Source organism: Lissotriton helveticus, chromosome 9 (assembly GCF_964261635.1).
Source record: "Lissotriton helveticus chromosome 9, aLisHel1.1, whole genome shotgun sequence".
Lineage (NCBI taxonomy): Eukaryota > Metazoa > Chordata > Amphibia > Caudata > Salamandridae > Lissotriton > Lissotriton helveticus.
In genome coordinates, this window is record NC_136070.1 from 678,371,422 (window position 1) to 678,659,779 (window position 288,358).

Consider the following 288,358-nt stretch of genomic DNA (forward strand, 5'->3'; position numbering starts at 1 on the left):
GATCTTACTGGAGATCCACTGAGAACAAGAGAGCGAATAAAAGAAGACAGAGAGTGGAATAGAGAGGTCGAGCAAGGCACAGGCGAAGACCCTCAGATCATTGAGATTCACATCAAAACTGAGGACGAAGGAGAAGGGCAGACAGGGACAGAACAAGTGATCGATACTCCTCCACAGACTCCTGATATCGAAAAGGGACAGACTAGACATAGTGTAATAGTTCGAGCAGAAGAAAATAAAGGGATCGAAGTGCTCGAGCAGGATCAGACAGAACTAGGAAAAAATGTTCAGGACATAGAAACAGAGACATTTGAAAGCGAAACACAAAATACACCTGAACAAGGCCAGCTTAGTAACCAGGCAGAAGAGATAGATACAAGACCTGGGACTAGCCAGATAGAAAGGGAGAAGGCAGAAATTGAAGTGCCACAAACAGTGACAATAAAAGGACATTAGAAGAAAGCCAAATAACAGTGCCAGCTAAAAGACTCAAGAAAAAGAAGCACATTGAGCCAAGGTATATTAAAAGACTAAGATTAAGAATAAAAACAGTCCAAGAGAAACTTGCAGACATAAGAAGAAGTCCCCGAATTGCAGAAATACCTGAAGATAACTCCAAGAGAAGGAGTGAAAGACTAAAAAGACAAAACGAAAAATACAAGGATCCAGAGTGGACCTACTTGATCTTGGAAAACTTTGAGGATCTTGATATTACTGACGAAAGCGACGGAGAACCGATTCCTGATTACTCTGCAGAGGAAGAGGAAGAACCTCCGTGAAATTGGTCAGCAATAAAAATACCTGGGAGAAAAGCTACAAAGAGGGGTTAAAATGTCCTTCTGAGCCAAAATGTCTGATACAAACGTGAGTGGTAGACCTAGCCGCAGTTGTTGCAAAACATGCTGCAAAGTGTGTATATGTAGTATAGTTATAGTAATATTAATTTGGATAGGATTAACAGTTTTCATTCCCTTTATGGTTAGCAAAAATACTAATATTGACCCTACTCAGATTACCGACACTGAAGAATTGACAACACGAAGTGTAGAAAGACGTGAAAAAGCACTCAGACAGACAAAACGTGACTTAGAAGCATCAGATGAGGAAGGACTACATTACCACGGAGTTAGAAACAAGACACACTTAAATGTTTTCGCAAATTTGTTAGTGCATTACGTAGAAACTATGGAAATAGAAGATTGCTATGTCTGCATGAAGCTACCTACTTCTGTGGCTGAAGGCGTGACATATCATCATCTACCTCTGACCTATGGAATTTCCTGTAGTATTTTAGCAAGCTTATTTTACAAAAGAGGACCGTTACAGTACTATTACTCTAACAATTACGTGATCTTTTCTGAACTTCCCATTCGTGGAAATCTGAATCCTGTACATACCAAAAGTGACGTAATACGATATATGGGAGACTATTTTCTGACTATAGGCAATATAGACATAGCTGAATCACACAGAGATAACTTGACCTGTACATTACATGAACAAGAAAAGATATTTTTAAACATGGCAGAGAAAAGAAGGGAGAGTTTCCAAAGAAAGGCTAATGACAAGAAACAGAAAACACCTAAATGGGCTGAAAACATGGAAAGCACCTCAAATGGCGGGGCAGGGCCTGCTTTGTTGCTAGATTTCGAGAAGAAAGGGAAACTCTGTCTTCACCGCGAGAAGACTAGTTATTATAATAACATTTTCATTGGTTCCAGTCAATGTGAACACAATTACAAGGTAATTGGAGGTTGGGGATTCAAAAATGGGTCAGAGCCTGTGTTTCCTGGAATTTATTATATATGTGGAGACAAGGCTTATTTCAAATTGCCGGATCACTGGTATGGAAGCTGCTATTTTGGCATTGTCTTCCCGAAAATATACCATGTGAATGAAATTTCTGGAAGCAATGAAAATACTAATGGCTTAGTGCGTAGCAAAAGAGAAAGCGTAGGTGAAATAATGGGTAGTATTTTTAGTGCACTGATACCTGGCATGGGAGTGGTTCTGAACACTCACAGAATTTGCAAATTGTCCACTATAGTGGATGTGCTGTCTACTGACACAGCTCATGGATTTCTGCTGGTCAATACTGAAATGGTTGCGATCAGATCAATGGTTTTGCAGAACAGACTTGCTCTTGACACCTTATTAGCAAAGGAGGGCGGAGTCTGCCGGATGTTGAAGGCGCATAATTGTTGCACTTACATTCCGGACAAAAGCGTACAGCTCAAAAGATATGTGAAAAACATTACTAATTTGGAAAAGGAACTCAAACCACTCGAGGTTGACAGTGCCTGGAAGAGACTGGTTGATGGTCTCTCCAATGTAGGTCATTGGTTTGCTAGTTTAGGTAAAAGCTTATTGTTTAAGGTACTAGTGCCAATTGGAGTGATAGGTCTTATCCTATTTCTCATATTCGTCTGTTGCAAATGTCGCCAACACCGAAAGAAATACCAGGTGAATGCGAGAGGAGTGAAACGAAGTGCGGATGAGCTTGAATTAGAAGAAATGAATAATAAAATTTATAAAAAGGTGAAAAATTCTCACCCTACTTTAAATGAAAAAGAAAAATTGAATCGCCTGTTGGAAGAGATAGAGATGTACAAGGTGTGAAAGAAAGTTGGCATCTGGTTCCATTTTTTTGTGATGATAGTAAATATCATCAAAGAGGGGATTGATAGAGCAAGATTTCGCATCGCGACTTGCTCGATTCATGAACCTCGAAACTGTTGTAACATCGTAACGAATTGTACGTTTGACTAATATCTTTTATATTCGATATATATGTATGATAGAGAAGCTTGCCTATGTGTTTTACTAATACGATTAATCCGTGTTTCTAAAATGGCCGCTGCTTGACTTTCCTCTTCTGCGCATGCGTCAGTCACACTCAAGTGACTTCATGTAGAGATAGTTTTGGAGGGAAAGGGTGCGCATGCGTAATAAGCAATAAGATGGCTATGCGCGGATAACCTGGTGAAGCCTTGTGCTGCTGCTCTTGTGAAATTGTTTGCTGCACTCACCAATAATGCATAGTATATTTTTATAATGATAAACCTGGAGTGTGAAATCACGACATGTGACACATTCATTTATTTCTATGTATTAATTTGTTTTCGCTTACTTTTCATGTATCTTCGGCACTGAGGGGTGAATGGGGATGGGGAGTCCATCTTGGAGGGTACTTCTGCGCAGAATCCGTCGTGGTGAAGATGGCATTGAAACCAAGCCAAAGAAGGTTGTTGGCAGAGCCTGCATGAGAACGTGCACCTTCACCCAGCCAGAAGCATCTAGATTATACTATATTGTAATACATTGTATAAGTTTTCATTGTATTCCGTGCGACTTCTCGTGGGAACCCCAAATCTTGCTAGGCGGCACCTTAGGATGCAAATTAGGCCTTAGAATAGTCTGTTCTGATTGGTGTGTTAACCAAAGCCTACCTTAGGACCAATCCAAATTGGGGATTCTGACACTTTGCAACATTTGGGGGGTGGTACCCTGTCCCAAAACAGTATAACTAGCCTAGGTTTAGCTAGAGAAATTGTCCGACTTGTCTGAATAGCTGACCTGTCACTGACCCAACGCACTCAATAGGTGACTTTGATACAGAGGTGCTGCGGAGCTCTCTGTCCGAAATTTGACCATAGACTCTGAAGGTTTTTACTGAACCTTAAGTGCTGGCGGAGCACTTTTTCTGGGAATTCGCTGACCCAATCGGGGTTCTGATCGATAGCTGCAGAGAGGGTGGAGCGCAGGCGTTGCTTCCGAACTGCGGGTGCTGGTCGTATCCTGGTGGTCCTGTCCTGATCCGAATCTGGGTTTCCTGTCCTGTCCTGGGGTGTCCATCCTGCACCTGCTGTCCCACTGAGGGTTATCCTTCCATTGAAGGTTTTCCTGTCCTTAACTGACCCGTGGCCAGGGTTGGTTTTCACACCAGTCTAGGTAAATATTGCTCTGAAATTCTTAAACTGCACCTTTCTATTTTTCTGTCTTTGCTTCAATAAAGACATACCTTTGCACGTGAATTAATTTTCCATGCTTTCTCCTGCAACCATTGCATTTCATAAAGTCATTTGCATTTGATTTCATAGCATGTTCCTATGTTACCCTACCTTTTAGAAATCATTTTCTGCATTGCAGTTTGCAACTTCCTGATATGGTCTTGGTTTTTCTCTCGTAAACTGACTAAAAGTAACTCAGATTTATAGCGTATTCACTTTGCCCCTTATCTTAGTTTTTCTTCTCACTTAGCGGGTTCCCTGTCGCACTAGCATTTCTTTTGATAAAACTGTATGACTGCCCTTTATTTTGAATTTAAGATAAACTTTCAAAACTTCCAGTTGTCCGTGGTCATTTCATAAAAGTAAAGTCAATATTTTGAATGGTGTATTTTGCTGCCTTTCCTTTTACAGCTAGCTCCCTGACCCATCGTGGTCATAGGTACCCATAATGGTGGATGGTAAGTTGGGTACACTGGAAATAAATCGAAAGGGAACTTACAATTATTGGTAGTAGATTGTGTGGTCATCTGATCAATGTATATGATAAAATAAAGTATATGGGCCCGAAGCCAGAAGTGGCGTAATTATTGGTCGGGTGACCCGCGATCTCTAGCAGGGCAATTTACTCCAAGATTCTTCAGCTGATTTGATCTGCTTAAATTCACCCTTTGGATACCTGCAGGTGATGCAGTAAATAATTACTGCTAAACTTGGGATTTCAATCCTTGCCCAGAGAGCACAGAAAAGGACCCAGGCATAATGAGGACCTATGGTGTGCCTAGAATGCCCTTGCGAAACAAGATAGGAGATAAAAAACAGGTATAACGGATATTACCAATGTTGTGACTATTATAGCAGAATAAAGAATTATGCTTTAACAATGGTTACATAAATTAGATTGCCTAAGTCGTCAAGAAGGGACAAATGAAAAATGACTTATTACCACTGGAGGAACTGCACTTTGTAATCAATTGAAGGAAATAATTTATTTACTGCATGGTTTCAAGTTCTTGATGATTTCAGGAGAACTTCCCTCTTGTTTTTCTGTTGTGAAAAGCATCATGTTTTACTTTATGTGCTTAAGAAAGGTAATCAATACTGACCTTTTCCAGTTAGAAGCCAACTGATCCGTGCCATTAAAAAAATTCACGGCTTGCTTATTGGCACAGCATCAACCTTCGATTGCCTGAAAGAAGAAATGCACAGCTACTCAGAGTGTACAGTGCTGGCATAAGATTGACCAAAGTTTGAGCAAGTGGAGCCCTCTATACTGCAGCTCAGAAATCATTGCACTGGCCATTAGAAGTTCAGGAGAAAGGGTTACTATATACTATAGAGATCTAACACAATGACATAATTGTCACTTACCAAACCTCCAAATTTCTTCTCTCACCTGATCTGAAATTTTCCTAGAAACTGATTCAGGCTGTCCACTATGGGTGACCATCACACAGAATTACCTGGCTGTAAATTACAGTGCTACCACCCAGAGTCAATTTGTCAATAATCTAACTTCCCTGTTGAAGAGGCCAGATAAAATCCTTTCTAATTTTAAGCACCTGGAGACTACTTTAGTAATAGTTGTGTGCTTTAAAACTTTTTTCATGAAGAGGAGATTCAAGCACTTGCTTTGCTCTCCTGTATGTCTAGCTAGCTATGCTGCTTCTCTTTTTGATTCTGGTGCTGTGTTTACACTTCAGGAATTTTAATCAGTGCTTAATTTGTGCCAGTAATTGTAGGTACTGGGGAAGGGGCTTACTTTTAATCAAAAGACTTTGACCCTGTGCAAGAGAAAGAAAGGTAGAAATAAGGAATAAGGGAAAGATTGGAAAACAGCGACAAAACGGGAATGCACTGATGAAAAATATCCTTTACCTTCCGCGTTCATCTTCCTCATCCCAATCCTTGCATCATGAACCCTACCTCGTCATGAGTATTGCTATTACATATACTATTAAAAATGTAAATCATCATAAACATAGCCCACTTCGAGGGACCATGGTGGCTCCTCCTCTTCCTGTTGCCACATAGGAATCTTTGATCAATGTGCTTTCCTATTTTCTTTCTGTCAAAGAATAGTGTAAATGCTTTACCTCTACTCTTACTGTAATCAGTGGCGGCAGGCATGGATCGGAGGTAGGGTGGCGGGAGGGCAAGAGGGGGGAGGGCGCGGGAGGTAGGGGATAGGATGCGAGAGGGGGAGGATGCAGAGGAAATAGATATAAAAAATAAATAAATAAAAACTGTCCTTTTTGCCGCTTCCTTGCCCTGTCTCTCCTCCGTAGTTCTTCCCACGCTTGGCCACAGAAAGCACACCCAGGCTCCCAGTCAGCCAATCACAACCTCCTTAGCAGCGTTGTGATTGGTCTGAGTGCCATGTTTCTACACTCAGTTGCTGACTTGAGGACTGGGCATGTTCTCCGCGTAGGCTGTAATACAGCCTGTATGGAGAACATGCAAAGTGCGGAAGACTGTTTTGGGCATCCCGAGAGGGCCGTCCAAGCACTCATTGCACTCTTTAGGAGGGTGCTACCACTCCACCCCTGCCCCGCCATCTCACGCAATGCTGTGGGCGGTAGTAGGAGAAAATATAATGATAAGAACGTGAGTTATTATAATTTTATTTCTCTTTGTTTCACTGCCAAAAAGCAGTGGGGCGACGCTTCTCCGCCTTAGCGGAGGAACCGCCACGGACTGCAATACTAGTCTCCCATATTCTTTAACTATCTGGATGCTTGATAATATTACACATGGATATGGACAGCTACAGAGCAATTGACAAACGTGATTCAAAAATGTTCTCAATTATTTACAGGAAACCTTTGAAAAATAAAAACAAAAAAATCAGGATGAACAGTTTAATTAATGATATTCATCCTATAATAATGGCGAAAAAGTCAGAATAGGAAGATTACTTTGCCCAAAAAATCAGAATAATTGGCAGATAAGGAGATTCCTAAATATGTTATTGAACAAATTAGAGAGCAGTTTATTGTTAAAATTCTCTGGGAGATTATCATCAGGAGCACTATATTTATGAGTATAGTTAGGTTTATTTTATATCCACTCCTCCTAGCAAAAGCTTGAATTTGATTGAATGCATGTATTATATTGGATGCTGCTTTTAAGGACAAAATCATCTCATCAGTATCTAGTTTTACTTTGACCAGCAATGGAGTGTGGAGTTTAATTCTGTGATCTCAGTGAATAGAGATGACTAATGGCTCAATGAAAAGTGCAAAGAGCACCGGTGGTATAGAAAGTCTCTGGCTAGTGCCTCGGGTAATTTTGACTTTACCAGCATGTGTTTGGCATATTATAATTGTTGCTAGGCATTACAATCGAGATTTGTAAGAACTAAATAAAGCCTAACTGGAAACTCAAATTTCTGTAACATGAAAATAATGCCAACCAATTAACAAGATCAAATGTGTTTTCTGTATCAGTCATAATAATAGCAACTATATGTGATTTTTAGGTAAGATAATCAATGTGTTTCAATAAGATAGTTTGTTTGGCTGATAATACTGGACCAAGTAAAAAAACATTTGATCAAAATGGATCAGTTGTTTGGAGACATGTATGGTACAGTTCACTAAAATGTTTGCTAATAATTTATAATCTGAGTTTAATAATTAACAATTAATTGGTCTATAGGAAATTGGGTCGTGTATCCTTTTTCAGAAAACTGAAAACTATAATTTCAGAAAAAGAGTTAGGATTTTATCTGTCCAACAGAATTCCATAAAATAAATTCTCCAAAATCCCATGAAATTGTGGAAAAATACGTTATAAAATTCTAAGGGGATCCGGTCATTTACAACACCTTTAACATTAGGTGGGTTGTCAAGTGCCAACCTTAATTCTGCCTCAGAAATATTTTGACTGATAGCATGAGCTTTTTCATCTGCTAATTTGGGATTTTACATATTTTCCAAGTACTGATTAATTGAACACTCTATAGCATCTTCTACTGATTGGTAGATAATCCTACAGTGCTAAAGAAAAATCTGCATTGTCTGATAGTCTTGCTTAGCGAGATGCTTTGGCTTGGTATCTAACATGTCTGTAATTCTGTTCTAATTAGTTTTACCCTGACAGGCCCAGGCCATGCTAGTATTTTGCCTGTATATTTACTTTCCCCATAAGTGTAGTGTCCCATCATTTTATTATTTATCACTTCTTCTGAGAGATAACAATCTTTTAAAATCTGTCTTGTCTGTGGCGAATATTTTCTCTTGAGCTAGGAATTATAATTTGGGAGGACACCTTTTTGGCAGACTCGTGTGTTATTGATAATTTTATTGATCTTTCTTTCTTGAAATAAAGTCAATAATTTGTTTTCTTAAACCATCCTTGTAAGTATCTGATACAATACAAAAATCTTTTGTACAGGGAGGCGTGGCCAAGCAAGATGGCCAAGTAGACACTCATCACGGAGCAGGTGCCCGTACAATCTAAATCCTGCTACAATCGTGACCAGTTCAAAGCTCTCGTGACCGGGAAACTTCTAGTCTCCCCATTGGGATGGTACCGGTTCCCTCCCCCCCCCCGATTTCTACCATGGACTGGCGGCTACGGGGGTGTAGCGAAGTCTACCAAGGGGAGCCATTAATTGAGGTGGCTCGTCAGACTTGTGGCACCAGCATGCAGTGAGGTCGGCTGCCGAGACGAGACCCACTTTGTAACGGGGAAAGGATCCAAAAGCAGCAGCCTAGGTGTGGCACGACAGCAGGGGCCAGATTCAGTGCAGGATCAACTGAGCCCGCACGGAGATCCCGAGCTGGGAAGAGGTCGGAGGTGGCCCCGGGATTCATGCGGTGAGACATTCGGTGGCGATCGGCACTCTGCCCTAGGAGGGGGTAGGGACAGCTATTGCAGAGCAGGCTGTCCCCATGGCCCACACTTACTGGTGCAACTGTTGGTCCGAATGGGGCCAGATGAAGCAGCCCAGATGATGCAGGGCGGAGATCAGACCCCTACCGGGAAGGTCAACCTTGAGTAGAGATCACCAGCCTGATTTGAGAAGGCGATCGCCCAGAGGCCTTAATGCGGAGGCAGGGTAAGAGCTCAGCTTGATTATTGATGATAGGGCCCAACCACCTGACTCACTGGGCACAGACAAGCGGCCCGTAGATCCTGGGCTGCATGATCGGACCACAACGCGACCTCAATGGGGGCAGAGACTTTTGCAGCTGAGCACTGGAGGTCCCGGGTAGTCATGCTGTGTACGCAGAAGGGGACCTGCGCAGAAAGTGTATTGGGGAAGCATACAGCGAGCTCTGACCCTGGATGGAATACTACTGAATTGTTGTGGGGACCCTTTCACAGAGCTTTGAATTGCAATATAAAAATGGGGAAGGAGAAGAATTTAAAGGCAGTACAGTGTAATAAAATGTTAGGCAGTACATTGAAAAACCCCAACACAGCAACTAGCAGGCTAGGAAACAGCATCCACCACACCATCGCTGTGCAAGAAACATAAAACTCTTCCCACAACTATAACTATTGCTGTGTGAGAGGGCTGCTGTCCAAGGGGAGCCACAAGGCCAAAGTCACTCAAACCCCTCTCCAAAGATCACAGACCTCCATCTCGCCCGCCAGCGTATTATACTGAAGACATAGTCATATCACCATGTACAATCCATGAGGCTCCCCCCCTCCAGTACTCAGAGTTTGGCAGAGTACATCAAGCTATATTTCAAGTTCAGGTCCCGCAGTCGTTTTGTGATGGGCAGATAGGTCTTGTGGAGGTCCTGCTCTTTTTCAGTATAAACTGGAAAAATGGAGCTGCTCCTTCCTTCAACCTGGGGTGGCCCCTGTACCCGGACATGTTGCACGATAGCATTGCGATCCCGTAAATTAAACAAGTGTGCAATAATTGCCATGGGGGCTGTCCCCGGCGGCAGAACCAGGACTAGCTGCACTTGTTTAACAGTGAAGAACCTAGAAAGATGTTTAGGTCGCAGTATATTAGTAATCCAGTCTTCAAGGAAAAATTCAGCAGATTGCCCCTCTGCTCTCTCTGGGAACTCAATAAACTGAAGGCTGTTCCAGCGTGATCTTACCTCTGAGTCCTCAAGCTGTACCTTTAGGCACTCTGTCACCTGTCGCAGTGTTCAGACTGTTTCCTTTAGCATTCTCACCACCTGCTGTAGATCTATTACGGGTTTCTCCACTAGATTGACCCTCTCTGCCACCTTCCATAGATTTGCCCTTAGGAGATTGACCTCTATGGCCACTGATTTTTATCACCACTTCCTCCTCGGAGCCATTGATTTTGGCCAAGAGGTCTGTCATGGTAGGGGCTGGGACATTTGTCACTACCAAAGGTTTTCTTGGGCCATCTGCCACCTCCCCTGGGTGCAGCTGACTGGATTATTGTTTTGTTTCTGCAACTCTGGCCCAAAACGTGTGGGAGGTAACCTACTTAGCCCATTATTTGTCTGATCATTCCTCACTGCTGGTAGTTACACAGCGGGGACCAATGGCCGTCTATTGCGCTTTGGAGGCTGGAAGTGCTCTTGGATCCAGTGTTCACTGCACTGGTTGATGAGACGCTGACACTCTACTTCTAGGAAAACTGGGGTAGTGCAGGAAGCAGGGCCATGGATGAGGATGCCATAAAGGTGGTGCTTTGCGGTGAGTGCCTGAAAACCACGTAAGGGATCAAGCGACAACTAGAGCAGAGCTTAGACAAGCACGGGAGGGACATGTGCAGACTTGAGATGGACTTTCCCACAGACCTAGTAAGATACCAGACTGAAAGCGGTGTAGGAGAGAACTCTTAGATGACTGGCGCTGACTGGAGAGGTTTATTTATACTGCCCACCATTACAGACTACACTCAGAGGCTGGGCACTGCTCGCTCGACTGATTAAGTAGGCCGTTCAGGAAACTCCAATATTGTCAGTGAAAAATGACAGCGGGGTGCTAGTGTGCACCCACTGAGACATTAATGGTGCATTTATGCCCCATTTACGCTGCCCTCCACCATGATGGGCAGAGTTGCACTGGTGAAAATAATACTACTACCACAGTGCTTATACTTGTTACAGAGAATGAAGCATGAGATCCTTTGCCGTGACTTTCTCAAGATTGACAAGCTTATAAGAGAGTTGGTGTCGGTGGATAAGGGACACTGTGTCATCCTCACTACACTCAAAAGGCACTGGTGAGGAGGAGAGTGGAGATCCCGGACCTGGAATTGTTCTATGTGGCGACTCATTTACAGCATGCGATACACTGGTCCTACTCAAAGGATAACTGAGAGAAGCACCTCTTGCGGGGCACCTATGGTGCATAAAAGCTGCCTCCACTGTTGATGGGGGGAGCATGTGTGCCATCTGACATGCCATATGTGCTCACCCAGGTACGCCAAATATGGGAAATGGCGATGAAGCACGTGATCTGGCGAGCGCCATATGCTGCTGACATGGGTATATGGTCCCTGTAGCCCTTTATAAAAATGACATAGGCCATGTTAATCGACAAATGGCTAGCTGGGGTTGCGAGAAACTGGGCAGCCTCTACCCAAATGGTCAATTTCTCACCAGAGTCGAGGCTATTGAAATCTTTGCACTGGGCATGGGGCAATATTTGCGGTATGCAAAACTCTCAGCCACAGTGTGCGGGATATGGATGTGCTTCCCAGTGCCACCCCTCTTTCGCAGATGCTATCAGTGCTGTTGGACATGGTGGGAGGACGGCATTTGATATACATAGTGTATAGGACATTGCAGGATGACCAGCAGGCACTGTCACTTACAATACAGGGCAAATGGGAGAAGGCAACAGAGGAAACTATTTCCAATGCAGAATGGGAGATAACACATGGAGAGGTGCAGACAATTTCTTCTCACGCTCATTTCAAAGTGACACAATAAAACTATATTCAACAGGTCTTTCTTACACCCAAAACCCTGCATGCCATCCCTACCTCGTGCATAGCAAGTTGCACCTGGTGCGGGGTAGATGAGGCTGACTTGCTGCACGTGGCTTGGTCTTGCCCACCACTGGTGCCCTACTGGTAAGAAATCCTAGAAAAACAAAACAGGGCCACTGGGTGGAATATACCATTGAATATTAAGGAGGATATGCTGGGTGTAATCCCTTCCCTGACTGAAAAAAAACCGGAGTAGCAAGTTTTTACTGTTGTGATTGTTATTGGTGGAACTCCGTATTGCTATTAGATGGTTGGCGTTGGAACCTCCACGTTGTGAAGATTGGCTGGGGGATGTCTCATAGCAGGTGGTGGCCAAGGAGGTGCGCATGAAATACACACAGAAGAAAGATAAACTAGGGAATGACCTGCATGGCGTGGGTGGCCATACTGGACGTCTTTCGGGACCCGCAGATACCTGACCCGGATGAGGGTAGGCGTTGAGTGGAATTAATGATTTGTGTGATCATAGCCTGTGACTAAATGACTGTGTGCAACGCCCCCTCGCATTAAGGCCATGGGAGGAAAGCCCTTGAGCTGGCCAACATGAGGATATAGTATCAAATGTTACTATTAATGTCAAGCCTGGCACAGATAATGACTGATTCCACTTGCGGCGCAGTCTACTTAACTTGGGTGAGCACTGGTAGGGGTGGGTGGAGGGATGTTGGGGAATTGTTTGAAATATGAAAAGTATATGGCTTGCAGAATGCATTTAAAGTATTCTGTGCGTTACTGTAAAACACAAGAAAGACTAAATACAAAACAAATCTTCTGTACCTATATTTTGCTCAAAATATTAAGAAAAGGACGAATAGAGTCTCACTATTCCTCATTCTATAGCAGTTTCCTATTGAAAAACATCGATGACCACGGGATGATGAGTTGACTCAAGCTCAACTTCTAAACTAAACAGCAGAATGGGCAGACAAAAGATTTGCAGTTATTGTTGATTTTGTCTTAAGTATGTACTAAGAGATCACAAAAATTAAAAGCATCATTAATTCTTTTAGAAAAACTAGCATATCTACTAAGCCATAGTCTGTTTTCAGTGATTAAATGAGCAGGGTTATTTTGGGTTTTAATTGTTTTTGTCCATTGTGACGGAGTCAGATTGAGTTGTCTGCAGATAATTAAAATCCTCACAAATCTTTATAGGTCACCAGATTGTAATACTAAAATACATTCATCAGCTATAGGTCCAAAATAGCTAACAAAGTTGTTTCCCCCACCCAAAGAAGCCATTATCCATACATATTTTGTTAGATTCAGTTTATTATTTTATCATATAAGAATTTGATGACCTTGGGATCAATATATCTGACTGAGTATTTGAGTATTTTGAAGTAGGCTTCCTAAAGAAGGATGTTTTCTATGTTTTGCTAATAGAGCTATTTCATCAAACCTTGTACTTGCCTTGGTTATTTAATCAATAAGCGTTACAAGTTAAAATCTTAATTAGGAGAATTAATCATGATGACAGTATAAAATGGAAAGCTTCTGTAGTTTCTAAATCCAAAACTTGTAGAGGGGCCTTAATATACATTATGCCCTGGGGGTGGAACAGAAGTGTGCACCTGCTTTGTGCACTCCCGGCAAACAATGGTAATAAAAGAGGAGCCGTGAATTCTTGTGCGGCCCCTTCTGTAATACTGATAGTGCTGGCACACATGTAGCACCAGTATTATCATGAATGGGCTTCCCTCATTTGCATGGGAAGTAAAGATAGTCTCACTATATTGCGTAGTGTGAATCCCCCATCTGAATGTAATGCTAGGATTCTTGATCAACAAAGCTTCTTGGGGTCACCCACTAGTATATTCCCATGTCTAGTAAGAATTCCGCTGGATTGCCCAGTGTCATAGACATATGATGTAATCAGTCTTATAATGTTTATCTGTTCCTTGGTTCCACATATACCCTCGGGGTAAATTTTCATCATTATAAGATGATGGCTGTACATTTGTCATGATGAGGTTGTTTTCTCCACTTTCTATGTTTAGTTGCCTGTAGGTTCAGGGATGAAGAAGCAGAGGTGCTCATTTTTACTCTATCTTGGTGTCAAAAGCTGTGGTTTCCACTCCTGTGGCAGTCAAAAATTTAACCTGACAGGGGTTCCCATTTTGTCCATCTCCTCTCAGGTCATAACAACTGCTAGGAAACATCTCTGTATAACTTAGCAATGAGTGTCTGGAAGTGAAAAGAGTAAGATTGTATTCATTGCGATGTTCTACAGAAGTCGCCTTTTTCTTTAAGCAATCCAGAAGGCAGAGTTCTCCCTAGGTGGATACGAGACACTGGAAACACTTTGCGTACGGGTGTTCTTCTAGTGGTTTACAAGCCACTTCATGGTAACATTCTGGAATTCCTAAGACGTCAGTTTCTGCTGGGTCCCACTGTATCTATCATATCTATCATCTTAAGCTAAGCAGTCAGTGGGCAGGAACCAGGTCAAATAAGGGGTCTGGTCTATCTACCTTTGATGCTCTGGCTTTCCATCTCCTAACACGTTTCTTTTTGCTACCCCATGGTACACATTCAACTTCCAAGTTGGCATTTGCCTTTATCTTTGAATCCCGCACTGCTACCATCGTTGCGGAGGACCACAGGAGCCAGCAGCCACCGCACGTCGCACACGTCACCTGCAAGCACCAGGAGACCAGGAAGCGCTTTAAAAACCCACATGGGCTCCCGCAGAGCGGGAAGCTCGCACTGCCACCATCGTTGCTGAGGAAGCCCGCACTGCCACCATCGTTGCTGAAGACTACAGGAGCCAGCAGCCACTGTGCACCGCTCACGTCATCTGCAAGCGCATGGAGGCCAAGAAGCGCTTTAAAAACCAACGCAGGCTCCCACAGCGAGGGAAGCCTGCACTGCCACCATTGTTGCTGAGGACCACAGGAGCCAGCAGCCACTGCGCACCACGCATGTCACCTGCAAGCGCCAGTAGGCCAGGAAGCGCTGTAAAAACCAATGCGGGCTCCCGCAGTGCGGGACGCGTCTAGCGAAGCCCAGGCCAAGTGCGGGACCGTCCTTGCCCGTCATCTACTAGAAGAGGCAGGGCAGGGTCAACCCCTTGACTGTGGATTCCGGTGATTCCTGTGACAAAAAACTGTGAGTTGGTTTCCTCCCACTACTCTTTTCCTGTCCTTGGAAATAAACTGGAATTAGCAGTTTACTGAAATTGTGATAAAGGCTGGTCATATTAAAATAGTAATACGATCCATTATGTTCGTCTTAATCCAGCCCTTGAGTGTTATTAAGGCTGTTTGCTGCTCTAGCAGGTCCTGCTGATCTGGTGAACATCTATATTAAGACATACTAGCTTCATTGTATAGCACACGAGTGAGGGGTCAGTAGCAGACCCAGTGTGCTCGTCCAATACAATCCAGTTATTGAGTGGGTGGTGCTAAATCCAATCTCTGCACACAAAACACAGTCTTACTTTACGCCTCTTATACACTTCTGTGACTGCAAAGGAAGATACTGGTTGAGACTCTCCTCTTGGTTTCCTTTGGCTTGATTTGTTTTCACTGGACCGTGCTCAAATTGGACTAGTCCTCTTTTTAATGTTGACCTGTATGTTTATTGAGTATATATAGCGAGTCTGTTGGAACAAAGGTTCTGGCTATGGCAACTGACATTTACGGGACTGCCTGTTCTTGATGCTAGTTTTTGCTTAATCTTTGATCTGTCCTCTGGATCTACTGTTATCTATTTGTTGTCATGGGCAAAATGAGATCTTGTGAGGGCGATATGGTTGAGGGAAGAAAGAAAAAGCTGAAAAGGGTAAAAGGAAAAGTTTGGTTTCAGCACAAGAAGCAGGGGAGGGGGTGATGGAGACAATAAATATTCTATTGACTGACTGTGAGGTCTTATTAGACCCTACCCAACATGATGCCACAACTGATAACAGCATTAAGCAGTGTGGAGGAAGTGGGCTTATCAACTGGCAAATCATTATGTTTTAAAAGTTAACTAAAAGCTTTGACATCCAGGATTCCCCTAGCCTACTTCTTGCGGGTCCAACTGTAGTTAGATCACCCACTCGCCCTGCATTGGATGGTATGGCTGCCTTTCCATGTTCAAATAGATTTGACATCTTGAAAGAGCAGCCAGAGACAGCGACCACTCCCCAAATTGTTCTCTCTCAAGATTGTATGTAGACCCCAGCGAGTCCTTCAACATACACCACTGAGGATATATAGTCCTTGCAGGTATTAAAATTCCCATTTTGATGTTCTCCGATGATGCATTATTAATTTCCAAAACCCAGAGTGGTTTACAGCGAGCATTACACCTTTTTGAAAAGTTCTGCACCATTCGGGGCTTGGAAATTAACGTACCTAAAACTAAGTTCATGGCGTTCAATCTACATAGAGCCTTTAAAGGATGTATACTTTTAGACAACCGTCCATTGGGACAAGTCAGCGCCTTCACATACTTGGGTGTGACGATGCAAAAAGAAATTCAATGGTGTTGCCAGATAGACGCTGCCACCCTAAAGCATCGACAGCTGTCAGGTATCCTACAAAAAGAGTTCAGTGCTTCCCTGACTAACCCTGTTTTACAAATAGACGAAATGAAAGTGGTGAGCTCAGTGTTGTATGGGGCAGAACTCTGGGTTTTCGAGAATATGCCCCAGCTTACTTAAAATCGCTTTTTACGTACCATCACCTCTCTCCCACAAAGCACCTCGATGTTGCCATTGCTGCATGACCTTGGCCGTAAAGCTCTGGTTAATTTTGCCAGGTGGAATCCTATTCTGTACTGACGCTGAATCTGGAGTACACCAGAACTGTTACCATACGCTGAAGGCCTTAGGGATATAATTAAAGCAGACTCTTCACACAAGATCAGATGGATATGTGAAATAAGAGCATTGTTGACAAATATGGGTCTGCTAAATTTATGGGAAAACCCAACGAACATCCCATTCTCATCAAAGGAGAGTGTAAAAGAAAGATACTGGGACATGGTGTATCACAATAGTCACAACAAATGTGATAGCTGATCCCTAACAGGTACTTTCTTTGTAGTGAAACCCCGACCTAATTCAGAGAAGTACTGAGACATTATATCCAAACCCAACGATCGGAAGCTGTACTTCCAATTTAGAGTGGGGGCACTGCCTTTGAGATTTTTACGGCTAAATGGGCAAGTCAGGGCAATAGTAAATGCTTTTGTGTGAGACGTGTGAAGACTCCTATGCCCACGTTCTTTTTGTGTGCTCAGCATACACTGCCCCACGCAAAGCTTGGCTAGTTCCAATTTGTAGATTGCTGGTCATTAGAATATGCAGTATTGAGCCGAGAATATTGCATAGTGACACTCTTCTTTGCATTGCAATAGCTGTAGCTACGTACCTGAGTTGGATGTGTGCCATAAGATCATGCTCTCTCCCCACTATCTGATTTACAAATGGCTGGCATATATGTTTGAAGTTTTATTTTATTGAATTAAAGTGTGTGTTAATCCACTTGTAGTATTTTTAACTACAGATCAATTTTTAATGCATTATTTAGGACAATCCAATATTTTAACCAATGTATTGTTCTTGTTGTTTAATAAGATTTTAACTGAGTATATGTTTGTTGTATATATATATATATATATTAATCATTTTATAATATTTTTTAAATTATTGTATCTAAGTTTTGTGATAAAAAATGAGTTTCTATTAGATGTAACTTGCTTTTATGATATTACTTTGTCGAATAAAGCTAATTGGATTGAAATGGAATATCCTTCAAATTCAAACCTCTCCAGTCTGTTCCTTCAAAGTTCCTTACCTTACCTCTCCTTAGGTCTAAAGTTGGGGCAAACTGGAGCCTTACCTTCATGATTTTTTTTATTATGTTTATTTACTGACAAAGTAGTGTTGTAATCAGATCCCTCTTTTTTGCCAAAGGTTGATCAGCTTTCCATTTTTCCAACATCTAGTTTATCAAGGTTTTTCGTTTTCCTTCTTCGATGCAGGGGTTTCCATGGCATTCTCTTGACATCCACAGTGTATTAGCTCTCTAGTTGGACAGGAGTTCTTCACTCCACCAGGTAGATTTCCTTTTTATTACTGTTGGAGTGTCCAACAAAGGTCATCAGCCTTCCACAACACAATTAGGATTTGGTGTACTATTTCTTCAGCGTATAAGACAGCAGAGGTGCCGTTGCCATACATAATTCAGGGAAGATCTACTAGAATTCTGGAGTAGCAGCTTTTCAAGGGGCCTCTATGAAGGACATTTGTGCTGCAGCCTCTTGGGGCTCTCAAAATACTTTCACTTCTCACTCTCATTTACGTATGAGGGGAGTAGTCTAATTTTCTTTTACTTCATCAGTTGTATCATCAGCACATTAATTGTTTGCAAGATTTGAATTGTCAAGTATAATAAAGATCACTGATGTTTTATAAAACGTTGTATACTTAATTTGATATTTTTGATACTTAATGCAATTTAGAGTAGAGGTGAAACAGAATGCATTTGAAATGGAGATTCTATGAAAAAGAACTTAATCGAGCTAAAAAATAAGCAGGAGGAGATAGAAAATAATTTGCGATGCTCCAAGGAATCCATGAAAACTAAGAATATGTAATAGGTACCACTACACTTATTGAAAGTGAATCAAAAGCTTAATATTGCCCGACTCCCTCAGGATATAACTATAATGTGAGCACACCAAGTTCCAGCACAGCCTTTTGCTGCCAAATAAAACTTTTCCTGTCTAATATTCATAAACTTATAAAGCAGTAGAATAAAGGAACACATTTTGTCTAAAGCTATCGGGCAAAGCCCTCAAAACAGAAAATGAGTTTGAACTTCAAGTTTCACTGATATGACAATTCTAGACAGCTTGTAGGTGAAAAGAGTTCAGGGATATGATTTAGCAATTTAGGGGCATATTTACAGGCACCCTTTCACCATAGTGCAAGGGTGTCTGCGTTGTAGGGGAAGGTTGTTTATTACAGGGGGGTGTCCATTCCTGCACATAAACAATCTTTAAATGGTGTTTTGTAACTTATATTTGTGCTGCTTAATGCAGCACACGTAGAAGTTGCAAAACGTCATTTTTTTAAATGATTGTTTATGTGCAGGAAGGGACACCTTCCTGCACATAAGCAATCAATGGCTTTTTGCTGTTTCCATGTATGCTGCACAATGCAGCATACATGGAAACAGCAAAAAGTAGGAGAAATTCAACAGTTCTCCTCGTTGCAGCAGGATAAGACCAGGTATTCCTTGGTCTTAATGTTGGCACTGCCCTACATTAATGACAAAATATGGGGCATCGTCAAAATCAATGGGTGTTGCGATGGAACGCTCACTGCAACATCCATTGCCCACCCCTTTCACGCTAAGTATTGTGTGAAAGGGTGCCTTATTTACAAGGCGGCATTAAGACATGTTAATAAGTAATTACAAAAAGAAAAGACGGTTGACTGTAAATTTCTGCACCTCGTGCCAGTTCTAATATCCAAGCCGTTCCAACGCAACATGTCCAGGCTTCGCCCGTCTATTGGTGCCACTGTGCTCCAGATCCTTCAATTGCAATTTGGTGGGCGTGCCCAGAATAATAGAGTCGAAGAACTTCATCAGGGCTTAAGGTGGAAGTGCACCGATCGGTGCAAGGCCTCGGGGACGGAACGAACGGGCTTATCACAGCCTTGGGAACTCATACCCTCATAGTATTCTATTTTATCGCCTGGAACGTTGACCATACCTTTTTGGTTCTACACTTTAACCTTTTTGGTTCTACACTTTAACATTTCATATCCTTATAGATAACCGCGAAGTGTGCCGACTAGCAAGATTTACTTACATACTGTCATCGCATCGTAAGTGGCGTGCACTAATTATTCCGTGCACGCCGACCAAATTGCACATGTTAATAAGTAAATAAGGCAAAGCCCGATCGCCACTGCAACAGTGTGAAAAGTGATGTTGTGGTGGCGATAGGGGCTTGTAAATATGTCCCTTAGTTCTTTTAGAGCACAGGCCTCTTTAGTCCAAAAAGCTAAACTTAATATGATGTTTGTGCCAATGCCAATTATGATCATATTGTTCTCATGATGTAAAGACTGCACCAAGAAAGATGGACAAAGGAGGCAATGCTTGGATTACTTGCTGGTAATCTTGAGTCCCAGTTTTTCTTGTCAGAGTACTACATTTTCTGCCTCCCCTCCCAGTCAGAAAATGTTGTATGAGTATTTTCGTTGGAAGTAAAAATTGCTTTTAAAGGCAAATGCGTTTTTTTAGCTGAACATCAGGAAGAAATATTGATTAGTTCCTTCTTTATGGCAACAAAAACAAACAGGAATAGACACTAGATACAAGTAAGTGCAACAGGTTTAAGGTGTTATTATTTTTTAATAGCACAGCTTTAAATGGGCTAGTACTCACAGCTACTGGGTACCAGTACTTTTTATTTTTATCCCCCTGAATACCGGCACTTTTTCATTGCCAAGTAGAATACCGGTACTCATGACTGATACGCTTTCTGGTACTTGTGTTGCTGAGGATGATGCTGTGTGTACGCCACTCTCACAGCCAAAGTGCCACTGTAGTCCTGTGCCAACCCACAACAGCAACTCGGTTACATCATGTTAATGTGCCCAGGTGATTGCAAGCTCAGTATCGCCCTGAGTAACAGATCAGGGTCCAATCAGACCCTGCACTGTAAATCACAGGTGTGAAGTTGTGAGGCCAGCTGAGAGTCTGAAAGATGAAAGCCGTGGGAGGCAAGAATTAAAAGCAACATTTTCAATTCAACTGTGAGCCTTTTCTGTGAGTGAATGCCTACTTTTGTGTGTGACAGAGCGGAAGCGACAAAGAGAACATCAGGAGATTCTCTGTAGGTTTATGCCTGCTTCTTCTTGTGCCTATGTGTGCACGCGCTCATGGGCAAGAGAATGTCTGAATGTTGTGCCTAATACAAACACATAAGAACTGAAGCTGTAAATATAAAAAAATGCAGAAACTTAAGCATAGAGTATTGTTTGACCTTCATTTAATTTTTTGTAAGGAGTTAACCAGTTTATAATAAAATATGTATCAAATTTTGGTATGCGCTGAAACTGCTGTAACTCATTATTTTTGCTATTCTGCAGTCTTTCACTAGATGCACGGAGGTTGGTGACCATTAACTCAATAGTGCTATTGCTGGGAGGGCGTGGCTGCAGTGAAGGTTAAGAGAATCCTTCTCTTCTGGGCTGTGGGCGGGGCCTCTTCCCAGCAGGTCTCCACACCCCTCTTTTGCATATCTAAAGTTAAATCTTTCTTCATGACACTGTGTAAAGAAGGGTTGGGCACCTAAAGGCATTCTTTCACTCTGTGTTCACAATGTGTAGCTACATACTTCTGGAACAGTGTGGTCCACCCCTGCAGGGTGCTGTCAGACTCAACAACCAGAGAACCCTTTGTATTCAATTTTAATAAACAAACTCATTATAATGTCAGTTATGTTGTAAGTTCATAACAATCACTGATAAGGTTGGTGCACCTGGTTAACTGAAACGCTTTCTGTCTTGAGGATAGATATGCGTCCACATCTGTTTACAAAATAACTTACTTTATCACACCATCCCTGCGTCGTATGCAGTGACGGCCTGAAATATTCAATGTTCATATATATTGTCTATTGAAAGTCACTGGATAGGAAATGTGCACAAACAGTCATTATAATGCCTCTCTATTTGGAATTCACAGTGAAAGAACAAAGGAACTCTTCAATTAAAGCAGAGCTGTACACATAATCAAAGTGGAGCTTTTCAGCATTTAATGAGATGTACAGACAATTCCCTGTACATAATGTTGGTGTATTGAAAGCACCAATCTCAACACACTGCGCAGGCCCACTCCATTTAAATTAGGTCAAGTTAGGCCAAGCTCACACAGCATTGTGGCAGTATCAAAAGGCGCGGGCCTGGTATTACAAAGCACAACCTCATTATGAAACGGCACTCGTTTAATATACAATGGCCCAGCTTGACAAACCATCTCACCAACGCCCAATATCCCAAAATCCTGGGGTCACATATGCTGGCCTACAATATTGTGCAGGACCAACATCACCCACAGTCATTTTTTCATGGTCTGGTCTGGTCCGTCTCCATACACACCGTGATCTGCATGAATATGCCCATAGTGTTCAAGAGATGATGAGGATGGAGCCCTTCAAATGAAGACCACTTGAAAAGTGTGTAGCAGATGGGGGTGGTGCCCAGAACTCTAGGGATATTACCTAGTGTACAGGTATTACCTGGTGAAAATATCAAACTTGGCAAAGCAGGTATGTGCGAGTATATGCGTTGAAGCTGTTCTTTAGGAACTGCACCTTCAATACCCTTCCATGGTACTAACTATAGGTGGAAGGACCATGACACAGAACGCGGCAGCAAGATTAGTACTGAATCTCCCGAGATACAGTTCTGCTAAGGCCGCGCTTAGGAGCCTCCATTGGCTTTCGATGGATCGCAGGATCACTTTTAAAATCCTATGTTTGACCCATGAAGCCTTCTACGATGCCGGTGCAGAAAACATCAAGTCGCTTGTCCTGCAATATGCCCCTAGTAGACCCCTTCGATCCACCCACAAAAATCTACTCGTGGTCCCTAGGTGGCAGAGGGCCAGATGGGGGGCTAGAGCCTTTTCCACGGCTGTGCCCAAACTGTGGAACTCTCTCCCTTTAGAGATCTCTGGCCAGGCCTCTCGTTTATTTCGCAAGGCCTTAAAAACATGGCTCTTTCCTTGATTCTCCTTCCTCTGCTTTTTTTTCTGTGTTTCCGTCCCTTTCTCCACACCAGCGCCTTGATGCCCTTGGGCTAAGTCTGCGCTTAACAAGACTATATTCATTCATTCATTCATTAACCTCACAAAACAGAGCCCATTGTATACATGGCAGTATATTGGGAATACTTGGGGAAAGTTTTAGAGATGATATACATTTCAATAGTTCTATTTTGCGCTTAGCTTTCATCAGAATGAGGGGAAAATTATGAGAACGTTAAAATATAATTTTATGCTGAAAATCTCTCACCTGCATCATGGGTTTTGCCATTAGGAACAAAATGCTGCTTTTCGTAAGCTCACCCTTATCTTTTCATAGACTGTGCCTCTATGGGGAACAAAGCACTGACTAAGCCAACACCCCACAGGACTGGAACAAGATATCAACCAGTATTGGCCTATATCACACCAATGACTCAAGATCAGGCCTAGATGGCTTAATGTCACACAGTACTGTGCCCAGAACACTCATTACCGGACAAATATCACACACCTTAAGTCAAGGTCACTCAGTAATGAACCAATATCAGACACTGCTTGGACAAAATCGACTAGCTGATGGCCCAAGATCAGGCAATGTTGGATCAACATCACCCAGAACTTAGCCAAGATCACATACTGGTGGTCAAAAGGACAGTCAAAATAATGCATAACTTAGTAAAGGTCTCAAAGCACTGAATCAATCCAAAAAAAGTGCTGGCTCAGTCTTGCCTGTTGCTTACCTAATCTTACTCAACACAAGCACAAGATTGTACACCTCTGGCTTAACGATGCAAAACGCTGGCACAGAATCAAACACTGCTGGTCCATGATCAAACTGCGAGGGCCTAAGTTCAAACAGTGCTGTGCAAGGTCACAGCAGTCCTAATATTACACTGAGCAGATCATTATGCACAGTTTTCAAGCTCGTAAATTTGTACTGAGAATACTTGGCATAGAAAATATAATCCAAACATACCATGCCCTTTTAAAGGCAATGCATGGCTTACTTATTTGAGAGGGTCATAGTAGGAGACAAGTAATGAATTGCCTAAATATGCCTTGCCCTCATGTGCAAAGGGAGTTTGCACATGCAGTAAATGTGAGACTATTAACAAGGGTAATCCAAAGGCAAATCGAATACTTGAAAGGTGGCTGTAGTGTCTTTATATAATCAATGTCCCACCCCCTGCTCCGCCACTTTTCCCACCCCATTTCAATTTGAAGAGTACCCACACTTATTTTGTCCCATTTACAGCACTGTTTACTAGTATAAGTAAAAGTTGTAACCATGACAAGCAGAGCTCACAATAGCACAACAGCACTTACGTATGAGGGAGTGGTCTCATTTTCTTCTGGTTCATCAATTGTACCTTCAGCGCAGTAATTGTTTGAAAAAAATTAATTGTCAATCATAATAAAGATCACTTATATTTAAACAAGCATTTGCAATGCAATCAGTCTCGCCTTTGGGACCTTATATGTATTTAGCTATGCAGCACATTAGCCTGGGTGCTGAAACGCCTACTGTTCTTTAACATGGAGGGGAAGTAAGCACCAAACTGTGTGACAAGCCAGGTATGGGAACACATGGAGAGAGATATTGCCTTTCAGCGGGAAATGGTAGAGTTAACATAAAATCAGGGCTTTGGGTGGTCATATCACTGAAAATACAAGATTAAAAAAAATATTATTGTCTACGAGTGCTTGGGGAAGACGATTTCTACGGACTGGAATCTAGAGAATGCAAAAGTGATTCTGGTATTTTACTGACCTCTGCTGGTTGATTTCTATCAAGAAAGTTAATTAGAAGCAGTTGCAAGAAAAAAAAGGAAAGTCTCTCATCAGAAAGCAATTCTGGTATTTTACTGACCTCTGCTGGTCGTTTTCTATCAAGACAGTTAAATAGAGCAGTTGAACAGAAGAAAAAAGTCCCTAAGTGGAAGCAGACAAGTCCTTGGGCTGATCTCCAGAGCCAACAAAGTACATACATATACACATATACTATATAATAATAACAATATACTAAAGTATATACAAGAGGTCTCGAATGCTCGACCTAAAAGTCGTTGTTTGCTTAGTTTGATATTTTTATACTTAATGCAATTTAGAGTAGAGGTGAAACAGAGTGCATTTGATATGGAGATTCGGCAGGACAAAGAGCAAGAATAGTGTTCATTCTATGAAAAAGAACTTAATCCAGCTAAAAAATAAGCAGGGGAAATAGAAAATAATTCTTGATGCTCTAATCTTCATTTTCAGGAATCCCTGAATATAAAGAAGATGTAATAGATAGAACAGCAACTTATTGAAAATGAATCAAGAGCTCAATATTGCCTGACTCCCTCAGATTATAACTAGAATATGAGCACACCAAGTTCCAGCACAGCCTTTGGCCTCCAAAGAAAACTTTTCCTGTACAATATTAGTACACAGAGTGATGAAAAATGAAGAATACTAGTAAATAACACACGCATCAGGATTGAGTTGAGACAAGAAGTGTAGAATGGTCAGAGATAGCGGCATGAGATGGAACCAAGACTAGACACCATTGGTACTGGGCAACCCTGGCACTTGGCAGTACTGGCAGTAGGTTCCTAATAAATCTTTGGACTCCTGCGCTTCTGTTTTTACAAATTAAGCGCTGGATTTCATGGACAACATTTACAGGTTACCAGGGGTCACCGCTGCGATACCTGGTTTGTTCTTTGAGACCTCTGGCACGACACAAGCCATCCCTGGCCTCATTGGTTTCATTGGCATAGCCAAGGACAAAAGGTTCATAGGAATAGGGTCCAGATGAACCCTGTTTATTTTCTGTAGAATCCAATGCTTTCATTCTAAAAAAAAAAAAAAACACATTCAACCACGAAATGCAGCCTTACTGAAGTAAAAACATCACTATGCAGCACCTTTCATAACAAAGCTGGAAGCTGCGTACAGCGAACCTGCAGAACAGGGTAGAGTGGCTGGGCCTGGGCATGACCTCTCGGAGACAGTGGTGTAACTTAAGCAGGGCCGGCTCTAGGGCGGTGCGAACGGTGCCACCACAGCTGGTGCTTACTTCAGGGGGCCCTGAGTTTGCAAGGTTGCCAGGATAAGTCCGATGATTAACCCGTTGCGTGCGCGCGTTGACCAACGGCCTTCACAAGCACTACCTCAGTAGTGCTGCACACGTCCGTTGGCCGACGCGGCTCCTCCCACTCAATAAAACTCCTGCATTCCGTAGCGGTTATGGAATTAATGTTCTTCTTTGGGAGAGATCAGAGTTTTGTGCAGTTGAGGTTTTGACTGATCAGAAAATAGCACAGAGCGCTAATATGCCTGCTGCAATGAACGTGTACCATGCAGATCACAAAGTGCATATAATGCAAATAGGTCAGTGGGTTTACTGCTTTTCTAAGAGACATCTTTTTGTTATTTGCATTTTATAAGTCAAAATCCTAATATAGAACATTGAATTAAAAACGGTCATGAAAAAAACTGCATGCACACTGCAAACTATAAATTAGAGCATAGAAATCGATGCTTATTATTAACGACAACCCTCACAATTATGGTGTTTCATTTCCAATTCTGAGTTTGTGCTTCTCCAGATAAAGCACTTACCCTGCACTGCCCACCAGTAGGGCTGAAATGTGACTCCTACACCTTGTCGACATGTATGATGGATTGTCTCTGTGTAATGTGTGTGTGATGTAAGGTGCTATGACACCCTACACTGGTATGAGTGACGCTATATTACTAATTAAATGCATCTGAAAGAGAGTGTTTATGGAAACTTGAAGGGCACTGTTAAAAGGTGGTGGTGAAGGAATCTGTGGTGGAGGAGGTCACCACCGCCACCACGGATGGGGGGGATGTCTACAAACATTGTTGCACCGGGTGCAACCAGCGCTAAAGCCAACCCAGATCATAAGCCCCCGCAGCCTCCGCAGTGCAGGGGCTTGGCCCCAGCTCTAGGGAGCCCCCTCAGAAAAAGTGCTAGGTGGTGGTGGGGCCCTCTGTATACTATGGGGAGAGGCGTTGGCTTAACGGCTAGGGCAGTCAACCTCGAATCTGGGGAACCGGGTTCGAGCCTCGGCAATGACGCTGAACATCCTGTGATTCTGGGCAAATCACTTAATCTCCTCGGGCCTTATTTATGAAGGCCTTGCGCCGCCGGTGCGTCACTTTTTCCCATGTTAAAAGTGACGCACCGGCGGCGCAAGGCCTTCATAAATAAAATGAGGACACATTCATATTTTTGTTTGTTTGTTAGGCACGAGGGGCCTTATTTATGAAGGCCTTGCGCCGCCGGTGCGTCACTTTTAACATGGGAAAAAGTGACGCACCGGCGGCGCAAGGCCTTCATAAATAAGGCCCCTCGTGCCTAACAAACAAACAAAAATATGAATGTGTCCTCATGTAACGCAACTGGTGCTATGTAAAGTGCTCTGATACCCGATTTGGCTCAAGTTCATGCTATATAAACCTCCGTTAAAAAATAAAATTATGAAGGGGGAATTATGAAGGGGGGGGTTGGGTCCTTTCAAGTTTCGTTATGCCACTGCTCAGGGGGAAAAATAGACCAACTGCACAAAGAGTAAAGTCCCTTCAGCATTATCTTTGTTCCTGCTAAGGTTTACAAGTGCCTGAGCCAGTGTCTGACTTAGGACTAGAGAAAAAGAGTATGCAATTCCAGAGGCTGACAGAAAGTCCTTCTAAAAGTGTGTGCAGCCTGAATCTCTCTGACATGGGGAATAGAACTATCTAGGAGAGCAAGTTAACGTAACTTTCCTCAGACCACAATGCCCCCTGCAAACTGCAGCGTGGGTAAGTTTTGCATTTCCTTGACTCATACAGCCTAGCAGGAATGGAGCCGCCGAACAGCTTTCCTGGATCAGATACATTGCAAAGATAAAAAAAACAAAAGCAATGTTTCAAACCCAAAGCTGGCGCTGCAGGTCAGATCGTTGCAATCCTCGTAGAATATCGCTGGGAGCTGCAATGTGCACTTTAACAACAGTAATCAGACTGCACTGTCAGGATATCTCTGCCTGGTCTCATCTATTCCCATCGACTATCCATCCGGCACTGGCACGCCTCAGGATTGTTGCAGGACACATATCGCTGCCAGTTGGCCCTGGATGTGGAACACCATTATCTATTCCAGCTTCTTATCCGATAGCACTTTGCATTTTTGTTTTACAGCAATAATCACAGCAAGTGAGGTACTAATAGATCAAATCAAGGGCACTTTCAAGTCTGGCTGAGTGCATGATGCCTCTTGCCAGCTTTTCACACCTGCCACTTCACTGCTGCAAGCAGAGGGTACATATTTTGTTACTGAGACTTGAAGTGCTCATTGCTTCCTGCATCTATTTTGTGAGGTGGGCTCTGCTACAGCATACATTGTCGTTTTGTGTGCATGAGGTTCACCAGCTTTTGTCCATGCTGGATGTTTTGTGGAGGCGAGTTTCATTCCTGGTGGCCCTCAGTGCTCTACCTGCTGCAAAGGCTATTCTTGTTGTACATGAAGGGGCTTTACACACAGCACGCGCCATCCTAGTGTGTGAGGGACATTTCTACAGCTACGTCTTCCTGTGAAAGAAGCGCGCCTCCCTGTTCACTGGGATGCACCATGTTGTGTGAGAGATGCCAGCCCAGCTAAAGTCCACGGTGCAGCTGCTTTGCCTGAAAGAGATTCTCATAGTTGCTGTCTATACTGTGCCTTTTTTGTCAAGTTGTGAGGAAAGCTTGCACTGCAGCTGCCCATGTTCATGTGTGTGAAGAAAGCTTGCATAGCTACTTTTGGGATTTTCCTCTACTGCTTATGTTAGTGAAGCTTGCAGTGCTTCTGATAAAATCTTGTCTTCCAGCCCATGATCTACCCGTTTTGTGTGGATGAAGCCTGCAATTAAGCTATCTGTGCAGCACCTGTTCAGAATATGAGTCAAGTTTACAATGCTGCTGCTTGTGCCGCCCTGCACACTGTGAGGGACGACTTGGTTCTTGCTGCCTTTGCATCATGTAAGAGGCATGTAAGACCCCAACTGTGAACCAAGCCCTCAAGTGTTAGTCTGAATGGGAAACTGACTTGACCATGCCAAGTTGACTATGCTAACGGACTACAGGCAGAAGGGCTGCATAGAATAGGCTGAGACAGAAGGATCAACATTAAAAATAAAAGAGAGAAAGAAGTGAGGGTGCCGTTCAGAAAGTGGAAGGACACCAAGGAAAGAGGCGGCATTGAATAAAAGGCATAGGAAAATCAATAAATGAAATAGAAGAAGCCAACCCTTCATAACATAGGCTGTTACAACTATGACTCAAATTCTCTCCTTCCCTTTTCAGCCTCGGTTTTAGAGTGGGAGTGGGCACATTGTTCTCCAAATAAGTTGTGTAGCACAGCGCGGCCTCCTCTGTCAAATGCAGCAGACTGTCTTCCATGCTCTGGCATGGGACTGACAGTGCTGTTGATCCTGGGGGTCTGAGAAGAGAGGTGTGTCACAGTCCAGGTACTTTTAGAGGGGAGCCGCATCGTTGTTTTTGCTGACTGACCCGAGGTGCAGAGGAGCAGAGGAGGAGAGACTACATCTCCCAGGGGGCACGCTGTCCAAGCCCACACCTGGAAGCACTCACGGGCTGACCGGCGCCTACTTAGCGCCTCGCCGCTCCCGCAGGCGCGGGAGCCGCATCGTTGTTTTTGCTGACTGACCCGAGGTGCAGAGGAGCAGAGGAGGAGAGACTACATCTCCCAGGGGGCACGCTGTCCAAGAAAACACCTGGAAGCACTCACGGGCTGACCGGCGCCTACTTAGGGCCTCGCCGCTCCCGCTGGCACGGGAGCTGCATCGTTGTTTTTGCTGACTGACCCGAGGTGCAGAGGAGGAGAGACTACATCTCCCAGGGGGCACGCTGTCCAAGCCCACACCTGGAAGCACTCATGGGCTGACCAGCGCCTACTTAGCGCCTTGCCGCTCCCACTGGTGCGGGAGCCGCATCGTTGTTTTTGGTGACTGACCCGAGGTGCAAAGGAGCAGAGGAGGAGAGACTACATCTCCCAGGGGGCACGCTGTCCAAGCCCACACCTGGAAGCACTCACGGGCTGACCGGCGCCTACTTAACACATCATCATTCCCGCTGCGCGGACGGGCGCCGGGCGAAGCCCGGGCCAAGGGGGTTTTTTTTGTAGCCCGTTCGAGGCCGTTGGAGACCGGGCCACCCCTCTTACTCATGCCACCCGTACATTATTGTCATAAAGCTGAACTGTAAGTACCTGTTGGGCTGTTTGATAGTACTGTAAGATGTCTGTACGCGAAAGTGGTAGAAGTAAGGGTGTGCCTCAGAGCGGGTCTTTAACGGGGACACTTGATAACTTCATTACTCGGGCTAATTCAGTTATAGATCAAGGGATTATCCTCATGGAGCGAAGGGTCTCACAAGATCTTGCATTTGCGAAGAGATCATCCATGGGACAATTCGCTAATGCCCGTACCCCAGAGACATTGCCTCGAATTAACATCTTAGAGGCATCCGTGACAGTTCATCCTCCTATCACGCCGGCCCAGGATATTATCTCTATAGATGACCAGCTTCAATTATCCTCGTCTGCACAAATTGGTATAGCGCGTAACTCTCCTGATGGACCGCAGACCAGACAAATGCGAGGGGAGCTGCAGGGAGCAATACCGAAGAGGAAGCGGGGGGCAAATGAGCCTTCTGGAGGAAGGAGGCCCAAAGTTGCCAAACAATCCAGTAACAGTATTTCATTATTATCGGGCCTGGGAAACGGGCCTGTGAATCAATAGTCACTTCAGGGCCACAGGAACCCCCCGCCCCCATAACAACATCCCGTAAATAACACACAGACACAAGTGTTAAGATTGGGAAAAATTGCTGCAGGTTTATTGTTACATACAACATTATGTAATCACGTTGGGTTATCTTACTGGCAATCCAAGGGCAGGCCGCATTCTCGCCACCTGCCCGCCTGATGAGCCAATCAGCACAGTGGCGAACCACCCCGCTGCTGATCATTATGGTAATAAACTACTCACGCCCCTTGCGGGGCGTATCTAAGCAACCCCCGGTTGCACAGGCCCACAACCGCCCGAAGGACTACTGGGGCGCCGTCTCGGATTCCTAGCCTCACATGAGGTTCTAGGTTAGGCTCTGGCACCCCTATGTGCCCGCTGAAGTACTGATTCGCACCTCTCTGTTTCCGGATTGCCCTGTAACTCCACCTGCAACGAAAAAGGAAAACACATTAAAACTCCCTCAGGAGCCCCCCCATAGCTGACACTCAGGGTTAGAGGTAGGGAGGGAAAGAGTGTCCCGACGTGTTCGACGCAACGTCCGGAGCGGCAAAGAGGCCACCACAACGGCCAGAGGAGGAGATATACCCTCTCCCTGCCAGCCCCGGACGTGCGTCATAGTTCCGCCCACCTCCACCGGGCAACCTGCCCTGAGGGGTGGCAACCATTAGCTGGGGGTCGGGGGCAGCCCTACGTGACTAAGGGCCCGCCCTCCTGATGGCCACCGGGTGGCCTCGGGCAGGCGCATAGTCACTTCAGGGCCACAGGAACCCCCCGCCCCCATAACAACATCCCGCAAATAACACACAGACACAAGTGTTAAGATTGGGAAAAATTGCTGCAGGTTTATTGTTACATACAACATTATGTAATCACGTTGGGTTATCTTACGGGCAATCCAAGGGCAGGCCGCATTCTCGCCACCTGCCCGCCTGATGAGCCAATCAGCACAGTGGCGAACCACCCCGCTGCTGATCATTATGGTAATAAACTACTCACGCCCCTTGCGGGGCGTATCTAAGCAACCCCCGGTTGCACAGGCCCACAACCGCCCGAAGGACTACTGGGGCGCCGTCTCGGATTCCTAGCCTCACATGAGGTTCTAGGTTAGGCTCTGGCACCCCTATGTGCCCGCTGAAGTACTGATTCGCACCTCTCTGTTTCCGGATTGCCCTGTAACTCCACCACAGCCTGTGCGATGGTCCCCGCCGTCGCACGGGTCCCCCACCAACGCTACTCCTTTTACCTGCAACCCTTGCTCAGCAGAGCCTTTTTTAAATTGAGGAGGAATAAGTCTAAGCCAACCGGCGTCAGGACTCCATCCACCTTGAAGTAACCTTTACTTTGTCCTGAATCATTTCATGTCTGAAGAAGCCCCGACCCCTCTGTTGGGTAACTTTCTTCATGGCACAGAGCTTCCTTCCTAAACTTTATAATTGCTTGGCACAACTTAGCACCTCACCAGGGACATAAGAAGCATGCCTGACGAAACGCAGGCCCTTCTGCCCCTAATCTGCCGATACCCTGGGTCTTATCCCTCACAAAATTTGTGTACCATCCCTGGTTCGAGAGTCATATTACCAGGAATGACAATGGGAAGAAGGGGCCCCTACTGTTGAAGGCGCTTCGTGTCAAATTAACGGCGTTCCAGCACCAGCCCTGACACTTGAACACCCTTCACGACAAGCAACAGCAGGCTACACCCAGCCAGGTTATGACTACTGCTGTAACGCCACTCTCCGCACAACATAGAGACAGTGTGCCTACAATAACGCTTGTGCTGCTATCCTACAAGCGCACAGAGGCATGGAAGGGATAATAATATCCTTTTATGAATAGGACGATGACCTTGCATGTGCCAATACAAGATTGAAAAGGTATAACAGCAGGCATCACCCGCCCTCTCGGGTTTAGTCTGGGGACAGCTTTAGGCCATGCTACCTTTCTGAACACTCTCTGGCTGCATGCCAGCCTTGAGAGCAGAGGTGGCAGCCCCCAACGGGATGAATGGCTGGAGAACCTTTTCCCTTGCCTCCGCAAACCAGCTCAATCAAGGCACGCAAGCATATTTTTATCCATTTGGTATTTGGTCAAGGGACCCAGGTCAGCATGGCTGAGAGGTAACCTGGGACCGCAGGACGTGAGCGAGGAAGGACTTGAGGGTCTCTACAGGGTAATAGCAGGGGTCACCCAAGGGGGCCAACCGGGTAACCGACCCTTTGCCTGTCTGATCTGTTTTGCAACGTCTGAGAGTGATGTACAGGCTAGCTTCAAAACTTATGTCCGCCACCCCTAAGACATCCCCAGCCAAATCTGACTAAGATCGCTGTCTGTGGGATTACTTAAGACCACCACAAAGGGATTGCCGGGACAGATCTAAGTGCCCCCTTGAGATCCCTACCTGCGTCAGTACATGCCTGAGCATATACCCCCGAGGCGCCGTTCTCCAAAGTCACTGAACTGTGCTTCGTGAACGCTTGTGCAACTATACCCCAGCAAGTACAGAGGGGTATTCAGTGCGCAAAGCCTAGGAGGACTTACATTTTATATACAGGCTTGCCAATGCAAACAGCTGGTATCCCATGCCCCTTCGACTTGGGGGCAGCTCAACCATGCTACCTCATGAATATCTGGTCTATACCGTTGACTTCGACCCCCGACCTAAGGGATTAATAAGCTGAACCAAGGTGCTCCCAGTATAGGCCAACTCCTCACCTTGGGGGGGGCACACGGGAATCTGAAGGATACTTAAGTTCACACAAGGCTGTTTCAACGCAGCCCCGGGGAGCCCAACCCCGCTAACCCAGTGAGAAACCGTGGGTCCAATTCCGGCTAGGAGCCCAATGTGCAAGCCAACGCCTTAATATGGAGAGCGAAGAAAAGGGGGTCTGGAATACCAGATAGACATTCAGTGCCTTCATACGGCTGATATTTCACTTCCTGGGCACTTCTATATTGAGAGTCTTCTGGGGGCCCACCTCTATAGGTAAGCTTGGCAGTTCCGGCTCAGGCAGTGGCGCAATTGCCCTGCTAGTACATGAACTGAGTAAAACTGCAGGCTGTAGACCCTACATACTACTGAGAAGCAGCTGGTGTACCCAAGCTGAAGGCTCAGCGGATGGGCTGGTTTCCCGCATCCAGAGCCTTGGGAGAACTGACAGACGACAGCAGTATTAGGAAGAGCAAATTGACTATTGTTCTACATAGGATAAGTAAAACAGTGCAGGTCCCGGGAATGCGCATAAGAAGGACAGACTACCACTTGGTAAGGCCCCAGGATCGTTATGCGCAAGGTTATATATGTCCTTTTAGCTCAGGGCTAGACCTAGGTTTTGCTACTGTTCTAATATGACGCATAGAAAGATAACCCATGGGATCTCTTCTCTATCACCATCTGGCAGATAGCCAGCAGGTGGCGACAGTGAGCTATTCTAGCACCACTGACCTCCAGCACCCCGTGATCACCGAACCACACACATCCATAAGAATGGTGTTATGCATGTTAGTTGGCTGATGATCTGTGTGTCTTTGAAATGAAAATCACACTACAGGCCTCTCCAACCTGGAGGTAGGGCTGGGAGATGTCGCTATGGCATTCATTTTAGGGGTCACGTGGCTTGCTTCGGGTGCCCCGTTGATGGTCTGTGCACTGGAGACTCATTCCTGGTAGCACCTCTTCACTCATACCCCAATCTTTCCTAACGATAGTAATTTTGTTTTCAATCGGTAATCGTTTGTTTTATGAATATTTTGTTAAATGTGCAATGCACAATAACGCATCATCTCAGCACCTTCTATTTAGTGTATACTGAGGCGCTCTGACAATCCTAATACTACTAGCCACACTAAGAAGCAATCGAATGACGAATGACGAAATGCACCTAAAACAAACGGTATAGTACCGTTCCCTGACATCTTTAGGCGCAATAATGGCCCACGGTATATAGGGACACATTTGCACGCCCCGTGCGTCACCCCTGCATCACTTTAACATGTGAACAGTGACGCAAGGGACCCGCAAATCCGCCCCTTAGTGCGCTACCTTCAGATATTTGTGATACCGCCGGCGTGTGTATAGAGAATATACACCTTCTGTGATCAGTAAGCATATGCTGCAAATTTCTTACAGAGTAACGAGTGCAGGGCCTTCATCCCAATCCGCAGAATGATAGGTAGCGCCAATACTGCCTCAAAGCGCTATAAGTCGGCAAAATAACAAAAGTGTGGTTCGTTCTCCAGGTAGGATCCCACAATAATTTTAACGCGAACTGGACCCGAAGACATCGGATATCAGAGAGCTTTACGCAAGCACGAGTTTCACACCTTCATATTTGTTAGGTAAAGGGGGGGATCTGCCCAGAATCACAGGATGTTGAGCGTCCCCGCAGGGACCGAACCCGGTTCCCCAACTTGGAGGTGGACGCTAGCGCCGTAGACACTCGTCTTACATTAAGGCCGGCCAAAGGAGGAATTTGCAACCACGCGTGAGGAATGCAACAATGGCTACTTTGTGGGGCCCAAATATTTCACGAAGACCCCAGCTGAACTCGAATAGAGGTGAGTGTCAGGGGGGGGGTCCGCCATAAATTGTCAAGAACAGCCTCGATAAAGGGCTGAGCCGATGAAAGAATGTGTGAGGCGGGAGGAGGCCCGAGAAATGGATGAGGCGAGGCTGGGAAGGATCCCAGTGCATCTGGGAAAACCCAGCGCTGAATAATGTGCATTTCAATATAAGAAAGGGCACTGTGCGTCTCCGTACCGCACAGCGCTGCACACCGTGGATTTCATGAAAAGGCACTGCGCCTCTTAGAGCACAGCACTGTGCAGCGTGTATTTCAATAGAACGGGCACAGCGCCTCACCTTAGAGCACAGCGCTGCACACTGCATCTCGATATACAAGCGCTGAGGGTCACATTGGAGCACGGCGCAACACCCCGTGCCTCTCAACGAAACACAGCGCTGTGCATCTCAGAAGAGCACAGCGCTGCACACTGTGTATCTCAATCTAATACTGCACCGCATCTCAGCGTTGCTTTTGCACATTTCAATATAACACAGCATCTCAGTAGAGCACAACGCTGCACACTGTGCATTTCAATATAACAATGTTGCGCGTTTCAGTAGAGCACAAGGTTGTCCACTGTGCCTAGGATATGGCAGCACTGTGCATCTCAGTACCGCACAGCGCTGACCCTGCATCTCGATATAACCACGCACTCGGTACTCTGCTTCTCAGTACCGCACAGCGCGAACACTGTGCCTCTCGATATCACAACGCACTGAGTGTTGTAGTAGAGCACACGCTGGACACTATATCTGGATATAACACAGATATAGTGTGCATTTCAATCTAACACTACGCTGTGCATTTCAGATCATCATTTCTCTCTTACACGACGCTGTGCATTTCAGATCCTCCTTTCTATCTTACACGACGCTGTGCATTTCAGATCATCATTTCTATCTTACACGACGCTTGTGCATTTCAGAACAACATGTCTATCTTACACGACGCTGTGCATTACAGTAGAGCACATCGCTTAACACTGGGCCCTTCGATATACACAGTCACTTCTATATTACACGACGCTGTGCATTTCAGAACATCCTTTCTATATTACACGACGCTGTGCATTTCTTAAAAGCACAACGCTTTACACTGTGCATTTCGATATAACACTTCGCTGCTGTGCATCTCAGTACCGCTCAGGGCTGGCGCTGCATTTCAGTATAGCACAGCGCTCTGTGTCTCAGTGGAGCCCAGACCTGTACACTGTGTATTTCAGTATTCACAGCACCGTGCCACTCTGTAAAACACAGCGCTGCATGTTATGCGGGCACTGTACGATGCATACCTCAGTATACCAAAGCACTGTATACTGCATCTCAGTCCACTTCAATTCAAACAGACTTTGTATCGGTCTCCAACCCCAAGCGTGTCGCCCCAGCAGAACTGCGAAACCCTTGAAAAAAGGGGGGGGGGAGCGGGCACGAGGGAGGGCTATTGGCGGGCGCAACACCGCACGCATGCCTGCCCCCCACCTCAGTAATTTGCCGCGACGGGTGCCAGAAATATAGGGGATCGTCCATAATTAAGCGAGCCCCTGATCCCCTCCCCGCCGCCCGACCGCGCTCCTACGGCTGGCCGCACGACGGTGCGATGTATGGGACTGAGTATATTACTGAGGTCATTCCCCTGACATTACCGGGCCGGAACAAAACAAAACCACTCACCCCGCACAGATGGCGGAGTGCTGCTGTGTGTGAGATGACGGAAGTCTTTCTTACAAGCATACCGCGACACCCATTGGATGACACAGCTGAGACAGCTGCCACCCAAGCGACCAGGCCAGAAAACGCACGTAATCCCCTGGGCGCGCCCCTCCCCTCAAAGCATAACATTACTCCAGGAAGGAGCGCGCAAGGGAGAGGCCTGAAACAAGCCTGGAAACGCTGATCAGTCGGAGCTCAAATAAGGTACCCCTGTCCTTGCTGAATCAGCGACGTCAGTGTCACGATATTGGTCACCACCGCAGCGGATTAAGCTCACGGATTAAGCTCAACCGAGTTACCAAGCAGCGCGACATTGTGCCTGCTAGCTGCTGAATGACCCACACCAATACTCGTGGGGTTGTGCCCAATTGGCACCCGCAAAGGATCGCACAGATGCCCGTATTTAGCAGCTGTGAACGTGGTGCGTGAACAGGCTCGTGGATCGGGTGGGGTAAGTAGGGGCGAACAAGAGGGAGGGGCATCGCACGAGGGCGCCCTCCCCCAACAGCATGTTGCAGCGCTCCAGTTCAGCTCCACTTACAGCCGGAGGCCCGCCATGCAGTACACTAATCACCGGATCTCGGAGCAGGCGAGGCACACGCAGCTTTTTGTGGCCCCCTGTGCCGAAACAGACCAACTTTTGTTCGGGCCTCTCAGTGAAAACCTTCAAAATACTGCCCCAGGACAGCATTAACAGTCGGAGCCTTATCACGTGCTGGGCAGACTCATCCAACAAGTATGAGCACACGATGGCGATAGTACTACCGCCTAGCAAATGAGCATCGGCACCACTAACATTTGCCTGCATTAATTACACCGAAGGAAGTTAAGAAAATAATAATTTGCATTTCTAGTTTTATATAGCACGCACTAGACCTGAAGGTATCAGAGCACTGTAAATGAGCACCAGATCTGTTACCGACGGCTACTTTCAAATTTGTAAGGCACGGGGAAATTGAATCCCATACCGAGACTCGAACCCGTATCCCCAGCTCTGCGGTCGACCGCCCTAGCCGTTAAGCCACGTTCTCTCCCTAATGTTACGGCATAGCAGACTGAGCATGGAAAGGATATAAAACATTTCCCTGCATATTCCACTCGAAACACAGCCTAAACAGTAATCCTTATCCCCGTGTTAGGCTGACTAACCCCCTAGCCTAACAGTCCTCACCTCGTGCCTCTTACTAAAACTTTGATAATTTTCCTACCTTGGGAAAATTCTACAGCATTGGCAGGATTCGAACCCTGGCCTGTGAGGGCTGTCCACACCAAAGGAACGAGCCTTACGTTTGAGCTATAGCTCCTTGGTAAACATGGCAGCGTAGCATAACAGTGCTAACAAACATCGCAACGTAGCCTAACGATCCTAACCTCGTGCATATGCTAGGCTGACTCCCCCAAACTGGCGGCGATGCGATAAGCGGCATAAGGCGTGGATGAATCTACTTTTGCCCAAAAGCACCGGATCAGTAAGGTAGCCACGAGGGGGAGACAATGAGGCATCGTAACAACATGAGCATAACCTAGAACATTTGCACGCCTGTTACGGGCCTGAGCACAACTTAAACATTTGCACGCCTGTTATGCCCACATTGCGACCACTTAAGGACGACATGCATAATTATGCACTCCGCCCCTCACCATGACCCAGAAGGAAAGGATGGCATACACTCCGGGGGCCCCCCGCCTTGCCCACGGAGACGGTCTTGGTCCCCGGCACACTGCACGGGTCCCCATGGAGTGCGGTAGCGGGCTAAGTGCGGGAAGCGCTGGCCCCATTATGAACTACCGTGGCACTGTGCAGCCTCCCTGCGGTGATTTTCGTCCCTTCCGACCTATAGCTGCGCTATCGACCCCAAGAGCGCAGGCTGAAAGAAGGGTGGGGGCGAACCTTGCGCTCTAGCCCCCGGTCCTGAAGCCCCGCCACCCAAGGGCAGGAGCCTGGCCTTCGTTGCCTCAATGCACGCCGGACCCGCACGAAACAACGGCAAGACACCCACATGTCCGAGTGAGCACAGCCCAAACACATGGCCTGAGCGGCCCTCACCCCAACTTGCCCTCGGGCAGTCCAACCTCGACGATGACCGGGTGAAGCCATATCCTGAGGACAGATCTAGCAATGGGGATTCGACTCATAACGCAAAACTGCCAAGACAGACGAGCGGTCCAACGCCCGGCAGTATGCCCCAATGCCCTGAAGCTTTCCTACACTCGCAGACAGGGGTTCGAACCTGCACCCTCCGTACGCACGCCAAGCGGACGCTGAAATTATCGGCGCCAGCCTCTCACATCTCTACCTCTCCGTCGCAAAACCAGGGAGCCTGACCAAGTACGGAGGAGCTCATAAATCTGCCCCTTCCCCTGAAAGCATTATAAACCAGCAAATGCTGGGCAGGCCTACCGGAAGGTGCTTCGGGGAGAGGGGGGCAGCCACTCACCCCACTTGCAGTTCCCTCAGACGGCTTGAAACTCAGCACGAGTGAAGATGGCGGGACGGACAAACGGCGTGTCCCACGAGGCAGTGGCCACGCGTGCTCGGAGTGAGGAGAAAGAGTGTCCCGACGTGTTCGACGCAACGTCCGGAGCGGCAAAGAGGCCACCACAACGGCCAGAGGAGGAGATATACCCTCTCCCTGCCAGCCCCGGACGTGCGTCATAGTTCCGCCCACCTCCACCGGGCAACCTGCCCTGAGGGGTGGCAACCATTAGCTGGGGGTCGGGGGCAGCCCTACGTGACTAAGGGCCCGCCCTCCTGATGGCCACCGGGTGGCCTCGGGCAGGCGCATTGGTGTCATCTGGGAACTTATTGCCGCCTGAACCGATTCCATGTGTACCTGAATCTGCGGGTACAGCTATGTTATCGGAGGCCTATGATCTCGATAAACTTGGTTCTCTATTAAAGTCTTCTTTCAAATCCTTCGAAGACAGGCTCTTACAAACAGAACTCCGGCTAACCAAGATCGAGGATGTGGCATCGAACATTGCGGCCAATACCAGGCTAGCTGGGATGTCCCCTGGTATTGGTCAACATGTCCCCTGGTATTGGTCAACAGAACTCTGTACGGGGGGGGGGGGGTGTCGCACGCCAAGTTCCATCTATTTCAAGGGGGAACATAGCTAACCCGTCAGCTCCTGTGCTACTACCCGCTGTTACAACTATAGAGGCAGATGCTGTTCAATCTATTGCTAAGCCTATTGAAATTCCTCAGGGTGTACCTGATTCTGTTCCATCTAGAAAGCTGAGAGTTGACTTACCTCCTGAATCAAGTCCGTACACAGTCGTTTTAACTGGGGTACCTGAGTTGATTAATCCTAATAACGAATCATTTATGTCCCTGAAAAATAAGGCAACTGACTGGTTGAATAGATATAGACCACTCCCACATAATGTCACTTGCGAAATTCGGATGGTGCGTAGGGTGCCCTGGATAGGGCACGCGCCCAAAAATATTCTAGGTGATTGTGTGCTCCTAAATTTGAGGGACCCCCGTATTGTAGGTCATATTTGTAATGGGGCACTTCCTAGTAATAGCTCTTCAATTCAACCTCTCCCACTGTCTTATTTTTACCCTCCAACCCGTAATTTAGATATGGAAGGGGATTGGTCTCTAGTAAGGCGTCGGGGCAGAGGGAGGGGGGCTGTTGATTGGCATGAGTACCCATGTAGTTTTAGTCAATTACCTACACAAAACAGGTACAGTGGATTAGAGATGGTTGATTGACTTTTTTTCCCTGGTGACATCCCCCCTGGAGTCTCTAACAAGGGGAGTATAGTACATCCTGAGAGATCAACCGAGATGGGAAATGTTCAAACATCATGTGCCCCTCCTTTAGTCATAAGGGATTGTATTGAAGTTAACAATGATGCTCACCCTGGAAGTGTAATAGGAGCTCGAGCTCTGGCCCCAGTAGAACCCAAGGTTTTGGAGTATAATGTAATTTCCTGGAAAATTGCTGGGTTAGCTGGAAAAGCCAAGGATCTGATCTGGATGCCTTTTATAAGATCCTTTTCGGTGATATGCCTGCAAGAGACCTGGCTGGTAGAGAATGACATATTTATAGAAGGTTATAAAAGTTTTTATGTACCAGCAGAGCAGTCACAAAGAGGCAGAGCTAAAGGGGGTTTGGCTGTGTAAATTGATTTAGCATTGTCCTGTACCGTCAAAATGATACCTTCTTGTAATACTGACATCCAAGTATTGACGGTTAAAAGAGGGAAGGAAACGTTATCCTTGATTAACTTTTATAACGATGTAAACCCAAAAGGGGATTGTAGGATTGTCGATTTGGCCAACTTTGTTAGGAACCATTGTGAGAGCCTCTCCCATCGAATCCTTATCACAGGGGACTTTAATGTACGCCCTTGTGGGAATCCAAAGATCACTGTAATAGGATCATTGGGCTGTCACAGGATGAAGGGCCTTCATTTTGAACATACTTACCGGGATGATTTGTTGAACCAACTCACAAATGAATTTGATTTAATCCCTGCCATGTCTCTGGTGGATGATTGTATCCTTCAATTGGTACCTACATACAAAGGCTACATGGGGGGATCATATATTGATCATATTTTCCTCTCTAGTGGCCTCCATACATCTATATTAAGTTTTAAAGTTTTGGAGAACCAATACAGTGACCATAACCCAGTTTGTATGTTAATAAGTGGCAACCTTCTAAAAACACAGGAAAAAAGGTTCGATGGTGGGGTTCTTAAATGCACAGATGAAAGGTGACGCCTAAAGTGGGTTAAGGTGAACTGGAACCAACTATATGACAAGATTAATAATACGTGTGTCACCGAGTGATCACTGTGTGTGTCCCCAGTATCTTCCCCCCAAGATACTCTTCTAGCCTTTGATGGTATCGTATCTAAAGTAAGTAAATGTTAACTGTACCATTCTTGGGCCCCGCTTGTAGCGACCCTAAGTGGTTTGATCACTCTTGCTCTAAGGCAAGTCGTGAATTAAAGGAGGCTCTGAAGATTAGCCCTAGGAACCCGATACTGATCAGGGCACTACGTCTTTTATATAAAAAAGCCCTGGCTAAATGGAAGCTAGAAGTGAAAAATTATATCTGGCAAGATTTGCTAGACCCCAAAATTCTTGGCAATAGCAAGAAATTTTGGGGTATTATTAACAAACCTTTATTTGAGTCACCGGGGGATACCTCAGTTGGTGCTAACATATCCGAAGATGAGTGGGTATCCCATTTTAGTACTATTTTTAACAGTGACATTCCTCAGTTAGAATTTATGAGAGGCAATCAAGGAGTAAACCCACCACTTTTTACCATTAGTGAGGTTGAGAAGGGTATCACAGGACTGTCAAGTAATAAAGCACGAGGCCCCGACGGATTGCCCCCGGACCTTTTTAAATCTAGGGTATCTTTGTGGGCACCTGTTCTTACCGCTGTGCTTAATGCAGCTGCAGAACATAGTTGCCCAAGGTCATGGGGGACCTCCACGATAGTGCCAGTATTTAAGAAAGGGGACCGGAATAGCACCTTCTGTTACAGGCCAATATCTTTAATAGACTCTGTAGTTAAAGCAGTGGGTGGAGTAATTTTGAATAGATTAACAGCTTGGGCGGAAGAGCATGAGATAATTTCTCCAATTCAATATGTCTTCCAGCCCAGTCATTCCACAATCGCACAGTGTCTTAACTTATATATGGTCTTAGGAAAATACACCTTAGCATGCCAGTGTACCATCCACATGGCGTTCATGGACCTCTCCTCAGCTTTCGATTGTGTTAATCGGGCTAAGCTTTGGGAGGCCATGGGCAACGTGGGTGTGGAACAAAATCTCATTAACCTGTTGGCGGGCCTACATCAGGATACCAGAGCTAATGTAAGGTATTTGCAGGACCTTAGGGTGTCCAGGGACTTTGGTGTATACCGGGGAGTCAGGCAGGGCTGTATATTGGCCCGTTCATTTTTAATTTATACATTAACAAATTGGAGGAGTCCCTATTAAATACTGGCGCTGATTACCCTTATGTTGGGCGCAAGGGGTTACCTGTTTTATTATACGCGGATGATGCCGTCTTGCTGGCTAGGACCGCAAGAGGGCTCCAAACTTTACTTGAAGCTTTTTATAGCTTTATGAAATCCTGTGACCTATCTATTAATAATACAAAATCCTTTGTAATGCAGGTCCGGCAACGTAATATTAAGCCGTTCTCATTTCGGGTTAATGAGGAGAAGATTCCTACTACAAAAACCTTTTCATATCTGGGTGTCCTTTTTGATAACCAGCTGAAATGGGGCCCTGCAGTTCAGAGGAAATGGGGGGGGGATAACCCGGGCAAATGCGGCCATTTTTAACTTTGCCAGGAAAATGGGCAAACGTCCAATTGCTGCACTGTTAAAGATTTACTAGGCCAAGAGTGTGGCGATAGGCTGTAATGGAAGTGAACTCTGGGGATATGTGGCAGCAAATGACCTGGTGGTGGCAGAAAATAATATTTTTGAAACAATTGTTTGGGGTCCCGAGGGGAACTTCCAACTTAATAGTGCACGAAGAATCTGGTACTCCATTTTTAAGTGATACCATAGCACTACGACCACTAATTTGCTGGTTAAAATGCTGGCTAAATAAAGACAAGCCCTTAAATCACCTACTCCTGAGAGAAGCCTTATCCTGGGACAATATGCTTAAATTCCCGTGGCTAAAGTATTTGAAAGACTGTTTTTCTGGTATGGGGCGTCCAGAACTCTTTTTAAGGCCAGATTCTCTTAGGGCTGTTGACGTAGAGTTTGTCAGGAAAACTTTTTCCCTCTCACAATACTTGTCCTGTGAAGAGGTGGAATTAAATAAATGTAGTGTCCGGAAATATGTCATTCTGAAAACCACACCACATACGGAACCTTATTTATCCTGGCTGATGTCGGGCTTTGAATGTTATCTGTTAATTAGGTTCTGACTGGACCTCTTCCACCTATTGTTAGCTGTCCCAAAGGGTTGCCACCGAGGTCAAGTGCTACCGCCCTGCGGCTGTGACAATGAGTCTCCGCAGGATTTGGTGCACTTTTTATTTATTTGTTCTTTTTATGATCTACCTCGGAGGTTTTATCTTAAGCCCATCCTTAAAAAACTGAACTTTAACCAGGTTAGACCCGCACTTTGTTACTTGCAACTGCTAAATCACGAAAGCACTTTATTTGTAATTGGCTTTTTAAAAGCAGCCCTAAAATTTAGAAATAGCATGGAGGGGTAGTTGCTTAGTACTGCTGTTATTTTTTATTTGTCTAACTGTGATTGTTATTTTTAAACATGTGTTTTTAGCTCTTTCATGTTTTATTGTGTGTTTTACCAAATGTGCTTTTATGGTTGTTTCTGCTTGAATAATCAAATAAAGTTTTTGACTTTGACTTTGAGGTACTTTTAGATCTGTTGGAGGCTTTCACAGTTGACATCTCTCTTCCATGAAGGATTTTAAAGAGGTGGAAATCCAAGCCAGTGTCTTAAAGTAGATTGCTAAAACAATGCAGTCAATTCAAACTTTATTTGAATTTCACAAAATCCCTTCAGCTGTGGTTAGTCAGTTGTACTTGCTCATGACAAGGACGGTAGGACAAGTTGAGCTAAGGGTGCCTGAGTCTCTGAGGGTAATGTAGACTGATGGCTGAAGGAGGGGGTGCCTGGTACAGTTTGTGTGTGTTGACATTTCACGTTTCATGGAAGACACACCAATCAGGACCCCAATCAGAGCTGCTTTAAAAATGTAAATGTCTTCTGCTCTAATGTTTAAAAGCCTAACAAGTAGCATTTAGAGGTTAGGAATATCTGAAATTGTTAATCATTTCAAGTGCTACAAATGGATGTCAATCAGTCATTACATATTCTTTAAGAAGTGCTGGTAGTAAAATATTTCTGCTGAGAAATGCAGACTCTGCATACTTATAAATCAGGTCTGGTAGATCAGTGGGCTAATGCATGCACTGCAGCTATCTTTGTTTGACCTCATTGTCAAAGGTTGAATGAAGGCATGTCAAACCAGTCTTCATCTTTTGAAAGGAATATAAGTAATGCCAGTCAATGGGGTGATATTCAGTAGCTGTAGCTTACCAAAAGATGCACTGGGTGTAAATGTATTTTCCTAGTATACCTTTTAAATTACCAGTATAATAAAGCAGTAACACAGAGAAGTGTTCATAATGTTAAATTTAATGTGTGCAGCAGAGTTGAACTGTGCTTCTAGTAGTCTCTTTGTGTCATGATTTGTCCCTTAAAAATATATCACCAAGGTGTCCTGTTTGCTTCCCATTGTCTAAATGGCATGCACAAATACCACAACACCAAAAAGGCGTGACACCATGGGGTTTTTTCCCTGAGTCAAGTTGGTCAGATGCAGATAGAAACTCCCTAATATCTATTAGCTACCTACTAAATGCAGAAAGTACCATGGTCAGGGTAATTCCAAGAACTGGAGGAGGTAGGCTCCCTCACGTAATGTGATATGCTTCATCATTTGCCTTCTCGTTCCACTATAGTAAGACGGTACTGCCAGGGTGGACTCATTCACAAGGGGGGCTGGCCTGAGGGAGTTCCTGGAAAAAACATGTTTCTAGATGAAATACTAGGATCCAGTTTTTTGCGTTAAAAAACCTTAGGATAAACCCCCAAAGTATCCTTTATTAAGGTTGTATCCTAGGCTTGTTTAAAATAAAAAAGGGTATAATCAGTAGGCATATAACTGTGTAAAGACCAATATGGGTCACTGATTTGAAAATAGTATTGTGCCAACATGTTTCTACCTATACTAAGCCAGGCAGTCAAAGGCATTCATCAGGGCTAAATCTATGCATTCCTACACCACAGGGAAGTAAACACAGACTCCCATAGAGAATGCTGAGAGGACCTACCTCTCAATTGAAGAATTGTGGTTGTTCAACCTAAAAATCATTAAAGGGAAAATAGCATAAAGAAATAGATTTGTACAGTTGGCAGCACTTAGGGAACAATATTGGTGCTAAAAGGGATAGCAATTACATTATGAAAAACCACCTAATAGTTGTATGTTAACAGCCTCTCTTATCTTAAAAACAATCAGCTTAAAAGGCGATAACAAATGTGAGACTGTGATTTAAAAACATTAAAAAACAGTACATGTATAGGTGACACACAACAAAGTGTAAGCCTTCCTGGTTCAATTCTTGGAATTGCCCTGACACCGGGACATTCTGCATTTAGTAGGTAGCTGATATATATTAGGGAGTTTCTTTCTGCTGATGACCAACTTGGCTTGGATCAATAAACTCAGGGTGTCACGCCTTTTTGTTGTTGTGTTACGTGGCTAAGGGCAGGGGTAAGCCCAATAGTGCCCTTAATCTCTTCCCTTGTGTGATATAATGGCATGCACAAATTACATTGAAGGTTAACTGCCAGTTTACACATTGTTCATTGTTTAGTCATTTGAATTCTTGTGTGACTTCAACATCATATTAGAAATGAAGGAATCACAAAAGTAATGGCATTGTGGACATTACATTAGATAGGCAAGTTAATCCTATTTATAAACATTATAAGGTTAGAAATCCGATAGGCCTTATGAAGAACATTAATCTTCAGTATAGATACTGCAGACCAAGCAGGAGGCTTGGGTGGTGATGGACGGAGCATCTGAATCAATCAAACACTCACACCCAGTCAAAAGATCTGGGTTTAATCCATCCCTGTTCTTTAGCCCACTCTGCCACCCCAGTTCAGACATGACTATATGCAAATCAGTCTGACCCTATGCCTCATGGGAACAGTCCAGCCCGAACTGCCAAGCCATGCCTTCCCTGGACCGGGAACAAGCTTCCGGGGACCGTTTTCTGGCATTCCAGCTGTCTTCAGCCCGGCTTGCTTAAATCCAGTGGCAAAGTGAGCAAGCGACTCACGTCTGAGCATACCCTGCCACACTTATGGCGGCCAACTGATTTGCATATAGCCATGTCTGAACTGGGGTGGCAGAGTGGGCTAAAGAACGGTGATGGATTAAACCCAGATCTTTTGACTGGGTGTGAGTGTTTGATTGATTCAGATGCTCCGTCCATCACCACCCCCTTTTGTACCGCTTTTGGCCGCCATAAGTCTGGCAGGGTATGCGCAGACGTGAGTCCCTTGCTCACTTTGCCACTGGATTCAAGCAAGCCGGGCTGAAGACGGCTGGAATGCCAGAAAACCGGTCCTCGGAAGCTTGTTCCCGGTCCAGGGAAGGCATTGCTTGGCAGTTCGGGCTGGACTGTTCCCATGAGGCACAGGGTCAGACTGATTTGCATATAGCCATGTCTGAACTGGGGTGGCAGAGTGGGCCAAAGAACGGTGATGGATTAAACCCAGATCTTTTGACTGGGTGTGAGTGTTTGATTGATTCAGATGCTCCGTCCATCACCACCCCCTTTTGTACCGCACTGGGCCTGGAGCAGCACTCTTTTACCTTTGGTGGTTTGTGAAATGATAAGCAGCGTAACTGTATGATTTCTTAAATAACCTGTTTTATTCAACAGTTTGGTTCCAAAAGATGATGCGCTGATATAATAGAATATTGATTACAATTTTCATATGATTTTTATAATATGAATTCCATTATTTGCAAATAAATGCTGGCAAGAACAGGAGATCAATGAAAGGCTGGGTACACAGTGACTGTACCTATGTGTTTTAAGTTGTAACTCCATAGGGCTGTGTTAGTCGTATGATGGCTGTCCCTGCGCAGGTGAAGATGAGACCCAGGGTTATTGTGGTAATACCCTTGTTAAAATGTAGGTGGCATGCAAAATAACTCCCATGTACCTCAGTTATTATTACTTGTACGCTTATTATGCAGTTTTTAACAATTATATCAATTTGCGGTCAAAGGTTTTTCAATGACGATTCCTGTGATGTGACTGAGGTCGAAGGGAGCGATGTCACTTCAACTACCAATAGCATTTTGGTTAATAGAAGTCCATGTTGATTTGAATTTAAAAATCAAATGCATTCTGACAGTTGTAGTTTTGTCCATGTGTACGCAACTGGTTGCACTAAACTACCTCTGGCAATGGCACAATTGCTTGAAAGGAAAGCTTTGGATTTAGAACCATGGAGTCAGGTGGACAGTCCAACTTTGTGGATAATCGAACACCTGGGCCGACAAAAACAGGAACTGGAGACTTATAGGTGGTTTATGGAAAATACATACTTTAAGTAACATTGAATGCAAAGGCCTCCCATAAGTAAGATGTGCTTGTTTTGGGTAGTAATATATCTTTTCTAAAGCCATCGCTTCACTAAACACAATTACATTTTCAAAAAAGCTCAATATTATTCCAAATAAAGGATACAATTGTAATTCAGGTCACACTAACTGTGCTGAAGACATCTACCTCATGTTCTGCCGGAATGTAGGTCAAGTGTTCCCATTTTCAATAGCAAACACTGGATTCTTTTTGAGAAATCTCTTTTGGCAATTCTACATTTCTGAGGTCTGTGAGAGGTGTTCTAAATTTAACGAGCGTCAAGCTCCACGGTGTTTTCTCTGCTTAGTCTAAAAAAGGTAGGCTGGGTGCGGGAGACAGCAACACCAGTGGCAAATGTCTCTTCAGACTTTTCCGTGCTCTTTTCAGTAATCAACGGCCTATCACAAAATGATGAAAGGCTGCATCCTAAGTAAGGATGCCCTCTGCAGCCAGACCCAATTTACATAAAGGACAATGAGGCAACTGTTTAAAGACCATTGACGTTAAAACTAAGGGCCATTAGAGGGTGTCAAATGGCAACAAGTGGCCTCAAACAGGGCCTGAGAGTGCCCAAATGACAAAATGTCATCTTGCCTGGGACTCCAAAAAAACCTGTCACGGAGGCTGTCAGCAGAAGCTATATGTCTGTTTCCAATCATCATGTCCAAACTTAGCACAAACTGCTTTTCATGGGAACGTCCTCTGAAAGCATCATAAATCATGTGGTGAACTGTACTAACTATTTTTAAAGCTTTGAATCAGAAGTTGCAACCACAAAAATGATTTTTCTTATGTATAAATTACAATTTAGGAGTCAAGAAACTTTTACAAACTCCTAAAATGGGACTGGGGCCCCATGCCAAATTAGTATTTAGAAAGTGCATGTTGTAGACATCCCTTCCATACACTGAATGGATAGAACATGACTGAAATCTAGTCACTAAACATTGGAAAATGGCAAGTATTCACAATAGGGACTGTGTCCTGTCGGTCACATTCTCCCCATAACAATTGTTGGGGAGTAGGCAGTGGTCCAGGGAATCCCAGCAATTCTCAAGCAAACTTTTTAAAAAAATAAATCTTTTTTCAAATGCAGCCCTGTTCTTTTAAAGAAAACATACAAACGCATATTTTAAAAATAAGTTTACTTTATTAAGAAAGAATCACAGACATGGTGGGCTGCTCACCCTAGTAGGCCACTAACCTCGTGATTTTCTCCAATTGTAGTGATTCCAAGTGTGAGACCTAACTCGTGACACATTCTTGAGGTAAGTCAGATAACGAACCACTAAAATCTGAATTTTACAACCTGACCTATTAGTACAAAATTGCACACTGATCGCAATTTGCAACCAGTGTTTGTTTACCAGTGTTTTTTTCATCAGACCTTTTACAACCAGTTTTTGGGTGAACACGGCCTATTTTGAGGTCTGAGTAGTGCTCTCAAAGTTCAAAATCAGCTTCATTTGACTTCATGTTATGATAATCACAAAAGCATACATAGTTAAATAAGTTTACCAAGATATCAAATATCATAGATAAAAGTCAAAATTAAAAAGATATCTAAAAAAAACATATTTACACTATAAAAGACATAATACTGTCTGAAATATATATAGGATCAAAAAATAAGACACACATATATACTGACACCACTAATCATATTCATACACCAGTTTGTCATACAAAGAAAGGGTTTTCCTTTCTGTTATAGCACTCCTAACAAAAACGGAAACAACATGGCAAATATAGTCAGTCTCAAGGCTACACAAAAACTTATAGGCTTCCTGATGGATTAAAAAATTGTTTGATAGTAAGGCCGGCCATCAACAATGTTTCCTAATTTAACCCGTTTCATGTGCCTGCGATTTTGCAGAAGTGCGGCACTTCCGCAAAACGGGCGGGGCCGCGTCGGCCATGGGCCGACGGCAGCACTGGGCAGGTAGTGCTGCCGTCGGCCAATGGCAGACAGCAGCATGGTAGGGGTTATTACAAAACCGGAGGCTCATATTATGATTACTTTTCTTGCTTTAATTTCAACAGCAGCCAAGAAGAACAACTACTAACTAAGAAAACCCTGGGACCAAAACTACACCAATACATCACAATAGAATGACCAATCAAATGTCGAGTACTGTAATAAGTTTATTGATCGGGAGCAACAAACCCTCTTTTCTTGCTAAAAGTCCATCTGCATGAATTCTAGAGAGCCATAACAGGAGGAAAGCAAAAGACAATATGACAGAAGCCAAATCCTTGAGAAAATCCAAAAGAAGTATAGGAATGGAGATCCGAACAGAAGGCCTGTGACAGTGTCTCCAGCAATCTGAACTGCTGCAAACAGAATCCGAAGGAAGTGAATCTCACACATGGTTAGGTTGAGGTTGTAGTACTGATAGAAGGCACTGAGACTGCAGGAGAAAAAACAGGGAGGGTTAGAAAAACAGTGGGGGGATAATTCTCGCCTCCGTATTTTTAATAAAATCTAGCCTTTCCAACATCAAGGCTAGGAAAATCATATTATGCTTGTTCAATAGCGTAGCACTTACAGATTCAGATGGATGAACAATTGTCGTAAAAGTCGTAAAGGTATTAACATTTGACTAATGTGCATATTTGAGAATATCATGCAAACCAGCCACTGCCCAAAAAGCACTAGAAGCCATAGCTCATCTGGCTGAATGGGCACCAAAGGCATCAGCTTTGATACCAGCTAGTAACATAACCATCTAAACCAGCAAGCGAGAGTAGGAGAGGAGATAGATTTGTGGGGTTTTGAAAAGAAATTAGCAATTGGGATGCAGAAGGCAACCTCAGACCTGTAGTTCATTAAATGTATATCTTCAGACAATTTCCATCACATAACTTTGGATGCAATGTGCCAAAAGGGTAAAGAACAGACATTAGATTGGTCTTAGTGCGCCTTTTACCCTGAAAATAAATGCTGAGGTCCAAGTAGCGATCAGAGAAACCAAACACAAGAGCATAGTCAATTTAGCAGAAAGATGCTTGAGCTAGAGCTCCATATTATCTAGCCATGAAATCAATGTACAAAACAAAATCAACATCCGACATAATATTTTATTTGGGACAAGTAGGATTAGTGAAACGTTCTCCCTTTAACATACAAAATACCAAAGTATGTTCCCCAATAGGTGTTCCGTCCACTCTGCTGTTTTCTGCTGAAATCGTCGGCCTATAAGTGTTGATGGTACGATGGGCCTTCCCTTGGGAAGCTAAAGAAGCTAAGAAGTTAACCACTAAGGTTACATCTGCTGAAAGGGGATCTGATTTCCTGTCCATACACCAGCTACACCAGGCAAAATCAAGTCGATTTGTAAAATGTTGATGTGCCAGGGGACCAAGACTGCTGGATGAGATGGATAGCCTCCTTCGAAATTCCTGGGGTTCTCCAGGAAGCCCTGAAATCTTCCAAGCTATGAGGGAAAGGGAGCCCTCTAGAATAAGGTTGTGATGAAACCCTTGAGGATCTGGAGGCAGATCAGGGAAGGAAGGGATCCGAACCGGAAGGTCGGAAGCCAGTTTCAGAAGAGATGGATACCATGGCTGAGCTTGCCTAAAGGGGGTGATAAGAACTAGGGATGACCGCTGGCTGCGAGTTTAAGCTAGGACTAGTGAAATGAAGAGAAAGGGAGAAAAAGCGTAGAGAAGAGTCTGAGGCCAAGTTTGGAGAAACACATCTGTGGCTAGCGCTAAAGGATATGGTCTCCAACTGAAAAAGTTGACCAGCTGAGAATTTGTGCGAGAAGCAAAGAGATCTATGGACATAGGGCTAAAGATTGAAGTAAGATTACTGAACACACAAGAGTGCATACGCCAATCGCTTGAGTCTTGGAGATTTCTGGAGTACCAATCTGCTACCGAATTCCGTTTGCCAAGAAGATATTATGCCCTGACAGAGGTGTTCCTTTGAAGGTAGAATTCCCATAGACTCTTGGCTAATACTGCTAGGGTTTTCAATCTTGTGCCGCCAAGACGATTTCTGTACCTGACTGCGGATAAGTTGTCCATAGGCAGAAGGATGGTACATATTGCCCAGTCTTTTATATGGGACTGGATCGCAAAGGAACCTGCAAGCATCTTTAAACAAGTGATGTGCAATGAGGTCTCCTGAAGAGACCATGTACCTCCAGTCGATAGTTGACTGCATCTTGCACCCCATCCTGTCTTGCTGGCATCTTGGGCAGCAGAGAAAATTGTTCTGCCATTCCAGGCATTTAATGACTCAGCCACCAGATTGAGGATTCCGAATCAAGGCATACGGGATCTGAGTAAGTCAGACCTTTCCGAAGATGACGAATCTTCAATCTCTGTAAGGCCAATAATGGAGAGGGCCAGGAAAGAAGACTTGGGTGGATGACGCTAACTGTCCCACTAAACGAGCCAGAGATCTGAGGGAACAAAGAGATAGAGAAAGAGTGTGGCATATCTCTTTTTTGATTAGATCAACCTTCAGCTGGGGTAGCTGGAGAATCTCTAGATGTGTCTATTGGAAGCCCAACATTTCCAGACATGGAGAAGGGATGAGAGAAGATTTTTGAAAAATGGATGAAGAAAGAACCTTGAGAAAAGTTCCTGACAGAGATGTAAATGTACAAGAAGACAAGTTTTGTCTTGTGCCAAGGTGCAAATAATCTTCTAGATAGATGATGATTCTCCTGACTCACTAGGCCCTGAGGAAGGCCAACACAGATTTGAGAATCTTGATAAAACACCAATGGCCAAAGAGAGACTGAAGGGAAGGGTCTTAAAATGGAAAAACGAATGCCTTCCCTAGAACTGGAGGTACTTCCTGTAAGACAAGTGAACCGTAACTGTCGAATAAGCTTCATGGAGATCCAGATGCACTAGTCAATCATTCTGAAGCAGTAAGTGCCTCCGATGGAGAATAGTCTCCTTGTTTACTATCAAGTTATGTTAAACAACAAAGTTGTTAAAAACCTTAAAATAGATGACTCACTACCATGAATTTTAACTACTTTGTATTGTTAAATGTGTCTTTCATGATTATTTATGATCGAATAAAGACAAATTTGATTTGATGACTGGATGACACTTTTTGTTCTTTTTGAGAACCAACAAAATGGTGCTGAGGAAACCTGAAGGATCAAAATAAGGTTGTTCAATAGCCTTCTTCGAAAGAAGTGAATGCACCTATGTTTAAACCAGAAGGAATTGCTCCTGTGGAAAACAAAGTGGGAAAGGCAGATGAAATTGAACTGGAATCTGGTGAAGAGTTCTGTGATAGACCTGAATGGTCTGAATTACCCAAGGATCTGAAGTGAGGGACAAACAAGCATTTAGACACAGTCAGTCTCCCTCCTACAGGAGGAACGCCAGAATTGAAAGGACTTACCTGAGTACTGGTCTCTTTTGCAATGATACCCCCTGGTTTGGAATCCACTGGAACATTAGGGTAGAAGTTAGGCTTGTATTCTTTATAACACTCTTGGGAGCCTTGATTGTAGGAGCATCTGCGGAGGAATTGACCACTGGAAGGATAACGTCCGGCAAAGCAACTCTTTCCTTTGCCAGTCCTGCCAAAAACCCAAGAAGAAAAAATCTTCTTCAGGGCAAATTGGGCTTTATCAATGGTAGCAAAGTTTGACACATACTTCCCCACCTCCTTGATGAAGGAGTTGCCATAAAGAAGCCCCTTGGCCTGAGGCCCCCTCCTCTTTAGATGCTAAGCTACTCAGCTTAAGATAATTTTGTCAGTAGAAGGCTTTTCCGTCTCTCTGTAAAATATAAGCATTGGTATTACCCAACATACAAATAGCTTGTTAAGCCCAGTTCAAAAGGGTATCAGGGTCCACCTGTTCACCTTTCATCTTTGCCTCCTCAGCTAAATCTAAAATTCTGGTTAGAAGGCCAACCAGATCCAAAATTCTGTCCTGGCAATTAGACCATGCCCTATCAACTCCCTTCTTGAGGTACTTGCCAAACTTGGTAAAACATATTAGCATATTAGGGTCAATGGCAGGTGTATCAGCCACTTTATTGGGAAGGGAAGGATAAGGGCATTCAGATCTGAGTTTATTTCTGGAATATTTATCCAGGGCATGGTGCAAAACAAAAGGAAACATAATCAGAAACGTGTTCCAAAGGGAACCACTCAGTGGAATTGGGGTGGTGGATTAAAGTAAGGTCGAACCTAGGTTCTCCTAAATGATCAAGCGGATCATCAGACACTGGGTGAAAAACATCATCATCAGAAGGAGAAATTTCGCACTATTTCTCCGAAGGCCCATTGGTAAGGTCAGAAAAAATAATTCAAATTAGACCCGTCATCATTTATGACATTATCGCCATCATTGTCATCATCCTGAAAATGTACAATATTTAGAGGAGAAGAGGGAGCCCCTAAAAAGAGGCCTCTCAGGTGGGAGGACCAAATTAAAAAATGCCTTTAGAAAACACAGAGACAGGCGCTGCATGTTTCTTTTAATTTTTAGAAGGAACATCAGCAGAACAGTGCAACATCTTCGAGATGGAAGCTTCAAGGGACTTAGACACATCAAGCATAAATACAGATACTGCTGTTGCACAGAATCCTTAATGAAGGATTTCAAATTATCTTTCATTATCTGAGATTCCGCATCTTCAGGCATATTGCCCTGCAAATGCCCAAAAACGCAAGAGAAAAGAGAAAAAATAAAGCAGAACAAAAAAGAGGGTATGAAAGGGTTAACTTTCTAACCTGACCAAGGATTCAACCAAGAAGGGGAAGGGCGTAGCAGGTGAGGTGTGTCATAGGTGGGGCATGAGCCGACGCAGGAGGAAGACAGTTATTGCGCCTCCGGGAGCTTCAGTGGTGAGAGGGAGGGAGACTACCTAAAAGGCACACAATGATGGAAACTGAAAGCGGTGCAGATTTCAGGAGGGAATATTTCTGCGGGCGGGAGTACAAATCCAGGCCTAACGCTATGACTGAGGGAAGCGCTCAATTAGAGGAACTGCCACAATGAAGAGGAAAGCAGCTGTTATAACAAACTTACAGGGGGCGGAACATCCTAATCAGGGAACAAGCCACGCTACGTGGGACACAAGTAAATAAGCATATCATAATTGCTAGACGATTAATAGTAATTAATACAAATGTGTTAGAACCGGGATTCTCTAGTTGGTTGAGGTAAGTACTTTAGGCCAAGTAGGGACCCTCGCTTCCACGGCAGGGAAAGGAAGGACACCTTCTCAGATAACCCCTGCTAACCCCTTTGGTAGCTTGGCATGAGCAGCCAGACTTATCTTCAAGGCAAATGTGTAAAGTATTTGCAACCACGTTCACAATGACCCAATGGTGACACCACAAAAGGACTCTCCACGAGTTTCATATAAAAGCAAGTATAAGTTTATATAAAAAGATATACGTTGATATCACACAATAAGAATCAAACATATGCATGTTTGTAATATACCTTCTGGCCAATTATTAGATCAGCCAGCTCTTGTAACTTCTGGCAGTATTATTGAGCACTTCTAGGTGATCCTATGCAGTCCTAATGCAAGACTATGCAGTTCATAATGCTAGAATCAGGCACTTTACAATGTAAGAATAATGCAGTTTGTGATGCAAACTAATGCAATGCATTATACAACCATCCGGCAGTTTGTTATGCCGACATAATGCAATGCGTAATGCAACAATCAGGTAGCTAGTTCTGCAAACGAATGCAATGCGTAATACAACAATCAGGAAGTTCGTTCTGCAAAGTAATGCAAAGCGTAATACAACAATCAGGCAGTTCGTTATGCAGAAATAATGCAGTGCGTAATGCAACAATCAGGTAATTCGTAATGTAGAATTAATGCAATGCGTAATACACTCCAGCACCGATCACAGTGCTTCAGACGGTCTCTCCGCCCCTCTTACTGACTCACGGTCAGTTTCCGTCACCATATGCCCCCAACACAGATCCAGTGTAAACCACAGTGCAGCTCCCCGCTCCGGCCCCGGTACTGCCACTCCTTGGCACATGAGCTGGGACAGAGGCTTGCGCGACCAGAAGGGGAGAGGACGAGAGCATCTCTCTCTGAGCCCGCACCCCGCCCCAGGGACGGACACACGTTACCTGGGGTGATGCGACCTTGCTCTCCTCTCTGCCTCTCATGACTAGGGCCTCCGATGCAACTTGGTTGATTCTGGGCCGATCACGATAACGAAGATCTCAGGCTGCAACATGGCACACGCACACAGCGTTGCTGAGACTCCTTTGAGCCTCAGGTGCACACGGTCACAGGGCAATCCTCACAAAGGCCTCAGGCTGCACGAAGCACACACACACACAGCGTTGCTGAGACTCACTTGGACTCCGGCGCCCCGATCACAGGGCAATTCTTCTGAGGGTCTCTGGCTGCAAAAAGCACACTCACACAGCGTCGCTGATACACCCTTGAACTTCTGGTACCCACGATGACAGCTCTTATACAAACTGGGACCTGTTCACACGGTGACAGGGCAATTCTTCCGAGGGTCTCAGGCTGCAAAAAGCACATGCACACAGCGTCGCTGAGACTCGCTTGGACTCCAGGTGCCCAAGATCACAGGGCTTGGCTTACGAAGGTCTCAGGCTGCAAAAAGCACACGCACACAGCGTCGTTGAGACACTTCTGGAAACTTAAGTGTTCCTGAGTTTCCACAACAGGGAGACAGCTCACCTTGGGCCCTTGGGGATAAGTTACTTCAGGACAGAGCACTTAGCAAAGTCCTTTCAAGCAGGGGGACAAAGCACACAGCAAAGTCCCTTTAGCCTCTTCCTTGGCTAAATCAGCAAACTGCAGGCCAGCCCCAGAACACACAGCAAGGTCTGTTGCAAGGATTTCAGCTCATACACAGAACTGTGCACAGAGACCTAGGACATTAGTGAATTGTGGTGTACCAGAAACTCACCTCAGTACCTAGAAAACCCCAACCAGCTAGCATCAGTGTCCCATTAGCTCTTCGTCCTATAGCAAAGTAACCAATGATTACACAATCTAGAACATGCGACTGAGGACCATCTCAGGAATGGGGGGAAGTGAGAACACTCTTTTGTTATACTCTCATACCAGTCTACAACAGGAGTAAAATAGGAGACACAGTAAGGTTAAAATATTTATTTTAATGACGTGATCTCATGTGCAGTATCTTAGGCAACATAAGCAGACATATGACTAACAATAATGTGGTCAGCATTGTTACAACTCCATAAAATACAAAAGGAGAAATCATATTACAATGATGGTGCAAACAGATGATATAGCGCCTAGTTTTAACACCCTCCCTATATAGGAACTATGTATTATAAACTAAATAAGGTCTCTTGGGCTTGGTTTGGGGGACCCCATTACCTTTCTGCTCAGTAAGAGTAAATTACATCTGGATCAGCAAGGCTCTCTGCATCCCTGGAAAAGGAATCTTCCAAGTGTGTGAAATCATGGCAAGTGTGCTATGATAAAGGCGCCAAAATCTTACTTGGCTCACAGCCGCCAAAATGTTGTGTCTAGAGTGTGTTACACTGACATGCCGATAAACAGGCTCACATGTTATGATAACCTTGACGGCTCAGAACTCACTTGTCAGACTAGGGGCACGATGTATGTCTAGAGATGTTGAAAAACAAACCTTTTCTCATGTGTAGACCTTCGTGAAGGCTAACGTACAAAAACAGCTAAACAGTGTTGTGTGCAAAAGCAGCAAAAGGTAAAATGGCATTTAAACTTCTAATAAGCCATGCTAACATAACATGCACACAAAAGTAGGCCCTAAACCATACTATAGGGTCAGTCCTTCCCTTCAGTCTATTAAGCTGTTTCTTCCTTGGCAGAGGTTCCTCTTGACCACAAAGTAATTTTCAATCCTTTTCAGTCTTGATGAATCCAATTCCAACGTTCAGGGGTTTCAGCTCTCATAGTTATACCCCTAAATGTCTTTGAAGCCTTTGTGTTCAAGGGGGCACGGACTCCTGTCCAAACCAGTTCTGGGTGTCTCCCTGCCAGTGACACCGTCTTCCTGTGATAGTGGGGTCTGGATCCTTAATCACTCAGCATGGGAAGGAGCTATTGTTTTATGGCTGCAGCACAGGCCTCTTCACCTCTAGGGGCTACTCCTCCCCTCTACACTCCAGATACAGGTCAACCTGTTGTTGTCTTACCTCCTCCCCTGGGTCAAGACATTCCCCAGATCCTATCACTTTCAGATCCAGTCAATATTCCACAACCAGGCAGAGACACACAGAAATGTTAGAGCACACAAACCCAGCCACTTCTAATAGAGTGGTTTATAAACACAATGCAAAAAACACCTTCATAAAAAGATGTGTTATTACATTGTGTGTTCAGGCATAGTAAACTTTACCTCTCCATCTTAAGCTTTTGGGAAGATAGGCAGGAAAACATATTACACAGCCTCCCCATTCTGTCCTATGGGCAAGATGGCCTTTCAACAGTAAAAATCGAAATGGAGATTATTTCACTGTCAGAACATGGTACACACATCAGTACATGTCCTACCTTTCACATGCACTCCACCCTGCACAGGAAGTACTTTGGACCTACCATATGGGTGTCTGATGTGCATAGAAAGGGAAGGGTGAGGTCTGGCAAATGGGTGCACTTGTCAGAACAACATGGCAGTTTAACAAACTGTGCGCAGGCACTGCAGTGGCTGGCCGGAGTTTTCTCTTTAAGGCTACTTGTGTGGGTGGCACAATTAGTGCTGCAGGCCCACTAAACATTTGCATTACCAGCCCTGGCACACATAATGCACTTTACTAGGGACGTTACTAGTAAGGCGAACATACCAATCATGGACAACCAATTACCATTACTCTTTGCAGAGAGAGCATATGCACTTTAGCACCGATCAGAAGTAGTAAAGTGCCCAGAGTCCTAAAACCATCAAAAACAGGTCCGAAACAATACAGGAGGAAGGCAAGAAAGGGCCAAGTTCAACAAATTGTAATGAATAGAAAATATAAAACGGACACAATTTTAATATATAAAGGAACAAGCAGAGTACTTATCTTGACTGCGAGCAGCAAGAAAAGAGGGTTTGTTGCTCTCAGTCAAAATCATTATTACAGTACTCAACGTTTGTTTGATCATTCTATTGTGATGTATTGGTGTAGTTTTGGTCCCAGGGTTTTCTGGGTAAAGTAGTTTTTCTTCTTGGGCTCTGTTGAAATGAAAGCAAGAAAAGTAAGCATAATACTCGCCTCTATGTGTTTAATAAAATATAGCCTTTCTAGCACCAAGGCTAGGAAAACCTCAATTACGTGATAGAATCCGCAAAATATAAAATGCACTGACGACTGTACCAACACTCCATCACACGGGCATTTGGGGAGTGTATTAGACCATGCATCTCTTTTTGGAATGGCTACAAGACGATGTGCCATACATAATCGAAGCCCGGTAAGGTAGAACTTTTTTTGAACCGTCTGTTACTGCCACAAGATAACTCTGTAGCCCTGATTGTAATAGCCAATCCAAATATTGTGTTACTGAGACTTTCTTCCTTTCTTTAAATTCTCTCTCGGCTGCTCACTTATTAGTAAAGATGCTTTTAATTCTTTCTTAGCAAACTGTAATAAAGTCATTGGATCCTTAATCTGAAGATAGGCATCAATTTCCTTGATCAGCCTATTAACATGAAGCAGCCTGGGAATTTTAGTATAATGCTCAAGAGCTCAATAGTGATTTTGGTAGGTATGGTACGTGGTACAGCAAGGAGTCTAGCCAAAAAGGAATTTTTCTGGGTTGGAAAAATATTGTGCACCGTCACCGCTCTGAGAATTGCCCCATAAGTAGCTGTTGGAATGCATTTACTCCTATAGGGTTGCAGTATTTCACAAATAGGTTTGCTGCCAACTTTACTTGCGGATCTAAACAAATCCTCGGCGGATCTAAACAAAGCCTCGGTCTAGCAAATTTGGATTTTGCTAATTCTAAATAGGGACTCCAGGAGCCAGAGCTTGAAAAAAGTACACCCAAATAAGCAAAATTCCGTACTTCTATTAGTTTATGTTCCCTAACGAAAAATGTTTTCTATTTGGATCTACCTCTTCCACCCACCACAGTAAAGGTCCTGAACACATTTAATTCAAGATCTTTGTGCTCCATAAATGCGACAAAACCACTGATCAGTTTTTGAAACCTTCTTCAGTTCAAGACATTAACACCGCATCACCAGCATAAAGGAGCACCATGGTGGGTAAATGTACAATACTTGGCGCATAGGCAAGTAGCTATGGGAGCTCCTTGTCAATCCCATTCACATAAAGCGAGAAATGGGTGGGCGCTATGATGCACCTTTGCCGTATCCCTCTTTTAGCATTAAATCTTGTGGTTCATTCTCCCCCAGCCCAAATCTTACAAGAGAAGTCATTGATGAATACATCTGAGATACATGAGTGACAATAGAAGGCGTTAGAGAGGTCTATGAAGCAGAGATAAATAAAGCTCTGCTTCGCTAATGTATATTTGCTAACTATTAGATAAAGAATGCCTTCACTATACATTTGTTCTCCCACAGTTTTGACTCCAACAGATGTTAGGGGGATTTTACCCATTCTTCAACACTTCCATAAGACAATTGGGGTGAGGAGGCTCTTGGGTGCATAAAGATCTTTTAACAAGCAGAAGCAAACTTTGAAGTGCCAATATTTTTACCAAGATTATTTAAAGAATCATCCAGAGAATGATGCAACCATATATTTCAAAATCATTAAACAAAGCAACATTCTAAAACACATGTTATTGCTGATTGTTAGTGATGCAGGACTGGGCATAGTGAACTGTTTTTCTTCACATCAGAAGGCCCTTTAAACACATATTACAAGTAATCCCTACCATGAGCAGTAGCAATGCAAACTTTCAGTAATAGCAGGCACGAGGCAATTGCAGATGCGGGGCAAATCCCTCTCAAACAGAAAGAAAAGACATTACCTATCTATCATTTACCCATCTCTCCCAGCACACTTTCTTTCTCCCTCTCTGACTTTACCATACCTCCCCACACTTGCTCTCAATCTTCAATAGTCACACTATCAACTTCCTTTCTTCTTAAATCATTACTGCTAGCATTCTGTCACCCACTTTATCCATTACGGTCTCACTTGCTCCTTGTCACTCTATCTATTTTCCCTTAATATTTCTGTCTCTCTCTTTGTTGCTCACTACTTCAATTGATGTTATGCTCATTTCTGACATACTCATTATGTTAGTCCTGCTTATACTCTCACTTTTTACTGTTTTGTGGAAAAATACATGGGGAGAAATACAGTTCATGGCAACAATTCCTTTGCAGAAGCCATAGTGCTGTCCAGTAAGCCATCATATTATTCTTTATTTACAAGCCACTAAGCCATATGAATCACCCCTGTGCATGGAGAGGTGAAGAGAGCCTGCAGGAGCAAAGGCTGCTGCACATCTGAGCTAAACGCAGGTGAATATTAAGAAGTCTCTAACATGGCTCCCAAAACAAACACCTTTTTCACAACATCGTGACCTGTGTCAGGAGTTCTTTTGAGGTGCTTAAATAAACTGTGAGGAATGGCTGATCACAAGACTGGGAAGTATTTTCGGCCTGTTGTATCAAGCGTTTTACCGTTTGCAAATGGGCCTATTCCCAGATTTGGCCTGTTTGCGACCGGTAAAAAGCATTTTGGGATGAATCATCTCAAAAGGCATTCGTAAAATAGGGCATCACAATTTTTGCGATTACCTATTTTGCAAATGCATTTAAGGAATCACAATTTACGATTCCTTAAATGCAATGCAGGAAGAAAAAAAAATTGCGACCTGGCTTTAAGGAATCGCAAATTACCACCAACTTCTAGTTGGTGGTAATTTGCAAATTCCAAGAAAAATTCACTTTTTGCATTTTTGTAGGTGCCATGTGGCGTACATACATGCCCTTAGAGCATGTATGTGCGCCACATGTGCACATATGCATTTTTCAGGGGTGCAACAGGCTGTCCATTTGGCACCCTTGAACTTGCATGCACAATTTGCGAGTACCTATTGGGTACTAGCAAATTGCGCATGCGATTTCATTCATTCCTATGGGCCTCTAGGCCCATAGGAATGAATGTGAAGCCATTCCCTATTTGCTACTCGCAATTTATGAGCCGTAAATAAAGATGCATAGGAATTGCAATTTTATTTGCGATACCTACATACATTGCATTTTGCGAGTCCATAATAGCAAATCGGTAAAATTCGCTATTAAGTACTCGCAAAATACAATGTTGATAACTATCTCTTCTCCTGATAAACTTTTAATGCCACTGGAAATAGCTTTGCAATGAGCGCCCTTAGTAGTTTAGTTAGAAGCCCATTGCGTCCCCGGAGCAGCACTTTTTTTGATGCACCGGCGATACAAAGGGCCGGCCCATATTTACCAGGCCACGTAAAGTCACCCTGCCTGACTTTTCCTGGCCTTGCAAATAAGGGCCCCTTTCACGCATTACTCTACTTGAAAGGGGCGTTCCATAGGTGTTGCCGCACAACATTCATGGAACTTGACGCATTCCCAGATTCACAACAATTTGTAAAACTGGGAATGCTTCAGAATCCTATGCCTCCCAGGGGTGGCCCCATGAATGGCACAATGAGGAGAAATACTTTTATTTCTCCTCATTATTTCCTCTTTCAATGCCTGCTGTATTCTGAAGCATGCATAGAAAGAGGAAAATGCCAATAATGGTTGTTTTTGTCCACAACAACAATCATCCCCGTAGCACTGAAATCCTTGCATAATGACACATGGGTGCCTCTGTTGGAGCATGGGAGCCAACTGCGGCAGCACAGGGGAAAGCACAAGGATGCGTCGTATTGTTGTTAATATGACGCATTCCTGTGCTTCGAAAATGATGCAGCACAGTGCAGCTAAATGGCTTGCGGCACCGCGCTGCGTCATTTTCTTATAGATGAGGCCCTCAACATTCTTCTCTGAGTTGAGAAATCACTCTCTGTACAGGCGTGCAAGCACACTGCTTAGAGGGAACACAAGTAGCCGGTCGCAAATCCACCTCAATGAACAAACACCTTTAGGAGTGGAGGGCGGACATAAACATAGAATTTTATATATTGAAGAAAACCCCTTTAATCTGGCACTGCCATCCAAGGTCCGCTTCATGAGGAAAACCGGCAAAAAAGAGGCGTGGTCAGCTAAGAAGTCACATCAGAGAATCAGTACTGGTGTAAAATGTTATATGCCAGTAAAAAGAATATCCCCAAAGACTTCAGGAGGGCGATAAATAATGACGTAAAAGTCCAGTCAATGAGTACAACTCACACATAACCAAAGTGGCCTGGACATCTGCAGGAATATCATTCATTGGCCCCCAGGGAGGATTGGGGGAGTAGACAGTCCATGGAGGTGGGAGAGAGCCCTAACCCGGACTGGAGGTGCTCTTGGACCAAACGGCTGCCACAGGCTGTTTTCAAAGTCAACCCACACTTTTAGGCAAATAACTGATCAATCTATACAACACAACTTCGCTTGCAAGAGAGATTCTGGAATCATGGAGAGGCTCCATAATACATCCAATCTTGGAGGTTCAAATAGCAACCCACCTAATTAGACTTATAACCCTCCTTGACATTGAGTCCAAATATTTTGCAAGCCTCATCCTCCACGACCTTGTTGACTAGGCAATTAACTTGAAAACAGTTCCCTTAAACCAGATAGGGTTTGGACCAAGCTGCAGCACTTTATAAAATCTCCTGGTCTTGGAGCCATTCAACTCATGAATCCAAACATGGCTTCTTGAAAAATTAGGTGTTGGCACCACATTGTCCTGAAAAGTATACAATGACTCTGGTCTCAAGCAGGGGTGCATGCTTGCCCCCTGCTGTTTAATCTTTTCATTTCAAACCTGTCAAGAAAACTCAACAAAGTCAATACACATGCCCCAAAACTGGCCGCCATTCTCACATCTACTCTATGCTGATGACCTTCTATTACTAAGCAAGATGTGGGTAGGCCTACAGAGATTGAGGATACCCTGCATGTCTTCACCACCTCTAAATTGGTGGTTACGCTTGGTAAAACCAAAACCCATAAAACAGGAAGGAAAATCAAAATCCAGGGCTCATTACAAATAAATTGTGAGAAATTGGAAAACGTAACCCAGGATAAATACTTGGGAATCAGTATCGACAATAGGAGCTCATAGATAGAACATAGCTACTTAATGAAATCAAAGATCAGCATTCAACACCCTACAAAAAGCATCATGGGATCCCACATTTAGCCCGCTCTTAAAAATGTTATGGATAGCACTATCCATCAGGTATGGAAGTGAAATCATGAGGTGTAACTATACCTCATTATTGGACCATCAAGTCGCCCAGATTTACTGGTCCATTTTTAGACTCCCTAAGTATTCATCTCAGGCCAAGTATGTCTTGAGCTTGGCCTGGTCAAACAGGATCTAGTGAGTACATGCTTTGTTTACAAAATGTGCCATAGTGTTGGAAACGGTCAACCGGATACCCTGGACTAGCTCTCATGCGTGAGATGACCGTGTCCTGAAAAGTGACACCCCATAGAGGCTTCCTGGTGTAATCCATAAGAATGTTTCAGAAGGACTTTATATGGTCTTAACCGCAAGTTTTAAAATAGCCCTGAACAAACTGACACACAAGCAATCTAAATTGGAGGACAAAGTCATAGCAGTTAAATTGAGCCATGCGAGATAATTCATAAATACATTTACAACCTTAAAATCGTAGCCCTACTTTGACATTTGTTTCTCCAGAGTTCTAAAACATAGGCACAGGTTTGGCATCCACTCAACATTGACCAGCCACCCAGCTTGGCAGAAAAACAGTGGGGATCAAATTCACAGGTTCTGTAAAGCACCAGAGGAATCATCGCAACATATACTTTGCACTTGTCCAGCTCTGTTACAACAATGGTGCCTTATGCCTCATTTGTCATTTAACCAGTTCCCAGTCTGGACATGTAGGCAAGCTATAATTGAGCCACTGAATCCAGAAAACACAAGCTTGAATATCAGTTTTACAAAATGTATACTTATCTTGGAAAAAAAAAGCCAAGCACATACTAACAAAAATCTGACCTGACCGAACTTATAGACTGGTCATTCCAATTAGAGGGCCCACACAGTTTGAGCACCTCTAAAATGTCAAACACTTTTGAAATCCAAGGGTGCAGGCCAACAGAGCTATCAATCTAGAGTCACTTTATTATCTTAGAATTGTAGGCACCCACAGACCTAAGGCCCAGTGCTAAGTCCTTTAAGAGGGTAACAAGTAAATTGGAAGGTACGTCTGGATTTGTAGCACTTGAGGAACTTCAAAATTAGCAATAAGCACTTTCAATTGTCAAGATCATAAGGCCAAAAGTTCTGCAACCCTAGAGTCAGTTTATATTTCAGAATTGTTGGCACTGATAGAATTATGGCCCGGATACTTGGGAGAGTAATGAGAAGCTAAAAGGAACTGTGGCACCTGAACATTATGAATGCTAAAATGGCCTCCCTTAGCTGCCATTTTAAACTTGTGGATTTTGAATCTTGTCAATTTTTACTGTGCTTGTAATGCTGTTGTCATCTTTCTTTCTTTTATCCTTCTATTTTAAACATAAGTAGTGTTCTTTATGGACTTTGCATGAACTATATTGAACTTGAATTTATGATTTAAAACACATTTTATTTTAACATTACCTATGTAATTTCCTTTACCAGTATAGTTCTCTATTTAATCAAAATGTTCACAATTATTGTGAGATATATAAAATATAATCTCTATAAAAAAAAATCCTTTCCTTTTTCTCAGTACAGGTTTGCATACAAAAACACAAAAACAAAAACCCTTATTACGCTCATTTAATTGTTTTTCTTGGCAGTGTCTCCAAGATATTTTTTATATCAGTTCACCACTTACAATACCATCTTTTTAAGTCACTCACTGAGGCAGGGCTGTGTTTGCCAATGTCGCCCTGCACTGATAATATGGATTAATTTAACTTGCATATGATTAAGCAAAGAAATTCCTCCTTATACTTTGTCTGTTACTTGAATTTAGAATACAATTACTCTAGGTTTTTTGCGTTGTATACAAAACAAACACTCATTACTCCAATTACATTAGCCCATAATGGATTAAAGGATATTAACATGATTGCTTTACTCTTCATTGGATAACAGGAGACGATTACTCTGATAACTACTCAGATTTTACTGCAGGATATTAATATCACTACTTAGTATGGCATTACATTACAGAATGATACTGCTCTAACAACTTTACCTTCCATTAAGTTAAAGAAGAAGACAAGGCAAATTACTTTACCCTGCATTAGAGCACAGGAGAGCTCTCTGAAGAGTTTATCATGCACAGTAACAGAGGAAATTATGGTAATCTAACCCTTTGATGGATTGCAGAACATTACTTTGATTGCTTCAGTCCACACTGTATTGCCAAGGTAATTGGTTAGATTTCACCGGAACACACCAGTAGACATTACTCTGATTATTTTACCTATGTTATATTAAACATGGGTATTAAGCTTAATACTGTATTCTTTACTGGATTATGTTATGCTACTTTTGACAATTAGTTGGATTCTGCTAATTACTTGTATTTAGTACAGAGTAGCAGTACTTGCTTGGAGTTGCAGACCCAAGGCGTGAGCCCATATTGTTACCAGCAATGCCATATCCTGCTTTCCGCAGATTTAGAACACAGAAAGTGATTATAATTCACAATAATGTACACTAAATTTGATTATTAAAAGTAATGGTTCAAGTTACTCAAAATATACACTATTACAGAAAGAATTACGTTGATTATTTTACTGTATATTAGCTTAAATGAGAGCCCTCTCGTCACTTTACACTGAATTTGATTACAGAAGATTACTCCAATTATGTTACCCTCTAAGGCTTTCCAGAATGCTACTATTACTTTCATTTGGAGCTAAGGGTTAAATTCTAATCTCAGTGCAAACAAATTGTGAGTTATATGACAATTATCACACCCTTAGATGTTTCCCCTGATAAATTCCTGCAGGTCAAATCTTCTGGTTTTATTACAGAAAGAGGCCCAGAAAAAATGCATAACTTTCGGAATTTGGTTTGTTAAAAACAGGTTCTGCATATTATACCTCATTTTCCTTTTTTCCTTTTGAAAGTTCGGAGGAGGAGGTATTTGCGACATATAGAAAATACCTCACTTTAGAACAATGGCATTCACCACATCCGGGACAAATAATTCCGACAAACCAGATTACAGAAGAAGGTTGTATCAAGTACCTTACCGTTCATTACAAATCAGGAGATGAATTAAAACACACCGCTGTTGCAAGCTAGGATTATCAGTGTACGTTCTTTCACATATTTCACAATTAGTTTGATGTAGACAGCATCAGTCGGATTGCTCGCACACAGAGCACATGAATTTCCTAGACAGCAGACGCGCAACCATTCCTCCCACAAAGAGAAAACGCACAGACAGCTATCCACTGTATCGAACGCAGTTTGAAAGTCCACGAAGCAACTACACATCCTCTGATTTGTTTCTACTGACTTTTTTATTTATTTTTGCCCATAGGGCAAAACAATGACCAATTGTAGAATAGAATTTTAGAGAGGAATTTCACATATACAACAAAGATGCTTTTTAACCTATAATTTGCTCTAATTCTCTCATCACTTTTCTTTAATAATTGTTCTATCACAGAACCCCACCATGAATCTGGGCTGCAACCATTTTCTACTATCCATTTAAACAGGAGTGTCAGATTTTCAGCCCATCTATCAATATTCGTTTTTACCCTAATTGCCGGGATGTTATATGGGCCGACTACCCTGCTTAGTTTAAGCCATGATCTATTTTCTTTAGTTTGCTTCACAGTAATTGACTCAATTAAATGATGATCAACGGTACACCTAATTACTTGTACTTGTGATATAGGAGAACCAAATAGATGTTCTAAATGAAGAACCCAACTTTCATCCAATATCATACGAGATTGTGTTACTTCCTCTGTACTAAATATATTGTTTACCAGGCCTCAAACGTTTTCCAATAACCTGATTGTATGATCTCTAAAATATAATTTCCTGTTTTATTGTAATAGTTTGCTTCTTTATTTCTATTCACATTTTTATCCATTTTTTTCATGGTCTGTATGGATTCTAAACATACGTCTTTTAAACCTCTTGTGTATGAGGGTGTATCTTTATAAATAATATTCTCCTCTTCTCTACATTCTTGATCAAAACACTCCTTTTTGTGCCTACTGGAGTATTTATTCCTTCCCTTTCCAACTATGTTCAAGTAAACACATAAGCATATGATGCAGCGCTACCCCGGAAATATTTTCTAAAACCATATCACCTTTCCCTGAAATACTAAATCATACATCTTCTCATCAGTGGGGCCCATAACACTGTGAGTTACACAAAAAACACTTCCATCCTATTTCATAGATCGATGATTTTCAAAGGAGAGCTGCTGTATCATAGCGGAGTGTCTAAATTTAAACTAAATATTATACTATTTACACCTGCAGTTTTAAGAAGTTTTACCATGGTTTTATCAACAAAACATTTTATTTAAACACACCACCATTTTGGTTAATGGATCTGCTAGTAAAAAATTAGGCGTAGGAAAATACAAGACCAGCTTAATTCTCCATTTATCTAATTTTTATTAAAAGCAAAGTTTAGCATGTCTAACAGTTTATTTGTTTTATTTATTTCTTTATTAAAAAAAAATAACTTTAAAGGAGTAAACGTTTTATCTCAAACAGTTATATTCATTTATTCAGGGATTCAGTAAAATACATTATTATTTAGATTTCAGAACATAAGTATTAGCAAAAGACAGATAGTTCCCAAAATTCATTTTCTCCTAACTTCCCTGACTAATAACCTCATCTAAAGCTCAGTTCTCATTCAAAGAAAATAGAAAATTATTCAAAGTCTTACATCTCAGGAAAATCAGCATACCAACAGCATCTCAGGAGGAAATCGAAAAGGAGTTTTTTTCTTAAGTAAAGTCGGGGTTTTTATACACTATTTCACTAACTTTATCTATCCAAAAAGTAACTGTCAATATGAACTCAGATTCTGATTGGACAAATTCGAGGGTGGATAAGCATCACCTCATCATTTCATTCCTAAACTTCCGTCATGTCAGCGAAATTAAATGGTCCTTTGTCATTGTATAAGTTTCCTCAGTTATGTCCTTAATTTCCTATATTCATGTTCTTTCTCACGTTCAACAAAGGAGAAGTCCATAGCTTTTTGGCAGTCAACAGGGTTTCAGGACAGTCCGTCCTTGAACTGTCTCCCATGCAGGCACAGTCAGTTCGCATTCAGTTCTGTTCAAAGTGCTCATGCTCACTCTGTCGTTCATTCGTGGTTTGACACAGCAGCCATTTTGTAGCTAGGCCTCACAGGCCAGAACGGAACTATCATAGAAACAAACACAAATAAATGTTAATTTTTGAAATATAGCCCTTTTGTGTACCTCTCCCCCATACTAAGGATTCCCTGTTGGTTATTACCTAGGAAACAAGCAACACATATGCGATGTATACTCACTTATCCTTCGGTTTTTGCCACAAATACATGCACAAAAAGCACATTTATGCCGCTTTTGATTATTTCAAAGTTTTTGCATTATTTCACATCACGACTACATTAATTAGTTAGTTATATTTTCGCCATACAAGCAGATTAGTATTCCCACGTGTATTTGTGTGTTCATTCTATACTATGTTGATTAATATTTTCCACACCACACAATTAATAAAAGTTACAGTTATGAGGAAATGATTTCACGAGGGGTATACAAAATGTTGTTTCTCCACCTCGCTCCATCACATACAAGCAAGTTTTTAGTTAGGTAGGCAAACATAACCCATTTATTAGAGTGCATGGAGATATTGTTACGAAGTTCATATGGCAAATTGAAATTCCATAAGTACCTGAAGTTGCATTGACCCTAGATGTGAATGTAACCTTCAGAGAAAATCCATATCTAAAGTTAAAACTTTTTCTGCTGACACCGCTTTTTGTAGAATAAATTTCCACTAAATGTCCACTGTAATACCCAATAGTCACTTTCTACATGCTGCATTATATTAAAATCTAGCAAAAGTTGCCATATATCATAAGAGACAAATATATAGTCAATTGGGCCATGATGTGAACCAAACTTAAATGTTTCTCCCGCCACTTTATCATGGGCAAAAGGACCATTTACTCTTATCAGTGCATTTCTGCACAGCCTTTCCAAAATATTACGTGACTTGTTTGAGGGAGGAAATATAGGAAAATATGCATTTAGGATATTATAGATTTCTAAAATACAATTTAGTGATTGATCCGCCTGCCGCTGATCAACCTTTGAGTTTAAATCTCCCTCTTTGATAAGGATTCCTTCTACATAAATCAACTTTACCCTAGACAGCGAGATTTCAAGATTCTTCAAAAGAAAGTACTTACATTTCTCTTTATCTCCTTATGAAGATATATATTTACTAAAATTAGAGTGACCTTCTCATCTTTTTCTACCCGTGCCCCAGCAATTGACATTTGTGGCTATCTACTAGCTTAGACTACCCTTCCTAAATGTCTTATTATCTTTGTTGAGAACATCCTGAGCAGCCCCCACATAGTCTCCCCTTTGCCCCGGCATGTCCTGGTTCACAAATAAATACAAAACGATCAATGTTCGGGTTCTCTTTCTGCCAACTTTCCTGCAGTAAGATGATGTAGTATTCATTTAAAAGATGTTGAAAATTATCAGTTTTTACACATTGCTTGTACCCATGAGTATTCCAAATGCAGAACCTTATGGTATCAGAGGATTGCCTCTCGTATGCATGACACCCCTAAAATGACCATGATACATTTTCACCAGACTCATTCAGTGGGAAGAGGTGATTGCTATTATCAAACAATGTAGTAGTAGAACATTGATCATCGGTAAATACTATTACTACGTTCTCTTTAGTTGCATTGGACTGACGTTTGACCCATCATTAGCTCTCATCTCTGGCTTCAATATTATATGCATCCTGTTCCTCCTGAAAGCATTATTGAGTTTCCATCAGCCCACCATGAGCATACAAAGCACCAACGTCACAAGAGTTTAACAAATGTGTTTCAGTCCATAAATTGAGAGACACGACTGCGGATTTTAGTCCTTCCTCAGATTTATAAATTGCATTTGCCATAAGGAAAGAGATAAAACCTACTGCTTTTAAATCCCATGACTTAATAATGTCCATACATCCTGGGGTTTGTTTAAACACAGAGAGAGAGTCTCAGGTTGAGCATAGGTAGCATCAATGTAAAATAGTCTGACTAACACACAGCACAGTTAAAACACATCGGATTTGGTTCCAAGAGAGTCATTTATGGGTGAGATATTTACTGACCTAATAAATGTTAACCGTATTTACCAGGTGTAGTGAATACTTCCTATTCAATGTATTCTCCTGAAAAATGAGGAATTACATGCACCTGGAGCTTATTACATCAAATTCCATATGTATCGCATTTACCACACATTTCCCCTGGAAAACTCCAGCAGGTTTGAGCAGACAAAATTTCAGAGTGGAAAATTGCAGGGGTTGCATTTTTGGTATAGTACTTGGAATGCTAATCCATACACAAATATTGATTTGCATCGGAATCTGAATTTATCATCCCGCTTGAAATCTTTTGGTCTAAGCATACTCATACAAAAAATAAACGGGTCATTTAATGCCTCGCCAGGAGAAGTAGGTTATGAGAAAGTAAATGAGGAATAAGCCCACAGATTTAAGAGCCCCAAGGATTCAAACAAACCAAGCAGTCAGAGAAAAGCAGACAAAGAGTATGTCACAGACTCTTGGTATATTTTATCTCTGCCCTGCTTTTTCTACCAATTTTATTCTGTGACTTCAGCTTCAAAATATGTGCTGAGCATAAGATGTCCCTGTTAGAAATGCTTAGAAAGGCAGCATGTTCTTACAAAACTCTGCTGATAATGCTGTTTCCACCCTAACATCTGACTCAATATATTTATTCACTTTATAAGCTTGCTAATTATTGGATAAAGAGCCCCTGCCTTACATTACAAGGATATTGTTACCAAACAGTTCCATGATCATTGCACAGCAGCTATGGAAATCAATAGTGCTGTTGTTTAATTACATTTAGGTTTTAGGTCACTGTTATTTATTGGTCTAAATATGTTGAGCTAATCGAAGGCCGTATTACACAAAGTGCCCTGGGGGAACAATAGGCATTTGTGCCTGATTTGCGAGGCCCCAGGGCACTTTGGTATTACAGAAAGAGCCACAGACACTTGTGTGCCCCTCCTTTAATACCGATAGCGCAGACGCACATAAAGTGTGATGGAGCGAGATAGAAAACAAAATTTTGTTTAAACTCGCAAAGTCATATTTCCATAACATGAATAAAAATATTAATGATTTGCGATATGTTGTACTAATACAACTTAGATTAAACTTTACATGTGGGGGGACTAACATGTGTGCTCATAAACGTGCATAAATGTTGCATCTTTTTGTTCGTGCAATATAATAAAATAAATTATTGTTTTCGTTTTTGTCATTACTAACTGCTGCAAACTTAAAAGAAGCATGTGCTTGTTTTGCTTTTCCTTGTCTGTGTGATGTCATTTCTACTATTCTAGGTGCATATGGGTCTCATGAAAAATACGGAGACTGGTAGATATAAACGCTGCTTTATTTGTTTGCAATGGCTAGGTAACATTTGATTAATCGGGTGGGTTAATTAATTAGTAAAACTTGGGGTGGATACAGAATCTACATTATTTCTTACATTAATACTTTTCTTGTGTTTGTTTTATATTAGAAATCATAAGTTGCCTGCTTTTGGGCCTAGTCATTTGAACCGCAGAAAAAGAGCTGACATATAATTCTGCAGAAAGTCACGAGACGCCCATTCTGAATTAAAGCGTTTATTGAAGCTGCATTCACAAAGCAAAAACTGATGAGCTGACATCATTCTGTCGGACATGGCCAAGGTCGAAAGTGAACATTTTGTCAGTCCTTAACTTGGCATCCGCGGAAGTTGTATTGAAAGTCTATGGACGCTGCGAGAATGACTTAATACATTTGTTGCAATCTCAGGAAGCTTCTGGCTTCACGTGGAAGAGACAATGGTCCTTATGAGACATGATTTTATGGAACTTTTTGAGAATTGGGTGACATGTCACTTGTCACTCTCAGCCAATGGGACGTCGAGGATTTCTGAAAACTTTCCTTTGCTAGTTTAGTTAGCGTAGAAAGGTATAAAAAGTCATGCCCTTAGGGTTGGGCTGGCTGCTGCTTTCTGACTTTCCGATGAGGGTGAAGTGCTGATGGACTTTGCGTGGAGCACGTAAGAATCCTCAAAGAACTTTATTTTAATTTCTATCTATTTAGCTTATTTAGGGACTTAGGTTTTAGAAATGCTAAACTTTAAATATTCACTTTGATTTTTGATTCATTTGCTTAAATTGTATTTTTCTCTTAATTCTTTACAATCATGCTTGCTTTATTACTAATAAAATTCATTTATAAAACCTTCAAATTATATACCATAATTTAGTAAATAAAATCTTACTTTTGACAAACAAGCTGGTCTTGGTTATTCAGAAGTGTAGGTTACTATTAGCTAGATCACGTCGCCTATGGTGGTCGTTTAAATGGTTGGGTTTTATTCTAATGACAATATTCTTTCTGCAAATATATAAATATGTATATAGTATATAGATAATGTGCATATAGATTTATTCTGACCACCTGATTCAGTAGGCCCAAAATATATCAAGCTTATAAATGGGTCCAAATTTAGTATAGAATTTTGTTTATAGGTTATGAAGTTGGGTAGCGTTGTTTATGATATATTTTCTATAGCCCGCTGGATCAATTCTCTGGTAGCAGAAATTGATGGTTGCTAAGGGGTAACCAAGGTAATATGTTGGTTGCTAAGGGTTGCGTTATGGTATGGAAATAGGATCGATGTTTTAACACATGTTAAGTTCGTTTTTCCTGCCTATCTGTAAGCTATACCGGTATAGATTGTGTGGCGAGAAATTAGTCACGCAAGCCATCTGTTCTGTTTGTAGTGATATCGCCGAGTATCACAAGAGGTATCGCCGAGTACCATAGTGTTGTCGCCGAGCAGCACAGTTTTAGGGCTAGGTCTGAATCTTGTATAGTGAGGGTTTTCTAAGAAATTAGAGCAGCATGAGAATAGGGACAAAGCGCCTTCCATAAAACTCACTGTGATAAAAGTATTAGTTATATCCGAGCTTAAGTGAAGGGTAAATTAGCGTCGGTGCATGATTATCTATAAACAGGTTAGAGTCCTGTACGGGTACATGCTTCATATCTATAAACAGGTGAGAGCCCTGTACGGATAACGTCGTTATTTTGCTAACGGTGCATGATTTCTATAAACAGGTGAGAGTCCTGTACGGATTTCATGTGTGTTTGAAATTAGGGAATTTTCCATATGAAAGTGCGAGTTTGAATTGTATTTTATGTTCAAGTGGAACTCTTAGAACTTTCACTTCGCGGTGGGTTCAGAGCAAAGCGAGTTCATAATTATACGTGTTAGAAGGGTGGGGTAAGGTTACTCTACTGACAATTGAATATTATCCTTAGTGTGAATAGCGCCGTCTATTCCGAAGTGTGGATACTTGAATGTATGTAAACTATCCTAAATAGTGAAACGAACAGATGTTGTCTTTATAGTCATCGTTAAAAATTAATTTACACTGAAAAGTGTTCTTAAAATGGCGCTGTGAAAAGATTTTGTGAAGGAGGGGTAAGCGCCAGGAGTGAGAAACGAGAAACCGCAGCTGCTGTGTACGTCACAGAGCCGCGCTGGGATTGGGTGACCTACGTCACAAGCTGTATTCTGATTGGCTCTTGAGTCTCTGACGGCCTGTGAGCTGATTGGTCCTTCGGAAAAACTCTAAATTCATTGGTTGAGCAGAAAAGTGACGTAGCTCAACTGTCATTGGCTTGTTGGTGTGTTTCGCGCACGGATTGGTTGTTTTACGGAACATCCCGGAAATATTTTACGAACGATTTTGTGAATTAGATTTAACTCTTAAAAATGAGTTATCATTTTAAACATGTTGAGAAAAAGTCAACATTATTTCAGAAATTCAAGAATTTATTTTCACCTGACAAGAAAATCGAAACGCGAGGTGGTAAACTACTTCATAAGTATAAAACACCTGCAGCGTATATGGAAGGTGAATACGGATATCATACTGTCTTATGGTTCGATAATTGGAAACGTTATACTAAAAATGACGGTGTTTTAACTTGGCCTGATGAAGGTTCATTTAATGTAAGAGTCTTAAGAAATTTACGAGAGAAAATGAATGCTCTTGTTCCTAAACCGAGACCAACTCAATTTGAAGCTTTAGTTGAGTGGGAAGATGAGATGTGTCAGTTACAAAGAGAAGCTAGTGGAATTAAAAGACCTTCTAAAAATCCATCTTGGAAAAGAGAAACTCATGAAGATAGATTGAGAATGTGGAGACAGGGAAACATGAGTGAAGGATTGTATTTAATTCATGAAATGGTAATGGGTACTCCTACAGGGAAATCTATGGAAAGTGAATCTGAGGATGCAGTTATGGAAGAAATATATACAACTGCTAGAAAGAATCAGCCTAATCAGCCTTTGAGACCTCCTAGATCATGGTCTACTCCGGTGGTTTCTACTGAAACTTCACCGAGTGCACCTCCAATTAGTGAAGCTCCTAAACTTTATCCAAATAATTGTGAAATCACTGAAACTCCTAGAAGATCAGAATTTGAGAATGTTCGAAATGAAGGTAGACATTTTACAATGACTCCAAGAGCAAGGGAACCTCCAAAAGATTATACAAGAGAGACAAGAAATGTTGAAGATGTTGATTATAATGAATATATAAGATCAAAGGAAGAATTAATAAAAAGAATGACAAAAGGCATGGAAGCTGTCACAGTTCCAGTAACGATTGGTCCTGTTCAACCCGTATTTGAGGAAAGAGAAACAAACAAAACTGGATTAACTATTCCTTTAAATACAGAAATTCAAAAGGCTGCTGAGAGATTTTATTCAGATTTATCTGAAATAAACACTTCTAAATCGAGGATGCCTGATTTAACCTTTAATGAGGATTTATCTCCAAAAACACCAATGGGTGCTGTATCAGATATAGGGAGTCCTGAAGTCAGGGTAACCACACCAAAACTTGATGTGGCCAAATTAAAAGCGAATATCGAAGAATTAATAATTGGAACAATTGGTCCAGATAGTTTAAATTACTATCGAGATGATGAACTACTGTTCATTTGCAAAAGCATTCAGTGGAAAACGAAAAGCAAATATGATCAACTAGAGGATCTAGCAGCAGAACTTGAAATCGATGTGAGTAAACAAAAGAATTTTGCAAAACATTACAGATTAGACTTTTCAGAAAGTGACATTGAGAGTTTGAACTCAATGGGAAGAATAGTTCATATTAAAGATTTGATTGTCTATATCAAAAAGCTAGGAGAACTGAATAAATGGAGAGTAAAATGGACGAAAAAGAAGGAAGATGAAAGATTGGATAAATTGTCAAAACAATTTCCAATGAGAGAAGTTGCAGGTGGAGGATATGTTCATATCCCTTGGTCGAGACAGGACATTCTGTTATTTACAAATGATTTTCCAAAATTGAGGGAAAAACCAGTTGAGTGGTACAGGCAAGTTGATAGATTTATCAAAGTGTCAAAAGTTCTGTGGATTGATTTAGATGGATTTTTTGACATTGTTGTTCCATCTGATCTTTGGACAGAATGCAAAATATCGATTAGTTGGCCAAAAGCAGAACCTGAGCGAATTAAAGAAACAGGTGCCCCAAATCCACTTGTAATGGATTTCTATGAGAAAGTAATTGTTTGGATGAAAAACAAAATTCCACCCAAAGAAGTAGATTGGGTTAAAATAGAAAGAACAGAACAGGAAACAAAAGAATCAGTTCATTCCTTTTATGAAAGACTACTGTTAATCTTTAAACAATACAGTGGTTATGAAAAATTAGATGAAAAAGACATGAGTCATTTTGTCTATAGATTTGTTTATGGACTAAAACCTGAAATTGGAGAAATGATTAGAACTAGTATTGTCGGATGGCAATCACTATCTGTAGATGATATTCTAAGAAAAGCAAAGTATTGCAGTGATGAAATAGAAGTAAAACAGAAGAAGCTGAAGGAGAAAGCCATGTGGGCTCAGGTAAAGGTGGCTGAGCAACAGATTGCCAGCATGGGTAATAAGAACACTAATTTTGTTCAAACTGGAAATACAAACCAAATACAAGGAAAGTTTAAAAGTAATAATTTCCCAAAGAAATTTAGCCCAAAGATTGAGGAGTTAAAGCAAAGATTACCTTGTTTTAATTGTGGCGAAATTGGACATTGGAGGGACGAGTGTCCTCATCCTCCTAAAAACTTAAAGAATCCCTTATTGAATCCACAGATGCAGAATGGTGTTGACCTGCAGCGACAGCTACAGATGCAACAGGGGTTAAACGAATTTAATATTCAGCGACAGTTACAGCAACAGCAACAACAACAGGTGAATAATCGTCAAGACCAATTGCCACAACCACCTTTTCCGAATTGTGGGGGAGTTCAAAAATATAATCCAAACGTGGGATTTCAGGGAAGTGAACAGGTAATAAAACCACAGAGACAGCAAAAGCAGCAAAGGGTTCAAATGCAAAATGCTTCACAACAATTTTTATTAACAGAAAATCAAGACAGTGATTCTGATGATTATTGCTGACGGTGCCCGAGAGAGGAGGAAGAGTGTGTCGTTGGAGCCACTCTTGAGGTTGACCAGTCTGGTCCTTATGTAAACGGGAAAGTTAATGATGTAGACATCACTTTTCTAGTGGACACTGGTGCTACCCGTTCTACTGTTAGATCAGTGGAAATTGAAAACCTACCTCTCTCTGGGGATACCATCCAAGTTGTCGGAGTAAGTAATCAACAAATTAAAACAGACTTAACTGATCCAGTACCAGTTGAAATTGGAAACTACAAAGATAAACACAGATTTGTGGTATGTAATAGTAGTCCAGTAAATCTATTAGGCAGAGACATCCTATGTAAAATGAATTGTAGAATATATTGTTCTCCTGATGGAGTTGAGTTACAAACAATGGAGGAAGATGGTTTATACAGAATGACGATGATGATGATAGAAGCAGAAGAAACAAAATTGTTTCCTACATTTGAAGAAAAAGATCTACCTGAAGAACTCAAAGGAACAGTGAAATCTGAAATATGGGATTTTACTGGAAATGAGATGGGTCTGATGAAAAATGTAGATCCAGTTAAAATTACATTGAAACAGGGAATAGAATTTCCAAACACTCCACAGTATAAAATGAAAACTGAAACAATTGAAGGTATTACACCTATAATTGAAAAATTAATCAAGCAAGGTGTGTTAAAGGAAATGAAGAGTAGCTCTTGTAATTCACCAATTATGGGAGTTAAAAAGTCTAACGGAACATTTAGAATCGTACAAGATTTGAGAAAAGTTAATCAAATTGTCGTTCCATGTTGTCCTGTGGTTCCAAATCCAGCAGTAATTCTATTTCAGATTCCACATGATGCTGAATGGTATACAGTCATCGACCTTTGCAATGCATTCTTTACTGTTCCCTTACATCCAGACAGTTATGAAATATTTGCTTTCAGATTCCAAGGTAAGACCCTCGGATGGTCAAGAATCCCTCAGGGCTATACAGAAAGTCCTTCAATCTTTAATGAACTGTTAAAAAGATCATTAGAAGACCTAGATTTACCAGGTAGGTCTACGCTAGTGCAGTATATTGATGATTTGTTAATAGCTGCAAAGACAAGAGAAAATTGTGTAACAGACACAATAATTCTGTTAAATCGCCTTGCAGAAGAAGGACATAAAGTGTCCCCAGCAAAACTACAGTTTTGCAAACAAGAAGTAAAATATCTTGGTCACAGAATTGCAAAGGGAAAAAGACAAGTAACAATAGAGAGAATAAAAATGATTCAAGCAATGTTACCACCTAGAACACAAAGACAGGTCAGAATGTTCTTGGGAATGGTAGGTTACTGTCGACAATGGATAAGTGGATTTTCAGTAATTGCAAAACCACTACAAAGACTGACCAAATCAGATGTAAAAGATCCAATTATTCTAAATGATGCTGAGATGGAATCTTTTGAGAACCTGAAAAAGAGCTTATGCCAAGCTCCTGCTTTAGGCATGCCAAATTATGAGAAAGATTTTGAACTGTATTGCAGTGAGAGAGAAGGATGTGCATTATCTGTGTTAATTCAGAGACATGGAAATTTAAAGAAACCTATTGCATACTTCTCTGCAGTTCTTGATCCTATTGCAAAAGCATTACCAGGTTGTTTAAAAGCAGTTGCAGCTACAAGTATCAGCCTTGAACAAAGTGAAGGAATCATTATGGGATTTCCTGTAAAAGTTTTTGTACCTCATTCAGTTGAAATATTATTGACAAGAGGTAAGACTCAACATCTAACAAGTAGCAGATTGACAAAGTATGAGAAAATCATATTGGGAGCAGATAATGTTTCGATTTCAAGATGTTTAAATCTGAATCCTTCTACATTACTGCCTGATTCTGAAATTGTTGATGACATTGAGACAGAACATGAATGTTTAGATGTCATGGAATTCTGCACTAAACCAAGAAAAGACATCAAAGACAGACCTTTGTCTGAATCGGATTTTGTCTACTTTGTAGATGGGTCATGTCTAAGATCAGAAGGAGGTGTCTTGAAAGCTTCATACTCAGTTTGTACAGTTGTAGACGTTGAAGAAGCATCATGTCTTGAAGGAGTTCGTTCAGCACAAGTGGCTGAATTGATTGCTTTAATTCGTGCATGTGAAATATCAAAGGATATAAGAGTTACCATCATTACTGATAGTCAGTATGGGTACGGAGTTGTGCATGATTATGGACAACTCTGGTCACAGAGAGGATACATGACATCAACAGGATCTCCAATTAAAAATGCAGTTTTCATTAGGAGATTAATTGAAGCAATACAATTGCCTAAAGAAATCGCCATTGTCAAATGTGCAGCGCACACTAGAGGAACTGATTATATTTCCAAGGGAAATGCCTTCGCAGATGAAACAGCAAAGTACTGCGCAAGGAAAAATTATTCATACAATCGGGAGAGGAGTAAAGAAACTGATTCAAATTCATTAATGCTAACAACTGTTGTAGAAACATGGCATGAGATTAGAGATTTACAAAACGAAGCAGAAGATGATGAAAAAGACTTATGGTTAAGATCAGATTGTAGACCACGTGAAGAAGATGGAGTGTGGGTTTACAAAGATGGCAGAGTAGTTTTACCAAATTGTTTGATTGCTGACATGGCCAGATTATATCATGGTCCAGCACATCTAGGAAGAGATTCTATGGTCAGACTTTTCAGAGAAACATGGTTCAATACCAAGTTTAGAACTATTGCTGAATCTTTTTTGTCAAAGGTGTTTGTCATGCCAACAAATGAATCCAAACAGAAAATCAGTGGTGGGGACAGGAATAATTGGTCGAGAAGGTGGTCCCTTTACCAGGTTACAAATGGATTTCATTGAAATGCCCTTACACAATTGTTTGAAATATGTACTTGTAATTGTATGCTTATTCTCAAGATGGGTAGAGGCTTTCCCTACACGACATTGTGATTCAATTACAGTAGCAAAACTAATGCTAAGAGAAATCATCCCAAGGTACGGTTTTCCAGTCACTATTGAGAGTGATGGAGGAAGCCATTTTGATAACAAACTGATGAAATTAATTTGCGAAGCTTTGAGCATTGAGCAGAAAATACACTGTGCATACAGACCAGAGGCATCAGGTGTAGTTGAACAAATAAATGGGACAATTAAAAACAGAATTGGAAAAATGTGTCTTGAAACAGGCATAAAGTGGACTGATGCACTTCCACTTGTTTTAATGTCATTAAGAAGTACACCAGATAAAAAGACAGGTTTGAGTCCTCATGAAATTTTAATGGGAAGAGTTATGAGGCAAGCTTTTGTACCTGTAGGTAAACTATTGAGCATAAATGACAGTGCAATTTTGGATTACTGTAAAAGGTTATCTGATATGGTAACTTCTGTGTCTAATCAGGTGGGAACTGAAGCACAATCAAATGAAAAGGTTTTGACTCATGATCTGAGACCTGGCGATTGGGTCAGAACGAAAGTACATCGGAGGAGGAATTGTCTAGCTCCTAGATGGCAGAAACCTAGGCAGATAATCTTGATCACTACTAATGCTGTAAAGTGCAGAGGATTGAAACGTTGGATACATCCTAGTCATACTATTCCAGTACCAACTCCTGAGAGTTCTGATGTTGAAAGTGACACCACAGATGATTCTGATTCTGAGGCAGAAGACAGAACAGAAGGTGAAATAATTCCAGATTCTGAAGATCGACAAGAAAGTCGACATCTGGAAACTGTGCCTGTGAATGGAAATGTAACAAGAAAAGACTTAGAAATCATTGAAATAGATTCTGAAGGTGAAGAGAATCTGTTAAAAGGAAAGATAACTGAGGATTCGGTTGTCTCTATTGAAGACAAAGAAGCTGAACCAAAAGAAGTTTCAGACCAGGAGAGTATCGAAAGGCAGAGAACAAACTCTGAAGTAAGGAACAAAAATCCGAAATCTGGGAAGTTAGAGGTAATTGAGGAAGAGGAGGAGAACGAATTACCGAGTACCAGTGATGGAAGACAAAGTGAAGTTCCTGAAGGAGTGAAATTGCCGAATAGAGAAGTTCCTGAGTCAATTGAAATTTCAGACTACGAAACTGAAGAAAGTGACGTGGAAGGTGAAAGTGAAAAGAGAAAGAAAAGGACTTGGAAGTCAGAATCAAATAATTCTGAACCAAAGAAGAAGTACGTGAGAAAAGCAGACTACTGGCCTGGTGGAAGATTGAGAGTCAGACTGATCAAAAAGCCAATAGAACAAGTTGAAGAAATCAGTAGTCAAAAGAGTCCTGGAAAAGAAGTTGGAGTTGGAAGAAAAATTGAAGTGATATCAAGAAAAGGGAAGAGGATAATAAGACCAAATCAAAAATACAAGTCTCCTGAGTGGACTTACTTAGTAATTCCACCTGTTATTGACATATATGATAGTAGTGAAGAAGAAAACGAAATCCAAGAAATTAGTGACAATGATTGAAGTACAGAAATATTAAATTGGCAAAAGGCTGAAGAAATCTTGTTAGTTGACACAAGGTCGAAGAAAAACTGTTTTTAGTTGAAAGAAACTTATGTATGACATAAGGTCGAAGAAATCTTGTTTAGGGTTTTAAGAGAAAGAAAAATATATTTTAAAAGGGGGGTGTAAATATAAATTTAGAAATTTTAAAGTTTATTTTTATTTCTGAGGCTAAAATTGCTAAAATTAACCAAAAATGCCTTATGTTAAGGAGAACACTTCAAGATGTTCTGTTTTTAAAAGATGCTGTAAGATGACTCTGGTGTGTCTGCTCATTCTAGTTCTGCTCTGGTTGGTTCTAGCTGTGATTATCCCTTTAGAAATGAATAGAGAATTACACAAAGTTAATTTAACAAGCAAAGCTCTGGTTAGCCAAACTAAACATAGTGCATCTGCAAAAGTTATTGATCATCAGCCTAACATTCATCAAGATAAATCAATAGGTGATTTTTCAAGTAATACATTCACAAAGCTTTTGAGTGAATATGTCAAGGTAATGGATGCAAAAGACTGTTATGTCTGTGTTAAGTTACCTGCTTCTGTTTCTGAGGGAGTAACATATAATATGCTTCCTCTCACTTATGCTGTAACATGTAGTGTATTAACTAGTTTATTTTATCAAACTGGACGTTTAGAATATTACTATTCAAATTATGATGAGATTTTTGCTAACGTTAAGATTGATAATGCTTTAAATAAGCATAAGAAAGCAAAACAAATGAGAGAATATTTCCTTGTTACTAACGAACTTACATATGAGTATGCTTACAAGAATAATCTAACATGTAAATTAAGTGCTGAAGGAAAGAAATTTTTGAATATGGTTGAAGAGAGAAGAGCAATTTATAAAAGGAATGAATTAGTCAAGCAGACTAAAACTGCTTTCTGGCAGAAAGAGGATGAGAAGTTAAATGGTAAAATGCTTGAAAATATTGCAATTCACATAGACAAACCTGTTAGTGGAAAACTTTGCATTAGAAGAGATAACACACTTTTTGATAATTATTTTGTAGGTGCAAGTAACTGTGAAGATACTTATCAGATTATGGGAGGTTGGGGATTTAAAGGTGGAAAAGATCCTATCTTTCCTGGGATTTATTTTGTTTGTGGTGACAAGGCCTACTACAACCTTCCAGACCATTGGTATGGAACTTGTTATGTGGGAATTGTTTTTCCTAAAGTGTTTCATGTTGACAGAGATTCAGAAGGATTGTTTAAAATTCATAATTATGTAAATAGAGCTAAAAGAGAAACTTTTACTGAAGTTCTGGGAGATATTTTTCAAGCTGTAATTCCTTTTGTTGGTATAACCCTAAATGCAGGGAGAATCAGAAAATTGTCCACTATAGTTGATAGATTATCAACTGACACTGCTGATGGATTTCAATTAGTGAATGTTGAAGTTATTGCAATAAGATCTATGGTAATTCAAGACCGTCTTGCTTTAGACATACTCCTAGCAAAAGAGGGAGGAGTCTGTGGCATTTTACATGTTCAACATTGCTGTACATATATACCTGATGAAAGTAAAAATATTGAAATGTATATTAAGAATATTACACAAATGCATTCAGAGATAATTCCTTTAGAAGAAGAAGATTTTACAGGGAAACTTTCAAAAAGGTTTCAAGCAATTAAAAACTGGTTTCATAATATTGGAAGTTCAATTCTTGGCAAGATTCTGGCACCTTTGATTGTAATAGTATTCATTTTTATTTTGACCAAATTAGGTTGTTTGTTACATAAAAGAAAGAAACAGTTGAAAGAAAAGAAAAGAATCTATAAACTTAGAAAAGAAGAAGAAAGGGAGATCGAATTACAGGAGTTACATAGAGAGCGTCATGTTAATTGCAAAGATTATGCAGAAACAGACTTTTAGGTTTACTGATACAAATGAATTTGAATCGATTTCTTATAAATTTAATTTACCAAAATTTTGAGTGCTGGTGTGGTGATTTGTTAATCACCAGATGAGGGAGTTGATGGAGCGAGATAGAAAACAAAATTTTGTTTAAACTCGCAAAGTCATATTTCCATAACATGAATAAAAATATTAATGATTTGCGATATGTTGTACTAATACAACTTAGATTAAACTTTACATGTGGGGGGACTAACATGTGTGCTCATAAACGTGCATAAATGTTGCATCTTTTTGTTCGTGCAATATAATAAAATAAATTATTGTTTTCGTTTTTGTCATTACTAACTGCTGCAAACTTAAAAGAAGCATGTGCTTGTTTTGCTTTTCCTTGTCTGTGTGATGTCATTTCTACTATTCTAGGTGCATATGGGTCTCATGAAAAATACGGAGACTGGTAGATATAAACGCTGCTTTATTTGTTTGCAATGGCTAGGTAACATTTGATTAATCGGGTGGGTTAATTAATTAGTAAAACTTGGGGTGGATACAGAATCTACATTATTTCTTACATTAATACTTTTCTTGTGTTTGTTTTATATTAGAAATCATAAGTTGCCTGCTTTTGGGCCTAGTCATTTGAACCGCAGAAAAAGAGCTGACATATAATTCTGCAGAAAGTCACGAGACGCCCATTCTGAATTAAAGCGTTTATTGAAGCTGCATTCACAAAGCAAAAACTGATGAGCTGACATCATTCTGTCGGACATGGCCAAGGTCGAAAGTGAACATTTTGTCAGTCCTTAACTTGCCATCCGCGGAAGTTGTATTGAAAGTCTATGGACGCTGCGAGAATGACTTAATACATTTGTTGCAATCTCAGGAAGCTTCTGGCTTCACGTGGAAGAGACAATGGTCCTTATGAGACATGATTTTATGGAACTTTTTGAGAATTGGGTGACATGTCACTTGTCACTCTCAGCCAATGGGACGTCGAGGATTTCTGAAAACTTTCCTTTGCTAGTTTAGTTAGCGTAGAAAGGTATAAAAAGTCATGCCCTTAGGGTTGGGCTGGCTGCTGCTTTCTGACTTTCCGATGAGGGTGAAGTGCTGATGGACTTTGCGTGGAGCACGTAAGAATCCTCAAAGAACTTTATTTTAATTTCTATCTATTTAGCTTATTTAGGGACTTAGGTTTTAGAAATGCTAAACTTTAAATATTCACTTTGATTTTTGATTCATTTGCTTAAATTGTATTTTTCTCTTAATTCTTTACAATCATGCTTGCTTTATTACTAATAAAATTCATTTATAAAACCTTCAAATTATATACCATAATTTAGTAAATAAAATCTTACTTTTGACAAACAAGCTGGTCTTGGTTATTCAGAAGTGTAGGTTACTATTAGCTAGATCACGTCGCCTATGGTGGTCGTTTAAATGGTTGGGTTTTATTCTAATGACAATATTCTTTCTGCAAATATATAAATATGTATATAGTATATAGATAATGTGCATATAGATTTATTCTGACCACCTGATTCAGTAGGCCCAAAATATATCAAGCTTATAAATGGGTCCAAATTTAGTATAGAATTTTGTTTATAGGTTATGAAGTTGGGTAGCGTTGTTTATGATATATTTTCTATAGCCCGCTGGATCAAGTGCCAGCACTATCATCAGGGGGCATTCCCTCATTTGCATGAGGACGTGTTCCATGCAAATTAGGAAATCCCTTTGTCTCTGCGCCCGCGCTCTATTACAGACGTGGGCACAGAGGCAAAGAAGCTCTCAGGAGTGCGCCCCCCGAGAGCAGCCCTCTCGAGGGGGTAAAAGGGGGCCATATGGACCCCCAGACATCCCTTTTAAAAGTGTAGGCAGGTTGCCGCCTGCACTGTGAAAACACAGAGCAGTGTTTAAGCAGCCGCTCCATTTTTCACATGAATACGCTGCCCCCAAGTCAGTGCATTCATCATAATCCGGTGCATTTATTTTATTTATTTATTTAAGTAGCTTATACAGCGCGCAGCTACCCCCGAAGGGGTGTCCCGGCGCATACTCCTTCATATTACTGGGCGCGCCTTTCAAAAGGTAAGGGAAGTGCGGCGCATGTATCATGCGGCCCCTGGTGTGCAAGTTGTGCTTTGCATGTCTATAGGGCATATTATGGGTTGTGCATCTAATGAAAATGTGCACATTTCAGTGGCTTTTGGATTTTAATCCACATTCATAGCTACCAAATCATTCTGCGGTTTTAGATGAATTTCTTACGATCTTTAAACATATTTTGAAATGTTATATGCAAAACTAACCATAACGTCAAGCTAAATTGTGATTTTTTCAGTGTGTTTTTTTTATCGTATACAATATCTAAGATGTCCCAGCACCCAACTTTCTGCGGGTGGCAAACAACCCAGGACATGTCCTTCAGCTGTATGCAGCAGTGGTTGGCCTTGGGTCCTGGCCTCAGTGTAGCCTTGCACCCAGCTCTCCATGGGCATCAAACACTGCAGCAAATGGCGATTGGTCATGCAGAGCAGGGGTTTGCCAAATTTCCTGACCTCTAGCGAGGCCCTGCACTCAACCCACCAGAGGTTGTCAACCCCTGCTACTCGCGGTCTTCATCCATGTGCAATGGGGTTGTCTTCAAGGCCTTGCCTACTTCCAGCTACCGCTGTATTTTCTGTATTGAAAAGTAAAGAATCCCATGGGAAGGTGGATGTATTTTTTGTTTGGAATGCTTCAGTCAGGTTCGTCGAATGGCACCAATGTTATTAAGACAACAAAATTGCCTTTTCTATGGAAGATCTAACCTCATCATAGCTACACTGGCACTATAGCCACAAGTGTAAGATATATCTAGGTCACACATTTGTGGTTGCTGCATATAATTATAGTTAGGTTAGAGTTTCCACAGTCAGAGCGTTTTTTGTTTTGCTAATAACTTTGGCACAGGTTGACAAATCTCCACAAAACAATCCAAAAAATGAGGCCACCCACCTCGGCTCCTTCCTGAAAAGTTTCAGGGTGATGTGTCAAGTGGGGCTTGAGAAAAATGGAGGTTTCCCAAAATGCTTTTTTCCTTCATCCTATTTTTGTAGGGAATTTTAGACAAGTGTACAGCCCAAACGGCTGAACAGAATTACATTAAATTTGGCAGAAAGTTAACTCTTTACTCAGAAAGTGTGATTTTGTGTTTGGTATAATCCCGTTCAGTAATTTTGGTGAAATAAAGGTTTAAAGATCATGGATCTCTGTTGCTGCAGAAACTGCAAGATTCTTGTGGGAACCAATGGAAGAACATGCATTCTCATTGGTGGGGCCTGTGAGACTCTCGCAGGTACGAGTAATGTAATTGGCAGCCACAACATGAAGCAAATGATGCCCTTATGTGGGGTCAAATTTATTTAATCAAAAACTATTTGGGGGTTGCCATGATCCTGCATGAGTCAGCTGGCTCCCATGTGGTGCTGCAAACTCCTGCAAGAGTCTTCTACCAGAGGCCGGTCCATCACCAAACCCTACCAAATCATACTATACACAGCCTTCACCCCTCTACAGAGGTCTTTGCACAGAGCCCAGTCCTCCGCCAAAGGCTACTACGCAGAGCCTTCCCCCCTCGACAGAGGTCGTCATGCAGAGGCTAATCCCACATTCTTATAAACTCTCTCTCACACACAGACATAGAAACACATACAGACATAGAAACACACACTGACACACATACACATTCACATATACACACTTACACAGGCACATATATACAGACACAGTTTCATATAACATAAAAATACTCATACACACATGCACACACACTGACATACACACACATATACATAATCATACATTCATATACGCACACAATCATACGCAGACAATCTCACATATATATAGCACACTAGAATTATATACTAGCACATACAACATCCTTTTGGCCCTAAAAAGAATTTTTTTTTCCCCTTTTTATAACTTTTTTTATTTTATACAATTATTTGCTGCTGTAAACTTGAAGAGAAAAAATGGGACTTAAAGACAAACCAATTTCAATTTCATAAAGCTTTATTCGGAGCATAAAAACATGTCCATAAAAGCACATACAATTACAGATACAAACATTTCATTAATTAAAAAAAGAAACACATAATACATTTGTTATCCAGAGGGGGATGGAATAAATAGTTAAAAAACATTAAAAGCACATACTTTTCCTAGCATCAATTGCCTTAAGCAGGAAAGTAGCAGTAAAAAAGCAAATGTCCGGATGTTACAAGTTAAAAAGCAGTTTCATAGAGTCGGTAATGGTTCTTACTCCAAATCTTTTCAACATGGGCTTTAAGAAGATTTTCCGTAGTTCGCTATACAATTGGCATGAAAAAAGAAAGTGCGTAGTGCTCTGTTCCGCATTATTATCGCAAGCACAGGGTCCAGTAGGGCGCATTTTTACATTGGGGCACGCAACCAGATAATGTACTATTCCCATCCTCATTCTGGTTAGTACAAACTGGTGCGAAACTCTGGTCACCTGTGTCAAGTAAGGATGAAATCCAGTAAAATCATTCAAACTATTGTACAGCTTACATGTAGATAGTTTAGATTCCTCCAAAGCACGCCTCTCTGTACAATAATTCAGAAAGGTGATTTTCAAATTTGACTTGGAGATATCAGAGGCACAATATCGATCATTGGCCACTTTAAGCCCAAAAACCTTTTGAAAACAATCGATAATATATTTGATCCAAGGGATCTTTAGATGCTGGTCCAAAGAGAGGCAATCCTCAATAATGGCTCTATTCAATGAGGTGCCATCGTTCAGCCAAACGGAGCGCCACAGTAATAAGGGTCTTAACATGATCATATCATTCAGGAATTGGGTCCCTGTTTCCTTATGAACCAAGTTGTTGGAGGTGGATTTGGGTAAGCACAGGAACCTTTTCAGGAAATTGTTCTCCTCCACCTGTAGACTCCCGGCCGATGACACACCCCAAACTCCAGCCCCATAAAGGGCCGCCGACAGACATCTCGATTGAAATTTTTTTAACATGTCCCTAATACTTCTATTCCCCAGCTTCTTGGCAAATACAAAAACCCCATTAGCACTCCTGATCATCTTTGTTTTAACAGCTTTATGTTCAATGTCCCAGCTACCATTTTTAGAAAAGGTAATCCCCAAGTAGCAGAAGTTGTCGACTTTTTGGACCAGTTCACCTTCTATAAAATAATGGGAATTAACTTTTGTTTTAGCTCGTCCTGGCCCACACTCCATCACATAAGTTTTCGACCTATTAATCACCAGTTTCCTACTTTTGATGAACTGCACAAACCTGTCCATCAAACGTTGGAGACCCAGGGGGGTCCTGGATAGCAGCACGGCATTGTCCGCATAGAGTAACACAGGAATGTTAAGGTTGTTAACTCTAGGTACGTCTGCCGAAACTGTCTGCAGAACAGAATCCACCTCATTTATGAAGAGTGTAAAAAGCAGGGGTGCTAGAACACACCCCTGCCTAATTCCCCTCCCGATCCTGAACTTGTTCGTGCACTCCCCAATAGGTCCATACCGAACACTGGTGCTAAGTTTTTCGTAAAGGCGGGCCAAAAAATAAACTATACCTTTGGGAGCTCCCATTTCAATCAGTTTGGCCCATAATATAGCGTGGTCTACCATATCGAAAGCGCTGCTTAGGTCAGCAAAGCATAGATAAAGTGACCCTTTTTTGGCCTGGGTATATTTCCCTACCAAAAGTTCTAAATTCAAGCACTGCTCGATGGTGCCACGACCTTTTCTGAACCCAAACTGACTGTTAGTTAAAATCTCATTGGTCTCTGCCCATTCCTCTAATCTGACTAAGAGGACCCGACTCATAACTTTAACAGATGAGTCCAGTAAGGATATTGGCCGATAATTTTTGGCAATGCCCCGGTCACCTTTCTTGTGGATGGGGACGATTATTGATTCTGCCCAAGTAGACGGTATTTTGCAGCTAACTGCTGCATTAAAGATCTTAGCCAGCAATGGGCCCCAAATCTCCGGGGCGGTCTTATAAACATCTATGGGTACCCCATCAGGTCCCTGGGCCTTCCCTCCCTTACTGGCTCTTATACTATCCATGACCTCATCTATGGTAATATTTAAGGCATCGATGGGCCAGCCTTCTCCATAGGAGGCAGGTCTATTACCAGAGTCAAAAATAATGGAAAAGTGTTGAATCCATGATTCCATGCTCACATTTGATGTGAGCTCTGGGACCTTCTCGTCCTTAAGGAATGGACTATTCACCGTGGTCCAAAACAAAGTACAATTCTTTAGTTCTGCTGCTTGGCTTAGGTTGTCCCACGCTTCCTGCTGGAGTTCAGCCTTTCTGCGTTTAAGGATCATATTATAATCCTGCCTAAGTTGAATCACCAGACTCCTGTCTCTTGGTTTTGCTGCTAAAGCCTCTTTAAGATCACTCCGGGCATTAGAACAAGCATGGTCAAACCACCCCCTTTTTTGTCTACTCTTGTGCCCTATTTCTTTAGTAAATTTCTTATTGATGGTTGAATTAATTCTATCAAAGTGATCAATACTGGCAGCCACAGTTTCATCCTGTTCGAGGATTGCCGTAATTTCCATCAAACAACTATTGATGATGAAGTCAGATGTTATATCGGCTTTTTCACCTTTCCACCTCAGCCTAAAACCATTTGGTCTATGGGGTTCGATATTAACAATAACACCCATATCGAGTGTGGGAGCAGGTTTCCAAATCATGGCTTTAGTAACTAAACAGTTATGGTCACTTAGCATCACATCAACCACCTTGGACTCTGAGCACATGGGGATTAAGTTAGAGGACATGCACATAAAATCAATACCAGTATTAGCCCCTCTCCCTGTGAAAGTTGGTATACTTTCTCCCAGATCGTTCTTGGCATTTTCCATGATTTCCATGTCATAGTCTATAAAAAATTTATTCAGGGTTTCTCCATACAATTGATGAGGAAAATGAACATCAGCATCCCCTGAACGATTATAGACACCACATAACTTCTGGGATGATAAGGGACAAACTGAAATATTAAAATCCCCCAAAAAAATAAATTCATAAACGCCGTTAAAATTATTCACAAGGTTACTCAATGCATTATCTAAATCATTAATTGCTATGTGCCTTGTGCCATCAAATATATTATTGTAGAAATTGATCAAAAGTATATTTCTACCCACTTCCTGTGCTAGCCATAAAATTTGGGAATGAGCCCCCACAATTACATGCTTTTTCACCAAAATGGGTAATTTGACTGAGATCAGAACCAACAGCCCTCCTTTTGCTCTACCATGGGGCGATGCCAAGGCAGGAAGTTCATAGGATACAAAGCCCTCACTGCCCTTAACATTTTTGCACCAGGTTTCCTGTAGGCAAATTATGTCAAATAAACTAATAAAATCTTTCCATCCTAGCATATCCTCCTTGGCCATCAAGCCTGCAATATTCCAGCTGGCGATATAACAAGTAACCCTTTCCCTATCATGGCTAGCAATAGGCATTCCATCATTGAATACGGACATGTTATCATCAGAATTAAAAGGCTCTATGTTAAACATTAAATTCTCAACTTCTCCCCCAACAGATATACAATCCACATTCACATTATTATTATTAACCAGTTCATGTGAGGGCATAGTTAACTCTCTAATATTATTACTATTTACATCTCTCCCAAGAACCGGGTCAATCTCATGTCAATCATTTTGATCCAGAAAACTCAGCGACTGGTACCTATTCTGGATTGGAACTTGGTAAACCGCCCCATTAACAGGTGAAAAAGTACTATCACAAACTGATAAAAAATTGGGAGTATGTGTTATAAACCTATTCCCGCCAGGGGCAGAGGTCATCATGTGCCTCGGCGGGTTAGGTGTACCATCCAGAGAACCGGGACATAAGGTAGATAAACCGGGTCTATTTACAATGGATGGGTAATTGACATTATTCTTTGCCCCCTCCCAACAATTAGCAGAAGGCCACCTGTTAAGATGGTTATAGAAATAACCCAATGGTCTTGCAACGACATCTGTATCTGACTGCGTGAGTGTGGCCGCTCTAAGTAGGACCGTCACAACATGTTGCGGATGTTTAAAATTAATAATCACGCAGTCGCCCCCACAGGTCTTCCTAGTATTACCGATCCAATTGACTCTTCTGATAGAGATAATTTGATCAGAGTAGCCAACTGGGTAACCACAGTGGCGGTTTAACCATGAAGTGGTTTTATTTTTTAGAGAGTCCACCGACTCTTGGGTATACGGAGCCTGAGTTAGAGTCGGGACGTTAGTTAAAACCACAACATAGGGTACACATTCAGGGGGAAGGTCTACTGGGCGCCTACATATCCTCACAGGTGCCCCATTGGCCCCCCCTGAAGCAGCAGGCGTAGCTGACACCGCTGGTACTGATACAGTATTTCCCCTGTTTGAGGCTGGTAATGATCTTACATCGGGGTATGAACTACCCGACACTACGCTAGTTGACCCAGCTACCGGCAACTGAGAAGGACGACCCACTTCCTGAGTTAATGGGCGTGTCAGTATAGGTAGCTCTTTAGGTAGTTGTTTCCCAGTATTAGCAGAAGAGGGGGCACTATTTGTATGTCGTGGTTGTACCCTTTCCTGAATTTGTACTAGCTTTGGGCACATAGTATCTTTAATGTTTGATATGGATTTATCCAAATTGACTGCATGCTGATCCACCACAGCCCGTAAACTCAACACTTCTGCCCGCAGATCATCAATTTTAGCTAACAAGGGCTCTACAACCATATTGAATTTATTATTAATCGTACTCATTAACAGTTCAATTTGGTCAGGCTTAATAGAAACACAGTTGTCTTTAGATAAAGCCCCTATTTCCTCAACGTTCTCCTTGTGTATGTTGTCTTTTTTATTTTTTCTGGCAGATTGATTTCCCCGTTTAAGAGCCGTTTTCCTGCATGCTCTCATGAATTTTGTAGCCCTGGTGGACTGCTGAGAGGTACCTTCTGAGGTCTCACACGAATTATCTTCCACCACAGTCAAATTATCAGGAGCCTCAATGAATTCAGCATTAATACTGGTGTTATCCGTCTCAGCTGCTATAACAATGTCATTGGTAATATTTGTTCCAGCGTTATTAGGGTCCAGATGTAAAACCAAAGGGAGGTCTGGTAGAGCACTTTTACCTAGCGATTTCCTTCTGTCGCTATTAATTCTGTTAACTACTTTCATTAAATAGTTATCTGGTAAAGTGGATTGGATAGACATGTTGGGGGTAGTTCAGAAGTCACGGGCAACTGTTAAAAATTAAACAAGATTCGATCCACAATTTACCACTTGCCTGAACTCACAATTAGTTCCAAGGGGGGTGGCCCGTCCCGTCCCTGGGCGTCCCCGGACGGCCACAGACGGCCCCGCCCTTGTCCCGGGCTTCTCCCGGTCGCCTCCCGCGCGCGACTCGTGGGGGCGAGAGGGATGTTAGCCTTTATCTCGCGCCTCCGGGCGCTCCACTCGCGTCACAGGCGCGCACTGCCCCTGAGGCTGCTGGGGGCTGTGGTTCTCCCCTCGCTCCGCCACCGCCGCTGGTAGAGGAGACTGCCGCCGTTCACCTCACGGCCCTTGTCCAGCCCGTTGGCGTGGCAGGTAAGGTTTCTGCTTTCCGGTGTTCCCCCCTGGGCTCCTGGGAGGTCAGCCTTTATCTCGCGCCTCCGGGCGCTCCACTCGCGTCACAGGCGCGCACTGCCCCTGAGGCTGCTGGGGGCTGTGGTTCTCCCCTCGCTCAGCCGTCGCCGCCGGTAGAGGAGACTGCCGCCGTTCACCTCACGGCCCTTGTCCAGCCCGTTGGCGTGGCAGGTAAGGTTTCTGCTTTCCGGTGTTTCCCCCTGGGCTCCTGGGAGGTCAGCCTTTATCTCGCGCCTCCGGGCGCTCCACTCGCGTCACAGGCGCGCACTGCCCCTGAGGCTGCTGGGGGCTGTGGTTCTCCCTCGCTCCGCCGCCGCCGCCGGTAGAGGAGACTGCCGCCGTTCACCTCACGGCCCTTGTCCAGCCCGTTGGCGTGGCAGGTAAGGTTTCTGCTTTCTGGTGTTCCCCGGACAAACCAAAAAGGAAAAGTATGTAAGGCTTCATAGGACATTTGTATTCCTTCAAATGTTTGTCACTCAATCTAAAGATCATCTCTCCAACAAACCGATTGAGGCTATAATACCTGCAGGACATGGACATATCTGTTGTAACCTGTATTGCCTTTATCTGGTTACTTTCTCCCTAGCCGCTCAGCCAGTGTGAATGTGATGCATGGAATGTTGGTGTGAGAGTCTTAAATTAAATGTTTGGGTGCCTGTATGCTTGAGTGTGTCAGTGGGAGTATGGGCTGAGCAGTAGGCAGACTCCTCCTGGTGGGGCTGTTTCTCTACAACTTAACTACTTGTAACTGGTCTCAATAAATGTACTTAAACAACATCCTGGCTACAGACCTTGTTACTACAATATCCTGCTACACTGTTTTAATATCCTGTTCCTGCTGCACCACTTAAGGGGGTGCTTGTTGTCCTGCTGAAGGGCTTCAGTCCGAGAGGATGGCACCTGCTTAGAGTCTCCCTCTGGAGTTTAGCCCTAGCTAATTGCTCTGGGTGCATTGCCATCATGTGACGCCACCTCCCAGTAGTACCATGAGAGTATTTCTTTTCAGTACCTCCAGAAAACCTTTTATTACAGACGTTGCAAATAAAGTTTCTAGAAGATATCTTCTTCTGACCAGGTGACAGGTGGAAATAATGCCACACAAGAGGATCCTTCCACTTGTCTGCGAGTAGGAATGGGCAGATCAATGCAGAGACTTGAAGACGAGATAAGAAAACATGGTGTACTATTGTGTGCTATTGTGCACTGTGAGACACGTATTTCATTGGCCATAACTAGAAAAGGGTATAATATCCAGTGAGTCCTGACTCCCTGTAAGTCTGGAAAGGTTTCTCAAATACTGAGAGTGAATGATGGTGACACAGAATGTTATATTTGTGTGTCTGAAAGGAGATGCAGAAAAGCTCTGTAGGAGCAACTGATCTGTTTGTTCCGTTTGTGTCCCAAGATGAGAAAGATCTAGTTTGCAAATGCCCATCCTCAAATCCACTGGCAAGTGATGTCATAGAGGGTTGCTGGGCATGGAGAGTCTAGTTGGGAGGGTGGGCATATGACTGAAAGCGTTGCAGAAAAATAATAGAGTTATATACTGTACAGCAAATGTTAAAGATCTGCACCTGAGGAGATGCAAGTGTCAGTTGGTGAACAAAGGACAGATGTTTCCTGGACATTTGTAGGGTTAGTTGCTGTGACAGAATATTAAGAAATGAAGAGGCTGAGCAAAAGGGTGAACAGTGTATGTGGACTGACTCCACGAAAGGTATCATAGGGGCATGCTGCAGGTAAGGAGATTTTGTTTAGGTATATTTCGAGCCCAGAGCACCAGTAACTGACCAACTGGAGTTGAAGGTACTGTGGTCTCTTGGTAAGAGAACAAGATTTTATGAGCCCCTTCTTTGATCGAGAGGTCTCCGCAATTGCAAACGTGTTTATTTTACATTATATTATCTTCCAAGTTGGGGCACAATTTGAGTTTGATAGGTAGTCATGGTCAGTATGGGACAAAAAATAGGCCACCAAGATAAAATTAGCCTAATTAGTGAACCAGATAGCTAAAAAAGAGTGTCCCAGAGTGACCCATATTTGCGAATCAGGTACGTTTCTAACATGTAAGGACACGCTGCATGGTTCTTTTTACAAAGGATCGGAGACTGCATGCATTTCTGTTTGCTGCAGGTGATGCTTGTAGCAATATCACAAAACTTATCAGTCAAAACAGGCCCACCTGACCATAAAACCAACGCACAAACTGCTAAAAAAAACAGCCCACAATCTGCCAATCCAGCACTCTGGGCCCACTTTCTTACCATTGGTCCTCGGATAGACCTTTTTCCCCGACTGATAGGTGATGAGAGTTAACATTACATAAATCAAAGCTCAATTAACAGTGTACCCCATTGGGCTACACAATAATGACCAGGAATCAGTAGCTATGGTTAAGAAGGTTGCTTTCAAATGAGCAATCAAGTTAAGGTACAGCCCTCTTAGCACAACACTATAAAGATACAGAATAACCACTGGGAAGCCTGACCTACTAAAGAAGTTTAGATGGACCAGTATCAAGCAAACAAGTTAAGTCACAGCAATACAAAAGATTAGCAAAAGTATTTGAAGCTCAGAGAAAAGTCGGAGATTTTCTTGTCTCTACATAGGTAAATCTAACATCTCCTAAATTAGATTCCAAGCTAAGAGGATAGTTCTGTAACCCAAAGGATCTCACAAATCAGGGAAATTCCATAATGGGAATTGAGCAGGACAGGAAAATTAAGCCGGAAGGTGTCAGCATTGCAGAAGCTTGGTCAAGAATCTTCTTGGATCAGGGAAGTAAGAGGTAACCTAAGCCACACTCGGGAAAGAATCAAAAGAAGCATACAGGTCTAAATCTCTCAAAGTCCAGGGAGAAGTGTAGTAACCTTAGGCCATGTCGCCTCCAATTATTCACACTACAATTGTTCAGGTAACACCCCTCTGTTTGCATCATCAGGGGTCCATTGTCTTTCTCCTTTCTCATGTTGCAGACTGCACAATGCACATGGAAATTACATTGTCCTTTCTCTCTCAGGCTAAGTGGCAACATTGCGCAATAGACCTTTCAGTTGACTCTCTGGCTCTCCATATTCTTTCATCAAAGTCTTCTTCTCCGACTCTCTCATTCTATCACTAGTACAGTAATGTAACTATTCTTCAACTAACAATGTGTGTGAATACCTGCAAGTAAAGTCATGTTAGCAAAAAATGGAAAACCGGATTTTATGCAGCATGGGGAACAGGCCTACTCAAGGCAACTTAAAATATTACCTCAGTGGTACCCATTTAATATGCGAATGCACATGCAAGCACACGTACATGTAAAGTGTTAGTACATTAGATTCATATCACATGTGGCATTCAATAAAATCTTAAAGGTATATGTGTAAGTATGTTTAAGAGCTACAATTTAAGGCAATACATGAAACATTAGTACATACATTACATAAGCCTTTGTCGTTTCTAGAGTAATCACATTCTACACACATGAGGATGGTTTCTATGCAATCATCTAAACAGTAAATGTAATTTATGGTATTAAGCCACACATTATGTACTTTGACTTCGTTTTTATTGTAAGTACATATCCACTAAGTAAGGATGGTTTATTAACATCTCTTTTAATATGGTTAACACACATAGTTTGAGTAAATTCACTAGTCCTACAGTAAATGCACTCCAGAAAAAGATGTCAAGTGCAACACTTATTTTAATGTTGTTCTAAGTGCACGTTCATGTTATGAAATTGCGAAGTGTACAGGTCAAGCCTAAATTGTTGCTTCACCGATGCTAACAAGCATTTGCAATGCAATGGGTCTCGCAAGTACACAAGTTTGAGCTATTGGCATTGTAAATGACAATGCCTTTTATTTATGTTTTGGTTTTTAAAACATAAAAGGCACTGTCATTTATAATGCTAATAGCTTAAACTCTTGCAAATGCGAGACCTATTGCATTGCAAATACTTGTTTACAGCGTTAGGAGGATGTGGCTTAATGGCAAAAGTAGACCACTTTGAAGCTGGGGAACCAAGATCAAGTCAGGCAGGAGATCAAACATCCTATGATTGCGGACAAATTACTTACTCTCCCCATGCCTAAAAATAATAAAATGAACAAGTCTGTCTGAAAAGTGTTGCTAAATAAACCAGGCGAAAAGTAGCACGGTGCGGGGAAAAAATAGCTCTCTTAAACTAATTGAAAAGCACTGCAAGGGTAGCGATATTGTACTTAGCCAGCGCTCCTCTGCTGAACAAGGGAAGTGAGGTATCACTGGCTGTACCAGTTATTAGGCAGTAAAGAAGGGCGATGCATGAGTTTGACCAATGGTGAGAAGCAGGAGGGAATAGAGTGGTATTATTGATGACAGCAGGTCTTGCAGACAGCACATTCGCCCTGATGCTCAACATACAAACGTCCCATCCACTAATCTGTCCGACTAGCCTATCTGGCACTACCTGGTTGCCTTATAGGTCAGTCTAACCTGTCATCTGAACTATTGAATCATTAGAACATTGTGATGTGGGAACAGAAACAATTTGTTATTGTTTTGTTTTTCAATATCTAGCTGCTGATGACAGAGAAACACCCACCTGCCCTACCAATGTGTGCTATTTGTGAGACAATGCAGTTGGCCATGTGCAAGAGGACTGGAGTGGTCATTTTTCAGGTCCATGGTGTGCATCATCATCCATCGGAGTCTGCACGAGCTGGTATTAGTGTAGAGGCACATGGCAGAACAGACATTGAAGCAAGTTAGTCTTCTATTCTCAAACACGTGCCAGAGTATTCCCAGCTTGAATTATTTTCAGTGCATGGTGGAGAGAAAAGCTGCCAGCTGTGTGGTAGAATGAGAAGATGATTGTAAGTGAAAAACTATAGGGGTGACTAAGCATGTGTATCTTCTGGCTGCTGAAGGGAGGAAATAGACTGTGAGTAGCCCTGAGCCTGGATGCTGGCTGGCTTGCTGATGCTGCCTGTTTACATAATAAAGGATAAGAAAAGTAGTCTAGTGAGAAGCAGTCCCAGAAACAGAGGTGCTTTTTAAGGAAAAGAAAACATTTTTATCCAAAGGGTCTTATTTTGTCATTATACAGGAGAGGATGAGAGGATGGACTACTCCTTAGGAAGCACTGGTGTAGAGGTGTGCGATTATCAAATTGCTCTGTTATGAGCGATATGTTTAGAATGAAAAATAATTACATTTATGGTGAACGGGTGCTAAGTATATATATATATATATATATATATATATATATATATATATATATTCACTGAAAAAACCATAGGTTTTACACCAGTTATAGTTAGCTGGAAATTTTACTCGCATAAAACCATTGAAATTCCCACGTTATAGTTAGTTGGACTCACTATAACTTGCGCGTGCAATGCACTGCTGATGACGTCACATATTACATCACTCATGACATGGTCAGTGACATCACTCATGACATCACTGATGACACCATCCAGTGAATGTGTGTATTTTAAAAAAATAAATATGTGTTATATATGTATATGTAAAAGTTGATGGAAGAATAAATGTTTAAATAAGGGTTTACATGGATGTTTTAAAAAAAAAAATTGATTGGTTCACTGGCTTATTAAGTGTATCTTATTATTATTATTATTATAAAGGCTTTTGTAGCGCTCTCTATTACTAAAAAATAGTATCCTGGCGCGGAAAAGTGCAGGCAGAGCAAAGGAGTTCCTGGAATGAATAACAGAGAAAGGAAAGAGACCTACAGAGTATTGTTAAAAAGATGGGTCTTCAGTGCTTTCTTAAAAGCAATGATGGTAGGCGCTGTTTTAATGTGAAGGGGGAGAACATTCCAGGCTTTCGCGGCTCTGACTGCGATGGATTGGCCGCCTAGTCTGCAATACTTAAATTTAGGCACGGACATTTGGCACAAATTGGCCGACCGGAGGGAGCGGTTAGGGACATAGAGGGAAAACCTTTTCCTCAGGTACACTGGGCCAATTTGATGAACCGCACGATAAGAAAGGACAAGAATTTTAAACATAATCCTATGGGCAACTGGGAGCCAATGGAGGTCACGAAGTAGAAGGCGAACACTGGAGCATCTAGGTATGTTGAACAGGAGTCTCACAGCGGCATTTTGTATGACCTGAAGACGGTGGATCAGATAGGCCGGTAGTCCACAGAACAGGCCATTCGCGTAATCCAACCTGGAGAGTATCAGAGCGCGAATAACAGTCTCTTTGGCCTCCTTTGGGAGGAGGGGAAAAAACCTACGTAGAGTTTTCAAAGTGGAGAAACAGACCCCCGTAAGTTTTTTAAAATGATCCTCGAATTTGAGGTCATTTCCGAACCAAACTCCTAAATTTTTTGCGGGGCCGCCAATGGATTTAGGGCAGGGCAGGTCAGCAGGCCAGAGGAGGTCACTAAAATTGTCAGGAAAGGAGCCATACAGCTAAATCTCAGACTTACTTTCGTTACACTTTAGCTGGGCGAGTGCTAACCATCGGAAAACAGAAGATAGGCAAAGTTGGGCCGCCGACGTGTCTAAATTATTCTTAGGCCAGGTGAACAAAAGTTGGGTATCATCGGCGTAGGCCATAATTTTTGCCCCTAACTGTTCTGCAAGGTAAATTAAAGGGGTAAGATAAATGTTAAAAAGCAGGGGGCTCAGAGTGGAACCCTGTGGGACTCCCGTAGTAAGTTTCTATGGGGAAGAAGCAAAGGGAGGTATCCAGACTTGTTGCGACCTGTTATCTAGAAATGATATCAACCAGTCAAATGCAGGACCAGTGATGCCAATAGCGGCTAGTCTAGAAAGCAGAAGAGAGTGTGGTACCGTATCGAAGGCAGCAGAGAGGTCTAATAAAATCAGAGCCGCTCTGCCACCTCCGTCCAAACATTCCCGGATAGCCTTGGATATTTCAACTAAGGCAGTCTCGGTGCTATAGGCCGCTCTGAAACCAGATTGAGCTGGATGAAGTGCCTGAGTGGTTTCGACAAACATATCCAGTTGATTGAAAGCGATCTTTTCGCAGATTTTGGCAAGAGCTGGCAGCAATTATATCGGCCGGAAATTGGAGGGGACAGCAGGGTCCAGTCCGGTTTTTTTCAGGAGTGGAAGCAATTTTGCTTGCTTCCAACAGGCCGGGACGGTTGCAGTGTGAAAAGAAAGGTTAATAATCTGAGTAACCTCGTTTCCAACTATTTCCGCTAGTCCCGCAAGGACTCTAGCAGGACAGGGGTCAGAGGGGGATCCTGATTTTAAGGCCGCAAGGACAGCGACGATGTCCAGTTTCGATGACAGAGCAAAGTTAGCAAACTGCTCTGTGGGTTCTGGCATCATAGGGGGGGAGCCGCCAGGAGAGAGGGGAAGCCATTACAAACAATTAGCAAGTCATCTTGAATTTTGGCAATTTTTTCAACAAAAAACACAGAGAGCTCTTCACACCGTTTCTCCGATGAGGGCAGCAGGGGTTGAGCCGCACAGGGTGAAACAAAGCTTTTTACAATGGTAAAAATTTCCTTACTGTTGTTATTAGCTTTATTAATTCGCCCTGCATAATAGCAGCTTTTGGCAGATCTGATGGCCGCATAATACTTTTTTTGCGCCACCCGCAGATCCTTCTTTGCCTCAGGCAGATATGCTTGTCTCCAGATCCGTTCAAGTTTCTTACAACCCGATTTGAGATCGCGGAGAGAATGAGAAAACCAGGGTTTGGAGGGGGTGGTACGTAGTCTACAAACCCGGCCTTTATTAATAGAGGCAGCGGTCTCATGTTCCACCCATGAGTTAAACGAACTGAAAGCCGCCTCAATTTCTAAAGGAAGTAGTGGGCGGGAGGCGGCTAGACAATCTGACAGGATGTCTAGATTAATCTTCTGTGCGTGAGCAACATGAGGACTGTTCTCAGCAGAAATAGTCAGAGACCAAGCAAACCTAATCAGCTTATGATCTGACCAGGTCACTATCTCAGGGCAGGCCATGTCAATGTCGAAGTTGGAGCATACCAGATCAAGGACATGTCCACCCGAGTGAGTGGGAGCCATAACCCATTGTTTTAGTTGGGCCATGGAGAGAGCCTCGTTTAAGCGGGCAGCCTCCGGAGAGTCCAAACTATCAACATGGATGTTAAAATCCCCCAAGAGGAGATATCTAGAGTATCTTAGAGCCCGTGGGATTATAACCTCTTCCAGTGCCCCCACAAAGTTTCCAGCGTAACCCGGAGGCCGGTAAACCAGTGTACCGCCTACGGAAAAATGAGAATTAAATGCTAAAGAAAAATGGAGCACCTCGGCGTCAGCCAGCTGATCTTGAGGGTCATGGGAAAAGGCCCATTGTTCCCTATAGACAGCGGCAATACCGCCTCCTCTACCCAGTGGACGATAATTCCTAGAAATTTTGTAACCCCGTGGAATAGCAAGCTCAACCGATGGGGCACAAGTCTCATTAAGCCAGGTTTCAGTAATAAAAAGTAGGTCCAGCTGATTCTCACTCAACAGTTCAAAAATATCTGCTGCATGCTTGACCAGTGACCTTGCATTAATCAAACCTGCTCTAATGAGTGAGGAATCAGCAAGACTTCGAGCAGGATGATTTAGAATGGGTTGGAAGCGAAAATTACACGCATGACAAACCCGAGATGCACTGTCTGCCACCTCCCATATAGCATTGCACATACAGGTCCTGACTTTCAGTGCCATGAGGTACTCACAGGAGTATCGGGCGGTGGTCCTATAGGGCATCCGTGAAGCACCGGCAGGGGGGCTGGCACTGGGCACGTCCGGGACACGGACGGGCACAGACGGGCCCTCCTTTGGCGCTCCTTCGGCGCGCCCGCTGTGCGTGGCCGCTGCGCGTCTTAAAGTGCATGACTATTTGTAGACCAAGCCCCTCCCTCCGCTGTACCGCTAACTCGGGTCCCGCAGGGTCCGGGCCTCACTCAAGATGGCGCCCGACCTAGCCCTCCACAACAATCGGCACCTGGAAGCCGCGGTGGAACGGGGCACAGGGGGAACAGATTTCGAAGCACAATAGTTTGTAAAAGTATTTAAAAGACACACAATTATTACACCACAATTATTAAAATCAATTGCATGTAGTAAAAAATGACTCGGTAATGCAGTGGGATGCAGGAAAGAGCAGAGGACAACCCTCGCAATCTGCTCGCCTTCACAAGCGGAATATGGAGGTGCTGCCACCACCCCCAAACAAACGCTCAGACCCACGAGCACCAGATCTAATTGTAGACCAAGCCCCTCCCTCCGCTGGACCGCTAACTCGGGTCCCGCAGGGTCCGGGCCTCACTCAAGATGGCGCCCGACCTAGCCCTCCACAACAATCGGCACCTGGAAGCCGCGGTGGAACGGGGCACAGGGGGACCAGATCTCGAAGCACAATAGTTTGTAAAAGTATTTAAAAGACACAGAATTATTACACCACAATTATTAAAATCAATTGCATTTAGTAAAAAATGACTCGGTAATGCAGTGGGATGCAGGAAAGAGCAGAGGAGAACCCTCGCAATCTGCTCGCCTTCACAAGCGGAATATCGAGGTGCTGCCACCACCCCAAACAAAACAAAATCTTAGTGTATACATATATTGGTGAGTAATGTTTAAATATTTAAATATAAGGATTAGTGTTTCACTTTGTGTATAAGTGGCTGCATGGGTTGGTGAGTAGCTACATGTGTATGTATATGGGCTATTAGATGTTTTTTTTTAATATCAATATGAGTGTCTATATGTTTGGTGGGGGTATTACTTAGAACATAGATGCATGAGTGATTGACTCTCTGTTTGTATGTGTTTTGAAGACAGCATATGTGCAGGACTGTATGGGTGGATGACTGTTTATATGTGTGTGTTACTGACTGAATGACTGTCTCACTAGTGTCTGTATCAGTAACTACATATGTTTTAATGTAGAATATGTGAATATTGATGTATATAAGTGAGTATATGTGAGAGTGAGGGATTGTAAGAGTTCCTTTTTAAATTAGTATGTGTTTCTATAAGTGATTGTTTAAGAAAGTAAGTATGTTAAGTTTCCGTAAAAGTAAAGTGGTAGTGTGTGTATAACTGTATATGCAAATAAATGGATGTTTAATAGTTTATTTGCATGTGTGAGTATGTGTGACAGTATCTTTTGGATGACTGTCGGTGTGTAACAGGATGTATAGGTGTATCACTACATATGATGAGTGAGTATATGTATGAGTGACTACATAGAACTGTTGGTGAATGAGTGGATGGGTATATAGATGGTGGAATTACTGAATTGGTTGTTGTAACTGGTATGGGTATCTCAATTTTTTTGAAAATTTTAGTTTCTATTTTTGAATATGTGTTTCAAGGGTTACATTACAGTGAAAGGAGGTCTGTCACTCTGTCACAAGGATGTTGTCATCAGTGATGTCATGAGTGATGTCACTGACCATGTCATGAGTGATGAAATATGTGACGTCAACAGCAGTGCATTGCACGCGCAAGTTATAGTGAGTCCAACTAACTATAACGTGGGAATTTCAATGGTTTTATGCGAGTAAAATTTCCAGCTAACTATAACTGGTGTAAAACTTATGGTTTTTTCAGTGAATTTAATAGGTTTTTTAAATGCTAATTCCTAACTATAACTGGTGTGAAACCTATGTTTTTTTCAATAAATTTCAATGGTTTTTTAATAGCAAATCTTTATAGGTATTAAAAATAATACATTTTAAAGCGAATTTTAAATTGTATAATTATGTCAATTTTTTTTTTTAATATTTAACTCGGGGCGCGCCCTGGGGCGCGTACCGGGGAGCGTCCCGCGAGCGCTATTGTTGCGAACGAAAACAACATCGTGGCGTACACGCGTGATGCGTCATATGACGCACAGCGTAATCGCAACCGAAAGCACGCGATCACATACGATTGCGAAACGTCCTGACGCGCTTACGCTACGCGCACGCGGGCCCCGGAGCGCGTAGCGTAAGCGCGTCGGGTCATGTGACTTGAAAATAACACTTTCTATTGGTGCAGAACAGGTTTGGTTTCTAAATGAGTAATGCCTGGGTCTTGTGACCAGCCTGGGTCTTGTGACCTGAAAATAACACTTTCTATTGGTGCAGAACAGTTTTGGTTTCCATATGAGTAAAGCCTTGGTCTTGTGACCTGAAAATAACACTTCTGATTGGTTCAGCACAGTTTTTTTTTTCAAATGATAAAAACCCCCACCTTTCTTCCTCACTCTGACTTTGTCTTTTGATTGAGGAAGACCTGTTTCATCTACAGAGACAATTCTTTTGTACTTTGAAATGGCTACTGTAGCAGCAGCTGGAGCATCTGCACCACCACCACCACAACCACCAAGAGGACCACCACAACAATACATTGCTGGTGGAGAAGAGGAGGAGGAGGAAGAGGAATAGGAGGAGGGGAGCAGATGGCTGCCGGAAGAAATTACCCCATACAAGCCAAAAGAACACATTGTATGGGAGTTTTTTTCACTTCCAGAGGGCAAGAAAAAAGTTAATGCGGCTAAGGTAACATGTCGAATCTGTGGTGCAGAACTCTCAAGGGGCAATCCAGATAAAAAATATTCATTTGGTAATAATACCATGATTCAGCACATGATCCGGAAGCATCCTGCTAACTATTCTCGTGCAGAGATCAGGGAACTGGCCAGTCATCTCCCCCAGTGTTCAAGGACCAGCTCCAAAAGAAAGCAATCCACTCAATCGGGACCAGAAACATCAGAGGTGATGCCTTGTATCCAAGAACGATTTGGTACTTTTAGAGTCACTTGTACTGAATATGGCAAGCTCATCGCCTATGGTGAAAAGAGCGTGAAGCTGATCGTCCTTGCTGGTGACAATCACATTCGCCCCAAACAAAAGAAGTAATTTTTTCAGTTTTTTGTTTTTTGCTCCAGTTGAGCCATTTTCAATTCCCTTTCTCTTTGTTTCTTCCCATAAAAAATACAAAAAAATATAAAACTGTTTTGAAAAGCCAAAAAAAGTACAAAATGTTCAAAAAACATTAAAAAAATATAAAACAACAAAAAGAATAAAACAACAGTTCTTTTTAGAACTACTTTTCATTTATAAAATTAAAGCTATATTTTAAAAGGATCTCTGTCAATTTTATGTCCTTAGGCTACGCGTACCGGGGCGCGCCCCCCCAAAAAAAGAAAAATACAAAAATTAATGAAGCAGTTAGCATGAGGGAAGGACACAAAGAGAGTTATGTTAAGAGAAAAAGAGCTACAAGATGACCACAGAGGGATTGTTTATTACATAGTAAAAAATACAGAAGGTGTAATTGGATGAAAGTGAGAAAAGTAAAATGACTAAAGGAGCGAAAGAAAGGAAGAGAGAGGAAGAACACTAAAGTAGAGATAGTGTGAGACTGTGATTGGCTGTTAAAAGAAAAAGAAATGACAGTAAAAAATGGAGAATGAAGGGTAGTGGCGGAACCACGATAAATGAAGAACGATGAGGGAAAGTGAGAAAAGACCAGGTAGTATAAGTAAAGAGGGGTGAAAGAGGGAGAAAAATTGAATTAGGATAACACATGGGGAGTGACAAAGAGAGAGGACAAAGAGAGTAAAGGAAACAGTTAAAATGTTAAAAGGTAATTTACATAAAAACCACTGGAGACACTTTCACCAAATATAGAATAGCTCATACTACATACCAATCCCTACCATTTTCCCAAATTCGATGGATTTCCATTGAGCCATTTAGCCTGTAGACCTCTCTAAATACCCTGAGGTAAATTACTTCACAAAAACACATCTGAAGTGTTAGAATTTACAACGAAATAAAATGTTACTTTCATTTTCTACTTTTTTTTCCTGACATTTGATTGGTTATGTACATGAATATAAATGAAAAATGAGAGGGAAACACGGCCATTTTGACTACAACTACCTGAGGTACATCTTGAAAGGATTTTCGCATTTTGTCTTCTTCACCTCTCTGTAAAGTAAGTTGATAATTTGTAACGGGCACTTTAATTTAATTTGTAAAAACTTTTTCTAATAATTATTTACTGTTCCTCTGCTATAGTTATAGATAGAGATAGGCTCCTCTGTTATATTTATGGATTGACTTAGGCTTCTCTGCTATAATTAGGAATTTACTTACGCTTCTTCACAGGCACTTTTTTATATTTCTACTTCCTGCCTGTTACCATACACTGCCCAAAGTTAACTTCACTGTTAAAAAATCTGAACTACCTGTCTGAACTTAAACCCAACAGTGCCCTAACTCTACTGATATAGTTATTTTGTATGCAATTTACAGCAAAAAAAATGGAAGGGGAGCAAGAAAATACCAATATTTCCTTCGAGATGACATCTGAGGATCTTCTAAATGAAGATTTTTTTGATGAAGAATTTATGGATCAGTCTTTGGATCAACAATTTGTTGAATGTTTACAAGATATAGAAACATGCATGTTTGAGAAGATTCCAGATGATGTAATGCTGGAAGTTTTATTGAACTATGAAAATTCAAACCAATACATTATTATTTAATAATTAAAAATTCTTTGAGACAGTATTCATTTTTATATGTAATTCTTAAAGTAGTACCAAATTGATTATAATGTAAAGTCAGACTTATAGTATACTGTGCAACTTTTTTGTGTTACATAGTAATTTTGCTCATAGATACTTCCTTTCTCCAACTATATTATCTCCAATGTGTATTTGACATCTCTTTTTCATCTCCTGCCTCCATGTTCTTTCTGCTTTCCTGACAGACTATGGTATGGATTCCATATACCACAATAACTTCTATAACAACATGCAAATTATCTACAGAGGAAACGGTGTACATTGAATTTAAGACTCTGCATTGGTACCTACACGCTGGTACTTATATCACCCACACAACACAACAACTCTATGCAGAGCTACCCTACCTCTAAGCACTTTAAATTATTATTTTAGTGTTTCACTGAGTTTTCCCCATGTGTGGGGGGGGGGAGGTGTGTGTGGGGGATGTGCGGGGTGTGTCTGTGAGATGTGTATGTGTGTGAGTGTGTGTCTGGGGGGGATGAGGTGTTTAGGTGTGTGGGGTATGTGGGTGTGGGTGGGGCTGTGGGTGTGTAAGGTGTGTGTGTGGGTGTGGGTGTGTGGGGTGTTTGGGTGTAGGTGGGAGTGTGGGTGTGTGAGGTGTGTGTGGGGTGTGTGTGGGTGTGGGGGGTATGTGTGTAGGATGTGTATGTATGTGTGGGATGTGTGGATGTGTCTGTGAGGTGTGTGTGTGTGGGGGGGGAGGGGAGGTGTGTGTGTGGGATGTGTGGAGTGTGTCTGTGAGGTATCTGTGTGCGTGTGTGTGTGTGTGTTGGGGGGGTGAGGTGTGTGTGTGAGTGTGGGTGTGTGGGATGTGGGTGTGGGTGTGGATGTGTAAGGTGTCGGTGTGGGGGTGTGGGGTGTTAGGGTGTGGGTGGAGGTGTGTGTGTGTGAGGTGTGTGCGTGGGTGTGGGGGTGTGGGGTGAGGTGTGTGTGTGAGTGTGGGGTATGTAGGTGTGGGTGGGGATGTGGGTGTGTAAGGTGTGTGTGTGGGTGTGTGGGGTGTTTGGGTGTAGGTGGGAGTGTGGGTGTGTGAGGTGTATGTGGGGTGTGTGTGGGGGGTATGTGTGTAGGATGTGTATGTATGTGTCGGATGTGTGGATGTGTCTGTGAGGTGTGTGTGTGTGTGTGTGTGGGGAGGGGAGGTGTGTGTGTGGGATGTGTGGGGTGTGTCTGTGAGGTATCTGTGTGTGCGTGTGTGTGTGTGTTGGGGGGGTGAGGTGTGTGTGTGAGTGTGGGTGTGTGGGATGTGGGTGTGGATGTGTAAGGTGTCGGTGTGGGGGTGTGGGGTGTTTGGGTATGGGTGGAGGTGTGCGTGTGTGAGGTGTGTGTGGGGAGTGTGTGGGTCTGGGGGTGTGGGGTTGTGTGCGTGTGGGTGTGTGTGGGACGTACTTGTAGGTACCTAAAACAGCCACAGAACCCAAAAGCTCTTTTCAGAGCTACCCTACCTGTAATCACTCAAAATGATTATTTTACACTATTATTTTCACTATTTTTCACCAAAGTACGCTCCCCGGTACACTCCCCGGTGCGCGTACCGGGCGCTCCCCCCGCGAAAATCGAAAAAAATTCCATTTTTTTTTGTCCCTCGGGACCCTTTTATGGCCCCTACATCAAACCTAGGGGGTCAGGGGGGGTGTAACCTGCCCTCTTTTGGTCATTTCCCCCTTTTGTTTTTAGCCACCTCTTGTGTCTCGGTCCTACCGAGACACAAGATGGCGGCCGCTCCAGACTGTTTCGAATGTTTACAGACACCCGAGAGCCAATCAGCTTCCCGTGCGCAAGTCGCGTTGAGCGCCCGGAGCGCTCCCCGGTGCGCGTACCGGGGCGCTGCCATAGAATATAAATTTTTTTGAACTTAAATTACTCAAAATCCTCTGGAGCACATATCTTGAGACATAGCAAAGGCACATCGGGCTACCAGTCCCTACAATTTTGCCAAGTTTGGTGAAAATCCATTCAGCCGTTCGAGCTAAAAGTGCGACCGACCGCCCTATGGAAATTAGCATGGGGAAAACACGTTTTGGGACCCCCCTTTTATCTCGGCCCCCACTTGACGAATCCCCCCCAAACTTTCACAGAAGGAGCGGAGCGCCGCAAGGCAAAGTTGCTGAAACATTCAGGACGATTCCTCAACCGGCGCCAAAGTTATTCCAAATAGAATGTTGCGATTTCCCTATGGAAATCAATCCTAACTATAACTACCTACTGGCGACCGCCAGTAGGTAATATATATATATATATATATATATATATATATATGTATATATATATATTACCTACTGGCGGTCGCCAGTAGGTATATATAGTTAGGATTTTTTCTCTATGGGATTTTTGAAAATTCTATGTCTAATAACTTTGGCGTTTGTGGACGGAATTGGCTGAAATTTTCAGGAAAATGGCACATTTTGTTTCTGAGCAGCCCCTGAAAATTTTGGGGGGGTTCGTCAAGGGGGGGCCGAGAAAAAAGGGGGGTCCCAAAACGCGTTTTTCCCATGTTAATTTCCATAGGGCGGTTGGCCTCACTTTTAGCCCGAACGGCTGAATGGATTTGCACGAAACTTGGCAAAATTGTAGGGACTGGTAGCCCGATGTGCCTTTTGTAGGTCTCAATATATGTGCTCCAGTGGATTTTGAGAAATTAACGTTTAAAAAAAGATATATATCTGTAACAGCGGACTGGGCAGCGGCCCAGGACGCGTACTTGTTGCGCAACGGAGCTTTGTGAAGCGAAGCTGATTGGTTCTCCGGCGTCTGTCAACATTCCAAACAGTCCGTAGCGGCCGCCATCTTGTCTCTCGGTAGGATCGAGAGACAAGAGGAGGTCAAAACAAAGGGGGAAATAACTATAAGGGGGCATAGTAGATCCTCGCTGACCCCCTAGGTTTGATGTGGAGGTTTTAAAAGGGCCCCGCGGGGCAAAAAAAAAAAATAATAATAATCGAACGGCTGAATGGATTTGCACGAAACTTGGCAAAATATTAGGGACTGGTAGCCCGATGTGCCTTTGCTAGGTCTCAATATATGTGCTCCAGTGGATTTTAAGAAATTAACGTTCAAAAAAAGATATATATCTGTAACAGCGCTCCGCTTCGCGTAACGGAGGTTTGCGAAGCTGATTGGTCATTCTGTCACTGGGCTATAGTTGGGCTACATCTGGCTGATATTTGGGCTACATTTGTTTTTTTGTGTGTCTGGCGGCCATCTTTGGGCTACATTGGGCTACATTGGGCTACATTTGGGCTCCAACATATATATAGGCCAATGTAGCCCAATATATATTTTTCAAAGTTATTTTCGTAAAAACCACTGGAGCATATATCTTGAGACATAGCAAAGGCACATCGGGCTACCAGTCCCTACAATTTTGCCAAGTTTCGTGGAAATCCATTCAGCCGTTCGAGCTAAAAGTGAGTCCAACCGCCCTATGGAAATGAAGGAAATGAATGGGTAATTTGTAATTAGCAAATAGCTCATCGCAAACTAGGAATGGTAAAGAATCGCTATTTATTCCTTAAAGTTCGCTATTTAGGAAATGCAAAAAACTTTGATGATACATATGGCGGTTCATCTCTAACAAGATAAGAAGCATAGGGATACATTTATGATGACTGGCGCATCACCAGGGATGTGTTAGTCATTCTGTGCCGCTGTTCCGTCACCTATGGTGTGCTGCATTTACAATGCGGCGCATCATGGGGCAAAAACAGCACAGATGCGTGATGTATCTGTGCCGTAAAGGTGGCGCATTGCTGGAGTTGTATCGCAAGTGTGATGAAGCTCCAGCAAGGGTCGGGGGTGCCCCTGTCGCAGGGTTTCTGTTCTCACACAGAACTGTGGACAGAGGATTGGAACCTCGGCGAATTAGGGTGTCCCAAAACTCACGTTAGTAATCAAAAACTCCTTAGCAAGCTAGGTACAGTGTCACATTGGATATAACAAACTCTCAATGTTTAGACAATCCAGAATATGAACTTATAGTACCTCAGGATACGTGGAACTCATGAACAGTCGGTCGTTATATATTTCTTAGAAACCAGAACATGGAGTTAAGAAGAACACATGTGTATTTGAAATGTTTATTTACTAATGCCGTCTTCACAGGCGTAGTATCTTAGATAATACAAGTACACATATTATCAGTAGCAAAATTACCAGCATAGTTACTAGTACATAAAAAGCGAATGGTGATAGTATGTTAACATGCTGTAAATGAATAAGAGTTAGCAACACTTATAAGCAGCCGCGGGCCGTGGAGGGAGTTACGGTGGGGCAGGGAGGCGGGGAGGGGGAGGGGCAAGGTAGAGAGGGCTCCACCCTGCTTCTCCCCCTCCCCGCCTCCCTGCCTCACCGTAACTCCCTCCACGGCCCGCGGCTGCTTATATCTCACCCTCCCTAATACACATATTATATTATTTGCTAAGAAGGTCTCTTTGTGTTGGTTTAGGGCGTGCCCATACTTTAGTGTCTTAGATTTGAAGGAATCACATCAGCATACACCAGCTCTCTCTTCATGTGAGCCGCATCAACTGTTGTGTATGTGTGTTCGGCAAAGCAATATAAAACCCGCCTCATGCCCAGAATTGGCAGAAGTTGCACTTATGTTATGAGTATGAAGTCGTGGAGATCAGACCTCATAACAATTCTGTATCGTGTTGTTCTTGAAACTTTAGCACTCGCTGTACAGATATAGTTTAACAAGCAAAGCAGATAGTAGAGCAATAACATATTATTCTCATGTAAACCACGATGAACTACTAGGTGGAAAGCTAAAGCAACAACTAAGTGTCGTGTGCAGAAGTTGCAAAAAAGGAAAAATGGCGTTTAAACCGGTAATGAGCCCATGCTAACTTAACACGGTGTAAAGATATCCAGGACCTAGATGACACCTCCCCATGATCCGGAAACAAACTGAATAAGATAATAGAAGTGCCATCTCATGAGAGCAGATTGCAAGTTTATATGTGGACGGTCTGCAAGGTAAAGCATTAAAAACTAGGAAAATTTAATGCTAAAGAAAAATAAAACAGCCAAGTACTTTATCGAGTCTTAAGCCAATAGGCAAGGTAAATAATAAAAACTTGACAAATAAGTCAATGAATTGTCAATGAAATGCTAGTACTCAGCATATCAAACATGAAAAAGGTCTATGACATAACTGTGTATGCAAAATAAGCTGCAACAGCCTCCAATAGGAAGTCACCGTCTTCATCCGAAAACAGTTCAGCCATCCAATTTAAAAGCGGAAAAGAACATACGTGCTCTCCCAGCACCGGATCCTCTATCACCATCAGAGGACAGCTCGGTGGGTTTTCAAGAAAGCTCTGTTCCAAGAAAGACTGTGCTGCCGCCAGTAAATTCCAGGGACCAAGTAGTCCATGCATCAATGCCACAGCCATAATCCTTTCGCCAGGACAAACCAACTCGTGAGTAATGATAGGAGTCATCAGCTGATTAAAGTCGACGTCAGGAGAAACCGGTCCGCAGAGACACAAATCAATGGCCCAATCGAAATCACAGGTCAGGCAGTGAAATACAGGCTGGACACAGGTGAAGTAGGAGAATCGAAAAGATAATCCATATGCCGTGCTTAATATCGCCAACGGCATTGTGCCATAATATTCTAGCATGCGATTGCGGAACAGTGTCAGCAGCTGCAGGGTGGGAGGTTGCATAGGAGGGACATCCATATTTAAAAATGTAAAAAAGCACAAGAGCGTCCGCTGGTAATGCAAGTAAAAATGCCAATCCAGGAACCAGAGTGGAGAAAATAGAATGAAAGGAAGCAGGGATGAGTCCAAAGATTTTCTCAAATGAAGTCACGAGACCACTGGTAACAACTTTAAAAAAGTGCGCCAGGGACTTTGCGGAGGATGCGTTAAAGATAGTCGGAACCATCTTGCTGAATTTGAAAGGCAAATCTGAATTGAAAAGTGTGTGCACCTCTGTACGGGTGTTCGCTATGTGAAGCACGAAAGTTTCACGGGCCGAACTCAAGGCCACCTCTCTCTGAGACAAAAGAGCTCTTATTCTTGCCATGCCGTTGAAATCTGTCCCAAGGTTGGTATTTGTGGCCAGATTGAAAACTCCCTATGTTCATGTGTGGGAGGAAATAGAACATTTCTGCAGCAAATAACCTGTTCACTTACTGTTACGATAAAAGGAATACTTTTAATTAACTCAGAACAATCTTCATTATTGAGCATCAAATAACTACCATTTTCCAACAACTTGAACGTGGGGATGATAGCAGGAACTGGCGTGCCTTGCAACACGCAAGCCATATTTGGTCGGTGTTTGTTGCATGAACCGTGTAACTGTATGTGCCTACACATTAGTGAATGATCTGGCGTCTCAGTGCATTCCTCTCCATTCAGATAAACTTCTTGATCATCTTTGAAACATCTGTATGTGTATGGAAGCGACCAGACCTCATGAAGAAAAGCACTACCTAAAGGTTCATAACGACCTATTGGTATATATTTCATACAATTTGAAAACTTATATAAAGCAAAAGGCAGCGTTATTAAACCGTGGATAAGGCACGTTGCCAAAAAACCCGCAATCCTCTGCTGATGATGTCACTGAGCATGTCATGAATGATGTAATATGTGACATCATCAGCAGTGGATTACGGGTAATAGTATCTCTAGTTTACTCCCCTATAGCTGTCTTTCTTTTAACATAAGTGTCTGTTTCCTTCCCTTATACTTACTGTTTTTGGTTCGCTTCCGGTTCGCGTACCGGGGAGCGAACTGGGAAGCGAACTAAGAGAAATAGAGGTTGGCACAGTTCCAAATATTGTACCAATTTTTTAATAACGGGGAGGTAGTTCTGAAAAGAACTTTTTTTTTTATTTTTCAGAACATTTTTTTACTTTTTTTGAATTTTTCTGAACAGTTTTATATTTTTTTGGGTTTTTCTTGGAGGGGGCAATGAAAACGATTCATTGTAAAGGGCTCAACAGGAGCAACAAAACAAAAAAAAGAAGTATTTATTATTTTGGGCGTTTCGTACAAACTTGCATATGATAGTCAATAGCTCTGTTGATCAGAGTGATGCTTTTTTCTCCGTAGGAAATGAATCCATCGCAAAATACGCAGATGTGTTTTACATCACCAAATCTCATTTGTATATTTGGCACCATCTCCCTGCCCTCTGGTCCCGTTACTTCCGGTACAACAGATCTTCTGGCCATAATAGGGAGATTATCTAGGTCGTTCCGAAACTGTGCAGCACTGTAGTTGTTAGGATGCCACCTAGTCATATGGCGATGCATTGTGTAGTTTCCGAAACTGTATTTTTTGTCGGTCCCTCTGGACAGTCTATCTTGACATATAAGGCAAGTTACGTATCTTGCATTTACTTTTTTCTGACCTTTGGGAATTTTAAAAAATTGCCAAATGAAGTTTTCTTTCCGGTGAGACGTCCTGGGCTGCTCAGGCAAAAACTGCCTCTCTTCGTGCTCGTCCTCCTGTTCCTCTTCTTCCTCTCCTTGTTGAATTATAACTTGAGCAGGTGGTCCACTCTTCCTTGGATGTGGTGGAGGTGGTGGGGAAGCACCAGCTGAAGCTACTAAAGAAGCCATTGCTCAGTGATCACAAAGGGTCTTTCTCTCACAATGATGAAAGTCAGAGTGAGGAAAGAAGGAGGGATTTTCATCATTTGGGAAAAACAAGAGTTCTCAACCAATCAAAAGTGTTCATTTTAGATTATATGACCTAGTCTTACATCATTAGGAAACCAAAAGTGAAATGAACCAATGAAAAGTGTTATTACCAAGTCACATGACTTGCTGTGTTTACGTTAAGCGCTTTGCAGGGCCTCCCGGTTTGCTTCCAGAAACCTGCGCTTTGCGACTCGCTTCGCGTACCAGTTCGCTAACGTTGTACGTCATATGACGTATCACGCGACAACGTGAAACGTCATGCGGACGGGAGGCGTCACGATGTTGTTTTCTAACGCGGCACTTGCGGTAAAGAAACGTTTACCGGCTCGCGGTCTATTTCGCGGCATCAAGGTCAGCTAACGGGAAGCTTCCCGATTCGCGAAGCGGGAACGAAGAAAAAAAAATATTTAAAAAAAAAATTATTCATAAACATATAAAATATATTTTTGGATTTAAAGAAGAATACATTTTACAGCTACAGATATTAGCTGTTAAAAAACCAATGAAATTCACAGAAAAAACCATAGGTTATAGACCATATATAGTTAGGAATTAGCATTTACAAAACCTTGAAAATTCACTGAAAAAACCATAGGTTATAGACCATATATAGTTAGGAATTAGCATTTAGAAAACCTTATTTTACTCACACAAAACCATTGAAATTCCATATATAGTTAGTTGCACTAACTATATATCGCGCACCCGCAATCCACTGCTGATGATGTCACATATTACATCATTCATGACATGGTCAGTGACATCACTGATGACATCACTGATGACATCTCAAATGACATCACTGATGACATCACTGATGACATCTCATTTGACATCAATGACCACATCACTGATGATATCATTCATGTGACAATACAATGCATCTCCTCACATTTTAATATAACCTCTGTTTCAACCAGTGTTAAAAAGAGAGTATAATTTTTGAAACCATTGACACACCAATACTAGTTACTACATACGCACTCACTGATTGCTACGTCTACACACACCTTCACTCATTCACCCATACAATCATTCATACATACAATCACTCATCTTTACAACACTATCATATGCACTCATACACCTATACAGACACTCACAGTCTGCCACTCATCCATGGAGTTACTCACACACCTAGTCAGTCCTGTAAAGAATCAATGACACTTCCATTTTCTTGTCTATACAGTTAAACATAGAGCACCTTACATTTTCAAACATATACTAACACATACTTACCTTCTTATACAATCATTGATACAAGTACAGATTGATCTGCACAGAGTCACACACCTCCCAGCTAGCCACACACACACTCAGTCTCCCATACAAATACTTGGGCAATCAATCAATAACCCATATAGTTACTCATATAGCTACTGATCAACACATGCAGCAGTTTACAGAACAACAGACATAATGATGCACAAATTAAGACAGTTTAGTCACTAACCCATGCAGTCAGTGAGACACATTTAATCACTCACTCATACAGTCAGTCATGCACCTACTAAATCCTTCGTCCAGACACTTACACATCCACTCATTCTTCAATATGTAAGACATATTTAAACTTTATAGAAACAAAAAATCACTGGATGTTGTTATCAGTGATGTCATCAGTGATGTCACTGACCATGTCATGAATGATGTAATATGTGACATCATCAGCAGTGGATTGCGGGTGCGCGATATATAGTTAGTGCAACTAACTATATATGGAATTTCAATGGTTTTGTGTGAGTAAAATAAGGTTTTCTAAATGCTAATTCCTAACTATATATGGTCTATAACCTATGGTTTTTTCAGTGAATATATATATATATATATATACAAAGGTCCAAGCTTTTTGAGAGGCACACGACAGCTTCCCCATTTCCTCACTGTTGCAGCATGTTTGTTAGCCCTACGCGTTTCGAGGCCGATATGCCTCTCATCAGGGGCAGGCAGCTTTCCTCTCTGTCTCTTGAAAGTTTCCTATCTGCGTGCATGACTAATTGATTGCACCCGGTGTGCTGCGCCAAGCGCGAAGTGAAAAGAATGCACGCTGGGACATGTGGTCCTCTGAGAAAAATCTTAACCTTTAGTAGGTTCCAAGAGATAGTCAATTTCAGCATATTGTTGTAAGTTTGCAGTTATGAGGTGCTCCTTCGTAGGTGCAGGTTCCGCTGTGCTCACCAAGTTGGACGTAGTTCCGACTCTCAGCCTCGTTAATTTTCGGATGATGCTCTCTCACACGTCAGGACTGGCGTGTTATTAGTTTTTATACAAAGGTCCAAGCTTTTTGAGAGGCACACGACAGCTTCCCCATTTCCTCACTGTTGCAGCATGTTTGTTAGCCCTACGCGTTTCGAGGCCGATATGCCTCTCATCAGGGGCAGGCAGCTTTCCTCTCTGTCTCTTGAAAGTTTCCTATCTGCGTGCATGACTAATTGATTGCACCCGGTGTGCTGCGCCAAGCGCGAAGTGAAAAGAATGCACGCTGGGACATGTGGTCCTAGGAGAAAAATCTTAACCTTTAGTAGGTTCCAAGAGATAGTCAATTTCAGCATATTGTTGTAAGTTTGCAGTTATGAGGTGCTCCTTCGTAGGTGCAGGTTCCGCTGTGCTCACCAAGTTGGACGTAGTTCCGACTCTCAGCCTCGTTCATTTTCGGATGGTGCTCTCTCACACGTCAGGACTGGCGTGTTATTAATTTTTATACAAAGGTCCAAGCTTTTTGAGAGGCACACGACAGTTTCCCCATTTCCTCACCGTTGCAGCATGTTTGTTAGCCCTACGCGTTTCGAGGCCGATATGCCTCTCATCAGGGGCAGGCAGCTTTCCTCTCTGTCTCTTGAAAGTTTCCTATCTGCGTGCATGACTAATTGATTGCACCCGGTGTGCTGCGCCAAGCGCGAAGTGAAAAGAATGCACGCTGGGACATGTGGTCCTCTGAGAAAAATCTTAACCTTTAGTAGGTTCCAAGAGATAGTCAATTTCAGCATATTGTTGTAAGTTTGCAGTTATGAGGTGCTCCTTCGTAGGTGCAGGTTCCGCTGTGCTCACCAAGTTGGACGTAGTTCCGACTCTCAGCCTCGTTCATTTTCGGATGGTGCTCTCTCACACGTCAGGACTGGCGTGTTATTAATTTTTATACAAAGGTCCAAGCTTTTTGAGAGGCACACAACAGCTTCCCCATTTCCTCACTGTTGCAGCATGTTTGTTAGCCCTACGCGTTTCGAGGCCGATATGCCTCTCATCAGGGGCAGGCAGCTTTCCTCTCTGTCTCTTGAAAGTTTCCTATCTGCGTGCATGACTAATTGATTGCACCCGGTGTGCTGCGCCAAGCGCGAAGTGAAAAGAATCCACGCTGGGACATGTGGTCCTAGGAGAAAAATCTTAACCTTTAGTAGGTTCCAAGAGATAGTCAATTTCAGCATATTGTTGTAAGTTTGCAGTTATGAGGTGCTCCTTCGTAGGTGCAGGTTCCGCTGTGCTCACCAAGTTGGACGTAGTTCCGACTCTCAGCCTCGTTCATTTTCGGATGGTGCTCTCTCACACGTCAGGACTGGCGTGTTATTAATTTTTATACAAAGGTGAGCACAGCGGAACCTGCACCTACAAAGGAGCACCTCATAACTCATTGCATCTCCTAGGACCACATGTCCCAGCGTGCATTCTTTTCACTTCGCGCTTGGCGCAGCACACCGGGTGCAATCAATTAGTCATGCACGCAGATAGGAAACTTTCAAGAGACAGAGAGGAAAGCTGCCTGCCCCTGATGAGAGGCATATCGGCCTCGAAACGCGTAGGGCTAACAAACATGCTGCAACAGTGAGGAAATGGGGAAGCTGTCGTGTGCCTCTCAAAAAGCTTGGACCTTCGTATAAAAATTAATAACACGCCGGTCCTGACGTGTGAGAGAGCACCATCCGAAAATGAACGAGGCTGAGAGTCGGAACTACGTCCAACTTGGTGAGCACAGCGGAACCTGCACCTACGAAGGAGCACCTCATAACTGCAAACTTACAACAATATGCTGAAATTGACTATCTCTTGGAACCTACTAAAGGTTAAGATTTTTCTCCTAGGACCACATGTCCCAGCGTGCATTCTTTTCACTTCGCGCTTGGCGCAGCACACCGGGTGCAATCAATTAGTCATGCACGCAGATAGGAAACTTTCAAGAGACAGAGAGGAGAGCTGCCTGCCCCTGATGAGAGGCATATCGGCCTCGAAACGCGTAGGGCTAACAAACATGCTGCAACAGTGAGGAAATGGGGAAGCTGTCGTGTGCCTCTCAAAAAGCTTGGACCTTTGTATAAAAATTAATAACACGCCAGTCCTGACGTGTGAGAGAGCACCATCCGAAAATGAACGAGGCTGAGAGTCGGAACTACGTCCAACTTGGTGAGCACAGCGGAACCTGCACCTACGAAGGAGCACCTCATAACTGCAAACCATTGGCCATAGTCGCAATAGATGCCGCAAAAGCCTTTGACCAAGTAAACTGGAAATATTTATGGTCAACGATGAAGAAATTTGGCTTTCCTGAAATTTATATCAAAAGTGTGGTGTCTTTATATAGAGGTCCCAGGGCCAAGATTCTGGTTAACGGAGGATTGTCAGAATGGTTCAGTGTTGGCAGAGGAACAAGGCAAGGATGCCCCTTGTCTCCACTGCTGTTTGATGTCTACATTGAACCTTTTGTCTGTTCTTTAAGGCATGATTCTATTATTTCTTCGTTTAAAATTGGGGAATTATCAATTAGGACAGCACTATATGCAGACGATCTTCTGATGTATACCTCAAACCCCCTTGTAGCAATTCCTAGGCTATTTATGCTCGCGGAGAGTTTTGGCTCGGTCTCAGGTTATACTATTAACAAGGAGAAAACCGAGGTAATGTGTTGGAATAACTTACTCCCCATTGCAGAAGCTAAATGTAAGATGAGATATTTAGGTATTTATTTAACCCAGAATATAGATGACACTCCGAAGGTTAGCTGGGAAACAGTGATAAAGGAGATTAAAAAACTGCTGTCTAGGTGGAACACTCTGCCTTTAAACATCTATGGCAGAGTGAATCTTGTCAAAATGATCATTCTTCCCAAGGTTACGTTTTTGTTTAATTCTATTCCCTTAGTTTTCAGTAGAAAAGATATTCTTAATTTGCAAGGTAGAATAGGGTCGTTTATTTGGGCAACAAAATCTCCAAGGATAGCTTGGAAGAAGCTAAGGAGAGGATTAAAATTAGGTGGTTTAGCTCTCCCCGACTTATTATTTTACTGTTATGCTTTCCAGCTTAAAAACTTTAGGATACTAGCTAATAAATTGGATTTTACTTCAAATAGTTTACTATTCCAGGCTATGCTGCAGGATCTCCCGTTTGATACTGATTATTTTCTGTTTAAATTTGGTGACAAAAATTTTTTCAAAAAAGTCAGGCTGAAAGTTCTAAAGGCTGCTTTATACTATTGGTCGCAGATGTGTAGGTTGCTGTGTATTCAATATTACCACCAATACTCCCCAATTTGGGACTCACCAGGCACCCCGGAATGTTTAATGGACCAATTGACTCTCCCCTTGAAAAGAGCAGGTCTCCTGAAATGGGGGGACTTATGTGATGAATCGAAAGCTTTAAAGTGGGAATTTCTAGAGGGCATAACTGGAGGGACGTTAACGAGGTTTAAGTTTTATCAACTATCGGCCTGGTGGGGAAGTCAAAATTGGGACATAAATGATGAGGAACCGTTCCTAGAACTATTTAGTAAGCCTAGAGAAATGAAAAGGGAAACGGCACAATGGTATAATATATTATTGAATAATAAAGACAATTTGGAAATAGAGATTGCAAAAATATGGGACCCCTCTACAGTTCAGATAGCCGAGGATGTAGAGAAATTATGGATTGATTCTTTTTCATTATCCCAAAAGATAATCAAACCTTCTAATCTAAGAAGAAATCACTTATACACATTGCACAGAGTATATTGGACCCCAGCGAAACTCTCTAGGATCTCTGGGGCGCAATATTTTTGCCCTAGGTGTAATTTAATGAGCGCAAATGACATTCATATGTTTCTTGAATGTCCTAACATAGCTAATTTTTGGGAACAATTGTGTAAATTCTTAGAAGAGGTACTGTCGGTCCCAATTCAATGTACACCCAGATTGGTTTTCTTCGGCCTATTGCCTGATTATGTGTTTAACAGTAATTTGTCACAGTTTATTTTCTATGTAATGACCATTGCTAGAAGAGAGATCTGCAAAGCATGGAAGTCTGTATCCCCCCCGAAATTTGCAGAGTGTCTTAAATACATCGTCGCGGTGAGTAAATTTGATATTTTATGTGGGGGTGATAAAGCTGTCAGGTTGTGGTCAGCAATAAATGCCTGGATCGAAAAGTAACAATAGTCCAATGATTATGCCAGAGGTAAGCGGTCCTGTCCTTCCTTAGCAGCAAGTACCAATCCGAAAGGAAGTTGGACGGGTAACAACCATTCCTCTGGGCAATCTTCTACAGCTATCCACAAACACGAGGGCTGGAAAGGACAGTTTGTGACAGTGGCTTGAAGAGCGCCTACTATAGAGCAGTCATTAACTGGTGGCATATATGAGGACAAAAAATAAATAAATAAAAAATAAATATATAACTGCAAACTTACAACAATATGCTGAAATTGACTATCTCTTGGAACCTACTAAAGGTTAAGATTTTTCTCCTAGGACCACATGTCCCAGCGTGCATTCTTTTCACTTCGCGCTTGGCGCAGCACACCGGGTGCAATCAATTAGTCATGCACGCAGATAGGAAACTTTCAAGAGACAGAGAGGAAAGCTGCCTGCCCCTGAGGAGAGGCATATCGGCCTCGACACGTCTAGGGCTAACAAACATGCTGCAACAGTGAGGAAATGGGGAAGCTGTCGTGGGCCTCTCAAAAAGCTTGGACCTTTGTATAAAAAAAAAAAATATATATATATATATATATATATATATATATACTGTTGTGCAGGAGGCGGCTTCCTAAGTGTGTAGAGTATCCCTGGGAAAGTGTGGTACATGTAACTGATTGCACATGTATGATGCATGCCGTGTTGCCAATGTAAGTCCAGATGTGTTAATTTTCTGAGGCTATGCATGTGATGTGTGCATGTTTTATTTTTGTGTGAATAGATGTTAAAGATGTCTAGTACCTCCCGCAGGACTTGTGTACTTTTGGAGTTTGCCTATGCATTACTACTGGTTTGACTAATGGTTACATGTTGGTTTAACTGCATTTATTGGATGTACTGTTAGATATGATGTACATATGAGAATGTGTACAATAGTGTGTTACATATTGTGCATGAATGGAGATTGCATAAAGTTTTAGATTTGCATTGCACTTATGGATATTACGCAATGGTTCTGATTTGCTTAGTATGTATGGAGATTGCGTAAGTGTCCAGATTTCTGTTGAACATATGGAGACTGTGTACTATTCTAGATTTGTTTATGAACAGAGATTGTATACAAATGTGAGGCGTGTTTGTGAAATTTTTTCTTTTTTATAAGCATATGTAGTTTGATGTGGTAATTTGTATAATGTTTGCATAAATGCTGTTGTAATGACAGGGTTTGTGTCGGAGGTGGTCCATGTATGTTTTGAGATGAACCACAGATACCCATGCTATTCTTGATTTCTGATCTGAATGTGTAAGCTTGTAAATGATCCCCTTGTCAAAGGACTTCTGATGGTTCTGTGCCCTGGCAATTGCAAGAGTGGGAGTTTGTGACTATATCTCCTCTGTGTATGATTGTAGGATGGGGTGAAAGGGAGTGCTAAATTCCTGGCCCATTTACACAATTTCCCTCCAGAGATGATAGGTCTTTCTAGTGGAGTGAGCCGTGAAAGGAATCAAATTACTGGTTATCATTTCAATACAGTACAACCAATATGGCTACACATTAATCCACTCAACTCTTTGATCTGAGTTTAGCAGGTTTAATTATAAGTTTAGATGCAAGTCAATGTAGGTCATTCTCAATAAAATCATATAAAAGTACAAAAAGGTCACAATAAGTCCAAATGTTCTTAAGAGATGTCATCATTCTTATTCCTACTTCACCAACACCAATTTGGCCTCACAACAACCCCCCTCCCCCACCATAATCATCAGAGGAAATGCTCAAGCCCAAGGAGACCACACATATCTCCACACTCTCTCCCCCAGAATCTGAGTCCTTGCAAAGTTTTTCATGAACATCAACCGCACCCCCAGCTCAACAGAGCTTGTGTTTCTGTTGCATTGTAGTGTGGGAAGATATGTTGGGTGTCACACCAAACACGTCTTTGTGCTAATTTGGATGCCATTGTTTGGAAGCTAACTTTTTGGCTGCTACCTCGTTGTGCTGTGCTCTGCCAGTTGTGTGTCTGGAAGGTATAATACATTTCTACAGCAGACCTACATCTGAAGAATCTTTCTTTCACCTTCTACAAGACGAGGGGTCCAAACCTTAGGTGAGCTATAAAACATTAGCTCTTCAACCACCTATACCCCAGGAATTGGTATTTGTTGGGCTTCTAAAGAACGACCATCGTGATTTTTCCCCCTTCAGGTGAGAAGAAACATGCCAATTTTAATGTTGTGCACAACAAAATCACAATGTAAAAGCATTTACAAGGCATTGTACACTGGTAAATGTTGGCATGTGTAACCTTCCGAAATTCACCTGAGCAAAATTGAGGTAATGCAGTAATGAGTGCTAAAACCCATTATTCTGATCCCTGAGCAAGCACGTTTATGCAGGGATCGTCAAAAACATAAGCTAATCATAATGATGGCCTATGTTGTGCTTAGAATGCCTTTTTGAAAACCTGATAACAGAAAAAAACTAGGCAGAACGGATATCAGCAATGTTTAGATTAGTATAGAAGAATAAGGAATTGTGCTTTATTAATGGATGCATAAGGTATCCTGAATAAGCCTTGCAGAAGAGACAAGGTTGCGAAACACGTGCCAGTTGTATCTTTTATAAACATTTGTACAAGATATGGATATATTGAAATAAAAAAATATAGCAATACAATTAAACATTAAATATGGTCCCTAGAGGAATTGCTCTTCGCATTCAACTTGGGGCACTAATGAAATATTTTAATGAGAAACATTAGATGAGCTTGTTCATTTTAAGAGTAGGTGCCTCCTGTGTTTTTAATGTTGTGAAAAACATAAGGGGGCATATTATTTACAAGGGAATGGCGGAGCGTAGTGTTAAGCATAAAATGCTAACGACACACTCTGCTATTCCGAAAATGCACGAATGAGCCATATTTACAAAGATACAGCACATCCCTGCATTTTCCCTAGCACTGTCACTAAATAAACTGCCTAGAGCCAACACAGGCACACTTTCACCTTAGTGGGATGATTGTTTATGCGCAGGTAGGTATCCCTTCCTGCACATAAACAATCCAAAATGGTTATTTGAAACTTCTATGTGTACTGCATAGTGTAGAAGTTGAAAATAATCATTTTTTAAATTGATTACTTGTGTGCAGGAAGGGACACCTTCCGGTACATAAACAATCATCTAGGGCGAACACAAAAATTAGGGTTTTTGCATCACACCACTCGTCCTCATTTAGTCTTGATTACATTTATCACTCCTCTGGGTATGAATAACCTTCCACTAAAAATAGAGACAACTCAACAATATTAATCAAAACAGAAATCCAGATAGGTCAATCTTCTTGCTGTTCAGCAGTCTTTTATTCATATATAGAAAAATGCAAAAACTCCCAGCACACGATTTGCCGGCACATATTTTGTCTTTTTCTAAGACTTTTTCAAGGCTGGAATGTCAAACAATAATACAATAAATATGCTATATAGAATACATACATTTACATAAGACAACATATACACTCTGTACAAATCACTAACATGAAAAAGCTACATTCACAAACATATACTAATATATACATGTGCATATATTGCACACAATGATAAACCACATAAAAACACATCCATAAAACATGTATTCCTATTAAAACTTATCAAGATAGCATGTATACATAAGATGTGCATGTTAACCACATACATCCCAGGTGAGTACAGAAATAGACAGCAGACACAAATCACCAGAATAGAATTGAAGAACGAGTTATAGGACATGGACAAATAAAGTCTATACTTGCCAATAAGAAAGTGACAGGTTATGGAGATATAATAAACCCGATAACATATCAAAACAATGTGAGCGTGCCATAAGCCCATTCATAAATCTACTAAGTAACAAAAAAAGAGAGAGAACCCACCATGAACATTAAATTCAAAAGCCAGGATAGTAAATGGACTAAAATTCGTCCTGCGTAATAATGTAAAATGCCGGAATCACCAGTCTGCCAATACGCGTTCCCAAACCAGTTCTAGGAAACACAGAATTAAATGGTGAATTATCACAGCGGTAACTGTACTGTACGATGCAAAAAATGGACATCAGGTAGCCATGACTACATCCTCATAACCTAGTCCACTTATCCATAAAAGGGGAAAAGCGGTGGGCCCTGATCCAAAGTACAGAACAGGATTTATTGCGACCACTGAAGTTGCCATGTGTCAACATAAACTGACCCATACTAGTATAGTCATTATTATTAAAACCCAATGGCTCTCTTGTTAATTTGAGCCCACCATCTGCCCCTCCTGATATGGTAGATTACCCATAGATTGATACCTAATGGGAGAATAATGTAAATGTAAATGTATAGTATTTATATAGCGCACTTCTACCCGGAGGCCTCGTAGCGCTGTATTCATACCGCTGTGGAACCCATCCTGGCTTTCCTGTGAAATGTCCACTCCTGGGCACCCCCAAGGTGAAGCCAGGCATCCAAGCACTGCTGGGGCCGTTGTGGAGATTAAGCAAGCTAATGCCCAGAATCACAGAGTGGGACCCATGATTAGACTAGGCACCGAGGCGAGAATTATCAGGTCCGGGGAAATTGAGTCCAAGAGCCGCCGAGGCGGGAATTGAACCCTGGTCCCAAGCCAGACCTCTGCATCAGGCTCTGCCGCTCTAACCATTGAGCCACGCTTCTCCACAGACGGTCCACTCACCCAAATACCACAAGTGGAACCCCGGGCACAGTCCTGTTATCCGTGCAAGAAATGCAGATGGTTCAGTAAATTTCAAAGCTGGATGCAGGCAATCAATTAGCCTGCAAAATTGCAATAAGTATGTTGCGCATGCTTCCAAACCATGTCTTGCTTAAGTCGCAGTTAAGACTTCATTGTTTGACCCTAGTTCACTCACCACTAAATTGATTCATCTCCTACATGAGAAATATTCATATGGACAGGTCCTGCAAAGTATGAGCAGATCCCCGTACACGCACCTATTGAACATCCTTAGCAACCGCAAACGGACCCTTGTTATCGTCCCTTCTCCAATGCGAGCTGAAACCTGCTACAACAGACCACAACAGATAAGAAAACACTCCCATGACCTCCTCCTATTAGTTTCTGAATATCACCCCGTGCCTTACACTCACCTCACAGTATGCCAAACCATCCTTCTTTGCTGGTATACGGAAACTTTATTAGAGCTTAAAGGGGTACTCAGTTTGAAATAACCTCAGCATTTAACACCCGTTCCCACACAGTGCGGTCCAACCACAATATGTTGAGACCTAAAACAACAATCAATGATTCAAAACAAACTCCAATAAGGGCCAAGTTATCTCCAAACTTTCACGTACAAAATAGCCCCCCTCCCCTCACTATCGCTTCACTCACCTTACAAAATTCGTAAGCGGTGGCTGAACCGAGCGTCCCTATGGTCCCAAGGAAATGAGCAAGGTGGCCACACTCCAATTTATGTACACATCAATTCTCCACCTGTTAAGTCACATGACACGGCAGTCAGCTGATCCAGCGACGTAGAGAATGGAGAAAAGAGTCCCCCAGTCGCATGTTAAAACGGCCACCATTTTAACATTCCTATATAGTTAATCCGCAATGTAGTAAACTTACTACGTGCACTCATTGCTGAGTGAAGTAAGGCACCGATAATAATTGGAAACAACTGAGTAACCATATCAGTGTTGACCAATGATGTGTAAAATGGGGCCATTGTTGGCGGCAAAGTTCATTAAACCCGTGGAGGAAAGATATATCCCGGTAGTAATGGATATGAGAACAGTGATCCTAGTAAGCTCTCCATGTACCTCCCGCAGTAATTCCAATAAAACGGCGTGAAGCACAGGGAAACAGTGCTGGACCCTATGTTGTTCATATTAAATATCGAGGGGACCATGACACCAAACTAACGACAGCAAGAGACTTAGCTGTTGTTACTCCTTTACCACTCACTCCCTCCAGTGAACTTACTCAGTGTGTTAGTATTGAGTATGAAACAGAATCGCTAGAGACAGATAGAAAGGAAGTTGTGAGACACTATTAAGTTGTGAAAGGGTGATTTGCTCTTTCTATGTGTGCTGCACAATGCAACACGTTGAAATATCAAAAACGAGGAGAAATAAAGCATTTCTCTTACTTTTGCTATGTTACGACCTGGTTTTCCCTGATCTTAATTTTGGAGCAGCCTCCTATTTATGCCACCCTTATAAATATGGTGCAATGTCAAAAGCAATGGGTTTGGCGGTGGAACACCCAACGCAACACCCATTGCCCATCCCTTTCACGCCAAGTATAGCGTGAAAGGATGCATTATTTACATGGCACCGTTAAGCCACGTTAAGTGACTTTCCTGTGGTGATAGGGGCTTGTAAATATGCCCCATAATGTTTTACTTGAAATGCTTAAACAACCAAATTAATCTAGATTCTTTACAGTTAGAGGTGCACTGATCGGTGTCATGATAAATTCATGGGTTGGCTATTGTAAGAGGTTCTACCTAGGATTGTCCAGACTGAACAGTAAGAATAGAATGGGGGATATTAGAGAGGTAGGCATTGCAAAGAAAGTACTCTTTGAGGGTCTGCATTAAATAGGGGCAGAGGAGAAGGCTGCAGCAATAATCAATCCATTTAGTGATGAGAATAGTGATGAAAGATTGTGGATTATTTTCCATATATTGAGGAGGTTTAGATGAGCAGTAGACACAGTGTTGACGGCTTGTTGATATGTCGCTATTCAAGGGAATGATTAGGGTGCTAGCTGACAGAGAGGGATGAATTGCTTGGAACATGAACATTAAGGATGGAGAGCGAATTTCAGCTTCCATGGATGAGGACATGTAGATCATTTCATTGCTCCACCTTCTTAGAAATTTGAGGTGCTGGATATCTGAGCACTGCTGGGTCTTGGGGTTTGTACAGGGTATGGTGGTGGAAATTGTATGGAATGCTGATGCTGGTTTGCTTTAATGGATTCTATGTTGGACAGATGGTGGTGAATGGAGGGGGAGCTAGTATTTCTTAAAGCTTATAACAATAATAATAACAAAGATTTATAGAGTGCGGCAGCTACTTCAAACAGAGGTTCCCCGCACTATAGCGGTAGGAGGCATGAGAAGTGTAAGGCCGAACAGAACTGACCAAGGTGAAAGAGCCAGGTCTTCAGGGATTTCCTGAATGTCGGTTCATCTTGGATTAGGCAGATATTATATGGTAGGGAATTCCATAGCTTAGCCCCCACCACTGTAAAGGATCTGCCCCCTATGCGAGATTTAGCAAAGCGAGGTATACAAAGCAAGTTCTGAAAGTTGGACCTCAGTGAGCGTTTTTGTTGGTAGTGGCATAGCCGGTAATTAAGGTAATTAGGAAATTTGCCATGTAACGCCCGAAAGGCCCTAGTTAAGGACTTAAACTCAATCTTTTTCGCTACCGGCAACCAGTGGAGCTGTCTTCTATGCAGAGAGATGTGATGCTGAAACTGCACTCACCTAATCAATCTCGCAGCCGCATTCTGTACCATCTGCAGTCTCCTGACCAGATAGGCTGGCAAACCCAGGTACAGGCAGGTTGCATAGTCCAACCGATATGTCACTGTGGCATGGACAATGACTCTACGACAGTCCTCTGGCAGTAGATATAAAATTTTCCTCAAGCTTCTCAATTTGCCAGAACATGAGGCTGACACCTGCCAAACCTGGGCTGTGAAAGAGAGATTTTATGCCCAAGTTTTTTGCTGTGGTTGCTGGAATAGCTGGCAGGCCCATTTCTGCTAGATATCAATTACCGGCGGGAGAGCCTTGTCGAAGAACAGCACTTCTGTCTACATTAGGTTTGAGTTTATTATTGTTCATCCACTGGGAGATGTCTCTCAAACAGCCTTTAAACCTAATGAAGGAGTTCACAGACTGATCCTTGAAGGAAAACCCCAGCTGGGTGTTGTCAGCATATGATATTGCCTTCACCTCCCGGTTTGCTATGAGCGACAACAGAGGGGCCAGATATTTGTTGTAAAGAAGCGGGCTCAAGGCCAATCCCTGTGGTACCCCAAACCAAAGTTGTTTGGGTTCCGGCTGAAAGAATTGGAGGGTGACCTTCTATGTATATTTTTTAAGAAAAGACTTCATCCAGGTGAGTACCACACATCTAATTCCTATTGCTTGGAGTCTCTCTACCAGGATTAGGTGGTCCACCGTGTCCAACGCTGTGGATAAATCCAAAAGCACCAGCATAGCTGAAGCTCCCTCGTACACAGTCATTCTCACTGACTCTGCCACCTTCAGCAATGCCGTTTTGGTACTAAAGCTGGCCTGAAAACCTGCATGTCATGCAAAATGTCATGTCCCGCAATGAAATTGGCCAGCTGTCACTGTACCATTTTTTCCAGCATTTTTGCTGGTGCTGGTAGTAATGAGATCTGGCAATAGTTGTTTGGCTCCCACGGATCCACATTGGATTATTTTTCTGAGGGGGAGTAACACAGCATGTTGTCTCAGAGAAGATGCCCGAAGAAAGTGATGTGTTCCAAATATGATTAAGAGCATGGTTCACCAAGTGGGCCAGCTCTTTCCACAACTTGGGGGGGCATGGGTCCTCCGGGTATTCTGACTTACATCTCAGGATCTCTACCAGAGATTCCTGTTGAGAGATAGGAAGAAATTCCGATAAGGTATATTCAGACTCATGACTACCGCTTTCTTTTGTTTTTTCTGTCTCTACCGCCATCCTGAAGGTGTTGTAGACTTTCCGAATTTTACTATTGATAGTTTTGCGCACAGTGAGGGGGACGGCTGTATTGCCTTTTCCAGCTCCAACAGTTAGGTAAAGGAGCTGAGGATCAATTTGTGGAGCTCTTTCAAGGCTTTCTTATGAGCCAGTATGGCCGTTGAGCTGTAATCTGATCTCCACAAGCGTTCCATTTTTTTACATCTACTTTTTTCCAATCTGAGAGTCTCCAAGAACCAAGAACCAGGGGGCCGAGGGAGTTTTTCTCGAGGTTTTTGCTACTCTGGGGGGTGATGGTCTCCAGGGCAGTGGAGATTCACATGTTTAGCGCAGGCATGTCAACGTTAGGATCGCTAGTTAGTTGCGTTTGACTATCCCGCAGTACTGGACCAAGGGTCTCAGCAGTTAGCTTCTTCCAATTTCTTTTTGCAGATAGCTAGTTTCTCTTCCTTAATTTGGGTTTTCCAGACTGAATGAAAAAGGGATCAGGCAGTGGTCAGTCCAGACCAGTTGGAATGGGGACTCAGCTACCATGGACGGTATGTTAGAAAACAAGAGATCCCGTACCCAAAAACATATGGGTGCTCTTGTTTTATATCCACAGTTGACAACGTTGTTTGTAAGGAGTCGAGGTGTGTGGTGGGTTGAGGTAAGATCTGAATTGCTCCCTTGGGGAACTTTGAAGGTTTGCAAGGTCTGCTTCAAAGAGGTTCTTTGTTTGTAGTCAGATATGACCTGAGTACTAAGTAAGACTGTCGAGGAGCCAGGGAGGAGATCCCATGCTGTATACACATTTCATCACCATGATGGGTAAGGTGGTAGGCTGTACAAAGGTTATGTATGAGTTGTAAGAGTCAGTAGTAGAAAAGTGATGAGTCAATTGTGAGAATAGGACAGGGAGCTTTAGAGAAAATCTGAGATCAAAAGGCTTGCCCCAAGGACGTGAGTCACCTAATTGCACCTGTTGAAGTGATTGTGGTTGAGATATGTTTGTTTGACATGGGAAATAGTGGCCAAATGAGTTCCAATAGGATCAGGGAAGGGGAGCTGCTGGCACAGGGTGCAGATGGAGGTCAAGCTTTTGGAAGGTGGAAAAGGAAGCACGTAGTAATCTGGTAATTTGTCATAGGACAGAAACTGCAGTTTGGGGCAGCTGTAATAGGAGCTATTTGGCTCAGAATGAACTCATGTTCTGGCTGTTACTGATACATAGAACATAAGAGTCTGTAGCATGTCTGGGCTGAATGAGGCAGGGTGGTTGTGGCCTATGTTTAGGTGAAGTATGAAAGAGTTAGGTGCAAATTTTGAGAGGCGAAATTAAGTTTTACGAAGACGATCTTATTGCTTATTAAACTATCGCTCCAGATTTCAATTGTGAAGTTAGTGGGAGTTGGTGAAGTCAACTGGTGAATGTTGCATTTTTCCGGACTGAAATAACAAGGGGGACACAGGCTGGTAAAAGCATTGTTTGGAGAGAAAGATGTGAGTGAACAGGGAGAAATAACCTTAATTAGGAAGCAGAAATAAAAGTAAATGATGGGTGGTCAGTCTTCTGTGGTCTTGTAGGGACCATATAAATGATAGAGAGGGTTAGAAATATTTGTATGTAGTAATGTGGGGGGTCATGAGTGCTCAAAAAAGTGGATCATGGATGATACTATTATCAACTGGAAAGTTACTGGCCAGAGTGTCTTGCATTTACTTACAGCATTTGAGTGACACAGCTTACAGCTTCTTGTTCTTTCTTCGGGGCATTGATGCACTTGATGCAAATGGAAGACCATAGTACTTTATGCCAGCATCCAGTAGAAACCCCTGTTTCAGAGGGCGACCCCAGCAGGTCCAATCAGGAGGTAGGAGGTTCAGGAAAGAGGGGATGGAGCTCGGGGGATCTTATCAAGTGTCCTAAGTTGTTGCTGAGCCAAGGAAGTCAGTGGAAGGGTCATTGACATGGCTGGAATCAGCGTGGTTCTTCACTCCTTTCTTTGTAGTTTTGCCATGCTTGTACAGGTTGGGCCTTCTGTCTTTTGTGGCTTAATCTCAGGACCCAAGGAAGAATACCAGTTTTGTACAGCAGCCAACGGCAAGGCCTGATGCAGAGGGTGACCTGACAGACTCAGTCAGATTATGTTATGTTATGGACATTTAATACGCGCTCAGCTGCTCCAGCGGAGGAGCGTCCCGGCGCCTGACAAGGTAACAACATAACACAAGCTTAGAAGAGTGGACTGATAAGGAAAATAGATCTAGGGAAACAAAAAGGTCTTAACTGCCCTACGGAATGATAGCAAGTCAACAAGGGTACGTATTTCCAAAGGGAGGGCATTCCACAAGACTGCAGCACGTACACGAAAAGAACGTCCACCGGCCCGACTACGCTTGAACCGTGGAACCACTGCCAATTCGAGGTCCGATGAGCGTAGTGAGCGGCTTGGAACGTAGGGAGACAGAAGATTCAAAAGAATCTGAGCAGAGAAGCCCTTAAGGATCTTGTGGGACATACACAACATTTTAAATTGGATCCTCTGCTTAATCGGTAACCAATGAAGAGAGCGCAGGGTGTTGGTGACAGAACAAAACCTAGGTAGACCTACGACTGCTCTGGCGGCCGCATTTTACACGCGTTGAAGGCGAGTGAGTTCGGCCTGATTTATCCCTACCAAGAGGGAGCTGGCATAGTCAATCTGAGACATCACCGTTGCCTGTACCACGAGCTGCCTAGTCAGGGCATCAAAAAATTTAAGCGCAGGTCTCAGGCTGCGCAGGATACCAAAGCAGCACCAAAGCAGGTAACAGGAGGTTGAGGGATTAGGGGCCAGTGCGCTCGTGTTCAAGCATATGTCTCCAGAGCCAGTGTATGAAGGACCTGACAGTTCAGGGGTACTCCCCGCATGTGGCCTCCTTCCTTTATGGCAATGTTCAGCTTGTGCCGCTCATGCCTTGTTGACGACTTCAGAGCCCTATGGTGTGGGCATGGCTCATCTCAGGATCAAATGGTGAGCCCTGTTGAAGGGAACAACTCAAGAGTCCCTAATTAGGTAGTGGGAGGTTTAGGGATGGGTGCTGGAGCTAAGGCAGTCCAATTGTCGACCATGTGCAATGGCAGCACTGCAGAGAAAACTGCAATTGTCCTGGGAACTGAGAAGGTGTTCCTTCCTAAATCATGAAATTTAATTTCCCTATTAATAAACATTGAGGACTATGAGGTTTTAAGTGAAAGCTAAAATAAAGTCATTTGTAGATTTAAAATTGGGAGTTAGCACTTGGTCAAGCAGCTTACTCATGTATATTTAATAGCGATAACACAGCACCTGTTTTCATCTTTAATCAATTTAATTATTCAGTGAAAAAATCTCATAAAAACACTATCTCACTAGATTCTTGTCAATGTACCTGAACAAGCATAGGTAAAGCCATTAGGTTTGGCTTTTTGTTAGAAGAAGGGTTTTATAATAGGTGACCTTATGTGTGTTGACCCCAGTTGTCCAGGAAAGAAAATCTCATACTTAAGGATCATCTTGGACTACAAGAATATGGAAGCAGTTGAACAGAGAGTATTAAGTGAAGGAATGTGTTAAAGAGTCAGACAAAAGGATGAGTTCTCGTTGCCAAGATTAAAACCATATACAGCACAACATTAAATAGTGGACACTTTTGACAAAGGCCAGTATTTTAGTTGAATCTTTAAGAAAGCCAAAATGTGAACTCCTTGTTACTTCTGAAAAAACATGATATATTGACAGCAAAGTAAAGCAAATTAATGTGCACAGGTAATTAGCTAGTAGCACTGTGCCTTAATGAGAGAATGATTATAAAAAAGAGGGTACCTGGCCACCAATTCACAAAACTGCCTATATATTTTAGCAGATTAAGGTGCAACACATTCAGTTGCTGTACCTTACTTCATCACTTAAAATCATTTAGAACAATTTTAAAGCAACATTTTGTTTTTCATTAAGGCATTCAAAAGATACATTCTTCATTTTTCAAAAAGAAAACTTGATCAACATGTGAAACAAAATTGTGCACAATATAACAAAACATTACGAAATGTAAATACACAACATTCAGCAATGTACGGAGCCTGGGTGTGGGCCCTAGCAAATACCATGCAGTTGCAACACGTTGAGAATTATTCTTTAAGATGTATCTTATCTGTCCCCTTAGTACCTCATCTTTTGTTTGCCAAGAAGAACTGGGTCTCTCTTTTATTTCTGACTTAATTAGAATTGAACCGATACTGTTGTGGCACAGTATCTGGTCTAAGGAGCAGACACAGTTAAACAGGGATATTTTAGCCGATTGTCTTAAATTAGACAGAGCCTTAAAGATACCATAGATTAGATTTTTCTGTGATTGTATTAATGGTTTAGGGCATCCTGAATATTTTACTAATCCGAGTTCCTTACAGATGATTTCAAGGAAAACATTAAAAAAGGAGGGGCTTCACATGTTGGAAGAGGTCAGACTGTCTGGTGAATTGTTGAAGCCCTCCGTTAACCAACATCAATCTACATTAACTACATTTGACATGGAGCCATATTTGTCATTTGTCCCTGTAACTTATGATAGAATGTTATTGGCCAGATTTAGCCTTAATATGTTTCATAGACTGGTGATTTAGCCTAAAACGAACGACTGGTCGAGGCAGCTGCCATTGTGTCCTTGTGATGATTAATCATATCAGTCTACCATTCATTCCGACCTTTTTTGTAAATTTTACTCTGAGTTAAGGGGTGGTATGTCAATACAACGCGGTGTTTACACCGCACTACCATTACAACGCTGGTTTTACAATGCAAGTCGTTACCACTACCTGCGCTGTAGGGTGCTGGACTAGGAATAGTAAGATTTACTATTCCAAAACTAGCCTACGTACAGTAGGGTAGGTGTTGGAAAAGTAAATCTACTATTCCTTAGCCTAGAGCGCCCTCCAGCGAAAGTCGTGGTAACGTCTTGCGTTGTAAAACCAGCGTTGTAATGGTAGTGCGTTGTAATGGATGTTCCCCGAGTTAAGGAAAGTGTGGTTAATTCCACTCTTAAAAACTCAGAGGCTAAGACAATGTCGCCCTGCTTATTTAAAACTACATCTGTTGGATAATGAACATGTAGTATGGAGGCTTGCTATGTTTTTTAAGGAAAAGTCTAACTGTTACAGATGAATTTTAATTGCTCTTTAACTATTTTTAAAAACCTTTCTTTATGTATTTTACTTATAAATGTGTTTATAAAACTGCTGCTGGTCCTCAATTTTCTTTTGATTGGAAAGCGATGTATACTTTGTTCTAAATGATTTCAAGTGATGAAGTAAGGTACAGCAACTGAATGTGTTGCACCATAATCTGCTAAAATAAATAAGCAGTTTTGTGAATTGGTGGCCCAGTACCCTCTTTTTTATAAACTTTATTACGTCCTACCAGGCCCCCGTAATGAACGTGACCCCTTTGGTTTGAAATTAATGAGAGAATGAGGCACTCAAACTGCAAACACTTCCTAAACAAAAAAGACATAAATCAGTCATTAAAATGATGTTATGTCAATAAAGTAGACGTGTCAAAGAACACCTACTGGGTTTCAAGCTAAATGTCACATCTGCAGCCTAACAAAAGGGCTACTTGATGGCCCATCACTAAATTCTAAAGCGAACACTAATGGCACAGTATAACAATCATCAAGGTGCTTGGATAGCTGTTTTGATGGAAAACCAAGCAGTTGAAAAACATGAAAACCACTGGCTCCCTGTTACCACTTTTTCGTTTTTTTCTGCTTCCCTTTTTATTTTTCCTGTAAGCCTTTTCTTTATCTACTGCCCCTTACTAACTGGTCCCTAGAGAATCAGGTGAGAGGGGAGGTAGTATATAAGTCCCTCCCCTACCTGAACCCAGTGCTTGGCTTCGTAGAATTTTTTATTGGTTCCAGGCCCCGAGAAAACGCTTGTGCGTGTCTCTCTAAACTCCTGTTTGTCTTGAACCCCGCTTCCTACCTATTTTACCCTATTTTTCCCCGCGGTCGGAGCCTCAAAAGAAACTTTGTCCCCTGCGGTTGGAACCGCTACCGAAGAGCGACCGGAGCCGCGACAGGATTGAACAGCAGTGAGACACTGCTAATCTGCTTCGCTGCGGATGGTATCGCTAAACCAGTATTGTACCCACGGCCGGAACCGCGCCAGGATTTGAGAAGCAGCATCCGCTGCTTAACTGCTCACGCGGCAGGAGCCGCCACCTGATGGAAAAGCAGCTACTACTTCTAAAACTGAACTCACTTGGCCGGAGCCGCAAAACACTTTCTTAAGTAGTAACAGCTGCCAGACATTAGAAAGCAACCGTGACAAATCGCCGCTTATGTTGGAAACGCTGCCGGAGCAGCGAGGATTTTGAAACGCAGCAAACCGCCGCTTATGCTGAAAACGCTGCCAGAGCAGCGAGGACTTTTGAAATGCTGCATACCGCCGTTGAAGTTTGAAACGCGGTCGGAACCGCGAGGATATTGTAACGTGGCATAAAGCCGTTTTGCTTGAAACACGGCTGACGGCGCACGCGGCTGGAGCCGTGAGACCAAACCAAGGTGACAACAGCCATTTCAACATAGGAAACACAGATGGAACCACGCAACAATGTGAGAGAGGTAGGGACTGCTAGTCCATAGTAAGTTCCAAGTAGGGAGCCCATGCTTATATTTCGCTACTTCAAAAGGACTGTAAGACATTACCTTCCCCAGCGGTATTCACTGCCACCCTTGATTTCTGCAAACTGCTCATAGAGGTGCACAGCAGGAGCCGGCAGCACCGCCTCCACCAACCTACTTTAATCTCTTTAGTTCTCCCTCAGAGGCACACGGCAGGAGCTGGCGGCATCGCCTCCAACACGAGGTATCGCAAGATTTTGTTTTGTGGTTTGGGCCCTACAGGATTCATGGGAAGATTCCTCGACTGTGGACTATTTCCTACAAAGAACCCTAAGGCTTATTTCCAGGGTAAGATACTTCTGGTTTCCCTCTAGTCAGCTTAGAATAGAAGTATTTAATGTTCCTCATTGTGGGATTCTCACCTTTGTAAAATCTCTTTCACTTCTGTTTTCCAGGACCTACTGAAGGTTTCCAGGACCTACTGAAGGTCATCCCTCAGATGTTATCTGCTTCCCTTTTCGTTTGGTCAGCACACCCTGTTGACGTCACACCTGAGGCCATCCTTTCACCCCCCCAAAAGCATCGTGAGTGATGTCAATTCTCTCCCCCTTTCCCTCAGAATCAATCACCCATACTGAACTCTCTGTGTGGAGGATTGGTTTGGAGGTGAGGAGGCTTTCTTCGTTCCTGCGGTACCTGGTTGTTCATGTGAGTGGAGTTGTGACACTCCCTATCAAAAGAAGAATAACTTTCAAACTCCTCACTCATGCATACAAGGCCCTCCACAACACCGGACAAACATACCTGAACAACCGCCTCTTGTTCCACACATCCAAAAAAGACCTCCGATCAGCTTACCTCTCTCTGGCCAAGGCCAGGAGGAAAGTCCTTCTCCTACCTCACAGCCAAGGCCAGGAACAACCTCCCGATCCACCTCCGGCAAGCCCCCACACTGCTTCAGTTCAGGAAGGACCTCAAGACCTACAGATCTACAGATGACACCAGCACTCAATGGAGCCACCACCCCTCCCCCCAACCCCTTGAGACCCTTTTGGGTGAGTAGGTGGGCTTTCCCAACCCTAACTGATTGATTGATTGACATGAGAGCCAACCCTAACTGATTGATTGATTGACATGAGAGCCAATGGCTGAAGGGGGCTGATAGAAAGCCACCTCTCTCTGTACTTCTTATTGTACTTGTATGAAAAATAAATAACTTCAGAGCTATCAGCAACTAATGCTGCTGTAGCCAGACCTTAAAAAAGTGCACATGCATACAGCCTATAATAGTGCAGGATGTAGGAGTGGGATTAACCTGCGGGGCAAAACACATTCCGAATCCTTCATTTCTCTCTGCAGCTGACTGAACACGCAGAAGAAGTGTTGTTTTCTCTGCTACTGGTATTTATATAAATAGCTGAAGAACTGTAACACATTTTAATGCTGCTCCATAGGTTAGTCATAAGCATTTAACATGTTTCTCTGCAAGGCTGTGGCTTCAGGGGTGGTGGCACCACCCAAATAAATGCATTCTTGGCTTGGCAATTGTGTCTGGGGGCCTTGAGTCGGGTCTGCTATGTCTGTGTTGCTTTTTCTCATCATCCCGATTTCACTAAGAGGTTTTAACTCGATTTGTTGGTTGTAGGAACTATGGATAGAGATTTGGTTACAAAAAAAGAAGCAAAGAAGCACCCATTTAAGTATTCCTTGAATGGATGATAATGTACTGCTTTTTGTAATTCACAAACATTGGCATGAGCAGGTTTGGAAAGCTGCGACAGTCTCAGGTTTCAAGCAGCATCGGCTTTTGTGCTGATGGCGCCCAGTGTGACAATGTTTGCTGTTTCACCGCCAATGTCTTTCTTCTCCACCGATTCCCTCACTACCACCCTTTAACAATGCAACTCTCAAGTCTTCATAGCCACTCTCTCTCACGTATATTTCTTTTGTTTCATAGCGCCACTCATACCAGTGTAGGGTGTCAGAGCAATTTAGATCACACACACGTTACACTGAGACAATGAATCATATGTGTGTAAATCAGTGTATAGGAAATGTTACATAAGACAGGATAGGAGTCACATGCCATCCATACTGATAGACAGTAAAGTTAAAGAGTGCTTGGACTGGAGAAGCACGAACTCAGGATTTAAAACATAACTCCATGGTCGCGTGTTATCTTTACTAATAAGAATTGATTTCTAGCTAAATTAACCTTTTGGCAACATTACGATGATGAAAGACTGGGGGAAAAAATCATAACGCTCTAACCTTTACCTTGCAGTTTCCAGGCAGCTCTTTGATGACAGTTAATAGCTCACTGTTCTGTATTAGGATCTTAACCTATAAACTGCAAGTAACAAAAGGATCTCTGTGACAAAAGCAATAATTTACTGAACTACTTACGTTACATGCATTTTGTGATCGGCACGGTACACATGCTATTTCCTACAAAGAACCCTAAGGCTTATTTCCAGGGTAAGATACTTCTGGTTTCCCTCTAGTCTGCTTAGAATAGAAGTATTTAATGTTCCTCATTGTGGGATTCTCACCTTTGTAAAATCTCTTTCACTTCTGTTTTCCAGGACCTACTGAAGGTTTCCAGGACCTACTGAAGGTCATCCCTCAGATGTTATCTGCTTCCCTTTTCGTTTGGTCAGCACACCCTGTTGACGTCACACCTGAGGCCATCCTTTCACCCCCCCAAAAGCATCGTGAGTGATGTCAATTCTCTCCCCCTTTCCCTCAGAATCAATCACCCATACTGAACTCTCTGTGTGGAGGATTGGTTTGGAGGTGAGGAGGCTCTCTTCGTTCCTGCGGTACCTGGTTGTTCATGTGAGTGGGGTTGTGACACTCCCTATCAAAAGAAGAATAACTTTCAAACTCCTCACTCATGCATACAAGGCCCTCCACAACACCGGACAAACATACCTGAACAACCGCCTCTTGTTCCACACATCCAAAAAACACCTCCGATCAGCTTAACTCTCTCTGGCCAAGGCCAGGAGGAAAGTCCTTCTCCTACCTCACAGCCAAGGCCAGGAACAACCTCCCGATCCACCTCCGGCAAGCCCCCACACTGCTTCAGTTCAGGAAGGACCTCAAGACCTACAGATCTACAGATGACACCAGCACTCAATGGAGCCACCACCCCTCCCCCCAACCCCTTGAGACCCTTTTGGGTGAGTAGGTGGGCTTTCCCAACCCTAACTGATTGATTGATTGACATGAGAGCCAACCCTAACTGATTGATTGATTGACATGAGAGCCAATGGCTGAAGGGGGCTGATAGAAAGCCACCTCTCTCTGTACTTCTTATTGTACTTGTATGAAAAATAAATAACTTCAGAGCTATCAGCAACTAATGCTGCTGTAGCCAGACCTTAAAAAAGTGCACATGCATACAGCCTATAATAGTGCAGGATGTAGGAGTGGGATTAACCTGCGGGGCAAAACACATTCTGAATCCTTCATTTCTCTCTGCAGCTGACTGAACACGCAGAAGAAGTGTTGTTTTCTCTGCTACTGGTATTTATATAAATAGCTGAAGAACTGTAACACATTTTAATGCTGCTCCATAGGTTAGTCATAAGCATTTAACATGTTTCTCTGCAAGGCTGTGGCTTCAGGGGTGGTGGCACCACCCAAATAAATGCATTCTTGGCTTGGCAATTGTGTCTGGGGGCCTTGAGTCAGGTCTGCTATGTCTGTGTTGCTTTTTCTCATCATCCCGATTTCACTAAGAGGTTTTAACTCGATTTGTTGGTTGTAGGAACTATGGATAGAGATTTGGTTACAAAAAAAGAAGCAAAGAAGCCCCCATTTAAGTATTCCTTGAATGGATGATAATGTACTGCTTTTTGTAATTCACAAACATTGGCATGAGCAGGTTTGGAAAGCTGCGACAGTCTCAGGTTTCAAGCAGCATCGGCTTTTGTGCTGATGGCGCCCAGTGTGACAATGTTTGCTGTTTCACCGCCAATGTCTTTCTTCTCCACCGATTCCCTCACTACCACCCTTTAACAATGCAACTCTCAAGTCTTCATAGCCACTCTCTCTCACGTATATTTCTTTTGTTTCATAGCGCCATTCATACCAGTGTAGGGTGTCAGAGCAATTTAGATCACGCACACGTTACACTGAGACAATGAATCATATGTGTGTAAATCAGTGTATAGGAAATGTTACATAAGACAGGATAGGAGTCACATGCCATCCATACTGATAGACATTAAAGTTAAAGAGTGCTTGGACTGGAGAAGCACGAACTCAGGATTTAAAACATAACTCCATGGTCGTGTGTTATCTTTACTAATAAGAATTGATTTCTAGCTAAATTAACCTTTTGGCAACATTACGATGATGAAAGACTTGGGGAAAAAATCATAATGCTCTAACTTTTACCTTACAGTTTCCAGGCAGCTCTTTGATGACAGTTAATAGCTCACTGTTCTGTATTAGGATCTTAACCTATAAACTGCAAGTAACAAAAGGATCTCTGTGACAAAAGCAATAATTTACTGAACTACTTACGTTACATGCATTTTGTGATCGGCACGGTACACATGCTTTCTGGTAGGCATATTAGCCCTCTATGCTTCCTTATTCACACTGTCACTAGACATACTCCATCTCTCTCCAGCACGTCTGTTAATCACCAGCATTGTCTTGACATTTTTATTGCTGCCTGAGAATTACTGGAGGCAAGGTATGTGGTAGTAGGTGCTTTTAAGACCATAATATACTTGAAAACACTCACCGGTCGCCCCACCCTAGAGCCAGACCTGATTTCAATGCACACTTCTGGCAATCAAACATCCAAAAGATGATAGGATGAATGCTTGCAAATAATCTAACAACTGTCAATAGCTTGGAGTTGCATTGCAAATCGCTGTTTTTTCTTCCACGGTGCCACTCTAGACAGAAAGCCTGATTTAGTGTTTGGTGGAATGGAGTAAAGGCACACAGGGTGGTGGAGGACTTTAAGTCAGCCACCCTGCATTTACTCCATCCACAAAATGTAGAGATGTGCGCCAGCCCTGCGTACATCTTAGTGCATTGCAGGAACTGCCACCATGGCAGTTCCTGTCAATGAAGGAAAAGTTCGAAAGATAGCTCTGTCAAATGTGCCAGCCGACCTTCAAACCTTTCTGAATTGTTTTATTTATCAAAGGCAAACTCCTAAAGTGGGATTTTTTTTTTTTTAATAGCATGAGTGTTATCTTCTTAATTTTTTTACTGTCCATCATTGCCAGGATATACTTGGTGGTATTGGATAGTTTAAAAAAAGCCATTCAACTGTCCACTCTAAATAGTTTGGACACTCACTCCATCGGCCCGTTGGAGTACGTTTTACACGGACAGAGTACATTTTACGGCAATGAAGCATAATTTTTTGTATGTACAACTCAAACATCAGGCAGGCAGGTCTGCAACTGTTGCAACAGGCTACCCTGTCCGCCAAACTTAAAAGTAGGCCCAGAGGCCCACCTAAGGGAAATCTGTACTATCCTTACTCCTTGTGGGAACAATCCATTCGAACCTTTGCCATCTCACCCATTCAGCCTGAGGCCTACTGCTTCCTTAGTGGGGAAATGTAAGATTCAGATCTCCCGAATCTCACTGACTTAGTGATGCCTCATTGAGGTAAATTATTATTGTTTTTGTTTCAGTAATGAATAATTCTTTCAGATTTTAATTGTTTAGCTGCTTCCTTTTCAATGATGATCCTTTTGAGGGTTTCTGAAAGTGACAATGAAGAACTTGAAAATGGGGGATATACTCAAGGCCAATGGAATTATGTGTCAGGGGAGCATCATATTATGCAGCAGGTTTGACTAAACAATGTGACAAGAAATGGGAAATTTCACATGAGACTCCCTTAACGGTTTGTCGTCTTATGGAAGATTACCTGATTTTCCTCTCCCCTTTTCCGTCTTTGGCTTATTTGCCTCAACCTTCACGCTCTTTTGCATCAACTACCATTAAACAATCTATTTCTACCCTCTTTTCGATTCTCATTAGATTTCTCCCTTCTTCTTACGTTTTCCTAGAATCATCTATAGGGCACAATAAATCCATTAAGATACCAACTCGAAAATCTTTCTGAAAAGATTGGGTTGATAAAGGAATAATTCAATTCAAACAATTAGTTCAAGGGTCACATCTTCTTACCTCCTCTGAAGTGCACAACATATTCTCAGTCGCTTCCACTCTTAAATATGAATCATTACATAATTCTCTTGCACAACATATCTCTCTGATTTCAAAGGCTTCTCCTTCTACATCTGATCCCCATCCGGTACAATCACTATTTTACTTACCCCCTACAGCCTCCTTTCATATATAAATATCTCCATTATTCTTCACCCAATCCTCCTAAATACAAAATAGAACTTCTATGGGAATCAGAATTACAACACTCTTTCTCCATACAAATCTGGAATTCCATCAGGCAATAAATACACCATACCTCTTGTAACACTATTACAACACAAACTTTGTACTATTTTTTATCAAAGATTGTTTTTAACTCCTACCTCTATTTGTAAATATAATTCAAGTTTGTCAAACTCATGTTGGACGTGCACTAGCACACCAGGCACATACTTACATTAATTGTTTTATTGCCCTCACATTAATTCCTTCTGGTAGAGGATTTGTAGAACAATTTCCACTATGTGCTCCATTCTTTTTCCTTTTGAGATCAAACCTATTTTTGGGGGAAGTTCCTCATCTATCTAGATTGGTGCTTGTAAATTGGGTACACTTTTGGATTTGCTTATTTCCGTTGCTTATCAAATTATTATATCTAACTGCAATTACGCTACCAAAGTTACTTTTGTTGGATGGTGGGATTTCCTCTGCCACCATCATAGACTTGACAGAGCATCCGCCACCTCCACCAATCAACTCCATCAGAAGGATATGTTCTCGTCATCTTTCACTATCTACTTATCTACTCCACCAGTACAGATTCAGATAGTCATTTTGTTTTTCAACCACGTTGATCTTCTCATTATTGGTTACAAAATTGTTGGTACTCTCGTTTACAATGCTATTGTTTTTTGTATAAAACATTTTTTTTGTTTTATATAGCGCGAACTAGACCAGAAGATATCGGGTACCTGAGCGCTTTACATAGCACCAGTTTCATTACATGAGGACACATTCATTTTTGTTAGTCACAGGGAGATTACGTGATTTGCCCAGAATCACAGGATGTTGAGCGTTGTTGCCGAGACTCAAACCTGGTTCCTCAGCTTCGATGTCGACCTCTCTAGCAGTAAGGCCTCATCCTCTTCCATTGTTAATTTATAATATTGTCCTGGGTAAGCCTGGTTACTTGCATTATTTTATTTATTTTTTCTTTTATTATCTTTTCTTCCCTCTCTTTTGTTTTTCTTTTGTTTGCCCTTCTCTTCCTTCTTATTATAAACATAAAATGTGGTATTATTATGGTACTATTTGCCTTAAGTTTTTCTTTATCGGTCTATTTCCTCTATAATGCAATATTTTCGTATCTTATCATGTTCTCACTATATCTATTCCTAGTTATTGGACATGCATTATTGCGATGTACCTTTATCATGCAATTATTTCTATAAAGCTTTCATAAACTTAAAAAAAGGGAAATGATGCTATGTAATGCAGAGCATATGGACACATTACTTCATTATTTTGACATTTTTACACCTGCTAGCACTGTTTGGCAAAGGCTTCACCTCATTAGTAGCAATTTGACTCCATAGATAAATCTGAAAGGTGACAAATTACCCATTTTAAAGGGTAGTTTTTGGTCCATTTGTAACTATGTTTTATTAATATCTGCAAACTATGCAGCAAATGATGGATTAACCCCTTCGCTGCTAGGCCTTTTCCCCCTCCTGTGCTAAGGCTTTTTTTGGTGTTTTGGGGTAGTGCGCGCTTAGGCCCTTGTAACTTTTTGACCACATAAGGGATCCGCGCCAAATTTGCGTCCTTTTCTTCCAACATCATGGGGATTCTAAAGGCGCCCAGGGTTTGTGGATTCCCTTGGAGGGGTCCCAGAAATTAACCAAAATATAGTGTTTTTTTTGTTTTTTTCAGAAAAATGGGAAAAACGGGCTGCAAATGAAAGCCTCTGGCTTTTTCCCTGAATATGGTATCAAAAAAGGGTTTGTGGGGCTGAATTCTCCATTTTCTCAGCTTTTAGGGAATGACAGTGTTTTGTCAGAGAACCGAAATTTTTCACTCAGTTTTGGCATTTTTCTGGGACATAGCCTATTTTTGCTATTTTTAGAGCTTTCCACCTCCTTCCAGTTAATGGTAGAAATGAGTTTGAAAGCAATAATGGATCCTGGAAAGCTTTACATTTCCGAAAAATAGACAAAATTCTGAATTCAGAAAGGGGTCATTTGTCTAAATCCATGAAGGGTTCGTTATAGAAACTAACAGTTAGATATTGGAATATTTGAAAATTTGTTGAAAACAACGGCCTTTTGTCTCAACGTTTTCACCTATAACTTTCTCTAATTTTGACAGCTCTTGGAAAGCAATATACCGTTACATCCGTTAGACCTTCCTGGTTGTGGGGATATATGGGACTTGTAGTTTCACCAAGAACCCGACGAACCCAGATCCAAAAACTGAGCAGCAACTTGCAATGGTATTTTTTCATTTACTGGGTATAGTGCACTTTGTCTTGGAAAATGTACACATGGAATAATCTGCATGAAAGACACCTATGTATGTATGAATTGGGTACAAATTATAGAGTTCAGAAACAGTATATAATTGCACATTTTCAAAGTTGGGAATACTCATACTAGCATGAGAATTATTGGTCATTTTTCATAAAGTTTTTTTTTCTACACAATATCTTTCATTCAAAGGCAGAAATGCAAGAAAGCTCAATTGGTAATAACAGTTGATTTACAAATCTGAATTACCCCAAGTGTCCCGATAAAAACGGTACCTCACTTGTGTGGGTCGGCCTTGTGCCTGCGACAGGAAACGGCGCAAAATGCAACGTGGTCACACCTAAATTTTGCAGTTACAAATTGACCCTTTTTTGGCAAAGTGCCTACCTGTAGTTTTTGCACCCTAGTTCTTCCGGCACCTAGGGAAACCTAGCAAACCTATACATTTTTGAAAAGTAGACACCCAGGGGAATTCAGGATGGGATGACTCGACTGCCTACCACCAGGTTTTGTTACCCAGAATCCCTTGCAAAGCTCAGATTTTGACAAAAAAAACACATTTTCCTCACATTTCTGTGGTGGAAAGTTCTGGAATCTGCGTGGATCAACAAATTTCCACCCACCCAGCGTGCCCCCAGGTCTCCCGAAAAAAATGGTACCTCACTTGTGTGGGTCGGCCTTGTGCCTACCACGGGAAACGGCACAAAATGCAACGTGGTCGCTCCTCAATTTCCCAGTGAAATCTTAAGCTCTTTGGACAAAGAGACTACCTTTTGTTTTTGAGCCGTAGCTCAACCAGCACCTAGGGAAACCTAGCAAACCTATACATTTTTGAAAACTAGACACCCAGGGCAATTCAGGATGGGGTGACTCGTCTGCCTACCCCCAGGTTTTGTTACCCAGAATCCCTTGCAAACATAAATATTTGACCAAAAAAACACATTTTCCTCACATTTCTGTGGTGGAAAGTTCTGGAATCTGCGTGGATCAACAAATTTCCACCCACCCAGCGTGCCCCTAGGTCTCCCAAAAAAAATGGTACCTCACTTACGTGGGTAGGCATAGTGGCTGCGACATGAAACCGCGCAAAACGCAGCATGGTCGCATCTCAATTTCCCAGTGAAATTTAGCACGATTCGGACAAAAAGACTACCTTTTGTTTTTGCGCCGTAGCTCTGCCAGCACCTAGGGAAACCTAGCAACCCTATACATTTTTGAAAACTAGACAACCAGGGCAATTCAGGATGGGGTAACTCGTCTGCCTACCCCCAGGTTTTGTTACCCAGAATCCCTTTCAAACAAAAAAATTTGACCAAAAAAACACATTTTCCTCACATTTCTGTGGGGGAAAGTTCTGGAATCTGCGTGGATCAACAAATTTCCACCCACCCAGCGTGCCCCCAGGTCTCCCGAAAAAAATGGTACCCCACTTGCGTGGGTAGGCATAGTGGCTGCGACATGAAACAGCGCAAAACGCAGCATGGTCGCACCTCAATTTCCCAGTGAAATTTAGCACGATTCAGACAAAAAGACTACCTTTTGTTTTTGCGCCGTAGCTCTGCCAGCACCTAGGGAAACCTAGCAAACCTATACATTTCTGAAAACTAGACACCCAGGGCAATTCAGGATGGGGTGACTCGTCTGCCTACCCCCAGGTTTTGTTACCCAGAATCCCTTTCAAACAAAACAATTTAACCAAAAAAACACATTTTCCTCACATTTCTGTGGTGGAAAGTTCTGGAATCTGCGTGGATCAACAAATTTCCATCCACCCAGTGTGCCCCCAGGTCTCCCGAAAAAAATGGTACCTCACTTGCGTGGGTAGGCATAGTGGCTGCGACATGAAACAGCGCAAAACGCAGCATGGTCGCACCTCAATTTCCCAGTGAAATTTTGCACGATTCGGACAAAAAGACTACCTTTTGTTTTTGCGCCGTAGCTCTGCCAGCACCTAGGGAAACCTAGCAAACCTATACATTTCTGAAAGGTAGACACCCAGGGCAATTCAGGATGGGGTGACTCGTCTGCCTACCCCCAGGTTTTGTTACCCAGAATCCCTTTCAAACAAAAAAATTTGACCAAAAAAACACATTTTCCTCACATTTCTGTGGTGGAAAGTTCTGGAATCTGCGTGGATCAACAAATTTCCATCCACCCAGTGTGCCCCCCGGTCTCCCGAAAAAAATGGTACCTCACTTGCGTGGGTAGGCATAGTGGCTGCGACATGAAACAGCGCAAAACGCAGCATGGTCGCACCTCAATTTCCCAGTGAAATTTTGCACGATTCGGACAAAAAGACTACCTTTTGTTTTTGCGCCGTAGCTCTGCCAGCACCTAGGGAAACCTAGCAAACCTATACATTTCTGAAAACTACACACCCAGGGCAATTCAGGATGGGGTGACTCGTCTGCCTACCCCCAGGTTTTGTTACCCAGAATCCCTTTCAAACAAAAATATTTGACCAAAAAAACACATTTTCCTCACATTTCTGTGGTGGAAAGTTCTGGAATCTGCGTGGATCATCAAATTTCCATGCACCCAGTGTGCCCCCAGGTCTCCCGAAAAAAATGGTACCTCACTTGCGTGGGTAGGCATAGTGGCTGCGAAATGAAACAGCGCAAAACGCAGCATGGTCGCACCTCAATTTCCCAGTGAAATTTAGCACGATTCGGACAAAAAGACTACCTTTTGTTTTTGCGCCGTAGCTCTGCCAGCACCTAGGGAAACCTAGCAAACCTATACATTTCTGAAAACTAGACACCCAGGGCAATTCAGGATGGGGTGACTCGTCTGCCTACCCCCAGGTTTTGTTACCCAGAATCCCTTTCAAACAAAAAAATTTGACCAAAAAAACACATTTTCCTCACATTTCTGTGGTGGAAAGTTCTGGAATCTGCGTGGATCAACAAATTTCCATCCACCCAGTGTGCCCCCAGGTCTCCCGAAAAAAATGGTACCTCACTTGCGTGGGTAGGCATAGTGGCTGCGACATGAAACAGCGCAAAACGCAGCATGGTCGCACCTCAATTTCCCAGTGAAATTTTGCACGATTCGGACAAAAAGACTACCTTTTGTTTTTGCGCCGTAGCTCTGCCAGCACCTAGGGAAACCTAGCAAACCTATACATTTCTGAAAACTACACACCCAGGGCAATTCAGGATGGGGTGACTCGTCTGCCTACCCCCAGGTTTTGTTACCCAGAATCCCTTTCAAACAAAAATATTTGACCAAAAAAACACATTTTCCTCACATTTCTGTGGTGGAAAGTTCTGGAATCTGCGTGGATCATCAAATTTCCATGCACCCAGTGTGCCCCCAGGTCTCCCGAAAAAAATGGTACCTCACTTGCGTGGGTAGGCATAGTGGCTGCGAAATGAAACGGCGCAAAACGCAGCATGGTCGCACCTCAATTTCCCAGTGAAATTTAGCACGATTCGGACAAAAAGACTACCTTTTGTTTTTACGCCGTAGCTCTACCAGCACCTAGGGAAACCTAGCAAACCTATACATTTCTGAAAACTAGACACCCAGGGCAATTCAGGATGGGGTGACTCGTCTGCCTACCCCCAGGTTTTGTTACCCAGAATCCCTTTCAAACAAAAATATTTGACCAAAAAAACACATTTTCCTCACATTTCTGTGGTGGAAAGTTCTGGAATCTGCGTGGATCAACAAATTTCCATCCATCCAGTGTGCCCCCAGGTCTCCCGAAAAAAATGGTACCTCACTTGCGTGGGTAGGCATAGTGGCTGCGACATGACACAGCGCAAAACGCAGCATGATCGCACCTCAATTTCCCAGTGAAATTTAGCACGATTCAGACAAAAAGACTACCTTTTGTTTTTGCGCCGTAGCTCTGCCAGCACCTAGGGAAACCTAGCAAACCTATACATTTCTGAAAACTAGACACCCAGGGCAATTCAGGATGGGGTGACTCGTCTGCCTACCCCTAGGTTTTGTTACCCAGAATCCCTTACAAACATAAAAATTTGACCAAAAAACCACATTTTCCTCACATTTCTGTGGTGGAAAGTTCTGGAATCTGCGTGGATCAACAAATTTCCACCCACCCAGCGTGCCCCCAGGTCTCCCGAAAAAAATGGTACCTCACTTGCGTGGGTAGGCATAGTGGCTGCGACATGAAACCGCGCAAAACGCAGCATGGTCGCACCTCAATTTCCCAGTGAAATTTAGCACGATTCGGACAAAAAGACTACCTTTTGTTTTTACGCCATAGCTCTGCCAGCACCTAGGGGAAACTAGCAAACCTATACATTTCTGAAAACTAGACACCCAGGGCAATTCAGGATGGGGTGACTTGTCTGCCTACCCCCAGGTTTTGTTACCCAGAATCCCTTACAAACATAAAAATTTGACCAAAAAAACACATTTTCCTCACATTTCTGTGGTGGAAAGTTCTGGAATCTGCGTGGATCAACAAATTTCCACCCACCCAGCGTGCCCCCAGGTCTCCCGAAAAAAATGGTACCTCACTTGCGTGGGTAGGCATAGTGGCTGCGACATGAAACAGCGCAAAACGCAGCATGGTCGCACCTCAATTTCCCAGTGAAATTTTGCACAATTCGGACAAAAAGACTACCTTTTGTTTTTGCGCCGTAGCTCTGCCAGCACCTAGGGAAAACTAGCAAACCTATACATTTCTGAAAACTAGACACCCAGGGCAATTCAGGATGGGGTGACTCGTCTGCCTACCCCCAGGTTTTGTTACCCAGAATCCCTTACAAACATAAAAATGTGACCAAAAAAACACATTTTCCTCACATTTCTGTGGTGGAAAGTTCTGGAATCTGCGTGGATCAACAAATTTCCACCCACCCAGCGTGCCCCCAGGTCTCCCGAAAAAAATGGTACCTCACTTGCGTGGGTAGGCATAGTGGCTGCGACATGAAACAGCGCAAAACGCAGCATGGTCGCACCTCAATTTCCCAGTGAAATTTTGCACGATTCGGACAAAAAGACTACCTTTTGTTTTTGCGCCGTAGCTCTGCCAGCACCTAAGGAAACCTAGCAAACCTATACATTTTTGAAAACTAGACACCCAGGGCAATTCAGGATGGGGTGACTCGTCTGCCTACCCCCAGGTTTTGTTACCCAGAATCCCTTGAAAACATAAATATTTGACCAAAAAAACACATTTCCTCACATTTCTGTGGTGGAAAGTTCTGGAATCTGCGTGGATCAACAAATTTCCACTCACCCAGCGTGCCCCCAGGTCTCCCGAAAAAAATGGTACCTCACTTGCGTGGGTAGGCATAGTGGCTGCGACATAAAACAGCGCAAAACGCAGCATGGTCGCACCTCAATTTCCCAGTGAAATTTAGCACGATTCGGACAAAAAGACTACCTTTTGTTTTTGCGCCGTAGCTCTGCCAGCACCTAGGGAAAACTAGCAAACCTATACATTTCTGAAAACTAGACACCCAGGGCAATTCAGGATGGGGTGACTCGTCTGCCTACCCCCAGGTTTTGTTACCCAGAATCCCTTACAAACATAAAAATGTGACCAAAAAAACACATTTTCCTCACATTTCTGTGGTGGAAAGTTCTGGAATCTGCGTGGATCAACAAATTTCCACCCACCCAGCGTGCCCCCAGGTCTCCCGAAAAAAATGGTACCTCACTTGCGTGGGTAGGCATAGTGGCTGCGACATGAAACAGCGCAAAACGCAGCATGGTCGCACCTCAATTTCCCAGTGAAATTTTGCACGATTCGGACAAAAAGACTACCTTTTGTTTTTGCGCCGTAGCTCTGCCAGCACCTAAGGAAACCTAGCAAACCTATACATTTTTGAAAACTAGACACCCAGGGGAATTCAGGATGGGGTGACTCGTCTGCCTACCCCCAGGTTTTGTTACCCAGAATCCCTTGAAAACATAAATATTTGACCAAAAAAACACATTTTCTTCACATTTCTGTGGTGGAAAGTTCTGGAATCTGCGTGGATCAACAAATTTCCACTCACCCAGCGTGCCCCCAGGTCTCCCGAAAAAAACGGTACCTCACTTGCGTGGGTAGACATAGTGGCTGAAACAGGAAACGGTTCAAATCGTACGGTGGTGAATTTACATTACCTTATTGCAAAACTACCTTGATTTTGGGGGGGGGGATCTGAATTTGTGGCCCGGGGCTCGGTGGTATTCTTTGCAAAGTAGCAAACCTAAACAGTTCTGAAAACTAGACACCCGGGGGAGTCCAGGGAGGTATGGCATGCATGGGTCCCCCAATGTTTTCCTACCCAGAACTCTCTGCAAACCTTAAAATTAGGTAAAAATTGCACTTTTCCAAACTTTTTGGCGTGGGATCGCCGTGCCGGCAAAAAAGTCGTACCACCCTGCGTTCCCCTTGTTCTCCCGAGTAAAAGGATACCTCACTTGTGTGGGTGCCCCAAAGCAGAACACCCCAAAAATGAATTTTGAAAAAAGTAGTTTTTACTCATATTTACGTTTTACAAATTAAGCACCCCAGCCTAAGTCACTTGCCTTTGGCCCACCCACACAAGTGAGGTATCATTTTACTCGGGAGAACAAGGGAAACGCTGGGTGGTAGGACATTTGTTCCGGCAGCGAGATCCCACCCAAAAAAGTATGGAAAAGTTGGTTTTTGGACCAAAATTTCAGGTTTGCAGGGGTTTCTGGGTAGGAAAACATTGGGGGACCCACGCATGCCATACCACCCTGGACTCCCCCGGGTGTCTAGTTCTCAGAACTGTTTGGGTTTGGTAGTTTCCAAAGATGCCTGCCAAGCCCCGGGCCAAAAGCTCAGGTGACCCCCTCAAAAAATAAGATTATTTGGCTAAAGGTAATGTTTTCGTCTCCACAGTATGAATTGGGCCTTTTCCTAAAGCAGCCGCTATGCCTACCCACGCAAGTGAGGTACCATTTTTATCGGGAGACCTTGGGGAACGCTGGGTGGGAGGTAATTTGTGTGAGCCCAGTGATGCCACGCTTTCCCACACTAAAACGTGTGAAAAAAAAAAGATTTTTTCCAAGCAAAAAATGAGGTTTGCAAGGGATTCTGGGTAAAGGAACGTTGGAGGATCCACGCAAGCCATACCTCCTTGGAAGCCCCCGGGTGTCTACTTTTCAGAAATGTGTGGGTTTGGTAGGTTTCCCTAGATGGCTGTCTCGCACGGGGCCAAAAACCCGGGTAACCCCTCTTGCAAAAGCTGGTGGACATGAATTCTCCAGCTTTTGCAAGAGGGGTTACCTGGGTTTCTGGCCCCGTGCGAGACAGCCATCTAGGGAAACCTACCAAACCCACACATTTCTGAAAAGTAGACACCCGGGGGAGTCCAGGGAGGTATGGCATGCGTGGGTCCCCCAATGTTTTCCTACCCAGAACTCCTTGAAAACATAAAAATGTGACCAAAAAAACACATTTTCCTCACATTTCTGTGGTGGAAAGTTCTGGAATCTGCGTGGATCAACAAATTTCCACCCACCCAGCGTGCCCCCAGGTCTCCCGAAAAAAACGGTACCTCACTTGCGTGGGTAGACATAGTGGCTGCAACAGGAAACGGTTCAAATCGTACGGTGGTGAATTTACATTACCTTATTGCAAAACTACCTTGATTTTGGGGGGGGGGGATCTGAATTTGTGGCCCGGGGCTCGGTGGTATTCTTTGCAAAGTAGCAAACCCAAACAGTTCTGAAAACTAGACACCCGGGGGAGTCCAGGGAGGTATGGCATGCATGGGTCCCCCAATGTTTTCGTACCCAGAACTCTCTGCAAACCTTAAAATTAGGTAAAAATTGCACTTTTCCAAACTTTTTGGCGTGGGATCGCCGTGCCGGCAAAAAAGTCGTACCACCCTGCGTTCCCCTTGTTCTCCCGAGTAAAAGGATACCTCACTTGTGTGGGTGCCCCAAAGTAGAACACCCCAAAAATGAATTTTGAAAAAGGTAGTTTTTACTCATATTTACGTTTTACAAATTAAGCACCCCAGCCTAAGTCACTTGCCTTTGGCCCACCCACACAAGTGAGGTATCATTTTACTCGGGAGAACAAGGGAAACGCTGGGTGGTAGGACATTTGTTCCGGCAGCGAGATCCCACCCAAAAAAGTATGGAAAAGTTGGTTTTTGGACCAAAATTTCAGGTTTGCAGGGGTTTCTGGGTAGGAAAACATTGGGGGACCCACGCATGCCATACCACCCTGGACTCCCCCGGGTGTCTAGTTCTCAGAACTGTTTGGGTTTGGTAGTTTCCAAAGATGCCTGCCAAGCCCCGGGCCAAAAGCTCAGGTGACCCCCTCAAAAAATAAGATTATTTGGCTAAAGGTAATGTTTTTGTCTCCACAGTATGAATTGGGCCTTTTCCTAAAGCAGCCGCTATGCCTACCCACGCAAGTGAGGTACCATTTTTATCGAGAGACCTTGGGGAACGCTGGGTGGGAGGTAATTTGTGTGAGCCCAGTGATGCCACGCTTTCCCACACTAAAACGTGTGAAAAAAAATGATTATTTCCAAGCAAAAAATGAGGTTTGCAAGGGATTCTGGGTAAAGGAACGTTGGAGGATCCACGCAAGCCATACCTCCTTGGAAGCCCCCGGGTGTCTACTTTTCAGAAATGTGTGGGTTTGGTAGGTTTCCCTAGATGGCTGTCTCGCACGGGGCCAAAAACCCGGGTAACCCCTCTTGCAAAAGCTGGTGGACATGAATTCTCCAGCTTTTGCAAGAGGGGTTACCTGGGTTTCTGGCCCCGTGCGAGACAGCCATCTATGGAAACCTACCAAACCCACACATTTCTGAAAAGTAGACACCCGGGGGCTTCCAAGGAGGCATGGCTTGCGTGGATCCTCCAACGTTCCTTTACCCAGAATCCCTTGCAAACCTCAATTTTAGCAGAAAAAAATCAATTTTTCACACGTTGGAGTCTGGGAAAGCGTGGACTGGTCTCACACAAATTACCTCCCACCCAGCATGTGTGGGTCCCCCAATGTTTTCCTACCCAGAACTCCTTGCAAACCTTAATTAGGTAAAAATAGCACTTTTACAAAAATTTTGCCGTGGGATCGCCGTGCCGGCAAAAATGTCCTACCACCCAGCGTTCCCCTTGTTCTCCCGAGTAAAAGGGTACCTCACCTTAACAGAGTTACTCAAAAGACAAACATTCAAGCACGGCTATCTATTCCTCAAAGACACACACATACAGGTTGGATTTGGCACGAGGGCGAGTGATGGTTCAGTATATAAAATTTTATTAACAAGATATTTCAAAAAAATGAAATGCTCTGTCAATAAATAAATGCATAAAAACCGAACCAGTGACTCGCAACTCGTGAGCTGTAAAGCCACGACAAGGCACCAACCGTTTTACAGGCCATTCACGCACCTTTCATACCTGATACAAACAAGACCACTGACACCATCTGGAATAAAAGCAACACATTACAACAATCACAATAAGGGACAAGGTACACCCTAATGCAGAAAGAGAAAAAAAACAATTATTACTGCACACCCATCTAATCCGCAAGCACACACACATACTGGTTGGATTTGGCACGAGGGTGAGTGATGATTCAGTACATACAATTGTATACGCAAGTAATTTCACAAAAATGAAATACACTGTGTATAATTGCAAGTATGATAAACTGAACCACTGACTCACAGCTCGTGAGCTGTAAAGCCACGTCAAGGCACCAACCTCTTTACAGGCCATTCATACACCTTTCGTACGTGTGACACATTCAAAACATTCACACCGCCAGCCGCGGACCCATCACATTTCAACACTCACACCAGCAAACAGCGCCATTCAAGGGCCCATCACTTTCACACGCCCACATTTCTGACACTGGAACTACACAAATTGATGGACTGCGTGGAGTGTCACTCAACAAGCAGTGTGTGCAGTGACCAACAGAAAGTAACTACTCACACACCGCCAGCCGAGCGCCAGTCCACCCACACCACCAGCCAAGCACCAGACCATGCACACCGCCAGCCAAACACTCAGCGCACACCACCAGCCAAGCGCGTCTCCACGCACACCGCCAGCCAAGCACCACTCCGTGCACAGACAGCTAAACACCGCTCCACGCACACCCTCCAGCCAAGTACCACTCCGCAAACACCACCAGCCAAGCGCCACTCCACACACACTGCCAGCCAAGCACCATTCCACACACACTGCCAGCCAAGCACCATTCCACACACACTGCCAGCCAAGCACCACTCCACACACACCGCCAGCCAAGCAGCACTCCACACACACCGCCAGCCAAGCACCACTCCACACACACCGCCAGCCAAGCACCACTCCACACACACCGCCAGCCAAGCACCACTCCACACACACCGCCAGCCAAGCACCAGTCCACACACACCGCCAGCCAAGCACCACTCCACACACACCATCAGCCAAACACCACTCCATGCACAGACAGCCAAGTACCACTCCACGAACACCACCAGCCAAGCGCCACTCCACACACACCGCCAGCAAAGCACCACTCCGTGCACAGACAGCCAAGCACCACTCCACACACACCGCCAGCCAAGCACCACTCCACACACACCGCCAGCCAAGCACCACTCCACACACACCGCCAGCCAAGCGCAACTCCACACACACCGCCAGCCAAGCACCAGCCGGCACACACCACAAACACATTTAGAATTCTTTTTTTGAAAATGACACTAAACAAATGGAAATACCTACAAATCAGGTAACACAAATTCTTAAAATAAAAACTTTGCACTAATGCCAATCCTTGAAACAAACTAAAAATGTTTTACAGAATGCAGACCAAGCAATTCACTTTACAGCTCAATCAAACTCCCAATAGTTCTTTTGCGTGTGGTACGATTTAAAACAAGCTGACATACACAATGCAGGCTTAGAAGGACAGTCAGGACAGTATATACGAGACTCCTTCCGCACGCCTCTTCGCCAACAGACTCTGCATCTTCTAGTCGGAAAGTCTCTAGCAGTAGTGGAAGGAATAGATTCAGGAAAGTGGCGATCTTGCAATCTAGCCACTTCCTCCACCACTCCAAATCTAGGAACACTTGCCTGCTGCACAAGTACAAGGCTGCCTATTATAGACTCCTGAAACTTAAGAAAAGTCATCTTCGTCCCAGGACAAGACTTCTGGTACACAACGAAAGCATTAAATGATGCCAAGTGGAACAGATGGATAGCCAACTTCTTGTACCAAACGTAAGCCTTTCGAAGAGCAGCATAAGGTTCCAACCTCTGATCTACTCTGTCAACACCACCCATGAACTTATTGTAAGCTAGAATGCACACAGGTTTGCGCACTTCAGCACCCTGACCCCAAACAGGCACAGGTACAGTACTTTCATCGTGGATAGTAGTCAGCATGTACACATCTCTCTTGTCTGAATACTTCACAGCTAAAAGCTCCCCACATCGCAATGCCGTAGACTGTCCCCGCACAAGCCTTTTGCAAACAAGTTCCTTTGGGAAACCTTTACGGTTACTGCGCATTGTGCCACAAGCAACAGTGCCCACTTTGGCCAACTCCTTGAACAACTGCACACCAGTGTAGAAGTTATCTACATATAAATGATGGCCTTTGTTAAATAATCCTCTACCTAGTTCCCACACAATTTTCTCAGTTACTCCAAAAGTAGAAGGACAACCAGGAGGGTTAATGCGGGACTCCTTACCAGTGTACACCCTGAAATTGTAGACATATCCAGTCTCACTGTCACACAGCATATACAGTTTGATTCCATAGCGTGACCTCTTACTAGGAATGTATTGCCTAAAAACCAAGCGGCCCTTGAACAACACCAAAGACTCATCCACTGCAATTTCTTTACCAGGGACAAAAATCTCAGAAAAACGATCAACAAAGTGATCAAGGACAGGCCGAATTTTAAACAAACGGTCACAATCAGGGTGATCGCGTGACAACGCTAAACTATTATCAGCAAAATGCATCATCCGAAGAAGAAGCGTATACCGATCACGACTTATGACTGCTGGAAATACAGCTGTTACCATCAAGGGACTAGTGGACCAATATGAAGTAATTGATGACTTCCTTATCAAGCCCATCAAAAAAGTTAATCCCAGAAACTTCTTCATCTCTTCAACATTGGTGGGAGTCCACCGGATTGCTCTACAATAGGGCTTAAGGCTGGCACTGTTGGCCCTCAAATATTGTTCTGCATATAAATTGGTTTGCTCAACAATCTTTTGCAAAAACACATCGTCAAAAAACAACTGAAAAAAATTAATTGGCAGAAAATTCTCTGTATTCACTCTACACCCAGGAACACCAGTGAACTCTGGCAATGCCGGCTGCACCAAGCCAGGGGGAACCCAGAGGCCATCCCTATCAACGGGGGGAGCAGCCACCCCAGCCTGCAGCACCGAAACATCTTGCTGCTGTTCTCCAACGGGAAGCCTAACAGCCACAGATACTTCTGGCTGCACAACACCAACAGAAGACGTAGCATCCCCAGAGGGCTCTTCCTGCACTACACCAACGGGAAGCCCAGCAGCCTGAGATGCTTCTTGCTGCACTACACCACCGGGAAACCCAGCAGGCCCAGATGCCTCTTGCCGCTCTACACCAATGGGAAGCCTAACAGCCCCAGATGCCTCTTGCTGCACTACACGAGCAGGAAGACGAAAAGCACCAGATGCCCCTTTGCGCACCACAGCAATGTGAAGCCTTTTGGGTGCAGGCTCCAGCCCACATGCCTCTTGCCGACGTAAAAAGAAAGGAAACCTTGCGGCCCTAGGCAGCAGCACAGGTGCCTCTTGGCCCACTACCGGCAACACAATGTCCTCCTGTACCATAGGCCCTTCATCAGCACTAGAAGAAGAGTCATCATCCGATGATGATGATTCCATGCGAAGAGAAAACTCACTGCCTGAATCTTCTGCCACTTCCTGGGAGTCCGAATCGGACTCAGACTCTGAACCATGGTCCGAGGAAGACTCAAAAAGCAAACCAAGAACCTGCTGAGCAGTAATCCTGCGACTAGCCATTATCCTTACAAAGCAAGAAGACTGCACACACAAGTGAACAACAACCTACACTGTGCAAAGTAAGAAGTAAACAAGGTAAGGCTTTCACTAAAAGATAAATACAATCCAAAACAATTTCACTCTTACAAAATATAGCTACACTCACCAGCACCTACTCTGTTGAGACACAGCGAAAAGAAATGAAATCCCACTAGAAAGAAAAAAAGAAATGACATTAGAAAACAAAGTGCACATCAAACACTAATCCTGAAAAAAAAAACACAGAGCCACACAAACTGCTAGAAGTACAACCTTTTTCAAAAAGACAAACATCAAGGAGAAGTAGTACAAAATACATTCACTTACCAAGCACAAGCAACTACACAAGCTGCAAACAGACACGCAACCTACAACAATCCAAACAGCAAAAGCCTGGAACAAGACAAAAATAGAGAAGAAAAAAAAATTACTACCACATTTCACAAACAATATAACAATTAAAAAAACAACACACAAATTTGCCCCCCAAATTAAAATTCGGCCAGATGGGCCATCAATTAGGGATTAGACCAAATGAGATTAGATGAGTTTTAACATCAAGACACTGGATAATTTTTTGAATTTTTGTAAAGTGCCTGACCACTTTGGTGCCAGTCAGTCTTTTGCTACTACCAGTACCCATATCACACAGGGGCAGTAAGGACATTCATACACCTTTTGTACGTGTGACACATACAAAACATTCACACCGCCAGCCGCCCATCACTTTCACACGCCCACATATCTGACATAGCAACTACAGAAAATGATGGACTGCGTAGAGTGTCACTCAACTAGCAGTGTGTGTAGTGACCAACAGAAAGTAACTACTCACACACCGCCAGCAGAGTTCCAGTCCACCCACACCACCATCCAAGCACCAGACCATGCACACCGCCAGCCAAACCCCACTCAGCGCACACCGACAGCCAAGTACCACTCCACGCACACCATCCAGCCAAGTACCACTCCCCACACACCGCCAGCCAAACACCACTCCCCACACACCGCCAGCCAAACACCACTCCACACACACCGCCAGCCAAGCAGCACTCCGTGCACAGACAGCAAAGTAGCACTCCAGCACACCACCAGCCAAGCGCCACTCCACACACACCGCCAGCCAAGCAGCACTCCGTGCACAGACAGCAAAGTAGCACTCCACGCACACCACCAGCCAAGCGCCACTCCACACACACCGCCAGCCAAGCAGCACTCCGTGCACAGACAGCAAAGTAGCACTCCACGCACGCCACCAGCCAAGCGCCACTCAACACACACCTCCAGCCAAGCAGCACTCCACGCACACCACCAGCCAAGCGCCACTCAACACACACCTCCAGCCAAGCAGCACTCCGTGCACAGACAGCAAAGTAGCACTCCACGCACACCACCAGCCAAGCGCCACTCCACACACACCGCCAGCCAAGCAGCACTCCGTGCACAGACAGCAAAGTAGCACTCCACGCACACCACCAGCCAAGCGCCACTCCACACACACCGCCAGCCAAGCAGCACTCCACACACACCGCCAGCCAAGCAGCACTCCGTGCAGACAGCAAAGTAGCACTCCACGCACACCACCAGCCAAGCGCCACTCCACACACACCGCCAGCCAAGCAGCACTCCGTGCACAGACAGCAAAGTAGCACTCCACGCACACCACCAGCCAAGCGCCACTCCACACACACCGCCAGCCAAGCAGCACTCCGTGCACAGACAGCAAAGTAGCACTCCACGCACACCACCAGCCAAGCGCCACTCCACACACACCGCCAGCCAAGCAGCACTCCGTGCACAGACAGCAAAGTAGCACTCCACGCACACTAACAGCCAAGCGCCACTCCACACACACCGCCAGCCAAGCACCACTCCGTGCACAGACAGCAAAGTAGCACTCCACGCACACCACCTGCCAGGCGCCACTCCACAAGCACCACCAGCCAAGCACCACTCACCGCCAGCCAAGCACCATCCAGCCAAGCGCCACTCCACACACACCGCCAGCCAAGCAGCACTCCGTGCACAGACAGCAAAGTAGCACTCCACGCACACCACCAGCCAAGCGCCACTCCACACACACCGCCAGCCAAGCAGCACTCCGTGCACAGACAGCAAAGTAGCACTCCACGCACACCACCAGCCAAGCGCCACTCCACACACACCGCCAGCCAAGCAGCACTCCGTGCACAGACAGCAAAGTAGCACTCCACGCACACCACCAGCCAAGCGCCACTCCACACACACCGCCAGCCAAGCAGCACTCCGTGCACAGACAGCAAAGTAGCACTCCACGCACACCACCAGCCAAGCGCCACTCCACACACACCGCCAGCCAAGCAGCACTCCGTGCACAGACAGCAAAGTAGCACTCCACGCACACTAACAGCCAAGCGCCACTCCACACACACCGCCAGCAAAGCACCACTCCGTGCACAGACAGCAAAGTAGCACTCCACGCACACCACCTGCCAAGCGCCACTCCACAAGCACCACCAGCCAAGCACCACTCACCGCCAGCCAAGCACCATCCAGCCAAGCGCCACTCCACACACACCGCCAGCCAAGCGCCACTCCACACACACCGCCAGCCAAGCAGCACTCCGTGCACAGACAGCAAAGTAGCACTCCACGCACACCACCAGCCAAGCGCCACTCCACACACACCGCCAGCCAAGCAGCACTCCGTGCACAGACAGCAAAGTAGCACTCCACGCACACCACCAGCCAAGCGCCACTCCACACACACCGCCAGCCAACCAGCACTCCGTGCACAGACAGCAAAGTAGCACTCCACGCACAACACCAGCCAAGCGCCACTCCACACACACCACCAGCCAAGCAGCACTCCGTGCACAGACAGCAAAGTAGCACTCCACGCACACCACCAGCCAAGCGCCACTCCACACACACCACCAGCCAAGCAGCACTCCGTGCACAGACAGCAAAGTAGCACTCCACGCACACCACCAGCCAAGCGCCACTCCACACACACCGCCAGCCAAGCACCACTCCGTGCACAGACAGCCAAGTACCACTCTACACACACCACCAGCCAAGCGCCACTCCACACACACCGCCAGCCAAGCACCACTCTGTGCATAGATAGCCAAGTACCCCTCCACGCACACCGCCAGCCAAACACCACTCAGCGCACACCGACAGCCAAGTACCACTCCACACACACCGCCAGCCAAGCACCGCTCCACGCACACCATCCAGCCAAGTACCACTCCCCACACACACCACCCGCAAACATGCCCAAGGGGTCGCTTCCTAAAAACTTTGTGTTAGTGGGCATTTTCCGCCCCCCCTGGGGGCAAAACGGCAAAAAAAACAGGCCGATTTGCCCCCAGGGTGGACAGAAAAACAAAAACACAATCATGTCCACCTGGAAGCGACCCTTACCCAAGGGGTCGCTTCCCAAAACAAACACATTGCCCCAACAAAAATCCCTGGTTCTAGTGGGTAATTTCTGCCCCCCCTGGGGGCAAAACGGCCGAAAAACGGGCCGATTTCCCCCCAGGGGGGGCAGAAAAACGAAAACATACTCAGACCCCACCTGGAAGCGACCCTTGCCCAAGGGGTCGCTTCCTAAAAACTAAAATTACATCCCTGGTGTCTAGTGGGCATTTTCTGTCCCCCCTGGGGGCAAAACGGCAAAAAAAAAGGGCCGATTTGCCCCCAGGGGGGACAGAAAAACGTAAACAAAATCAATGGCCGCCATCTTTGTAGAAATCTATATCCCTGGTGCTAGTGGGGAATTTCTGCCCCCCCTGGGGGCAAAACGGCCGAAAAAACGGGCCGATTTCCCCCCAGGGGGGGCAGAAAAACGAAAACATATTGCCAGCCAGCCTGGAAGTGACCCTTGCCCAAGGGGTCACTTCCTAAAAACTAAAAGTATATCCCTGGTGTCTAGTGGGGGCATTTCCGCCGCACAATCGCGACGCTGTGCGCGATCGTGAGGCAGAAATGCCCTGCAAAGAGACATCAGGGGAAAGGAAAATCTCTTTCCTCTCCCCTGATGCCTCTTCGCTGCCCCCAAACCCCCGCCAGCCACGAGAAACCTACCTTACTCCTCGGCGCTCAGGAAGCAAATGGCTTCCCGAGCGCTGGGAATCCCTGATGATGTCAGCGCGCGCTGTGCGCGCTGACGTCATCAGGGATTACCATGGGGGGGGGCGGGGGCGGCAGCGGAAGCTCTTCCACTGCCGCCCCCAGCAAAACAATGACGATCAGAGACCCTCGGGGGGAGCGCCAGCGCTTCCCCCGAGGGTGGGGCTGATGACGAGCTGGCCTTGTCATCCGCGCAGGACAGGTAAGCGCGATGACGAGCCCAGCTCGTCATTAGCCCCGAAGGGGTTAAGCGGCAATTGTGGAAAAAGCCTCAATTATGAGGAAACACGACAGCAGCAGATTTGCATACATTTCAGTGGCCCTGGATGTAGTGCAATATGTGCTTTTAATTCAATGTTATAACATTAGAAACAGGGTGTACATCTAAATATTGGATTATGAAGTCATTGCCTTACAGAAGCTTGGCTGTATATGCGGCCTCCTTTGTACCATAAATCCAAAGTAATACCGTGCCATAGACAATGCATACATTGCTGTGGTTTTTCAAAGTCAAAGTCAATAGTCCTTAATTCTGTTTTCAGAATTTAGAAAAAACATAAAAGTAAATTCAATAATTTACATAAAAACAATGATTAAAATCCATCCTTTAAAGAGGCCAAGAGTTACAAACTTTTAGCAAGCAGACCAGCATATAAAGTGCTAAAGTGCAAGCTTATTGTAAATGGGCAATCTAAAACCATCTATGAGTACTTAAAAATAGAGTATGGCTTAATTCATGCTCAATCTATACAAGTCATCAACTACCCTAGGTTTGGCCTATGCCTAAGACAAAACTTCAGAAATTGTACAATACTTTTAGCAACACACGGATCCTCTAAAAATTGGAAAACAAGGTAGGCTGGATGACATCTACGAAAGCCTATGATTTTCAATATCGGAATCAACCAGCGCTTCCTTGGTTCTTCATAAAATGTGCAAAATAAGACCACGTGAATTGTTGATTGGGTAGAAAGTCCGTCACACGGGCAAGGTAATAATTTTGCTGACCAATCGTTTTTTTTTGGGAAGGTCAACAAACGGTGGAATATGTCCAGCCTAAATCGAGTTAGCAAGAACCTCTCATAACCACTCAAATTAAAAATAAGGTATGGCTGTATGGACAAGGTAGTTTGAATGGTTATCATGTGTTGAACTGAAGTTTTGCTTGCCTCGTTGGCCAACCGGAGTTGTTCCAAATGGGACCAACATAATTTTTTAAGGCCCTTTCTGGCTAATTCTGAGATTGTTGTGAGAGTGTTATAATATCTTACAAGTCCCAGATCATTCAGAAAGTTTTTAATGTAATTGAGCCAGCCAATCTTATGGGCATTTTCAAGAGAGAGACAATCCTGAATAAGTTCCTGGCTTAAAGTAGTTTTAGTGGATGACCAGAGGTGATGCCACAAAAGAATTGGCTAGAGCTTGACTATGTCAATGACATATGACAGGCCGAGTTCCAGGTGGCAGCTATAGCTAGAAGAACTTCGGGGGACAGCAAGGAGGAATCTCAGAAAACTATTCTCTACTTTTTGTAGGGCATCCACCTTGCCATAACCCCACACCCCTGCACCATAAGTCACAATACTTATGCATTTTGCCTAGTAAACTTGAATCAGTTCCATGGGTGATCTCTTTCCTAGCCTTGGTGCAAAATTGGCTAGGGCCATGGTTGCCCTTATAAAAAGCAACTTTCTCACCTCGATTGCCTGCCTCCACAATCATTTATTATCCATTAAAATAACTAGATAAGGATACGTCTTTGTCTTCTCAAGTTTCGTATTTTCAATAAAGATATCCATGGTTTTCTAATGTCTGGGACCAATGGACATTACAAAGGTTTTTTTATGTTAATTCTGAGATCTAGGGGGGGAGGAGCTATGTGCCTGAGCGAGATGGCCGCGTAGACTCTCGACTCTGCCGAATCCGTCCGCCGGCCCTGACATACTATACTGCCTCCTGAGCTCGGGAAATTGTGGCGAAGAGTGGGCGGAGCAACTGGTGCTTGGGCCGGGGCTCTGGAGAGGCGCCATTCAAAAGTTGTGCCCGATCGAACATCGGGGCCTGCCAACAGCGGAGACCGGGGGACAGAGTAAAGAAGCTGGCTGCCCCAGAGTTGAACATTACCGAGGACCCGAAACCGGAAGTGTCCGTTCGGGTCCCCTTAAAAACGGCGCTGAATTGGGGGAGGCGGCGGATTGAATAGAGGGTGGCACGACCGTGTGGCCCCCCGCCCCCCTCCTGTGCGGCGTGTTGTGCTGGATGGGAGGCATAAGGGGCGGCCCCTTTTGGAAGAAATGGCGAGGGAAAGTACCTGGCAGCGGGATGAAGACGGGGCCGACAGTGTGCTGCAGTGGACATCGCCCCCCTCCCATGAATGACTTCCTGTGCTGCGTGGAGGCATAGGCGGCATTGGGTAGTGCTCGTGGTGCCCCCCGGTGGATTCCTGTGCGCTATCTGCCATCTCCAGTGGTGGCGCATTGAGGGGTCTTGTGTTGGAGCGGCAGACCCAGAGTGAGTAAAGCGGTAGAGTGGCCCTCTCAAATTTGGTGCACAGGGACACCCGTGCATGGCAGGGTTGGGAGCCCTGAAACGTTTGATTGCCCCCAGGGTTGTACATTGAGGTGCTGCTGGAGAGCTGAGTGCTGTTGGACCATGGGCCACAGTGAGAGCCGGATGAGAAGCCCCTGTGGGAGTGGCTGGACTGGGCGCTAACAGCAGATAAAATGGCGGCTAGGCAGGAGGGGAGAAGCACTCCTCAAGATCACAGAGGACCCCTAAACTGGTGCAAACCAGCAAATTGGACCGCTATACCCAGCCTAAAACTCGCTTTCTGGAGCGGGGTCTCCGGCGGTGGTTTCTGGGGTGCAATCGGACAAAGAGGGGGAAGTAACGTTACAAGACATTATGGGTGCTATAGACGGGTTTAAATCCTCCCTGGGTCAGCAGATGGAGACTATGGACGCAAAACTTGATACGGTGTCGATAGAAGTCAACCTTATCTGGGCGGATCTAACTAAGGTGAACGAGAAGGTCAAAGCATTGGACGTTAAAACTTCCAGTTTGGTCGACGATATTGCTCAGCTTCAACAGGTCGTACAAGTGCTCCAAACCTCCCACGAACAAGCGGAACGCAAACTGGATGAGTATGAAAGTAGGGCCCGGAGGAATAATATACGAATAATTGGTGTTCCGGAAAGATCAGAGGGGCCAGCCCCAGACCTATTTGTGCAGGATCACGTCCTTAAACAGCTCCAGCCCAAGGGCCTTAGTAAGCGTTTCACCGTAGAACGCGCACACAGGGTGCCCGGGGGGGGCGAAACCGGGGGCTCCGCCCCACCCGCTGTTCGCTAGGATACTAAACTTTCGCAACAGAGACCTTATCCTGCAGACGGCCAGAGTTGGAGACCCTGTTCGTATTGAAAACGCTACCCTTTCCTTTTTCCCGGACTTCACGCAGGCAGTACGGAAGCAACGTCGGAATTTTCTGGCAGTCAAAAAGAAACAACGTGATAGAGGTTTGAAATATACCATGATGTTTCCTGCGTGCTTGAGGGTGGAGGCACGGGGGAAGGTTTGGTTTTTTGATAACCCGGGGGTTGCGTCTGACTGGCTGGACACTCTTCCTGGAGACGGAGCGGAGTCGTCTGGCCGTGTGGAGTAGGAGGCAGCACTGGAACAGGAGTGAGAATCTTCTTGCCCCTTTTTGTGAGCCTTTACTAGGAAATTGCGCCAGGTCTGAGCGGAACCAGACAACATCCGCACTTATTGGAACCTTGAGAGATGATTTGACTTGGGGCTCAGGGGGGACTTTGTTGTTGGGTGGGGTTCAGGGCGGGCGTGGTGGAGCGGGACCCTCCTCCATTGTCTAATTTCTTTCATTGAAGTGTTAGGGGCGTCAGGCACTCTGCAGTTTTCAGCGGGCAGTTTTGAGCCCCGTGGGCAGGGCGGCAGGGAGGGGAGTCGTTGGGGGTAATGTTCATGTTTAGTATTGTTAGATTTGTAGGTTCCATCAGCATCAAGTATTGGTCAAATGGGCAGAAGGTGGGGGGAGGCAAACGGGACTGGGTAGGAGATGGGTTTAGTGAAATAAAAGTGTTCAGTTGGAATGTTAACGGGTTAGGGGACACGATTAAAAGTAGTGTAGTTCTTCATTTTCTCAAGAGGAGGGCACCAGATGTGGTATTACTCCAAGAAACTCACTTGGTGGGTAATTCATGTAAGGCACTGCACAGAATGGGATATAAGTTGATTGCACACTCAGGTTTCACCTCGGGCTCGAGAGGGGTGGGAGTGTTGATCCGTAACACGTTTCCGCTGTCCGTTGCTTCCATGTGGGAGGATGGACGGGGTAGATAAGTTGGGGTCTTGGGCTTGTGGGAAGGTTGCCAAATCACCTTTCTTTCCATTTATGATCCACCTGGGCTTCAAGCCACAACTTTGGCGGACGTGGGGTCGGTCCTCCTGTCAACTTTAACGCTGCTGTTTCAGGCGACATGGACAGATATCCCCCTCGAGATTTGGGGTGGGCGTTGACATGGTTACCTGACTTTATGGAGGCAGTAGGTCTGGTGGATTGTTGGAGGATGCTGCACCCAAATCAGAGGCAATACACATTTCATTCTAGGGCGCATAATACTCTGTCGCGATTGAACTATTGTCTAGTCCCTGCAGTACAATCCTCGTATGTGGCGGAGGTCAGCCATTTAGCCAGAGGGATTTCAGACTATTCTCCACCATGGGTTCATGTTGTCGTACATCGTGGCTCAGGAGGGCGAGTGGCCCCTATAAATCCATGGTATTTGCGCAGGCCCAAGATTCGTAAGGACCTCCTTGCTAAACTGGAAGAATATTTTGTCCTCAATGAGGCGTCTGTTTCTTCTTCGATATCCTTATGGGAGGCGTTTAAGACCATGGTTAGGGGGCAGGCTTTGTCACTGATAGTGGGGGCCAAGAGGGAGAAGCAGAGGGAAGTGGTGGAACTGGAGTCTGAAATTGAAAGACTGGAAGGAGAGTTGGAGCAAGGAGTGATGCAAGTTAGGCTTCATCATCTAAGCCTCAAACAACACAACTATAAGGCGCTTGTCCAGGACAGGGCAAAAGCAATTGGTAGGGAGCAACAGGGCAGGCTCTACAACCTGGGGGACAAGGCAGGAAAGCTTATCGCTTGGCTGGACAAGAGGGAACTGGAAGGCCGCCTTGTCCCTGAGTTGATTTTGGAGGAGGGTGAGGGACTTGTAGATCCTCAGTGTATAGCTGAGGAGTTCACCAAGGACTTTCACACTGTTTATACTTCGGTCTCGTCTAGGCCGGAGGCTGACTCTCATCTCTTGCTCCGTGATCTGCGGCTCCCATATCTCTCCTTGGAAGTTAAGAAGTTCATGGATAGTGACCTTACGGCGGACAAGGTCGCCTTGGCTATCCATTCCATACACTCTGGTAAGGCATCGGGCCCTAATGGTCTCCCTATAGAACTTTATAAGCTCCGACCGGACCGCCTGGCGCCCTATTTAAGAGGAATGTTTTTGGAGTCCAGAGAAAAGGGGACCCTTCCGAGGGACCAGAGGATTGCATCAATAGTTGTGATAAATAAAGCGGTTAAGCTGTGCCTCTTATCTCCCTACTAAATGTAGAACCCAAAATGTTGGGCAAGATATTGGCTAATAGGTTGATAAAGGTCATTACTGATCTAGTCCTCCCCGATCAATCGGGCTTTATGCCTCACAGAAACACAGCTCTGAATCTGCGCAGATTGCATGGGTTTTTGGCTAGGGCACAGACACTACGAGAACCGGCTATAATTGCGTCATTCGATGCCACAATGTCCTATGACCTGGTTGAATGGCCATATTTGTGGGCGGTGTTGGCCAAGTTTGGGTTTGGCCCTGGATTCGTTGGCTGGGTGCGCCTGCTATATTCTGAACCTTTGGCGAAAGTAGTAGTGAACAATAAAGTATCGGCCCCCTTTCTGTTGGGATGTGGCACCCGGCAGAGCTGTCCACTGTCCCCTCTTCTTTTTGCGCTGGCTATGGAGCCTCTGGCGGCCTGGATACACTGGGAGCCCTCGATTAGGTGGCTGAGGTGGTCCCCTGAGTGGGAGGACCGCATCTCCCTATATGCGGATTATATTTTGTTGTATTTGGCCTCCCCGCGTAAGTCTCTCATGGTAGTTTGTGATGTCCTTGCCACTTTTGGATGTAACTCTGGCCTCTCTATTAACTGGAACAAATTGGTTTTATTTGTGTTAAGTGATGATCCTCCTGTACCTCCTAGGAACTGTCCTATACAGGTTAGTGAAGAAGGCTTTAAATATCTAGGGATTTTTGTATCTCTAGATCCGTCAGTCAGGTATTCTCGTAACCTTCTTCCCCTCTTGGTCGGCTCAGGAGTGATATATCCAATTGGAAGAGGCTCCCTCTCTCATTATTAGTCAGAGCGACATTGTTTAAAATGATACCTCTTCCACGCTTTCTATACGCTTTACAGAACTCATTGGATGTGGTGCCCTTGAGTTATTTCCGTGAAATTGAGAGTCTACAGCGAAGTTTGCTGTGGGAGGGGCGGCCACGTATTGCATTGCACAAGTTGACTCTTTCATGGTATGATGGTGGCATCACCCTCCCGGATATTAAGCGATATTACTGGGTGGCCCATTTGGCTGCAATTAATCATTGTGTGTATGGCCGGATTGATGACCCCGGCTACGCCATGGACAAGTGGCTGCTTTCCGGTAATAATTATAATAGAGCCTTAGATTCTCGACCTAATAGACTGCACTTGACGGGGCCTACTAAGCATTCTGTACATGTGTGGCATAGGGCAACGGACTCCATGGGCTGGAAGGATAGATTGACTATGGCCACCCCGCTGTGGGATTCTGAGAGCCTTGGTAAGCTCTGGAAGACGAAAGGCTTTGACTGATGGGAACTTATTGGTATCTCCTCAGTTAAGGATATTTGGGGGAAGGAGGAGATTAAATCATTTGAAGTGATGCAGAAAGAATATAAGCTTGCACCCTCTGAATATTTTCGATACGGGCAGATTCGGCATTCTCTCCGGTCACTATTACCTGGTGGTGTCGAACCCTCAGAGCCTTCCCCCTTGGAAGACAGGATACTGGACGGACATTTGCCTGATAAGACGATCTCTCTTATATATAAGAAATTGATTAACCACAAGACCTTGGGGCACTGTGGGACAAGTGGGTACAGGACGGACTCGAACTGGACGATGAATATTGGCAGTCAGCAGTGTCATCGCCTAGAGAGGTTGCGATTCCAGCTCACCTTCGTCTGGTTCAGTTAAAACTTCTACATAGAATTAACCTAACGGGTCCTAGACTGGTGCATATGGGTCTCTCGGACTTGGGACATTGTAAGCGGAACTATGGCTCCGTCGGTACCTTCATGCACATCATTTGGGAATGTGAATCCGTTGGTGCATTTTAGCGTAGCATTCATGACACAAGCACAGCGGTGCTTGGGGTTTCCCTTTCCCAAGAGGCGAGGAGATGCTTGTTTAATGTATGGGAGCCCACGGATTTAAATAACTCACAGACGCAATGGGTCGCCTTAGGCTATATGATTGCCAAAGGTGATATTGCGCAGCTGTGGGGAGCGGAGCGGGCCCCCTCGCTTGAAGGGTGGGAAAATAATTTAGATTGGTGTATGTTTAGGGAAAAGACTACATATGTTGCTAGGGGGCGCCCTCATAAATGGTCTAAGATATGGGGACTTTGGAATAGCTACAGGGGAGAAATATGTACGCCGCCCTTTGAGATTGTATCCCATGATCCCCCCTCCCCGTGAAGTTCCGACATTTTTTTGTGCTTTGTATATTCTGTAGTCCCAGGTCGTTTGCTCAGCTACCGTAATTGACCCACTGTAATGTTTTTATGCTGATGTTTGTTTTAATAAAAATTAATATAATGTTTTTATTTTTTTAAAATATATGTTAAAAAAAAAATCGGAGATCTAGGTTAGCCATAAAATGATGGTACCTCTTCAGGGCGTGCTGGAGTTCTAGGGGGGTTTCGGGCTAGGATCACGTCGTCATCGGTATAGAGTAGGGCAGGTATTGGGCGTTTTTCAATAAGGGGTAAGTCCAGGCACCCTTCCAACATCGCACACTCCAAACCATTTGTATAGAGTGTGAACAGAAAGGGCGCCAGGACGCAGCCCTGCCTTACCCCCTTCTCCACACCAAAAGGCGCCATGAGTTCTCCCAATATACTGTACCTGACCCTGGCCGTAGCTTTAGAATACAATTCCTGTAGGAAGTTGACCAAAAGAGGGTTTACCCCTATGTCTGATTGAATAGACCATAATTTAGAGAGACTCACACAGTCAAAGGCTGCGGTTAAATTGACATAAACCATGTACAGGTTCCCACCATTTGCGTTGACGTATTTACCCATAAGGAGGGTCAAATTAAGAGCTTGCTCCGTAGTGCCCAATCCATCTCTGAATCCAAATTGGAGGTCCGAGTGTACCTTGTTGTCTTCTGCCCATTGCTGAAGGCGCTCAAGAATAATACAGCCCACTACTTTGTCAAGGGAATCTAGCAGGGATATTGGCCGATAGCGGGATGGGCACTGGCGATCCCCCTTTTTAAAAATTGGGACCAAAATTGAATCCGACCATGATTCTATGAGCCCCACAGTACAGGAGGCTTCGAGGACTCTGGTCAGTATTGGGGTCCACCATTCTAGATTGTATTTAAATAAGTCAACTGGGACCCCATCGGGACCAGGCACCTTACCTCCTTTACTAGCTAACAGAGCACGCTCCACTTCCAATGGGTAATTTCTAGTACTATAGGGAAAACAGATTTCCTAGAACTTGAACTTATCATTTCCTTATCGCTTTCATTGACATGGGCCAGTGACGACAAACAAAATATCCGCGTGAAATGTTGAACCCATGCTGCTTCGTCAATGGCTATATCTATTTTGGAGTTATCCCTAGCTTTCATAAGAAAGGGAGACTTGATGGTTTTCCAAAAGACAGTGTTGTCCCTCATAACGCAGCGTTTATGTAGTTGATCCCATAATTCGTTTTTTATTTCAACTTTTCTGGCTTTTCTGGCCTGATTATACTCCCTTCTAAAATGGGCAACTGTTTTATGAAGGGCAGCTTTTAAATTTGAGTATGCTTTTGTGCAAGTTTTATTAAACCAACCTTTAGTTTTCCCCTTTCTAGCCTTTAATTTTCTATGAAGGGCTGCTTTTACTGCTCTTGTTATTGCAGAGAAACAATCCAAGATCTCTCTATTGGAAGTGACAGGATCTAGGCACTTCTTGATAGATGTCAATGAATTAGTCACTACCTCTGTTGTAATCACAGCGGGGTCTGCTTTATCCCACTTAAGAGAGTACCCATTTAAACTATCCAACATTAACGATCGTGGCCCATACAATCTCTCCAAGCTTCGCGTATCTGACTTATGCGGTAGAGATACTATAATACTATTTGGAAAGTGGTCACTGATTGCGTTTTGGTGAGTTTTAAAATTCAAAATGCGGGACGCAGCATTGCTTGAAACAAAAATAAAATCTATAATACTAAAACCCCCCTACCATTAAAAGTATAAGTGAGTGGAACAGGAGGGGCCACTAACTCATTCGCCAAACCCAGCTCCTGGACGAATAATATTTCATTTAATTGATCCCCACTTGTTGTGTGGGGAAAATGAGTTAGAGTGTTTTAGTTCTCATCCTGGAGACCACAATTCAAATTATTGTTAAGTTTGCATAAAGTGAGATTGAAATGGCCCCCCCCATATTATTAGGACATTTTTTGTATATTTATTTTTTATTTGCTGTAAAGCAAACAAAATTTCCTTTAAGGCTGCTGTTAGCTCGGCCTGATGTAAGTTATTATAGAAGTTCACCAATACGTAAATGTTACTTTTGTTCCTTTCAAGAATTATTATTTGGTAGTTTCGTTCCGATTTAAATGTGATCATTTCATTTAACTCTATAAGATTAGAGATGGAGGCAAGATGGCGGATGCGAACGGTGTCCGAGTGAGCAGCTGAACTGCACACACTGCTGCATCGCTTCTCATCAAGTGAATTATTTGAGATTTGCTTGTCCTGGTGGAATTGCTCCGTGTATTTGGTTTGCTGAGAGTACCCAGAAGGAAGGATATCGGCGATTGAAGATGCTATGACCCAGCAAAAATCTCAGCTTTCTTCTTTGGAAACACTAAGGGAAGATGTTAACTGGAAGCTGGTTGATTTGGAGAACAGATCTAGGCGTAACAACCTATGAATTTTGGGTATACCTGAGGGGAGTGAGGGGGGGAATGTTAGGCGGTTCGTTAGTGAGCTCTTTAAGGAGGCTTTTCCAGAACTATCTCAGTGGCTGTGGGACTCGGAGCTTCAAAGAAATCACAGATTCTCCTTTCAACAAAATAATGCTAGAGCTGCCTCTAATGTAAAACCTAAAGCCATATTGATCTGCTTAAATAATTTCTTGGCTCGAGAGGCTCTTTATGATTTGGCCAGGCCCGATCGGAAACGCAAGGGGAAATGCCTGGACTATTGCCATGCCACAGTCCAACAGCGCTGGCAATTTCGCCAACTCATTCCATCTTTCCAAGCTAAAGGGGCCCAGGCCTTTCTTCTTAACCCCTCAAAATTGAAAGTAATCCATGAAGAAAGAACATACTTTCTAACTTCGTAGAGTGCAGCAAAGGATGTATTAGCATCCTTCTAACTGTATTGTTATGTCAAGTGGTTTTGTAGTGTTTAGTTTGTAGTTTATTCTAGTATGGAACTTGTATTGATTTATGGATTCTATCTTACATTTGATATGGGTACTCTCTTCAGAGGTTTTTTTTTTCCTTTCTTTTTTTTTCCTTTGTGTGTTCTCTAAAGAAAACAATGTTTTTCCTGCAGGTCGATATGTCAAAAGTGATGGGAAGCGAACCGCGAGCTGCACTATGCTTTTCAGGCCATCAATTCTAGGGACTATTCAGTCCCTTTGCCTTATGTGGGTGGGGCTCAGGGTGGGTGTGGTGGGGGGGAGGGGGGAACCAGAGGGTGGTTGGGGTGGCATGAGGGTGGGGCAAGCAAGGACAGAACTGTTTGTTTTAAGAGAGACTTCGGATGTAATTGTTATTGCAGGACTTTGTTTATGACAGGGATTGTAGAGGCCAATCCAGTTAGAGTCGATTGCTTTACTGATTATTTTTCAATTAAAACACTAATATGGGTAAATTGAGGATTTGCTCTTGGAGTATTTCTGGACTTAACAACAGGAAAAAAGGGGGATTTGTGCACAAATAATACAGAGTATGAGGATAGATCTACTCTGTCTACAGGAAACACACTTGACCTGGAATGATAGGCGATCGCTCAATGATTTGGGTATGCAAGTACTGGTATGTACTCGTCAAGGTACTACTACAAAAGGGGTGGCTATTTTTATGAAAAGAGGGTTCGGATGCCTTAAACGTATTAAAGTGGATCAGTATGGTAGATGGATAATGTTGGAAATTGGTATAGATTGTAAAGTCTGGACAATAAGCTTGATCTATGCTCCAAACTTGGATGATCCTGACATTTTAAATTTTCTAAGTTTAGAATTAGCTGGCTGGCCGTCTCCCTTAATAATCTGTGGAGATTGTAATATTCATCTTGAAGGAGTTTTTGATATCCGGTCTGAGTTGACATATCCAGGGCTTAAAAATAAGACCTATAAGGCACTAAGAGGGTTAGTTGAAGAGTTTGGGCTATACGACATTGGGTTTGCTAAAAATCCTTCTACACCGGGCTTCACATTTTTTTCTGCCCCGCATCAGAAATTTGTTCGTTTGGATTCTTTTTTTGCCACCTCTGGTCTTATTAGTAATATCACCTATGAGATATTCCCTTGAATAATATCTGACCATAATCCCATTCTGATAGAGGTTAAAACAGACTCAGGTTTTTTATCTGAACCAATATCATGGTCATTCGAGCGGAAATTGTTAGCAGACTCATCGTATATAGAACATATGGGTAAATGGATCAAGGAATTTTTTGATTTTAATCGAGGGTCTGCTTCTGCTCAAACTGTGTGGGACTACTTTAAAGCCAGAGTACGTGGGGAGACCTTATCTTTTTCTATAAATAAGCAAAAAAAATCCTGGAACAAATTAGCCACTTATTATAAAGCAGTGCAGGACTGGGAAGCAAAATTAGTTATTGCTATCAATTCCTCGCAAGATACAGAACACATTACATCTACCCTCGCTATACATAAATCTAGGCTGTATGAGATCTTTGCGGCCAAACTTGTAGAACAGGTTGCAATCTTTCACTCACAAATATACGAGGTGGGGGAAAATTCAGGTCGGATCCTGGCCAAAAAAATTAGGCAAAAAGAGGTATTTAATTCCATCAATAGTATACAGGATGAGATGGGTCAGATTCATCATCATTCTGATGAAATCTTGGAGGTTTTTCGTCAGTTTTACATTAAGTTATTTGATGAGGATATCTCATTGCATTCTTTTGAATCTATTTTAAATTTTTGTGCACCTGATAATATTTCTCAATTAACTCCCCCTCTAGCGGCATCATTGGATGCTGATATTACATGGGAGGAAATAGAGGCGGCTATACTCTCTCTTGCAGGCGGTAAGGCTATGGGACCGGATGGTATCCCGCTGGAGTTTTTCAGGATATTTAGACATGTCTTAAAACAAGATCTGTTGTCTACCTTCTTGGAAGCCCAGAAAGGGACTGCTCCAGTCTCGTGGAGACAATCGATTATAATGGCCTTTCTTAAAAAGGATAAACCTCCCCTTAATCAATGCTGACAGCAAGATTTTTTCAAAAATCTTAGCCTCCCGACTCTCTGGTGTAATTTCTGATATTGTGTCACGCTGGCAACATGGCTTTATCCCTAATCGGGATACTGCGGACCATGTTCGGTGGGTGATTGTCCTAATGGATTGGGCTCAGGGGACTAATACGGCACTTGGGATCACCCTGTTGGATGCCGAGAAGGCATTCGACAGGGTGGCCTGGCCGTACCTCTGGGATCTTCTTTTACCTCTGGGATCTTCTTTTACTGAAAGGCTTCGCCCCCCAGATGATTGCTGCTTTAAAAGCACTTTATGACTTACCAATTTCCTGTATTAAAATTGGAGTAAAAAAATCCGCTTTGTTTTCTATTCATCGTGGCACACGACAGGGCTGTCCGTCTTTACCACTTCTGTTCACCTTGTACATTGATATTTTTTTAAATAAATTGAACCAAGCGGAGGCTCGAGCGTCTGTATTTGTTGTGAATACTAGCTATAGAGCTCTCGCTTATGCGGATGGCATCACGGTGACTACTACTGATATCTCAAGGGCAATGCCAAAGATAGAAGAGCTTGCAACTCAGTTCGGTGTCTTTTCGGGCTACAAATTAAATTTGTTTAAAACTCAAATCTTATTTGTTGGTCAGAACCCTCCTGTACATCTCAATACTGTGTCAGTAGCGACATATCTGGGTATTAAAATTACAACCCCAGTTTCTGTCATTCCAGAACTTAATTTAAACTCAGTCCTTAAAAAAGCAAATTCTTTGTTGGAGCGTAACGATTATTTTCATCTATCCTTATATGGTCTGAATAACGTTCTAAAAATGATGATACTTCCGAAATTTATATATATGCTCTGAACAATTCCTCTTGAATTTCCTTTTCGCTGCTTTAAACAATTAGAGAGGATGGCAGCTAGATTTCTGTGGGGCGACAAACGCCAGCGCAGATCATATAAGAAGATGATTCTTCCAAAGGCAAGGGGCGGGTGGGGCATCCCACACTTCATGTATTATTATTGTGTGTCAGTATTACAGTTTATCACCCCTTTGATAATAGGTGCAAAGGCGCGAATTCTAGTGAGTCATACACCATCAATATATGAATTTGCATTGGGAGTGGAGTCCCGTGGCTGCCTTATAAAAAATGTAGAGCCCAGCTATTTAAAAAAAACTAAGTTTAAGATTTTGAAAGCAGCGTTTGGGGTATGGAAGTCAATTAGGCGTCACTTAGGGATTCAAAAAATTCTGTTATATACACCTTTGTCATCATCTAGTAATCTTCCCCCAATCTTTAGAGATCATATAATGATCAGATGGCGCAACTGCGGAATTCATTGTGTTGGTGATCTATGGCAGAATGATCATTTTATATCTTTTTTCAGACCTGCTAATCAAATACAATCTTACAAGCAATGATTATTTTAAGTATCTGCAGTTACATAGTTTCTTTAAAAACTTTACGTCCTCAGGAACGTTCTGGTCTGCAGAGCATTCCTCTTATTGATAGTATGTATAGTATAAATAGGATAGGGTTCTTCTATAACTTACTAATCTCATCATGTCTAGATGACATAGCGGCTCATCAAGTGAGTTGGGCGGAAAAGTTGGGTATTGACAATATCTTAATAGAGGAATCTATTGCTTTGGCCAATACTATCTTGATAACTGGTAGATCACGCACGCAGCATTATATGGCTTTATTCGATCTATATTATACGCCTTCGAAAATTTCTAAATGGTGGACGACAGGGGGTACATCATGTAGTAGATGTGGATTGTTTGCTGCTGATGCAGCATATATGTTTTTTTTTGTGTCCTCAGCTAATCTTATTTGTGTCTGCAATTCAAACTTTTCTAGCAGTACTGCTTGGGTTTTCAGTCACTTTGACAGAGGAATTAGCTCTGATTGGGGTGTCCTCTGCGTTATTTCCAGAAGGGAAGAGAAATTGAATTTTTATATCTATGGCAATTATGCAGGCATGTATTACACAGGAATGGATCAGTCCAGAACCTCCTTCCTTTCTTACCTGGAGGGATTGTTTGCTAGCTATGTATAATATCCTTCTACTCCTGAGGCGCAGCCGGGAGCTCTGTGTGTAAACTGTATTTTAAATAACGAATTTTTGTGTGCTATTTTTAAAACTCCTACCTGTCTCCACTTGCTCACACTCTGGTGGGACAGCTTACTTCATCCAGGGACACCCGCGCAGCCGATCTTAACGCTGCGGCGGGTTTGTATTTTGTTGCTCTTTGCCGCCATTAGCGAGAGAGCCTGTCTTGCTGACACGCCCACCTCCGACGAGGCCACGCCCCCCCACCCTACATAATCGAGCTGATTACCAGCTTAGAGCAGATCCTTCTACTCCTGAGGCGCAGCCGGGAGCTCTGTGTGTAAACTGTATTTTAAATAACGAATTTTTGTGTGCTACTTTTAAAACTCCTACCTGTCTCCACTTGCTCACACTCTGGTGGGACAGCTTACTTCATCCAGGGACACCCGCGCAGCCGATCTTAACGCTGCGGCGGGTTTGTATTTTGTTGCTCTTTGCCGCCATTAGCGAGAGAGCCTGTCTTGCTGACACGCCCACCTCCGACGAGGCCACGCCCCCCACCCCACATAATCGAGCTGATTACCAGCTTAGAGCAGATCCTTCTACTCCTGAGGCGCAGCCGGGAGCTCTGTGTGTAAACTGTATTTTAAATAACGAATTTTTGTGTGCTATTTTTAAAAATCCTACCTGTCTCCACTTGCTCACACTCTGGTGGGACAGCTTACTTCATCCAGGGACACCCGCGCAGCCGATCTTAACGCTGCGGCGGGTTTGTATTTTGTTGCTCTTTGCCGCCATTAGCGAGAGAGCCTGTCTTGCTGACACGCCCACCTCCGACGAGGCCACGCCCCCCCACCCTACATAATCGAGCTGATTACCAGCTTAGAGCAGATCCTTCTACTCCTGAGGCGCAGCCGGGAGCTCTGTGTGTAAACTGTATTTTAAATAACGAATTTTTGTGTGCTACTTTTAAAAATCCTACCTGTCTCCACTTGCTCACACTCTGGTGGGACAGCTTACTCCATCCAGGGACACCCGCGCAGCCGATCTTAACGCTGCGGCGGGTTTGTATTTTGTTGCTCTTTGCCGCCATTAGCGAGAGAGCCTGTCTTGCTGACACGCCCACCTCCGACGAGGCTACGCCCCCCCACCCTACATAATCGAGCTGATTACCAGCTTAGAGCAGATCCTTCTACTCCTGAGGCGCAGCCGGGAGCTCTGTGTGTAAACTGTATTTTAAATAACGAATTTTTGTGTGCTATTTTTAAAAATCCTACCTGTCTCCACTTGCTCACACTCTGGTGGGACAGCTTACTTCATCCAGGGACACCCGCGCAGCCGATCTTAACGCTGCGGCGGGTTTGTATTTTGTTGCTCTTTGCCGCCATTAGCGAGAGAGCCTGTCTTGCTGACACGCCCACCTTCGACGAGGCCACGCCCCCCCACCCTACATAATCGAGCTGATTACCAGCTTAGAGCAGATCCTTCTACTCCTGAGGCGCAGCCGGGAGCTCTGTGTGTAAACTGTATTTTAAATAACGAATTTTTGTGTGCTATTTTTAAAAATCCTACCTGTCTCCACTTGCTCACACTCTGGTGGGACAGCTTACTTCATCCAGGGACACCCGCGCAGCCGATCTTAACGCTGCGGCGGGTTTGTATGTTGTTGCTCTTTGCCGCCATTAGCGAGAGAGCCTGTCTTGCTGACACGTCCACCTCCAATGAGGCCACGCCCCCCCACCCTACATAATCGAGCTGATTACCAGCTTAGAGCAGATCCTTTTACTCCTGAGGCGCAGCCGGGAGCTCTGTGTGTAAACTGTATTTTAAATAACGAATTTTTGTGTGCTATTTTTAAAAATCCTACCTGTCTCCACTTGCTCACACTCTGGTGGGACAGCTTACTTCATCCAGGGACACCCGCGCAGCCGATCTTAACGCTGCGGCGGGTTTGTATTTTGTTGCTCTTTGCCGCCATTAGCGAGAGAGCCTGTCTTGCTGACACGCCCACCTCCGAAGAGGCCACGCTCCCCACCCTACATAATCGAGCTGATTACCAGCTTAGAGCAGATCCTTCTACTCCTGAGGCGCAGCCGGGAGCTCTGTGTGTAAACTGTATTTTAAATAACAAATTTTTGTGTGCTATTTTTAAAAATCCTACCTGTCTCCACTTACTCACACTCTGGTGGGACAGCTTACTTCATCCAGGGACACCCGCGCAGCCGATCTTAACGCTGCGGCGGGTTTGTATTTTGTTGCTCCTTGCCGCCATTAGCGAGAGAGCCTGTCTTGCTGACACGCCCACCTCCGACGAGGCCACGCCCCCCCACCCTACATAATCGAGCTGATTACCAGCTTAGAGCAGATCCTTCTACTCCTGAGGAGCAGCCGGGAGCTCTGTGTGTAAACTGTATTTTAAATAACGAATTTTTGTGTGCTATTTTTAAAAATCCTACCTGTCTCCACTTGCTCACACTCTGGTGGGACAGCTTACTTCATCCAGGGACACCCGCACAGCCGATCTTAACGCTGCGGCGGGTTTGTATTTTGTTGCTCTTTGCCGCCATTAGCGAGAGAGCCTGTCTTGCTGACACGCCCACCTCCGATGAGGCCACACCCCCCTATTCCACCTATAAAACATGTGCACCACACGTACGCGCAGTGGACGGGCGCAGCGGGCGCGCCGAAGGCGCGCCTAAGGCAAGCCCGTCTGGGCCCGACCGGACCCAGGCCCAGCCACGCTGCCCAAATCCCCTGATGGCCGATTAATCTATACTAGAGACAATCTCCTTGCACTCAACTCCTCCAAAAACCCTGCGTGCAACTATCTCCATCCGGGTGGAATACCCTTCACCAAGTGTGATATGTGTAATCCCGCCCCCACCATCATTGCAGGAGAGAACAGCACACAGCTTGGCCTTCTCAACTGCCGGTCCCTTCCCAAACACTCCCATGAAATCAATCTTCTGATTAGTGACCATGGATTTGACGTTTTGTTCCTCACGGAAACGTGGCTTACCTCCTGGTCTGAGTCTGACATCATTGACGCCCTACCTCCAGGGTACCAAATTCAATATCAAAATAGACCCCTCGGCAGAGGAGGTGGCTTGGCCGTAATTTACAGAGAACCGTATTTATGCAGAACAACTGATGCCAACATCACCGACTGCGAAAGCTGCCACTTCACGTTACAAATATCCCCCCTGCACTCCTTATCGGGGCTGCTGATTTACCGCCCGCCGGGAACCCCAGGAAAATTCCCCAGTGCCTTTGTGGATACTATTACCCAAATAGCAACTATCGCTCCCAACTTTCTCGTCGTGGGAGACCTCAACCTCCATCTTTTAGACCCCAGTGACTCGATCGTGTCCGAACTTTTGGCTGATCTCACGTCATTTGAGATACGATTAGACAAAGGACACCTCCTGGACCCCGTATTCACTACCATAGCAACCCTCACTTCCGGCCCCCCTCTCCCCCTTCCCTGGACTGACCACTTCCTAGTACCCATCTTTTGGCACCTGTCTACCCCACCCACCCAACAAATCAAAACTCAGGTCACAGACAGACGATGGCATAAACTTTCACCTGATGCGTGGGCATCTACTCTTATGGCATCCTCACCTGCCCAGACCTCCGATCCAGCCACTGCAGATAATCAGTTCAACTATTGGCTCACCTCGTCATTGGACGAACTCCTTCCCAAAACCACCACCCTTAAGCGAATTAAAAGAGTGACCCCGGCCCCTTGGTACACTCCCGAGCTTAATCTCCTCCGGAAGGAGTGCAAAAGAGCAGAGCGATCCTGGAGAAAAGATAAAGCAACTGTTAAAAAAGCCGCATTCCGTACCTGCCTAAAAAACTATAAAATCACTCTGCGCAACACCAAGAGTATTTTCTTTCAGGAAAGAATAGCCAATTCCTCCTGTTCCGCTAAAGAAACCTTCACCATTCTTAAAGAACTTTTGAAGGTCCCAGACTCGGCTCCAAAACATCCGCCTGATGCCAAGGCAGACGAAGAGAAATGTACCAAACTGGCCAAATTTTTCGAGGAGAAGATTCAGAATATCCTCGCTTCCCTCCCGGCCAGTAACTTTAGCACTGCTGAGGAAATCGGCATAAACTTAAACCACACCACCCCCCATTTAAGCTCTCTTGGGCCAGTCACCATTGATGAGGTTTTAGCCACTTTAGATTCTATCAAAAGCGGCTCCCCTAGGGACCCTGTCCCTCTACGCATTCTGAAAAAAGTGGCCCTCACCATCGCCCCCCCTCTCACGCACCTCATCAATGCCTCACTGCTTCAAGGTAAAGTCCCTACAGGCTGGAAGGCGGCGGTTGTGAAGGCGTTACTGAAAAAACCTTCTCTGGACCCTTCGGAGTTGGCCAATTACAGGCCAATTTCTCTTCTCCCCGGTACCAGCAAAATTGCGGAAAAATTAGTGAACAAAAAACTGTCGCAATATCTGGAAACCAACAACTTGCTCAGATGTTCACAAACTGGATTCCGCCCAGGGCAGGGCACCGACATCGCCCTGCTCGCAGCAGTGGAGGAGGCCAGAGCCCTGTTAGATGCAGGAGGATCAGTGGCAGTGATCCTCCTGGAGCTCAGCGCGGCCTTTGATACTGTCAACCATCGGGTGCTGATTGAGCGCCTTAAGAACATTGGTGTTGAGGGCACGGCTCTGAACTGGTTCAAATCATTTCTTGACCACCGTTCCTTCCAGGTCTGGGAGAATGACGCCCGCTCCCCCGAAACCCTCCTCCAATGTGGTGTGCCCCAGGGCTCATCATTAAGCCCGACATTATTTAATATCTACATGTCCCCTTTGGAGGAGGTTGTCACCCCGTTCGGAGTGAGAATCATCAGCTATACTGATGATACACAACTAGTTGTGTCTCTATCTCACCCGAACCAGGAACCATCAGACCTTTACAACTGTCTGGTAGAAATTCAAGGATGGATGAATAGGTCATCTTTGAAACTTAACGGTTCAAAGACGGACATTCTCCTCCTTGGCCAGAAAGGGCTCTCTCTCCCGCAGAACATCTGGCCTCCCGGTTTGGGTGAACCCCCTACCCCCAAGTCTGAGATTAAAAGCTTGGGTATATGGATTGAAAAAGACCTGACCTTTATGACACAAGCCACAAAAATCGATGGGACCTGTTTTGGGCTCCTTAAAGCTATTAGGAAGATTCTGCCCTTGCTCCCTTCTATTTCCCAGAAATTGCTAATCCAAGGCCTTATTATATCAAGGCTGGATTATAGTAACGCCATCTATCTTGGCGCTCCCGAGGCAACTTTCAATAAACTGCAGAGAATCCAGAACGCTGCAGCAAGGATTCTCACTAACACCCCGGCCAGATCCTCCGCTAAACCAGCCCTGAGACAGCTCCACTGGCTCCCAGTGAGAGAGAGAGTGGCATTCAAGGCTCTCTGCCTGTCACACAAAATTTTACAGGACAAAGGACCCCCTATTCTAAAAAAATTCATCAGGCCTTACAAAGCATTGAGAGCCCTCCGTTCGGACCATGAAAATCTGGTCACTATCCCCAGAGTGAAGAAGGTGCGCACGGGTGGACGACGTTTCTCCGTCAATATGGCCCGTCTTTGGAATTCCCTCCCCCCGGACCTTAGGATGGAACCAGATTATCTCCGTTTTAGGAAACGGCTGAAGACACACCTGTTCCCCTGATTTACCCCCCCCTCCCCTCCCCCCCTGAGCCTCCCTCTGGTCTGATCGGATCTTAGCGCTGGGATACTTACGGGTGACTACGCGCTTTACAAAACCCAATTAAAAAAAATATATATATAGAAATGGCTATCTATAGTTCAAAGGGCTGGAAAAAGGAGCTTTAGGCATGAAGATCTGGGCGCCTGCCCAGCATTGGATTCAAGGGGAATTGGACTGATCTTGTCCCTGTTTATTGTGTTGTCTTTTGCTGATTGTCAAAAAAAGTTTTCTTTTTTCTGTCAGAGTTTTCTTTCTCTTTTCTCTTGATCTTATTTCCCTGTTTTTGATGATGAATTTCAAACCAATATTAATTATGTGATGCTTTTTTTTCCTTATTTTCTGAGAACGATTTCAGATTTGGTCTATTTGTGTTGATCTGTCTCTCTTTTTATGGATTTGCTTTTGTATTTATGTATTCTGTCCTGCTTGATATAAATCGGGAAAAAATCCAATAAAGAAGTTAAAAAAAAACAGGCAAAGTGATATGCTAGAGTCTGGCATACCACCTTGTCTTTTAGAAATAAAAAACTATAAGATTAGAGATAAATACTATCAGGCCCACTTTAGCTCTCCCAGAGGTTGAGGGGATTGCTGATGAAAAATAAGTTTTATAGCCCTCAATGTGTATGGGTGATGTAGCCCATGTCTCTTGGAGTCAAAGCACATTAAAATGTCCTACAAACTTAAGCCAGATGTCATTGATCACTTTGGAGCGCAGATCTGCTATGTTCCAAAAAAACATTTTGAGTCTGAGTTCCCCAGTGGATTTAGAACACGCAGAACTTCGATTGGCGGGCCCTTCACATAAAATCATAGTTTCAGACCCTTCTCCATTTGGCGAATCATCCCCTAGTGTGACCAAAAGTGACTTTCTTGTACAGGCTGATATATCAGGTTGTGTATGTTAGGTTCACTAGTAGAGTTATCTACACGCGAGGACCGATTAGAGGTCGATGAACGTTCATTTTGGTGTTTAGCTGGATTAACTGGGACTGGCCTTGATCCTGAATCACTACATTTGGTGTTGGCCAGTCAATCAATTCCTTCTAAACCCGATAACAGATTAAATCTATTAGAGGTAGGAATTTCATAAAAATGGGGGTGTATTAATGTCATGTAGTTGGTTGGATACCTGCTACGTGGAAGGTAGAAAAAACCAAGCGGCAAGATATTAATCCCGCCCGCTGTTAGAAAGTTGTTTCCACTCCCCCATAGAATTTTCTTGACCAACATTGGGGATCTAAATGTAAGGACAATACAATCTCCCGGTAACGATTTCCCAGAGTTTCCCACCCACTGGACCCTTCTTGCCTTCTTAAACTCATTAAACAATTGGTTCGTCAGACCAGTCTTCCTGCCCAACCAATGAAGTGACTTGTTTCTGAGCGATTCCCATGATTCAACCTCTGAGGGCCCTTTTTTGGAACGCTTGCCAGGATGATTACGTATGGTGTTGTATCTGGTGGAAGGTCTAGGAACAGATCTATATCCGGGTTTTCCCGGTGTGGGCCTGTGGAGGTGGATGCTAAATAGTGGCGAGGCTGGAAAGTATGTGGGAGGGGAGAGTCGCCTGTGCCATCTGATGACCTTATTGGGCCCCTGTCCCTTTCCCTCTCCCTGTCCCTATCTCTATTCTTATCACCAATAATTAAAGTGTCTGATGTGTTGTTTGTCTTAATCTGGTGGGAATAAATCGTTGGTGGATAATTAACAGTGGCTCTTGGAGTAGAGATGGGCACCACGGAGGGGTATTTTTCTTTGGCTTCAAGATTAGCCCTTTCCGGGATTCTTGACAGCCTAATATTAGTATTTTTACCCTGATTCCCCTCCCCTTGCTTATTTACTACAGCTCTGGGATCACAGCCCTGGTTCCTATTACCAGAGACGAGATCTTCAATAAGAGTCAATCTAGCCCTCATTTGGTCCAGATTGACTCTTAGATAGAGGTCTAATCTTTCCACTAAGATTGTTAAATTCTTGATGTCATTACTATCAGATTTACTGGTGGACTCTTCTTTACCCCAACATGAACCTTTTCATGGCCCTGTCCTTTTCTTGTCTTGATTGTTCTGCTTCGTTGTTGGAGGGGAGGTGACTTCTAAGATGATTTTATCGGCACTTGGACTCTCCACTAGGGGGGGATTTGTGTGTTTGTTCTGGGGTGGTTGCGTTAAAGAATCAGAGTCACTTATTGAGATCTCATCTGAAATGTGCTGGATGCATCCATTAGTAACAATTTTTGAGGTTGTTTGTTGTCTTGATGAGACCTCGTCATCTAATTGATCTAATTCGATAGGTGACTTTGAGATACCTGCCTCAAGGGATTCCTCTACAGATGAAATCTGCTTGTTTAAAGCCCCCATGGCCCCAGTGAGAAAGCTCAATAAAGATTGTTGAGAGTCAGCTTGAGTCTTTTTCCCCAAGCTGGGCTTGGGGCTTGGCATTTTTCTTTTGCCCATTACCGAAACCGACTACCTCAATGCAAGACTGTCCTAATGTCCCACCCCTCCCTTGATATGACAGCTGGAACCACCAGAATATGTAATACTAGTGAAATGGAAGAACACTCAGTCACAGTTCAAATTCAATGCCAAGGATATACAATTACTGTAAGGTTGGGCGGTGGAACATAGAATAGTAAAGTCTTACTGATTGTTCTTGGCCAGGTCACAAAAGTTCCCGGGGTCGAAAACCAAGGGGATGGGCCCAGCCCGGCCTCAGTCGACCACGGACGGGCACAGACGGGTCCGCCCTTGCCCGGGCTACGCCCGGCACGTCCCGCACAGCGGGGGGCGTGGCGGCGCTTTATAGCGTGGTGTTGACGCCTCTGCCCTCAGCAGCTGCGGATGGTTTGGGGCTGACAGTGGTGGAATGTTGCACTCTGGGACTCTGAGTCCCACCAGAGTGTGGTGTCCACAAAAAGACGGCAGCAGGAGTCCATGGGGGCGGTGGCAGGGTCTTCAAGGGAGGCGGAGTGCCTCCAGTCCCTCTGGTTACACAGTCCGCAGAACCAGCGTGGAAAAACAGGGCAAATGTCCCCCGCACTGCGAGGCGGTGCTTTATAGCACGGTGTTGATGCCTCCGCCCTCAGCAGCTTCGGATGGTTTGGGGCTGACAGTGGTAGAGTGTTGCACTCTGGGACTCCGAGTCCCACCAGAGTGTGGTGCCTGCAAAAAGACGGCAGCAGGAGTCCGTGGGGGCGATGGCAGGGTCTTCAAGGGAGGCGGAGTGCCTCCAGTCCCTCCGGTTACACAGTCCGCAGAACCAGCGTGGCAAAACAGAGCAAATGTCCCCCGCACTGCCAGGCGCGAGGCGGCGCTTTATAGCGCGGTGTTGACACCTCCGCCCTCAGCAGCTGCGGATGGTTTGGGGCTGACAGCGGTGGAGTGTTGCACTCTGGGACTCCGAGACCCACCAGAGTGTGGTGGCCGCAAAAAGACGCGAGCAGAAGTCCGTTGGGGCGATGGCAGGGTCTTCAAGGGAGGCGGAGTGCCTCCAGTCCCTCCGGTTACACAGTCCGCAGAACCAGTATGGCAAAATAGAGCAAATCTGTCATGAACAAAATAGTTTTGTGAATGGGCGACGCCACGAAGACAAAGTTAAGTGACAAAATGCTCTGCAATTTGGCAGCAGGATACAGGAAAAGCTGTCTGCATACGTCCCACGGGGTCTAATATGTTGTGGTTTTTATAAAGTTGTATTTTTTTTAAAAAATTAGATTTGCTTGTCTTTACTTTCAATCCTCCAATTTTTGAACCCACATACACCCTTCTTTTTCTTTTTAACATTATTGACATTCTGAAAAAAGTGGGTTGTTAGGTGGGCTTTTTCTCACCTTTTTTCATCAGGTAAAGCAGGTCTAATTGAATTTAAGTTAGGTGGTTAGAAAATCCTGAGAAGTGCATCTCTACAGGTTTGTGGGTGGCGACTAGTTTGCATTGCATATTCTTGGTGAGACCTCTAACACTCCCTTAGAAATTATCCCTGTTCTACAACCATGTGGAAGTGAGGTGTGCATAATGTGTGCATGTATTACATACAGGAAGTACAAACAATTGAGGCAAAGGCAACCGAGTACCCTCTTTATCAAACTGAAGTTCTGCCCACCTGATTTAGAGTCGGGCAGAACTGCAGTATGTTAGTGGGGAAGACTATTCCATCTCGACTGCTGACATATACCTCCAATGTCTCAAAGAGTAAGGGCTTTCAGAGGTTTGGCCATTTGGCCGCCTGCCTTTTTAGAGTGGGCATTCAGATGGACATTTTGCACTAAAACCTAGAGGTAAAGGGCAGTGAACACTTGCAAATTACCCTAAGCCATGGGAGACGTCTTGCCTTGGTGAGGTGGTCATTGCATTTTTCATTTTTAAAAAGAATATCTCGCTTTAGAATTTCATTCTGGAAAATGAAAAAAATATTGAATGTTTGCCGTGCATCTCCGTCATGCAGACAGAGCTGCCGGTCAAACTTTCAATGCATTGACAGGTTCCTGCTAATGCACGAGTTGTCTGCTGGGCCAGTACACTTCTATAAATTCTTACTTTCGGAGTAAATCTCGTCCTTACAGCTCTAAATCAGGCCGCACTATCATCTATTTTACACCTTCAAGCATATGTATGCTTACACGAGTTATCACTTTTTCTATGTGTAGGGAGCTGGTGTACATGCAAATTGATTGTCTAGATATTGGGTGAGGAATACACCAAATTAGCAAAATGAGCAAGCCAAAATCCGTCCCCCAGAATTCTTGGGGGACGAGCAAGGGTAAGTTTCATGAGGCCATCTGCCCACGAAAATATCGAGAGAAAAAAAGGCGCGTCAAATGGTGCTTTCATGGACAATTGTACAAAGAAATTAACTAAAAATCCATATATTTTACAAGCAGTTCTGAAGCAGCATTTATAAAATAGTCTACTACTTCAAATTAAAGCCAAGCCACCATAAAAGGTCCACTAGCCATCATTGAAATATTTAGGAAAATCACACATTTTCTTTGAAACATTTGCTTCCATTGAATTCAAATAATCTCATTTTCACTACAAATACCAATTCATTTTAGAAAACAAACCAATTTACAACCAAACTTCTCCCCAAATGCCAGTATCTCTTTATAATGAATAAACTAATTTCCTTCAAATGAATCAACTATTCAATTTTTCTTTAAATGCCGTCTTTTTGTTCCCAAATGTGAGGATTTTCTGTTTACTAAATGAACAAATGTTAGCTTTGCATCTTCTAAAAATACAGTATTCCCCCACGCATCAGCTCGTTGGCTTCTTAAAACAAGCTGCTCTCCTAAAATACCTAATTACCATTTTCTCAAAACAGACCCATTTTGTCCCAGGCTGTCATCATTTCAACTTAAGAAATTAATTAATTTTGTCCACAGGCTGAACTTCACTGCACATGGTCAGTTTCATTAGCACATGTACAATCACAGATAAAGCAAAAGACACACAATTGATGGACGGAATGCAGAACAAATCAAAACATTCACCCCCAGTCAAGAGATCTGGGTTAAATCCCTGTGCCTCATGGGAACAGTCCAGTGTGAACTGCCAAGCCAAGTCCTCCCTGGACTTGAAACAATCATCCTAGGACCGATTTCGGAGTTTCACCCCTCATCAGCCAAGATAGCTTGACTCCAGTGGCATGGAGAGCACAGGACCCACGTCTGGGCATACAAGTCCCACTCGGGTTGACAAATGCAAAAAGAACAATTGATGGACAGAATGCAGAACAATGTCATACATTCACCACAGTACAGATATCTGGGCCTAAATCCATCGTGTTTTTGATCCTCATGCCATTCCAATTAGAACCCAGCATATACAAATCAGTCTTGACCCTGCCCCTAATGGGAACAGTCCAGCCCGAGCTGCCCAACCAGGTCCTCCCTGGACTGGAAACAAGCATCTTAGGACTGGTTTTGGGGTTTCAGGGGCACAGTGAGCAAGGGACCCATGTCTGAGCATACCCTTGGCATCTGCAGTGCATTAACTAATGAATGTACGGTAGTGCATTTCCCACTGATTAACTTAAAATACATGTATTTTACATTTAGGCTGTGCGCTATTTTATATGTACATACCTGAAGATGAAAGACCAAAAAAGTTACAGAATATGTAGGGTTATTTTTGCCAGGCCTTTGACCCCTGCCCCACACTTACTCGGTGCGCCCCCATTGTACACAGCATCACACTTCCTTCACTTTTTAGGTCTCACTGAGCCAGTGCATGCGCTGCTTTGCGAGACATTTAGTAGTGGGCTTTGAAAAGTCCTACCACATGCTTTTTGCGGGCATGGAGCGTGCGGTTACGCGCACATGCACGAGCAGAGGCACCATCGCGCACGCACCCCTTCGTGTCCTTCTTTTAGTGCGCGCACACAACTCCCGCTTCTCCGCCTCCCCCACCACATATCGTGTCTTGTGGCCGCTCGCACGGCCAATGCTTGTTCATGAATCTCTCTCCTCCATCCAGATTAGGTATTATTTTGGCTACGTTGGAACAGCCAATGCTTTCTGGCCCTGTAGTGCACTATTGAGTGTTGATGTTTCTTTGCCTTTGCCACGCCAATTTGCCATTGATTTGCTGTAGACAACTGTTTAAGGATTAAAAGCCAGGTTCCTCCTGCTGTTGTTCCCTATTGTTGTTTTTTGCACTGGAGCGGGAGAAAGTGTCATTGTTTTTTATGGAAAGATGTACAGGTGATAGCTAAGAATTATATTTTTTTTCAGAAAGGATTTTTATAAAATGTAAAAAGTGAGAATTACTTTTAAAAATTGTCTTTGTGAATATTTATTTTCTCTAACAACCCCATTGGGTAGTTGTGAAAATAAGCCATGTATTGCAATATTTATTTAATGATTATGGCTATTCGTGGAAAATGGTTAAAGTAAATACACACAATATATTCGTACATCATTCATTCAAGTAACTGCTATCCCGGCATGTTAATAGCAGTGCTTTCTGACGCAAGCGCTAAATAACGTTGTCCCAGGCCATATAGGTCACCTGCAGCTAGTCTTGACTTTTTAGCCAAATTATTATTGCATTCTGGAACTTGCAGTTTTGCTGTTAATGTTGCATGTGTTGGTTCCGTGGCAAGCGCCTTCATAGCGGTGTGTTAGGTTACTTGAAAATCCAGTACTGACTAGGGAGCCCACGTGACATGACCCTAGTCCGTAGCTGTGCTCCTTTGCTGTTTTTTTGCTTCTCTGCTTCAAACTACGTGGTAGCCTCACGAGTACTCTACGTTCTGTTGTGATGTGCCAGTCATTCACCCTGTCTCTTATTACGGCATACCTGGCTTCAGTGAACACAGGCAGCTCTGCTTGTGAGGGGGGGGGAGGGGGCGCTGGATAAGGCCCCGTGAAAAAACCTGTCTGGGTGCCATGGCGCCTTCTATGGTGATAGCAACCTGTCATCTTCATTTAAACATTGGGGGCGTACGGATAAAGCCCTCTCAAGGTTGCGTTATATTGTAATGCATGCCATGGTCAGAGCAGGTTCATTTCTGCTGGGACGCAGACCGGGCCTGGTCTCCATTCTGAAGGCTCTCTTTTGTGGATGTGCCACACTTTCGGAGATGGACAGCCGAGTGGGCGGTCTTTGCGGGGGAGGACTGAGATGAAGAGGATGATCTGATTGGATGGACAGGTGTGACGGCACAACAACGCTGACACCTGCATTTTAAGCTGGGTTATTAAGTGTCACTTCGGGCGTGAGTAGGAGGCGTCTTGTAGAAATATTGCGCACATACCTATGATGCGTTTGTCTCTCTGGTGCTTTGTAGTTGCGTGCATGCATGCTGGGTTGTGCGCGTGTTGTAAAATGCGTGTGTTAGTCCTTCAGTGCCAGGGACAGCCTTTAGCATGGCCAAGCTGGGCCCAGGGCACCAATATTCTGTGGGGCACATAGAGCTGTGTGCACTAAGGTTATGCCAACAGCAGCTCCCTTCTCATATTGCTCCTGCCTTGTCCTGCCTGTTCGTTTCTGTGTGCCTAGCCAGTTTCAAGTGTTTTCCGACCTTCATTATATGACAGCAGGTGATGTTTTTTAACACCTCTTTAACCCCCCTTCCTTTTGACCCGTGCTGACACACATCAGCAAAAACATCATCTGCGTGAAGCAGCAAAGCTATTGGTAATTTAGGTGCGCTGGGGGAGGTCCGGGGTGGTTTGCATACATGCCAACATTTTATGGGCAGGAATTACACAAGTTCCCATGGACTAGATTCACACTGCCCTGACGAGAATCCTGCAAGTCTTTTATCAGGATTCGAAACGCGTCGGCAACCCCCCCCCCTTTGTTTTTCTCGTTCACTGGCCAGTTGGCCAATGTTATTGATGCAGAAATGGGCAATGTTCCTGATATTTAACTGATTACCTCTTATTCAGGTCATGGTAGTTGAACTGGTTGAAAACACTCGTTTTCCTTTCCATTAATATTGGTTGGCCAAATCATTTCTAAATGTGTAAGGTCTTGTGGTCCATGCTCTGTAAAATGTATTTATGGTAATTTTTTCTCATGGTAAAAGTACCCCCTGTTTTTTGTCTTAATGTTCGACACATGTTGGTATAAAAGTTTTCTTGTTGTTTAATGTCCAATATATGTTTTGTCATTGTATATATGCACAAAAATGTGTTCACTGTATATATGCACAAACTGTTGTTCTGAACTCGTGTATGGCTAAGACTTGAGGTTGATAGTGGCCTTATTTCTGTCTGTTTTGAATATTCTCGCTTTTTTGTAAATTGAGCAACAAATGAAAACATAAATTGTTCTTGGGTAAACTAATAAACTGTGGTTTACTTGTACATAAATCATTGTGTACTCTAATTAGCTCCGAGGCATAGGCAATTGTTTCTGTCAACATTTTATAACAAGCATTCGCATAGCCAGTAAGTCTCGCCTTTGGGACCTTATAAGTGTTTAGTTATCCAAAACAATATCCTTGGTGCAACAACATCAACTGTTGCATGGCGTTGCATGGCTAAACACTTATAAGGTCCCAAAGGCGAGACCTATTGGCTATGCCAATGCTTGTTTTCACTGCACTTTGACCACTGGCCTAAGTACTCCACATGATGCCACGCAACTGTTGCCCCAGTACCAGGAGTCGAAAAGCGATAACTCTGTTATAGCGTGCAATCACAGATGAAACTAAGATTCGTTTAGCGACACTAAGAGATTGATGGAAAACGGAATTGTAGAGACAGCTCACAGATGGGAAATGGGCAAATATTTTGGAGGATCCGGCTGTACAGAATTGTTGTCTCTGCTGAAGGAGGTCACAGAAATCCTGTCGCAAATTAGGGAGAGAACGGAGCAGCTGCAATTACAGGGGTGTATCCTAGGACTTGGTAGCCGGCCGAAAAAGGTGAAATTGGATCTACATTCATGGATCTGGGCCCAATACTAATGGTGTGGCAGATTGCCACGGGTTGGAAAGCCCCTTGACCACCTACCTTTGCCGAGTGGTTGGTGAAAATTATGAAATGGGCCACAGAAGAGGGAGTTTTTTTAACCACTATCCAGGGTATTACCAGAAAGCAATCAGTGGTGAATATGTGGGATGTAATAATGGCGATGGTACAAAATAAAAGCAATGAGATGCTCCCATAGGTCACATGAGACAGTAGGATGATTGTTATTTGATCTTGTGACATCTGGCGGTGGAGTGCACTCCCGGGGGCGGGGCCTGGGGGGCAGCTGATGGAGGACATGAGCTTTCGCTTGGAAATGTAATTGATATCCTTCAGATAAATGGCAACCTGCTCCAAAGGGAATAGATTGATGAAGTGAGTTGAGAAATGTGCTAATATTACAAAAGTATGTAGAGTGGATGAGTAAAATTTGATGGCAAGTTTTGATGTAAGGCTGGAGATAGTTTCTTTATAAATGTCCTTTGTTAATGGATACTTTAAACATACAGATTAAGACAATATTGAATAATGTTGCTGAATATGACCATTGCTATTTGCAGGTAACTGAATAAAAATATATTTTTCAAAATCTTTAACCTGATAAACGTGAGGGATGGGCTGACAGAGTATTGATTGCACTTCCCCATAAAGCTTGTCTGATTTGACAAAATTAAACAACTTCTTAATAACATTTACTGTTCTTCCTTTAAATTGATAGTTTATGAAATCCATAAATATGCACTAAATAAGAAACATTTTGAAACAAAAAATCTTCTTAATAACCAAAAGTATTAGTTTTTTGCAGGGCACAGTATATTTCGCTTGCATTGGCTGTAAAATAACAAGCTGTTGTTCTGGTCCATTTGGTGGCTGATTTTGTCAACCCCTTTGTTAGACCTGACATCATTGGAGTGAGTCTCCCTTCCATTTTTGACGGAGTGCCTCCTCTGTTTTAATATGTTTTTGCTGGATTTATACTTTGTGCACTGTGCCACTGCTAATCAGTGCCACAGTGCAAGTGCTCCCTATGTTAAATTGATGTACTGATTGGTTATTCCACAATTGGGTTATTTGATTTACTGTCAGCCCCTAGTACAGTGCACCATGTGTGCCCAGGGCTTGTAGATCAAATACTGCTGGTGGGCTTGCTGCACTGGTTGTGCCACCCACAGAAGCAGCCTGTAAAGTGTGTCTCAGGCCTGCCATTGCAAGTCCTGTGTTCAGTCTAGCACTGCCATGTCAACTTGGCCAAGTGCACTCACTTGCCAGTCCCTAAACCTTCCCTTTGCTTCATATTAGACACCCCTATGGTAGGCCCAAGGGCAGGGTGCATTGTAAGTATAAGGTAAGACATGTCCTGATGTGTGTAGCATGTCCTAATAGTGAATTACAGCCATTTTTGTTTTTCACTATTGAAGGCTATCGGTTCTCATAGGCCAGAATGGGTAGTGAAGATGATTACATTTTTATAATCCTAACTGACTCAGGGAACATGGTAGAAATTCGAATTTAGTATGCCTGAACTCAGAATAATAAAATACATATTTTAGTAAAGTTTATTTTAATATTCTGTGTTTGCAAATGCCACTTTTAGAAAGTAGGTATTTGCTTGCCTAACCATTTGAGCCCGCTTCTGCTGAGTTGTGTATTCCTTGTCTGGGTTTGTGTGTGACAGGGCTGGGGAAATTCCAGGAGACAGTCTGGGACAGCCCCTTGGTGAAAAGAGAGATTTACATCCAGATGGGAGGGGGAGAGTGCACCTGGGACCTGAATAGGGCTGGGCCTTCCCTCTACAATGCTGGCTCCACCCCTGTGGCTTGTCTGATGTCTCTGCCCTACACAGTGAAAGTAGAAGAGTAATCCTGTCAACAGAGTGCTCCAGAGCTGTATCTTCCCTCCCCTGTGCTGGCTCCACCTCCTGTGGGGTGGCTGATGTCTCTGCCCTGCACAGTGAAAGGAAGAGGAGAGTCATATCAACAAAGTGCTCAGGAACTGGTTTGAACTAGGCAGAGGCCTCTCTGCCTTCAGAGAACAAAGGATTTTGGGGTATAAATATTGGGACCCAGTCCCACAGACTTTAGATCACTTCTGAAACAAGAAACCTTTCTGCCAATGAGAAGAACGAAGGAAGCTGCAGGAGTTTGGACTGCCCCTCTGCCAGTTTGCTGTTTGCTGGGTTGGCCTGCCGTGGTTGCTTTATTGCCAAAGGAAAGGAGAAAGAACTTTGTAAGGACTTTCATCTACAGAATATTCTCCAAGGTCTTGAACTGTGCTTGCCTCCTGCTGAAGTCTCAGGGCCAAAAGACTTCACCTCCAGCTCCCTCCTGAATTTCCTTACTGGGAATTCTGACTCCAGTCACTTGCGTGCCCTTGGGAGCTGGAAGCGCGACGCATCGGGAAGAAGCGTGTCACTGCCGTAGCTGAAATCATCGCAACGCCGGAGAAGCGAGCCTTCACCGGATCTCCCTGGAAGCGTGTGTTCATCGAAGCTGCCTGCTGTCGCATCACCGGAGAAGCGTGACGCCATCGAGAGAGTCGCCATTGCATCGCCGGTGAAGCACGTCGCAGGGCCTGTCGTGGCTCCAAAGTACAGAGTCGCCGCAAGGCTGCCAGGGCGCCATCGCATCGTCATCGCATTGCCATCACATCACTGCATCAAGGGCGCCATCTTCTCGCATCGCAACTGGATCATCGAATCGCGGCGCCAAATTGCGCACAGCAACGGACCCGCAGGCCGAGAATCTACGCATCACCTCCGCACCGGTAAGGCTCACGACGAGTCCCCTACTCTGCGCAAGCATTGAGGAAGGACGCAACAGTTCCCCCGGGTCACGGAACCGACGCATCTCCCCTTCTGCGAGTCTCTTTGTTTACACTGCGTTACGCATCCAGGTACTTTGTTGAGAACTTTGTCGCATCTACCATCAACTTGAACTAAGAGACTTTAATCATCTTTTAAGTAATCTTAAGTGTAGTATTGTGGATCTTTGTCATTTGTGGTCTTGTGTTTAAGTCTATATAAAGAATACTGATTTTTATAAAACCTGTGTTGTGTCCATCTATAGTGTTATCACTGTATTACTGTGTATATACACAAATGCTTAACACACTGCCTCTGAGATAAGCCTGTCCGCTCGTGCCAAGCTACCAAGGGGGTGAGCAGGGGTTATTAAGAAGGGTAATCCCCTTATCCTGACTTAGAAGTAAGGGTCCCTATTTGGACAAATGTGAATACCATTGCCAACTAGAGACCCCCAGATCTAACATCCTTCTTTCACCTGTAGACAGTGCCACATGAATTCAAAGATATAGTTTCTTCTCCCTCCCTACAAATGCAACTTCAGATCGGAGCATGCTAGATTTTCTAAGTTCATTTCACAAAGTCGTACTTTGGACAGACACCCTGAAGTGTTTGTAGAGGGGAACTGACTGATGGAGCCCATTCGATGCTCAGTATAGTGTCAGTCCAGGCTCTGTACTAAGTTTAGGGTAGAGGTCACCTTGGTGAAAAACTCAGGGGCATATTAGCAACAACTAGCGATAATTATCGCTATGTTGGCTTAGCGGCAATATTTTTATCGCCGAGCTGCAGCGATTTTTATCGCTTAGGAACCTTGCTATTATCAAGGTTTATCTCCTAAGCGATAAAAATCGGCCGAAATGCATGAATATCACTGAAAAGTCAGCGATATTCATGCATTACCGAGCTAATGCTCCATTGGATAACATGGCTAAGAACTGCTCAGGGGCAGGTGTTAGCTTTTGGAGATATTCGCGCTTAGCGCGAATATCTCAAAAAGTTGCTAATAGGAGATAGCGATGTTAGCGACTGTTTCCAGTCGCTAACATCTTGGCACGCCCACTTTGCATGTCATTAGTGATAAATTTCACTGACATGCAAAGCGGGGCCCAGGATGGACGCTGTCTCCTAATAGCTGTCGCTAACTCGTGTTAGCGACAGCTAGGTAATAGGGAGATAATTTTATCTCCGCTTTCTTGGCTTTTAAAGCCAAAAAAGCAGAGATAAACCCCCTTTATAATATGCCCCTCAGTTAGTAAACTTGGTAAGAAAGACAAAAGTTCATAGTTCTTTCTGCTCCTGCGGGATCTATATGCGTTTTTCAACTTTCTGCTTTTCTGTTGGAACATATTCTCATTATCTCTTTGAAACAAAAATCAAGTGAGAAAGCAATAAACAAATATAACATATTCAAGACAATATGGCACTCAATGGTACTCAATATTACCACGAAGATCCCAGCAGGATACAGATACGTATATCAAGACCAACTACAAAGACCAGGAGGAGGAATCAGAATTATATTTAAGGACAGATTCAACTGCAGTACAACCACAGAAGTTGCAACCCCCTACATGAAGCACCTGCACTTCAAGCTACAGACATCAGCAACAAACACTCTAAGCAAAACCCTCATATACAGGCCTCCAGGACATAGAGCCACTTTTATCAACAATATCGCTGACTTCATTGCCCCCCTCACCATCAACTACAGCAACTACACCCTAGTAGGAGGCTTGAACTTCCACCTCGAAAACAAGAGAGACTCCAACACTACCAGATTCCTCGAGAGCCTAGAGAACCTAGGATTGACATAACACATTACCGTATCTATACAATACGCCGGACACACCTTCGACCCTTTCTTCACTAATTTCAATATCATTGAAATCCCCACAACCACACCGCTCACCTGGACCAAGCACACCATCGTCCAATTCCGTAACAGCACCCCCCTACTGAGGAGACCCGCCACTACAAACATGGCCTAGCAAAGCTGGAGCAGCATTCAGGTCTCCAAATGGGTAGACACCTTACGCCTGAATCAACCAACCTCCACCAGCAACCTGAGCAGCAATAACTAAGACCTAGATGAGTAGACATGGGACTCTGTAAATACAACACACAGAGAAGATTACAGAAGCTGACTAGCTGGTACACTGAGGAACTTCATGCAACAAAACAACTCTTCAAATAACATCACTTTCGAGTCTACACAAAACTGGCAAACAAGGACCCAAACTCAACTGGATTTGTTCTTTCCTCACAGGAAGAACACAACGAGTCAACCTGCTACCCTACACATCGAAGGCCAAGAAACTCAAATGTTGAGTCCTCCAAGGATCATCCCTCAGCCCAATGTTATTTAACATTTACATGACTCCACTAGCAGACCTCATCAGATCATACACCTTCAACATACTCTCCTACACAGATGGTACCCAATTGATACTCTCCCTATCAGACAAGACCTCCACTACAAAAATCTATTTCACCACATGCTTGGCTGCGGTAACCACATGGATGAAAACCAACTGCCTCAAACTAAACTCTGGCAAAACTGATCTTTGGAACAAAAGTGGCCACCTAGAACTCCCCTGGTGGCCAACTAACCTTGGAGCCTCACCCACCCCTGCTACAGATGCAAGAACTCTTGAAATCACCTTGGACAACAATCTGTACGTGACCAGGGGTGGGCGGACAACTCCGTTTTGCCCACGGAATGTGTGGAATTTTGCCTGTTCCGCGTTCCGTGAAGTATGCGGAGCAGGCATATCTCTGCACACTCGCGGCGGAGCGGAGTTGGCTTCCCACCCACCTCCCACCCGCACTATTAAAATGTTAAAAAAGAACAATTTAAAACACCTTACCTTATCTGTGGCATCCCCGGGCTTCCCTCTTACTCCATCGTGACTTTTTCTTGAAAACTGTGCATGTACGGGGGCATGAGCATTTCTCGCAAGGATGGATGGTCATTATCTAAACAAAGATTTGCCTTCAAATGATCCTGTGACTTAAAGGATACACTTGTTCTTGATTACCCTTGAACATAAACCTCTGTTCTCACACTCTGGAGTATGTCATCTTCACTCTAAGTATGCCTCCTTCTGTGGACATTATCTTTGTGCCAGTTGTAGAGCATGCGCCAATGTCAAAGCTCACAAAAGATTGAATTTACTAAATGGTAGAATCTGCTACTTAGGTCAGTTGACCAACTGCAATACATCTTTGGCAATTTATAGCATATAATGAACGTTTAGGCTATCCTATGTTGGATAGACCAATCGCAAGTTACAGTTTGGATTGAGGAACATGCTACTACGTTCAAACATAAGGAAGCCACCACAAAACTGCTGTCACATTTCACTGAGATGCCATATTTCCATTTGACTCTGTATCTACAGCATCGTACCAGGCTGAACAAATCTTGTATAGAAAGGAGATGAAAGGGATTTTGTGAGAGAACACAGAAAAGATTTAACTCAATGGCATGATAGAGTTCAATCATATTTCAAAAATGTGATATTTTTCTGCTCGCAATGTTTGATGACACTACTAGATTTTACTTCCCACAATAAGGCATTAACAATATGCACTTCCTTCACCAGTCTCACTATTGGCAACCAGATAAGTGTAGGTTGCTGTTGCCACAATTCTCATAAAATACATTTTGCCAGACTACATTTATTCTAATAAAATGTGAACAGGGCCTCTGGTCATCTGATACAAATACACATTAGTACATGACAACTGATGGAGCAAGGTGGAAACAAAAATGTTTGTACACCCCTTGTAAGATTAACTTTCCATTACAGTAATAAGTACTAAATGTGTGGTTTTGAAATTAACCAACATAGAATAGAATGCACACTCACAGATACACGTGGGATACTAATTTGCATTGATTTGCAAAGCATAATGTACAAATTTTTGGTACATTGTGTCATAAAGAGTACACATTTGTTATAATCTAATTGAGAATTGCATGAATGTGCTTTTGTCTGTTTAATTGTGGCATAAATCATGAAGATTGGTAAGTCAAACCATATATGTTGCTCAAAGCTAGGTAAATACTAACCGGGATATTATTAGAAACGGGGAGGTAAACAGAAAGGGCATTATTTTGTAAAATTACATTTATTTGTGTTTGTTTCTGTAATAGTTCCTAATTCGAGGCCTATGGGAGCCATTAAATATGGATGCTGACTGAAATTCGGAGATCTCGGTAGAAGTGGTTAGAGCGGCGGACCCTGATGCAGAGGTCTGGCCCGGGACCAGGGTTCAATTCCCGTCTCGGCGGCTCTTGGAATCAATTTCCCCGGACCTGATAATTCTCGCCTCGGTGCCTAGTCTACTCATGGGTCCCACTCTGTGACTCTGGGCAATAGCTTGCTTAATCTCCACAACGGCCCCAGCAGCGCTTGGATACCTGGCTTCTCCTTGGGGGTGCCCAGGAGGGGACATTTCACAGGAAAGCCAGGATGGGTTCCACAGCAGTATGAATACAGCGCTACGAGGCCTCCGGGTAGAAGTGCGCTATATAAATACTATACATTTACATTTACTAACCGGGATATCATTAGAAAGGGGGAGGTAAACAGAAAGAGCTTTATTTTGTTAAATTACATTTATTTGTGTTTGTTTCTGTAATAGTTCCTAATTTGAGGCCTATGTGAGCCATTAAAGATGGATGCTGACTGAAATTCTGAGATTTCGGTGGAAGTGCGCAGGCGCCAGATCGGAGATGCGAGCTGCTTGAGACTGAGCAGTATGGGTCAAGGACAGCATGGCCATTTCATGGGCCCTTAGCCAAGACTGGTGAAGTCAGCATGTTGGTTTGTGGGAAAAGTACATCAAATAACAATTTAAAGGACATTTCGAAGGAAGTAAAATTTAGGACAATGGCACCCCAGTTTGCCGCGACGTAAGGATGACTCCGCCAAAAATTGAACTGCAAAACGATGAGGTGATGCTCATCCGGCTCTAAATTGACCAATCACAGACATTCTAGGACTTAAGAGTTACGAATTTAGATAGATAAGTTAGTGAAAAGGGTATAAAAGAGGACAATTGGGACATTGAAAAAAGCTCGCTTTTTGACCTGATCTTTGCACCCCAAGATGCTGTCGGTCTGCACAATTTTTCCTATGGCGCAGGGACCTTGACATTTTTCTGAACTTTAACTTTTGAATAGGTGCCAAGTCCTGAGAGAGAGAGAGAGAGAGAGAGAGAGACAGAGAGGTTTTCTTTTGGAACTATTACATTCTATGCTGATGTCTTTGCTTCTATATCTAGGTAATATGCCTAAAACTTATTTTTCAAAGCTGTCATGCTAATAAATAAATGGTATTGAAATATAACTTTTCTTTCAGGATTTATTGCATAACTGAATTATTTTCATTTTAGTAAAACGTATGCTAGGAGTTTTAATCTCTAAATAAAAAATAAATAAATGGAGAATTAAGCAGGTCTTGTTGTCCTTTAGTTAACTTTTACTAGCAGATCCATTAAATAAATGAATAGTGGGGTGTTTTAAAATTCTTCTTTTACAAAACCATAGTATTAGAAATAAAACTGCAGTTGTAAATAATGTATAAAGTTTAGTTTAGGCACTCCGCTATAGCACCGCAACTCCTCTTTTGGATCCTTACTGAATCCTCCGAGCACGGTAAATGTGTGAATGAATACAAGGTAGGAATGATGGACCCAGTTGTGAGAAAAAGTAAGTAGCTCCGCGGGTTACGGTGATGGTATATGAAGAATTTTTGGAGCGGCGCTGCACCACTACTCCCCAAAACCTTTTATGATACTGCCTGTTTTAAAGAACCTCCTTTTGTGCCTTCTTGTGATAAAACTTGATTTCACATTTGTATATGACCTTTACGTATTTTAACTCAGAGGAAGAGGGCTTAATTTGAGCTGGTGGTTTCCGATGTTCAGCATGAGGACTTCATCATTAACACCAGCGTTTTTGATGAGCACCAGTTAAGGAGGACACAGTAATTTATGATAGGCACGGGGAGATTTTGTGATTTGCCCAGAATCACAGGATGCTGAGCTGACGCCATGACTTGAACCTGATTCCACAGCTCCCAAATTCAGCAGTTCTGGCCACTACACCACACCCTCTCCCCACTTTCGCAGTTCTGTGTTAGGCGGTGCTAACAGGAGAAATCGGCTGGTGCAAGCTGACTCCTGACAAGAGCCCCGGCACTCATTTTCTTTTTCTTTTCAAATTAAACACTGCAGTGTAGGCATGCAATACTATTACCAACACAAAAATGTTCAACTAAAAAAGTAGTTAAACTAAAGGAAAGAAATGTGTGTCAAAAAACTTTACACTTTACAGATGACTTTACAAATGACATTGTAAGTTAAAACACAATAGAAAATTAAAATAATTGAATTGATTAAAAATAGTTTGGATACCTTAAGACATTGCAGACACCCATACAAAACAAACTGTAAAAATATAATCCTAACTGATGCACTTGTGATGATTGTGAAGTGTGTATTAATTTCCTCCGGTGGTGCCTGTTTTCCTATTCTTTTCATCTCATCATTCTGCATGGCATGAGTAGAGATCTCTGGACTGCCTCCAAACACAAATGTCTGACTATTTCACCACTAACAAAGATATGGAGGATCCGCCCACCATACTTTGGGAAGCTTTAAAGGCGTCCTTGCGGGGATAGATAATATCCTACCACGCCGCAGCCAAAGCTTGCAAACACAGGGACATAGCTGAGTTAGAACACAAAATACGTACAGCAGATGGGGACCTTGTGGAAACCCCCAATGACCGCGCAAGGCATATCCTAGAACTAAAGAGGTTGGCACTTAGACAGACATTGCTCAATATGGCAACCTTGGCACACCTAACTACATAATATAAGCTGTTTGGGGGGGTGAATCTGCAAGGGGAGGGTCCTGCGATAACAGTGATTTATGGGACAGCAAGCTAGAATGATGGAGCCGTTTTTAATCTGGTGCTCCACCATTCGTCTTACACAATAACAGATAGGTCAACATACACCTAGTCTAAGTAATGATTATGTATGTATGTGGTATTTGTATGGTGTGACCACAGCCGAAAGACAATGATGCGTCTGCACTGCTAGGGCACTGTGAATGGGTGCCCACACCACCGGAAATGTGTTGCTCTAATGAACACCTACTTTGTTCACTGCTTGCACCTGCCTTACGTATGTTGAGTGTTCCTGGTCCAGGGCACTGTGAGCTTCAATTGTAAATCACATGTTTGTGTTTTCTGAAGTTTTTCATTAGTCTGTCTGTAGCGTTCTTCAGCACCTGCTGTCTAGTGATGTGTTGTGCCTGTGACACCTGCCGTGACACCTGTACTTCACTGTGGATTCTTTAGCAGATCCTTAATGACACATATGCACAGAAGAGACCAGAAGTGCATGACAGGCACAGGGGTTGGACAACAGGTCACAAGGGTACAAGGCATTACCATTGTCTTGTAGTATTGATGTTCAATCGATGTTTCGATGGATGGAAGTACTGCATTTTGTTCCAGTAAATAAAATGTATCTCCTTTTTAAGCAAACTCCGAGTTGGGGGGGGCCAGTAACTCTTATAGTGCAGAGCATCAAGTTATGTCCCAAACAAAATTATGTGATATAAAAGTATGTTCCAAATCAAGGGTTCGCTTATATTTTGATCTGTAGCATGAAGTAATCAGGTCACAGTCTCTGAGAAAAACAATTCCAGTGATAAGCTGCTGCAGTGCTCATGTGACAAACTTTAGTTTCTCCTAATCGTTGTCTCTTGAAATCAGGCCACTGTAATTTAAATCTTATTTGCATCTGGAGCAAAATGCAGTACATCCATGGTTCAATTCAGAGTATTCGAGATATTCAATTAAAACAGATATGTCCATATTGTCCTGAGGAGGCAGACAAAGAGAATATAGGGCTGAAACGTGTTGATATGAAAGGCGGTTACTGTGTAAAGAAGTATGTATATAGCTATTGCTTTACTCAAAGAATCAGAGAGGTAGTCTTCCATTGAGTATAGCACCAGATTTAAGGCATCAAGAATGGCTTGTTAAATAAACCTTTTGTAATTGTAGGGATCCCACCACCATAAATGCGAGATTTTTCTGTTAGTAAAATCCGCACAAGTGCTCGTGCAATGCAAAGCAATTTAGTGCTTTGTATGCAGGCCTTAAAATGAATAATCAAGTGATGCTATCTTTCTCATTGTGTCATGTGAATACCCATGCAACATGTTTGCAAATGAGACCCTCTATCTATTAGCTTGTTGTTTCAGTGAAGCATATAGAGTCCCTTACATAATATGGAAGTGCTGCAATGGCAGTTTGAAAGCACAATGCCTTTGTACTCAGTATTGGCATTGCCACTAGAGTACACTGGCACCTATGTATGCCACCCAGGACCTTGATAACTACCATAACTGACTCTTGCAGGCCATCGCCGACTGGATGAGGAGCAGCCATCTGAAACTGAATTCGGACAAGATGGAGGTCCTCATCCTCGGACCCACCCCCTCAGCCTGGGACGACTCCTGGTGGCTGACCACACTGAGAACAGCACCAACACCCACCGAACATGCACGCAACCTAGGATTCATCCTCGACTCTTCCCTCTCAATGTCTAAACAGGTCAACACCATCGCCTCCTCTTGCTACAACACCCTCCGCAGGATCTACAAATGGATCCCAACCGAAACAAGAAGAACGGTGACACAGGCCCTCGTCAGCAGCAGACTGGACTACGGCAACGCACTCTAGGCAGAAATCCCAGCGGGCAGCTCGAAGGCAGGAGGCTGTTACGTTGGAGCTACGGCTGTGGCTTCTGTTATTTTTAAAATAAATTGTTGTGTTTTTATCCTGCGTGTGACACGCACTTTGGGGGCACTGACTCTGCTCCTTTAGCATTTTTAATCAGATCGTGACACTTCCTTGTTCACGTTGCTAACATCTTGTGCACTCGCTCGGTACACACCAGAGAGCACAGGGGGTCTGGAATAGCCGCCCTTCATTCGTGCTATCTTCCTCGATTGGGGGTCCGTCCGTGCGAGCGGACCCGCAATCTTGGAAGTAGTAGATCAGCAGAGTGGCGGTCTAGTCTATAGCACTCATGGGGGCACAAAAGCCGACGCTGGAGCGATCGCGCTGCTTATGCGGGCAGCTCGAAGGCGGGAGGCTGTTACGGTGGAGCTACGGCTGTGGCTTCTGTTATTTTAAAAAGAAATTGTTGTGTTTTTATCCTGCGTGTGACACGCACTTTGGGGGCACTGACTCTGCTCCTTTAGCATTTTTAATCAGATCGTGACACTTCCTTGTTCACGTTCCTAACATCTTGTGCACTCGCTCGGTACACACCTGAGAGCAGAGGGGGTCTGGAATAGGCCCGCTTCACTCGTGCTATCTTCTTCGAGTGGAGGTCCGTCCGTGCGAGCGGACCCGCCATCTTGGAAGTAGTAGATCAGCAGAGTGGCGTTCTAGTCTATAGCACTCACGGGGGCCCAAAAGCCGACGCTGGAGCGAACGCGCGCAGCGGACGCGCCGGCGGCACGCCAAAGGCAAGCCTGTCTGCGCCCGTCCGCGCCAAGGACGCGCTCAGCGCTGGAAATGTGCTCTATGCTCCTACAGGGCCAGGACGGGGCCCTGTTGCTGAGGGAGAGACCAGACGGTACACCAGTAAGGAACTTATTATTATTGGTGAGAGGGGACGTGACAAAGGGACCCTCCTGCTGTCTCACACGGCCTCTCCAGTAGCGGATGTCCTGAGGGGTGACTCCTTAGTTGGTGGGCTTCTGAACGTGAGGTCTCTCTCTAAACACAGTGTTGATATTCAACTGGTGTTGGAGACCCACGAACTAGATTTTTTATGCATGACTGAAACCTGGATGGTGCCAGCCTGTGAAGTTGATGCTGGGTATGCCTGCCCACCAGGGTTTAAAATGCGCCATAAGCCCAGAATTAGTGGGGGGGGCGGGGTGGGTGTGATTTTTAGAGACACTATTGATTTGATTGTCATTAACATGGAAGAGTGTAACGGCTGTGAGTTATTTGGCTTCTCTATTAAGATTTCACAGAGGCCTGCTTTGACATGTATTATTTGTTATAGACCGCGCTTGCCCAGCAGCAGGTGCTAATGGAATTATTTTCAAATTTGTCTTTCAGTCATACACATTTGGTGATTCTTGGGGACTTTAACCTCTGGCTGAATGGCACCTTGAATACAGGCTTTCTTAACTTAATCTACTCGTGTGAGGCTCTTGGTCTTTCCCAGCGTATTTTACAAGCTACACATATAGGAGGCCATCGGTTAGATTTGATCTTCTCTGAGATCAACCTCCTCACTGTTGGGGATGTGCTACCTATGGCTTGGACTGATCACTCTTTGATTAAGTTCTTTGTAAAGACAGACACGCTTATAGCAGGTTCATCTGGCCAAGTAAGGGAATATGTTAGTAGGGACTGGAAGGCCCGTGCTCGGAAAAAAGATGTGTCACCTACGTTTATGGTTGAGGAGTGTTTCGCCCCCGCCCTACAGGCGGAGGTGAATTACGCCGCCCTCTGCTCAAAGAGCACTTTAGTGTTGGATACCTCTGCTACTTTCAAACTTCATACGAGCAGGGGTAGACCATCTGCACCTTGGTTTACAGTCAGCCTCAAAAAATTGCGACTGGAATGCAAACAAGCAGAGAGAAAGTGGAGGTATGCGTATCTGGACAGAGATAGGCTGAACTGGAAAACCAAGCGGGGGTAATAGAAGAAGGAGATTCATAGAGCCAAGGTGGAACACTTCTCGAGAGTGATTCTTGACGCCCGAATAGTTCTCGCAGCATTTTCAATATCTTGAATAATCTTACCAGTCCAGAGTGTGTTAAGAACGATTTCCCCCCTTCGCAGGAACTCTGCGAGAACCTAGTGTTAGGAGAAGGACCAGCTTCCACGGGAGCGAAGATGAATCCCTCCACCTCCAGGACACAGAAGCAAGAATGCGATATATATATAACACACTCCGGTCTACTGTCTCCTAAAAGTAAGAGGGAATTTACCCAAGGAGTGTCCACCACTCTCCTCATACGAGGGGCAACGAATAATAGAAGGCGTCTCAGGGGATGGTCCAGGCTAGGAAACAAAACCAAGTTATAAACAGTAACAATCCTCACCGTACTCTGAGTATAAGGAAGAAAGCATTGACATGTGTGATTATCTCAATTGATCTTACCCCAACTGTAGGTCGGGCGAGCTTCAACGATGAGTTCAGGAACCTGGGACAGCAGGGAGCCCCAGAATGGTCTTGGATAAGTAGAACTCACGAAGGACTCACCACACCTCAGACGTAAATGAAAAGGAGGAAGGGCGTGAGGTGCACCGACCGGCTGCAAGGGGGCAAACACAGCGGAGCAGTACAACCACACAAACAAACACAACTCAAAGTGTAAGAAGGGAGTGAGGTGCACCGACCGGCTGCAAGGGGGCAAGTACAGCGGAGCAGTACACGCTCAGGAGGTGAGACACCCGGCCCTATGGAGGAACAGGGCGGAGCGCTCACTCTCTCAGGCGTATCAAAAGAACGAAAAAAGAAAAGGATGAAATTCAGCCACCAGGAGGGAAGCAAAGGAAGGTACCGAGCTGCAGACGCCCGCAAAATGCGTGAGCTTTGGTAGGGGCGTCGCATTCAATAGCTCGCGGAGGAACGAAGAAATGCCGAGAACCGGCAGACATGCATACACACCAAATTGGGGCTGAATTCACACGGGACAAGGGGGCAGCAGCAGGGAAGGAGCAAAGGGAGCCTCTTAGAAACACCAGAGGGTCCACAAAACGCCGACCAACACACGAGCAGGAACCAGGAAGTGGAGAGGGGGCGTGGTCACGAGGAAGTAAGCCAAGCAAAGGCTTCATTCTGCCGCTCCTCCTTATTCACGTTAGGGAGCGTCTACAAATGTTCCAGCTCTCACATCAAGGGTTAGGGAAAAAGTATCAGATCATACAAATCACACAAGTCACGGCTGCTAAATCCTAACACCTAGCTAGGTTCTTTCAGGATAAAATCAAACTGATGATTGATGATCTGGGGGTGAAGCAACAACAACCTCTGGTAATAACTGACTGCGGCAGCCTGTCGACTCCCGGTGCTCTGTATGCATTGGGAGGAGATGAGCCCCTTGCAGAATTTGCACAGCTGTCTGCGGAGGAGTTCAAGGAAGTGGCTTTTGGCATAACAGCTGGGTCTCCGCTGGACCCGCTCCCCTTAAAAATCTGGCAGGAGTACGAGTCTGGGCTCTTCCCTATGCTTAGGCAGGTGTGTAACCAGTCACTTTCTACGGGTAGGGTTCAACCCCAATGGAAACAAGCGATGGTGACCCCTTTATTGAAAAAGCCCTCCCTTGACCCGGACTGCCTTAAGAACTTTAGGCCTATCTCGCTCCTACCCTATCCAGCTAAAATTGTAGAGCGGGTGGTGACAGGCACCCTCTCTAAATATCTTGAACAGCATAAGCTTCTGGAAGATGTTCAATTTGGCTTCTGTTCAGCTCATGGCACCGAGATGGCCCTTGTGACCGTACTTGATGAGCTTCGTTGGCGGGCAGACAAGGGACAAGCAGGGGTTTTGATACTGCTTGACCTGTCTGCCGCCTTCGATACGGTGAACCATGATATTCTGCTGGACAGGCTGAGAGATGTAGGAGTTGTGGGGAGTGCCCTTGGGTGGTTTGAGTCCTTCCTTCAAGGTAGGGAACAAGCTGTGTCCCTTCCTCCCTTTCAATCTGCTTTCTCTACCATCTCGCATGGCGTTCCACAGGGCTCGGCAGTTAGCCCAATTCTTTTCAACATCTATATGAAGCCCTTAATAGCTGTCATCAAACATTTTAAGATCGAAATCGTCAACTACGCTGATGACACGCAGCTGATTCTGTCCTTGGAGGGGAAGGATTCTACCTCCTTGGAGGAATTCCACAGCTGCATGCGAGCCACTGCAGAATGGCTGGAAGCCAACTCGTTGCAATTTAACTCAGGAAAGACCGAGGTGCTATACTGTCCTCGGCCTAGGATAAGTTCTTCTTTACCTTGTAACTTCTGGCCGAAGGATCTTTCCTCATTGGTCCAGCAGGTGAAGGTAGTCCGGAATCTGGGTGTTATGTTCAACAGTGACCTTTCCTTGGAGGCGCAGGTCTCTAAGGTGGCAGCTAGTTGCATGACCATTATCCGCCTCTTGAGAAAAATCTTGCCCCTGCTACCGCCCACTGCTCGGATAGAGGTGGTGCGCTGCACCGTGCTCAGTAGGTTAGACTACTGCAACACTTTATTGCTGGAGTCCCCGAGCTACCTTATGGATAGGCTTCAGAGACTCCAGTCTGCAGCAGCTAAACTAGCCTTAGGCTGGCCAACGAGATCTTCTTCCGTAACGGCTCTGGCTCAGTTGCACTGGCTCCCAGTGAGGGAGGGGGTGACCTTTAAGTCCCTATGTCTGACATTCAAAGCCCTTCACGGGTTGGGCCCGGTCTGTCTTCAAAGGATGTTTTTGTGGTATGTACTGGCCCGTAACTTGCGTACCTCCTCGGCCATGGTGGTGGCTGTACCCAGGTTTAAAAGATCTAGAGCGGGAGGCAGATCATTTAGTGTGGCTGCGGCCAAGCTTTGGAATTCTCTGCCCATTGAACTCAGGCAAATTAACTGCCTTCTTGCCTTCAGTAGGCAGCTAAAAACTTGGCTTTTCCCCCGTTCTTCTTAAATTCTCAGCCTGCCACCAGCCGCACTTCTTTTTGCTTTTTGATGCTGCCAGCACCAGGATGCCTCTCGAGGTGATAGCGCGCTTTATAAGTGTAATAAATAAAGTAAACACCTACGACGACTACAACGCATCCAAAACGCCTCCGCCTGACTGATCGTCAACGTCCCCCGCCGCAGCCACATCACCCCCCACCTGAGGAACCTACACTGGCTCCCCGTCGACAAGAGGATCACCTTCAAGCTCCTCACCCACGCACACAAAGCACTCCACAACGCCGGCCCAGCCTACCTGAACAGCAGACTCAGCTTCTACACCCCCACCCACCAGCTCCGCTCTGCCAGCCTTGCACTCGCCGCTGTCCCCCGCATCCAACGAACGACCTCCGGCGGCAGATCCTTCTCCTACCTCGCCGCCAAGACCTGGAACACCCACCCTATCCACCTGCATCAGACCCAAGACCTACTCGCCTTCAGAAGACTCCTCAAGACCTGGCTCTTCGAGCAGTAGCGGCACTCCCTCCCCTCAGCGCCTTGAGACTCCCACGGGTAAGTAGCGCGCTTTACAAGTACTCTGATTGATTGATACCAGACCCAGGTTATTCTAACCCTCTGCCCAGTAAAAAGTTTGTTGGTGTGCATTTCATATCTTAACCAGGCAAAATGGCTGGCATGAATCATCTCTCATCACAGTAAGACTGGGCTGGTCACATTCTGCAGCTGCCGTCAATCGCTCAGTGTAACAAGGGCTGCGGTAGAGATGAGGCCCAGCTCTTACACCTGCAACTCGATTTTGCTTCCGTTATTGATTAACAAAAAATATATTGGATTCTGAAAGTGGCCCCTTGACCTGCAGGGAAGGTTGGACCCAAGGAGTTGGGAATGGGATGGGGGCATTGGAGTTAGTGGGTAACAACTCCTTGTCCTTGTGCTGTGGGTGAAATGGAATTCTTGAGCTGGTGGTGAGACGGAGAAGCCATGCGGCACAGGTAGCGGAGAGGGAGGAGCCCTGGTGTGAGTTGCGTCACAATGGAGCTCTTAGGTTGAGAAAGGCAAGGAAGAGTTTTGGGGCATAGCATGTAATGGGGGAACCCTTAGATTGGGTGATACATGGAAGTGCCCGGGGCACAGTGGATGAAGGAGGAGCCCTTGGCATGAAGGAGGCATAGAGAAGATCTGGGACACATTGCATCATGGAGCAGGCGCAGTACTGATTGGAACTTTGGAACCTGGTTAAAATGAGTTTTTGGGATGAGGGTTAAAATGGAGGACTCATTGGGCTGGCACTAGAGCTGAGACAGAGGAGCCTTTGTGCTGGATCAGAAATGGATCCCATCTCCCCCTTGGTTGGGGTTTGATGGATGAAGCATTGGTCTGTGGGTGAAATATGGGACTGTTTGGGTTGAGTTAATAGTGACATGGGAGGCATTTAGCTCGGGCATGAAGGATGGCCTTGGTGAGTCAGAAGCAGCCTTATAGCTATGGGATGATACTAATGTGTGCTGAGCTAGAGGTGAGTTTAATGAGTCCAAGTACTGAAGGGCGAGATGTTGGAGCCAGGGATGCATTGATTTAATTCTGGGTTAGGGTTACAAGAACCTCCATGTCACAAGGAACACCATGCACCCTGTACAGACCTATACAAACCAGTGGTTTATGTGTGGTGCTACAAACAGTAGAACTTAATGCATATCTTAACATTTTTGTGCTATTAAGTAAATATTTTCATGTGGCTTTAAAGTTTTATTATATTTGGCTTCTAAACTTGCTAAAGTCGGACAGGCATCAAAGTATGAGAGCACATTTATTGGTTAAATAAATGTAGAAATACATGAGGTACTGTTTCATTCATTCACAAAACACAAAATACATATGGATAAATACAGGTGGAAATGTTAAAAAAATAACTCCCATACAACCTTGAACCCTACTTCTACTTATAACTCGAATGCCTGCGAATAAGAGGTTTAAGCAGGAGTCCGCAAACAAACTGAACATACATGCCAACCCTCCCCATTCAGGCGGGAGATTACGATTTTGAGGCTAGTCCCCCGCCTCCCAATTCCTGCATGAAGAAACCCAGGGGCATATTACCAACCAATGGAGATAATTTTTGTCTCTAACTTATTTAGAGACAAAAATTATCGCCGCAATTCGGCGATTTTTATCGCAGATAAACCTTGCTATTAGCAAGGTTTATCGCAAATGCGATAAAAAACGGCCGCAATGCATGAATATCGCTGAAAAGTCAGCGATATTCATGCATTATCGAGCAAATGCTCTTAGCCATGTTATCCACCTCCCATGGGATAACATGGCTAAGAACTGCTCCTGGGCAAGTGTTAGCTTTTGGAGATATTCGCGCTTAGCGCGAATATCTCCAAAAGTTGGTAATAGGAGATAGCGATGTTAGCGACTGTTTTCAGTCGCTAACATCTTGGCACGCCCACTTTGCATGTCATTAGTGATAAATATCACTGACATGCAAAGCGGGGCCCAAGATGGTCACTATCTCCTATTAGCTGTCGCTAACTGGTGTTAGCGACAGCTTGGTAATAGGGAGATAATTTTATCTCCGCTTTCTTGGCTTTTAAAGCCAAAAAAGCGGAGATAAAGCCCCTTGATAATATGCCCCCCAATTCCTCAGCGGGATTCAGATGCAGGGCCTCGTTTTATGTGACTCAGATTATGCACTGCCAGTAACCTGCTCCTGCAAGAAGTGGACATTTTTGTCACGCTTTCTCTGTCTGCCATAGTGATTTCCGATCCTTCAGCAGCACACTTGCAAGTTCCTTACACGCCAATATACCCAATGCAGGACACAATAGAAATCAATGGGAGAAATACATTCTCCTATTTTTTTTTTAACTCCCACTTTCCTCTTCCAAAATGTTGTCATGTATGCAAACAGGGCACTTGTCATCAGCCCCTAAGGTAGAAAGATACCCCTACAAAGTCTGCCAATGATTATCTGCTGCAAACTAGGGGCCTCATTTATGAGAAATGACGCATCGCTGCGTGAAAGCAGCGATGCATCACTTCTCAGTGTGCACTCCCTGCGACATACCTGATGGGTCATATTTACTGTATGACGCATCATGTCGCAAGGAGTTACAGATACGTCAGTATTTCGGACGTATCTGTATGGCGCAAAAGTGACGCATTGCTGGTGTGTGTCACAAAAGTGACGCAACTCCAGCAATGCGCCCTTTCACATGGGGCAAGCCCCATGTGAAAGGGCCTGCCTCAGTCTTATGCCTGCTGTGAGGCAGGCGCAAGATTTTGACGCAACAGCGTCCTAGAAGTGACGCAGTGAAATCTCATAGATTTCACTGCGTCACTTCTACGAGGCTTTTTGCTTGGGAACGCCCCCCCTTGCATACATTATACCTGACGCAGGTATAATGTTGTGCAGGGGTTTACAAAATGACGCATCTGCTTAGATGCATCACTTTGTAAATAGTGCGCAATAGGAGGCATGTTTTACGCCGCCGATGCGTCACAAAAAGTGACGCATCGGAAGCGCAAAACTGACGCAAGGCCTCATAAATAAGGCCCTAAGGGCCAGATGTAGGTTGCCATTTACCGTCCAGTAACGGCCGATTTCGGCCGTTACCGACCGGTAAATGGGTTTTTGGGATGTAGGGGGCCAATTTTACCGATTCGGTAAATTTACCGAATCGGTAAAATACCGAATCGGTATTTTTACCGATTCGGTAACTGCTAGATGTAGGTGGGACTCTTCTGAGTCCGAAAGGCCTTTCAGATTCCGTATTTTACCACCCAATCCAATTGGGTGGTAAAATACCGAATCCATGTGTGCATGCACACCTATGCCATGTGACAGACAGACATGCCCTTAGGGCATGTCTGTGTGCCTCATGGCACACATGCCTGTATTTGGGGTGCTAGAGGGTGTCAAAGTGACACCCCCTGCACCCTTGTTTGGAATCGGTATTTACCGATTCTGTAAATACCGATTCGGTAATGCCCATTGATTCCTATGGGCTTCAATGCCCATAGGAATCAATGGGCATTACCGAATCGGTATTTACAGAATCGGTAAATACCGAATCTTAGCGATTCGGTATTTACCGAATCTGTAATACCTACATCCCCCCCCCCTCTATTTTACCACTTCTTAAATACCGAATCGGTAAAATTCGGTATTTAAGTAGTGGTAAAATAAAATTACCTACATCTAGGCCTAGGTGTTTTTTCTTTGAATTCTAGGATTTGTAACCTTGGTTATCCCAAATGTGTATAAACCCCTGGGTTGCAACTACTCGATACGCAAGGAACTGGGAAATTTGACAGCTACAGTCAAGAGAGTCGAAAATAATAAAATTGCTTGCATGTCTCAGGCACGCAAGTCACCAAAAAGTGGGGATCAAAATGTCACTTTGCCTGTAGTAAACACGTATTACAACCACTGGCCTTGAGTGAGCCTCTGCTTCAAACTCCAAATATTTACCCACGAAAACCCAACAATAAACATAACTCGATTCTGTCTAGTCTTTACAGAGATGATTACCCTCTACGCAGGACAGGCTAAGCACTCCTGCATTTACAGCAACTCCCCCTCCCCAAAATCTCTCTCTCATCAATCAACCAGCTGAACTTTACGACGTTATAGGAGGAGAATGGCTGGCTCTTACGTCCCATTAAGACACCCTTAACCCTGCCTCATACGTCTACCTTTGGCAAACTATTTGTTAAACAAAATACGTTTCTTTAATTTATGCCTATGTTTTTTCGAAATGTTGTGAAATCAATCAAATTAGATTTTGATCCAATGCCCATTTAGCTGTAATTCTAGATGGATTCTGCCATCTAGTGGACAAATAAGGGTAAATCTAAATTTTCTTAAGAGCAGACCTTTTTTTTCACTCTATATTCTATCCCAGCACAATTAACGTGCAAGGCGTCATTCTGAGTGCCCCAAGAATCCCCACGGTGGTGTAGCGGTCTAGATGCAGTGCATGCATCTGGCAGGGACCCTTAGCCCGGAAGGGCATGCATACTTTGTAACACTCTCTGGCCAGGCGTGGGCAGAGAGCATAAATATATGGGCGGAGGTCGCTCGTGGCTTCCGGCCCAGACCAGTGCACTGAGTGATTGTGCATCAAGCACATTACACTGTCAACGAGGGTGGGCCTTCATCGTCCACGCACAGCGTCCCTCACCCCCACCGTCTGTTTGGCACCTGCTCCCTTCCCGACGGCCCTGCGGTGCAAAAATGTACACCTTTGCAGCATAGCGCGTGGGAGACGTCACAATATTCTGGCCCCGGCGGTGGTATCAGGCCTCAAAGATCAGCGGAGTGTCATCGCCGCTTCTGGGTAAGCTAAAGGCCCCAGTGGCACCAAGAGCACCTGCTTGAGTCACGCACTACTACAGCAGTGCAAGAGACGAGGCATTGCCTGCCCCTACCTGAGCCCTCACATCTGCTGGGAGGCCAAGCGAAGCTGTGGGCTCCCAGTATATGCCTGGTTTTGAGCCCTATTTGCTCGTGCCGTGATGCACGCATGCACTGCTGTCTTCCAGCAACAGGGCACCCATAGCACAGGCTCTCTACCACTCCATAAGATCGAAGCCCTCAGGTATCCTGCTATTGAGGGGCAGTTCCAGACACTGCCTGCGAAGGGGCAGCAGCCTCACATTCAAATGCCAGTCAGATGTGGAGGAGGCAAGGCCACAGCCCGCAAGAAGGACATCACAAGGTGGTGTGAGGAAGGGAGTCTTCAAGCCACCCCTTGGCACCACCACAGCGCCGCACCAGAAAGGCATTGTGCAAGGCACGTGGCGCACGAGCAAAGATGATGGACCAGGCAGCACAAGCTGCACCACCACACTTACCTCCTGCCCAACCAGCTGGGCTCCCAGTTGTGCAACCAACATCACAACACTCCAAAATTAACGTGTTGCCCCCATTGAGTGAGCTCATAGACCCGGCCACAGCATCTCCAGATGGACAATCTGGCTCAGCAGGCTGGATAACTATTTTACAGCAACGCGAGAAATGGATGGCGCAGTAAAGAGGTCCCCACTGTTGCACTTCACGTGCAAAGAAATTTACAAGTTGTTTGCCCACCTACCAGACACCGGCGCGCCCAATGACTACAAAGCAGCGGTCAGAGCCCTGAATGCGCATTTCGATCCCCAGTTGAACCCGGACTACGAGAGTTTTAAACTGCGACAAGCATGTGAGATTGAAGGGGAGTCAATGATCGTATTCCATGCACAGCTGCATGAGCTAGCGAGTACGTGTACGGACGACGACCAGAACAAAGAGGTGCGGGTCCAAGTAATGCAAGGATGCCGAAACAAGACTCTTCGGACACTCGTTCTGTGCCAACCAGGCATCACCCTGGAAGACATCCTCATTCTGGCCAGGTCGCATGACCTGTCAGATGCCAGGTCGCCAGGAATGGATATCGCCTTATCCCAACAAGCGGAGAAACTAGTTACGATCAAAACAGAAAGAGCGGATGCTGTTCGCACCCAAAGCGGAGGTGCCCGTGGGCGGCGGTCAGGGAGAGGAACACCAGGATCATGTTGCGGATACTGCGGAAGGGAATAGCACCCACAGGAAGATTGCCCGGCGCAAGGAAGGACATGTTCAAAGTGGGGCAGCCCCAACCGACTCGCAGTGATGTGCAGAGGAGGCCAGCGGAATCAAGGAGCCCAAGGACGACAACCATTGTTAAGGGCAGTAAATCACCTATCGCAGGAGGATTCTCAAAACCCAAAGACAGCCCAGACATCCACATGACAAAGACACTATCTTGAGGACTCATCAATGGACCTCAAATGAAAGAGGTGCCCATAATCCACGGGCACCCTAGAAATTGCCGGATCCCAGGTCACCACGCTGATTGACATGGGAGCATCGGTTAACATGATGGGGTGCCAACAATACAAGCGACTCAAACCAAGACCGGTATTATCCCCGTCGCATGTTAGGATCCTCACGTACAGCAGCAAAATGCCATTCCCGTTCAAGGGGAAGATGACCGTCCAAGTAAAGGTGGAAGGCCACGAGGTCACCACCACCTTCCACGTGGTTGACAGAGAAGCTGACATCTTGGTAGGGAGCTACACTGCCAAGGATCTCGGCCTGGTCACATTTGCCAATGCAGTCAACACCCTACAGACCGAGGATGTCCTAGAACTCTTCCCACAGCTATTCGAAGGACTCGGATGCATAAAGAAAGCCTCGATCAAACTACACATAGACAAGGCTGTGAAGCCAGTTACCTTACTTGACACCAACCGATGATGACATCCTGGTCGATCTGAATTGGTACCGCTGGTTCTCCAAGATCGACCTCAATGCAGGATACCATCAGTTGAGGCTAGCTGAGGAGAACCGGTACATCACAACCTTCTCGACCCATATAGGCTTACGCCGCTACAAGAGATTGAATTTTTGCATCTCATCAGCGTCACAGATCTTCCAGAACACCAGCCGGGAAGTGCTCAAGGGAGTGCTAAATATCAGCAATAACATTCTGATACACTCAGCGACTAGTGAAGAACACCATTGCCACCTCTGAACCACGCTCCAACATCTTGCCGAACACAGAGTGACCCTTCACCGAATAAAGTGCTTGTTCTTCCAGAAATTCGTTGACTTCTTCAGCAACGTATTCAGCCAGGATGGTGTCAGAGTAGACCCGGGAAAATCGCACACCATACAACAAGCCCCTGCCCCGATGACCGTGTCAGAGATCTGAAGCTTCCTTGGGATGGCCACTTATTGCGGGTGGTTCATACCGAACCTAGCCACGCTAGCAGAATCGCTATGTGCCCTGACGAAGAAGGAGGCAACCTGGAAGTGGGACCAGGAAAAAGAGGACGCCTTCCAAAAGATCAAAGCAGCACTCCTGGGGAAAACCACCATGGCATACTTTGATACCACATGGATGATGGAACTCCAGGTGGATGCCAGCCCAGTGGGGCTAGGAGCCCTCCTTACCCAGGAAACGTAACCAGGAAAATGGACCCCGCTCGCATTCACGAGCAAGGCTCTCATGCCAACCAAAGCCAGGTATTCCCAGATCAAGAGGAGACCAGCACAGACGCTGTACCCATGAGGGTGCTGAAATCACTCCAAAAAGGGTCCTAGGAAGACTTTCTAAACAGGGTGAATGGATGGAACGAAACAGACAAAGACCGGCTAGTAAAATTCTGGAAGGTGCGGGGTGAGCTAAGTGCCGCAGCAGATGGGGTGATATTGAGAGGCTCTTGAATAGTCATTCCCGCAAGTCTGCAAGAACGAGCTGCCACCCTAGCCCACAAAAGACACCAAAGGACCATGCAGATGAAATCTCGCATGAGGAAAAAGGTGTGGTTCCCGGGGCTCGAAGCTGCTGTGGACAAATTGGTGAGAAATTGCACGCCATGTCAGCTCCTAAGCAGCCAAGAATGCCTCGCTCCAGTGATCCTGGGACATACCCGTGGTCACACATAAGTGTGGACTTCGGGAGATTTCCAGACGGCCATGTAACCGCAGTGTTAATCGGCAGCTGCACAAAATACCCCATAGTCAAGGTAATTGAATCCACATCCTTTGCCCAGCTACAACCAGTCCTGGAGAAGACATTCTCACTCTTCGGGTTGCCTCACGAAATCAAGACCGATAATGGGCCCCCATTTCAAGGAACAAAGTTCAAGAACATGTTGGCGTTGTTGGGAGTTCATCGCCATCGCATCACTCCCCAATGGCCGCAAAGCCAATGGAGATATCGAACGTGTTATGCGGACCCTCAATAAAGTCCAGTGGATTGTGGTCTCCAAGCAGGCCGACCCAGAGTGGCGCTGCACAAGTTCCTGCTGGAGTATCGCAGCACCCCATACTGTGTGACACAGAGATCTCCCTAGTCCCTGATGCTGACTTGGCCCTGGCAGGAAACCATCCCCGTCGCCGACGGCTTGAATCCAGAACTGTACAACCCCGCAAATGCCCAAGCACGAAGAACAACACCCAACGAGAGGGCCAACAAGAAAAGAAGAGACAAAACAAGAATCCTTGAGCCAGAGTGCACAGTCCTAATAAGGATCTGACGCAGCGGAGGGAAGTTCAGCACAACATATGAGCCCTGGGTGTGGACCGTGCTGAAGATCAACGGGACCGCTGTCATGGCTCAATCACCCAAAATGTGTCCTGGTTCAAGCGAGTACAAGACTCTGGCTCAGACCGGATGCCTGCCAGCCAGGCAGAGGGTGGACAAGCAATGGTGGAGAGCCTATTACCAGGTCCGGTGGAAGAGCAAGTCGTGATGAGCCCACATTCACCTAAAGCCACACAGATCGTGAGGACTGCGATCACTAGTACCTCGTCACCTGGCAGCCCTTGGGCAAATCAAGGAGACCGCCACCCGAGGTACGACCTGAGACTCAATCCAAGACCAAGTCAAAGGCTCACAGACTTTATGTGTTGATTTTGTTGATTTGCTTGAACACTGACTTGGGATGGGATGTAGTGGTCTAGATGCCGAGCGTGCATCTGACAAGGACCCTTAGCCTGGAAGGACATGCATACTTTGTAAAACTCTCTGACCAGGCGTGGCCAGAGAGCATAAATAAATGGGCAGAGGTCGCTCGTGACTTCCGGCCCAGACCAGTACACTGAGTGATTGTGCCTCTGTTAAGCTCCCCAAGCCCAGGCCCAGTGGTTCACATTGTGCACTGTTGTAGTGGACAACGACATAATGGTGGTTTGGGGGGTTTCAGACGGCCCACGGACTGGAGGTGATTTTGGAGATATTGGTAGGCAGGGGCTGGGTTTTGGTTAAAAGGAGGGAGAGATTGTACTACTAGCCACCATTTAAGAAGTGTTGTACACAGTGGCTGGTAGCTTGGAGACTGGTGTGGAGGAAGTTTATAGCGGAAGGTTTGGTGCCAATGAATCAGTAGTGATAGTGCTATGCCTCTTGCCTGCAGCGGGGTGTGAGGATTTGTTGTCGGGAGGAGTGCGGCAATGGGGAAGAGCCTGTCCTATGAGGCGTGCATCGGAGGACATGGTGGCCGTAGTATTTTGCTTGCTCACCGCCACATCTCAAAATACAGCATGAAAGTGAGGTGGGGGAGTGAATGGGCCCCTGGGTGGGGAGTTCTGCAGCACGGGGATTGGACAGGGAGTCTGTGCTGTGACCAGGCAGGAATAGGAAAGGCCAGCGGAAAAGGTTAGTTTTTTTATGTTGTATTTGTAACCCCCCACGCAACAACTCCAGCGTGACCCCACCCACCCCATCACCCTTTGTTTATGGCAGCCCCTGCTGCAGAATTGATACCTAGGAGATAATAGCATGTGGAGGAGAAGCCAGCGGCTATTGAAAAAGCCAAGAGGAAAGTAAACAGAGAAATGCATAAGTTCTGCAGAGGGGCAGAATTGTGCATCCAGAGTTGTGGTATGAGACAGTCAGTTTTTCCATCAGGACAGGGTGCATTAGTCACCTATGGGTATGGACCTCTACTTGATGCAGATGATGGAGGCTTTGCTGGGGGTTCTGAGGGTACAACTTTGAAGGTCAGTTTGAGAGGGAGGTGCTCAGGATCAGCAAGCGAAGGGCTGAGAAATGAGAGGAAGCAGGCAGGGTTCGGGTGGACAGAAAAGCTGAGATGTTTTCTGGATGGTGTTATGCCCAGATGTTGGCATGGTTAAATCGATCTTTTACTGTTGGCGAAAGCAGTTTGAAGGGAGAAGTATGTTCCCAATTGCTGAAGGCAGGAATATAAAGATTTACAGTTTTAAGAGGTTAAGTTACAGGGCAAGTTGAATGGTTGGGGAAGCGTTTGGAAGGGGACATTTAGGGTGCTGGGGTGCGTTAAAAGGTAGATGAAGCTTGATGTATTCGGGAGGTTGGCCAGTTTTGTAAAGCAAAGTTGCCTAGGGTGTTTAACATTGATGTGCACCTGCTTCAATAAAGTGGCCTTTTTCACACAACATCGTTGCCAGTGGTCTGTGTGTTTCCTCTCGTCCAACACAAAATGATAACTCCCCTGATGACTGTGATATATTGGCCCCCCTGAGTCTCCTATGTTTAAGGGATAAAGTACCCCTGACATATATGATAAGGATATTGCAAGTAACAGAGGAGTTCCATACCCGTATAGAGGAACAAGGCTGAAAACTGAGTTCTTTTATAAGATTATGGAACTCCAAGATGACTTGCAATATCCTTATTATGTACCTCAGGGGGTACTTTTTCCCATATAACACATGGTCACACCATCACTTTACCTGCAAACTACTTACAATCTTGGTGTGTAGCACTTTCATATGAAAGAGCAAGCTTATTTGCAAATATGAAGTATACAAAATAAAACTCTGGTGCAAAATTAAACACATCAAAAACCTGTTAGATATATGTTGCAAACAGATATTAGAAACAGTTCAATACAAGTCAGTTTATTAAAAACAATAAAAAACATCTGCTGTAGGTAGGAATGTGTAAAAACATGCAGGAAGATTCCTGCATTTCTCTATCTAAGGAGCGCAAACAAATAAACATATTCTCATGGCTTCTCATTGTATTTCCCTGGTAACTGTGAAAATCCATCTGCAACACAGTTATTCTTTCCAGAAACATGCACAATATCATGATAAAACATTTGCTAACCGGGGAATGTGGTTTTCTCCACCTTTTGGGCTTAAAATATTACTAAAGATTTATGGTCTGTACACATGTTTAATTTCCTCCACCACACATGCACCCTGAAACATTCTTCATCTCATGTCGCAGAGAGTAATTCTTTCTTTATTACAGAATAATTTCTTTCCGCTTGTGTCATAGTACAAGATGCATATGCAACTGCCCATTCCTTTCCATCCTTCTTATGTGATAGTACAGCTCCTACCTCATAACCACGAACATCCACAGATATCATACAATCCATCCCATTACAAATGACTTCAAACACGGTGCATTTGCAACCTCGTTCTTGATTGCTATTAACTCCTCATCATGTTTCTGACCCCAAGAAAATTTTGCATTTTTCTTTAATAATGCTCATAAGTTCTCCACCTAGGATTAATTCTCTACAAAATGAGAATACAAATTTGTCAGACCCACAAATACAACTGTTCTTTACATTAAGGTCTGGAGCATTCACAATAGCTTCAACATGACTAATTTCAGGATGTATACCATTCTTAGATGTAACATGGCTCAGATGTTTCACAACTCACATTTCTCTTCCTTCACTGTTAGACAATTTTGCATCAGAGCATGTAAAACTTTCCTCAAGATCCCATCATGCTCAAATTTGTCCTTCCCAAATATCAAAATGTCATCCTGAAATACCTTTGCACCTGTTATGCCACGTAATGTCTTGGACATCTCCCTCTGGAAGACAGCAGAAGCGCTTGCCCACTCAAATAGCATTCATTTATACTGGAAACATGCCCTCAGGTATTATAAATGGTGTGCATTGCCTAGAATCATGATCCAGCTGAATTTGATGATATACACTGACCAAATAATTTGTAGCAAACATTGCAGCCTCACCAATTGACAACACTAGTTCCTGCAAATTGTTTAAAGGAAATGCATCCACCCAAATAGCCTTATAAAGACATCTTAAATCCACACACAATCTCAAAACACCATTGGATTTCAAAGAAATTACAGCTGAGGGTATGAATAAAAAGTAAACCCATTCCCATACCCACTCTTGGTTTTCGACCTTTATAATTCCCATACCCATCCTAATAGTGCAATGCAGGACGGGTATGGGAATTATAAAGGTCGAAAACCAAGAGTTTATAAAGCCCTTGTCAACTTATTACAAGATCAAGGTTTAATTGATGTATGGGGAATGTTGAGGGGGGCTGACAATGGGTTCACTTTTTATTCATACCCTCACAAAAAATGGATTAGACTAGATTATTTTTTGCCCCAGAAAATTTATTGGAAGGTGCTACAGTTCGAACTTACCCCAGAATTACTTCTGATCAGTCTCCAATCTTATTTGAAATTCCGAGAGGGGTGAAGAGGTCAATACCCCCCATGTTTTCCTATGACCGTAAATTGGGATTAAACAAGGAATTTATTACGCATATGAAGAATTGGATCCGATTTTTTTCAGTATTAATCAGGGCACAGCTAGGGATTCTATCGTTTGGGACACATTTAAAGCAGGGTTTCGGGGGGAGTGCACAAGTTTTTCAATACGGCAGCAAAAGAAGTTCAAAAAAGATCTTGATGAGCTATATGAGCAGCTGGCACGGGCCGAGATCCTCTTAACAAGGGAGGTTATCCAGGGCAGAAAGGAGCTCTGTGAGGTAGAAAATGTGGTAGCAAAGGCCAGAGCCAATATTCTGGGTTTTTGGAATACAGAAATTGCTAGGAGATACTTAACCTCTAGAATGCAAAGTTATGAATTTGGGGAGAAAATTGGGAAGAGACTTGCGGTTAGATTGCGAATGAAGGAGTCAGCTCGAAATATTAACGCAATGAAAGATGGCCAGGGTGTATCGCACTCAGAGCCGGATCAGATTCTTAGTATATTTCAGAGGTTTTATGCTGAACTATACTCGCAGGAAGACAGGGTAGATGCGAGTGTCGAATGGAGCGATAGATTGGCGATAGGTCTTAAAGTATTGGATTCAAATATTGGACTTACCGATAACTATGGTGGAGTTAGAAGAGGCAGTAAAGAGTTTGGCAGTTGGTAAGGCGGCTGGCCCCGACAGGTTACCAGCGGAAGTATATAAATTGTTTTTTACTAGTTTAAAGGAGGAAATGCTGAATGTTATGTTGATAGCACAGCAGGGTAATCCACCCAGTACTTGGTCTGAAGCGACTATAGCGGTTTTTTGTAAGAAAGGCAAACCTTCGGATAGTGTGGGCTCTTATCTCCCTATATCGTTATTGAACATTGATAATAAGATCTATTCAAAGATTTTGGCTAACCGCTTGTCTGAAGTTGTGACATCATTAGTTTCTCGACAACAGCACGGTTTTATACCGAAAAGAGGAACGGTGGACCACATAAATAGAGTTATCACGTTATTTGATTTTGCGGCGGTGAATAATCTGGAATTAGCGCTCTTTCTACTGGACGCAGAAAAGGCGTTTGACCGTGTGTGCTGGGGTTACTTATGGAGCTTAATGGATAGAATGGGATTCGGCCAAAAATTTATCAAATCAATTAAAGCCTTATATTTCTCACCAACTGCCAAAATCTCTGCTTTGGGAGCACTCTCAGATTCATTAAATATCTCTACGGGGACTCGTCAAGGGTGCCCTTGCTCCCCGATATTATTTGCTTTATATATTAACCCTTTTGTTGAACAATTAATTCAAAACCCACTTATACCCCCTTTTATTGCATCCAAATTTGCCTTTTCTGTTTTCGCTTATGCGGATGATATTGCAGTTGTTACTGCTAATCCCGCCACTGCCATTGTAGAGATCGAGAGGCTCGCAAAAGATTTTGGATCTATAACCGGTTATAAACTTAATGAATCAAAAACCCAGATCTTGTATTCCGAAGCATTAACATGGCAAGATGTGAGAGTGGTTAAGGAGGTTACTTACCTTGGGATATTGATCAGGGCTAATATGGCAGACCTGGTTGATTCTAATTGGAATAATGTATATGACAAAATTAAGATATCACTGGAGAGGTGGGAACGACTATACTTTACTATTATTGGTCGTACAAATATTATAAAAATGAATGTTCTACCCAAAGTGCTATATTTGTTTAGATCAATACCCTTGGAATTTCCAAAGCCTAGGATACAGGCTTTACAATCCTTATGTGGGAAATTCATTTAGAGTCCTGGAAAACCAAGGCGAGCTATGAAACATCTGATGTTACCCACTGAAAGGGGAGGGTTAGGGGTCCCAGATTTTTTACTTTACTATTTAGTTTGTTTTTTATTGAAAATGGGGATTTTGTTAACAGGGGAACCAACTCAACATACATTGGGGCCTTGCGTGAAGCAGAGTTTATTTATTGAAATTGATTGCAGCTATTATAAGAGAACCCGTTTTAAGGTGATACTGGGTGCTTATAAGGCATGGAGATGGCTGGCTCGTACAATGGCGATTGGGAAGTTCTCGTACTATACCCCCTTAAGTGCAGCTAGGATACTGCCAAAGGTATTTTCGGATACAATGTCTCAATATGGGCAAAAAAAAGGGGTAAGATGGTTGGGTGACATGTGCATGGAGGATGGCAAATGTAAATCATTTGGTGAGCTAACACATCAGTTTTCTTTACCCAGAAGCTATTTCTTTAAATTTTTACAAATTCGGGATTTTCTTATAAAAGAGAACTTAATTTTACGAAAGAATCAAGCCATAGAGGGGATTGGCAGACAGGTAAAAATTAGTATTCTGTATCGAATGTTATTAGAAAGAAAATTGGATGATTTGGAGAAAATAAGGGAAAAATGGGCCAACAGTCTAGGAGACTCAGAAATAGTAGTGGAAGATCTTATCTTACTGTCAAAAGAAGCTTTAATGTCGGCCAATTTAAAAGCACAATTTTTCAAGACCCTGTTTGATTTATATTATACTCCTGAACGTATGTCCAAATGGGGTCAGGGTTTTGATGGAAAATGTTTTTTGTGCAAAGCTGACCTTGCCGATTGTGTTCATATTTTCTTTTTTTGTCCAAGGTTGGCCGGTTTCATAGGAGAAATTGAAAAGTTAATGTCCTTAGTACTTAATTTTCAGCTGTCTGTCACCCCTGCTATGCTTTTATTGGGGAAAATTCCCAAAGACAATCCTGCGGATAGGCTATATCGTTTCCGTCATTTTATTTTTTTTGCAATGATTGTTGCACGATTGTGCATTGCTTCTGAATGGCTTCAGGAAGAGCCACCCTTATTTCAGCAATGGCGAGCGCGAATGTACTGCTTATATAAACTAGAGTGGGGACTTTTTTCAGTAACTGGATCTAGGAGGAAGAGGAAAATGGGTTTGAAAATCTGGGGTGCTTTTTCAGATTATTATGATGATGGATAATGTGATGAAATTTAAAATGCAATTTCATATGTTATAATTGAATTCTGTGCACATGTATGGGCCTGTTTTTGTTTCCCTTTTGCCATTGAAGAATTAAGTCAGTTTTTATTTTATTAATGATGATGTATTTTTGCTGTGAACTAATAAAAAAAAAAAAAGAAAAGAAATTACAGCTGAAGATACCAGTCAGAACTTTCAATGGGTCAATTATGTTTCTAAAATAAATAAATAATGGAATGTATTTTTCAATTTCGTTTTGTAGATCAATGGCCCGTTCCTCAATTTCTGCCTTACAGGCTCAGCTCTCACAGCAAAAATGTTATGCTCAAAATATCTCATCCTGCCTAACTGATCCCCAAACACACTTGGAAACCCTTTTTTCAAATTACAATAAACCACGTCCTTTGTACGAGATATACTTTCATAACTCACATAATACACAGGCAGGTTGACGCATGGGTCCATTTTTATCCCAATTTCAAAAATATGGAGCTACCAAGAATCTTTGGGCCTTTCTAAGCCACAAACACTTCCCAAAACACTTCTTACCAGCACATTCTAATTTAGCATGCATCACACCCACCATCGGAATACTGTGACCAGAATAACTACCAGGTCTTTCATTGGTATTCTTCAACTTCCTACCCGGCCATAATTGATCAAACACATTTTGTGCTCATTATAGCATACCATGTGCACGAGTCCAACATAGTTCCCACCTGAAACCGATCGATATTCAATGAACAACTGGGCAATTGTACACCTTCCTTCTCACCCTCTTTTCTCTGGAAACTCAACACCACACCTTGCATGCCATACTCATTCTCCACAGAATCACCAGTAACAAAATGAAATTTCCTCCCAATGTTTTTACACACTCGACTAAAGTGTCCATTTTCTTACATGTACTGCATACTTTGCTTGCAGCTGGACACGAGTTAGAAATGATTGTTGGATCCACACCTGTATCACAACAACCCTTTAGCATTACTATTCGGTTCAATCTTGTTACAAGTTCCACTTGCACGCTTTACATCCCAATTTTTGTTCTTTTCCTTGCTACTTTTCTCACCTCCTACCACAAAAACCGTTCCATCACCTTTTTTCTCCTTCCCCACAACCGTATACATTTTTCAGTTACCTGAATTCTTCTAGAAACGTCAACTGCTGCCTTTAGAGACAATTCTCCAGAAGATCATAATTTCTCCTGAATCTTCATTTGATTTATTTTTCATCATTAATTCGTCTCTTAATACTTGATCATACATCATTCGCTCAAATGTACGCATCACTGCAAACCACCTTAAGGCAGCCATGAATTGATCAATAGTTTCAACTTCTTTCTGTTCTCTATAATAAAATGTATACCTTTCCATTACCACATTAATCTTCCCGCCATACCTTTCATACAATTGCTTACAATAGCTTAACTGCGCACTGGTAAACATCGGCATCACCCACATTTTCCAAAGGCGGTAAATTCTTAAATTCGCTCAATCTTAAAGCCCCTAATCTATGCTCAAGTAAGGACAACTGTCTTTCAGGAGAACATTCACCACCCTCCTGTACCTCACCATATGCTTCAAATAAATCAACCCATAACTCCCATTAAACGGGCGGTTCTCCAAGCTCTACCAGAAAAAATAGTGGTGCTTGAATGCTAGACATGACACGCAACACCACCACAACGTTAATAATGTTCACTTAAAATTGTGAACAACAAAAACTTAGCACACAAGTAGTTAACACACCAGGATAGCAAAACGGTGTACAAAGGTGTGAAACTATGTAACTGTTTAAGCACACACACCTGTATATAGCAAAGAATGGGTGTGCCAGCACAGTTGCTTAGCACACAAATGGTAAAAGTAACACATACAGAATAGGTGTGCCAATCATAGATACATGGCACATAAGAATAAATGTGTATAGGTGTGCCAATCATAGATACATGGCACATAAGAATAAATGTGTATAGGTGTGCCAATCACAGTTACTCATCACACAAATAGTAAAAAAACATACACAGAATAGGTAGGCCAATCACCGATAACGTGGCACCGCAAACTCAGCGAACTGAATATATGGTAGCATGATAAAGGTGTGCCAATCACTGATCAGCTCAATAGTAGCGCGATAAAGGTGTGCCAATCACCAATCGGCTCCCACACAGTTGGAAGAAAGAAAAAGAAGACAATCACCAGTTCCAATGATGCCGACCGGCTGGTCCAAAAATATGCACTGTACCTGTGTTCCTGGTGATAAATAATAAACTATGTATTGAATTCCAGGAAGCTTGACACAAATGGTGACCCCTGATAAAGGAGTAATGATGTCACCATCAATGGCCATTCAACGGTCTACTTCTCCGTAATCCCAGCTCCCAAACCGCACATGCATTCAGCATAGTGCTGTGACCTTTCGCTACTCAGGTGCACTATGATACATGCATTAGAAAATCCTGATGTCACTACTCCCACAGGTTAGCGGCTTCCTACGGAGGCCTCCTGTGCATTACAGTACATGCGATGGAAAATCCTGATGACCACACAGGTTAAAGGTTTCTGACGTGGTCCTCCTGCTCTGACTTCACTGAGTCCTTCGCCCAGAGCCTCAATTCAACTGCTGCAACTCTGTAGCCGACCACGATGAAAGCGTTGCCTAAACTCTTAAATAGCACGATCTCTACTTACATCAACCCCGCTCTCAACCATCCAGTCGCCAATGTTGAAAAGATAAATCCTTCTGGCAAGGTAGATATATTCTAGTTCTTTATTTATATATGGATTAAGTTCCTTGTTACAGAGAGCTGTTCCAGCAACCACCAACCTAGCCGCTGCCACTGGCAAACTGCCAATACCGGTGTTCATATTCCAATACTAGATGTTGCCCTTCACCAACCTTCTAATTACAACATTCCCATGTCCCTCACTGAGGTCTATTGGTTCATTCAGTTCTCAGAACTACAATTGTATATTAGACTGGGAGAGAAGCTGGAGGACAGTGGGGCTCTGCAAGTTATTAGAATTCTGTATAATAGCCAAGTCAACAGTGCCTCTCTGAATATCAGTTCACCCCACTGTTTGCTAAAGGGCTTGATAGCTGTAATGGAGCAATCAACAGAGTCCCTGCCAAATCTAAATGGAAACAAGTCTGCAGAAATTGTTAAATAAATACAATCCCACAATTTCAGATGGAGCCTCCCTGCTCGGATGACACAACTTGATGCTATTCCAAACACAATAGCCGCAAAGGTTAGAGATTGTACAAGGCAGGTAAATCTGCACTGCTAACGTACGATGAATTTTATTTATTTAATTTAATTAGTAAGACATTGTGAGAAGTTGGCCTGATGTATGATGTTCACTATTCTAGTGATCACCTTGTATCAGTCCAAACAATCCCTATGATGGTGGTTGTAAAGTCAACCTTATAGACAAGCTATCCTAATGGTAGCATGGACTAAGCAGTCTTAGGCTTAACTCAAGAGGGCATGTGAAGCCAGCTGTTTTACCATATGCAATCCTGTAATATCAAATGAAAGGACACCACACAAGTTATATATAATAAAAATATATGTATGTATTACTAGAATAATCCCCTGTACTCTTTATGAGTCCAGAGGCACAAGCATTTAAACAAAAGCACAGTTAAACATACACAAGTTGCACAATTATGGATAGGGCTGGTGGCCACTCAAACCATATACTAAATAAGTGGTATAAGAACCACTTCTCGAACAATGGTAAGGCCTAGGGCCTTGGGAATCGCTGGGACTACACTGGACTAACAGCAGTTAAGACGGGAGTAGCCCGCAGGATTCGGGTGCAGCGCTAAAAGCACACGCATGCACCAATGCAAAGTCAATGGTGCGTAAAAGTAATAAGGTACTGTTTTGGAAGTCTTCCGACTGGAATAGAATTACCCCACTTTAAACTAAGACACTAGAGGTGTAAACCACTACAGGAGCACCAGTGTTTGATTGTTACCTCACCCACAGGAAGCGGGTGCATAGGTGCCAAAGTGTGTCTGGTTTCGTCGTGGAGTTCTATGGAGCCTGGAGATGAAGATGCTGCAGGCGGCCAGGAGAGAAGAGTCCGGGTGGATCCAAGGGTGGATCGAAGTTGTAGAGTACCTGAAAGCAGAGGGGACAGAGTCTGGGTCACTAGCCAGTGACCAGGATGGAACCAGGAAGGAACCTGGCGATGTCAGGCGCAATCAGGTGGTTGTTGTGAAGCTTGTCTCCGCTGCCACGTGGACTCTGAGGCATCGACGATGACCTGGAGTGGAACACAGACTCACCCATAAAGGTTCTCGCTGTTGGCGGTGTCGGCTTCTGGATCGGAGTCAACAGGCCTTGGCAAAGGCAACCCATGCAGGATGTGAAGATCGCTTCTTACTCGGACCAGCAAGGTCAGAGAGGTGGCTCCTTTTCAGGGGAGCGAGGGCCAGTCTGGTGCAACCAGACCAGTAGAGTAGTTTTGTAGTTTCGTTGTCGTAGAGGCCACTAGCCAATGGGCAAGTGACTGGACAGACGCATTGAGTAGGAAAATGCAAAAGGGCCCCACGCAGCACTCGATGAGTGTGGAGGGGTGAACTTCAATACACCAGATGCTCGGGGCTGGGGCTTCTCAAACCCCAATGCACAGCTTCGAGGGTGCCTCGGGAGCTGCACTGTCAGCACTTCGCAGTCTTTTCAAGATGGCCGGTCCCACGTCTCACGTCGCCTCCACGGGTCTCAGCTTTGCTGTGGCTGTGGATCGGGCTGTTGGATGTCTGAGAATCTAGTTCTTGTTGATCTCTGTCGCTCGAGCTCCGGCGGGAGCTGCAACAAAGCAAACCATTGGGCGCTGGATGGTGCCTGTGTTTGCACAGGGTAGTCACTCCTTGACCACAAGGGAGATTCTTCAGTCTTCCACGTCGAGTGGGATGTCAAAGGGTCCAGAGTTCTGTATCAAAGTTTCAGTCAGGATAAATCTAATGTCTATGGACACAGCTCCTACCTTTATTCCAAATCAAGGGGCTGGATTACCTGCTAGGTCCCTCCTATGGGTGGGACCCAGGAAGGGGGTGGTTACGCCCCTTTCCCTTTGTCCAGTTTCGCGCCAGAGCTGGGGCTGGAGTGCCCCAGCACCGGTTTGAACTGGGCTATGCATGGGGAGCCTTGTGCGCCCCAGGCAGTGTCTAGTTTCACTCGCCCTGCCTGCCTCAATCCACTATCTCCTGTCTGGGGTGGTGTAACACCTCCCTGTGACAGGAAGCCTTTTGTCCAGGCCTCCCCTGCCGGAGTTTCGGTCAGCAGCAGGAGGCCAGACCTGTCTCTGTGGCAGCAGCATCCATTTTGTGATGCTGAGGCTCTGGTTAGATTTAACCACGTTTAAGTAAAGTAACAAGTCTTCTCCATCTAGAAGGGTGGAATGCTACCTCCATTGCCAGAACTGGCGAGGGGGTAGTATTCCAAAGTGTATGACACCTTACACGACATGTTTTGATAAAGCCAAACCAAAGTTAGCAACAACCGCGAGGATTATAATGCACTTAAGAGTATATGGTATGGCAATATCCCAGAACAGCTATAAGGACATGGTTCCAAAAGCTGCAGACAGGCTCAGCTCATGCTAGAGCACCATCTCACATAATACCAAGCACTCTGCCTCCAGGATTATTAAGGCCTGCTATAGGAGTGACTTATAGACATATATGTGTCCAGATATAGGGTTAGATATAGGTATACTATAGCTAAGCAAGGGGTGATTACACAACCTTGCCCCAGCTGAGTGATCAGCCAGTTGTGTCAGTTTGGATAGCCAGCCAGGGGTGGCAAAAGATATGTTGCAGCCCCTCGTAGGGCTTGGATGCACCTATGCCCTGGGTACCTATAGTACACTACATAGGGGCTGTTAAGGTGATCCAATCCCAATTAGTTATGCACCTAGGGTACATGGAGTCCATTTTAAGGAGAGAGCAGATAGCCTGGGACCCTGATTAGCAGGATCCCAGGCCAACCAAGTCGAAAACCAGCTAAACACTAGGCGAAAAAATCTGGGGTAACCATAGTCAGGTATCCACCCTCCTACATAACCCTCCCCCCCGAAACGAAAGGAGATATGGCTGTCCTTGGCCAGGTAAGCCTATATTACCTGAGTGGCCATATAAGGAGGAACCCGCACTGACATGGTTACCCCTATCTCATGGTCCACTAAGCAATCCCTCACCCTAGGGGTATCAGAGGGTCTCCACCATAGGGAATCACTACCTGTGGTGTGTTTTGGCAAAGTAAAAGGCTGGTGTTGAGATGGGGTACTGAAGTGAGGCTCCACTAATGTAGGGCTCAGCTTCCTCCAATCATCTTCCACCATGTGTGCCTTTCTTTGCTTGACTGAGTTGCACTGTGCTCTCAGTGTCAATCTCTGGCTGCCTACAGCTGGAGGCTGGGTCCCTTTTGTTGGCTTACTGGAGGGACAGGTCAGGTTTGGGGCCTTTGGGTCCCAGGTTTGGGTGTGCCCAACAGTGTCCATCTGGGGAAGGTTCCTAACTGGGTGTAAGGGAGATCCCTCAGGAGTTTGTGAATTTTTCTCCTAGCTAGGGCTGCTAGCTTTGGTGCCCCTAATCTGCTGATGGGGGTGTTTTATTGGACAGGGGGCCCTATGGGGTCCACTGACCTCCTTGACCTCTGCAGCCCTGGGCTGGCTAAGGCAAGGTAGAGAGGGGCAGGTTACCTGCTCCAGACTGGGTGCCACCTTGGAAGGGTCCACTGCCATCAGGGGCTCTGCCAGCCAGGCTAAGCCTGACTACCTCTGGGGCAATTTCTTCACAAGGGGTAAGATCAGTTCCCTGAGGAGGCTGATCCTTTCCTAAAGTCTGGTGGGAGGGAGATTTATCTTCCTCCTCAATGCTCTCTGTTTGTGTGGAGTGATCTGTAGTTTCAGGCTTCACAACACATGAATCTGTTTGAGTTTGGACTGTGGCCATCACAGCCCCACCAACCTTTTCAGGAAGGGACTCAGTTTGGGTATGGGCTGTTACCATCACAGCCCTGCTAATCTGTCTAGGGAAGGAGTCTGCTTGAGATGGGGCTGTGACTGGCACAGCCCTTCCAACCTTTTCAGGAAGGAAATCTTGGATTGGGGCTGTGACCATCACAGCCCCACTAACCTTTCCATGGAGATTTACCATTTTAGAATGGGTTTCTTGTTCAACCTCAGCCCAGGCTGAGATCTCCAGATCATTCCCCAGTAGACAATCTACAGGCAAGTTTGAAGACACTGCCACTCTCTTGGGGTCAGTGACACCTCCCCAGCTGAGATTTACCACTGCCATGGGATGATCTTTCTGAACTCCATCAATGTTTGTCACCTGGTATGTGGCTCCAGGTAAAAGTTGCCTTGAGGGGACTAGGTTCTCAGTCACCATAGTGATACTAGCCCCTGTGTCTTTATAGGCCTCAACTTTCTGACCATTGATGAGGGGCTCCTGTCTGTACTTTCTCAAAGTGTTTTTGGCAAGCAGTGAATTTGGCAAACCCCATGCCATTTTCACAGACAAGAGTAGCTGTTGTGCGGGACCTGGTTAGGCCAGAGTCCACACAAGTTCCAAAAGTAAACCCAGCCAAATGTACTCCCACCACCTGGGGGATTACTACTAACAGTAACAGGAGGTGTTGGAGCTTTACTTGGAGGAATATTTTCTTTATTGTTGTTCTTTGGGCAACTGCTATCAGTTTTCCAGTGGCCAGTCTGTTTACAGGCATGGCAATAAGGTTTCTTTTGGGTAGAGGAAGTGTTTTGGGACCCACCCCAATCCTTGGAGCTTTGGGGCCCTGTGGGAGACTTGTCTTTAGATTTATCCCCACCTTTCTCTTGAGCCTTGGAATTATCCTTCTTTTGGTCATTACCCTGATTCTTAGGCCTAATCCTGGTTCTGACCCATTTGTCTGCCCTCTTACCCAATTCATTGCAAGTAGCTGTGAACACCAAAATGTAGTACTTCATGGGTAATGTAGGCTAATTTAAAGTCAATTTTGACATTAAAGGTGAGCCAGTGAAGATCTTTCACAATTAGGTTATGTAGTCTGAGTATTGCCCCCTAGATGGAGAATGGCATTGAAGGGGCAAACATGAACTTTGGAAGACCCGATAGAAGGGCAGTGTCCCTGTCCAGGTTTTGAGAGGACCAGTGATTAGATTGCAGATCCGTAGTTCTCATAATGCAGCCCTAAAGGTTGTGAATGCCTGCGGACCAAGCAACGACACACAACGTGGCGGCCATGTGCCTCTGAGCAATGCTTCTTGTGTGATGGAATTGTCAGTACCACTCAGAGTCTGATAGCACAACTTCTGGAGAGGATAGATGTTCAATACAGAAATGAGCACTGCTGAAGGGGAGATGTTAGGTTGATTCAGATGAGATAACTCCAGTTTAATCACAAAGTGTAAATTCTACAGAACTCTTATTGCTCCATTTGATTATTATATGCACACGGATTAACCATGCATGTTCAGATGGTCTCCACATATGAAAAACACATATTGAGGCTGTTATGATCCAATACCAACAGCCAAAGTATGACCTCCTTCCCAATGTAACATATTTAGAACGCAGCAACTCCTCTTTATGAGAAGATGACTTTGGATGTTCAGAGCAGGGAGAGAAAAGAGACGAGTTCCTTCAAGAACTGAAGCAGTAGCTTCTTTTATCTGCCCATTCCTCCTTTGTGCATTCTCAAACAATGGTCTTCACCCCTCTCTGATATCTGTTTTCCAGTTATAGTATCATTACTCCCCTTGCCAGTTAAAGATGTAGGCGACTCAGATGATTTGTCCTCCCCGGTGTCTCTGTATCTCAAGGTCGGACAGGCCTATAGGGCAATCAGACTATGCCCGATGGGTTAGTTGGACAGGTAAGTGTGTGGGCCAGTTGTTGGGCTATTTCTGGGCCTGTTTATGGTCTGGTGGGCTGGTTTTTACTGTTGATCTTCCTGATATTGCCACAAACATTGCCTGCAGCAAGTACGAGCTAATGCAGTCTCCAAAACCTTGCAAAACAGTTCTACAGTGTGCCCGTACAACTTCAAAACTGTTCCAATTTGTAAACACGGTTCCCTGGTCTATTTTCCGCCCCAGTCCGACTCTGCTGTTTCTCCACATATCTGCCCACCAAACATTTAAAATGCACAAAGTGGGACCTCATTCTGAACTTGCTTCCAATTGCACCTGTTTATCACATTGCATAGGCTCCAGATAGGCCTGAAGCGAAATCCTTTAGAAAAAAACCTTCTCTTGTTCCTTGAGGAAATGAAGATGAGAGATGCAGGTCCTGCCGTAGATCGCATATATTTCTGTATTAAGGGCTCAAACAGGTCTTCACCAGGATCTTGCTGGCATGCCGGTGATGTCACTGACACTCAAAGTTCTGGAGAAGGTCATCAGTATGAAAGGCTAAACTGTGTCCTCGATTAAACTGCCATAGAGGCTAAGAAGGATGCAACAGCTAACAGCAAGGTTGAATTGGACACTATCAGCAAACTCCTTCAACAGAGGACTGGTGGCCACTTTTGTGAAGCAAGACAGAACATGTATATCCCTTACCTATCAGCACATCCATTGCAATTTAAATATCTGCATGAGATATATTGCATTCCCAAATGACTGCATGTGAACTACCTAGGAACAGATGATAGTTGTACCTGGCTTGGTGAAGGCAATATTATCCATTTTGCATGGTGAAGAAAATGGCATTCTGAAACTAACTTTGCTCATGCTGTGAAGTAAATTATTTGTTTGGCCCTCAGAAGGGCAGTGCTAGTGATGGGGACAGACTAGAAATCCTTTCTCTCTCCACACCTTGTCCATTTCCATCTTACTGCTCATCTCTTTCCTCTTGGCACCCTCTTTTCACTTTCTCCTGAATGCACTTCCTAATATCGCCTTCACTTCACTAACTCCCAAACACACAACACAACCGCTCACCAGTAAGCACTGCATTTTCTTTTTCTTTCGCCTTGTCAATATATTGACATCTGTGTACCTCTTTCACGCACATTTGCATAGAATGAGAATTGCAACTGGAATACAAGACCATTGCTCTGTGTACTCTGCAGAGAGGTCAAGGCGTGGATGACAAGGTACTCTGAAAAATGTTACTGAGCCACTGACAGGCCTAGCGAGAAATTTGCAATGACTTATGCCTCGACTCCAGAGCTCTCAATCATGGCCCTCCACCAGGAGGCAACTCAGTTGAAAGTGCGCACTATACAAAAGTAAAATACTGCACGAAAAAAACTCTGGACCACAACATCCTATCTGTAGCTAGCACTCTCTCTGAGGGAATGCAAGATTAAGTAAAAATGTGAAATATAAATAGGAACTAAAGAGCTGATATGGATTACCTTAACAGAAATCGTTTTTTGCCATCAAAGTTAAAGATATAACATAGGGCCTGATAGAAAGCGTTTCAATCACCTTTTTTAATTACTTCCGGGTCTGAGACCCAGATGGGCCAACCCACTCAAAAGCCTGGTCATGGCATTGTGGATTAATATGTCACACTTCTCAAAGGGCCTGATTACGAGTTTGAGGATGGGATACCCCGTCACAAACGAGACGGATATCCCGTCCGCCGCCTTACAAGTTCCATGGGATACAATGGAATTTTAATAAGGCGGACGGGATATTCATCATGTTTGTGATGGAGTATAACCCTGTCCACCAAAGTAGTAATCAGGTCCAAAGTGTCTCCAGTGCAAGCACATTAAACTACATATGGATCCAACAGTGCAACCCATTGTAACTGGTGGCTTGGGAAGAAATCAGGGAAGTTGAGAATAATTAGACAGTAGATGTGGAGGGTGAGGCTTATGAAGGAAAAGGTGAGAACGAAGCATAGATTAATCTGGCAGATTCACTGCGATGAGGTCCTTGGCAGAGTTACTGTTTAGGGAGCAGAGATGTTTGTTGAGATGCAGCGTCTTCCATCTATAGAATAAGCCACTGCGGTGAGTCCATGGCAACCATTTAATGCCCGTGCACCAGATCCCAGCCTTGGTGTGCAAGAGACACACTGCAGTCATGCCGTGGCATGCCAAGTTTTCCATGGCCACCTTAATTCTTACGTAGATACCAGTGAATGCTGCCACCACTCTATATATGTGTTGTATTGTCCCTTAACATTTAATATTATAACACTTAACAAGTTCTATTTCTAATGTTTTTATTCTATCTGTTTAACTTGCTTACCCATAAAGAAGTGTTTTTCTTTAAACTGGTGCACTATATTGCCTTGAGCCAATAGTAATCACATACCTATTTACATTCTTATCTGTATTCAGTTGCCTGTTGGTGACTGAGCTGTCAATATCTCCTCGCTGTCACTGGAGACAAACCTCCAATAAACTTGTTTGAACTTACCTGAATGTTGCATTGACACTACAATATGCCACGGTCTCCGAGTGCCTCGCCAGCAGCAGCAGCAGCAGTCCAGCACACTGGGATCACTTCCGTATCTGTAGTGGTGGTGCAATGAAGACAGGCAGCACTGTTACCATGTAACACATGGACACAGGAGGATAGGATGTGAACTGTTCATGGGAGTTGAAAGAGGTAGACAAAATGGAGGAGGTACTACAGAAGGTCATGCGAGATACTGTGTCAAGTATTAAAGGTAGTTAAAAAAGCTAGAGAAAATGAGCAAGGTCCTAGAAGAGGTGTATCCCAGGTACTGCCCATTGTGTACACTCATAAAATACACATACACATATGTGTGCACATAAAATCAAACAACCAAGTAAAGTGAGGCTAAGTGTGAGCATGAGTTTTCCCGGCTGCGCATAAAGATGGACATACAACCCAGTGATCAATGTGGTGCTGCAGATCTCAATAGACCACAATGGTTCATAAAGCTGGACTAAATGCATAATTTCACTCGCTTGACGCTCAATAGTTTCCATACAAATAGGACTGAGGCGGTATGGTTACATTTTGGGGTATCATCTGCAGCTGCATCATGCAGTAGGTAGTGAGCGGCCTCAGGGTCATCGGTGTAAGTCATGAGATGCTTCAAAATTCAACCACCAAAATACTGATGGCCGCATTAAATCTGCACCAGGACAGTACTCTCAGCCTTTAGTAAGAAAAAATAAGAGATTCAAAAGTTCATCTGAGCATCTTTGTATCAGCTTCGGCTTCCCCTATTAGAACTCACCAAAGGTGTGCAGTTTCCAAGCCATGATCCATTTCTGTGGCTATTTCATTTTCAATCTGGCAAAATCTGAGTTGGTACGTGGACATTTACATGAAACGGCACTGAAATGCATGAAAGATGCTTCCCTGTAAGACGTGGTCATGGTATATTTGATCATAGGTGCCCCACTAACCTAGTGGTAGAGGCCCAAAACTGGGGGCTGGTCTGACTCAGGTGGACCCATCAGGGGAACACCTAACGAATTGCTTTTTCCAGCCACACTATCTCTCTCCAACAAAATATTAGTACTGAGATTAAGAAAGAGGGTACTACGATTCTTACAGGGCGTCAACACTTCCATACCAAACTCTACAGGCATCAATTCAGGGTCATCTGGTAGTGTACCATTCAACTGCTACTGTTGACAATAAATAGATTCTCAGACTCCAGGCGTACTGATTCATCATTGAATAACTTACTGGAAATTGACTATTTCTGCTGAAAACCCCTGATGAGAAGGGGAGGAAGTGTCCCTGTCTGTTGGTGTGGGTCTGCAGCTGCCACGCAGATTGATTCCAGGGCTTGGAATAAATGTCACAGAAGGGTATCAGGACATGTCTTTTTTGCTAAGCTACATAGCCCAGAGGGAAAACAACTGCCAGATCTTTACAATTGAATGCATCTCCATGGGAACTTGTTGGCAAAGACCTCTGTCTCTGTGTCCTAACGGTAGACACTCCCTGATTGTGGTAGACTAGCACTAACCAGAAGTGATCATCAGCATCATTGAAGTACTGGTCAAACTGTCGGAAATCGTGTTTTGCACGGACAATATGTAAACTAAAGGAAGAAGAAAATGCTCCATTTCAAGATCAAGAGTTCTAGTAATACTTTGTGTGGCAGGGCATCAAACATCTACTTCTCATGCTACAACTAACCAAAGGCCAATGGAAAAAGTGACAGTTTCATTAGAGTACTCAATACAAACTCAGATTTGCTGTCAAGAAGCAAACGTTCCTTGATTTGCAGGTTTACCAGTTCCGATGCGAATATTAAACCACCCCAAATAGGGCTTTTGTCAACTTTCCATGTTCGGGAGACATGTGTTACATCTCCTCAGCCCCAAGGGGTTAATGCGTGTCACAACCCCTAAAGAGAAAAGAACAATGGGCAGGTGTCTCTTCTCTAGGACATGTTAGACTCATCCAGATTCATAATGTTATGAGTCAGACAACCCAGCCAGAGAAAATCTTAACAGTGGGGGGAAACATATATATAGGATAATGGATCCAACATGTTTTGAATTCTCATGCTGCTTTCCTTGTAGTGCACACCATTTCCACCAACAATGTTTAATCTTATCCTGTGTTAAACAGAGAAAAAGACTATTTTATTCAGCCAGTGAGACTTTTTTTAGGTCAAGAATAGTTCATGCATGTCATTGGAATCCCATTGCTCCCAGTAATTCACAGCATTTAAACCATCATCTGTCATTGATTCACTCTTGTTTGTTAAGTGCTGTTTATGCCAGTTTCCATTTCCCAAATTCTATGGAACTAACATAACAGAAATACATCCTCAGTAGGTTTTGTGCACAGTTCATTGAATTCACAAATAGTCATGCCTTAGTGAGCCATTTCTGGGGATGATCACACATGAAATTTCTTTATCTTAGTATACACAAAATATATTATTTCCTGCCTAAATCCTCAAGGAGTATACCACTGGCCACTAGAGTAATCCTAAATAGATCATGCTGCAAATTACCAAAAGGGTAGATTTAAAACCAATGTTATTAAATAAAAGACATTACACCATACCTACAAGGAGCCAAAGAAATATCTTGGTATTGTGGCATTCAGCTTGGCAAATGTACAGTCAATTCTTCTCTCACATTCAGTCCATCAGCTTCATGTTTCTAGATTTATAACATTGCGGGACACTTTGACTGAGTAGCTGTCACACTTTACAGATAACGTAATCCATTCATTCATTCATCTTGATTCCAGTTGTCTTAAAATGCTTTCTCTATCTCCCCATCTTGGATTGCATAAAACTCGATCTATGCAACAATATTGTGCCTTAGTCTGATCAGTATCATGTGATTCGGAAAAATGTTTACAGGGTATTTTGTGTCTTTATTCAAGATCGCTGGATGAATTTAGGCCCAGATTTCTGTACGGGGTTGAGTGTTTGATGTTGTTCAGAATTCTGTCCATCATTTGTTCTTTTGCATTTGTCACCTTAAGTGGGATGGGTATGTCCAGATGTGGGTCCCATGCTCTCCATGCCATCAGAGTCAAGCTATCCTGGCTGATAAGTGGTGATACCCCCAAACCGGTCCTAGGACGCTTGTTTTTAGTCTGGGAGGACCTGGCCTAGCAGTTCGGGCTAGACTGTTCCCATGGGAAGTAGGGTCAAGAATGAGTTGCATTTGGCTGGGTCCGAACTGGAATGGTGTGATGAGAAAAAAAGGATGGATTTAGGCCCGATCTCTGTACTGGGGGTGAGTGTTTGACATTGTTCAGCATCCTGTTCATCATTAGTTATTTTTGCATTTGTCGCCCTAAGTGGGAATGGCATGCACAGATGTGGGTCCTGGGCTCACCATGCCATCAGAGTTAAGTTATCCTGGCTGATAAGGAGTGATACCCCAAAAGCAATCCTAGGATGCTTGCTTAAGGGTCCAGGGAGGACCTGGCCTGGCAGTTCTGGCTGGACTGTTCCCATAGGGAGCAAGGTCAGGACTGATTTGCATATGTTTGGGTCCCAACTGGAATGGTGCCCAGATCTCTGTACGGGGGGTGAATGTTTGACATTGTTTAGCATTCTGTCCATCATTTGCTCTTTTTGCATTAGTTCAATCAGCATCATGTGGTTCGGAAAAATGTCTACAGGGTATTTCATGTCTTTATTCAAGATAGCTCTCACATGTTTGAGAATTCTTTATGTTAAATGAAATATTGTGCTACCAATATATTGTTTTTCTGTTATGGACACATTATGCATCACATAATTATACTCAAACATACAGGTTATGCATTTCACAAACGTCCGTTCTTTGCATTTAAAGGGTAAGGTGTAAATTGTTACATTGCTGCTGTGATTGCTGCTGTGATTGTATGCCTTACGTTTGTCACTGATGTAAAATTCAGAAATTTGGCCCAAGTTCCTGTTATTAGATTTCAGGTGATGGAAATTACCGGAATCAATAATGTTCTTAATACTCTTATTCCTTATATATGTGACTGATGGAAAATGAGATTACACCGATGTTTCTTGCAATTTTTTTTATTGACATAGTATTAAGTCAAAAAGGTAGTGGCCATCCTAATAGTGCAACTGTTTACCAGAGGATAATAGGATCAATTACTTTATCACTCTGGGCCTAATTATGAATGGTTACTTAAATTCCGACCTGTTCACGAATGCCTTTTTACGTGTGTGACAGAATTACGAGTTTGGCTTTATTAATACATCCGATAATTATTGGATGCGTTAATTAACCCAACATTCATTAAATGTCAGCAGGTCACACTCGCCAAAATTTATCATGGAAAAATATACAGTATTTATCATGTTGTGCAGATTTTTGGTGCGTTAAACACCAAAATCTGCATGTTATTCCCCATAAACTCATAATAGGTGTTGTTTATCACACCCGATCAATAATGTACCCCATGGCATCAATATTTATCAGGGGCGATAAATAACACATCAACTCGTAATCATGCCCTCCAGGGTTTAAACAGCTGATTTTCACTTTTGAGACCTTCTGCTATTTTAATTGCAATCTGTAAACCCTTTTTTTAAGTACCCTTTAGTAATATCAAAATGTGCTCATAGTGTAGTAGTGGTCTTGCCTTCAAAAAGTATTCTACAGCCTCCATCCCTTTGTGATGGTAAATGCTGCTATATAACAAGTTATCATCAAGTGTTACCATTATGCCTCATGATTTCCGAGAGATGTCATGAGTCTAAAGAATAAAGTTTGGGATATCTTTTACAAAAGGAAGATCAACAAATGGAAATATGTAATGTTCAATGTATACAGATGCATTTTTCAGTAAACCATTGATAAATAGTACAATAGGTCTCCTTGGGGGGTTTGTTACACTTCACTTCACCTTTAGTTACATATAGAATCAGTATCCCAGCAGTTAGTAGCTCTGAACTGGCTGCCGGTTCGGAAAAGAATAATTTTTAAGTCACTGTGCATCACGTTTAAGGCACTCCAAGGAAGGGGCCCTTCTTACTTGATATCACGGATAAAATACTATGTGCCGTCTAGGAACCTTAGATCTGCACAACTAAATCTGCTACAAGACCCATGGTTTAAGCAGGCACGCTGGGGAGGAGGGAGCTTCCTGCTAAGATCTGCAAGATTCTGGAATCTTCTACCCCTCACAATTAAAAACAGCCAGAATCTTACATCATTCAGGAAATCACTAAAAACATGGTTATTCCTAGCAGACCTCTAATTCTACTCTGTCACCCCATCTTGCACTACCCTCTCAGTCCTCAGCGCCAAGACGCCTCCGGACATTCGTTGCGCTTTATAAATCTAAAAATCAAATCAAATCAAATCAATCATATTTTCTTCGTTCTCCAGTATGCCCTGGTAGAGAGCAGGTTGAAGGGCGAGTGCATCTGTCTGTGAGGAGAAATATCCTCAAAAGGGAAAGCAAGGAGGGGAATGAGGGGCATCTTGCTAATGCATGTTTGATTTAAAGGGTTTGTAAGTATGTTATTGTGTTTGGCTGGCATTTAAATAGAACTTTCCATACCCCTGGCAAGGCCTAAAGCCTTTTTCTGGGTGGTCTGATTGTACAATATCATAGGCATCCTTCAGGGTGCAAGATTTCAAAGGGTGTTTGTTGTTTTGGCCTATATGGGGTAAGGTGTTTGAGCTTTGATAATAAGGTGGACGCATGACATGTCAAGTGTCATTGTTCATAAGCAGGGGATTTGCAGAAAGTGTGAGAAATTACACAGCTGTGCATGTGGGTACTTACTTTAATGTTGGGGGTACAAGGTTTTGGGTAGATACTGCATCAGTGAGGGCCACTATAGCATATTGTGTTCACCCATTGGCTTTATAAGACTCGAAGCACCTGGAAGTACTATCTGGTGTCTTACCAGGAGCCACTGTGAAACAGCAGAAGAGCGACACATTGTAGGCACTGTTAGTTTTCATCACGTTTTAAATATTAGACTCCAAAAATATTGGGACCAGAATATCAACTACCAAAATATGCTGAAGATGAGTGTATAAATGTATACACTTACTATATCTAGCTCCATCTATAGGTACTTTGACCATATAAAGCAGTACTAGCAGATCTCCACACGGACTGCTCTGTCTGTTTAACTTACATAAGAAAATACTTGCTAAGCTAATATCTAATATACTGTCACCCCTCATGGCAGCCTTGGTCCAAACCAGAGTGATTTAACCCTCACCATTCGACTATGGATTATATATATAGACTGTTTGTAATACTCAGGGCCGGACTGGCTGTAGCGGGCACCGGATGTTTTCCTGGTGGGCCGGAAGGGTGTGGGCCGGATTCTGACCCGTCGGGGCTGTTTGTTTTACATGGGGCCAGCTTGATAGCATTGCTGCAATATCAGCCCCCTGTAACAAAAGCGGCAGCTGTGCTTGACACTAGCATCCTCCCCACCCCCTAGGCAGGCATTACTCAGTAGCAGCGCCCCCGGGCCGGTCGAGGGCTGAATTGCCAGGGCCTTGGTTTCTCTTCCCAGTCCGCCCGTGGTAATACGACATCAGAGAACCGTCAGCTTACAGGCTGCTGCAGTGCAGTCACACACAAACCAAGCATTGGTCTTTATGCAGGAATGTGTAGAATGAGCAGTGGGCACCTCCACCATGATATACCAAGTTCTGGAGAGAAAGGACACTGACATCTGTCATCCCTGATGCTGTTGTCCATTGTGGTGGCACCGCAGAAGTTTACAGTGCGAGGCGCGTCCAAACTGGGGGCGACATTCTAGGACAGGCTGCTTCTAGTTTCTTTTTATGCAGATTGCATTGTTCTGTATGATAGAGATACCACTTGCATTTGGAATCAGCGCTGAAAGTACTTGGTGATCTAAAAATTAATTGAGAGACAGCTGAGTTCTTCCCATTAAAACGACTAGCCATAGACATCGATTGTGATTGCTGTTGAATTGGAGTAGTGACTTTGCATAAGCATTCATTTTGGCTCCCTTGTTATTGATAACATTGGAGCAGCGATTGCCAGGTCAGAGGTTTAGTAGGAGAGGTACACTGTAATGCCTTTAACCAGCGCTGCAGTTGAGTCGGTGTTTCTAGAGCTCTACGCCGGCATTTTCTTCTCAACACCAGCACTAATGATAGCCACCACACGGTGGCACTGTCTATCTAATCTTCAGATGAGCACAACAAAAGTGTTTAATAGTTCAATATACATTAAAGATAAATAATATCTGGTTAGTACTTATGATGATAGTCGTTGGCGCTAGTAGGGGTAATGGATAGTGGAAGCTGGAGTGGCCTCCAAAAAGAGCCCTGGCATTTACTACTTTACATATTAAGCACTGCTTTAGCTTTAGTGAAGCAGTGAGCGGTCCTCAAAATGGCGGCACCTGTGGAATCTCTTTTCCATTGTGTCAGTAGTATTCACAAATGTTTTTGGGGATAGGTTGAAGTCACTCATGATTGATTGAGTGTGGGCGTAGAAGTATGTATTGGAAGAGTAAAAAAGGAATTTCATAGGATAAAAGAAGTGTCCTTGTTCCTGAACTTGAGTGTTTACTACTTAGCCATCCAAGCATTTTATATAACCTGGAGTATGCCAACCCCGTGAAGAACACACATCTGTCTATTGAGCAGGCACTGGTATTGCCATATAGACAAAACTGGACAATGGTAACGCTACGATTACAGGTGCCCGAAAAACATACGTAGCCCATCTGAAAGCAACACTCCACGCTGCAGCCAGGCTACTATTGTGAGAAACAGGCGACATGACCTCATCACTCCCACTCTCAAACAGCTCAACTGGCTTCCAACAGAGGCAAGAGCTATATTCAGAACTGCATGGATAACTCACAAAGCTCTCCACACGTATTAAAAAACCTACCTCTCAAACTATCAAATGCTGGCCTAACGAGACCTCTTCGGAGCTCAAACAGCTTTCTCCTGATTTAGCCCAAATTCAAGAAGAAGAAACCTCACTCCTGCTCCTTCTCCGGGAATGCCACCAGGATCTGGAGTGCACCACCCCAATCAGTCTATGCCTCACTTCAAGACGAAATTGAAACTCCTTCTCAACAAATATTAGAATCCAGCCTCCTAAAGCTTCTGGCTGACCGGCGCTGTCACCCACAAAATTCAAGACAAGCTTCATCACCTATATCTCATGGAAAACTCTTATGCCTTCACTCACCATACCCCAAGAGGCCCATCGCCAAATACCCCTGAACTATTTTGTCCGTCAAATCCACAGCACGCCACATCCCACTGTTATCATTTGATTCTCTGTATGTTTACTGATTCCCTGTAAAACCCTGTGCAATTGTTTCTATGCACTGTTAAACATTATTCATACATATGTGCTGTCAAAAAGGTATTTAGGTTGATTAGCTACTGATCCTAATGCCTTCATATGTTTCGCTTATGTACTTCCATTATGTCTTTATGCCTTCCCCAATGTGTACTGCTCATATGCCCTGTTGAAACAATATCTATATACATAAGCCATTTCTACCCCAAAAATGCCTTCGTGTATTTTGCTTACTTACTGCCATCCATAATGCCTTTATGCCTACCAAAATATGTACTGCTACTATGCAATGTTAAAACATTTTCTATACTTAGAAGCTGCTGCTACCTCAAAAATGTATCTGTCACTCATCCTAATGCCTTCTTATTTTTCATTTATGCCATCATGTCTACCCTAATATGTAATATGTAAACCACATAACCAGAGCTTTAAGTGGGCCGGGTCTTACCGGTGTTGAGCACTAGCAGTTTTTTTAATGCGGGCCTCGAAGCGGGTCTCTATCGGGCTCTGTTTTGTGCCCTGGCACTAAGTGGGCCATTTTTATCCGGACTGCAGTGACAGCAGGCACATCGCTGCTCACATGCTCACACTGCTCACTTCTCACTAGTGAAGTTACCACATGACGTCATGCCAGGTGAGCCTTGTAGGGGAAGGGAAATCTTTAAAGAGACTAATTTTCTCTCTGGATTTCCCTTCTCTTTTTGAGACTCAGGAGCAGCAACATTGTCGTGGTGTCACCAGGGATTTAGGTGGAAGCTTTTTCAATATGCTATACAAGCCATATTTGCTGCTTATTTATCTTATGCAACTAACAACCATTGAAAAAGCCAATAGTCGTGACTTTTTGTAGGTATGAAGTTACTTGTTGTGTCATATATCTGAATGCAATGACAGAAAAGGCATAATACAAGTCAGGGGCACACTATGCTAAGTACAGATTTTCTAGCGTAGGTGTTTTTAATCCACGCCCACCCGGGGGGCCGCTGGTGGAGCTTCCCCTGGGGTTTCTTTCACAGACTATAGCTGACCTATTCCTTGGTAGACATTTTTTTGTCACTGCATTCCTTTTTATTGAAGGGTTAAACAAGCCCACTACAGTTTTTGTCCTGCAGGCCCAGTAGGAAAATAGCTTTTCAGTCCCCGCACCCTCTCCTACACTTTGGTTTGTGAAAGATCATTTCTGCAGGTAAATGTGTGCAGTTTTGTATTTAGCCACAGGGTGGCACTGCAACATTGCTTCTGTTATCTCAAACTGAAACCGCTTGGGCTGCTAGGAAGTTTTCTAAGATAATGATCGTTCGAGAGCTATCAAATGAGGAAATATCAATCTTGTACACAATCGTGACAGTGTAAAAAAAACCATGGGAACTGTAATGCTGCGCGCAGCGCGCAGAAGGGACGGATCGAGTGAGACACTAACTAAACAAAATGCTCTGTAACCTGTTTCGGTCCTTCACCTTTTGGTAAGTACATATAACATAATGCACTGCATAAATAAAAAATAAATGCAAGTTAAGTTAATCAGTGGGAAATGCATTATCGTACATTATACAACCTCTGTTAGTTAATGCACGGCAGACGTCTCTGTGTGTGACCAGAGAGCCACAGAATTGAATCCTGGCTGGTGCACTGAATAGTGGCTTTTATCTGTTTAGTGCTTTGAGGTCCATCTTTGACGGAAAGCACTGTGATACGTAAGTCATTATTTCAAACTTGCATTATACACATTATAAGAATGGCTGCAACAGTATGTGCAAAAAGTTTAAGATAAAAAGTGCTTCCAAAATATTGATTTAGTAAGACCCAGACTGTATTCAGTGCAATTTGTTTAATAACTGCCTTTTAAAAGCACTCACTTCATAGTTCCGATGAAAACTCCCTTGCACTACCACTCCAAAAGACTAAGGGCCCGGTTACAACTTTGTCGCTCTGGGAGCGGGCCACCATGCCAGAGCCCCGCTCTCAGACCTCCAAAGTCAACTGCTGCCCGCACGCCATATTGCGAGCTTCCTCGTTGCCTAGCGGGAGGCACAGAAGTCCCACTGCGGTGCCTATTGAAAAGGTACCATAATGGGACCGCCTAAGACCATTCCTGCACGGCATGGGCTGTGTAGTCCATGCGGTGAAGGATAGGGGGTGCATGTAGAAAAGGAGGCACAACATGTGCCCCCTTGCTTTCATCCACGTGCACAAGAGCAACAGGGGGCCCTAAAAGCCCCCCTTTGTTTCCCCACTGCCAGCTTTCTCATGGCTCACCACCATGGAAAGTCTGGTGTTGGGGGAAACTCGTAAAAATACTTGGCAGTGCTGTGCCACAGCTGCACTGCCAAACATATTGCTTCCCCAGACCGCCACAAGACTGCGGATCCCTGATGGTTGTGGCGGTCCCCTGGAGGTCCGACTGCCGTAGTCGTAATACGGCAGTCGGACCACTGGTGCGGTGGTCCCCGACCATCACCGCACCTCCACCGCAGATTTGGTGGTCCTAAGGACCGCCAAACTCTTAATTAGACCCTAAATCTGTGTCATCAGGAAGCTTCAACTGATTCCATTATGTAAAGCCAATACCGGCCTCCAAGTACCCCCTACATTTGTAGATTGACCAGATGCGCACATTTACATTTCCTTCAGGTGCAAATTTACCCTGGCAAGAAGGCTTGTTTAGCTGTCTGCCCCCGTTTGGATTCACAGCACAGGAGACTCCATGCCTTACACTGAATGTACAGCACTTACCACCTAATCCAATTTCTGCTGCGTAGTTTACAGATTTGAACTAAAACATGGTTTCAGAATCAAGCTGATCAAAACTTATGTACAAGTAGTATACCAGAGCGCTTAAGTCTTTGCAAAAATAAACTGGTCCCCTTTCATTTGAGTATGGGAGGTAGTACTTCAGAAGTGCTCTTCTGCATACCCTTACATGTCTTTGTGTATCAGCTCCAGAACGTTCATCTTCCTATTAGTAGAACTGCGGAGGGCACATTCCTTTATAATTGTATATGAATATTCCCGTTTTATTCCTATTTTAGATGTTTCTGGGATCAATTCATAAAACAATGTAACAGTACGTAAAAGAATACCACAGGAGTACTACGTTCAGTACTCCAAAATGCCTTTGTGAATATGCCACTATAAAGTAAGTCAATGAGAAAGCTTGATAATTTATTTATTTTGTTGACTCTTCGTGTTAATTTATGTGTATATCGCAGACATTGCTCTTAAAGTAACAGCTATTTTAAGAGGACAATTAGCGTTTTTAGATTAATTCCAAGCATATTACATCTATTTGTATTGTTTAACGCATTGAATCATAAATTGTCTCTTAGTGAAATACTGCTATGAAGGCCTACTAAAGGCCATGTAGTGTGAACAAAGTCAAAGCCCAAAACAAAAACCAGTTTTAGACAGTGGCGTAACAAAGCTTGAGGGCCCCCCTGCAAAATACATGGAAGGGCCCTCATCCAGACCTACTCAGGAGCGCTGCAGGCCAATGAACTGATTTAGGGGGCCCCTGGAGCTCGGGACACCAGCACTGCAGGGGATGCTGGGGCCTTTGTTACTCCACTGGTTTTAGAAGCTAACTGAATTAGGCTGGGTTAATACAATGAGCATATAAACAGAAGGTTTCTTTTTTGAGAGCAGTATTGCACATATTCTGTTTATGTTTTACACAATATATTTTATGGAATGTATAGAGGAAACAGGTAATAAGATGACATCTCTGTGTTTCTCTTTAGGACAAAACTTTGATGGCTAGTAAAAAATACATTTAAAAAAGGTTCTGCTGAATGTATTTAGTTTCCTTCTTAAGAAACTCTTCTACGGCAAAATATATATATATATATGGTATGCACCTGTTACAACGCATTCGTTACTCCGCACTACCATTACAACGCGACTTTTATAACGCATACCATTACAACGCATTGCGCTGGGGGGCGCTATAGGATAGGGAATGGTATAATTTACTATCCAACACCTTCCCTAGGGTCCACGGGGACTGGAGTTAGAATAGTAAATTATACTTACCACTATCCAGCACCCCAAAGCGCTATGCGTTGTAATGGTATGCGTTGTAATGGTCGCGTTGTAATGGTAGGTAGTTGTAACGGTATGCGGAGTAACGTCATACATCCATATATATATATATATATATATATATACATATATATATATAAATCCCCATGCTCCCAAGGTGCTCGATCGGCGAAAAAGAAAGTTGCTCGCCCCTGATGGGCTGCTATGAATTAGACTGCGCAAGGTGAAGTGGGAATTGGAGTCCCGGGCAGAATTACGTTCCGTACACTATGCAAATGTCCTGCTGAATTAGTTAAAGCCGCAGTTTAGCCTCAACAGGAAGGAGCACCCTAAATCCATAGTTGGCGCCCCACATAACGAGGCCGGTAAATACCAGCCCCTGTGGCACCATTGCGCAGTATAATTCACAGCAGCCCATAAGGGGGCATACAACTTGCATATTTAAAGAATTGTGAGTACCGGACAGTGCTTTCTCTGACCACTGCCAGCCTTTGTTAAAGGAGACTATGAACTCTGAAACGCGTCAGGTGTATGCGGTGCACGAGCTGTGAAAGACATCAACAGGTTGGTGGCATCCGTACCAAATAAAGGATTTTCCTGACAGCTGAGGTTAGAGTGCTTTTTTGCCGATCGGGCACCTTGGGAGCATGTATATATATATATATATATATATATATATATATATATATATATATATATATATATATATATATATACATATATATATATATATATATATATATATATCTTCAACAAATTGCCCTGTAGCATTCTGAGAGCACACAACAGCGTTTCTGCTCTCCAGCATATATTTCCATCCTGCCTTCATGCTCTGCATTCAGTTATTGTGCCGACGCGTTTCAGGGCCACCTGGCCCCTTCTTCATGGGCTGCACAAACTACACTGGATGAGCACACTAATTAGCATTTCAGGTTTATTAAATACAAATCCCTCAGTGGGCGTTCACTATTTACAAGCCTCCTGATGCTGAGAGGCACCACCACCTGTGAGGGGCAGAACGAAACTTCTTGTAGGCAGAGGCTGAGGGTTACAACTTCTGTGAATGTTCGTGGCACAGCGTTTGCATTTCAAATCATCCTGCCAGAACTGTGAAAGCAGCCTACTAAATGTATTTAAATGAAGACATGCATGAATTACAAACGAACTATTTACAAGCCTCCTGATGCTTCATGGGATCTGAAGTCCTTAGTGCGCTGAATTTTATGTGCTTTAAGTAAGTTACAATGTTCGTTTGTAATTCATGCATGTCTTCATTTAAATACGTTTAGTAGTCTTTTGCAATTTATACAGCAAAGTCTTTAAGCATAGGTCTAGTACAGTGCTGTCCTTGCCGAGCTGTAAAATTACAAAAGCCATTTATCACTCCAGGCACAATATTACAGCTTTGAATTAGTGAAATACCAACTCAAGCCAACCTGAAATGAGTAAAAGCAACCCCTGACACAGTGTTTCGCTCTAATTAGAGCTCTTCAGAGAGGTATAGCTTTGTCCAGACACAAGGGAGCACCCAGTATTAAGTCAAAACAAAACCCTTTCAGGCATAGAGTGACGCTTTCTCTGACCACTGCCAGCCTTTGTTAAAGGAGACTATGAACTCTGAAACGCGTCAGGCATATGCGGTGCACGACCTGTGAAAGACATCAACAGGTTGATGGCATCCGTACCAAATAAAGGATTTTCCTGACAGCTGGGATTAGAGTGCTTTTTTGCCGATCGGGCAACTTGGGAGCATGTATATATATATATATATATATATATCACTTCTAAGAATAGCTAAGCATTTGGGTTCTCGACATGGTATTTTAACCAATCCATTGTACATTTCTACACAAGCAGCAAGTGACAATTAATGCAACATGGAAAATTGTAATAACATTGTAAAAGTTATTCTGTATCGAATTTATTTTACCATGACTTGCATTTTTTAACCATTTCAACTCCACTATGTCTATCGTTTATGTGCCTGTAACCATGACAACCAATGGTCTTCTCTCTAATTTTTTCACTTACTCAAACTGTTTTCACTTTTTTTCATTTGGGTCACATGGTATTTTGGAACACTATAAAATGAGTATGCACTTGGGGAGAAGTAGATGTAGTGACCAAGGCGGCTGGGTCAGTCGAAACGCATCTACGGTATGGAATAAAGAATAATCCTTGATACTTACCTCACGGAGTCGGTGCCTACTTTGTATGCTGTGGAGAAGGATTGAAAGAATATATATATATATATATATATATATATATATATATATATATATATATATATATATATATATATATATATATAAAAATTCTAGGGTACAACAGACAGGAAAGTTAATCAGAAATATCATTAGAAGGAATTGGCCTCTTATTCTAGATGACCCAGTGATTGGCCACCTACTCCCTAGAAGTGCAGCTATCACATATACTAGGGTGCCATCCATGAAGGATACCTTAGTACATAATGACCCCTTTACTCAAGCCAAGGCCATGTGGCTATCCCAAAGGAAGTCTGTAAAGCGTGCCAATATGGTATTAACCCCTTCGATGCTCATGACAGAACGGTTCCGTCATGAGCATCGGTCGCGCTGTGCTTATGATGGAACCGTTCCGTCATGACCACACTCGCGATTGGAATGTTCAGCACCGGGGGAGAATCGGCGCCGCAGGCAAGGTGTTAAAAAGACCACCTACAGTACCCCATTTAGTGACCAAGTGAGGCAAATCAACAAAGCCCTCACTTGCAAATCTGATCATGTGGTATATGTGCTAGAGGGTCCCTGTGCTCTACGATATGTAGGTAGTACGATGCTACACGGGCACAAGAGGACACTTCAGCACATCAGGGCCATTAAAAACAAGGATACAGCATATCCTGTGGCACGGCATTTTGAGGAAGCACATAAAGCAAACCCCAGGGATCTGAAATTTTTTCTACTGGTTGCCGCCCCACCCAAGAAAAGAGGTGGAGACAGGGAGAAAGCTTTGAGGCGGCTAGAAACACGTTATATTCTAGACCTCGACAACAAGTCCCCAAGGGGTCTTAATATTACAGAGGAACTTTACAACTGCATCTAAACATGATATTTTGACTGAGTCCGTACATTTTTTTAACAATTTAGGAGCATCTAATATCATACAAAGAAACAGATTGATCTAATATATCATCAAGTGACTTCTGTATTTTAACCATTTGGTTTTAAGCAGTCGCCAGTTTCTAGTAATTTTACACATATATTTTTTACACGGTTTTAGAATTGGGTATTTAGATAGGTACACATTAATTAGAGTTTTTTTTTAAACACAGTGGTTATTTGCACAAATTCATGTCCTAGAAGTTGGAAGGCAAAAGTGTATTGTTTACATTGAAAGTACTGTCAAACATGCATTTACACTTTAATTGGCCAGCCGTAACTTTACCATAAATCATGTGGCAACATATTTTGTTTACATTACCAGTACTGTATTATGCATTTGCACTTTAACCACTTGGATGCTAAGGCATGCCGCACATTCCCATGTAATTTCCATTGAAATCAATGGAAACTCCATGACGAGTTACCCTTGTCATTAGCACTGAAGGGGTTAAGAACAATATGTTTTAAAGAAACTATTTAATTCACTATTAGTATTATAGTATGCATCACCACTTTAAGAAAAGTATGTGATGAAGAAACTATTTATATGTTTTAGAAATGCTTTTAGTTGTGCTATCTTTTAACAAAACAGAACATTGTGTATAATAACGTTAAGGCTGGAGTATTATAAGTGTCAACTTGCTATAAGTTCAAGGATCGGGTATTTAGACCTGAACGTCAAACAAACTATCCATGTCAAAGGTCAAAATTCAGACAAACAGTCCATTAATTGCCATAAGAGGATAGCATTTTCCTTTTATAAACCAATTGGCCACCGGCTGTTACAATATAACTTTTAAATCGCATGTATAAGGATACCAGCAGGGAGTGGTCGTCTCTTCAGAGAACCGGGATTGGAGAAAGGTTGCATACTAGTGAAGGAGTTCCGTTTGGTGGTGATTGACTCCCAAAAGGCAGACAAGAGGGGTGCGGGCAGTGGGGGGATGCAGCAAATGATTGTGGAAAAAGGAGATTTACCCTAAACCTCTTTCGGGGGACCAGTTAGTACTGGAGGGGAACAATCATGTTAGCAATAAGGGTGCCCCTCTGCAAAGCCCTGAAAGTACGGCAGAGAGGGCCTCCCCTAGAGAGGAACGTCCTCAACCATCAGCAAAAAACAGATACCAGCTGAGGTCAGCTTCCGATAGGAAGGTATAGAGTCCAAGGGCTAAAGATCTTCTCGGGAAAGAAGTGGTCACAGTTGCCCCAATTAAAAAGGCATTACACTAAAAACCATTGGAAAGCCAAAACTTTGCGGTTCAAAAGAAGATCATGCTTTCTTGAAGCCTACACCTTTGCTCAACTCCTTTTTTAGAATAAAGAAGCAGGAAAAAACCGCTGCACCGATGCAGGAGAGCGTGGGAGCCGGGGATCAGGAGACTTTGCTAAGAACCCAAGAGTCTTCTATTGCCACTAGCAATCACGTTGCCCTTCTGGCAGATGTAGATGGAGAGGAACAAGGCGCAGCAGTACAAAGGATGGGGACACGCACCACAGAAATCTTTGACAAAACCAACACACGAATCTCTAAAGAAACCCCACAAACCGGTGTTGGATCACAAGACCCTTTAGAAAAAACATTGCTGAATTTAAGGTCCGATATGTTAATGAAATTCTAGATATCAGAAGTAACTCAGAAAGGCATCCAGGATGAATGTGTGGTTTTGGAGGGAAAAACTAGATAGCCTTGGACCTCGCAGCCTCATACATCGATCCTGGATAAGAATGTGAAAGAAATATCTTCGATGGTGAACACAAATTCTCGGGATATTGAGGCCTTGAAGCAACAGCAGAACAAGACCTTGCATGGTGATCTCGAAAGGTTGAAAAATCATTCAAGGTGTAACAATCTGAGATTATTGAATATCCCGGAGGATGCTGAGAAAGGGGATGTTAAAGAGTTTGTTGGTAAACTATTAGGAGAAGGGTTCTTGCTTGATAGACCAGATGTAGACTTTAATAAGGAGATCCAAAGTGTGAACTGAGATTTATTCAAATTATGAGCTACCAGGAAATCCCCCAGAAAAATCCTCGTAAACTTCCTTACCTATACAGTTAAAGAGTCTTGAGTCATTCATTCATTCAAAAAACTTTAATGCGGCTATTTATAGCCATAAAAGCGCAGTTGAAATACAGCAATTACAAATCCTAGCTAGATTAAGGTTACAAGTTCATAACGTACATTGGAATCTAGGCATTAAAAGAATAATTCCATTATTAAAAATTCATCATTATGGGGATTTCATAAGTTTAAAACACTCTATAAAAATATAAATTAAGTGTACAAATTCATAGAATTCTAAAAATACTGCACTCGTCTCCCGACTCCTAAATACATACTACTATATCTCATTTGGTTTTACCTCCCTCCACCTCATACTAAAGTTTACATTTTCAAAAGTTAAACACAATACCAGGAATACAATAGAGAGGGCGCTATGAATTACTTGTGATCTACTAAATTTTTAGCAACTTCCTTCGAATTGACCACATAGAAAACAAAAATTTTGATATTACAACCTCGTACATCGGGTCAGTATTTGTTTTTAAGATCCTAAAAAAATCAGGATAGTTCCTAATGCCCAGGTTCCTACAAAGTTGAATTATCCATTTCGACCTCGCCTGTTTATATGCCACGCAGAAGAGCATTACATGAACTACAGTTTCTTCCTCCACATGGCAACCAGGACAAGGGCGATTAGATACTCCCGCCCACCTATTCATTGTCGCATATAGTGGCAGAGTTCCATATCTAAATTGGAGAAACAACTTCTTTGCTAACGTCGGTTGTATAGAATCCAGCACCCGCTCAAATTCATAATGACACTTAAAATCCAGAAAACCATAAGTAAGGCTTGTGGAACTTACTGATTGCAGGATTTTAGTCAATTTATATTCTTTTAGTGCACCTGCCAAGGTTTTCTTAGAAATGGCTGGGCAGGATACTTCTGGATTAATCCAAAGGATCTCCATGCCGATTGCACTTAAAGAATGCCATATAAATGAAAGCCAGGGTATACTGCCGGCCCCTAGTGATGTCATTACCGCTTTTAATTCTTCCCTATAGCAGGTCAACTCTGGGGTGCTCCACAACCGCCGCCAATAAAGCAGCGGACGTGAGGCGATAAGGTCCGCAATAGGGAGAATATTTAAATCCATTCTTAGCGGTACTGGAGGTGTGTTTTTCTGCAGGGTCAGAATTTGTCTGATAAAATTATCAGACAACTCACACGAACCCTCCAGCAATCAGCGCAGCTGCCGGACGATACAGCGGACGCTTGCCAAGGGGGGCCACCACAGAGGTGAGGAGCAAGGTGTGGGGCAGGCTCCGGGGGCCTGGAGATCGTGCCCCCGGCTGGAGAAGTGAGGGGGCCCTACCAGCGCCAGGCCTAGAGCGCCGAAACGAGTCAGAAACGGGCAACGGGCAGCAGTGGAGGTCAGCACCAACAGAGGAGGGGTCCCAGAGGCATTTGAGGGACGAGGCCGCACTGGGTCTCCACGAGGCCCCGGGGCGGAGTTTGGAGCTCTGCCCACGGGGGCAGCATGGACTCAGGGGGCAAATATCAAGCCCCCGGCGCGAGGCCTAGCAGGGCCTACCCGGCCCGACCACCTGAGCACCACAACACAACTGAGGCGAAGGTCCGGGAGTGGTCAGAGGGGCCAATTGCTAGCACAAGGGCACAGGACCCCGAGCGGTGAGCCCGGAGGCCCAGGGGTGCGAGTTGCGGTCTGACGGAGGGGAGCAAGGCCTTGGGGGGCGATAGTCGAGCCCCCTGGGGGGACTCTGCAGGGGCCGGCCCAGCATCATCAGGAAGGAACAGACCTTTGGTATAGTCGGCGACAGGGTGCCCCCACATCGGTGGCAGAAACTGAGCTCAGGGACAGCGGGGCACACCAGGCGGAGCTCATGGAGTAGACGGATTACAAGGCTGACGGGAATCCCACGCAGGCCCGCGCGCCCCTCACCCAGCCTCGACTCATTCCAGGAGGGGGGCCAGAGTGGGGATTAGCTGACCATCCCCTCCCAAGCATCGGGCCCCCCAGCACAACACACTAACGGGCCTCCTTGGCGGGGGAAGCCACGGCCATATTGCATGGGGTCACGACATGTCGAACCGCAAGGGAGGACGCACAATCCCCGACATGTTGGCCAGGGGCACCCCCAAGGGAGCGAAGAGCCCGGAGCAGGGACAGCCGGCGGAACACCCCAAAGTACAGCAGGAAGGGGATATCCCCATCATGAGGGCCTTCATGGAGACCCTCTTCAGCTCCCTCAGAGAAGATTTCCGGACACTTAAGCAGGAAATGGCCGGGGAGCACAGGGAGCTCAGGCGCAACGTTGACGGCCTTGGAGAACGTGTGGCTGCAGTGGAGGACTCGGTGAACAGTAGGAGCGGGGAGATCGAACTCCTGCAACAGGAGGTCATCAGGTTACAGGACCAACAAACAGACCTGCAGGCACACGCTGAGGACCTTGAGAACCGCTGTCGTCGCAACAACAAACGGGTCCGAGGAGTGCCGTCTAAACCAGAGGGGAGCGACATGACGGCCTTCCTGCAAGAGCTGTTCCGAGACATACTGGGGGAGCCGGAAGATTTTGAGGTCCGGATAGACCGAGCACACAGAGTGGGCCTAGCTCGCCGGGCTCCGGCTCCGCCACCTGACATCCTGGCCTTTCTGCCTGACTACCCACTGAAAGAACGCATTCTTAAAATGTCAAGGCAGAAACAACCTCTTCAATTCCGGGGCTATGCGGTGGAGCTCTTTCAGGACCTGTCAGCTATCACTCTACAGAAGAGGAGAGCGTTCAGGGTGGTCACGACCTTCTTAAGGGACAAAGGGGTTCCCTCCTCTTGGGGCCACCCCTTCAGACTCATCTTCAAATGGAAGGGGACCCTCCATCAACTCCGATCCCACCGTAACACTTGTGCGCTGCTGGGCATCACCCTGGGGGCCGACGACGAAGAGGAGAGCCCACCCATGCGATCCTCCCCAGCGAATTCTCAGAACAGGGTGGGCGATGGCTGGCAGCGTGTGAGGCGGCGGCGCTCCCCCAAAAGCAATCTCAAGCCAGACCCCGCAACCATGGTTTAAGAACACGCGGCGGCAGTCCAGGAAGTCGCCAAAGACACTTCCACCGGGACATGATGTAACACTGATGGGGGTTTGATTGAATGCATTTTCCCAGCATGGGGCGGGGGGTGGGACGGGGGGCCACCGAGGTTGCCTTGGTCACACGTTTCCTCACTTCCGAAAGACACCACGGGCCTGAAGAGAGACTGCACAGGTCCGGGACAATGATTCCTAGTTTGGGGTTTGAATTCCTCAGGGAGTTACTGGTTGGGGTTAGGGGGGGATCCGGGTGGGACCTGGGGAGCGGGAAGGAGGGGTAGGGGCAAGGGAGGAGGCAGGAGGTGAGGGGATGGTGGGGATGCGATTGAGGGGGTGAAGGAGGGGGAGAGGCAGGGGTTGGTCTTTTGGGGTCGGTGTTGGGGGGTTGGTTTTTGTGGGGGGGGTACCCCTTGTCCACCTATCTCAGTTGCTTCCACGGGGAGCGCTTTTGTTTTTGTTCCTTGCACATCATTCACTGCTCCAGAACCTTCCAGTTGACTGATGCCACAGACCAAGCTTAAAATTCTTTCCCTGAACGTGAGGGGCCTTAACAACCCCATTAAGCGTAGGGCGGTCCTGTCCCTCTTAGAGCACACAGCAGCCGACATTTGCCTCCTACAGGAGACCCATCTCCTAGCCAAAGACCAGCACCGTCTTAAATCCCGGGCCTTCCCTACACAGCTTTTTTCATCCTCCTCCAAGAAAGCAGCAGGGGTGGCTGTCTTGGTGTCTAAGTCATTTACAGGCAAAGTTCTGCAACGGGAGGCAGAAATCAAAGGGAGACTATTGGTACACCGCTTCCTCATAGCAGGCCAGACTTTTATACTGGGCTCAATATATGCACCTAACGAGGGGCAAGAAACATTTCTCAAAACTGCACTAGAGGCAGCCACAGCAAACTCGAAGCGCCGGCTCCTACTGGGAGGCGACCTTAACTTTGTCTTTCATAACACACAAGATCGCTCGTGTCAACGGTGGGGACAGGTTGGGGCCCTCTCCAAAGCCAGCCAGGCCTACCTACATGATCTTGACCTGACTGACCTCTGGAGGCATATCCACCCACACAGCACTGCTTACACCTTTCAATCCGGGGCCCACAAATCATACGCCAGGCTGGACTACTTCCTATGCACCTCCCCTCTGGTGGCGCAGGCGCTAGAGATGGACACTCTGCCAGCCTCGCTCTCCGACCACTTCCCAATAGTGACCACATTCCTCGTACCTGCAACACCGTCCCCTCGCTGACACTGGCACCTCCGAGAGGCCCTCCTTCATACCCCCTCGACAGTGGAGCGGATCAAAACCGCTATCGCACAATTCCTGACCCACAATCACAATACCGACACCTTGAAAGCCACTCAGTGGGCGACTCTGAAAGCGGTCTTGCGCGGCGAGTTTATATCTATAGCTGTGGCCAATAACAAGGACAGAGCGCAGAAGAGGGACGAAATCGCGCAACGAGTGTCTGAGCTGGAGCAAATGCACCAGCGCACAGGGGCGGCGCGGGCCTGGCGGCAACTGTGCACCATGAGGAAAATGCTAGCGGCGCTAGACCAGGATGCCGCGGAATACGCAGCTCTATGCCTCAAGCAGGCGTACTACTCAGGGGGAGACCGATGCGGCTGGCTCTTAGCGAGCAAGCTACGGGAACAGCGCCAGCGGCAAGGGGTACGGGCCATACAGACAGAGGGGGGAGGCCTTGCCACGGACGATACAGCGATAGCCGAAGCCTTCGGGGAATTCTACGAATCCCTCTACACTGGAGACGCCCTTGACTTGCAAGCGGGCCAGACTTACCTGCAGGAGGCACGTCTCCCGTCTCTGAATTTGGCACAGGTAGATCACCTAGACAGACCGATTGGCCTAGATGAGGTGATCTCAGCGATTTCCCGCCTGAAATTTGGGAAGTCCCCTCGCCCAGATGGCTACCCCGCAAGTTTTTATAAAACGTTTTGCCATCAGATAGCCCCCCTCTTGCGGGGACCTTTTCAATTCCTTTGACCAGCCTGGCGCGATTCCTGCAGAACTCCTGGAGGCATCAATCTCAGTCATCCCAAAACCAGGCAGAGACACGACCCGGTGTGGATCATACCGCCCGATTTCGCTATTGAATATCGACTTTAAACTTTACACCGGCATATTGGCGAGCAGGTTGGCCCCCTACATGCAACAACTAGTGGAGCCGGACCAGGCGGGCTTTATACCCCAGCGTCAGACCAGTGACAATACAAGACGTGTCCTCCACCTCATCGAGGCTGGATCTCGCGCTCGTCCAGACTGTAGGTTGCTCACAATCGACGCTGAAAAAGCGTTCGATAGGGTGCACTGGCCCTACCTGGAACAGGTCTTGCAACAATTTGGCTTCGGGGAGGTCCTTTGCACCCGCATTCTGAACTGCTATAGATATCCTAACGCCACTGTCCGCGTCAACGGGCATACCTCCTCCCGTTTCCCGATTGGAAGAGGGACCAGGCAGGGTTGCCCTCTTTCCCCTATTTTGTTTGCCCTCTACATGGAGCCACTGGCGCAAAGGATTAGGCAACACGACTTCATCAAGGGCATTAAATTCGGTGGTGACACCCACAAAATTAGCCTCTACGCGGACGACATCTTGCTCTCCCTTACCGAGCCGGTTCAATCGCTTCGGGCGCTTTTTATTGAACTCCATAGCTTCGCGCTCACCTCCCGGTTTAAGATCAATACGGAGAAATCGATTGCCCTTAATATCTCCTTATCGCCTGATACCCTCTCCGAGGTGCGAGCAGAACACGATGTGCAGTGGTCCGACTCTACAGTCCCCTACCTGGGAGTCCTCCTGGGTCCCACCATCCCAGCTACGACGGAAGCGAACTATGCTAGACTCCACGCACAGCTCCGCGACGAGCTCCGGAGATGGAACTGACACTCCCTCTCCTGGCTGGGGAGGATAGCAGCCACCAAAATGACCCTACTGCCACAGATTCTCTATCTGTTCCAAACCCTCCCCCTGCGACCACCTCACGGTTGGATCCAGCAGGTGCAGTCCGAGCTGACTTGCTATATATGACAAGGCCGACGTCCACGCTTTAAACAAGCCATCGCAGTTCTCCCACCAGGCCACGGCGGGGTAGGGATACCAGATCTTCAACTCTACTTCTACTTGGCACAAGTCCGAGCCTGGTGGAATGGTATCAGCCGGAATCAGGCAAGCACTGGCTTTTTCAAGATCAGGCTGTGGCAGGCAGGCCCCTACAGGGGATCCCATTTCTCCCCAGGCGCCATCGGCCGCCTAACCTATATGCCTCCCACATCACAGGCACGGTCATGGAAGTGTGGGACCTCGTTGTGACTAAGCATGAATTGTCTTCCTTCCCCTCCCCGCTAACACCGCTCTTTGACAATCCCGACTTCACTCCGGGCCTAGATCTGAAAGCATTTACGAATTGGCGCCACTCCCCTTGCAGAGAACTAGGGCACCTTTTCAATCTCAACGGAATCCTCTCCTTCTCGCAGCTGAAAGAGGATTACGGTATACAGGAAGAAGACCGCCTAGCCTACCTGCAGGTTTGGCACTGGGCACTCCACCCTGATGTTAAGCCCGGAGAGCAGCGGTTTCTTACTCCCTATGAGAAGTGGCTTCTTTCTCGCACCTCCGAGAAAAAGCTGATCTCGGACCTATACCAACACCTCCTCCTCACGAACATACAATGCAGGCAGATGGGAGCGGGAACTGGGCAGAACCCTCACACACAAGGAATGGAGTGGGATATACCACAGGGCACGACACTCCGCATACCATACCGGACTGACTGAAACCCTAACCAAGGTGGCCACCTATTGGTACCTCACACCTGCACGCCTTCATCAAGCTGACCCACAGATTAGCGACCGCTGTTGGAGGGGATGCGGAGAACTGGGTACATTGGAACACCTGCTTTGGAGCTGCGATCGCATACACGGGTATTGGGAGTCGATATTAGATGAAATTGATTCCCGGAGTTGTGGCGTCCCTTCTTAACACTGCTCACAGGGGAGTTCCGCGAGTTGAGCTGCCCCAGATACTTACGCCTTCTCAGGCTAGCCGACACTCAAATCCCGGTACCAAAGGTAACCAAGAGAGTGCGGCACCACAAACACTGATGCTCCTATCATACTTCCTATTTTCTGGTTCCAATGGACCTTTTCCTTTAGATGGGTGGACGGGGGGGGGGGAGAAGGGAGGGGCGGGTCCCACTGTTTTGTGTTTACAGACATAGACGGCCTGCATCGCTATCCATCCAGGCAGGCACTGAATATTCCTATCGCCTCTACATCGATACTTGCCTTGCTAAATTTGTTTCATGGACTGTGGCCCTATTGGCTTGTTTTTTGTGAAAACTCAATAAAAGATTTAAACCATAACAGCCCGTTTAGAAAGAAAGAAAAAAGGGTCGGTGCGAGCACACAACCCTGCCTAACCTCCTTACCAACAGGAAACAGAGCCGTCAACTGCCCTTTCCTTCCATACCTTACTCTAGCAAAGGCACCTTCGTGGAGGTGTTTGAGCTGAAAACATGCATATGGTGGGACCCCCATAGCCAGCAGAATACTCCACAGCTGGTTACGGTCCACCATATGAAAAGCTGATTTCAGGTCCACGAAAGTTAGATATAAGCTCCCGCCTTCCAAAACTACATGCTTCCAGTAGATTAACTGGAGCCTGAATAACTGATCTATAGTGGAAGTTTTAGCCCTAAAGCCTGCTTGCAACAGGGTCAAAATATCATGATCTCTAATCCATTCCTGCAACCTTTCTAATAACACCCTCGCATACATCTTTTGAGATACATCGATGATGCTAATTGGCCTATAATTGGCCGGTTCCATGAGAGACCTCTTTTTATAAATGGGGATGATCTCAGCCTCAGCCCATGTACTGAGGGCTTGAAGGCCCTGAAGAATTGCATTAAAAAGTGATTGGAGATAAGGGGATCCTATCTAATCCTGGAGCTTTATTCAATTAGAGCTTAGCTAAGGCTGATTGCACCTCAGCAGCGGTGCAGGGTGGTATACTCCAGGTGGGGTCGGCGGATAAGAGACAAACCGGCAACTCACTTAATTCAATTGACGAAGGTGAATATAATTCTGTAAAATATAGGCGCCAGGCATCCTCGCAAATATTTGGTTCAATAGTAGTCTTACCCTCTACTTTCCCTGTATGGACCAAATTCCAGAAGGCCCTCGCATCTTTTGCGTCTAGGGCTGTCTTAATAGCCTGCCATCTATCTACTTCCCATTCTGATTTAGCTTTAAAAATAATCATTTTAAAATCTGCCCTAGCTTCCTTAATACGTAAGGAGTCACCCCCCCAAGGGATAACAGCAGCGTTCGCTATGCTACCCTCCAGCCCCTGCTAAACCAGGGGGTTTTATCGGCAAGATTTTTACTTTTCATTGGCCTGCTGCTATAAAAGTAGTCCCCCAGGATTGCAACCATTTCCTGGTGAATTTTTCCAAGGTTAACACCGAAACTGACATGATAGGGATTTTCAGAGACAATGCTTACCTTCTCTAGAAGAGGAATAATACTATTATACATTCTTGCCATTGTCTCTGGGGATTGATTAATTGTAGCCCAGCGAATACGTCTCCCTCCATCAACTACTCCAAGGTCACTTCTAGGGGGGATTACAATACCTTGATCTGTCTCAATCATACAAAAATCTAGCAAAATAACCAGAGGATTATGGTCACTTTCAGTGCGCTGCACGACACTAAAATCTGCCACTTTGTGCCATAACTCTACACTAATTAAAAAATAATCAATTACTGAAGCCTGGCCCAATCTCTCAAAGGTTGGGTGTCCTGGGTTATCTCTCGGAAATCGCCCATTACATGCCCTAATACAGAAGGTAAGTGTAAGAGAGATAATTTGGAGTACTAGCGGAGTCCACCCCTTTACCGAGTATGTATTTGGCGCTGGAATTGACCAAATTGCAAACTCGTCATTACTAATAGATGTCATAAAACCATTAAGGGGTTCGTAATGACAATTAAAGTCCCCGCCAATCAAGAAAGACACATCACCCGGAAGAGAGTTCAGAAAACTTGCCAGGGAATACAATGTCGCGGAAGTACCACCGTACTGAACTGGCAGAGAATAGATATTTATAAGTGCCAGTTTTGATAGTTTTTTATGGCTCAAGAGAATACAGGTTATGTCTGGAGAGTGGGTATCAACTCTTTTCACTACACATACAAGGTGGACTCCCACCCATATACACAAGCCCTCCGATGGTCTTCCTCTAGGGCCCTTGACAGCTGGCTCACAATATGTCATAAACCCCACTCTATGGACGGGGCTTAGGGCCCAGGTCTCTTGTAAGAGGCAAATCCCATGGGAGTTAATATAGTCTCCCCAATTTGGCAGATCATATTTAGCCACTAGGCCCACAATGTTTCAAGACAACATTTTTAAGCCACCAGTGGGAACCTCCAGGCCACTCCCTGCTTTTACCTCGAGCCCAGCACAATCTAGTGTGCCTAGTTGGTTAGTACGGGGGCGAGGAGGCGATAGAACTTCAGGAGGGAAACTAGCTTTAGTTGGTTGGATACATATATCCTTCTTTAATACCTGATTCCCGTCCTCTACCTCTGGTTCAACTACAAGTTTCCTTCCACTATCTCTAGACCCTGTTACCTCAGTTATCAAAATGTCTTGTTGCTTCCCCCCGGTATCCTTCCTTTACTTATATCCCTCTGCCTCTTTGGTGTTGTGGGTAGAGGTGAAGACGTTGGTAGTGATCAATCTACCTGATCTTATACACTAAATCTATTGCTTAGTGGGACACCTAATCGGTACTGGTTTCAACCCACTTCTTCGCTATAATTCTGGCTGGCATGTTGGGCTAGCCGTCCTCGGTTATATCCGTAGTGCCCTTGATTCAAACTGCGGTTAGGAGGGGGATAAAAGTAACTTAGATCCAGGGGCTGAATAGACGATTGAGAGTTTTTAGAAAAGCTCGTACAAACATGTTCAACCACCCTACTATCCTTAAAATTGATAACAATACAATCCCCCTCCACATCTTTAGGTCTGCTTCCCAACCATCCCACTCTTCTGGCAAATGAAATTTGACATTGCACATTTCTTGGGAGAGGTCTATTGTTGTTCAGCCAGTAGATGGATTTGTTTTTTAGTTCAATATATGATTCTGTTCCATTAATGCCCAATTTAGGGACCCCAGCCAGAACAACTACATATGGTGCACTTTCGGGGGGTAAATCGATATAAGGTAAATTGGGCTTTGAGTCTTCAGTATTAAGTTTCCTAGTTGGCATTTTACCCACAGATTTCCACTCTTCCTCTCGCGATCATTGTGGGGCTTTGGTTGGTCTTATATTATGAGCCATAGTCAAATGGTCGTCTGAGCAGTCGATAGCATTTTTGTCAGTTGTAATATTCAAGGAATTAGAAGGATCACTACTAATCAATAAAGAAGTCGTTGGCAACGGCCCTTCAGGCACATTCATTGCTTGTGTTTAACCGTGGTTCACCTTTTTATCCTTGATAAAGTCCAGACTCGATCTAAATAATTCTTAGATTTTTGTTAGCCTTTGCTCTATTAGTGACAGTCTTCCCTCAAGGGGCTGCAATGATGATAGTATGAGAGCACCCAATTTCAGCCAAAATGATTCTTCAGCTAAAGGTGAAATATGGCGAATATTTGCCACATCAGAAACAATTGCTGAAGATGAAGTCTTCCGCAAACCTTCAGTGGCTTTTGGCTCCACAATAACAGCGTCCTAATGGAACTGAGCTTCGCCATCTTAGGCTTTCTACCCCGCATGGCCACGCCTGCCATCTTCCTTTTAGGGATAGCCCCTTCTTGTTGCCCACGTAGCTGGAGAGAGGTACTAGGATCTTCAGAACTACACACTGCTGTATTATTATCAAGGTTTGTCAATAGATTATCAGTCGTTGCTGCAGATTGCAACAACTCTCCAGTCACAGGTGAACTATCCGTATCAAGGGGTGACTGTGTGATAATCCCACTCGATGGCCCAACAGTGACGACCCTTTGGTGACAAGGCTCCGGCGTACGAGCTTTTGACAGGGCCCCCAACGAAGACCTTTTAGTAAAAACTGGGTCCTGGGAGAGCCGACGTTCTGTTAGGGCTATTTCATGTTCCAAAACTGATGTTGCCCTCATGATAAATTGCTCTAATGTGCCAGCTACATACCCTCCCGTTATCACTTTCTTTCCCCTACCTTCACGCCTAGCCATTATCGATATCCGTTATGAATGACTTAATGAGTACTTACAGAAAAGTAGGACAGTCTTCGATATGGCAAATACAAGGCGTTAGATGGGGGGCCCGGTCCGCTCTCATCCGGGCTACAACGGGCTTAAACGGGCCCGCCCTTGGCCCGGGCTTCACCCGGCGTGCACGCGATCCACGCAGCGGGTGCGGTGAGGAGCTATGAGGCAGCTGTGGGCGGGTCACTACGGCACAGCGGCACAGGTGCGGTGAGTTGGAGAGCTCCTGGGACTTCGAGTCCCTGCACACAATGTCCTTCTCCCCCAAGGTAACAGGCTCCAAAACCAACGAAGCGGCACCCGCGCAGCGGGTGCACCGAGGAGCTATGAGGCAGCTGTGGGCGGGTCACTACAGCACAGCGGAACAGGTGCGGTGAGTTGGAGGGCTCCTGGGACTTTGAGTCCCTGCATACAAAGTCCTTCTCCCCCAAGGTAACAGGCTCCAAAACCAACGAAGCGGCACCCGCACACCGGGTGCGGCGGGGAGCTATGAGGCAGCTGTGGGCGGGTCACTGCGGCACAGCGGCACAGGTGCGGTGAGTTGGAGGGCTCCTTGGACTTTTAGTCCCTGCACACAATGTCCTTCTCCCCCAAGGTAACAGGCTCCAAAACCAACGAAGCGGCACCCCTATACAGTCAAAGAGTTAATCTTGAGTCATGAGCTGGGGGAGAAAACTTTGAAGTATGAGGAATTCACCTATCAAGTGAGGTCTGACGATATCACCTAAGGATAGGAGGGTGGGTCCCCAGAAGGGAGGGGAGAGCACTGGGTGTTGAGAGCATAGGAGGAAACAAATCTAAAAATATGTCCTCATCTCACAATTTAGTAGTAATAATACAACACATTTAGTGAAGTCTCGATTACATGTGGTCAAGCAGGGGAGTTCACAGAGAGGCGTTATTTGGATATAAGGTGACAAAGAATGGACATGAAGGTTAAGATATTAACCTGGAATGTTAATGGGCTAAGAGCTAGAGGAAAACAGGCAATGGTGTTGGAGTATCTTAGAGACGGTAGGGCACATATTATAAAGCTTTAGGCGACCCACTTAGAGGGGAAAGAGAGTAGATCCTGTTTAGTAAACTACAGTAGGTACAAGAAGTAGTGTGTTCAGATCAAAGGGGTAGCACTAGAGGAGCAGCTTTAATTATTAGGAAAAACTCAGGAATAAAATGATTGAAGTATGACTCGTATAGCTCATGTAGATGGTTGGTGACAAACTTGTTGAGTCAAGATACACAGATAGTGTGTGCAATTTACTGTGGTCCAAATAGTGATAATCCAGAAGTGTTGGATAGATTGCAATGCCACCTCCTGGAGATATCCCTCCCCCTTATCATTGAAGGAGATTTCAACATCATTTTAAATAAAGACCTTGATAGAACATCTAGAGCTAAATATACAAGCACCTCAAAGACATTGCATAAGTTAAAGGATATGATGGTGGAATTAAATTTATTAGATGTTTGGCGTAGGAAGATTGGTGCCGCTAGGGATTTTACTTTTTATTGCAAAAGTATGAACATCATTCACGGATAGATTATTTTTTGGTCGACCAATCTCTGTGTGACGAAGTTGAGTAAGTGGCCCATGATCCAGCAGTACTTTCAGATCACACTCCCGTGGTTCTATTCTTAAAGTATCACAAACAACAGAGAAGGTTGAGTCTTGAGTCTTGATAGAACTATATTTTAGGATGAGTGTGTGGTCACAGACTTGGCTTAAAAGACTGCTGACTTTTTTGTGCTCAATAAAGATTCTGCTCGCCTACAGACTGTATGGGATTCTTATAAGGCATATCTGAGAGCGGTAGTTAGAGCCATAATGATTGGTAGGAGGCGAGCAGCACAGAGTAGAGAAGAGATATCTCAAGCTAAAATCAAGATGAATAATTAATTAATTGTAGGTTTCTAACGCGCTAGAATCGACTCCCGAAGGAGTATCTCTGCGCTATAGACCGCTGGGGAACCCGTCCTGGCTTTCCCTGTGAGATGGTCCATACTGGGTATCTCCAAGGTGAAACCAGGCATCCCCGGCGTATGTGGGGGGCCGTTGTGGAGATGAGGCAAGCTAATGCCCAGAGTTGCCGAGTGTGATCCCTGGTTAGAGTAGGCACCGAGGCGAGAATTATCGAGTCCGCTGACCCTGGTCCATGACCCTGCCGCGTCGGGAATTGAACCCTGGTCCCGGGCCGTCTTCTGCTTCCGGGTCTGCCGCCTCTAACCAGTGAGCCACACTCACCGCGTATGGAAAACGAACAAGTTACAAATTTACAATTTAAGGACACTTCTAAATAGACTACGATGGAACGCTTTTGGACTTAGACACTAGGAGGGCCAATACCCTCGAGACTACCAGAGTACTTGTGTTACCTCACCCACGGAAGCCGGGTGCATAGGTCTCTTTTGGTGTCGGGTTTCGCCGTCGATTTCAAAGGAGATCTGCAAAGAAGTGCTGCAGGCGACCAGAGGAAAAGTGTCCGGGTGGATCCAAGGGTGGATCAAAGATCTGTAGAACCTGAAAACAGAAGGGACAGAGCCTGGGTCACTTGCCAGGGACTAGGGCAGCGATAGGAATATGCCACCAGATGTCGGGTGATTTCAGGTGAGAAGGTGAAGCTTGTCTCTTTAGCCATGAGGACCAGGAGGCGTCGACGACAACCAGAAGCTGGATTCGAGCTCTCCCACAAAGGATCTAGTTGACTGCGGTGTCAGTATCTGGATAGGACCCAACAAGCCTTGGCAACGAAACCCATGCATGAAGTTTAGATGGGCTTCGGTGCATACCAGCAAGGTCTGAGGAACTTTTCCTTTGTTGGAATGTTGGAGCAAGCCTGGAGCAACCAGAAAAGCAAGTTAGATTCAAAGGAAAGTCTTCAGGGGGCTCACTAGCCAATGGGCAAGGAACCGCCAAGACGCATCAAGCTGAAATGCAAAAGCGGGGTCCACAGGACACTCGTGGAGTGGGGGCCTCTGAGATTCAGTGCAAATGCTGCTCGGGTCTGGGGCTTCAAGCACCCTAATGCACAACTTTGAGATACCTCGTGAAGTAGGTGCAGCTTGCAAAATGCAGGATGTCCAGGAGATCCGGTCCCACGTCTCTCGTGTCCGCCATGGGTTTCAGCTTTGCTGTGAGCAAAGGTCGGGGTCAGAGATGTCTGGAAGTCTGTGTCCTGTGTCGCAGATTCTTTGGGATCAGGCGGGAGCCTCAAAAATGCAGACCGGCAAAGTTGTTGTTGGTGCCTGTTTGAACAGGGTGGTCACTCTTTGACCACAAGGGAGATATCTTCCATCTTCCAGTCGAAATGGAATGTCGAAGGTCCAGGATATATGTTTCACAGTTTCATCCAGGGTAATCTAAAGTCCTAGGGACTGGGTTCCTATACTTATACTAAGTTTAGGGGCTGGACTACCTTTAAGGTCCCTCCTATGGGTGGACCTGGGAAGGGGGTGGTTACACCCCTTTCCCTTTGTCAAGTTTCGTGCCAGAGCTGGAGCAGAGTGCCCCAGTAACCGCTTTGAACTGGGAAATGCATGGAGCACCTTGTGTGCCTCAGGCAGTGTCTGGAAAGCATTCACTGAATGCAGCCCTCCCTGCCCCAATACACTAAAGCCTGTCTGGGGAGGTGCCAGCACCTCCCTGGACAGGAAACCTATTGTCCAGGCCTCCCCTGCTGGAGTATCGTCCAGCAGCAGGAGGGCAGACTCGTGTCTGTGGCAGCAGCATCTATTTTGTGATGCTGAGGCTCTGTTTAACTTTAACCGGGTAAACCAGTAACTACTCTTGTCCCTCTAGAAGGGTGGAATGATACCCCCGCCACCAGAACTGGCGGGGGGGGGTAGTATTCCAAAGTGTTTGACACCTTACACCACATGTTTTGATAAAGCCAAACCAAAGTTAGCATTAACCGCGAGGATTATAATGCACTTAAGAGTATATGGTATGGCTATATTATAGAACAGCTATAAGGAGATGGTTCCGAAAGCTGCAGAGGGGCTCAGCTCATGCTAGGGCACCCGCTCACATAAAAACAAGCACTCTGCCTCCAGGATTGTTAAGGCCTGCCATAGGAGTGACTTATCGGTGTATATGTGTCTATATGTATATATATAGGTATACTATATCTAAGTAAGGGGGGATTACACCACCTTATCCAGGCTGTGTGAACAGACCTGTGGTATCAGTTTGGAAGGCAAGCCAGGGGTGGCACAATACATGCTGCAACCCCTGTTAGGCCTAGGGTGCACCTAGGCCCTGGGTACCTAGGGTACACTATACAGGGTCTCACAAGGGTGACAAAGTAACCAATCTGGTATATACCTAAAGTACATGGAGTCCCTTTTATAGAGAAAGCAGATAGACTGGGGCCCTGAATAGCAGGGTCCCAGGCCAACTAAGTCAAAAACCAGCAAAACATAAGGCAAAAAGTGGGGGTAACCATATATTCAGATATCCACCTTCCTACAGTTATGTCAGTTGTCTTGATACAGAAGTATCCGATGGGTCACAAACATTTGGGTACTACAGTGGGCACCTATATTCAGTCATGCAAGGCCACTTCCCATGTGAGCAAGTGCTGGCAGCATCTGCTTTTGCTGTCGATGAAAACACGTCCACTGTAATGGGGACACTGCTGACACTGTATGCAGAACATTCAGTATTTGTATTCATACAAAAGTGTAAGAGCATGCTGACTACACTACGGGTTATGAACTGATGCTCTCTAAACAGTCACTGAAAATATTGCGATGTTACTTGGTGAACGCAGCCACCTTCATAGCCCATGAAGTACAGGAAAGAGAGGAGATTCATGACTGTGCAACATACTCAACTAACAAGATTAGCCAGGCAGAGGAGGATCCTATCCCAGATAGTGAGGCACTGTTTGTTGACGGGTCCTCTGTGATAGATCAGGATACAGGGTAAGGCACTCAGGGTCAGCGTAGTGACAGCTCGCAGCTTTGCGCCTTCAGAAATGCTACAGGTCACAGTGCAGGCAATACTCCTACCACACCTCTCAATTCAGGCAGGGGAATTAATAGCATTAATTGAAGATGTCATCCAAAGCACAGGGAACACAGTAACAATTTACTCAGACTCAGCCTATGTCACTACCACAGTGCATTTGAGCATAGTGAGGTGGAAAAGGCGAAGCTTCCTGAAATGGCATGGTGCACCCGTCATGCACAAAGACCTCCTTGCATTGCTAATAAATGTATTGACCCTACCAAAACAGGTAGCCATAATAAAGTGTGATGGGCATACGGGGGTAGGAACATTATATCACGGGAAAATGCACTAGCTGACCATACAGCAAACAAGCATTGGAAATGCAATAGGTCTCGCACCATTAGAGTTAGTGCTTTTAGAATTGTTTATGGGTTTTTTTTGTAAATGTTTAGCATTTTTGTTTCCTGTAGCCTATGCTAAAGAATTACAAATAAAAAAAGCCATACACCTTTCTAAAAGCTCTAACTGAAATGGTCTGAGACCTATTGCACTGTGTGAGGGTGAGGGGTTGAGGGTGAGTGAGGGTGAGGGTGAGGGTGGGTGAGGGTGAGTGAGGGTGAGGGGTTGAGGGTGAGTGAGGGTGAGGGGTTGAGGGTGAGTGAGGGTGAGGGGGAGTGAGGTGTTGAGGTTGAGTGAGGGTGAGTGAGGGTGAGTGAGGGTGAGTGAGGGTGAGGGTGAGTGAGGGTGAGGGTGAGGGTGAGGGGTTGAGGGTGGTGAGGGTGAGGGTGAGTGAGGGTGAGGTGTTGAGGGTGAGTGAGGGTGAGGAGTTGAGGGTGAGTGAGGGTGAGTGAGGGGTTGAGTGAGGGTGAGGGTGAGTTAGGGTGAGGTGTTGAGGGTGAGTGAGTGTGAGGGTGAGGGGTTGAGGGTGAGTGAGGATGAGTGAGAGTGAGGGTGAGTGAGGGTGAGTGGTTGAGGGTGAGTGAGGGTGAGTGGTTGAGGGTGAGTGAGGGTGAGTGAGGGTGAGGGTGAGTGAGGGTGAGGGTAAGTGAGGGTGAGGGGTTGAGGGTGGGTGAGGGTGAGTGAGTGTGAGGGGTTAAGGGTGAGTGAGGGTGAGTGAGGGTGAGACCTAAAAACGACTTGAAAAAACAAGATCACACAGAAAACCAGCTTCTACTTCAAGTTATTTGTTGGAGCCCTCACACCTCTCAGAAAGTAGGCACTCTGAACTTTTTTTAAATGTATTTTCTTTTCTTTAATGGTACACATTCGCAACTCAAAAGTGTAAAGGAGTTGATAAACCAAAGGAACAGTGAATTATATTTAATTTCGATAATTTTATGGAGATTTCATCGACCTCTGCAGCAACAGCATGTCTGTCTGCATGCGTTTGTGTTTGGGAGAGAAATAAAACGTGTCTTGCAAATCACCTGTGTACCAGGTATGCTGGAGTCTCCGAAATACGATTTATTATTAATGTTAATACATGACAACATACACAAGAAGCACCTTCTCTACATGCTACCACGCGAGAATGAGCATGTTAAACTCTGCAGAGCACACTTTGGCATGAAGCACCCGGCTGCGGTGCGGTGCACAGTCTGTCTGCAAATAACTCGGCGCTGGCAGGCAATTAGTGTGCATGAACAAGTGAAGTTTTTATCGCACCGACCACGCGCGCTGAGCTCTGAGGAACATTCCCTAAATGTGCTGATATTTTGTGAAACGGGCACATGCCAAATGCGTGATGTGTGGCGCTGCTCAGTGAGACACAACACCACAACTTAAAAACAGTGTTCACAACAAGTTCTCACTTCCACTCTCTTGACAAACAACAGGCATGTCTAATTCGATATCAGCACGTTGTTATTGTTCACGTGCTCCTGAAAAGTAAAGTTATTTTCACATGCTGTGTTAGCTTTTCATGTAGCGCGGTACTTGTTAAAGCATATAGCACACCTTTGTTAGCGGAACTTGAATTTCAACACACAGCATTTACTGTTCGTAATACATGCAGTTCTGATTATGTAAACATCATTAAAATGCTGTGTTGCACCTTTCAGTTATCTGAAAGAAAACGCATTGATAAATCATTTAAATACAAAGTACCCTAAATGTTTTTCGACTGGGTTAATTACTTGGTTTGATTTGAATTCACCTGCGCCTAGCACCGCGATGCCATCCAAACAGCTACATTAGAACAACTACTTCACTTTACAGACACTTCTGTGCGAAAGTTTAAGTTTGAGACCAACAAGAAGTAACCATACCGAACATGAAAAGAGTATGGGGCTATACAAATAAAAATAAACAACACGCAATTCCTTTCCCGCATTAAAACACCGCCCAGCCGAGAAGAAAGTCACAAACACCCAACTCCAATGACATTCCAACTTCAAAGGAGCCAACAGAAACACAGGAAACGAAAGAAAACTGCTGCAGAGAAGCTCTTCCAACTGCACAAAAGCCAGACACCTACCTAGGAGCGAGGAAACGCTGCATCCACCGGCGTCAAGGCGAAGGAAAAGTTAATCACTAGTGAAAAAAAAGCGAAAGAGAAAGCAGGGTAACCTGACCCAGGAGGGGGGAGGAGGGAGGAGAAATGCGTCTCGGCCGGAGCAGGGGGCGGAGCAGGGAGAGCGGGCTTTGAAATGCACTTCACACGGCCGGCCGGTCGTGAAACTGAAAGCATGGCCGGCCGGCCGTGAAAGCCTTTGATGCCGCAGGGGGTGAAGCGGCACCAGCTGGGAGAGTAGGCAAGGCAGGCGGCTGGGGGCATGTGCACACGCTTTTAAGCTCAATGCGCATTGAGCTTAAAAGTCACGGGCACTGCAAGGAATCGCCACGATTCCTTGCAAGTTGGACAAAGAGTGGATAAGTCCCCATAGTCTCGCTTGCTCGATGCGCATGCGCATCGACAGGCGAGACCTAAAAAGGCAGCTCACAAAGCAGTTTGGGAAACCCACAAATTTCCTGTACAACATGCGACAGGGACGCTTCCCATTCAGGACAGACCATACACAGAGACAGCAAAACTATATCTGGGAAAACTGCAGGAAGCAGCACCACAACACGAGAAAGAGGTATGGGAAGCCATAGGCTGTACGCAGATAGCACACAATCTCGTGTATCGACACCCACTAACTGGGAAACCAGTCATGCCTCAGAGCTTCATAAATGTAGCACTGCCAAAATTGCGCCTTCCGGCACACACTCCAAAGGAAAATATGTTGACCGAACATCAGATCCATTGGTTTATCCCCAACAGCGCAGAAGTGGTAATGATGAACTTAAATGAGTGTGCCGTTTGACAAATTATATTCACCCAAACCCACACTAAAGGTCATAGCTTCGTCCATCCCTAGACCAATGGGATCCTTGAAGGCACTGCACATCAACTTCATTGACATGACTGATGTGCTAACTCCAGGAATCAGGTGGTAGTTTTGTCCGTACTCCAGATGGATCGAAGTGGGCCCTTTGTGCATTGCGATGCCAAAGCAGCAGCAACATTACTGGTGAGGTATACTGCACATATACTAATTAGAATTAATGAAGACTGCTAGGTTTTTGTCCAAACAGGTCAGCCACAGAGCATCTAAGTGCACCAACACCAAGCTACTATATCCAGCACCTCAGCCTGGACAAGAGATGTACGTTCGGAACTTTGGCCGAAAATGGGAAGAGGCTAAGTTTATGGGGCTTTTGGGATACCTGTATGAATGTGTCCTGCCTGCATAATGTAATCTACTTTACCAAAAATGTGTGCGGTCCTGATTTTAACCAGGCCAAAGGATTATTACAGAGTCAGTTTCAGATGCTACAATCATCAGGCACATGCACGAACATCACACTGTTGTGGTAATAACACAATAAAGGTTTTCATCTTCATGGCAGAGCCCATCAAAGCCAGCAGATGGTAATGCCACCTATGTTATGAAATGAAAGTATCAAATGTTCAGGCACATTTTATTGTCTGATCTTCACTTTGTGTATCAAATGTGTGAAAATGACAGCTTTAATCATTCCCTGTTAAGCCCTTCAGCTTACAGACAATTTAACCTGCTTATGCTGAACACTGTTTAAAGAGTAGCAAAGCTTCTTAAATATCCTGCCAAATCAGGCTGCATTTTCCCATTAAGGAAAGATATAAACAGGGGTGGGTGGCAAAGGTCCGGCGTGGATGGTGGTGAGACTAAAAAAAAATATCACGTTTTTAGGCTTTGCATTGAAATCGAGGTCAGCTCCCCTCGCATAAAGATTTTATTACCTCGATCTGATCAGCACCCTTTCCAAATCCTAGATCACTCACTCTCAAACATTTGTTATAGAGCACACCACAAAATAAATTGCCCCTAGTTGCGATGTGCATAATTATAAACTAGAATGCATTATTTTTAAAAGACTTGGAGAAGATAACAGGGTAAGGCTTCAATTGCTAATGCTTATGTAATTTACGATCCCTGTGCAAACACCGGTTTGACCAGGGATCACCGTTATAAGTGGTGTGATGTTTACACCTGTAAATACTGTGTGCAATCAAGGACTGGGATGGTCATGTCTCACTGCAAACTTGACTTGCAACATTATATGGTAGGCCAGCATCTTTTTAATATGGGGTCCACAGACCCCTAGGGGTCTGCAACACCTCATAAAGGGGTCTACAACTGTTTAGAAAATTAAGTCATTTTTGCAGACTAATGAAGTGTATATACTCACTTTGTGAGTGAAGGAGTTTGTGAGAATTTTATTCGGCTTGGTCCCGCCAAAAAGGACGCACCACCCAACAAGAGCGCCACAATGCCCCGCCATGGACTAACCTTTGTTGCATTCGTAAGACATTAAGGGTACTGGCTTCCGCCTCGGACCGGCCGAGGTAGGAGTCCGCACAGTCTTCAAAGTGGGCTTATGCAGGAACGTGATGAAATACCGCAGATAAACAAACAAAGAAACAAACATCAGCAGACTAGGCATTCATCCACTGGAGGGTTGGTAATGTGCAAAACCACAACTCCCATAATGCAGTGAGAGCTATACCACCGAGGAGGTCCAATGGGGACCAACAGTATAAAATCAGCAACTGTTTGGGATGAAAAGGTTAAACAACAAGAACAATGCCGGACTGCAACCTTTGAGAAAGGTCGTTGAGACGACTGAAACGCGTCAGGTGCGATGTCCGAAAAAAACGTAATTAATAAATGAAGTGGTCTTCCATCACGAGAGCGCGCCTTTCCTTTGTGAGTGAAGGAGTTTGTGAGAATATAAATATATATCAGTTTCCTGCTGCTCACCCATGCCGCCCCTCCCTTGTCTCTTGTGGGCGGGTGCTGCTATCTCGCGGTGGCGAAACTGCAAACAGTTTTATAAACTAAAATCCTTGCTGTCGCAAAGTCAATAGTGCACTTAGGAGTCTGGTACACAGTGGTAATGGAATAAAGTAACTTCATACCAGACCCTTGATTGTGCTTTTGGCTTTGCGACAGCAAGGTTTTTTGTTTAAAGAAAAAAAAGGAAAAAAAAAAAAAAAATATATATATATATATATATATATATATATATATATATATATATATATATATATATATATATATATATATATATAAATAAATGTATATATATATATATATAAATATATTCACTGAAAAAACCATAGGTTTCACACCAGTTATAGTTAGCTGGAAATTTTACTCGCATAAAACCATTGAAATTCCCACGTTATAGTTAGTTGGACTCACTATAACTTGCGCGTGCAATGCACTGCTGATGATGTCACATATTACATCACTCATGACATTGTCAGTGACATCACTCATGACAGCACTGATGACATCATCCAGTGAATGTGTGTCTTTCCGAAAAATAAATATGTTTTATATATGTATATGTAAAAGTTGATGGAAGAATAAATGTTTAAAATAGTGTTTACATGGATGTTTTAAAAAAAATAAATTGATTTGTTAACTGGCTTATTAAGTGTATCATAGTGAATACATATATTAGTGAGTAATGTTTAAATATTTCAATATATGTATTAGTGTTTCACTTTGTGTATAAGTGGTTGCATGGGTTGGTGAGTAGCTACATGTGTATGTATATGGGTTATTAGATGTTTTTTTAGTATCAGTAGGAGTGTCTGTATGGTTTGGTGGGGGTATTACTTAGCACATAGATGCACGAATGACTGACTTTCTGTTTGTATGTGTTTTGAAGACAGCATATGTGCAGGACTGTATGGGTGAAAGAGTGTGTATATGTGTGTGTTACTGAGTGAATGACTGTCTCACTAGTGTCTTTATCAGTAACTACATATGTTTTAATCTAGTATATGTGAAAATTGATGTATATAAGTGAGTATATGTGAGAGTAAGAGATTGTAAGAGTTCCTGTTTAAATAAGTATGTGTTTCTATAAGTGATTGTTTAAGAGAGTAAATATGTGTAAGTTTCCTTAGAAGTAAGGTGGTAGTGTGGGTATAGCTGTATATGCAAATAAATGGATGCTCAATAGTTTATTTGCATGTGTGAGTATGTGTATGAGTAACTTTTGGATGACTGTCATTGTGTAACAGGATATATAGGTGTATCACTATATATGATGAGTGAGTATATGTATGAGTGACTATATAGAACTGTTGGTGAATGAGTGGATGTGTATATACATGGTGGAATTACTGAATTGGTTGTTGTAACTGGTATGGGTATCTCCATTTTTTTGAAAATTTTAGTTTCTGTTTTTGAATATGTGTTTCAAAGGTTACATTACAGTGAAAGGAGGTCTGTCACTCTGTCACAAGGATGGTGTCATCAGTGATGTCATGAGTGATGTCACTGACCATGTCATGAGTGATGTAATATGTGACGTCATCAGCAGTGCATTGCACGCGCAAGTTATAGTGAGTCCAACTAACTATAACGTGGGAATTTCAATGGTTTTATGCGAGTAAAATTTCCAGCTAACTATAACTGGTGTGAAACCTGTGGTTTTTTCATTGAATTTAATAGGTTTTTTAAATGCTAATTCCTAACTATAACTGGTTTGAAACCTATGGTTTTTTCAGTGAATTTCATAGGTTTTTTAAATGCTAATTCCTAACTATATATAGGGCCTCAAACCTATGTTTTTTCAGTGAATTTCAAAGGTTTTTTAATAGCAAATCTCTATAGCTGTGAAATATAATATTTTTTATAATGAATCCTATATTGTATATTTATGTAATACTATTTTTTGTATATTGTTTTTTTTTTTATTTGCCCCGGAGCGCGTACCAATGCGCTCACTGGTAAGCGCAGTCTTTCCGCGCCCCGGTTCGCGTACCGGTGAGCGTCCCATTAGCGCTATTGCCGTGAACGAAAACATCATCGTGACGTATCGCGTAGCCGCGAGATGCGTCTTATGACGCATGGTGTAAGCGCACCCGGAAGCGCCCGAGCGCATACGATCGTGCTACGTAAGCGCCCCCGGGCGCGCCCTGACGCGCTTAGGCTACGCGCCCCCGGGCGCGCCCCGGGGCGCGTAGCGCAAGCGCGTCGGGTCATGTGACCTGAAAATAACACTTTTCATTGGTTCAGAACAGTTTTGTTTTCCAAATGATGAAAGCCCGGGTCATGGGACCTGAAAATAACACTTTTCATTGGTTCAGAACAGTTTTGTTTTTCAAATGATGAAAGCCACCCCTCATTCTCACTTTGTTCTTTGAGTGAGGAAGACCTGTGTCTATTCATTGAGAAATGGCTACAGTAGCAGCAGCAGCAGGAGCATCTGCACCACCACCACCACCACCACCACCACCACCACAAGGACCACCACAACACCACATTGGTGGTGAAGAAGAAGAGGAGGAGGAGGAGGAGGAAGAGGAGGAGGAGGAGGAGAGGCGCTTTTTCCCTGAAGATAATCCCCCCTATAAACCAAGAGAGCACATTGTGTGGGAGTTTTTTAAAATCCCAAGGGGCGAAAAGAAAGTCAATGCGCCAAAAGTGACATGTCTGATATGTGGCACTGTACTTTCCAGGGGGAACCCTGCCAAAAAGTACTCTTTTGGCAATAATACCATGATTCGCCACATGCAACGCAGGCATCCCAACAACTATTCTGCGGCAGAGGTCAGAGAACTGAGCAGAAACCGTCCCCAATCTTCTTCCAGCACCCCCACAAGCAAACAACCCACTCCATCGGGTCCAGAGGCAAGGGAGATGGTCCCAAACATCCAAACCCAGTTTGGAAATTTTATAATTGTTTGTATATTTTGTGGGAGTACAATTTCCTATGGTGAACAAAGCATCAAATTGATCAACCGTGCTGGAGACAACCACAAGTGCAAAAAGAAGCCTTAATTTTTTCCGGATTTTTTTTGCTCCAGTTGAGCCGTTTACAATTCCCTGTTTTTTGTTTGTCCCCATAAAAATTACCAAAAAAATATAAAATTGTTCATAAAAGCCAAAAAAAGTTAAAAAAAATCAAAAAAACAATAAAAAATATAAAACAACAAAAATAATAAAAAAAACAGTTCTTTTTAGAACTACCTCCAATGTATAAAAAAATGCTACATTTTTGAAAAACTCTGTCATTCTTTTTTCTCCAGGGTACGCTCCCCGGTACGCTCCCCGGTGCGCGTACCGGGCGCTCCCCCCCAAAAATCGATTTTTTTTTATTTTTTTTGCCCCGCGGGGCCCTTTTATGGCCCCCACATCAAACCTAGGTGGTCAGGGGGGGTCTACCCTGCCCCCTTTTGGTCATTTCCCCCTTTGTTTTTGCCACCTCTTGTGTCTCGATCCTACCGAGACACAAGATGGCGGCCGCTCCAGACTGTTTGGAATGTTGACAGACACCCGAGAGCCAATCAGCTTTCCGCTCGCGTACTCGCGTAGCATGCTGGTACGCGCCCCGGTGCGCGTACCGGGGCGCGCATATAGATATATATATTTTTTTGGACCTAAATTACTCAAAAAATCCACTGCACATATCTTGAGACATAGCAAAGGCACATCGGGCTACCAGTCCCTACAATTTTGCCAAGTTTGGTGGAAATCCATTCAGCCGTTCGGGCTAAAAGTGAGTCCAACCGCCCTATGGAAATTAACATGGGGAAAACACGTTTTGGGACCCCCCTTTCATCTCAGCCCCCGCTTGACAATTCCCCCCCAAACTTTCGATGAAGGAGCAGAGCGGAGCGGGCCATCTTCTTTGAGAAATTCGCGAAGATTCGTCCACCGGCGCCAAAGTTATTCCCAATAGAATGTTGCGGATTTCCTATGGAAAACAATCCTAACTATAACTACCTACTGGCGACCGCCAGTAGGTAATATATATATATATATATATATATATATATATATATATATATATATATATATATATATATATATTTATATATATTTATATATATATATATATATATATATATTACCTACTGGCGGTCGCCAGTAGGTATATATAGTTAGGATTTTTTCTCTATGGGATTTTTGAAAATTCTATGTCTAATAACTTTGGCGTTTGTGGACGGAATTGGCTGAAATTTTCTGAAAAATGGAATATTTTGTTTCTGAGCAGCCCCTGAAAATTTGGGGGGGGGTCATCAAGGGGGGGCCGAGAAAAAAGGGGGGTCCCAAAACGCGTTTTTCCCATGTTAATTTCCATAGCCCGGTTGGCCTCACTTTTAGCCCGAACGGCTGAATGGATTTGCACGAAACTTGGCAAAATTGTAGGGACTGGTAGCCCGATGTGCCTTTGCTAGGTCTCAATATATGTGCTCCAGTGGATTTTGAGAAATTAACGTTCAAAAAAAGATATATATCTGTAACAGCGCTCCGGGCAGCGCTCCGCTTCGCGTACTTTTCGCGTTACGGAGCTTTGCGAAGCGAAGCTTATTGGTTCTCCGGCGTCTGTAAACATTCCAAACAGTCCGTAGCGGCCGCCATCTTGTCTCTCGGTAGGATCGAGAGACAAGAGGAGGCCAAAGCGAAGGGGCAAATGACCATAAGGGGGCATAGTAGATCCTCCCTGACCCCCTAGGTTTGATGTGGAGGTTTTAAAAGGGCCCCGCGGGTCAAAAAAAAAAAAAAAAAAAATCGAACGGCTGAATGGATTTGCATGAAACTTGGCAAAATTGTAGGGACCGGTAGCCCGATGTGCCTTTGCTGGGTCTCAATATATGTGCTGCAGTGGATTTTGAGAAATTAACGTTCAAAAAAAGATATATATCTGTGACAGCGTCCCGGGTAGCGCTCCGTTTCGCGTACTTTTCGCGTTACGGAGCTTTGCGAAGCGAAGCTGATTGGCTCTCCGGTGTCTGTAAACATTCCAAACAGTACGGAGCGGCCGCCATCTTGTCTCTCGGTAGGATCGAGAGACAAGAGGAGGCCAAAGCGAAGGGGCAAATGACCATAAGGGGGCATAGCAGATCCTTCCTGACCCCCTAGGTTTGATGTGGAGGCTTTAAAAGGGCTCCACGGGGCAAAAAAAAATAAAAATAACGTTTTTTTTGGTGGGGTGCGCCCTGTTCGCGTAACGGGAAGCGGACTGGGAAGCGTACTACAAGGAAACAAGAATGATTGACTTTTAACTTATTGTATGTTTATAGACTTTTTTTTTTTTTTTTTTTCTGCTGAGTGACGTCTCGGCCTATGTCCACGGGATGCAGTCCCTACCATCTCGGCGTTTAAGCCCAGGGGGACCGGTAGTGTGGGAGAGAAAACGTCTGTTAACGTTCGATTCGAAGGAAATCAGGAAGTGTTGATAAACATTGTCTGCGCCATCTTGCCTTTTTTCAAATGCCACACTTTTGTCGTGCACGGCAGCCATTTTAGATGCCTTGACCAGACCCACTCTCTGCACGCTGTCGATCCTTAGCATGGCTCCCCACCCTCGCAAGCATCTCCCCCAGGCACTGGTCACCCCCGCTCTCTGTCTTATGCATGGGCAATAAACCTCCCCCCATCTGCGCTGCTCTTCCCTGAGAATCACACCCTGTGCCCGCCCGACACCACCCTTTCGCCCTATTCACTACCGCACCCTCTGACACTCCTCTTCCTCTGTGTCCGATTGTCCAGGCCGGTCCCAGGCTATCAGGTAGCCCTGCAGATGTAGTTTATGGCCCCAGCTGTAAAGAATCACCCCTCTTCAAAGGAGTTACAGTAGATCAAGGCCCCCACCCGATGAGATCCGTCACACCACACGCGTTCCTACTATCTGAAAACCATCCTGTATTGTGATTGGGGAGGGGACCGAGCCCGAAGCGGAAGATTCCAGGGATGCCTCTTTGTACATCAAAGTTTTTACAATTATGTGTCACATTAAAAATATATAGCACTCCAACAAAGTAGTAGGATTATAAAACTTTAATAACTTATAAATATATACAACGCAACAAAAACAGTAAAAACATTTAAACATTTTTAGGAAAAAAGAAGCAACAATGGTCAGTAGCTGTGTTTTGTGCGAATAGTTCCAAGGCAGCACAACGTGCTGAGTTCTGGATGGCACCCAGGTGATGTTGCCTGGGTGCCGCACTGGTTTTGGGTATCCTACAATGCTGCTCCGAATAACGGCGTGGGGCGTCCCGGGGGGTGGCTCGTCAGTAGCGGTCTGTTGTGCGAATAGTCCCAAGGCAGCAGAACGCGCTGAGATGTGGATGGCACCCAGGTGATGTCAAGTAAGTTGCCGCACTGGTTTTGGTATCCTACAATGCTGCTCCGATTCCGCCCGCTTTTGGTACACTGTGCCAAAATCCGCCATTCAGCTGAGTTGCGCCCACTCTTGCGGTGCAGCGATAGGCGGCTGCCACAGGACTCTCAAAATGGAGGCAGGCTCTTTCCTTTTTGGGCACGGCATGGGGCGCCCCGGGGGGGGGGTGAGGCGGCGTGAACGGGCCTCCCCAGGTGGAGGCTCGTCTGCTGTAGTGGGGCGCCCCTTTACCGTTTCAGTTGCCATTCCGCCCGCTTTTGGTACACTGTGCCAAAATCCGCCATTCAGCTGAGTTGCGCCCACTCTTGCGGTGCAGCGATAGGCGGCTGCCACAGGACTCTCAAAATGGCGGCAGGCTCTTTCCTTTTTGGGCCTGGTCCACTAAAATGGCCCTGGGACACCTTGGAAATCGGACGCTTCTCTGCTAGGTCTTGGACCCCATTCTCGAAAGCGTCCCCTCAGCCTTGAGGATTCTACAAAAGTCTTGGGGGCCCCCGACTCCTGCAGGCTTCCGGTGGGGAGCGGCTGCCATGATTGCTCGCGGAATGACCACGACGGAGCCACGAGATGGTGGTGCTTTCATGCTGACGCCAGCTTCAGTCTGAAACATCCAGAAACAAGGTGGGGCTTTCATCGTTTGGGAAAAAAAAAAGTTTTGATCCAATGAAAAGTGTTATTTTTAGGTCATATGATCAAGCCTTCCATCATTAGGAAACCAAAAGTAAAATGAACCAATGAAAAGTTTTATAAACAAGTCACATGACCTGTTATGCGGCATAGGGTATAAAAAGCGTAGAAAATCCATTGGCACGTGAGGCGGCGTCAGTAGCGGACCGATGTGCGAATAGGCCGAAGGCAGCACAACGCGCCAAGATCCGGATGGCACCGAGGTGGTGTCCACCAAGTTGCCGCACTGGTGTGGCCATCCTACAATGCTGCGCCGAAAGTCGGCGTGGGGTGCCCCGTTGGCCTGTGAGGCGGCGTCAGTAGCGGACCGATGTGCGAATAGGCCGGCAGTGAGATAAATAACGGTGATGGATCAAGCCCTGATCTTTGGACTGGGTAAGAGTGGTCTGCTTAATTCAGACACTCTGTTCATCACCACCCCCTTTTCTGAATCGTTTTTGGCCACTATAGGTGTGGCAGGGTATACTCAGACATGAGTCCCTTTCTCACTGCTCCATCAGGATTCAAGCAAGCCGGGCCGAAGAGGCTGAAATGCCAGAAACCGGTCCCCGGTAGCTTGTCTCCTTTCTGGTGAAGAATTGGCTTGGTAGTTTGGTCTGCCCTGTTCCCATGATGCACTGGGCCAGGGACAGACTAATTTGCATATAGCCAGGTTCTGAGCTGGGATGGGGCAGTGAGATAAATAACGGTGATGGATCAAGCCCTGATCTTTGGACTGGGTAAGAGTGGTCTGCTTAATTCAGACACTCTGTTCATCACCACCCCCTTTTCTGAATCGTTTTTGGCCACTATAGGTGTGGCAGGGTATACTCAGACATGAGTCCCTTTCTCACTGCTCCATCAGGATTCAAGCAAGCCGGGCCGAAGAGGCTGAAATTCCAGAAACCGGTCCCCGGTAGCTTGTCTCCTTTCTGGTGAAGAATTGGCTTGGTAGTTTGGTCTGCCCTGTTCCCATGATGCACTGGGCCAGGGACAGACTAATTTGCATATAGCCAGGTTCTGAGCTGGGATGGGGCAGTGAGATAAATAACGGTGATGGACCAAGCCCTGATCTTTGGACTGGGTAAGAGTGGTCTGCTTAATTCAGACACTCTGTTCATCACCACCCCCTTTTCTGAATCGTTTTTGGCCACTATAGGTGTGGCAGGGTATACTCAGACATGAGTCCCTTTCTCACTGCTCCATCAGGATTCAAGCAAGCCGGGCCGAAGATGCTGAAATGCCAGAAACCGGTCCCCGGTAGCTTGTCTCCTTTCTGGTGAAGAATTGGCTTGGTAGTTTGGTCTGCCCTGTTCCCATGATGCACTGGGCCAGGGACAGACTAATTTGCATATAGCCAGGTTCTGAGCTGGGATGGGGCAGTGAGATGAATAACGGTGATGGATCAAGCCCTGATCTTTGGACTGGGTAAGAGTGGTCTGCTTAATTCAGACACTCTGTTCATCACCACCCCCTTTTCTGAATCGTTTTTGGCCACTATAGGTGTGGCAGGGTATACTCAGACATGAGTCCCTTTCTCACTGCTCCATCAGGTATCAAGCAAGCCGGGCCGAAGAGGCTGAAATGCCAGAAACCGGTCCCCGGTAGCTTGTCTCCTTTCTGGTGAAGAATTGGCTTGGTAGTTTGGTCTGCCCTGTTCCCATGATGCACTGGGCCAGGGACAGACTAATTTGCATATAGCCAGGTTCTGAGCTGGGATGGGGCAGTGAGATAAATAACGGTGATGGATCAAGCCCTGATCTTTGGACTGGGTAAGAGTGGTCTGCTTAATTCAGACACTCTGTTCATCACCACCCCCTTTTCTGAATCGTTTTTGGCCACTATAGGTGTGGCAGGGTATACTCAGACATGAGTCCCTTTCTCACTGCTCCATCAGGATTCAAGCAAGCCGGGCCGAAGAGGCTGAAATGCCAGAAACCGGTCCCCGGTAGCTTGTCTCCTTTCTGGTGAAGAATTGGCTTGGTAGTTTGGTCTGCCCTGTTCCCATGATGCATTGGGCCAGGGACAGACTAATTTGCATATAGCCAGGTTCTGAGCTGGGATGGGGCAGTGAGATAAATAATGGTGATGGATCAAGCCCTGATCTTTGGACTGGGTAAGAGTGGTCTGCTTAATTCAGACACTCTGTTCATCACCACCCCCTTTTCTGAATCGTTTTTGGCCACTATAGGTGTGGCAGGGTATACTCAGACATGAGTCCCTTTCTCACTGCTCCATCAGGATTCAAGCAAGCCGGGCCGAAGAGGCTGAAATGCCAGAAACCGGTCCCCGGTAGCTTGTCTCCTTTCTGGTGAAGAATTGGCTTGGTAGTTTGGTCTGCCCTGTTCCCATGATGCACTGGGCCAGGGACAGACTAATTTGCATATAGCCAGGTTCTGAGCTGGGATGGGGCAGTGAGATAAATAACGGTGATGGATCAAGCCCTGATCTTTGGACTGGGTAAGAGTGGTCTGCTTAATTCAGACACTCTGTTCATCACCACCCCCTTTTCTGAATCGTTTTTGGCCACTATAGGTGTGGCAGGGTATACTCAGACATGAGTCCCTTTCTCACTGCTCCATCAGGATTCAAGCAAGCCGGGCCGAAGAGGCTGAAATGCCAGAAACCGGTCCCCGGTAGCTTGTCTCCTTTCTGGTGAAGAATTGGCTTGGTAGTTTGGTCTGCCCTGTTCCCATGATGCACTGGGCCAGGGACAGACTAATTTGCATATAGCCAGGTTCTGAGCTGGGATGGGGCAGTGAGATAAATAACGGTGATGGATCAAGCCCTGATCTTTGGACTGGGTAAGAGTGGTCTGCTTAATTCAGACACTCTGTTCATCACCACCCCCTTTTCTGAATCGAATAGGCCGAAGGCAGCAGAACGCGCCAAGATCCGGATGGCACCGAGGTGGTGTCCAGCAAGTTGCCGCACTGGTGTGGCCATCCTACAATGCTGCGCCGAAAGTCGGCGTGGGGCGCCCCGTTGGCCTGTGAGTTCGCGTCAGTAGCGGACCGATGTGCGAATAGGCCGAAGGCAGCACAACGCGCCAAGATCCGGATGGCACCGAGGTGGGGTCCAGCAAGTTGCCGCACTGGTGTGGCCATCCTACAATGCTGCGCTGAAAGTCGGCGTGGGGTGCCCCGTTGGCCTGTGAGGCGGCGTCAGTAGCGGACCGATGTGCGAATAGGCCGAAGGCAGCAGAACGCGCCAAGATCCGGATGGCACCGAGGTGGTGTCCAGCAAGTTGCCGCACTGGTGTGGCCATCCTACAATGCTGCGCCGAAAGTCGGCGTGGGGCGCCCCGTTGGCCTGTGAGGTGGCGTCAGTAGCGGACCGATGTGCGAATAGGGCCAAAGGCAGCGCAACGCGCCAAGATCCGGATGGCACCGAGGTGGGGTCCAGCAAGTTGCCGCACTGGTGTGGCCATCCTACAATGCTGCGCCGAAAGTCGGCGTGGGGCGCTCCGTTGGCCTGTGAGTTTGCGTCAGTCAGTGGGGGTTGTTTGAGGATCTGACTGCATTGGAAAGCAATGTGATGCTGTGCGGCGCCCCCAAGATGAAGGTTCCTCGGCTGCAGTGGGGCGCCCCTTGGTGTTTCACTCGCTATGCAGCTGAGTTGCGTGCGCACTTGCGGCGAATAGGCCGAAGGCAGCACAACAATATTTTCGGAATGGAAGACACCACAAGGCGCTGAGATTCGGTTGGCACCGAGGTGGTGTCTAGCAAGTTGCCGCACTGGTGTGGCCATCCTACAATGCTGCTCCGAATAACGGCGTGGGGTGCCCGAAGGGGGGGGGGAGGCGGCGTGAACGGGCCTCCCCAACTGGAGGCTCGTCTGCTGTAGTGGGGCGCCCCTTTACCGTTTAAGTTGCCATTCAGCTGAGTTTCGGCCGCTCTTGATGCTACAGCGACAGGCGGCTGCAACAGGACTCTCAAAATGGCGGCCTGTTCTTTGGATTTGGGCCTGGTCCACTAAAATGGCCCTGGGACACCTTAGAACTCGGACGCGCGAATTTTTTTTCCTTTCCTCTACATGCAAAAAAGGTAAATGCCCGGTACGTTACCTGCCTCATCTGCCACGATGTACTCTCCAGAGGAACCGAAAAAATATATAGTTATGGTAACTATACCATGCATCGTCATATGGAGAGGTGGCACCGATTAATTATAGTGCTGCACAAAAGAGAGATTTGGAGGAGAACCCCCGACCTGCCAGTACATTCACCAAAGAAGTGGCACTGACAGCATCAGAGGCAAGGGAAACGGTCCCAAATATTTAGAAGAACTTTGGAAAGATTAAAATGACATGTTTAGATTGTGGCAAATTAATTTCATGTGGACAGATGAGTGTTACTCTAATAAATACAGCATATTAACATCATCATAGTCGATGGTTGGTGGAGACGTTTTGACTATATCCTGGACCTGCCCGTCCTCGCCCAAAATGGCGCCGGAATAAATGGGACTCGTAACTCCTTGTTGTGTACTGGTTGCAGAACCTTGATATCACGAGATACGTATGCAGTTTTGAAGCACATGGCGGGCGGGGACGAGAATTGATTGAATATTTCGACATCCCTATTGATATTAAGTTCTGATGTGTTATTGATTACTGTACTATTGAAAGTTCGAATTAACGTCACCCATGGTACTTGCCCGCAAATGTATAGCTAGATAATTTTATTGTAACTGGCCCTGTCATATTTTAATTATAAAATGTACGTCCACCGATTCCGCAACTGTTAGTCACCTTAGTTCTTGCAACCTAATGGCCCGCCCGTTACGTTCCTCTACAGTGTAAATGTCTACTCATCATATACGATTACAGTTTGCTCCGTGGCCGGCCCACGTGGTTATAGGCCCGTATTTGTATACTGATATTTTCACAATAAAGGTTTTTAAAAGAAAACATGGTAGTAGTATTTACATTGGTAACGTTTTTAATAATAGTCACTGTTTTAGAATCAGTAAAAGGCAAGTGAAATAAAGCAGTTCAATTACATGAAGGGTAAAAGGTATAATACGCAGGAACGCAGTAAAGATAAATGGTCAAGGGCTGTTGTGTTTTCTACTCCTGCAACATAAAGTGATCGATAAGAATCTGATATTCAGGCGTATCGGCGACTAAGACAGCAGGCCGAGCCTCTTTTGCTCAACGGCTCCGTCATGGGACGAAGAAACTCCCTTTTTCTCGAAAAAGGAATATATTTTACTTGCAGGACAGTTGTAAATTTTCCGGGAAAGTACATTAGCCTGGAACATTATAACATATGTTTAAGAAAAAATAATGTTCGAAAGTAATAAAAAGCGTAATTTTTAGGTCATATGACCAAGCCTTTCATCATTAGAATAAGAAAAGTAAAATGAACCAGTGAAAAGTTTTATTAACAAGTCACATGACCTGTTATGCTTACGTTACGCGCTGCGCGCCGCGCCCCGGATCGCTTCCGGGAAGCTGCGCTTCGCGCACCGGAGCACTTCCGGATGCGCTAACGCGGCGCGTCATATGACGCATTACGCGACAACGCAGGTCCAGAATATAGTCAAAATGTCTCCACCAACCAGCGGTTGGAACACAACCCCTTTCAGCAGGCTA